Below are 286861 nucleotides of genomic sequence, written 5' to 3'. Positions count from 1 at the left end.
CCTGCAAGGGCTGCGGAGGGCTGATGGAGGCAGGAAAGAAAAGCATAGGAAAAGGTGGGTTCTCCCAAGCTGGTGAGCGAATATTACCTCAGAAGTTGATTGCAGCTGAAGAAATGCATACACACGGCTGCTGCATGCGTTAACCCATGAAGCACTCAAAGTCCTTTTGCAAAATTTTTGCTGCTTTGTTCAGAGGAGTTGGTTCTGAGTTACTTTAATCAGCTGCTGTCTCAGGTTTATTGGAGTAAACTCAATACAAGTACTAAATTCAGTTGTTTTAACTATAAAGTCAGAGGAGAACGATGCTAAAGCTCTTGGCTTCAGCCTACAAACAATAAAACTACATAGTTCATCCACAGAGGGAGGAGACAAAACCCAATTCAGTTACCGTGATGTGTTTTTTAAACTGTTTTAAGATTCAGAGATAGAAATGCCTAACTTGATCCTCATTGGATCAAGTGAAAAAATCCACAACCGGTTGCCTGAATTCCCTACAGAAAGCAAGAAAGCAAGGTTCCCTAAGGAACCCTCAGGGCAGACTGGGAGCAAACATGGCAGCAGGCAGAAAGCTAACCCCTGTGGGCAGAGGAGCTCAGGGCCACACTATTTTTTTTAGTAACTACTTCACACCCTGGGTCTGAGCGCAAGACCTCAGTGTGACAATTCAACTGTTAGCACAGTCCCTGGCACCCTCCTGGCATGGGACAACCTGCCTTCTCCTAAACCATCCTACTCATTGCCCAGGAGGCAGCACAAGCCAGCAGCCATTTCCAGTGGGCATTCTGGATGCAGCAAACCTAATCTGGAGGACAGGAGAACGTAACAGTATAGACATGGCCAGACACTGCCCAGTCAGCCTCAGCCAACGTGCCCTGGCATGGCTGAGCTGACTAGTGTTGATGCTGCTCAGGATTCCTGCTTCACACATCTCTCTCCACTCCATGCAAATCTTCTCTCAAACCACCGGCAAAGTACACCTTTTTTCCATTGCAAAATTTTCAGCAGTATCATCAAGAATACCCTAGCTGCGGACAAATAGCTCCTCCATCTTGTGGCTGTCTTCCATGCCTTTCCCTTCAGAGGATTAGCCTCTTTCAGATTCTTGGTTCTTTCATTCCTGAAGGCATTCCACTTGGAGAAACCCCTGCAATTGTGACTAGCCACACAGTAATATTCTGTAATTTACCAGGAAAATCCTTTAAAATACATCAGTGTTAAAAGATATTGCACCTTTAAAAACCCAGGTGTATTGTAAAAGCACCATTAGGTGCTACATATCTGATTTCCCACTTAGAAAGGAATCAAAACATTTTAACAAAGGGATATTCTAATGATGGTGGCTTACTAGAAAAAAATAAAAAGAAAAAAAGACATGCTGACTTTAAAAAAAATGGTTTGGTTACGAGAGCCTTGTGACTTACAAGTCGCTGTACACTTACTCTGCCCAAGAAAAATGAAATAGAGCTAAAAATGTGCCACTGCTATAAGTGAGTACACTCTATTCATTCCCTGCTGCACAGCTGATGTCAAAGGACCACCTCACTCAGTATTAGGAGTGCTTGTTCTTACAGGACCTTTATATTCTGTCCAAAGCTGAAAAGATTTCTGCAAATGTCCACAAAAACTTGCACAGTAACTGGTGACAATACAGTGGAATAACAATACTCTAAACCATCAAGAAAAGAGTAGGAGAAGAGGAGAAAGTACACTCCTCAAAAATGTATTTCAAATGAATTTCAACACTGCACCCCACAAATGTAACCCATTTTTGAGCACGTTTTATTCTAGGAAGAACCAGGCCTGGCAGAAAAAGAAAAAAAAAAAAAAAGGAGGGGGGATGTTAAAAGCTGAAAACTTCATCAGAAACATGTATTATGTTTTTTGAAATGTTCCTGATCTGGACAAGAAAAAAAACACAGTTTTTCTATTGTTAAGAATCCCTGACATGGCCCAAGATCACCCTGCTAACACAGAAAGGAAGCTTTTGGGCATGAGAATCATGTAGTGAAGAAACACAAAGTTTGGAGACCATCATGTATACTCACTAAAGCTGAGGAGCAAACTGCCAAGTGAGTCGCCCACCAGACATGAAAGAGCAACTCAGACACAGCTTTGAACGCAAGGGAGAGAATCAGCCCAGCTGGGATGTCTCCTCCAGGCAGAAGGAACCAGACCATTATGAGCTTCCACCTGGATGATCACCAGCAATACAAAACCAGAAAAAAGACCCTAGTTTAGCATTTTACCCTTAAGGCCAGTACATTTAACTGGATATCTGTTGGTTCAGCAGCACAGCAGCAGTGCTGGGCCAAATCCAAGTGAAAGCCTCCTGGCCCAGGAGGAAAAGTTGTTACCAAATGAAGCGTGCTGACAACATATGGAGGCCTGTGCTACTGGAGTAGTTTCATCCTCATCCAGAAAGAAAAAAACCTGTAAGATTATGCCAAACACATGATTCAATTTAGGTCAGAGCTCTGCTGCTCAAAGCACCCCGGCCACCGATACTGCTTGGAATGGACTGGCTTGTTTCAGTGCTGACTTTACAACCTTTCAAAGGTTTTTCACAAGGGAAAGGATCATGGATTTTTCTACTTTTTTTAACCTGAATTTATTATGCATTAGGGAGCAGTTTACTACTAAACATATCCCTCCAGTCTGCATCATTTCCTTTTTTATTCATCCCCATCCCACAGTAACTTGAAGCACATCTGAAGCACTAAAGCTGTGAGGCCTGTGAGCTCCCTCTTTAAAGCATGTAAGCACCCAAGATTTTAATGGGCATAGAAGACACCCTAAAATGGTGACCCAAGAAATGCCCATCCGCTGACAGCTGCCGTTGGTGTCTTACCTAGACATCCACTACTAGATGGCATAAAACTGGGATACGATGCTTCTATCTAATCTGATCTCCATTGATGTGAACTGAAAAGATCTTCCATGGAAGCAGAGTGAGTTACAGGAGAATACAGACAATGTAAAATGATATTCAGGATTGTTTCCACTTTCATGCCTCTGCCTCGACACTGTACATGTGAGATTTGCAAAAATAATAATAAATACATATGGAGATTTTTTTATTGATAGCCAACCACTGGTTTAGGGTTAAAAACATCTGACTTCATAACATGTCATGCTGCAGCTCTGTACCAGTAAAGACCACACTTCTTATATAAATGAAGTTATTCTGATTCAGTAAGAATTCTGTTCTCGAAAGGCATGGAAGCAATAAACTAAACGAGGATTAAATACCAGATCCTGTCATCCTTCAATGCATGAAAAGACCAAAATAATCAAGACTTTCAAATGCTATGTCAAACTGTGCAGAGCAGAAAAGCAAACTTCTTGCTTATTTTGGCACAGCAAGTTCTTTACAGCTTCTACTTGTTGTAACTCGGAAAATACAACATTGCATTTGCTAACCCAATAGATCATTTTCCTATCCAAAAAAGGACAGCTTCTTTTGTAAACTTACCAACTAAGGACCATTTTGTGGGAAGTACTGCTTTATCTAACTTCTCATTGTAAATAGTTATTTAACTTTTTAAAACTCTTCTTCAACAAAAGAATAATTTTGATGCTTAGTAATGAAGCACATGCTTTGTCAAAAGAATAATATTTAAAGTTTTATGGTGGTATGTAAAGGATTAAATACTTTGAGTAAAAAGGATGCTATCTGGACATCAACAATTACATATCATTGTAAGGGCAGGATTTGGACCAAAGTCTAAATGGTGCTTCCAGTATTAATCATTGTAGTTGACGCTAAGTTGGGTCAACTAAGTGTGGGAGACTACAGCGTAGAGCCTGGAGTGAATGATCCCCTTGGAAGTGATTCAAGGTGATTGGGAAACATCAAGAGAGGGCTCTGGCTTGTTACTATCAGTTACTGCCTATTGCTATGAAGCAGCATTTTGAAAGCACTGTCTGGGTCCAAGACAAAGAACATTCAGTAGTGGCTGGCGACTGTGGGTGGCTGGAACAATTCAGTTGAATCAGTCAGTGCTTACTGAAGATCAAGAACAGCTAAGCCTTTTCTACTTGGGCATCTAAAGCCTGAGACACCCTAAAAAAAGTAGTCACTACTCATGATCCCAGCTACTGAGAAACTAAATTTGCTTTCAGGCTTCAGTAGTTAGAAATGTTTTTGGGAATTAGGGAGAAATTCCATCTTGAAGTGAAGAAAATAACTGTCTGAAAATTATTGGACAGGTAAGCAAACCCAGATACTAACATCAGCAAGCTTTGATTCAATTATTGCTTCTCAAGCTGTTACTGCTTATGCCTTAGTGGCATTTAGCATGTGACACCTTCAGATAAGGGAAGAAGGAAAGAAAAGTCTATGCGTGAACAGCATGACTGAAACGTTGGATCTTTTGGTCTTTACACTGCTACAACTTTACCTCCTTGTAGACACAAGTGAGCTCAAAAGCAGTTCCAGACCCTGTAAACACCAGTGTACTCCAGAACGACACATCCAATGGACCCTGGTGGCTTTACATTTTGTGGTGGGACCCTGCAGTGTCCACTGAAGTGCCTACTGTAGCTAAGACTGTTATGAAGGCATTCACAATGTCCCTCTGTCACTTGGATTTCCTGAGGAACGCACTAAAGAGGCACGACAAAGTCTCCTCCTTCTACTGAGACACCTCCTTCGTGAACTGCAGAGACCTCCTCCTCTGCGAAATTCAGTTGAAAGTGGTCAATGTTATAAAATGATGGGATGAGGGGACAGTGACATAGAACAGCCATATTTATTTGGAAAACTAGGCTAAAAACTACGTAACAAAGGCACTACCAGCATACCTGATTATACCAAGAGGATCTAAATCTTCTTCCTCTTCTTCCTCTTCTTTTTTCTCCCCTTTTTTGGCATTTTCCACTGATGAAAGATGTGGGATTAAGTCAGGTGTCGTCTCTTCTTTGAAAAAATCCAATGCCTCATTTTCTTCATCTTCCTTCTCCTTGTCATCAGGAATGTTTTTACCCTTGAAGTCAATGGCACTAGTAGATTTTGTTCCTGCAAAATACAATAATGGATGCAAAACTGAATACACAGGATAACAACTATGTTTTATTTAATACCTTGCACCTGTTCCTGATGGTTTTGTTTGGGGAATGAAGGACACAATCAGCTTTTGTGAAACTCTTTCAACATTCCTGGCTGTCCCTTCTATCCACTGGTGTGTCATTATGTGTATGATCTGTTTACTGATTTAAAGTAGTTAAGTAGAGAAAGACAGAGGAAGTGAACTTTATCAGAGATGTAGCAGAGCATGTCTAATTTGCTTATTTATGTTCCTTCTTTAGTCAATAGAAACAATAGAATTTCCACGTGATGATTCATCCCATCCAAATAAAGTTGCCTGAGCAGGAGTTTCCCTCTGAAGTGCCTGTTACTCTCCACTGGCTACAGAGAGGCCGTAAATACTCTGCTTAGATGTAGGTAGCCAACTTTCACATAGCTAGTTGAGATTAAGTCAACTTTTTGTTACTAATTTAATTAATTTGGGCAAAAATTAGAGCACTGGATAGCATGAAAAAGTTTCCACAGCAGCTCTTCAATTTACACTCAAAAATTCTAACCAGAATTTTTAGCCAGAAGTTCTAACTCTCTTCAGTATGCAAAATCCATCCAACTGAGCAAATTCACCAAACGGAAACATGTGCTTTGACCGAGCCTTCTCACTATACCTGTTATATGCAAAGCCCAGGAGAATGAAGAGAGAACTATTCCGTACTGTGGAGCCTCTGGATGTTCAGGAAAGCGATTTAAAATAATGAGACTAGCTAAAATAGGCTAGTGAAAACCATAATGGATAGAATTCACGGTTTCATCCTTTTGTCTGTTAAAGTAACATGGCATGGGAGACTCATCTCACCCAGCTGTTCACACTCTCATCTGCTAAGTAGATGAGCCAGGGTAGACTTAATTGACTAAATGTGGGTGTCTACACTGAGCAAGTGGTCTTATGCTCCCCTTATAGGCAAGAAAGTGCTGGTCAGGATAGGCAGTGAATGTTAGGATGCTGCTTATCTTATCCCCACAGTAATCTGTGTTTTACCATGTTGATTCTCCCTAAACACCCCTGAGTATATCGACTATGTCTCCACAATCTGTAAGGAAAGTGTACACAACTAGCTTGAGGTTCTGCAGTTCATGTACTGAATTTTATATGGTTTGGTAGGGTGAGACATATCATTCTAAGGCAGATTTCAATCACAGAATCACAGAATCACAGAATCATTAGGTTGGAAAGGACCTTCAAGATCATCAAGTCCAACCATTAATCCAGCGTCACCATGTCCCCTAAACCATGTCCTGAAGCGCCACATCCATACGTTTTTTGAACACTTCCAGAGATGGCGACTCCATCACCTCCCTGGGCAGCCTGTTCCAATGCCTGACCACTCTCTCAGTGAAGAAATTTTTCCTAATATCCAGTCCAAACCTCCCCTGGCGCAACTTGAGGCCATTTCCTCTTGTCCTATCACTAGTTACTTGGGAGAAGAGACCAACACCCTCATCGCCACAACCCCCTTTCAGGTAGTTGTAGAGAGCGACAAGGTCTCCCCTCAGCCTCCTCTTCTCCAGACTAAACAACCCCGGTTCCCTCAGCCGCTCCCCATAAGACTTGTGCTCCAGACCCCTCACCAGCTTTGTTGCCCTTCTTTGGACAGGTCACATTATTTGCACCCAATCTGTCCATAGTATAAAGACAGTCCAGACTAATTCAGCTGTAGACACATGCACCATGGTTAGGTTAATCTGCACACAAAGGTTAATCAATGTGAATTCTGAATTCTCTGTGCAAGGGGTCTACTTTAAAGAGGACAATGCCAGGGAAAAAAAGAAAAAAACCCACAAACACTTCAAAACCTTATTAGGAAAATGATTTTGCCAAATATTATGCAATTTCCCCCCCTCTTGACTTTAGGAAGCTCCCAGTCTCACAGAACTTCTAATCTGGCCACACTTGACACTTTTGCAAAATCAGCTGTTCACACATGGTGACCTGCTAGCACCTTGCAACTTCACTTCCTTAAAACTAACGCTATACCAAGAATCCTGCACAGCACCAGGCTGGAGTATTCCCTGCTCAGTAGCTCTCAGCTGAATTAAGAGCAGAGAGCCCATCTGTTCCATTCATTCAGTGACTCCCTGCTATGCCCAAGGAGCATAAGAAAGGAACTGCATGAATCTCTGGAACAGGCAGCAAGGGCTGGACATGAGGTTAAGGAAAATTAAAAAATAAAAAAAAAAAAAAAAAGGAGGTTTAACTAATAAATAATCTGTGTTTTATTCAAATCTTTCTCAGAGTCAATAATTTGTTTTAGGACCCTCTTCAGTAAGGCCTAACTATTTTATTAGGAATGAAAACCACACAAAACATGGAAGAGCTGATCACTAAAGGAGACCCTGCACTGTCCCTTTAGGGTTCATCTCTCCATTGACAATATATGATCATTTAGCCTTCTGAACTTACATGTTCTGAATCACAGCTTAGGAATATGTCTAAGGGAGATCAGAAACAGTGGGATAGAAATCTTCAAAGCAAGCACTGTGTTATCATCACTTCATTGTGAATGAGGCATGTGTCCACTGAGAGGAGGGGAAAACACTAGCAAACATGACTATGCAGCACTGTAAATGCACAAGAGGATATTTTCAGTGACAGCCTTTATTCTGGCATTCTCTAATTTTTGACTACCTGAGTCAAGAGCTTAATAACGCTTTTATCAAGCACATTCATGGGAGAGGGGACACTCACATCTTCTAGTTACCTAAAAATTCCAGTAACTCAGGACTCGTTGCTAGATCTTCATCTTTTGAGATGAATTTCATGATATCATTGAACACAGCTCTTCGTTCACAGATGTCAGATTCCCCCACGAAGAGAACTTTTCTAGGCAAGAGCGGAAGAGAAGCCTTTGGATATCGTGCCACCAGTCTCTGGTAGAGCTCCTCTATCTCACTGTACTTCTTGGAAACCTGCAACGAAACAGGCTGCCTGGGTAAGTGTCTTTACATGAGCAGCAAAGCAGCAGTTTAAGCACTATGAAACATTAACCCTCAAAACTGAAGTGGAAAAACATGTATTACCAAGGAGCTTTACCTACAGCCTAGTAAAAGCCTGTTGTCTACAGACTGAATCCGCAAGCATTGTTGCTTGTCTTCTAATTCTGTTATTAAAGTCTGCTCCCTCATGGAATTGAAGTTCATTGCCAGATACCCAGTGTCCATTTGTCTGACTCGTCAACTAATGAAATCCTGGGAAGGTCACTGCTCCAGATACTTTTCTCTGACAGCAAAAATCCTTGTCCACTAAAAACGAGCTATACGGTGCCCAGCCCTGAGAGGTGGAAGGGAAAAGAAGTGCAGACAGGTAAGTATCTGATGGAGAAAGCAGCCTGAATCTTTTCACCATGGAGCCAGAAGACCCATTGCTCAGCCCTGGTGGGCTTCAGCACCCTTCTGAATGTTAAGGCCTAAAAAACTGGCACATTTGCTGCCCTGCAAAGCACTTAATACAGAAACTGAAGGGCAAAGACCTCACCTGACCCCTGACTGTTCAGTTTATCCATGAGAAAATAAAAAACAACAACTTAGCCACGGCCAAGTTCTCCATCTTAGGGAGAAGATGCCAACAGCGGAGTCATTCCTTCTGCAGACAAAGACAGGAAGCCTGAGGAGAAATAAGGCCCACGATATTATAAGGAAAGCCATAAACATAGGAATGCTGGCTAGAAACGGTGTGGCTTCTATGCCACATTAAACTTTGAATTCAGAACCTTAAAAAATCAACACACAAAACCCACACAAACAAAAGACTATCTCTAAGTGACATTACAGGCACAATGGAGAGTGACTGTCATGCTCTGCGACTGTGGTATTATACAGACAATATATTCATCATGACCCTCCATAGCTCCATAATCTATGAATATGTTTCAATGAATACAGTTAAATATTAAAAAAAAGTCCAAAAAAATAGTGCTAGTGGAGTGTGTATGGCACAGATCCTCTACTACAGCTCCTGTAACACATGTTGGTGAAGTGGGTCCTAATTAATACTGCAACATAAAAGATGAAGAGACTGAAGCAGCACATCTTGAGATGGAAGAAGGCAAAGTTCTTCCACCAACACAGTGATAAAAGGAAGTCAACCCAACAAAAAGCACAGAAGGGAAACGAGTTATAGATTAACCCAGAATCCATAAACTGCATCTATACTAGCAAAATAAACAGTATCAGGCATATTCCCAGGCACTGGAACCTGAGACTGTCTATTAGGAACCTTACAGTGTCTACTGGAACCTGACAATGTCTGGCACAGTTTTGACTCTGGGCAGCTAGCACTCCCGCAGCTAATTTTTCAGCCCAAGATTTAGCCTGGTGCAGAGACCACACAGTAACCAGTTTGGGTACCAATGCCCATTGCAGATGGTAAGAAAGTTCCATACTACAGAGGCAGCCAGACTGTGCCAGCTGCCCTCCAGGCCAGAGAACAGGTCCTGGCATTAATAGACACACCTTTACTAGTTTAGTAAATTAGACAGAGGCATAAAGAATAACAACCACCTTAGCTTTCATACCTCCCTGCCTTTTGCAGTAATTATCAACCAAGCTAGCTGTTTTGAAAAATATTTGCATTTCAGCTGTACAATCCTCACTACAGGTTCAGTGTCCAGTCACAAAAGGCAAGCAGCTCTCTAAGAAAGATATGAAGTACAAATCAAAACCTGTGTCAACAGGGGAATGATAAACAAGAATTTTAGACTTGGCTACTGTAAGCAATACAGGTAAGCGTGTACAGGATCTGACATGCAATTCAGTAGCCAAGCACTAAAGTGGTGGCAATAAAGAGATGTTCCCTTTGAAAGACACCCCAAAAAGAGAGAGGAAAGCAATTCTGGAATTTCTGAATAGCTGTACATTTCTAGTTTGCTAGGTCCCAGTAGTACTCTGAACAGGGTATGCTACCAGAGCCCCTCCCAAAATTACTGTGTAAGCACAAATGTAAGGGCAGTGAGGAGTTCATTGGTACTTTTTCAAAAGAATAAACAATATTATCCTCCACCCAGGAAAAAAAAAATCAAGTCTGATTTGTGAAAAATGTTTAACATCTAATTAATTTCAATAATAAATAACAAATTAATGTGTGAAAGCATTACAAGACAGCAGCCAATCAACAAGGCTATGCCAAAACAGCTTTAAAATACTCAAAAAGTATTTCTTTCCCCACTTAATTTTCATTCCTCCTTTATCAAACTCTGTAAATTATTCATAAATCTCAATTTATGTCTATTTACACAAGTGAACCTAAAGTAAATGCACACCCTCGCATTCTATCGCTAATTAAGCCTTTGTGAATCTGCGTGGGCTTTGAACACCGCCACCAACCATAACACATGACACAGCATACAAAGTGTGATAACACTATATCCAAAGCATACTAATACGCTACCCAAAAGCCTGCAGCACACCGTGCGAGCTGATTTCCAGCAGTGTGGGGATGCCCTCTGCTGGGATAACCTACCACACAGGCAAGATGTTAAACCTCCAGCCTAAACCATTCCCCAATTACCTAAGCCCAGTGCTGGCCCCTGCAAGCCCTTACCAGTTGAGGTTCTTCACCTGCTGTCCCTCTGCCTCAAACCCCGGCTGCTGCTGGGTCTTCTACCTCTTCGCTCAACACTACTGACATCTTTACTTTCATTTTGGTGCTGGAAATGCATCAGTAAGACTGGCTGAATCCAGAGTGAATCCACAACCTCAGACTGATGCATTGAGAATCAGAGAACCACAGAGTGGTTTGGGTCAGAAGTGACCTTTAAAGATCCAACCCCCTGCCATGGGCAGGGACATCTTCAACTAGATCAGGTTGCTCAAAGCTCCATCCAGACGGACCTTGAATACTTCCAGGGATGGGGCATCCACAGCTTCCCTGGGCAACCTGCGGCAGTGTCTCACCACCCTCATAGCAAAAAATTTCTTCCTTATGTCTAATCTAAATTTACCTTCTTTCAGTTTAAAACCATCGCCCCTTGTCCCATCACCAGGACCTGCTAAAAAGTCTCTCTCCATGTTCCTTAGAAGCCCCCTTTTAAGTACTGGAAGGCTGCAATAAGGTCTCCCCAGAGCCTTCTCTTTTCCAGGCTGAACTACCCCAACTCTCTCAGCCTGTCCTCAGAGGAGAGCTGTTCCATCCCTCAGGTCATCATTGTGGTCTCCTCTAGACCCGTTCCAACAGGTCCATGTCTTTCTTTTACTGGAGACCCCAGAGCTGGATGCAGCAGCACAGAGGCAACGCAGGGGCCTTACACAGCACCGGCCAGATCTCGCACAACGTATTTTCTCAGGTTGAATCCCACGCATCACACAGAGCATTCTCACACCTTTCCAGTCAGGAAGCATTACTTTGCCGTGACTATTTTGGACCTTTTCAATTTGACATCCTCTGACAATTTTCCAGGAGGAAGGTGTATCAGCATGTAAAAAAATTAAATCTTGCCTGGCTACCACTCAGAACCTTTTGAAAAGAGCTGATGGATCCTATGGCCCAAAATGTCAGGATAAAAAATAAATGCTGCTCCAAAAACCATTTTATCAAACCTATTAAGCAAAGAAAGTGGCATTTGATTAATATTCAAATGTTATTCTTCTGCTACCTGTAATTCCTCCACGTCTTGATCCTGCAATTACCCTCTCCACCTCCATGCCTCTAACTAAACTCTGTGAATACTGTTGAGCTAAACCCCCACCACCTGTAAGTCAGCCTGGGTACATGCACTTCAAGGAGTTCTGTCAAGTCACAATATCAAAGGCTCAATCTACTTCACTTCAAAAGAGTTAATCATGCAAATACAGCAAAGCATGTGCGTATTTGCCAGGTCAAGACCCTATCTGCCTGTAACAATTAACATCCAAAATAGAACTGAAAGAGAGACAGGGATGGGTTAAGTATTTTTTGCACCAGGAACGAATAAGTCGAATATGATCAAATATAGCTAGAAGCTTAAGAAGCCACTGGGAAGATCGAAGTGAAAGCCTGAAGTTTGCTGCTAATCCCTCAAATCTCGTGCATGTGCCTTGCCCCCTTCTTCAGGAGAACCTCATGCATGAAAGTACACACACCAGAATGCCTGTAGGATACGAGCCTGGGACTCTCAGATGTGTGTAGGAGAATTTGATTTTACTCAGTATTAATGGGATTTCATGCCTCCTTTCCCTAGGCTTCTTTTAATGCCCCATTTCTGACCTCACGCTTATCTTCATATGCTTTATATTGACTGCAAGGATTTCAACAAAACTGACAGCTCAGGGCTAACTCAAGCCCTTTGGTCAGTCAATGCACACTAGTGAAAAGCACTCTTGATTTTATAGTATTTCATTAAATACTTAAGGCCACTGTGCCTTTCTTTTTACAAAGCCCACTTCTTAACACTGTCACAAAATGGAGGTACAGCAGCATTGTCCTCTATACAACCACCAGCTTTGGATTCATAAATCAAAAGTGTCCCTTCTCATAGACAGCACAAGTGAGGCTTTCACTTGTAGACTCCCAATTCAGGCCATACCAGATTAATGTTGCTTGGTGACCTCACGGGTATGAATTATGGTAGTGTTTAATTACATGACTGCATGCTGTTCTCCCCACCTGTTTTGCCCAGCAGAAGAGCAAGCACTCCAGTATTTCTTTTTAATCAACATGAATTCTTAACGGCTCCTGAACCTATTGCTACACTTAGCAGGGTTTTTTTTTCCCCCTCTCACACCACAGAGGTTATACTGTGAAGGAATTTATCTTCACAACACACCCGTATGGTCAGGAAATAGCAACTCCAGTGCACAGATTTTGAGGCCCACAGAAAGAAGGACAACATATGCAAACAGGCAATGATGAAAACATAGATGAATACACGCCCACATACTTACACTCCCTCATTTTATGAGATGAAGACAGTTCTATAGTAAATTCCTCCCCAGAATGTGGTATGCCTGTCAACCACCAGTAGTTATTTGTTCAGCTTTGAAAAAGAAAGAACTTAACAAATGTAACTTGTAAAAAAGAAGCAATTAAACTGGGCACAGGCAGAAGAGAAGGCACTATAGACCGGTGGATTTTGAATACGGCTAGGAAGAGAGAAGTTAATTGCTAAAAAGGTAAGGTGTGGCTTTTAAGATAAATAAAGTCTTTTCTTCTCACAGAAAATGGCAGGTCTACAGGCAATAATTGTATCTTCCCTTTGCAGCAATACCTCTGGTGCAGTACCAAAGATAAAACCAATTTCAGTGTTTCAAAAGGGCATAAGGATTCTGACCTTTCAAAGAAATGCAGTTGAGTTTTCCTTCAATTATCAAATGTAACCTCAAGGTTAAGCAGTTCTACAACCCATTTGCCCTATTTTACAAATGGCATTTTTAAATTAAAAAATCCTTCCAGTTTTTAAGAATTTAGTTCTGAAAGTCATCACAGAACTGAATTTCTTCTTCTGTTAATGCTTCAGAAACATTTCAATTAGAAACGCTATGATACTGATTTTGCATAGTCCCATTACGGCTGGGGAACTGGATTGCTCAGACCCACAGTAAAGGCTAGTAACTCCCCAGGTTAGATCTGAAATCTCTTTTTGATGTTCATCTGGTTTTGGTCATAGGCCCTTAACATATCTCGATCCAGTGTGGTCTAAATCACAGCCCAGAGGTCACAGCTAGCTTAGAGGATGCTTCTGTCCTGCTCACCATCTTTTTCCAGGGGATATAGAGAAGCTATTTGAGTAATAAATGCTGCTCAATCACATCGCTGCCTGCAGCTGCTCATGCCTAACGCACAGAAAGCCAGTTTCGCTGCTGCCATGTAGGGTGTGAGAGTGTGGAGGGCAGTCACTTCAGCTGGAAAAAGGTGAAAGAACAGCTGGACAAGGAAAATCAATTTAGCTAATATTTCAGGGAGAAAAAGAGTAGAAGGAGGATGAAGAAAAAATAAAGACAACGGGTCTCAAAACACAGACCTGGCTCCTGAGGCAGCCAAAATTGGAATAACATATCCAAAGCCAATGAAAATTCTACTACATCTACCCATCTCCTCTAACCCACCTGTCATCTCAGCACTGTGGCACTGGGTCCTTCCCCCAGCCTCTCAAATCTGATAATTTCAACAACAGCAAAAATAAGTTTCCTCTCTCATCCTGCTCGCATACTTGGGAAGGCAGAACAGGCACACGGTTGTTTCTTTCTCCTCCTTCAGACGTCTCCCCTCACTCCCCCCATTACAAATCCCATGTGTTGGACAGAATTCACAGAAACATTAAGGTTGGAAAAGACCTTTAAGATCATCAAGTCCAACCATAAACCCAACACCACCGTGCACACTAAACCATGTCCTGAAGTGCCACGTCTAAATGTTTTTTGAACACTTCCAGCGATGGTGACTCCACCACCTCCCTGGGCAGCCTGTTCCAATGCCTGACCACTCTCTCGGTGAAGAAATTTCTCCTAATATCTAGTCTAAACCTTCCCTGGCGCAACTTGAGGCCATTTTCTCTCGTCCTGTCGCTAGTTACTTGGGAGAAGAGACCAACACCCACCTCACCATAACCCCCTTTCAGGTAGTTGTAGAGAGCGATGAGGTCTCCCCTCAGCCTTCTCTTCTCCAGACTGAACAACCCCAGCTCCCTCGGCCAATCCTCATAAGACTTGTGCTCCAGATCCCTCACCAGCTTCATTGCCCTTCTTTGGACACACTCAAGCACCTCAATGTCCTTCTTGTAGTGAGGGGCCCAAAACTGAACACAGGATTCGAGGTGTAGCCTCACCAGTGCCAAGTCCAGGGGCACGATCACTTCCCTACTCCTGCTGGCCACACTATTGCTGATACAGGCCAGGATGTTGTTGGCCTTCTTGGCCACCTGGGCACACTGGTGGCTCTTGTTCACCTGGCTGTCAGCCAACACCCCCAGGTCCTTTTGCACCGGGCAACCTTCCAGCTACTCTTCCTCAAGCCTGTAGCGTTGCATGGGTTTATTGTGACCAAGTGCAGGACCCGGCACTTGGCCTTTTTAAACCTCATACAGTTGACCTCAGCCGATCGATCCAGCCTGTCCAGATCCCTCTGCAGAGCCTTCCTGCCCTTGAGCAGACCAACACTCCTGCCCAACTTCGTGTCATCTGCAAACTTACTGAGGGAGCACTCGATCTCCTCATCCAGATCATCGATAAAGACATTAAACAAGACCGGCCCCAAAACTGAGCCCTGGGGAACACCGCTTGTGACCTGCTACCAACTGGATTTAACTCTGTTCGTCACAACTCTCTGAGCTCGGCCATCCGGCCAGTTCTTTACCCAGCGAAGAGTAAACCTGTCTAAGCCATGAGCTGCCAGTTTCTCCAGGAGAATGCTGTGGGAGACGCTGTCAAAGGCTTTACTGAAGTCCAGGTAGACAATATCCACAGCCTTTCCCTCATCCACGAGGTGGGTCACCTGATCATAGAAGGAGATCAGGTTGGTCAAGCAGGACCTGCCTTTCATGAATCCAATGCTGCCCAATGACCTGCTTTCATTACCTGCTGCCCAATGAAACCTCATCCTTCTCTACTATTCCCCAGGCGCCTGGTTCTCTTACATGTCACCTGCAAACTCTCCAGGGAAGGGTCGCAGTTCTTGTTTGTGCTGGTACAACATCCAGCAGAACATGGCACTATGCAAGACACTACGGGTGCAACTCACCTCACCTGGCAGCCATGGGGTTGGGATTTGCCTCCAGGTTAAGACAACTGCCTATATGCAGGAAGCGTCTCAGTTGTCATGACAGTCACTACGTTTTGGCAAGATGCAGCTGAACTCACCTGAACACAGGCAGCTAGTGGTACCTCGAATCGTTTATAGAATCTCACCTCGCTCTGTTCCAGGATGGTGCCAATGCCTTTATGTCCTGTGTCACATCTGCCAGCCCTGTGCAGACATCTAGGATAACTTAGGGTTTCACAAATGGTACCAGCCATGTACATTAAGCAAAGTGGATTCCCCCACACCGAACACACTCAACTGCATTCTTCTGAACAGCATTGCACTGACTGGGATAGGGAGCTTAGAAATCCGCTGCAAATGTAGACATCTAATCATAGAGAGCAGATTGTTCTGTGTAAAGACAGGCATCTCATGCCATCTGAGATGCTCTGGGGTATCCAAAGGGCTTGTGTGGGGCAGGCAAATATCACATAGGACCTATGGGAGACCCACAATCTTCTGAAGGCTAGGTGGAAAATCCCAGAGCACTGCCGGTGTATAGACAGTGAGTTGTGTGCAACTCAACTAAGCCTTAAGCATTTTAGCCTAGAGTTGAAGCCCCCGATCCCAGCTGTCTGTAGAATGCTTTCCCTTTATGGTCAAAGAAGAGCAGCATTTCCAGAGGATGAGTCACCTCATCCCCCTTCTCCCCATTGACCATAAAAGCTAGGACAGACCCAGATTAAAATATCCAATTTACGGAGAGATAAGTTAGGACAGGTGAATCCCTCTGTTCCTTCCAGTAATACATACAGAAAAGACCCATCGGAATGAATTGATGCAAGGCATTTATCCTTCAACCTCCCAGCTCAGGGTTTTAAATTACTCTCATACACCAAACTACATAATATATCAGACTTAGTCAGCTGAAAAAAAAAATGTATTTCATGAGACAAATGTTATTCCCGTCAGACTACACCAGTTTTCTCCTTCATGAAGAATGAAATGTCACGAGGTCTGACCAGAGAAGAAATCAGGAAGGTTCATTTCACTTGAGAAGAGAAACTAAGTGCTGAAAATCCTCCTAGAGAGAGTGGGCATGGGAACAGACAATCTCAGCAAGCAGGGTGGCCACAGCAGGAAGTCTGTTTCTCCTCTTTACCGACAAGTTGATTTTATCTACTTTTTCTTAAGGGAAGCAAAATCTTAGATGACAATAGCCCAGTTTAACACCTCAGGTTTAGTCAGGTTCTTTCTTGCACAGAGCTGCATGGAAATGTTATGTAATAAAGCAGGCACTGCTGCAGAAAAAAAGCAATTGAACATCCCTTCTCTTACCTGCCCATGTCTGGCCCTTCCCCTGTCCTAAAACAAACTTTAATGGGGCTGTGCAACTTTGCAGGCTCAAGAAACAGGTGTAAATTAGTACTAAATAACAAACTCCCAAATACCCATGTTTAGCCAGGACCGCTTCCTTAGCTGACATTACAGAATAGCCACAATGGCACACAGAAGGAAGCACTGCAAGAGCAAGAACAAGGAGGGAGAACAGAACAGACTCGTATGCCAGCGTTGCTGCTTTTACCATGGAGTTATATATAGCATAAGGAGTGCAATAAATGTATGAGATCTCCTCACCAAGCACCTCTTCACAACATTGACAGATGTGGTTTTATCTGCAAATTAGATTGTGTAAATATGCATTTAACAGCTATATTCTACGGAACATGAATTACACTAGGGCTAATGGTCTACCAGGTAACCACACACTCACATCACTCTGACATTACAGTTATCCCCAAAACATCTGAAGAGCAAATGTTCACAGCATGCCACAGAGTGCACCCTCTCAGAGTCCCTATATAGTCAATGGACAGAGAAATGCGCTTCTTAGGAGCGGTTCAGCAGACAGCTAAAGTAGAGCAAATGAAATGTACCCTAAATGTACCTTTTTCCATCGACTCAACATACAGTCCCAGGTGAGACAGCTCAAGTGGACATGCACATGCTATAGATGACTTAAAACAGGTGAAATGAATCTCATGTGCTGTGTTTTCAGACCTCTACTCTGCAGGTATCATGAAAAAGACAATCCAAGTCAATAACGTTTTATATGGACACTTCCTTGTCATACTCTCTTACTAAGGATTTTAAAAACCATGTCAAGGCTAACAGGTGAAGACTAACCTACTGCAAGGTTAATTCCTCTTATTGCCCCACACAATTCTCTCTCCATTCAAGTAAACTATTATATATTTATTTCATGTTTATGTACCAAGTCCCAGTGCTGATATGTACATTAGCGAAAATAATTTTGTAGCAGGACTTATAAAAAGCTTAACTGGTTTCTATTTGTTGGCCCATAATGCAAAATGCCTTAAAGGCAACCCAGTCATAGTTGCTTTGAGCTCTTGGAATAAAAAGTTCAGTTAATATATATATAATACTCCTATTACAGGAATGGTACAGACTCCTGTCATACTACGGACCTTGACCCTTGGCTGTGATGACAAAGTATCTGCCACATAAGGACCAAAAAAATCAAAGCTGATTAAGAAAGTGATCACTAACACAGCACTGATTAAACATTTACCATAAATTGAACTACATCTTCAGGCTTGTGCTTTGCTGATTTGAAGGCAGGCAGTCGGGTAACAACGACAATGTGATACTCTACATGGCCAGACATCATCTTCCCACGGATTTCCTGGTATTCCGGCACCGACAAATCCAGCCCCGTGTGCGTATTCTGAATTTGCCTAGGGAAGAAAACACAGGCAGAGTTCAGGCATTGGCACAGAGACTTTTAATTGACCCTCTCCGAGGGTCTAGTTCAAAGCTCAAGAAAGTCAGCGCAAAGACTCCCATTTCAGCATGTCGTGGTTTGGCCCCAGCCAGCGGCTAACCAACAGGCAGCCACTCGCTCGCCTCTCCCTGCCCAGATGAGATGGAGGACAGAATTGGAAAAAAACCTCATAGGTTGAGATAAAAACAGTTTAATAGGACAGCAAAGGAAGAGGAAATTATAACAATAATATGATGGATAAAGGAATACACAAAACCAAGTGACGCACAATGCAACAACTCCTTACCACCCGGTGACTGATAGCCCATCCCCGAGCAGCAATTCCCACCCCTCGGCCAACTCCAGTTCACACACTGGGCATGATGTTATCTGGAAGGGAATGTATCTGGAAGGGCTGGCTCAGCTGTTCTGGCCGTGCCCCCTCCCAGCTTCTTGTGCCCCTCCCCGCTGGCGGAGCGTGGGGAGCTGAACAGTCCTTGGCTGAGTGTAAGCACTACGACTGCTTAGCAGCAACTAAAAACACCAGCGTGTTACCAACGTTACCCTCATACCAACTCCAAAGCACAGCACTGTTCCAGCTATTAGGAAGAAAACTAACTCTCCCCCAGACAAAAGGACACAGCAGGACACCAGGCAAACCCTACCCCCACACTGCTCCTACTCTGCAACAACACAAATTTGGACACGGCCTGATTCCTATACTCTATCCCAAAGCACCTGCCACTTGCCACTGCAGACAAAGTGCCAGAAACACAGCATTTCTGGGAACAGAAGATGAGGATTCATTCAGAACAGGACTTGAAGGTGCTGCCCTACCTTCAATGAGATGAGAAGATCCCATGATCTCTCATCACAGCTTGTTTTGAAGCAAAGGTGTGTTCGCTACAATTCTCACTAAGCCCTATCCACCTCTCCTTTGATTTAAGACATCCCCAGGAATGGCAGAGACAATAGCTGAAAGAGACCACAAAAGACAGAAGGAGCTTGCTTGAGTGCAAGGACAACATGAGGTTCATAAGCGCCAACTAGGGAAGTAGATTAAAGCCTGAAATACAAAGAGAAGTTGCTCCACACAGTTTCCGCCTGAGGAGGTCCTTGAGCAAAATTAGACAAACATCTGTCAATCAGGATGGAGCAAGTTAAAGGAGTACATGATCTCTTTGCGCTGCCTTCTGGTCTTCACTGTCTGACTAACAGTCTTGTTGCCAAGTAGCAGAAAGGGCTAGTATTAGCTACTGGCTATAGCATCCCAGCTTTCCCACAGAAAATCCCACTGGAAACAAAACCACCTGTCCTTTCATAACCAGTTAAAGTAGAAAAAGAATCACAGCATTAACCTCTGAGAGCTGCCAACAGACAGAACCACCCACGGCTCCTCTTAGAGGAACATGCAACAAGGGTGCTGCTGCTGCAGTTTACTCAACACGTTTTCTTCTGAGAGCTTCAGATCCACTGAACCATGGCGTCACCTTCCTGTTGGATTCCCAGCCAAGGAATTATTTATGACATTTTTGCAAGAGGAATGCCAGGATCTTATAGTGTCCCAAGACCAAGCAGCTTGGGGTCTCTTGGGCACAAGACAACAGAACATTTAACAAGATGCACAGTCTGTTTCAATAGGCTGGAAACCAAAACTGACCAGAGATCCTTTCCCCAAAGTTCCCTCCCTGCCAAACCACAGCACACTCAATACTACTGCTGCTGGAACCAAATACTCTGCCAGAATCAGAAAGAAGTTTATCATCCAGAGCATTTGTGGATGGATGCCAGGTGCCCACCAGAGCCGCTCTGTCACCGCCCTCCCCAGCTGGGCAGGGGAGGGAAAAGGTAACGAAAGGCTCATGGGTCGAGATAAGGGCAGGGAGAGATCAGTCAGCAACTGCCATCATGGGCAAAACAGACTCGACTTGGGGAAATTAATTTAATTTATTGTCAATCAAATCAGACTAGGGTTATGAGAAACCAATAATAAAACCAAATCTTAAAACACCTTCTCCCAGCCCCTCCCTTCTTCCTGGGCTCAACTTCACTCCCCATTTCTCTCCCTCCTCCCCACAAGCGGCGCAGAGGGACGGGGAATGGGGGTTGCGGTCAGTTCATCACACCTGGTCTCTGCCGCTCCTTCCTCCTCAGGGGGAGGACTCCTCACCCTCTGCCCTGCTCCAGCTTGGGGTCCCTCCCACAGGAGACAGTCCTCCATGGACTTCTCCAACGTGAGTCCTTCCCACAGGCTGCAGTTCTGCATGAACTGCTCCAGCCCGGGTCCCCCCACGGGTGCCGTCCTTCAGGAACAGGCTGCTCCAGCCTGGGCCCCGCGGGGTCACAAGTGCTGCCAGCAAACCTACTCCAGCCCGGGTCCCCCCACGGGTGCCGTCCTTCAGGAACAGGCTGCTCCAGCCTGGGCCCCGTGGGGTCCCAGGTCCTGCCAGCAACCCTGCTCCAGCCGGGGCTCCTCTCTCTCCCCACGGGGCCACAGGCCCTGCCAGGAGCCGGCCCCAGCACGGGCTGCCCACGGGGTCACGGCCTCCTTCGGGCATCCCCCTGCTCCGGCATGGGGCCCTCCCCGGTGCGGGTGCAGATCTGCTCCCCCGTGGAGCTCCATGGCCGCAGGGGCACATCCGCCTCCCCGGGGGCTTCCCCAGGGGCTGCCGGGGACCCTCTGCTCTGGCGCCCGGAGCCCTCCTGCCCCTCCTGCTCTGGGCTGGGGCTGCAGGGCTGTTCTCCCCCATGTTCTCACTCCTCTCTCCGGCTGCAGTTGCTGTTGCGCAGGTTTTTCCCCTTCTCAGCTCTGCTCTCCCAGCGGCGCTGCCACCGTCGCCGACGGGCTCGGCCTTGGCCAGCGGCGGGTCCCTCTTGGAGCCGCTGGCACTGGCTCTGTGGGACACGGGGGAAGCTTCTGGCAGCTGCTCACAGAAGCCACCCCTGCAGCCCCCGCTACCAAAACCTGGTCACGCAGACCCGATACAGCATTGAATACTCTCTGAACACATTTCTGAATGTGTCATTCCTATGTGTGAATGTTTCTTAATGAAATCAGAGGGGACTGTTTAAAAAAAAGAATTTTCTTTGCATTAAATATTTTTTCCTGCCTTTTTTTTCTTCTGTTAAGTCCCATCTTCCCTGGACTTCCTGTGGATTGCAGAGGTGTCATGTGGAATTCTTGCCTCTTTTTTTTAGGAAGTTTAGATTCATTAACACAGGAGCCCTTCACGTAAAGATACATGAGGCGTACAAACTTTAAATAAACTTTAAAGAGGTTTAAACAATGTAGTTTGAAACAAGGATTCAAAAGACTCCTCTCATCATGTCAAAACTTGATCAGTTCTTTTGAAACTTGAGTTTTCCCAAGAACGCAACCTCTCAATCTCCAATGCAAAACAATAAAAAGCTTTTTAAAGAGAGTATCTATCTCAAGAGTTGTCTATAAATCAGACAACAAACAAGGGCACAGGCCCACTTTTGTACCCAGTCCTCTCTGACAGCCATGTTTAAAACATGAGGGCTTTAACAACAGCTCTACCATCGCCAGGATTTTATACCAGGTACCTAAACGCCATTCTGTTTGCTCCAATTCTGTTCTCATTTTCTGCCAGTCAAAATACACTATCAGACAACATCTTGTTCGCAGTTACACGTTGTTGGGCTCTAAACACAGAATGAATAGTGCTGATGTATAAATACATAGGTGCCTGGTTTTCACACATCAGCCTGTCAAAGCAGTAAGTAACAGTCATTATCTGGAGTGTCGTCTCCTTCAGTGGCAACCAAAATGCTGGCTCAAAGGACACCTGCCAGTAAAATCAGCTGGATGTGGGTTTTTTAGAATATACCTGTAGCAGAGGAAATGCTCTCCAGATGTGTAGTCACTCAAAAGTTGTGACTGCAGCTATGACAGCAAAAAGGTCTGTCAAAAGGGTGGTACTCAGGAGTGACTGACTTCTGTTAACACAGCCACAGAATATAAATGATAAATTAACCTGCTTTTCACCTCTGATGTAAATAAAAGGAAAACCCACCAGTAAACCATCCTTCCGGAATGGCTTTATTTAGCTTGAAACACCAACCACGTACAGATATCCTGAGATGACACAAGAACTTCACCGTAAAAGCTGCCACATCAAAGTGTTCTAAAAAGGTCATGAAGTTAGTTAAGTACCATATCTACACCTTTTAAATTCATTAAAAGTCTGAGATAAAATGACTGTAATGCCAAGCAATTAGAGGCAGGGGGAATAGCTACATTTTTGTTTGCTTGCTTTAGGCCTTGTGATCGCTTTCATTATCGTCTCTTACAGGAAACCTACCGCTAGCTATTATCTCTTCCACCGCAACAGGACTGTGTGTTTTTCTTAATATAAAAAGGATTCTAAACAAACAGAAGTCAGCAGGGAGGCTAAGACAGATAGAGAGTAATATCCAAAGTGCACACTAGTTCTTGTAATGCCCTAGTTTCAAAATAAGCAGCCCCGGTGTTTTAATTCAGTACTCTTATTGTTGTTACTCAAATGGAAGCAGCACCTACAAATCCCAAGGTGGAATATAGCTTCATTGCATTTTTCACATGAAACACAATTATTTTTACACTAGTAGCTTCAAAAAAGAAGCAAAAGGAGAAAGCTGGTTGTTTAAATTGAACACAGAGGTTTATTGCTTCTACTCCTTATTTAAATCTAGCTTGTGTATCCCTAAGTTACGCTTTTGTCTACAATACCGATGGCTCGGGCAGACGTGGGCACATGGTTAACTTTCCTAACAGGAATCACTTCACCTGAATACAAGGAAACCATTCATACCAGTAACACTGTGCTTGCACGATCGGATCATGCAGGATCAGCATGGGACAGACTACATAAAGGTCAGATGAATAGAGCAGTGTCCACAGTTCACAGAAGAGCCACAGTTTTTCACTCCTGTCTTTTGATTTGCTGTAATGTAGAGGCTTTGTACTTTAATTAGTCTGCTTTCTGTGCTGAAAGGTGAAGATGAGAGAAGGGGGAAAGCAGCCATTGCAAGCAAGAAAGCAAAGCAAGGGATGTAAGTGCTGTGACCAGAGAAACTTTATTCCAGTGTCTGTGTGGTCAGGAGAGTGGACTCTGCACTTTCTGCCTCAATAAAGTCAGCCCCATCAGCAGCACCCAGCTCCAAAAATCTCTGCCCAAAGGGGACCAAACAGTGACAACTCAGGTCACAGCAAAAGGAGAAAAAACTTGTACAACCAGTTTATTCATTAACTGAAGGCAAAATATCAGGCACAAATTATCCAGTAAAGGGTTTTATTTCTCTGCATAGTCTAACCACAATATATATATATATAATCTGTATACAGATTATTATTTATATTACAATAGCAACTAGGAATCCTATTCCCAAAACCAGTATGTACAAAGAGTGAAAAAGTCACAATTATACCTCACAATCTTACCTCACAAGCTAGAAAATATATTCGCTTTCTAAAGCCTTAATCCCACATGTACATATATATCCAATTTTATCACTGAAAGTATTCCAATATCAGTGGGGAAATTTACAAGTGGTAAAGTCTACTGACTGTAAAATAAACCCAGGTGTTCAGATTTCCATTTCCAAAGCTAAACCTAACATAAAGTCAGTCCTTCAAAACATGTGAGTTGTCAGATACGTTTGAAGGTTCAAGGCCAGTGCTCTGAAGGAAGTCAGGTCCTGATAAAGCCAAATATTTAAGGACTAAAATAATGGCTTTGAAGTTAATGTGATTGAAATAGTTGCTACTTATGTATGTCCTAGGAGGTAGGTGCAAGAGTCAGGACCTTGCTGAATCAACACTTCTGTTTCTCATGTTACATCCGACATGTGGTCTCAAATACCCCATGGGGGTTAAAAAAAAAAGAGAGATCTCTCGTTTCTCTGTAAAGATTGCCACAAACATTTTCTTCTTGAGGCATTTCTCTTGAGGGTTCATTCGCCACATCTAGGAAAATACAGGTTTTAAAAATCTAATGCAACTGAAAACAGCGCCTCTGCGCCCACCCACAGCGCGGTTTCAAGAAGGTGGGCAAACGGAATAAACTTATTTTGCCCTTCGCTGGCCTAACTTCAAGCCAGGCGGGGTCCCTGTGGCCTGGTGGACATGAGGATCGGGGCGCAGGGCACGGTGGCGGGGAATGGGGGTCAGCCAAAAGCGCTGATGACACACCACCTCAAAGATTCTGGTGTAGGCATCAGGACTAACTTGAATTCCTTCTGACCCGCCTCGATGTGCTGACAAGGAAAAGACGTTTCCTGGAGGGTGGGAGCACACGTTGTGTCCCCAGCAGTGTCAACGAGGCCAGGAAAGGACCCCAAGTCAACGACAGGAGGCCAGAACGAAACGGCCGGTGCTACAGAGGACGGGCCAGATGGCCACAGGGGCCTCTGCCGGCTCTGAAATGCCGAAAAACTCGAGGAACCGCACGTATCCGGAGCGTCCCGGGGACAAACCCAGGCACGAGCCACCCGCTGCCCACCTCGGCCTCGTCCCAGCTGCTCCGCCGGTGCCCTCGGCCTCTGCTCAGCGCCGGCCGCCCCTCGGCCTCCCCTCGGCGCCCGCCCCGGGGTCCCCGTGAGGTGCCGGCCTCCGCGCTCCTTCCCTTCCCCGGGCGGCGCCGCCACCAGCGCGGCGGCGGCGCGGGCCCTGCCCCGCTAAGGGGAGGCCGCGGCCGGCGGCCCCGCGGCGGCAGCGCCCGGCGCAGCGCAGGCAGGCTACTCTCTGCGCTCCCCGGTACCTGGTGGTGACCAGCACGGCGGGCGCCTGGCCGTGCTGCATGGCGCAGGGAAGCGGCGTCGCTCCGGATCAGCGCCGGCCCGGACGGAGAGGCCACGTCCGGCTGTCACTGGGTCCCGCCCGCCTCCCTCGGGCCGGCAGCGGCCGCTCTGCCGGATGTTTGCCGGCGGGCGGCTGTGGAGCAAAACGATCGCTGGGAAGGGCGGGGGCAGGGAAACATCCGGGCCGGGGAAGAAAAGAGTGAGTGACCTGGCTCGTAGTCGGCAGGATTCGAACCTGCGCGGGGAGACCCCAATGGATTTCTAGTCCATCGCCTTAACCACTCGGCCACGACTACACCGACAAGCAGCACCTCTGGCGCGCGAGCTCTACCAGTTCTTCGCCACTCGCTCTTCTTGCTCGGGACCAAGGCGCTTCCCCGGGCCCCGGTGCCGTCCGCGCGCCGCCGAGACCCCTTGCACGCATCCACCTGCCTTGGACCCGCCGGCCCGGTGCCTGTGTGCCCCCTCCGCTGCGGCCCCGGCCCAGCGGGGTGGGTGCCCAGCGGTGCTCTTTGCCCCAACCTTTGTTTTGGACAGAAAGCAGCAGGCAGCTGCTGCCCCTCACCGGCACCCGCAGCTGGCCTGGGGACCCCCGCTCCGTTTTCACGCTTCTGGGTGCACCTTGGGTGCTTTTTGCTTCCTCGGTGCTTCCCTGCAGGGGTGTGCAGGGCTTCTGCAGGGAAGCGGCGAGGATAAAAACCCTTCACGCCGGGCACAGCTTTCTGCCCACACCCCGATACCACAGCAGAAGCCTGAGGAGATGTTCGGGGCATACTAGAACTGCAGTAGAAACCGGACACGCCGCTGCATCAGTGCAGCTGCCCCGCGAACAGGCTCTGCACCCCGAGTGGGAATGCAGCGGGGCCCAGGGGTGCCCCCAGGGAGGAGCAGCCCCTAAAAGAGGACCTGGTGCGTGGATTAGGGCTTTTCATCGTGGAAAGAAACAGCTGGAGGAGTTGGGGATATGATGGAAGTCTGTAGAAATCCAGAGATGGCAGATACAGAGCAGTATTTTGCTGGTGAAACGAGAATCCTGGAGCATGAAACTGAGGAGTCAAAATAAACCAAAAAGGAGACTTCATAAGTGGAGTTCCTTCCTAAATCCTGGTGTTTTTTTCTTGCTAGCTATTGCCACTGGAAACCTTTTAAGCAGAGTGTAAATACCACCACATGGGTTCAGCCTTCCTGGCACAGGAGTCACGGTTGCCAGAAGTGCTGCAAGCTACAGGAAAATGCTTTTGAAGCAAATCATTCTCATGTGGCCTCTGAGGGACTCATAGAATCATTGAATCACAGAATCATTTAGGTTGGAAAAGACCCTTAAGATCATTGAGTCCAACTGTCAACCTAACACTGCCGAGTCCACCACTAAACCATATCACTAAGTGCCACCTCTACGTGCCTTTTGAATTTCTTGGACTTTGTCCAGTCTAATTTTAAAATCATGGTCCATGTGCTTCTAATGCTTGCCTGCAAACAAAGTTACGCCACCGTTTTCACCTTCTTCAGTTAAAAAGGAATTCTCTGTGAGTGTATAAGTGTGTAGTGTATAAAACCCCAACACTTTTTACAGTATCTGTCATTCTCCAAGTAGTATCCAGGGCAAGACACAGTCAGATGTGTCTTAAAAAGCTCTGGGCTGGAGTTCCTGAAAGCATAGGTATATCCCAAATTGTTGCATGTCTAAATGAATTAGGTATTTAATGGCATTTTTATCCCTGGTTGGCTTCCTGGATAATCCAATTTATTCACAGAATCACAGAATCACTAAGGTTGGAAAGGACCTTCAAGATCATCAAGTCCAACCATTAATCCAGTGCCACCATGTCCCCTAAACCATGTCCTGAAGCGCCACATCCACACGTATAGTAACAAGGAGTCAGCAGCTGGCAGTTTGCCGCCTGAGAGCAAAACCAGAGCAGGACCTGAGCTGTGAGTGCCCACTGAGGCAGTGCTTGTCACACTGGCTGAGCAGTGTCCATCCAAACATCTCCAAGTACCTGTGAAGATGCTTCAAAAAATGGGGCTTTTCTCCCCAGGCAGAAGTGTCTGCTCGGCCCCAGGATGCTTCTGGGCTCTGTCTTTGACCTGGAGAGGTTGTGGGCACTGTGTTGGTATGCTCATGAAGAAGTCCAAGCGCTGCCTATTTATCTGATTTCTTAACAAGTTACATCACATGTTGCATTTTTATAACTCCACAGCCCATATAATCAAAATCATCATATTGTTGGAAAATAAAACAAATGCCTCAGCATTGCTTACATCTGAAGTTGTGGAAAGAATCAGCTGACTTACCCATGAGGGTAGGATCTTTGATCAGGTGGTGACTGTGAAGAGTGAAACTCAGCATAAAAGGTGCACAAAAATCAAACCTGATAGAAGAAAGCTGTTATATGCTGACAGAGCTGTCTGCTGGAGCTGAGCAACAATCTTTGCTTTTTCAGATGCAACCTCCCAGAATATTTAGAGTTTGATCCCCATATTGCTTTGGATGCTACATATACAATTTCTTCCATTGGACCCTTTTTTTTTTTTCTTTTTTTCTGGCAGAAAAGAGCACATTGATGAGTGTTGGCCAGGCCCTGCAGCCAGGCCATCAGGCACAGTGGCACTGGGACTCGTTAGTGTAGCTGATGGTCAACTGGAAACCTGCCAGGAAAGGCCTATGGGAGAACGTGCAGTGAACCTGAGAACCAATACCAGTCATAATAAAGTTATGATTTCCTGCCAATATTTGAGTTACCCTCAGCTGCTCCTCTCACCTTCATGGGTCTCCCTTGCCTCAGTTCAGTTGTGTATGAGCAAAGCAAAGAGGAAGAAATGCTCTGAAGTTTCATGTCTCTTTTCTTTAGGACTGCTGCCTTTTCTTCCTGCCTTTTAACTCTCCAGTGCTGACTGGTTCGATAGGTTGCTGATTTATTTTTAACCATTTCTTTTTTTTCCCCTTCCTTTCTGGACTCGCATCAAACTGAATCAATATATTCATGCAGTCAGTATTCAGTAGCCTAGATTATGCATAGCTGCAGCATCTCTGTAACAAAACTATTAAAGAGTTTGCATAGAATAACTACACATAAACAATCCCCTATTTTTTACTGCAGGTATGTGTGGTACTGTGTTAGAGCCTCAGTGGTTTCTGACTACATGAGGCAAGGTCAAAGATGACTGCTCCAAGTGGAAGAAGATGCTCAAAGAAAAGGAGACCAGTCTGATTTCAGTCAAAGGCCTCTATAAAGTGAAGGAAAAGAGTGAATGCGAGACAAGTAATTAAGCTCAGTAGGAGGTTGAAGGAGCTTCATTTGTGTTGAGGATGTCTGAGCATTGGGAAGTGTCCATATAAGAGGTGCTCTTGCTGACAGACAGTATCATGATGAAAACCTAAAATAGTAGCCAAGTTTTAAACAAAGAATTTAAGGAGAGATGCATATAACCTCTATAGCTGATGTAGCTGTTTCATGCATCAAGTGGGTGTTTCATTTTCTACCATCACCATCATAAAAAATCTTCTAGCTGTCATTTCAAAGAAATAAAAGGAAAATGTGATGAGTTATTCTCAGAACTCAAAACTCAGATACCTTATGTAGGTAAATCCCAATTGCAATATAGTGTCCTTATAAATCTCATTATTTTGGGACACCATTTGAATGTTTGGGTTTCATAATATGGTTCTGCTGATCTGGGAGCACCCACTGCATAAACACTTTATGGCCTGCATCCTGAGCTGACTTCCATAAAAACCTTCTTGTCACACTGAAGTAGTCTAAGTTTCTCCTGTATCTGGTGGATTATCACTTTGTGCTATGAAACAAGAACTATCATCCCTCAGAGCAACTATGTCCAGCACTGGCAGGGCTCTCGGAGCAGAGGGCTCCCAGAGGCTCAGCAGTGGCTGGTAAATGAGTTGATATTATAATTTTTCCCCACCTCTTCATGAAATCCCTTTCATGACCAAAAAATGTTTCTACTCTCCTCCCACAGTAGCTGTCTGCTCTTCTACCTGCTGACTGCACGCACCAGAGCAGGTCCTGCAGGTGTTTCCTTCAACACAAGGAGAAGCACTGAAAGGCCATGTAATGGCGAAGGGGTTGGGATGTTACCTTGTTCTCCATGTATGAGCTCTTAGCTGATGAGGCGTGCATGCCCCGCAACCCTGCACCGCTCCCGCATCAAACCTCTGCCCTGCAGGGTCACACATCAAGAAGACCCTGCTTTGAACCACCCTCCAAAACGCTGCTCCAGGACACTCAGCACAGGCCCATGGTGTGTAGATATTGCAGACCCAATGCCTGAGACACCCAGGTGAGGGTGACTCCAGCTCAGGGAGAGTGAGCATCAGCTGTGTTTGCCTCTGGACTCATTTTTTTGTCCACTAGAGAGCACTCACATACAACCTATAGACCAGGAACTGGTTGCTGGTGCTGACTGCGATGCCCAGCAGTGTCTCACCCTTTGGGAGTCAACTGCCCAGCTCCTGCCTGACACCCTTTACTTGCACAAGCAATCCCACTGACTCTGGTCTAACCCTCAGCTCATGCTCAAAACCTGACTCTGGGACCAGTTACACTGGGATTTTCTACAGAGCTGAAGCCAGTCGGTGATATGACTGCATTTGCAGTTAGGACTGATTTTACACTCAGTAGCTAAACTAAAAGCCTTGTACTGACAGATAGCCCAGAGGAATTTTCTCAGCCACCTGCCTCAGCATGAAGGGGGTTGTAGGGGACCGAGCGTGAGTGGGATGAAAAAGAGGGAGAAGAAAGAAATGCTAAAGGTTAGAAATCATCAGTGTACAGCTCCTGTTCTCCATGACCTCTCCCTGCTTTAGCAGAGGGCTCTTCTGCCAGAGAATAGATCATTCTCCATCCACCAGCCTGGGGCAGGATGGCAAGGAAATACAGGGAGAAATGATGGAGATGCAGCAACCACCCCCTCCCCGGTGCTTGGAAAGGGGCACAAACACATTTTCTCTCCATTGCCAGAAGCTCTGCCCCTGGACCTCCCTGTGGTAACCTAAAAACTGCGTGAAAGAAGTTTGCAAGGGCTTGGGCAAGCTCAGATGTCTTGGGAACTAGCAGGTGGCTGCAGAGCTTATGATCTGACACCTGTGAGATAGCCAGATCCTCTGCAGAGCTTATGGTCCAATGCCTCTGAGACAACTGACAGCCAGGTCCTGGCTTCCTTGGGAAATGGCTTGGTGCCAAACTGGGGACCTGTTTGGTGAGCAGACAATGGGAAACACCGGCGGTGAGGAGTGCGTTGGAGAGCAGCTGTAGCAGAGACCCCAGACCAGAGAGGTGAAGGGAAGGGTCCTCCATGTCCCTTCAGCCCTGTCTGGGACATGGAAAAAAGCAGGTTTGCACCAGGTGTCCTTTCACCACATGTGCTGGAGGACTGCCCACTGGCTGTCTTCTGCAGGCCTTGAGTTCCCGCAAAGGGTTAAAGCGAGGCAGAAACCCCCCCAAAGCCTGTTAAAATATTGGGTGATTTGTGGCTGGGATCTGTTCATTCAGTTCGATGCGAACGGACTGCAGCCCTACAGCTTAATCCCTCTCTGTTCCCCATGAGGGCATGAGGGGATGGGGGGTCTCCATCAGGGCCAGGGTGTGACCCCATGAACTCGTCCCAGGGTCACGTCTGTCTCCTGGCTGCCAAGCAGGGACCAGCGCTCGCACCGCTACATCCCTGCCTGGGTGTGATCCTTGGCAGCTCGTGGATTTGCTTTTCATCTCCCCAAAGACATCAGGTGAACAACAGTGAGATTATAAGCCCAGGGGGAGTTGTCCACTGGTTTTTGAATCCCCGGCAGAGGACTCTGCCTTTAATCACGGCAGGATGAGGAGAAATCAGAACCCTGCTTAGGGTATAGTAAATAAAATGGGGGGGAAAAAGCAAGGGCAGAGGAACACATTTAAAAACAAAATGAATTGGCTATGAAAACACAGTTTAAAAGATGAACATGAAACCTTTTTTCAGCCTTGATTCATATTGGAAGAAATACAATATTATTTAGTTACTGAAAAAGGCTGCACTAGAGTAATAGGATTCCAGTGAGATGACCAATCATTTATCACTCCTACCACTATTTGTTTTCAGATGGCAATTACAAAACCCAGATGTGAACCACTAGGAGATTTTATATTAGGACTGGGCTTCTCTGTGAATTTCGAAGGTAGCCAAAATGGTAGATTTAAGGTTTGCTCTTGTTATATGATGTGTTAAGGTTGTCGATAGCCTGTCAAGGCAGTCTTTTAATTTACACACCTCCTAAACTCTGGATAGACTTATTCTGGGAAGAAGGGAGGAGACTTATAAAGCTGTTCTTCATTATGCCTCATGCTTTTCCCCCACCCCCTTTAAACAGTTAACCTGTAATATGATGAGCCACATGTCAGCAATAATCTAGTAGAAACCACAGGTAATCCCTGCTGAAAGATAAACCTGGCTCTTGACCTGCTTCAGCCTTGGAATTAAAATTCCACCTCTCTTAGGTTTGGGGGTCCTAAGTAAATCATGGTTAAATTTTATGATAGCCACTGAGGAAGACAACATGAGATTTCCTAGTTTGCCCCAGTTTAATAAAACCAAACCTTAAAATACAGAAAATTGTCTATATTATTCAAAAATCACATCTACAGTAGATAGATGCAGTAGACTTGCCCCCCCATCCCCCAAAGAAAGAACAGGTTTTGGGCAGTTGACTCTTTACATAAGTGCAATGAAAAGAGTGTTTCGCAGATCGAGGAAAAGGTGAAGGAACAGTCAGTAATTGCACAAGTTTCCAGGTAGACTCCCAAATACGTTGCTAAATGTTTCAAGTAGATCTTCACCGCACACCTGACCTAAGCTGTTGCCCAAGGACTTTACCTTGGTTTCCCTCACTCCCACCAAATAAGCTTCGGAGGTGTTTATATACATGCTGATTTATTTGGCTGGAGATAATCAAGAGACCAAGGTCTGCTTGGCTTTAGTGCTGACTCCTGGTTGATCATTACCTGTGTGAAGTGTGGAGATGACTCCTATTTTTTTAGGAGTAAGAAAAGGTTAAGGTTCATGGAGACCCGGAGTCCTCTGCTGAACTACCCATCACAGCATAGTTCGAGCCAGCCGGGTTAGAGCTGGCCAGATTTTGTTCCTGGATTTCTTTTTAAAATTAGGAGACTTTTCAGGGATATTGTTGGAACATTCCTTCATTTTATGAGTGATTCTGGACCTGACTGAAATTCTCCCAAATGGAAAAATTTCAACTTTCTGAATTAGCAAGAAAAAGAGAAGAGGTTGGGGAGGTGAGAGGGTGTCAATATGTTATTCTTTGGCATCTCTTCCTAAAAAAAGAAAGTGTATGCAATTGCTCCATCTGTTTGTCACTCCATGTCTCTGTCAGTCTAACTGTCTGCCCCCCACCTAATAACATAGTAATAAGCCAATGGCCAATTTTAACCAATTGCAACAGAAGAGGAGATGGCTGGACAACTTTCAGCTCCTCCAACTATTGTAAAAACCTGGCAGCTCAACAGATGAGAGGCCAGCATCTGCGTCTCTCTAAGGGAAAGACTGAAGCATAAACTCAGCAGATACGTGTTTGATTTGGCTTGCCAGTAGGCCAGTCGCTTCTTGTGTACCTCCAATGTGGGATGGAAGTATCGGGGAGGAACAATACAGATTTTTTTGTAAACTGAGTTGCGTTAGTTCTACTGCTCTGTTTTCAGTTCAAGATAACTAATTTGGCAGATGCTATGAGAGAGAGATTACAATGACCCAACCGTTTCTTGGTGACAGCAAGCTAGGATAGAGTTACCCAGCTGTCCAAGGAGATCTCTAAGTATGCTTCTGTCTCACAGCGCGAGCAATACAACCCGTCTCGTCAACGAGTTGTTCATACACAGCCGTAGTAGGAAGGTGAATACCTTTCCAGGTCAATGCTATTTAATCCAGGAGCTGTTTTGCTCACAGGTGTTTTACAACAACCATTTTAAGTCAGATGCTCCTACTCTTACGCAGAAAGTGGCTGGCAGTCAGACTCTGGGTTTCACCACATCATGGATGTGGGCTTCTGAAATCTGTAGTTTTTAATGAAGATATTAGTGGTTGCAATCGTAAAGGTGTTACAAAGCAGTAACAGTTTGCCTATCCCTTTACACACGGTGAGACTGTTCTTGCTTAAAATTGGATTTTGACCTGCTCAGCATCTTCCTCTGTGCTGATCTGGTAAACTGGCTGTGTAGTCAATGGAGAAAAGGGTGTTTCTGGACACATTTCTGGGAATACTCGGATCCGTTTCAGGTGCTCACTTCAAGGTATGATGACATTGTGCCTAAAAGTGCTTACTTTTCTCCAGTGGCTATAGAGGAAATGGTAGCAACCAGCTTAGGTGTTCAGGTCTCAATTCAGCCGTTCAGCTATAGTTTAGTGCCATTGAAGAGACCTTGGTATATCCCACATGGCCTCTGGCTGCTGCCCTAGAGGGCTGCAGGTCTCATGTTGGTCTTGTGCTAATGTTTGCATCTCCAGGCAGATGTCTTGGATCTCTAGTACATTTCTGTTTACGGTGTCTATGTGTAGGCAATGGAATGAGGCCTTAGTAGTTGAACTTCATGACCTTAGAAGTAGGTGTCACCATGTTGGTGCCCTGATGCATTAAATATCTATTTACTTAGTACAGTAGTTGAAAATCAAGTCAGTTCGGTCTCTGAGCTAAAAGAGTGGTACAGCTGATGTGTGTCTAGCAAATCTCACATTTACATGGTAGATCAAGTTAAATGAATCCACCCTAAATGCTTCCTTATCACACACCTCCAAAACAGTAACTACTAAAATGATACTATATGGGTCTCGGAGATTTTCTAGAAATGGATGATTGTCCTTCAGAAAGACAGGGGAAAATACAGCTCCAGAGCTAGATGTAGCCATTTATGGTACAATGGCATAGTACACACTTTGCATGTTTTTCTCATGGGTCAAGTTTTCAGCTTTCCGTAATGCAAGAAGAAGCAACCACTGCCTGGTGAGAGAAACAATCAGGCTGAGGAGAATGGAAACGAAGTCTCCTTGAGACACCACATTGTTCTAGCTGGTCCTACAATCAGCTGCATCCGTTCCCTCTTCATATGACTGGAGCCTCTGCTGAAATCAGTCACTCAGATGTTCAAAGCTACAAATACAGAATCAGAATAATAAATGCTACCCAAGCATTACACAGTCGTGTGAATTGGTCTGGGCTGCGCTGAGCTGGGAGGTAGAAAGGGAAACCCAGGAATCTTGGAAAAACTGGTTGCATGGAAGGTGCTCTTCCTCCCCAAGACTCCATCAGGAACGTCCATACCAACCCTGTGCAAGGTTGGAAATACACCTACAGTATTTCCTTAATCCTTTGCGCAAGCTGCCTGCAAGAGCAGACAGCGACCCATTACTAGACAAAGGGAAAAACTATGATGTCAGGGAGTGTGGTTGTCCCAAGGTCCTGGCCAGTGCTGGCTTAGGTGTTACTTCAGAATTGCGCTCTTCATTGCTCTTGCTGACAACGTCTCAGCTCCCCAGGAAACACCAAAGATCTGGACCTTTCTTTCTTCAAAAGAATAAAGTTTGTTGGATAGCTAAGGTTCACCCCAACCTTGCTGGAATAAGCTTTTGAAGGAATGAAGGCAAGACTAGACAATGACCTAGGTTTCCAATACACAAGCCCATCAGCTACCCTGCTCTGGCCTCCAGGGTCTCCAGCGCTCCATTCATGCCAGTAAATTAAGTAACACCAGGGAGCAACGTCAGCACTGTCACATCGTTAAAAGGATCCGTGGCATGTTTTCAGCCTAGGGCTCTACTGAATGGTTTCTGGGGGCAGTTCAGTTGTTAACACAGGCCAGGGACAAACAGCTTGTACATGGCGATCTGCCTTGGAGGCTAAAGGAGTTTAGCCATGTTGATGTGGGCTGATCCACAGCACTTGATCTTGGTGCCAAAGAGTGGTCCTACAAAAATTTGATTTACATGCATAGATGTAGTCTAAGTGGCTATCTCTCCTTGCACAATTATGTCCACCTGGAGAGCTCATGGGATGAGTCTTTACATTCACAACTTGTCTTCTAAATACTGGATCCACAAGCCGTCATTGTACAGAGGAAAAAAACCACTGAGAAGATTCAGAGCTGGGTTCACTTGCAGTTTCCACATCACTAGATCATCAAGGCCCAGGAAGACTTTTAACTGTCCTTGGGCCTTTGGCTCTTACTAAAACTGTCAGCCCAGACTTAATCTGCCCTGCAAGGTGAGGCCCTGCAGAAAGGATAGAGACAGAATTTAACACCTCCTTGTTCCAAGTGCAAAGTGCTTGTTAGCAAACTGGCAACTGCCTGCCAATCATTTTATTTCATACAGGAGTCAGTCATATCAAATCATTTCCAGCTGCACTTTTCTTCTGAACACAAAGAGAGGAGCCCAAAGTGGCATACTTTGCCTTACTAACCTGGTGGGATCAATGTGTGAACCACAGAAACAGGCAGAGCTCCCCGTACACTGCTGAAGTGACCCACACACAGTGGTGTGCTCTTCAAGGATTTCTTTGATATCAGAAAGTCCCACCTTATATATTTTTTCCTGCTAAATTCTGATGATCTCATGAGGGAGTGTGCTTTGCTCAGGTGCTAGAACAGGCACCTGGGGTCTCTCTGCAGGCTGCAGGGCAGCCAGGACACCCGCATGGTGCTGGTAGATGAAGCAGAAGACGTAGGACAGACCCACACTTTTCTGAGGCAGCAACGGGAGGTCTGGATGTCTCAGGAGGCACCAGTTGCTCACATTTAAGCATCTGAGATCGCGTCCGGTGCCCGAACTTGCACATGAGTGTTTGGGTGGGTAGGAACAGGCTGGCAAGCAAGGCAAAGTGAGCATGTTGCCTGCATCAAACAGTGAAGGCAGAAACATAGGTTACTTAAGTACTAACGTCAGCACAGCCCACACCAACTTGCAGTCTCTGTGAAGAGCTGTAAGACAGGCAGTTGTGAACACGGTCCACTGGAACGTGTTAGGAAAGCAAGGTTGTTGCTAACAGGGCATTTGACATCCCACCCAGTAACCTGTATCTGTGGCTTTGTCCACGCAGCTATCACTGCCCAGAGGCCTGCCTTTAACTTTGGAGGGAGCACTAAATAAATGTGCAGAGACTGCAGGATTTAATACATTGCATATATCTCCTTTTAATGATCAATCTAGGCAAACATATGTGGGCAAAAAGCTTGTTTTGATATATATAGTAAAACTATGCAAAAGACCCTTCAGCAAGATGCGATTTGCTCATTTTATTAACTTGAGGGCTCTTTCAGACAGAGTTGGAGCAATGCAAAGTCAGGTGCAGCTTCACCTGATACACCTATAGTACAAGCTCTGTAACAGCTGATCCTGCAGCTCTTACACACTCAGCAGTCCCTCTGACAGCATGGCACAACAAAAAAGGGATGTTCCCACATAATGTATTCCCGTCCGCAGCCAATTTTCCATCTCCCTCTCTTATATACGGTACATACTTGCACTGGGCTGCTTTGCATACGTTCCACAGCCTAAGGGGAGAGAAAGCAGAGTGAGTGTCTTCCAGACCTAGTGCTCTCCACATTTCATCTGTGCGTGGGGTAACACCTTGCACGGAGACTTGCTGCTATAAATCCCTGCACCGGGAGATGGTGCTCCTGCCCTGGGAGTGATCCCTCCCTGCAAGCCCGGGCGCTCCCCGGTACTCCGCTTTCTGCGGATGCTCAGTTCCACTGCTGCCATCCAGACCCTCTGCTGAGGTGGGTCTGGACGACCCTGTGAGACCTGAGGTTTCTTATCCTCTGAGCTTCTCATGCTACTCAACAGCTGAAGCAGAAAGAGGCCCAGGGCATGAAATGTCTACAAAAATAGTTGGAAAAGGCAAGATGGGAAAAGGAAAGCAGGAATTGTGGGGTTAAAATGCAGAACTGGACAGGAGGCCAAAAGGTATGGTGGTGGTAAAAAGTAGTTTATGAGCTGCTCAGTTTGTCCCTTGGTCTATGCTGGGGTCTGTGGGGCTTTTTAGATGAGATGCATCTCTCCTAAGTGCCGGGTGCCCAGCCCGTATCACCCACCTCCCCTCCATTGTAGAAGGACATGCTGCCCTGGCAAGAAGGTCAGACAGACATAGTCTTTGAGAGAAGTGATCCAGGCTATGCAAAGTTGCAATCAAACAGGACTTTGGACCACATCCTTTTCCTTACCCAGACACCCACCTTCCTCCACACCTCCTCCTCCTCGAATCCCAGTCTAGCAGCAGGCACAGAGGAGTGAAGGGAGGAGGATGGGGCTGAAGCAGAGAAGGTGGCAGGTCTGCTCTGGCCCTCTGCATGCCTCAGCTGACCCCTACGGCGTGTTGGTGTCCCCAGAATAACTGTCAAGGAAACCAAAGTTGATACCTCCAACTAGGTACCTCGCATTGTTAGCTGCACTGAGGTAGGATGGATCCACCTGTTGATTTCTGTTCAAGGTCATGTTCCCAAAAGGGAGGGAAATCAGTTCTCGAGGACAGGACTTTCTTTGCCAGACCCCTGTCACTGTGGAGAACTATTGGGATGATGTTAAGAATTTCAGAGTTTATCTCCATTCAGCTGGTCTACAGCAGAAAATAAAAGCATGGGGTTAAGAACATTGAAGTGAATGAGAGCAAAAGTAGCTGTCTGACAAGGAATGGATAATACCAAAGGATGGGAAGATAACCTAAAGGAGGTTCTTCCCATGTTCACAGCAGTGAACACCTGCATCTAGAAAGTTAGGAGTGAGCCAGAACTGAGGTTATTGGTTGGACTTTACATTGGGATAGAGAGCAGAAGAGGGAAGAATCAGAAGAGGGAAGAATCAGAAGAGAGAAGAGACTTGGTTTTGGTAGAGAAATTCTCTGTCTCAAGTGGCAGAGAAGTGAGAATGACACAACAGCCATGAGCAGCATTGGCTGGGGAGTGCAGAGAAGGGGTCTCCTGGGAATAGTTAGGAACCTGAAATGTTGGGGTGAAGCACTGTGTGCAATGTTCCCTTTCTTATGCTCCCTTGGGTACCTGCTGGCAGACACTCTCCCAGCCAGGTCTCCCCTTCAGGACTGGCTGATACCCCCAGGTGTCACGAGCCTTCACAAAGGCGCTGGGAGCTGGAGGACAAGAAGTTGGGGAGAAATATATCTGTTTTCTGAGGTATATCTATATCTATATCTATATCTATGTATCTATATATCTATATCTATACCTATATCTGTATCTATGTATCTATATATCTATATCTACATCTACATCTACATCTATATCTCTATCTCAGAGCAATAATCTGAGAGACAGATGAGAGAAAAAGGGATCGAGTGGAGGTCAAAGGGTGAAATGTGTAAAACTAAGGAAGCACGGAGCAGAGCCTGACGGGAGTTGTAGGAGAGCACTTCCCCTGGTGGCATCTCACATGGACAGCCAGGGGTGGGAAGGCAGCTGAGTTTTTTCTGCACAGACAGACCAAAACCTCTGCAACAGCTGTCTCAGCTGAGCTCTTTGGTTAACGCTGTAGAAATCACTTTCTGGAGGTATGGCTCTCCCTCCAGTAACTATTAATGGGAGGAAGGTGATTAGTTAGACTGAGAAAGAAGCCAGAATGAAGCAAGGTGAGTTCCACCCCTTCCAACCAGATGCTAGCCTAGACTACCACCATAAGGACACTCAGGGTGAGTCATCGCCCCAATTCAGCATCTGTGGCTTGGTGCATTGACAAATTACCTGCTGACTCTGCACTTTTCAAAAAGCAAGTGGGCTTTTTTTTTTTTAATTGACTGAATTGTGTTTTGACTTGCTATCTTCAGGTGGCTTATGCCACACCCTGTCAACCAGATGCTGAATAGGACAGTTATTCCCAAGGGGAATGGAAAGTCTATTCCAAGAAGCTTTTATGTTTCCAGAAGGATTGAACTCTCAGCAAAGCATTTCCATAAGTCTCCTATCCCGTAGCTAGAGTACAGTGTTCAAATAGAAAGTGATGTGAGACAAGCATAGGTTTAGACATCCAGATTGCAGTGATGCAAAGTCTGTGGGTCTGAAGTAAAGCAGCCCTACAGGGTCTTTGAACCCATCTGATGTTTCATGCATGGACTTTGTACCTTGATTTGTCTTATCTTCCCTGGCTATCCCTGTGCAGATACTCAGGAAGAATTCAGCTTGGCTTCAGTTTAAGTAAGTTTTGGAAGGAGTTGCTGGAAGATTTGGAAAGAAAATGATGCTGTTGCTTGGTTACTTGCTGAGCTGGCCTTGCCGTCATTTGTAGCCATCTCGCTAGAAGACATTCATTAAGTGAAGCCACAAGAGGCTTCTTGTGTGGTCACTACATTAAAACATATTCTTCCCGACAACCACTAGCATCAATATTCTAACCACTCCGAACTTGCTCAAGACTTGCAAATTTGGTTGAGCCCCACTGGCTTAGCTAAGGGAAACAGCCACAAATACCCCCAGTTTTGAAGCACAGAGGGGGTTTGTCACTGCAGTTTATTTTTGTTCATCAAAAAGTGCTGATGACAGGAAAGGTGAAGATCTGTGGAGGTACAGGGCTGTGGGAACGTGGCTATGGCACCGGGTACATGGTTATTGCTTGAGGATTTCCCTTCCACCTCAGTTTTCTCCTTTGAGAAGTAGCCTTCCACAGCCAGTGGGGTTCTGGTTAAATGAAATACCTCCTTCTTTCCTTTGCTGAAGAGCATCTGTAGGGCAGCCCCTCTCTGGCAGGCAAGAGTCCCAGGCTGGGACCTTGCCCAGAGTTGCAAAAAAGAGGATGCAGCCTTGGCAGGAGAGTCCATCCTGCCCAGGACTCAACCCCATGCATGGAAATGAATTAGTGTTCCACATGCAGAGGTCCCCAACCACCATGGACAACGCAGGAGGGCAAGCAGGGCAGTGCTGGGCACCAAGAGAGGGAGCGGAGGGAGGGAGACTGCAACAGAGGGGACAAGCCCGAGTGTCAGCCAGGCAGGAACGATTCCTTCCCAATCCTGAAGGAATCAGTATCCCAAAAATGCTCCCAGTAAAAAAGCAAGGCTTAGTGAGCTGACTGCCCCCTTCATTCCAAAAACTTGCCCAGAAGGGCCTGTTGGTTAAGGAAGGGAGAGATCGTGCTGGGATATGGTGTGAGTTGTTAAGGTAAGAGAGTCAGGATCCCTCCTGGGCATACAGCCATGGGCTTCTTGTTACTCGGGATGGCCCTTCATCTTCATCTTATGTTCTGGCAGACTTCTGGTTCATTTAATACTTAGTGAACAGGGTGTCGGGACAGTCTCAGAACTGTGTTTTTCAGTCCGTGCTGGAGGTACTCAGAGGATTTGTAAGTGTACGAGCAAAGAGAGATGGAGCAAGTGACCAGGACTGGAGCCAGTGTCACCATGTTGGTTGAGGCCACGACGGGCAGGAGCATGTCACTGTACCCACAGCAATGGAGAGTGCCCTCAAAGAGGAACAAACCTATTTGCTGGTGAAGCTGAAGGGACATAAAATCTCCCTTGGTCATATGGGTGTTTTTTCTATATAAACTTGCTAATTGAGTTGTAAAATAAAACTGCAGCCTTCCCTCTCCAATTTCTGCTGCTGCAGCAGTGTGCTAATTTGGTTTTGGAAGGGGGCTGGTAGAAGGTGGCTCTTTGCCAGCGTGAAATTATGTGCAAAAGGTTTGCACCGGGAGAGAAGGGAGCCCATCCTAGGAGCGGGGGCCGGAGCGGCCGCGCCGCTGCGCAGGGCTGGGGCAGCTTGGGAAGGTCCTGCAGCTGGGCTGGGCCAATGGACATTCAAGAAAGCCCAAAAGAGTTTAGACGAAGCTGCAATGGAGAACAGATGGGGAACTCTGGGCTTGTGCACCTCGATAGGTGCTGTGCGGTTGAGAGGATGGGCTGAGGGATTTCACAGCTCCCTTTTGCTTCTTGGGTCTGCGCACCCGCGCATGTATGTGCCAGCTGGTGTGGAGCGTGAGTGCAAACTTGCGTGTACGTGTCGCTCGGGGTTGTGTGGGTATGCGCATTGCCTGAGTTTGGGTCTCCACGCAGACGGTGAGGACAGGGATCTGCTCCCAGTGCCCGGCAGCACGCGGCTCCGCCATGGTGGTGGCTGTGCACGGGGACGAGGATGATGTGGTGCGCACCGCCGCAGAGGAACCTAGCACTCAGCTGTGCCAGCTTGGACCCAGCGGGGATTTGGCCCTTCTGCCCGCACTGGGGGCTGAGGGCAGGTCCAGGGGTGAAAAAATTGGGGGGAAAGAAAAAACAAGGGGTACAGCCTGGCTGTCTGTCGCAGCAATGCATTTTTAATTTTTAAAAGATATATGGAAAAAATGCAGTGACAGTTCCAGTTCCCAGGAATTTGAAGAATTCCTGGGGTTCCTCAACGCATGGCAAGTACACACACCCCAACACGCTGGACGATGTACAGACACAGGCAGCCTGGGGCTGCCATCCATTTTGGCCAGCAAAAATGGTGGCCACTCACCATTTTTGTACCTTTCACTGTTTCCTATGAAAGTGGCTGTGCGAGAGTAATCCAGGCAGGAGGCTCCAGAAACGGTTGCAAGAAGCCCAGAGGTTTATGGATGGACTTGTCTGCCTGTTTTCTAAAACTTGGCAGCCCTTTCCATCTCATCATCCTTCCGTCTTTCCACTGACTGTTTTGCTCCCTTCCCCCAGCAGCACTGGGAAGGCAGCGCTGCTGTACTCCACGGCAGGGGCACGGGTCCCGAGGTGGGATTGGGAGGTTGTCCTGGTTTCGGCTGGGATGGAGTTGTTTTTTCCTCCCGATAGCTGGTACAGTGTTGTGCTTTGGAGTTGGTATGAGGGTAACGTTGATAACACGCTGGTGTTTTTAGTTGCTGCTAAGCAGTCGTAGTGCTTACGCTCAGCCAAGGACTGTTCAGGTCCCCACGCTCCGCCAGCGGGGAGGGGCACAAGAAGCTGGGAGGGGGCACGGCCAGGACAGCTGAGCCAGCCTGGCTAAAGGGACATTCCCTTCCAGATAACGTCATGCCCGGTGTGTGAGCTGGAGTGAGTGAGAGAGAGAATTGCTGGCTGGGGCTAAACCACGACAGAGGTGCAGGACAGGGTTTTTCAGCCTCCCCAACCTTGGCAAGGGCCAGCCCAAGCGCTTAGCCCTGCTGCTGCCTGCCCCGCTGCTGTGAGGGCACCCAGACGCGGTCCCAGCACCCTGCCCCTGCGGGGAGCGGGGCACCGAGGGGTGGAAGGTCTCGTCGGACCTTGACCCTTAGCGTCTGAACAGCATCAGGACGGTTTTAGTGAGGCGCTGGCAGAAGGAAAACAGGTGGTGAAGCCTTCCTCTGCCGGCCCTTCCTCTGCCTCCTGCCGCGGGCGGGTGAGGGCTCCCGGTGGCCACTAACCGCTGGGCGAGTGGTGCCAGCGGCACCGCGCAGAGGCTGTGCAAACGCCGCGCAAATGCTGTGCAAACGCCGCGCAGAGGCTGTGCAAACGCCGCGCAAAGGCTGTGCAACCGCCGCGCGAACCCCGCGCAAGGGGCTGCGCGGGGCGTGCAAATGGTTTCGGGCCGGGCCGGGCCATCCGGCACCGCCTGGGACGGGGATTTCTCGGGACGCTGTCGCGGGACCTACCGCCGTTGCTTCGCGCAGCGTGTGCGTACCGAGCGAGGCCGGCTGTCGGCATGGGAAAGCCGCGTCGCGACGCTGCGACAAAGCACCTGTAGCGTTGCGGCGGAGAGAGAGGCGCGAGGCTGCAGGGCCAAGCGCTGGGAGAAGCGATTGTTTGGGGGGGGGAAGGAAAAAAGCAAAAAAAAACCCCGTGTTTGTTTTGGCGAAACGCCTGCATTCCTCCAAACAAATCCCCGCAGCGCTTGTTTTTGTATTTGGGGAGAAATCGCAACAGACACGACCAGGGACTTAAAGAGACTTGCAGTAACCCGCCGCTGAGCACCCCACCTTGTTGTTTTAGTCGAGACCCACGGAAACATCCCAATTTCACCACGGAAACCCTCCCAAACGCCGGCCGGCCGCCGGCCGCGGCTCTGCTGTGCCCCGGCAGCCGGTCTCCCCGGGCGGCTGCCGGGGCACAGCGGCCTCCCCCGGCACCGGGCCGGGGTCCCCGTCCAAAACGTGGGGTGGCGGCTCCTCCCTCCGCAACGGAGCCGGGGGACAGCACGAGGACAGTACGGGACCGGCGTCCCCCGTCAAAATACGGTGTGGCTGGTGACGCCCCACCCCATCCCCAGTACCGGGGCGTCCCCTCAACGCACCCTGTTCCCCCTCCAAATGGGGTGTGAGGGTCCCCTCTCCGAGATACGGGCCCCTGCGCACCGAGGTGGCGGTGCCCCCGCTCCAGGCCGGCACCGAGGGCCGCCCGCCTCCCAGATGAGGCCCGGGTGGCCCCCCACGGGGCGAGGGGCCGAGGGGGGCGCGGGTGCCCTCTGCGCGGCGGGGCCGGGGGTCCCACCTGCCGGCGGCGGCGGGGCGGGGCCGGGGCGCGGGCGGTGCTTCGGCGGGGGGAGCGGGCGGCCGGCAGGGGGCGCCGCGGCGGCGGCGGGCGGCGGCGGCGGCGGCGGCGGCGGCGGCGGGCGAAGACGATGTTCAAAAGCGGGCGGGGAGCGGCGGCGGCAGCAGCACAGCGCCGAGCACCGGGCCGCCGCCATGCGCCTCCGCGCCGCCGCCGCCGCCCTCTGCCTCTGCCTGCTGGGCGCCTGCCGCCCCCGCCGCGGGCTGGAGGCCGCCGCCGTGCGCGGCCCGTCGGCGGCCGCTCCCCAGCGACCCTCGGCAGCCGCGCCTTCCTCCTCCTCCGCCTCCTCCTCCTCCTCCGCCTCCCCCTTCTCCTCCCCGCCGCGGAGGGACGGGGCTCTCCGCAACGGCACCGTGGTGCCGCACCACTACATGGTGGCCCTCTACCAGCGCCTGGCCGCCCGCCGCGCCCCCGCCCGCCGCGCCGACACGGTGACGGGCTTCGCGGATCGGGCGCGCAGCGGTGAGTGCGGGACGCGCGTCCCTCCGCGCAGCGCAGAGCAGCGCCGCGCAACGGGGCAGGGGAGCTGGGACGGGAGGGAGGGATGGGGGTGGGTTTTGCGCCTGGGGACGGGGCTTGGGGACGGAGATGGGGTCGTGCATTGCTCTGCGGACGTGGGGACGTGGTCGTACTCGGGGACGGAGCTTGCCCCTGGCGTGGGCTGTGGTTGTGCGTGGTTGTTGCGTGGGGCTGGGGCTTGCGCGTTGGTTGGGGAATGGGGTTGTGGATTGGTTTTTGAGCACGGGGTGGTTGCGTGGGATTGGGGGTGCAGGTGGAGCCTGTGCAGGAGTTGAAGGGGTTGTGCGTGGGTTGATAGTGGGGCTGTGCGCGGGGATGGAGCTGTGCGTGAGTTTGAACATGGGACCGGGGATGAAGGCAGCGGTCGAAGATGGGGCTGTGCCGTGCCACGAGGTTGAGGCAGCAATGGGAGTAACAACGGGGCTGTGCCTGGAGCTGGGGAAAAGGGTTGCCGCTGGAGATCCACACGGCGCTGTGCGTGAGCGTGGGGTCGGGGGTGGCGATGGGGATGGAGTTTCACACGCAGTCGGGGTCGAGGATGACTCTGGAGGCCGGGAATGCTGTTGGGGACGGGCTGCGAAGTGCCAGGGGTACGGGGCAGCTTTCGGCCACTCCCCAGCCACCTGATGCGCTGCCCGACAGCGGGGACCGGGACGTGCGGCGCAGTTTGGGCAGCAGCTTCTCCCTTGCAGGGGAGGGGATGGGAGGGGAAGCCCCCCGAAAAATTCCCTGGGGCACGACGGCGGGCCGGGACGGGGAGGGAGCGCAGTCGCGGTGCCCCGTGGGGGACGGCTCCGGCTGAGCTCGCCACCGCGGTTCCTCTTTCTCCCTCTTCCCCCTCTCTTACCCCCTTCATACCCGCGGATCTAATGATAATTATCTAATAAACACATCTACGCACTTAACGATATTTTTATATATATATATGTGTATATATGTACACATATATGTATACATTGCGCCCTGCCGGCCAAGTTCGCTCGTCTGGGGGAAAAAAATCCCACCAAAAAAAAAATCGCGATCGAATAAAATGAAAAGACAAACTGAAAAGCAGCCCCAGGCTCCCCCCGTGCCTGTCGCCGACAGCCCCGGTGCGGAGCCCCCCGCAGCCCCCCAAACCCCATCCCCAGACTCCACACCCAGACCCCAAACCCAGACCGCAACCCAGCAGGGGCCGTATCCTGCCGGCAGCCTTTGTAGGGAGATTTTTGCTGAAAGCTGGAGGAGGAACGGCGGGGGAGCGAGGCGGGACGCGGGGAGGATGCTCCCACGGGGGGTGGGCAGTGCCCGGCTTGGGAGAGACGGGGGGAAGCTGCGCGCAGGTCCTGGGAGGGTTCGGCGCAAAACGAAACCAGATGAACTCTTCCAAGGGGTCTCCTTGTCTGCTCCTTGCCGGAATTTTAGCTCTGCTTTTAAAATAATAGTGGTAGTAATAATGGCAAGCATAATAACGATGGTGATAATAATAACAACAACAATAATAATAACAACAACAACAATGGCAATAGGAAATGACAGGGAGAAAAATATTTCCCACCTGGAGGGCAGTGCAGGCTACAGCCCGGCAGTGATGCCCGCGGGAGGCGGCTGCGTTTTTGGGGTGTCAGACAGGGATCTGTCGGCAGCAGGTCGGGGTGCTCGGTCAACAGCAGCAATGTTTTGCAGCCTGCCCAAGTCAGGTTTCTTGCTAGAGAGCGGAAAATAAAAAACAACTCTTCCAGAACTCATTCATCTCTTCTCCCCAACTCCACCTCCTTTGGTTTTGGTTTGTTTTTTTTTTAATCACATCGAGTATATTTAATCAGTGCCAGAAACTGTGCAAGTCTCTGTTTGGGCTTTGGATCCACCAAAAATAGTGACAAATTCAAGCTGGGCTTGGTTTCAGCTTCTGGGAGTGCCTCTGTCAGACACCCTGAGGCAGGGCATATGCATCCCCGACTTGTGTGCCTGTGCCTGCCTGCGAGAGAAAATGAGATTTTTCGTAGCATTTTACTTGGCGTGTCTGGGGCTGGGGGGGGGATGACACTTAGGGCAGAAGAAATCGGTGACAACCCAGTTGATTGGGGATGGGACTGTACCGCGCAGGTTCAGATGAGGCTTCTGTCCAAAACAGGACAGTGATCACAGAACCACAGAATCACAGAATATTGATGATGTGATGCAGCTGGGGGCACTGAAGCACCTGGGAGGAGGCAGAGAAGCCACCTTGGGATGCGGTGAAGGGTGACGATGAGAAGCCACTTTTTTGAATTGATTCCTCCCTCTTTCTCTGCCTTCTCCTCTCCATTTTTTTCGGTGCCTCCAGCCGGGATGAGGCTCCCGGACGCAGGGCACACTGGCTGTGTCCCCACTGGGCTGCTTAGCAAGCCCTGCTGCAAGGTGATGATCTCCCCCGTTAGCTCTGTGTCCCTTGTACCTCTGTAACGAGAGCTTGGCTTCAGCTTCCTGCGTTTTTATTTTTTTCTTTTTTTTTTTTTTTTATTTTTTGTTTTATCTCTTCCAGATGCCTCCCCGTCCACCTCCGAGCAGCGATACCTCTTCGACATCTCCAGCCTGCCCGAGACGGAGGAGGTGACAGGCGCGGAGCTGCGGATCCTGCGTGCCCTCCCTGAAAACCGGAGCTTGGCCCTGTCTCCCGAAGGCACCTTCCATCACCTCCTCCTCTCCACCTGCCCAGGCCGGGATGGCGAGGAGCCCCAGCTGCTGGACTCCAGGGCTGCAGACATTTTGGACGTGGGCTTCTCAAGATGGGAGGTGTTTGATGTCTGGGAAGTCCTGCGGGATCGGAGGCAGAGATCTCCCTCCGGCAAGCTGCTGTGCTTCCTGCTGAGGATCGTCTCGGATCAGTCAGGGCGGCTCCTGCCGCCCCGGCAGCTGGGCTTCAGCAAGCCCCGGCCGCAGCCCCACGAGCGTGCCCTTCTCGTGGCCTTCTCCCACACCCAGAGGAAGGAGAACCTCTTCAAGGAGATCCGGGATAAGATCAAGGCCCTGGGCAGCCCCCCCTTCCTGGAGCCCCCGGATCCTGGCCAGGAGGCGTACCCCAAGCGCAGGAAGAGACGGACCACCATCGCCGCCCGGTCTGGGGGCAGAGGCCACGGGAAGAAGGCGAAGACCCGCTGCAGCAGGAAGCCCCTGCATGTGAACTTCAAGGAGCTGGGCTGGGACGACTGGATAATCGCCCCCCTGGATTACGAGGCGTATCACTGCGAGGGGGTCTGCGACTTCCCCCTGCGCTCCCACCTGGAGCCCACCAACCACGCCATCATCCAGACCCTGATGAACTCCATGGACCCAGAGTCCACCCCCCCCAGCTGCTGCGTGCCCTCCAAGCTCAGCCCCATCAGCATCCTCTACATAGACTCCGGGAACAATGTGGTTTACAAACAGTACGAGGACATGGTCGTGGAGACGTGTGGCTGCAGGTAGCAATTTCTGCAGCTCTTCCCCTCCCCAGCCCTCCCTGCCCTGCCCAGAAGCCCTGCCCCATTTTATATATATAAATATATATATAAAAATATATATATACATACACATTTTGGTGTGTGCCTTTCCAAAAGCCAAGCTCAGAGCAGGTGTCCCCTGCGTTCCTGGGGCCACCCTGGCCATGAGCCCGGGAGGGATGGGGGATACCCCCCCACAAGACAACGTGGTTTGCCCAAGCTGAGCTGACACCTTCTTTCCCAAAGGTTTTGGAAATTGTCTGACCAAGATTGTCTCGGGGGGGAGGGGGGTGACCTGGGCGGGGGATGGAGCGGTAGCTGCAGTTCGGAGGCGTCGCATCAGCATCACCCTCCGGCTGCGGCGGTGGGGTGGGAACGCTCTTTTCTCTGAGTTAGAGGAGTTTTTCTGGCTGCCTTCAAATTGCTGCCCTGGGTTCGCTGGCACAGGGGGAAAGAGGGATCCCCGGGGGAAGGTGGGGGGGTGGAGAACCTGTAGCCATGGGAGGTTGAAATCATTTGGTCCAGACCTGTTTGCAGTGGGGAGAGATTTGTGAGTTTGCTGTTAGGGACAGCAAAGATGGTCCCATAACTGGAGGCTAAAGTGAGAGTCAGGCCTGAAGCAGAGCTTGTGCTCTCAGCAGTGGGGGCAACGGCCCTGGGAGGTGTTAGCTGGGGATGCGCTGGGGATACCCCGGCTCTGCGTGGTCCGAGGCACTGGCACGGGCGCTGCCACCCGTTGCCGATGCACTGCAGGCGGTACCGGCTGGCGGGTGCCCCCCTTTCCCACACAAAATCCCATTTCCAAGGAACACCGGGCACCCGGCATCGGGCCCGCGAGTCACACAGCTGCGGAACACAGCGTGTCCGGAGAGAAGCAAAGGTCCCGTGTTCCCTAGGGAAGAGCCGTTTTGCTCAGGTTCTTCTTTTTCCAATCAATCTCTATAAAAAGCGCTTGGCTCCACCCTACCTTCCTTTGGCACCGAAGTCCCGGCGAGCTCCGTCCCTCCGTCCCTCCATCCCTCCGTCCTGCCTGCTCCATTAAGGGAGCCCGGATCTGCCGGGAACGGGCATTCCCCATGCAAACAGCTGGACACCACCCTCAGAGACTGCTACCTAAAGCGGGGTGCTTTGGCCCATGCTGAAAGGGCTACAGGATTTTAGTAGCTCAGGAGCTGAGTATAAATTATGCCTTTAAATCAGAGAAGCCTTGCATCCACGCCAAGGCGCGTTCTGGACGCTGGGAAGTGTCTCTGCTGCACCTTGGGGGCATTCGGTACCGAAATTTGGCTTTGTGGCTGGGTTGGCTTAGACCAGAGATGTATTTGCACAGATTTTGCTTTTGATGGTTTGTTTTTTACGGTGGTCAAGGCGTTGGCGTGTAAACATCAGTGCTCATTAGTGATGGTAGTTTACTTTTGGGGGAGATAAATCCCTGCTGGAAAACACGTTTTTTTTCTATATGAAGCAGTCGTCCTGCGTTGCAGGAGTGTTTTCATAGGGGTCCCTGAGCTGAGCCAGGGCAGAGAGGGGGTCACCTCAAAGAGCCCTATTGAGTTCCAAATGATTTCAAAGGTTGGGAAAGCCTTGGTGAGGGTCCAACAACCATCTTCCCCCAAGAAAGTAGTACGTCAGCGGGGATTAAACCGTGCATATCGATAACGATGATGTATCTACGGGGTGACCTCCCCCCAGCCTCCCTCCATCCTCACCCCGCTGAGATCTGCTCTGCATCCTCAGGCTGCGGCCGGCAGCAGCTCGGGGGGATGAACATGGTACCCATAAGCCTTGTGTAACCCCCTTGACACCCATGGAGCAACTCTGGCTTTACATCTGCATATCCAAAAGGAAAATCCAGCTCCCTACCTCAGTGTGAATGTAAATACGTATTAAGTGCGATGTACCCTTAGCCGGGGGGTTCTGAGGTGGAGGTTAGCAGGGGAGAGGAAGGAGCAGGTCCAGGCCGGTTGGTTTTCTCACTGTTGGCATTGGGGGGGTTGAGGTGCCAGTAGCGGGTGAAGGGGGGTCAGCAGGAGGGCTCATGGCTTTCCTCTCAGCTTTGGCTTTAGTGCAGATGAACGTGGGAGCAGGCGGCCGAGGGAAAGAGGTTGGCACGAGCAGCGCTGGAGCAACTTGCTCGGGAAACACCGCATCATTTATAAAGTTACCAAGCTTTTGAAGTACCTAATTTTTCAATCACCTTTGGTTGCTTGATAGTTTTTCTCACTGCTGAGACAAGTTTTTTAATGTTTTCGTTTCTTCTGCACCCTCTCCTTCCTCCAAATATTTGCGGTGGAAGTTCGTGGGTGGTTCAAATCCAGGCAAGATATATATAGAGAGAGAGCTCCTGGCAGCCCCTGCTGACTGGTGGCTCTCGTGAGCCTCGTCTGAGCGGGTGGCCTGAGACCTGCTCTCGCAGGACTGTGTCCGAGGGGGTGCCGACACCACTGACCCCCAGTTCTTGTGGCTCTTGTTCAGCTACAGCCACAGGGAACGGACAGACAGACAGACGTCACCCACCTCAGCTCTGGAGGTGGATGATGGAGAGCAGAGTGACGGGTTGGGTCTCGCCATGCTTTACCCCGACGCCGCTGCTGGGGTGCTGTGCGCTGCTGGGGCTCTGTCCTGAACCCCACGATGGCTTCGCTGGCCCAGGGGAGAAAAGCTGTGTCTCAGTCACTGTGGTTTTGTAGCCTCAATCGCTACAGTAAATGAGGACAGGGTGGATTCGGGGAGAGCACAGCGGCTGCTGCTGGCAGCAATGCCGTCCATGGTTTTGCCCATATGGGAACCAGTCCTGGCTCTCCCGGCTGCAGGTACCTCTCCCTAAGCTGGCGTGTGTGGTGGGAGAGCAAACTTCAGCCCGCCGGGGTGGGCCCAGCAGCGGTGTGGCCCTTTGCGTTCTCTTTTAAGAGAGCATCCGTTCCCTTTCTGGGCAAACAACCTCCGGAGGACAACAGGAGGGCATCAGACCCCCTTCCCCCTTGCCTAAGGGGACAGGGGAGGGCAGCTCCCTGCCTGCGCTGCCCCGGGGGGGATGCGTATGGGCAGGGCAAGGTTGGAGGGGAGCGGGGCTGGGGCTCTCGGTGGGCAAGTGTGCCACTGCCACCCTGGGCAAGTGCGTCGGCCGCAGCACGCGGTGGTCGCATTGCTGCGGGAGGAGCAGTTCCCAAGCAAAAGCCGGCAGTCCACCCTTACGAGGATGGTCTTGCATCCCCACCTGCAGGCAGCAAGGGCTGCCTGTCTGTCCCCATGCAGATTCAGAGACTGCACCCAAAGAGTGAGGTTCGGCTCAGGATACAGGCGTCAGAGCCGTCGCAAAAGAGGTGCTGAGCCCCCAGAGGGATGCGAAAGCCTGTCCTGGGCAGGGAGGTTCCCACGACCGAGATGCTGCAGCCCTGCCCTGTTGGGGAGCAACGTGGGGATGTGGCTGTGAAGGGCATGGAAGAGTAAATCCTCCCTTCGGAGGCAGGTTTGGCTGCAGGACAGTGGTAGCCCAGCCCAGCGCCCCAGCCTCAGAGCTGGTCCCCCACAGAGCATCACCTTCTGATGCCACAGAAACAGTCAGGAAAAATGAAATCCTGATCAGTTGCCTCTCGCCTGAGGTGATTTTTGCGCACATATAAGCATTATAAATAGGAGACTAGAGGTCAAACATGGACAAATGTGAATTCAGTAGGCTCAGAGTGATTTTAATGGATAATTATAGGTTCTCAATCTGCAGTATTTATACAACCTTTCCAGTCAAAAAAACGCACAATTTCCATGCAGAGTATATTCTCCTGGAGGATTTGTTTGACTTTCAGCACCTTTTTTATCTGCAGGATATAATTACGGTGACGCTAGAAATATTAAGCATCTGAAAAGGACTATGTATCTACACTTACCTGGCTCCCTCCCCTCTTACGTGGGAACACAATTGCGCAGGAGCGGGGAAACTCACAGAGCGATCCCATTTGACTTGAAAGCGCTGGGGCTGTGATTTGGGGAAGCACACACGATCGGGACAGGACCGGTGCATGTGCCATGCCTTGGGCTCCTTGTGTTCTATAAAACTAAAGCCAGTGCTTCAGCCACTGCCAGCGCTGTGTCCTGAGCCCCCCTGGCCGGTGGAGTCCCATAGCAAGGACAGTCAGGAGCAAAATGGCTTTATGCCCAGTTTAACGGCCTGATGACCAGGCGTGCTTCTGGACATTTTTTCTTCTGGCCAATAATTCCCAGGAAACAGAGATTTTATCCTTTTTCTTTCTCCTTTTTTTTTTTTTAAGGAATAATTGTTCTTTAATTACCTTAAAATAAGAGGATTGTCTAACATCCCCCCCTTTTCTTTTTTACATCATACTTCAAATCCAATGGTAGAAGGGAAATGAGTGTCCTCTGGCAGAGAGAAGGATGTTCACATGGAAGAGGGATTGCAGCTTCACCTGGGCATAGCTGCGTTGATCCCAGCGGCCTTCCTTCTGGTCAGCGCTGGCAGCCGGAGCTCTGTCCTCACTGGCCGTTGGCCAACGCTTGGCATAGCATAGCGCAGGGAGAGGAACCACTGCTGATTAAAAGCAAATCCCAAGCCTTGAGCCTTCTGATCAAACCTGCGTGCCAGTGACTTCTGCTGTCTGTTTGCACCGAATGGATTTTAAGTCATGTCTTGATTACCCAGCTCTCGCTACTGGAGAAAATTGGGTAGGTCTGCAGTGATTTATCGGTCACGATCACCTTGCAGAACAAGCAGCTCCTTTTACTGTGGCAGTTTTAAGCTCTGATCCCACTAACCCGAAAGTGTGCGTTTAGGGAGAATCACCTGTGCTGGGTCCCGTGCGACAGCAGACCCGTGCACCGCTGTTTGCAGCACTGCCTCTTGCAGCGAAGAGATGAGAGAGGCTGGGGCATCACTTGGGATGTCCTGGGGATGCGGGTCCCTCAGGGCTACAGCTGGGCAAACGGAGCAGAGCACCTTGGGGTGCTGATGGGGCCTTTGGCTTTGCCTCCAGAATTAACAGGAGGTTTGCCGTGAGCTGTGGCTTGACGTGCTTGTCTGCGATAGCAGCATCTACAGTTATTCACGTCAAAATACGTATGACATATGTTGATGTGACAGATATGTCATAAATACCAGTCCAATGTCATACTCACATTGGAGTGAACCTGGTGAGAAACGCCATGGTTTCGTGCCGCACGTGTGGCAAGTCCTGGAATACTTCTCCTTTGTTTGCATTGGGGCAGCACGGCCGTGTGCCAGGGAGAAAAAACCTGACGGGGACGGCACTGAGGGTCTGAGTGCTGCACGGGGGTTGGTACCCGGAATGGGGGTGTGCCACTGGGTTTGAAAGACAGTCAGACCAAAGGGCTATCGCATGGACCTTGGTTGGGCAGTTCCACCAAATCACTTGCTGTGTCCCCTGTCCCGGGTGAAACCAGAGTTGTGGTGTGAATTTTCCACTCTTCATGTCACCCTCTGGGGAGGTGAGTGGGCAGGAAAACCCCTGTGGGCAAAACTGAGCTCTGCTCTTTGAGAGCAGCGTGGTTCTTTTAATCGCCATGACCAGCAGATGGAGAGACCACACACATCCCACTGGCATCTTCCCCGGCATCAGGGATCCCTTTCCAGCTGCGTAGGGTCTGGATGGGAATGATGGGTGATGGGAGCAGAGTGCGGTGGTGTGCTCCCCACCGGGAGCGTGTCCTCTGCGGAAACACGTCAGGGAGAGGATTTGGGGAGTAACTGTCCCATGGATGGGCTGCTGCTGGTGGTCAGGAACCTGTGTCCTTATGTGGTGGTGCGAAAGTTTTTCTGTCCTTTTTGTGTTTGAATTAATGGCTGGTAAAAGAGCGAGATGTTCCACCAGGCTGGTGTACGTGACATGTTCAATGTTGTCATAAGATGCTTTATGTCTTCCATGGTAAACCCAGCTGCATTCAGTCTTTTAAGGCTCTTTATTCCTAGTACAGCATGTTGTAAGGTACATATAGAGATGCAAAGATATCTCTGAAAATCTGAGCATTCTGGACCTTTGAAAAATGACTAAAATTTGGAACTCCTGCTGGTGTGACCAACTCCACTCTACATCTCAAAGGATGTTTTGCAGCCTTGCACCTCAAGACATGTGTAGCCCATGTGGCTGCTTTTTCCTTTTACTGGCACCAGTATCCGAGCAGTCCCCGGAGTTTACCATGTCGGAGAGGAACCTGATTTACGTGGTGGTGGGAAGGGGTGCACTGGCAGCTGGCTGATGCACCATGTTTAACTTTTGGCTGAGCGGACTAGGGTAGGAAGCGTTGGGCAGCAGAGCATTTTCATGGAGATGATTGGTATTAAAAAATCTTAAACTGAAGCTTGATCCATTCCCAGAAATGGTTGAAAACGAAACCCAGCCATTTTCCAGTGTTTTTTTTCAGGACGTTTTGCTCTTCATTTTTCTGTCATCACCACTTACTAGTTCATTCGTACATCTTGTGAGCTCATTTTTCTGCTTTGATACTCATGCTCATACTTTGGATTTCCAGGATGGGGAGTGTGGAGACTTGCTGTGGTGTCTGGTGGGCAGAGGAAGAGCAAGGAAGGACAGGCAGCCTCAGCAGCAGGAGGCTGGGGCGCAATCTGTGCCCTCAAGCAGGGGGTGGTGAGGGGATGGGTCTGGCAGGGTTGAAGTCGGTGGGAGGAGAGGACCTGCTCGTGACGGGTCACACGCTCAAGTGCTTTTCTGGTGGAACGTGGGACTGTTCGGGTCTCGCTTCCCCTCCACTTTGCCATGGCGTCAACCTATGCTGGTGCCACCCAGGTCTCTACCATCAGAGGGTCTCATCCCTGGGTCAAGCCTGGCCTCCCTGGGACCCGCGGTGTTGGCTTTGGTCCCAGGTTTTGGGGACATGGTAGCGTTCCCCATGGTGTTTCATTCATTTCCACCATCCTGCCTTGGTGAAGAGAGAGGAGGGGAGCAAGAGGGAAAAACCCAAGAGTTAAAGTTTAGGGCTCCCTTGCTCCCAAGCTGGTTGTCCCAGGGATCTGTGTGCCAGGAACTGCCGAGCACCAAGGGGCTTGCAGGGGCTCATCCGCCAGCAGCAGAGCGTGAAGTAAAATCCACAGGCCAGGAAGAGGGATAGTCGTGCACGGAAGGGTCGGGCTTTAGTCCTCAAAGAGGTGCCAAAGTGAAGTGGTCATGTTGGTGGTGATCAGCTGGGGATGGGGCATTTTATAGGGGCAGGTCATCCCCTCTTTGGCCAGGGAAGGGGGTGATCGCTCTGGTTACATTCATCTCACGTGGTGTGAGTAATTAACCTTTTAAATGGCACTGAAAAAGAAGGGTCTGAGGTGCTGAACATCCAGTGCACCCACGCGCTTCAGTCGAAGCACATTTGTGCAGTGCCTTTGCAAATTAAGGTCTTACAACCTGGGGAGTAGTTAGGGGCTTTGCCCACCTGGAGTCACCAGCTCCATCTTGCGCTGTGGCTCTTTTGCTGGGAAAGCTGGTGGAGATGCTGCTCACAAGAACTGAACGCTTGTCTGTGCAGGAAAGACCTGCTCTGCTCTTCGTGCTCCCTGTTTTGGATGCAGGCAGGAGCAACGTCAGCCCTGCTTGTTGGTCCAGTTTGCTAAGTCACTACGTATCCCGTCACCGCGTGCTCTTTTTCTGAAATCAAGTCAACAGTATCTGGAGCTCCTTTGACAAAATGAGCCTCTCTGCTGGTCAGTCATGGTTTTATTTATATGTTCTTTTCTTTGATTAGAAAGGAAAATATAAAAAAATGAAAAAGGACTCGTGTTTCCAATAGCCGTATCTCTAGTAGTTATAATTTTTGAAGCAATACTTGTATCCCTGTGTGTGCCTCTAAACTATCCATGTATTTGTTCAGCTTTTTCAGGTCTGAGTGTGTGAAATATCTCTAAAGAAGATAGCTCTGTAAGTGATGGTGTAAATGCATTGTTTGTATGTATTCTAAAGTTTAAATAGATTGTACATATGGGATTGTAAATGAACTGTAAACAGCAATCTATATTTTCTTGAATATATTATATAGCAGTATATATTTGTTAAATAAGTATTCTTGTATACTCTCCAATAACCTTTTTAATATTTTGTACAGATAAGTTTATTAAATATTTTATTGATAAATAGATCTCTGCAAGATTTTTAAGACTTGTGCCTGTGTCCCCAAGCCAGGTGGCTCATTTCAGCCAGCCTTCATAAGTCACCTTTACTTCCTGGGCTACCTCGGATGTTAAAACCAAAAATGAAAAAGCCGTTCGTTTTAGACTGCCTTCCATGGCAATCTCACGTAGTTTTCAAGAAAAAAGTTGCACAACAGTGAGTGTTTGCAATGGATCTATCATCAAAATGCACATCCCTTTTCTCCCCTGTGTTTCTGAAGACAGTCCACCTGCCTTGACTAGTAGCTACCCAGCTCCAGCCAGCCCAACAGGGCTCTCTCCATTGGCTTGAACAGAAAGCTTTAGAGGCTCAGAAGCATTGAATTGAGGGAGTAAATATGAGAGCTGGAAGAATATCCCCTGCTCACATCTTGCTTGTGATCATACAAAGCTGGCCTGATGGGTTTGACTTGAGCGCAGGACTCTGCTCCTGCGGGAGCCCGGCTCCCTGCCGTCCCTGCAGAGGCAACCGTCTTCTGGAGGGGTGAGGGAGGAACCCTATTTAGTTAGGTCTGGTGAAAGCGTCCCCTTGGGAACTGAGGAAGAAAATAGGAATTTCAAAATTTGGGAAATGAAAAAATACCTGGAAAAATGTAGTGGAGAGTTCCTTTTCCCCAAATCAGGCCTGGTAGTTTCATACCCGTTTAGGTATCACTGGTACACATGCTACATCACCTAGTACTTGAGAGATTAGGCTGCTTATTACCACTGCAGCAAATGTTTTGTTAAAGATTGCTTTTAATTGAATATTGGTTTGTATTATTCTGTTCTTCCCTCTTTCAAAGTATTTTTTTTTTTTTTTTTTTGAATAGCTTAATAAAGCACCCTGGGACACGAAATCCTTTTGCGTTTCTAGTGGGTGAACTTTAAAAGTTATGGGACATCCAGAAAGCAGGGAAATCTGTAAGAATAGCTTAATCCATCACATTAGGTTAATGTCACGCACATTCAGGAATGGGCTGTCAAATAGCTATACGACCTTTTTCTCTTCTGCTTTCACTGGGAGATTATAGCAGCAAATCCAGAAGTTTGAGGGAGAGTGAGTTGCTTTAACATGTGCTCCTGCACTGGACATCACCAAAGTGCCTTGGAGACAGCAAGTGAAGGTGACTGACAGGGTTACAACCGCCTCTGCTACATCCCTACTGCATACAACACTGTGAACATGCAGGTGTGGAGTAAGGCACATTTGGAAGCATGGAAGAAGTCTTCAAGGCATCAGGTATGTGTTTCAGTCATAGCAGAGCAACTTCAGTTTTCAAGACCCAGGAGAAACACGTGGAGAATTGACAAGAGACGTTTGCCTGAAGGACTTAAAAATTAATTCTTACAAGACTGGTATTTTCTAGGCTGTCTCTTCATCTTAAACACACCCACAAACACATGGCTCAGCTGGAGTGAGGCACGGTGGTTTCTATTCCCAGTGGCACATGGGGTGGCAGCCCAAGCACGAGCCACCTTTTGGGCAGTATCCTGCATCCTCGCGAGCTCATTTACAGTCACGTTGGCTGAGGGGGTCTTTTGGCACAGGTTCCCCGGTTAGGCACGCGGAGGGAGGCAGGATGGCATCTTCCCCCATGCCCCGCTGCCCACTCTATGTGCAGTTTTACAGGAAAGTATTACCTTAACAAGTTATTATCAACAAAACATTGAAGGGTGAGAGCAAGTGGTTATTCACAGGAATCCCATCATGTCTTCTCTGAAATCAGTGGGAGTGCTACGTTTGCATTCAGTGGAGGCAGGTTTTTAGTCCGTAGTACTAACATAGCGCTTCCAACTACTCATGTGAGTTACAACATACACTTGTTAATCCTCATATATATTCTGAAAGCCAAGCATTGTCATGGTCAGTTTATATCTGAGAGAAGTCAGAGGCACAGCAAAGACAGGTGAGTTGCCCAAGGTCACACACTGATAAAATGGAAGAAAATGCAGAGCATTGCTAAAAGAGGACACAGTCCGACTTGGACACCTAGTGACTTAGCCCTAAAGCAAAGGCCTAAGTCCCTTATGTAGTAAAAAATTAGCTGGTGCCTGCCAGGACCTCCAGAGGGAGATCTGGTACCCCTACAGTTAGATATCTAAGACCAGACAGGGAACTTAAGACATCTATTTTGGGAGCACTGCTTTATGAATTGGGGGCAAGTTCGACTTTGCTTGGAGCGCTGGTTTTCCTCGTAGCACCTAATGCAAAGTCCAGTGAAGTTGGTTTTAATATCTATATTAACTTCAGTAGGTTTTGGACCAGGCTCTAACATCTGCTTGAGACTTACCTGAAGCCTCTCATGTACCACCCCACATGTTCTCCGTAATGCAGACCAGTTCAGAAGGTGCCTGGAGAAGTCACTGGGACATGTGTTTGCTGTGAGGCTCAGCTGCAGTCCCAAAGTGTTCTAGTGTGAGAATTTAATCTTATTTTCAATAACTGGTATTAGGCAGGCATGTTTTCATTACTATGAAAACTTCAATCCTCAGTATCACAAAGTGCTATTTCCATAGGAATCCAGCTGCGTTGGACTGTCTTATTTTGGTGCAAACTAGTAGGGACATGAAGATAAAAGGAAACTCCTCTCTTGCATGTAATATTTTTGTAATGAAAATTTTTGTTCATGTCATGTCACCTCTGTTTCCCCGAGTCTCAGTCAATCAATCACTTGGGTCTACCTAAGCCTGTGTGCAATCCTATTGACAATACTATTGAGGCTGTACTTGAGCTGTAATTTGAGTTAGACACTCCATTCTGGGTGCTTAAAATCCCACTGTTTTTCTTGTTGTTGTTGTTGTGGGTGAAAATACAGGTTCCTTCCCAATAAACACTGATGAGTTGCAGTACCCCCTGCACGACGAGAGCAGAAGATGTTAACACTTCAAAACATTTATATTCTGTAAATGGTATTCCTATTTCTAACAAGTTAGATTGCAACAGTTGGATCCTTATCAAATGCTAAAGGTTCCTGTTAGGAAAAAGGAGTAGCTGAGTCCTGACACTGGGAAAGCCTGTTTTTCCCAATTCCAAGGCATCTCATCTTCATACACAAGGATTTCTCTTAATATATGAAGCACAGTGTATTTCAGAGCTTTGGGGCTTTAAGGTGAGTTTGTTGAAGATGTTAATGAACTTGGAGAGTGGGGGGCACCTCCTGCTGCCTCCTTCATTGTGAATTGCTTCAAAATAGGATGGCAAAACAATCTCCGTCGAGTGCAGTCAGGTATTTTAAACAACATTCTGCATTTTATTAGCTGCTGCAAATTACTTTCCACAACACAACTAGTTTCCTGCAAGCACATTCCTGCAATAGGTGCAATGGAAAAACCTAGTCTGTTTACTATCAGCTTAAGCACTTGAAAAGAGTCTTTAATTAAATCTCTCCCTGCCTGTCCCATCTAGGCATGCGTGTTAGCCTGTTTTATAACTTCTGCATGATGCTACTGAGAGCAACGATCGCTGCAGGCAGTTGGCTTGTACTGTTACTGCTGTATCTGCTGCTTGTACTCAGAGCCCATCAGCTGCTCCAGAAACGTATGGCTGCTTTCGTAGTTCCTGGTCACTCACAAACGCGCTCTGGATTCTTATGTCGTAAATGTGCCAGGAAAGACGATGTTTACCTGCAAGTGAAGAGCCTCAGAAACTTATTGTCGTTGGGAGTCCGAGTGTGACCGGTGACAAAGAGTCTCTTGGGTCTAGTAAGTTTATCCAAACCCAGTAATAGTTTGAGCAATTTTATTAACGATAACATTGAACATCTTGCTTAAAGTGCTTGCTGGCAATTAGCTAGGCTAAAGAAAGGGACAGGGAATGGATGCACATATACGCCCGTTTTCTGTAAAATAAATATGTAAATGACCTCAACCGCAGAGAAGAGATTATCTGTTGTGGCTCACGTATGCAATCTGCCTCCTGTGAGTCAAGAAACTGGTGTTTAGCCTGGAGTCCAACTCCAAATTCTTCACTGTAAACACTGGGCAAGCACTCATCAAGCTTCCTGAAGGGACTCAGGAACCTCACTAATCCACACACTCTATAGCTCATTCAAAGCAGTAAACACGGAGCTGGATGGAGCAAGGGGAAACACTGATTGATTATTTTGGATAAAAATGCTTAAGTGAGTCAGGTGCCCACCACCCACCGATGTTCACTGCACTTAGCAGATGTCTGCATCGCATGTGAAATTTGGGGTTTGGAAAGGATTTTTGTAAATTTTGTATGCATGAAGTAATGAAGGAGGTGAACTAAGACTAAAAAAGTTATCAAAATAAAGAACCAAGTTAGATTTTACCATAAATATCTTTATTTTTTTTAATTGGAGTTGTGTACTTTCTCATAAAAGGTATTGATCTAGCAAAACACTTGAACATGAGTCAAAGTCAATGAAGCTAGCAGGATTACTCACCTGGTGAATTAAGCACAACTGTGAATGACAAAGATTAGGTGCTACTGCATACAGTCAATTCATTTGCAATAGGTTTCCCAGGAATTCTAAAACAGTCTAAAATAGATGAGACCGTACTGTGTTTTCATTGTAAATTGGCACATTTGGACCATAAGCACTTTTGACACTCTTTGCCTGGGGTCATGGTGAACACCATGGGCTTCAGAGGAGCTGGATACTCATTGAGTGAGATCTGCTCCTCTTAGGAAATACAGCTGTGAAAACTAGACCCGTGCTTTTTTGCAATGAGTAGAGTAGCAAATTTTCAGATCTTAGCCTTACAGTGACAGCTTCTACAAGGAAGGTAGCTATTGAATCAATATGGTTTTGATAATCTTAGAGAAACTTCATTTAAGAAAATCATAAGGCATTATCCTGCAGTAGATCTGGTCATCACTGACCAGGTCTATTCTCAGTTTAGGTCTTAATGCAGTCAGTAGGATTTGTGATAATGGATTAACATTTGTATAAAAGGCATACACAAGTCAAGTACAAGTATTGCTAAATTAATTCCTCATACAAAGTATACGAATAATGCACTGTAAACAACTGCTTCTCATAGGTGCTTCAGTTTCCACGCTTTAAGAGTTGCTTGTCATCTTTGGTTAATGCAAGATTTTTTCTGTCCTCAGGAGATCCACTACAACAGCTGAACTTCTGCAAACTCAATCCTTGCTTGACTACCCAATTCCATATACTTTGAAGAACAAATCAACCACATCAGTGTGTAAACCAAAACAACCAAGTGAGATGTATTTTTTATGTTGCTAACATACAAACATGTGCATATGTGTGTGTATATATACCCGTGTACATATATATATATCTTTCTCTATCTCCATGTATGTGAACACACTCCCCCTCACTCTGCCCCAGGGAGCACCTAGGCCAACAGATGCATTTAGCCTCTGCCATAAGGCCATCCAACATGAATGCGTGCCAGCATCGGGGGGCTGTTTAAACACAGAGAAATACAACTATGGATTTCTAAAGTGATCATAAGAGTTATTTTGATCATGACTGAATATGGCCCTGTAGAAAGAAGGAAAGTCCCATGACACTCCCAATGAACAGAAACAGTTGCACGGGCACAGTCCCTTTGTTTTGAACGTATCTGGTTCCTCCCCATGCTGCTGCAATTGTGGTCTCAACGTTTCTGCCTCAATCATCAGTATCCGTTTCATTACGCGGCAGTGTCATCTGAAAATCCACTGGCTAGTCTCAAAAACTAAACCAGTTTCTGATGCAAAGGTCACTTAAATCCGCTGTCTGTTTCCAGGTTTGAAAACTAGTCCAAAATATCCAGAAACTGAATTCTATCACAAATTGCTTTAAGTATTAGTGAAAGATTCAAAGGGGATTTAGAGAGAAGTGGAAGGTGTGTTTATAATCGTGTAAGAAAAGTAAGGAATTGGTCTTTCTGCATCACAGAGAATGTTTTCCAGTACGATTCTCACTGGTACCACATAAAAACTGTTAGCAAATCATCTAAGTTAGATACCCAAACACATCCTCTAAATGCATCTGTTTGCAAGGGCAGGACTTCCCCTGACTGTATTCTGTAGGGTTTTGTTTATTTATAAATGTCTATGATGTCCACAGGGGGACTGTTTCACAGGTTCACGGCTAGAAAGCTTTTCCTGATTACACTTGGCTCTGTTCCCCTTACTTACTTATTTTCACTTCTAGCTATCGCCTGTAACTTCTGTTATCGTAACTGCTAGGATGTTTTTTTCTAGTTTTTTGCTATCTGCAAAGGAAAGGGATGAACAAATGTCAGGAAGAGTGTACTTGTCCGCAATGTGCTACAGCAAGGATCTGGTTCTCAATAGTGACATTTCATGCCATTTCATGGGTGCAACCATGGCAGACTAACAGCCATTTCCTTACGGCGGACTTGACTTATCTAATTTGTGGCTTGGCAGAAAAATTCATTCTTCAGTCCTTAGAGCTGAGAACTGAAAGGTAGGCTTGCATCAAAACTGGTTTAATTCTTTAAAGTTGCTGAGCAAGCACTGTTCTCATGGACTTCATTAGGAGTGCTAGGCCACCTATAAGTAGTAATACATGGATTCTGCAACCCATTTTAACCTTTCAATACTGGCATTTTTGACCAGTGTCCTGTACCTTCTCTACAGTCAATCGAAAAATGAAACACTGGGCCATGTTCCAGACAGAAGCTCCATATGTATCCCTCGCGGCGCGGCCACAGTTACCTTATGGTATTTTTAATACCCTGTGGAGTCCTGGCAGCACCCTAAACCCCTTCTGATGCTTGGGAGAAACTGCACACCTCATCTACACGTCTCCCTTGTACTCATCCTGAACTCAGCCTCGACCTCTGACTGACCACCAACCCCACCAGACCTGGAGGAGACAACGTTAGGGTTGTCCTGGGGCCTCGGGCTGTTCTGGCTGTCATGCACCAGGGTTACACAGAGGGGTGAGACACATGGCGGGGATCAGGTCTTTCACAGCGTATCAGGATCCATTGCCAGGATCCATCCACAGGGAGATTTTTACCCATACAGAGTAGCCTGGTACTTTCTAAAGCAGGCCAGCTGGGCTGTCCCAAATGCATCCCTGACAGATCTCCAGCAGGTGAGTGAGGTGGTAGTAACTCAGGTACACTTGTAGCCAGTGAATCTAGTATCAGTGTTGTCTAGAGGATAGATAGCAAGCAGACAATAAATATTACCCATCGCCAAGTCCTGCAGAGTCCTGAAGACACAGGATGAAGGTACATCACCACTGAATCAATAAAACTATACTTTGGACCAGCCAGTCTCTCTTTAACTTTCTCTAAAACATCTCAGTAGAAAACAAACCATAATCTATAATAAACAGAAAAAAATAGGACAGACTCTCTCACAAAAATTACATGTTCACAAAATAATTACATCGTTTTCCTGTTAATCACTGAATCTGTGTTTATAACTTGGTCAGATCATCCTGTAACCAGTCTGTAATCATGGCAGCCATCTCCTTGCTGGCATCTAGCACAAAGGCGTGGCGGAGCCCTTTCTCACAAAGTCGAATGTCTCCGTCTGGAAAATCCATTTTGATCTCATCATAGTAGTGTTGTGGACACCAGCTGTCTCCAGTTCCATAGTAAAAAATCAACTAGAAATAAAAGCATATAAAATCATTAATTTGAAAAGTTACTGGTGAAACAACCAATATCCAAACAAAGAGCACTGAATAATTTGGAAATAAGTGATGCTTCATGACCCAAGATAAACTGTGAGGAATAGCAAATTGGTAGTTCTTGGTTGTTTCCAAGTCTGCAATTATGATGAAGCCAATTAAATCCTCTGTGACTCAGTTTCCTCGTCTGTAAAACTGTGGAATACAATACAGGCTAAAGTCTGAAAACAGAGAACTGCTAATGAAAGTCTGGCTGTCTTAAGAAAACTGTTATTATGGATCAGACAACCTAATTGTCCATGGAGTCCAACCCTAACCAGGCAAGCTGCTGTGTTTTCCCTAGCTATTAGCTGTTTTCTGTGTAAGCTTTCTAGCTATTTAATCAAATAGCAAAATTACGAGTAAGCTTGATGCCACGTCCCAGCTGAAGGGGCTAACTATTATGGCTTTCTTCTGGATATAGACTAAGAGAAAGTAGGAAGTTAGTCCACATTTGTGAGTAGCTCAGTCTTACTGGCATCTCAAACCACACCTTGGTTTGGGCCTTAGGTGGAGGAACACCTATTTTTCTTAAAACACTTTTTCTCAGTGTTAGATGTAAACTACAGGTGATTCTCTCAGCCATGATGGAATAACAGCAATTATGGTCATTCTCAGAAGCAAAACTTTTATTGCTTGGAGAATTTTATAATCATAGAATCTTAGAATCACAGAATCTTTGGGTTGGAAAGGACCTTTAACATCTAGTCCAACCCCCCTGCAATGAGCAGGGACATCTTCAATTAGATGATGTTGCTCAGAGCCCCGTCCAACCTGACCTGGAATGTTTGCAGGAATGGGGCATCGACCACCTCTCTGGGCAACCTGGGCCAGTGTTACACCACCCTCATTGTGAAAAATTTCTTCCTTCTATCTAACTTAAAATCTACCCTCTTTTAGTTTAAAACTGCTCCCCCTTGTCCTATCGTAACAGGCTCTGCTCAGAAGTCTGTCCCCATCTTTCTTACAAGCCCCCTTGAAGTACTGGCAGGCTGCAATAAGGTCTCCCCAGAGCCTTCTCTTCTGCAGGCTGAACAACCCCATCTCTCTCTCGTATCTTTGTGAAGTGCTGTCCGTGTAGAGCATAGTCACCTCCTGGAGATCAATGAGCAACTTCCTCTTGGATTGTAATGTGGAACTAAAATTCTACCAAAGTCTATTTTGTTTTGATCTTGCCCCAATATACTTGTGCAATAACATACATGAATCAGGTGCTACAGGGCCCACCTAAACACAAAAGTGAGAAATTCCAGGCAAATATCACATCCAACGAAGTGTTTTTTGTCTCTGTTAGAAACATTGAATATCACTCTTTCCCAAGTCATCATTTCCCCCCATTTTCATCTCAACTTTGCATGTATAGCTATGCTTTTAAATTTCTATAAAGTATTTGAAGGGAGAGTAGTTCTCTGGGAGAGAGTATGGATAAAAAAAATCCATAAACCTATGGATTTAAAACTATACAGGACAAGATTAATGATGAGGACTCTTTATACTAAAATGTTTGAATGCAGGTACCAGAAGGATTTTGATCGCTCAACATATCACACATAGAGCTTGGCCCAATTCCAGTGCTCTCATTTGTTTCATATTTCATTTCTGTACTTCAGTGAATAATTGAGCAATGCTAACATAAATTAGGGGACAAGAAGTTTTCCTTTCATCACAAAAACCTTCAATTCCATCTTTTTTTGTAGCTGTGTGGAATATAAATAAATGCACCCACTGGGGCAGAGGTGGGCTAAGAGCCCAGACTGCATTTCACAAAATGTTACAACTTATTGTCTAATCCACTTGTCTCTTGTTGAAGCGTATCCAAATCTTGGACATTACTGACTATTGGCTGTATCCAAAATATAATATCTCAGTTGCATGGACACCAACCCAAGTTATACTTCTCTGCATATGTAAAACATAGAACATAAACTATCCCATGTCAAAAAACATTATTGGTTTCCTTTGTCACCCACTAATTGCAGGAAACGAGGTATGCTGTTTGCTTTAGCAGAATATTTCTTTTGATCTTGCCTTCGATTCATAAATCACAGGATGTCACACTAGCAAAAATTCTTCAAAAAAGCCAATGTAAAATGGCCAGCTGCACTCAGGCCTTTTGAAAGCCAAACATCTGACCGAATTATGTTTAACCCCGGAGTCCACTACCAACAGATACTAAACTAAAGATTATGAAACTGAGAAAAAAAGAAATGGAGTTTATTTGGAGTAGTCCTTGAAATTATTAGATATTTTGATAGGCTAGTTGTAAAGTCTCATCACATGACCATTCAGAAAAAGATGAAAAGTCATTTACACTTACAAAAGTGGATAAAATACTTGGCTTAGTCTGCATGAACTGCAAAATGGGCTGTTCTCCAGGTATGGTTGTAAACTTGAGAACTCACAGATTTGGGAATGCCTAAACAAAAGATTTATGTGCGTTCTTAACTTGCCTCTGGTATATTTGCATTACATTTTAGACTTCCATTGCATGATCCAAAGAATCCTCGACTCATTCAATCCACCGACAGGATGACATTCAGCTGATGAGCTGCTATTTGATAGTTTTTTTCTACTTAAATTCTGTGTGTGGTCTGAGGACTTATTTACTACGTATTTCATGGTTTACAGACAGAATTTATTTTCTTATGTGCGCTCCTCTGGTACACACCACTACAGCATTTGCATGCTCACATTTATTAATTTAGTTTTGCAACACCTTAGTGGCTATTTTATCGTCATTTTGCAGATGGGGAGCACAGAAATTAATGTCAAACTACATACATTAATCTGAAAGTATGTGGTGTAGTATGAAACACCTAGAGCTGGTTTTCCAGTGTGCACGGCATTACAGTATTGACTATGCTCAAAGGATAGCACTCCTGGACTTCATTTGTGCGTGCTTTGAAACACTGTCTGTCTGTAAGACAGATTTCAAGGTCTTAAATGAGATACTCAGAAAAAGAGGACAAACTGTGACCATCTATGAAGAATATTAATGACTTCACAGCCCGTTCTTGGATGTGAAGTTTAGGTGCCTTTACCACGAAGCTATCCATTTTTACTTCATGTAGTTCCCTGTTTCTTTCAGGGATTTTCTTCAGGGATTTCAGGCATTTTCTCCACATCTGCCACAAAGGAAGTAGGAGTTCTGCATCCTGCCGTCTCCTTCATTACACAGCTCTTTTGGTTAATGAAAGAGGAAAAAGGAAAAGTGATGCTTGAATGAAAGACCACCTCTTAATGAATACATAAAAGGCATCTGAACTAAGACTGGTGCTCCCTAACTTTGAGACGCTTGGCAATGCAGTATCAACTGTATTTAGCAGAGCTTGTAATACAGTCTGCTAGATTTCAAGGAGGTAAACAAAACCCCAGGTATTTTACATGTGGCACCTACACGTACTGGCAACAGTGTTAGCACCTCTAGATCTGCTGCTTTAGGCTGCTGTCCCTTAGGGCAATGGTGTACCTGAAAGAAGTAGCACTGTCAGCTTCTGGCCAGAAGAACATGGGACACCTTCCTGCTGGGTGTCACACCGGGGGCGTCCAGCACAGAAATTAGGGGTTTATTTTGGATCTATTGTGTGTTTTTGAAGCAAATGCCATATTTGTCCAGATTTACTATGCTTTGGTTCACATCGTGGAGTAGTCTCGGAGTGTACAGACTCCTTTCAACTTTGAAACTAAGGCAAAGATGCTCTTCAGGATCACAGTTAGTGAGCTCCAGTCACTAATGGATATTCAGTCCATGGGACTAGACAACTGTTGGCTAAAGTAATAACCCTCTCAGATGCCTACACTGAGAACATTAGGTCCTCACCACTTACTAATTATCCCTACAAATTCTCTTTGATTGTGCTGCTCCTGTTTTTAAGGCAAACATACCCCAAGGCACCTGCTGAGAACAGGAATGATAAGATTCTGGAAATTTAGATTCCATTCCAAGCAGAAATGGGCAGAATATTTACCAACTACTGGCCTTGCTGTCCAGTTGTTTGTCCAGTCTTTCCAAGTATGACTTCTTCTGTCTTGTACCTTTCTGGTCTCAGGACTGCTCTACCTGCCTTTGGCTCATTGTTTCAGCTCTATTCTCCTTACCTAGTCATTTCAAATTTCCACTACTTCACTTTCTTATTCTAGTCCCATATTCTTGCCCTGACAAGTCCAAATTTTAGGGTTTCTCCATCCCGTTCTGAGTCTCAATTCCAGTCCTAGTTGCTTTCCACCCCAGTAATTCTCCACCTTTTTATCAGTCTAGAACCTCTATTCCCAGCCCTACTCCTCAAATATCTCTCAAACTATCCGTTGTTCCTAGTGTCAGGGTTGGGTTCAATTCAGCATAAAAACATCTAAATACAGGTAGCTGTATTGTGGTGTTTACTTGTGTATCAGGCATCCAAATTCCCACCACACAGTCAGGAATGATATACTCAATAAAGCTGTCGGTGCTTAGAAAGCTATTCAGCTGAAACAGCAGGTGTCTATGGTAAGGTGGGTGAAGCTGCATTTCAGGCTCCACTAAGATGTCAGTTCCCTAAGTGTAGGTACCTACTGCCATTTGAGATGCTCTAGATATCTGAGGCATCTGAATGAGACTGGCAGGTATGACAGATTTTATAGGAGACCCACAACTTTCTGGCAAAACAGCTGGAGGCCAGATGGGGATATTCCACAGCATCCAAAATTAAACCAGATGTCCATGTTTAAGGGCCAAATTCCACATTGACTTCTTCAATAGATTTCTATTGACTCTAATGGGGTCATCTGCACCTCTAATGCCTACTGCACCTGTAGAGTCCTACAAGTGAGCTCATAAAGCACGGTTCAGGTGCCCATACATATATATCTGTTAGTGTTAGGTTAATGGTTTGACTCGATCTTAAGGGTCTTCTCCAACCTAAATGATTCTGTGATCTCATGCAACTTAAGACTGACGATATGCTCGCATATCCTGTTTGGTCTCTGCTGCTACAGGCAGCTCCTGTCTCATAGGCCAGTCTTGTCTGGGTAGCTCAAATCCACCACCTCATATAGCACCAGAAGCCTACCTTTGGCCAAACAAATGGAGCCTTTGGTTCTTCCTGCTTCTCTGTTTACCCCTCACTCACTAGTTCCCTCTATACTAGCTCAGCACGTATCTCCTCTGCATTGGAACGAATAGCTTCTTTCTCCAAGCCAAGGATTTTTTACCATGAGAAAGTAATGCATGTTCCCCTGAGCGTTGTTTGTAGACATTGTAGAACCCTTTTGACTGAAATACAAAAGTCAGTCAAGGTAGGATAGACACTTGTGCCATACATGCAATTAAAGTTTGGGGTACGTTATAACCAACTAAGAACAGTTTTATAACAGGAAGACTTGGGGAACTGCATTTGTCTGCTCATGTGCAGATGTTGCTGTGTGCACTCTGTGTCTATGTGCGTACGCCTCCAAGTCTAAAACTTTAACATACCTGTTTCTTAATTAGAAACTGCCAACAGAATTCAGAATTGTTTTCAAAATGCTTCACTATTAGCGGATTATGTAACAAAATCTAAAAGCAGGATTGCAATCAAGGTGTATTTTGTCAGGGGTCGGATGGTGGTACAGGGCCTATTCAACCTGACAGATACTTGACTGTTGTTTGTGGCGTTGAGGGTGTCCCTTTGAATGACAAAATGTCTGTGCTCTTCGCCTATGCCACACACAGCCATAAAATATACGGACGTTAGGATGCTACCTATTTTCCTAATATATTAAGATAGATTCATTTTAGACATATTTAAACAAAAGTTTCCGTAATCAAAATGTTCTCATCTTCATTTTACCATCCAGGAGCTTTGCTATTGCAGCACGCAGGCAGGCATAACTAACGAACCACGTGTAACCAGAGGCACATGGGATCTTCATTAATGGTAGGAAACACCGGCTTGCACTATATGATTTGCATGGATCTGTAAAGCACGTATTTTCCTGTGGGCTGTGCATGGCTGTAAAGACATCCTGAGTCAGCACAACCTCTGTACCAGCAATGGAAAACTGTTGCCAACTTAAGCGTTCAAAAATGGTGAGTCAGGCCCCCAAAATAATGAGACTAGCTTAAAAATAAACAGATTTACAAAACAGTAAGTAGAAAGTTCTCTACATTTTTCTTCTGGGCTTAAACTTTTCAGTATTTGCATTTTTTAACTTTTCTGCCATAAGGGCAAGAGGATGATTTTTTCTTCTTTTGCAATATTGAATGCTGAGACTCCCAGGTATTCCTGACTCAGAAGGGTAATGGCAGCTACCACTGGACATGACAAAGACTTTGTATGATCCCTGATGCAATACCCTGCTTGTTACAAGTGACTAAAACACATCCTCTTTCAGGATCCAATGACGAGGGCAGAGTAAAGGGGATGTGGGTTATCTTTCCTGGACATTTCAATACCGTATTTGAAATAGTTACGCAATTTCTAAGTCTCAAATAGTTTTAAAATAACAGCTATGTTCTTGTAAGCTGCTTTGCTCAGAAGTATTTTAAGCCTTAGCTTCTGTAAAATAAAACACAAGTCAGAATAGGGCTCCGTCAGCCCAGTACCCTGTAATATGGTATGTGTATTCAGACACTGCACAATGATGGCAGCTGCTAAGTAAACATTAGAAGAATCTGAGATTTGTATCAACAGGATGTTTACATTTTAAAGAGTTTCTAAGAAAATAATAAAGATTTCCTGCAGTTGACTGCACTGGCACTTGTTTTAGTATGTATGACAGGTCACAGAAGTATAAATTACAGAGAGATTTCTTTTATGCCTCTTCTGTAGCTGTCATAGGTCAACACTGAAAAACAAATCCAAAAAGTTAAAAAATATTAATTGAGTTTCCTCTATCTCTCTGGAATTTGGTACATGTTATAACAACTTTAGGGTCTTATTACACGGGCAGGCACCACTCCAGCTGACGGCAAAGAGCAAAGGACTGATCTCTGTGGATATGAACTAGCGGCACACGTGCAATGGCAAGCAAGACTGTACCCGTGTCCTTGCTGAAATCCTTGTCTTTGATGCATTAACTTCTTATCAGTATTATTCCCACATGCATTCACTGAGAGAGACAGCAGCTTCTCTCTGGGTGACATCTCTCAACAGGAACCAGCGCATAGTTTCATTTGCTCTTGGATGAAAACTAGTTTAAAAGGCATTAGACCAGAATTAATTTTAGTTTCAATCATGGTTTACAGAAAATGACTTAGCTTCTCTGGAATTATGAAAGCATCTCCACCTTATCCTGCCAAAAGAATAGTACAAACGACATGGGAACACGCTGGTTTGGAGGACACTTTTTTTGGACTTGCTTCAGTTGTACTTTGGCTTTACTAATCAGTTGCTGGGAAGAATTCAAAGAGCTGGCGTTGCCCTAGGAAGCCCTAAATGCTTTGGGATCCCGTTCTCCGGGACACCATCTCTCTCCTCTCGTGATCCTGCCATGGCTGAGATCAGCCAGTTTGATGGCAAGGTCTTTGGGACTTGCTTCTCAGCTTGTTTTACCAGAACTGGTATTTCTCAGCTTTCCAAGGGCAGCATGAAGCCAAACTTTTTCTGCTGAACTGTTTTGAGAAGAGGCAGTTGATAAGCTGGAGTACACAATGCTATTTTTAAATACTAACCTGTAGGCATTGTAGTAAAGGTGTAATGGGTAGTTCAAGTATTTGTGGCGATTTTATTTAACGTAAGGAATGTGCTCAGTTTTGTTAAACCGATGTAAATAATAAACAAAGCCAGCTTCCCCGTCTGGAAAGGGAGTGGAGAAACATTTTACTTTCAGAGAAATTAAGATGCAAACCCCAAGACACAGCCAGACATAGTAGCTACTTTGCACATAATTCAAGATGTGTTACCTCCTTCCCTGGTGTCGGGTACGGCGTTCCTCCAAACGGGCTGGGCGCAGGCTCCCTGCTTTCATGTCTTTGTTGGTACTAACTGGAAATTTGGTAAATTGAGGAAGGGGAAAGGGCTTCTCTCTAACTTTGCTGCAGTTTCTTCGCAACGCTACTGGCTGCTCTGCACGTAGACCCAAGAGATCAAGCGAGGCCACTTCTATTTCTATTTTCTCACAGACAATGAAGGGTCAAGCTCAATGCAAACTAAAAATGTGCTTTTAAGAAGGATGCACAGAATTTATCAACAAACCGGGGTGATTAACTTATTTATACTATCTATGTTACTTTAAAAGACTTAAAAGGGTTTCAAGGGTATATATTTAGATGTGTCAGGAACATGAATATTTCAGAAGTCAAGTCTGTATAAATACCAAAATAAAACCAAACAGACCTGAAACCACTATTAAAGCAACAGTATTACCGGGCCAGATTCTTCCAACCATATTTGCTGCAAACAGTATCTCCCTCAGAATATCAGCCTGACACTGTCTACATTCAGTGGGACTTTATCCAAGGTTCATCAGTCAGATCTCTCTTGCCACACCAGGATCAGCATCTGGCCGTAAAGGACAGTTTTGTTCACGGTCGTGCAATCAGCTCTGTGGCAGAGGGAAGCGATTAAGGGGTAGTGAGGGTTGGATGGTAACTTCTTAAGTATTCTTCAGAAGGCTGGCAAAATATTGCTGTCCTTGCTCCTTCTGTGTAGCACACACCTTATACCCAACCCCCAAATCCTGGAAATTCATGCCATTGCTTCTTTATTAGAATAATACACAGCATGAACGATGGTAACAGGAGCTCAGTTACAGAAAAAGTGAAATGTCACAGGTAAGTATATTGTGGTACATTGGACTTTTTGAATGCTCACTGGGATCCTTTTCCACTGAGGAGAGAAACTGCTGATGCCTGATTAGGCATTCTGGCTGCTTCAAAGAGAAAGTTGTTCTTGTGGTTAAATGACAGGCACCAAAATCCCCAAGCACATGTGCAACTTCCCTAACTTCAACTCTGCACCTCCAGGGAGCGCCGGCCAAAAAGGATGTGAGATCAGCCAAAAAAGAGGTGTCCTTGGCTCGAGACAGCACTTTGCACCTATTCAGAAAGAGTGTTTGGAAGGTTTTTCACAAATGTATGCAAGCAACTCACTCAGGCTGTGGGCAGGCAAAGTATTTGTAGTATCCTTTTAACCACTTATCTCCAGATCATGCTCCTCTCACTGGGAATAATTACTAAACCCCTGTGGATGTCTATAGAGACTTAAAAAAAACCACTGGGCAACATCGAAACAGCTGCTTCAGGGGTCAAAGTAATTCTTGGTTGCTTAGTTTTAAACATTTTCTTTAGCAAAGACAATTTTTCAAAAGAAAAAACTAGCACTTGTCTGTGGAAGGGAAATAATGCATTTTTGTAGTTTTTACTCTAAATCTCTGCATATCACTGTTTAGTTGATACTCTTGGATAACATATTTTCTATGGTATTACTGGTGAAATATAAACTCGTGTTACTTTAAATCCTAAAGACACCATTGAAATAAGCAGGAAGTGGTAAACATATATTTCATGAATTTAATTTTTTTCAAAAGAGAATTTCTTCCCCACCTAACCATCTAACAGCTGTTATAAGCCACGCCTAATGCAGACTTCGTCAATCTGAGTGAAAATAGGTCCCTCGGCCCATAAACTTCCAGTGTATACTTTTCCCCCACCTTGATTAAAAATTATTCTTCTCAGACAACAGATTTTTTTTCATCTTTGTATCTCTACTTCAGATGTTTCCTGTCTGTCTTTTTCCTTACACAATCAATGTATCTGCTACAACAGACCGCTGGCAGAACTACACTGAAGGAGCATATAAACCTCTTTTTGGTTTAACATTCTAACCAAAAGAATCATGATTTTCAGTTGCTGGAGGAGATGATTTACGGCCTTAAGCAATTATGAACCACTACAGAAAGTTCACTGCCGAACTGACTCAAGACTTCATGAAGTCTGTGGGAGCTGCTCTATTGATTTAGATGGGCTTTGGAGCAGATCCTACACTTAAAAATAGGACTACTGTTTATTACACATGGAGTAATGAACAAAATATATCTCAATAAATATAGAGGCGTGATTTTTTTTAAACAAAATTTCCTCTGCAAGCACCCTAGTTTTACCCTTTCATGCAATTATCTTCTTGATTACAACAGGCTTATAGGCTTACTTGACAAAAAAAGAGTCAATATGGCTAAATTTTAAAACAAAGCAATGAATGTGGCATGATGCAGACTTAAAAAGTTAAGTGCTGGAGAGAGCCTCTATATGGAAGTATCTTTGTCCATCACAGGCATGCTAGTGAATGCCCAACATAACCATTTTCCCTTTCCTTTTAAAATTTTTATTCTATTTGTAAAAGCTCCGTGATGCTCAGTGCTGATCCATCTTTTAAGAATACGGAATTACGTCCGCGTCCTTTTGTGCAAGAATTACAATAAACTTTCTCTAGTGCGGTAGCACCTTTGCCTCCAGTTTCTGTCAACAAAGGGAGTTGTGTTAATACAGTGAAAGAACAGAGCTCAGCTGGCTTAGACAGTCAGCTAATGATAATTAACCATCAAAGATATGCAAATCTTATATCAGTATCCCCTACCTTATTTGTTTGGATTTTGTGATTTATCACAACTCCCTGTGTCATTGCATAAGAAGCCTACATTCATGTACCACTTGATCCAGACGAATAGCTTTAGAGCCAATATTTTAAATGCTCTATCATATACTACTTTGTTAGAAGACAGGTCTCCAACCTCATACAGTTCCACTGCTATTTAATGTGCACAACTTCTTTCTTTAAAAGATGAGAAGTTAAATACTTCACTTAATTATCCAAACAATATTCCAGATCCCATTCTTTCAACATAAATTTGAGCAATTAGCATTGTTAGACTAAGAATCTAGGGTCTGGAGATAAAATTTCTCCTGGTCCCTAACTGGTAATAATTATAGTTAAACCTGGGCATGGAAAGATTGGAATAATTTAGTATGTCTTCTTCTTTCTTCTTCAGATCACAGAATGCAAATAAGATCCAGAAATAACTTTTCTATTCCACAGCAGCTGGCAAAGTCAGGTGTTAAGATTGGCTTTTAGCATATGATCACAGTGACTACTAAACAGTATAAATTTTTTGAAGTGACAGCTTGCCAGTTCTATAGCAACTTGGACTATAGTTCCTGTTTTTATAAACTTTCAACCTTTATAAGTTAAGGCCATTTTTATTGTCAATACACTTCAAATTTAACCTATTGCCAAGTCAAAAATTTTTCCTTAATTCTTACATTCCCAGAAATTACTACAAGATGAAAAAAGAGAAGCATTTAGCTTCATTTTTAGACCTGCTTTTTCTTCAGTTTGCCAACTGCTTATAAGCTCGCTTCAGTTTTTTGTTTTCTTGAGTCTGTTTGCCACTTCAGAAGTATGAGGACATAGAAGAATCAATAAAAGAAAGTTAACACAGGTTTAAAAAAGCTCCTGCCTGCCAAGGCCATGCTTAGATTGACAGAGTCAACAAAAACACAGATGAAGCAGACTAGGACACCTGCAAACTCTTACTGTTGGCTATGGGCCTTCATTCAGCACAAGAAATAAGTATTTTGTATCTGAGTAGACCATCTGAAGTCACTGGAGCTGATTGTCACGACTATCGTCCTCATCCAACAAAGCTTTTATGCTTAACTTCAAGCACGTGTGCTTGTGATTAAAATTTCCAAAAGCACCTGAAGTCCTGAACCTTCAAACTCTTCACTTTTGTACCATAATACGATAACCTGTAAAGACTTACCTTCAGTTTTAGGGCACTAACAGGCCTCACCAGCCTTACCTGGGATCCCAACCCACACTCCCTGCCCATGGGTCCAGGGTCTCCATCTCTGTTCTTCGCCTTTAGTCTCTGCCTCTCAAGCTACATTGTAGGAATATCGGTCTCCAGCCCTGTCCCTTGGCCTTGTGTCCTAGCCTGACATCAGACCTACACTGTACCTAGCTTGTTGCCTGGATGGATCCCACCTTGCAGCTTGCTTTCTGTTCTGTCTTTGGCCATGCCTCCTGGATGGACTTTGGACCAATGTTGTAGCCTTGTCTCTAGTCCTGTCTCTGGCCTTGTCTCCTTTTGCTCCTGACTGGATTCTCCCACCCGAAGTCCTGTATCCAGCTCTGGAGTCCTCAGCACAGGAAAGACCTGGACCTGTTGGAGCGGGTCCAGAGGAGGGGCACAACAATGATCAGAGGGATGGAGTGTCCTCCTGTGAGGACAGGCTGAGAGAGTTGGGGTTGTTCAGCCCAGAGAAGGGAAGGCTTCTGGGGAGACCTTATTGCAGCCTGCCAGTACTTCAAGGGGGCTTCTAAGAAAGATGGGGACAAACTTTTTCGCAGAGCCTGTTACGATAGGACAAGGGGGAGCAGTTTTAAACTAAAAGAGGGTAGATTTTAATTTAGATAGAAGGAAGAAATTTTTTACTATGAGGTTGGTGAAACCCTGGCCCAGGTTGCTCAGAGAGGTGGCCGATGCCCCATTCCTGCAAACATTCCAGGTCAGGTTGGACGGGGCTCTGAGCAAGGTCATGTAGTTGAAGATGTCCTTGGTCATTGCAGGCGTGTTGGACTAGATGACCTTTAAAGGTCCCTTCCAACCCAAAGATTCTGTGATTCTATGATTCTATGACCTGGTTCATTGCTTTGCCTTGTCTGGGACAGTCAAGGGTGCTGTGGGGCTGGACTCTGCTTGGTGAGGGAACTGCCTGTGTTTGGGTCACCCTTGGCTCACAGCTCCCTTTCCTTCAGTGAGCAGGCAGACCCTGTGGCTCCCTGACACTCGGAGAGGTGATTCAGTCAGTAAAATCAACATTTTTCTTTGGATTCATTTGGCTTTGGATCAACCCATGGAAAGTTTTGTTTAAGACAATGAGAATATTTGCAGTCTGCAAGATCAGCCCTTCAGCTTCTTCACCGAGATTCCACCTGAAGCGCAGGAGAACTTTGAATGTGCTGCAAAAAACATGTAAAAAACCAGGCATGTCTAGTGTAGTGTAGTGTTCCTTGTTCACATGTGCTATTTCAGCTTTAAAAAAACAAGAACTGAAACATTTGAACATACCTTTCAAAGGGCAGAGAAGGCAAATGGGAGAAGTCAAAAATAAATCCATTTTCAGCCCCCAAAAAGAAAGACTGATTTATGAAGTGAACTTTGTACCATATCTATTTACAAGGCACAAGTAACCTTACAGAGATCTAGGACCTCTGTCCTAGAAAATTCCATTCTCCACGGAAAATCTCTGCCAGTGCAAAGTGCTGGAATCATTCTCCCAGAAAAAACATAGAGATGATGTAGAAAAATGGAGGGAAGGAAGAGAACATGGTAGAATAATATGCTGGTTATCTACTCAGACAGAAGCCACACCAATAGCAGTTTATTAAATATGACAGTTTTCTGGCTCACAAGCCATCTGAAATTGTCTGACCATGGCCACACTACTAAATTCTGTCAGCCTCCAAAAGAGGGTGACCACATCAAAGGTCCAGTTAGGAACAGTTCCTGGCCTGTGCCAACCCCAGAACTATGCCTGGGAATTGACTGGGAGAATGCTATCAGTCCAGACCAAAAGTCTACTAGGATCTCTTCCAACAATAAATCCATACAGACAAGAAAGTTCAGTGTAGGAGAAAGGTCCCAGAACTGCTTCATTTATTGGTACAGCAGCAGCCTCAGTCTCCAAGGAATGCACTGTCTGTATTTTTCTCTTACACTACAGTCAAATGCATCAAACTGTGGAGCCCTAATAATTTTGCTGACTCCTCTCTATTATGTTTTGATGCGATGGAAAAATCGAGCTTGCAGAATACCGTGATATTAACTGACACCACACAACACAGATGGTACATGTTCTGCTAGACCTGTCCAGCAGCAAAGTCAGAGGATTTGGTCAATCAGGCTGCATTCACATCCTGGCTGGCCATCTCCCTGTCTGATCAGAACCCAGGTAACTACTGGCCTCTCTGAGAACCACATCTCAGGCTTAGCTAGAACACAGACTGTTCCTCTTCCACCAAGGAAAACATACCAGATGGGATACTACATCTGATAGTGGTGAATGCTACATCTACAAAGGTGTGGATCAATGACACTTTAATGATCAGTGATCCCTTTAATGGCTTCTCCAAAGTCAATGGAATGACACTAACATAAAAGCAGAATCAAGCGTGCTGGAATTCTGGTTTTGCACAAATATAACTGGATGTAACATTTCCTCATGCATGGAGACTTCCCATGAAAACTCTGAAGATTAATTAGTTACCTTCTTTAAATTTTGCTTTATGGTTGTACTGTCCCTCTCCACAACCTTCATCATTTCTTGGCTTGCCATATACAAGATGTTGGCTGCAGAAAAAGAAACATTCAATAATGTAATTATACAGCAAATCTTTTACAGAAAACAATATAGGACCAACCCTGCAAAAAGGTAAGGCACCTAGAGCAGTCTTCATCTTGACTATCCCACTGAAAAGAATTCTACTGGCATAAATGGTAGAATTCACCTCACCTGACTGAATCATCAAAAAGGCATATACACTAAATTAAGTCACCCACCATTAATTAATTCCATCATTAATGGAAAGGGAAAGACACCTTTGGAACATAACTCTATCCATCTACCTTACAGACTTCTGCATCAGCCCATAGCGATGACTCTCCCTCTACTGACTAGAGAAGGAACTTTGAAAGGTAAAGGTAAGCATGATAAATCACCCACGAGGTGTTTGCAAGAGTGGGCTTTTAAATACAAAACATTCATTAAAAGGCACTGTTAATCAAAAGACTATCAAATTATTGACATTTCAATATGCAAGTCATTCAAGGATTCATCATAACAAAAAATAATGGCAAATACAAGTACTATTGAAAACTGCAGTCCTGTATAATATTGACGGTACTTACCCAGACAGGACTGGACTGGACACCAAATGCTTACCTTTCTGGAGTGGAAAGTATTAAAAATGGCTCAGTGCAATTTATTGTGCACTGGTCTGCAAGATACTGTCTCAGAGACATAAATGATTGAGTCTATTGTTTGTACACCTAATTAAAAGCAGTGTAATTTTATGAGGCGTTGAGTTCCAGCAGATCCCATGTATATTAAACTGCAGTGGGAACTAAGCACTTCTGAAAAGTGGGTCAGTTTGCCTGGATGCCTAAATATTCATACATTTAAACATTTTGACACAGAAGGATCACACTGTGTCCACCTAGCCTGGGTTCTGTTACAACCGAACCTACAGAAGCTTGGCAAGACATTTCAGTGCACAGTCCAAAACCTGGCTTTGAACAAGCACGTACCTGTTAGATTATGAGTTTTGCTGCTAGAATAAATCTCATGTATTCAGCTGAAGAGTCAAGAGTTGCTACATGACCAACCAAGTTCCATTACACCTGCAGATAGTGAGAGGTCCTCCAAAGGGTATTCAGACTTACCCAGTTTTAATAGGCACTACCCATTTCTGACATCAGTACTGTACTAAGGAAATGTGCGATAACACTATCCGAAGAATTAGCACTTCTTTTACCCTCTTCTTTTGCTCAGTCAGCTTACTGTGCTGTCCTCACAATCAGAAGCCTCTATGTCTGTTGGATCACAGAGACATTCATAACCTATATGTGGGAATGAAGGACAATATTCTTCTCCTTTCTCACCTCTTGCTGTGGAAGACCCTAAATGGCTACATTTCCTTAAAGCATTTCAATTTCCAGGTCCTAGAATGACTGAAAGTATTCTAAAATACTAAAACCTCTTTTTTTTTTTTTTAATCTGAGCCAATGAAGTTTTGTGCACAAGTAATTAATGACAGTGTTGGATCTGGTACTTCTCCGAGGCAGGAGTAATATATTCTCACAATGTGTGATTGAGGAGAAAATGGGAATCACATAGGCCTTTGGTGGTGACCAAAACATGGAGTTGGCTGAATTCCAGCAGTGCTCTAAGGAAACAGAACGCCACCAGAGACATGAGTGATGGCTCCAGAGATCAAATGTTAAAAGACAAAGCCAGTGCTCCCAAGCAAAAAAAAAAAACCCCAAAAAACCTAGTAGTATCTACTACTGAGCCAGCCAAAGAAGATGCAATTCCGTTATATGTCTGCAGCACACTCTCTTTTTCGACTAAATGTTGAATGCAGCTAGTGCAAGTTCTTCCTTTCCTAGACAAGATGAAAGGGTTGCAGATGTGACATCATATACACAGTCCAGCAAACTTGCTGGTCCCGTCCTATTCTACTCGGCAAAGGAGCCTCTGTGCAGTTTGGTGTCTAGCAACCTGGTCATCTAATCCTGTGTGCGGCTGGCAAGTTTGTCCCTCTACAGTATTGTTAAGTTCATGCCCTGACATTGGTTTTCTTTTTCTCAATTCAGCTCCAATAATTGATGCATTGTACAATTTTGTTTTTAGAAGAACACACAGAATACACCTTCAAAATCAGCTACGAAAACCTTAAATAGGAGGTATGAAAGACAAGAAAGAATTCCCTAGGTATTTAAAAAATTTCAGATTGATTCCTGTTTCTAATGTGACAAATATGACTTTAATGCCCAAAACTCCTACCTATCAATGAAGCTACCTGTCTGTCAAAAGCATTGCTCTGTGTCAGAAGGAAAGGCAGAACATGGAGAGCAGCCCTCGCTACCCTAGGTACTGGTCCTTCAGGTGATGGATATATCTTACTACAGATTGACAAGATTTCACAAAACACTAACTGCAAGAGTCTGGATTTGTCAGGGTATCTGTGGCAATAGCACTTGTACCCAAACCATTATATAAGGATTTTAGCAGGTCGATCCAGGTTCTTGTTAGTTAGGACATGGTGGATAGATAGCCTACCTACAGTCAGAACTTTTGCCATCACCTTGCAGCATCAGCAGTGGATGGTAGGCAGGGATGAAAATACTGCTGGCCATCAGTGCAGAACCTGACACATACCGGTTCATTCAACGTTACTGGGGTTCTGCAGGTAGCTCTCCACCTTCATACAGCAAAAGTGGGAACAGTAAGTACTCCTCCCTTCTTACTGGTTTCTCTGTCCTACCTCTTGTTCTTGGTGGGTTCTGCTCATATTTCTGAGTTGCTCATGCATTGTGTGCAGTAAAAAATAAGAAATTAAGTGGAATTCACATACTTAGTAAACTTAGATTAGTCATAAAGATCCTAAAAGTAAAAGTGTAAGCCAGCAAAGGCAATAACGACAGCACTTTAAAAGGAGCTGTCTCTGAAGTCTTGTGTACTGTGCAAGAAAGGGAACCAGGAAGGCAGAATTAAGCTAAACCGGATGAATGGCAAGGTTCAAGAGTCTATTTCAACCAAACAGAAATCCTTCAAACTTTGGAAACATGATCCTAGGGAAGCCAATAAACAGGAACTTAAACTTCAGCAGGCGTTAAGTAAGAGGAAATTGCAAAGAGCAGAAGTAGGTTTCCAAGAACAAACACAAAAAGTTTTAAAAATAAACAATAAAATATTCCTTAGGTATATCAGAAACAAGAGGCCTACAGCAGAATTTGTACAGGTTAAGGGAGTCCTTAATGAAGATAATTACACTGTTTGGAAGCTAACTGATTGTCCTTTTTTCACATGCATCTTTGTTGTTCAAAACATTCAGGAGGTTTCTGCTCTCTATAATTTTTTTCTGGCAATAACAATGATTTCTCTTTGGGTAGTGAGGTATCAAGAAGTAGCAACAGTGGAGAATACAGAATATATCAGGGCTAGAAGGTATATTTAAGAGTTCTGAAGAACCTTAAATACAGAATTGCTGAGCTGATAACAATCCTGCTACGTAAAAATCACCCTCTCCAGTGGTTTGGGGAGTAAAATATGTCTAATCACTACTGGTTTTACAAAGGAAAATCGCATTTTACTGATGTATAATTTCTTGAATATTTCAATAAACACAGCCAGATGACAAAAATTATTGGTCTTCTAAAAGCTCTCGGTTACATTTCACATAATAAATTTTGGTTGAAACTAAACAACTGTAAAATGAAAGGTTGTAATGTGTTAAAAATGTATCTGGAAGCAACGAAAAAATATTAGGATTAGATTAGATTAGATGGTTTTCATCACAGCAAGAAATAAGGTCTAGATTCATCACAAATACATTTGTGTATTTGTGTAAGCAGTGATTATTACTAAAATCTGTAAATCATCACTGAACACACCTGGTGATTTGACCATTTCTGGGGTGGGTTAAATCACCTCTCAAGACGACTCTCTTTTCAGTGATAAGGCCTTTAGACCTTTATCAGCCCAACTTGAATTAAGTGCCCCAATTGAAATGGGATGAATCCTGGCCTAAGATTATAATCCAGCTTCATATTCAAGTCATGGGTAACTTATTTCTTAATGATCTGGTCAATGGACATGTAGTTTATTGATAGCATTTGCACCGGACACAACGCTAGTCAGTTTGTGAGGACCAGGCAGTGAGAAATGTGAGAGAGACCTAAAGTGGAGAGAGAAAAAATCAACACACTAGCAAATGAAATTCAAATTGAAGAACTGGTAAGCAACATACATGAGTAAAAAAAAAAAAAAAAATAGTCTTTTCCGTTATAACCTTCTAAATTAATGCAAAGAATGGAGTCAGAAACCAGAGACCCCCAAGAGGACTGTTGTTGACTGTGCACATTTACTCAAAATTCCAATCAAATCATATGTTGTGTTTCATAAATAGTAGGAGGATGATTATACTTAAGTCTGCAATGCCAATAACATAACAATATCAATATAACAATCACATAACATGACCACACCTGAAGAACTTTGTATACTGACAGTCACAAGTTCTGCGGGACACAGCAAAGCTGAGAATGGTGGTGCAAACAGTCAAAGTACACTTACAGGTGTGTTGTTGCCATCATGTTCATGATACTTCATGAACACTGTTTTTCCCTCTCTCACAGCATAATACATAAAATGCAAAACAATAAAAGGAAGTAGTTTTTTAATGTCATATGCGATTAACTGTGAACCTTACTGCCACAGGAAACTGATAAGCATACGTATTTGCCACATTCACATCTAAGCATGTTGTCTTGAGCTCCTCTAATTGTAGACACAGTTAATGCAATTAATCTTAGGGAAAATACCTACAAAGGTACTGTTCTCCAGGTCTGCTATCATTCTTCCTTGATTTCCTCTGGATAGGTCCAGTGGCTCATCTTTCTCTTTAATTTTACTGACACAGTATTTCAGCTCATGCTAGAGAGTGTCTCTTTCTTCAACAGTAGAACTGTAGCTCTTTCAGCCCATGTACGTCTTGCTATGTACGAAAATGATGTCTCACTTTACAACATGACATGTTAACCCACATCAGCTTGTGACCCACAATATTCCCAGGATTTCTTTCCTGCGGAACTATTGCTTAAACAGTGATTTAGCATCCTTGTACTTAATTTACGTGCAGAACAACTTGGCTCTTTAAGGAACGACAGCATTCTCCCCCCCTGAACCCCAAAGGCTTCTCTTAGCTTGTGAAGGTCATTTTGATCCTGTCCCTCTCCAGTGCATCTGCAGCATATTCTAGCATGGTACTATCTGTAAACTCAGTAAAGACACACTGTAGTCCATCAGTCCCATCCCCAACACATCTACTGAATAGTAAAGGAATGAAGATAAGACTGTTACAAAACCCTGCTAGTTACATCTTTCCAGTTTCAAAAATCCTCCTGAATCCCATTTTCCAAACAGTCATACGTCTGTCTGGTAGTTGTTTCAGGTATGTTATATTTCCCAAACTTTGATATAAGAACGTTAACGGGAGACACTGTAAAAATCTTTATTAAGGTCAAAATAGCCTGAATCTACTGCTTCCCTCTAATCCACATTACACTGTAAGGTGTTTAATGGCTATAGAAAGCTATATTGAAAGAGATACCATTATAGAGCAGGAATAGTAATCTCTCTTGCTGTGCAATGTCAATCTGGGCTTCTTCAGAAAAGCTATTTTTCTCAAAAGATAAGTCACAAGTTCAGGGAGAAATCTCTCTGCTATTTCCTAATGCTATCCTCTGCTAACCTTGGCATTTTTTGAATATTTAGTTCTTTCCTTTTGCAAAAAAAAGTTGTTCTGTTTCCTTATTTCATGAATATTGAGCTGCTTTTTCAAAGGCAAGAACTCAGAAGAATTCACTTGCTTTTTGTGTGTAATTAGAAAGCCATCTCAAAAGGCTCCCAAGGACTGTTACTATGAGCATTTCAGCAGCTCTGAAAATCAGGCTGTGAACTGGGCACAACCAGAAGCTGAGACATGCAAAACGAATGGCCTCTGAAATCTTTCTTTACGCTATGCAGGGGAAGGTCATCTTGTGAGATCACCTTGTCAGTTCTTGCTACCTGGCGTTACCGTCCCTGGAAAGACTTCCAACAAGTGCTGATCCTTGCTTCAGCTGAAAGTCTCTAAAGATTCCCAGAATCACTACCAAGAGTCCTGGATAAATGTTTATTGGTTTTGGCTGTCATGACTTCAAGTACAATACGAAATGCAACCTAGAGCCCAGTTGCTGAACTTCCTGAGTGATGAAGCTGCCTCACCAAAATCACCTCACCACGAGTCGCTGCACAAAATAAAGCACCTCCAAGAGTCTGCAAGGACCCTGGCTCAAAATGCAAACATGGGGAATTCCCGTAATGGGCTGTGTGGAAGTTGTATTGGAGTTGTGACCTTGGTGGCCATGTTGAAGTTAGGGTGAACATGTAGCTTCAATCTGTTTGGCATTCACCATGCTATCTCACCGCTCGCTGGAGAAAGAGATATCTGGAGTTTAGTAAAGACAAAGTAAGATTGAAATTAGCATTCCGAAAAATCATTACATGTGAAAGATAAGACTGAATGTGGGATGAAAGGTCAGGAGGCCTGGAATTTTTCTGAACTATCACTGAAGTCCTCCGAGACCCTGTGCAAATTACAAAATCTGTATGTCTCAGTTTCCTCATTTTAAAAACATGCTTCAGGCTGCTATGACAGTGAAGTGGATTTTGTAGACTGTCTTAAAAATACTTGAAGTGAAAAGCATTGTGTAAACATAATGACTATTAGCTAGTTCTTGAAAAATATATTTCTTTAACAATAATGAAATTTACAGAGCCAAACTGATAATGTCCCTTTAGAACCGCCCACTACTACCTTGAACGTTGCATTTTACAGTGAGAAAGTAACAAAAATCTTCAAAGCTATCTAATGAAGAATACATAAAAAACAGAGCTAAGGGCGAGACTGTAAGTACTCAAAGTCAAGATGCGTCTCTGTGAGAAAATTGTACTTGTTGAACTTCAAATCTATCTCTAAACTGGCTTAGTGAAGCCAACACCAAAGGATTGGAGGACAAAATACTGCACACACATACACTGCTGTGTAGAATCTGCTGCCTCTTTGCTTTTAACAGGAATGCTTAAGTGATAATGTTAAATATTTGAAGGATCAGAACAATCCTGTAGTTTGAACTAGGCAAATCTTCCATCAAACCCTAACTGATACTTGGTTCAACTGAAATAAGCTGATCTTGTCATGAAATGAAGGTACATGTAGTGTCTGCATGAGCTTCATGAAAAGCTGTGCAGTTGATACAGTTTTCTGTTGAAAGCAAGACAGTTCTACCTGCTTGCTGAAGGAGGAACTTAATCAGTGATAGGTCATGAAAACATTCAGCATCTGAAGAAGCCCACCACAGCACAGCTATGATGAGATGTGTAAACACCAAATACATTGGTTCCTTTGGTAACCTAGATATTCAGACCCTGAAATGAGAATGGACTTCTTATGGAAATGCATGTGAGCGTTTCAGAACTCTGCTCAGAGACCCACACAATGACCTGAGAGCGCTTTACTCAGCATGGATGGTTTGCAATATCAAGGCCGGGGTTGAATCCTAAATTCTGGCTCGCAGAGATTTGACTCAAGAAGCCATCTCCATCCACTGAGGATACATAAATTGTAGTCCTCTCCTGAAGGGACTTTGGAAGAAAAGAACAAAGTTCACCCTTTTCTCATCCTTTGCCTGCATGGAACACCCCTGTTTTCCTGTTTCCCCTCTAGGAAACAGGCTCCTAAAGATATGGTCTTGAATTAGCCTAGGATTTCTAGGGGAGGAAGGTATGGAAGCTCTTCAGCTTTTCCTGCCAAAGTATTTTTACTTAGTCAATTTGTTTATCTGGTTTAACGGTCTGAAGCCAATTTCAGCAAGTTTTTTCTTGAATTTTCTTGGTCTAATCTCATTCCTCCAAATCCGTATTTATGCACATGCTAGACTGATAAATTATGAGTCGGCCTGGGTCAGTGGGATAATCCAAAGTACAGAAAGTGAAGCATATAACATGAATCTTTGTGAGATCATGGCCTCTGTAAATATTCCTTCATGTGAGTTTTTCACACAGCAACTAAAAGAGGAAAAGCACTTCTCAAAAAAAAAAAAAGAAAATGTGGCTGCAAATCTACAGAAACTGGCCAATGAACCTGGAGAGGGATGTAGAATCCCAAAAGCATTTTTTAAACATTCTACTCCACCTCAAGTTGCTGATACCCCTTGTAATTCACAACCAGGTCACCGGAGTTTAGTAATGAAAAAATCTATTTTTAATTATATAATTATCATAAGCAATAAATTTAGCCTTAAAGCTTAGAAGAGAAATCAGAGTTTTAACAGCCAAATACTGTGTTCATTGTGCTTTTAACACATAAATACCTTCTTAAAATATCCTAACTTTTTATATGCAGATCTCTTATATACACAGATTACCTTGAAAATGGAAGCCCTTCATTTATTCCCAGATCAGGCTTATGAAATTAACTGTCAGCTTAGTTTCTCCCCATGATCCTGCCAATGACCTTTCTCCTGCCCTGGTAGGATCGTTCCCTCCCATGGATTAAAGGTGATTAAGGATCAGTGTCAGTTTAGTCTCATACATTAGCTAAGTACAGACGACAAACTGTGCCAAAACGTGTTTGATTTATTTGTGGTGGTTTTGTGATAGAGGAACCCTGATTGGGCTCAAACCAAGGATCCAGAAAAGAAAAGAGTGCTTTATATCATTGGTAGCTCTTTAACCCAAAGTGTCACAGCAAGGACTTAATATCCTGCAGCTAAATTATTAGTTTTCACAAACAATAATGACTGAAATCAATCAAGCTTTTCAGTGCTTAGGGTTATTTAAGCACCAATTCAACTAGTGAGTTGTTAGATGAATACCTGTATCTATTGAGTTGGACTTGAAACACATTGATGTATCCACAATGGTCAAGCAAATAACACATTACATAAAAGATTTCCCTATTTTGAAGAAACACATGTCTAACAGCATTATTATTACTTTCTAATAATTTTAGAACTAAATCCTGAACCGATATGTTGTCAGCTGACTCTCTGGATATCAACAGATCTATGCTGGAACTTGGAAAGCTCTGCGAATTTCAGGGAAGAAACATGATTCTAACTCAGGACAGAGAAACTTTTTCTTTACATTTGATTCTTGAAGCAATACAGAGATTTCCTGTACTTGGACTGAAATACATGCTTTTCCTCAAGTCTTTACACTTGCTTGATAATTGAATATCCAAAGATTATTTGCTTGCTTATTTGCAAGAAAAAGATTAGATTAGGGCTAGATTAATCGTTAACTCATACTGGAAACTGAGGGGTCACATGTTGTCTGTGGAAATGCAAGATGAGTTGTAACTATGTCTGTGTGGAAAGAAATCTTAAAAAAATTTACTTCGACACAGCGCACATATCCGTAAAATATAAAAGAGGGTCAAGTATTGCCAACCTAACCCTGATAAACTTTGAGAGACATACATGCCCCTGATTAATTTAAAAATCAACTCTGTGTTGTGGTACCATGACCAGATCTCATTCTACGTGGTTTTGCTCTGTAGTCGGTATCTTAATTACGTAAAAACAATATTGTATCTTTGCTGGCCTAAGGAGATGAATTTATTGTGACAGTAAAAATAGACAGAAAGAGATGCCATACTAATGAAACAACAGAGACAATAACAAAGAAAAAAAAACATTTTCAACTTCATTGGCTAATGAATTTCAGGAAATAATCAAAATAGTTCCTTTTCCAACAAAAATGAGTGGTTGTGAAGATAGCCCCAATCTGGACACTTTAATGGATGCACACACACATTCTTTAATAGCTTGTTCATCAGACTAAAATAAACAAAAGACTACAAAGGGTTACCCCAGCTCACTTCATTTCCCTACTTCTGTTGGCTTCAGATTATGTTGACTCTATCAACAAGATTGTGGCTGTAGGTGTAAATTTATTAAGTCCCACACATCAAAATATTGCTCTATTTTGTAAGTTAGTAGGAGCTATGCTCTGGAATGAGTACAGGGAGAAACATGAAGCCAAATTTTTACTTCAAGGTCCAGACAGCACAATTTCAACAGCATTAACCTTGGAAGAACTTATTATATGATTTTCCACAGTGGACAAATTCAAAGGAAAAGGAGACCACAGCCCTACCTTCATCATTTGGGAACAGACTTTTAGCAGGGCCTGCTGCAACAGGACAAGGGATAATGGTTTTAAACTAAAAGAGGGTAGCTTTTAGGTTAGATAGAAGTAAGACATTTTTCACAATGAGGGTAGTGAAACCCTGGCACATGTTGCCCAGAGAGGTGGCAGATGCCCCATCCCTGCAAACATTCCAGGTCAGGTTGGACAGGGCTCTGAGCAATGTCATCTATTTGAAGATGTCCTGGCTCATTGCAGGGGGGTTGGACTAGATGGACTTTAAAGGTCCCTTCCAACTCAAACTATTCTATGATTCCATGATGCTATCATGCTTCCCAAATGACTGATGACACTATTCTTACTATATTTAGACCAACCAACCCCCTAAGCAGATGAATAGAGACAGTGGAGAAAGACTTCTTATGCTGTCTTACTAAGGCTACCATAAACTAATTTATTGACTTTTTTTTGCCAAGAAATCAATAAATTTTCTTCAGCTAGAACTGTGGGAGAAGGATGTTGTGGTGCTCGAGTGTGTCCAGAGAGGGGCAACGAAGCTGGTGAGGGGTCTGGAGCACAAGTCTTATGAGGAGAGGCTGAGGGGACTGGGGTTGTTCAGTCTGGAGAAGAGGAGGCTGAGGGGAGACCTTATCGCTCTCTACAACTATCTGAAAGGGGGTTGTGGTGAGGTGGGTGTTGGTCTCTTCTCCCAAGTAACTAGCAATAGGACAAGAGGAAGTGGCCTCAAGTTGTGACAGGGGAGGTTTAGACTAAATATCAGGAAACATTTCTTCACCAAGAGAGTGGTCAAGCATTGGAACAGGCTGCCCAGGGAGGTGGTGGAGTCACCATCACTGGAAGTGTTCAAAACACGTGTGGTCGTGGCACTTTGGGACATGGTTTAGTGGGCATGGTGGTGTTGGGTTAATGGTTGGACTTGATGATCTTGAAGGTCCCTTCCAACCTTAAAGATTCTGTGATTCTGTGATTCTAAGAGAGCAGTGACTCTCTCATGGCTGTTGTGCAGGCTGTGGGTATTCTCTATACTTCTACAGGGTATTCTGACACCCTGCAGCACTGCGAGCTTTTATCACCCTTGCTGGTCTCCCTCACCCATCCGCTGCTTCTGGTTCCCTTGATTATGTTCCCCACCTATGGAGAACCTATACTTTAGATACTTTTTTCTCCTTCGTATGTATTCTATTAGCTTCATTTTTTCCAGGTTGAATGTCATTTAGTTAATTCATGTATTTTTCAGTCAAATAACACTTTCCAGCTGGTCTCTGTCCTCCTTTGTGTTTGAGGCATTTAATAAAAGACAGCTCATTATGATTAAAAAACACAAATCTAAAGCGCAACCAGGCCCAGAAGAGATCCCTTCAGTTACTCAAAAATCTTCTGCAACTCATTTGTAGTACAAAGGAATATTAAGAGGTAGAAATATCAGAACCTGTAAAAGGAAATCCATTCTACAGCACATATGATGCAGCACGTAGGATACAGCCTGTGGGCCAAGAAATTAGCAAGTGAGAACAAAGACACTGGAAGTCAACAAATATTTAGAACTCTCTTAACGAACTACAATCAAAATTTAGAGCTACATACTACTACAAAAGCTTCAGGTCTTTAAGCCTCTACCTCTAAGAATGATGTCTTTACTATGTTTTATAGACTCTTCTATTGCAGCATTTTGCCCCTTTTTCTTGGAAGCATTTTGTTCTGACTGTTGTTGGAAATGACAGACTGGACAGGATGGGCTTTGGATCTCACTTCCAGATATTATCTCCTATGTAACTCAACAGTATATTTCAGTTAGCATAATAATGCTTACATTCACTCAATTTTGAACTAATTTTTGAGCAATATTTGTCACGACCTCTAAGATAACATCTTGCTAGGTTAGTAACGTACTATCAAGGTCACAAGTACTGAAGATCAATTCTACTAGATTCAAGTAAAAAATTGAAGAGTGGCCTCAACTTGCTTACTTAGTCCATATTACTTACATAAAGGCCTGAGCAAAGCTCTTTATTAGTTTGACTACTCTGATGACAGAGATTTACAGGTTTACTCTTAAACTGAGGGCATAGTATAGTTCTTCCGGACATGGCTTGATGGTTTGGAAAATGATGATTTACTGTTTGCTTTTAATTATATCACTACCAAGTACTCATTTGTTATAGCACAATCTGCTCTGTTGTTCCATAAACAGTAGTCTATAAAGAACGTATTTCCACGCTGGCTTGCTTTTGATAGCCTTTCCTCTTTTCACTGATCGATAACTTTGTAAAACGGCTTTCCTAGTCTATCTTACCCCATTCCAGACATTAAATACACCATCTCTTGCTTTGACTTATGAATTTCTCAGCGTCTGCTTTGACAGTTGTGAAGTCAAATTTCCACACTCTGTTTTCTCTCAACTGCTTTCCAACAACCAAACTGGTGCTGCTTTTGCCGGTATAAATATGGGCGATATCTGCACCATTATGCTAAATGGAGCCAAGGAAGTATTTTGGGGCCCTGAGGCCAAATGGAATAGAATAGCTTTTTTTCACAGAACTGAATTTCTCCTCTACACAAAGTGCTTATTGGGAAGAGTGCACGGCAGTGCTAACTGCTGAACTGTGCCTGAATACTAGGAGAATGCTAGCTGGAAGAGGCTAAAACCATACCAGAAAATTCATGAATAATTAAACAGTATGGATATCATACTCCAGTGCTATAACAAGTCTTGCACTCATTTAGCCTCTTGCTAGAGGCAACATACCCACATTTGGCAGGTCCTACTATAACGTTTCTGTATCCTGCATTCAACCTGCAGAATGCAGATTCATTCAGACATTCAATCAGACGTTTTCTGAACTTTCGGATCTGCTTTTAACTAATGCCTGACATTATTTGCCTATATTTTGGTTTCCTCAAACATTCAGTGTTGCATCTGTTCATCTATTTTGCTTGGTTCTTACTATGGTAAATTGTCCCTCATTAGAATTCTGAAATTCTGGATGCTACTCTTGCATCTTTAATTAGTATGTGTGAAACTGTAGGGCTGGAAGGGATCTCCATTGGTCTTTTTGTCTTAAGGAGACTCAATAATATCGTGTCATTTTCAGCAGATACTTATCTGTCCTGCCCTTAGGAAGCAGAGATGATGAAAGTTTCATTATCTTCCTAGGAAATCCAGTCTAGAATTCCATTCTTATCATTAACTAAATCTAATCTGAATAATCTTTGTTGCAATCTACTCCATTACACATTACCTCATCTATCACGGACACGTGGATTAAATTATTCTCCTTTACTTGAAAACACTTACCATGTCCTTCAGTTGCCCCTTGTTTAGTCTAAATAACTCTTATTTATTTATTTTTTTCCTTGAAGGTCAAAATTTCTTGATATCTGTCATAAGATCCACCTGATTAAATGTGGATATCTAAAGCTTAATTTTTCTCCCTTCACAGACAGTGGAAAGAACAAAATTCATCTCACCCTAAAATTTATCTCACCTAGATAGACTAGACGAGTGTTACCTGTATCTCTCCACTGACCATGACAGGATTTTAAGGGGATTAGTGGATGAACAGAGCTCTATGTTCTAGACATGTTAAGTATTTCTGTCCTACCACAAATGTTTCCTTTTTTGTGAATATATTAAGCCAGTCTACTTTTCACCTTCAAATTCCCTGTATCAAACTGCCATATATTCTCTGCCAATTGCTTTCTTTGCTTTATATATATTTTATATTTATATATACATATGTAAAAGGCAATGCATTATGAGAACTAGCTGAGCAGCCTATATGTAGCCAGATTCCTTCCTCTGCAGACAACAAGCACACCACATACTGCACTTTGAATGGCTCGGAATTTTTCTCAGAAGTCTCACGCATCCATCTGTCAGGGTTTGGTTGATGTAATATTCAACAGGTCTCCCTGTCTTTAGTATCTGGATGTAAAGCCAAGTCCATCCATCTTCTTCCTTTCTCCCTGCCCTTCTTTTCCGAGCAAGTTATGTCCCTTCATATTGATTCATAGTGATATTCTAATTCTGTCAGTTATCTCACCTATGTCTGTTAAGCCAATTAACTAATAGTTTTGATGATTTTTAAAGGCTTGCAACACTACTTTATTTCCCATGCTTTTGGAATTTATATTATCTGCATGTCACCTAGCTCATCTGCCATCTTCCTGCCAGTATTCCTTCAATCTCTTATGAATTTGTCTACCATAATTTTAGATCCTTCATGAGCACACTTTTGCTCATAATGATATAGATTCGTTTACCTTTCCCCTTAAACTCATCCTCAAGCCTTCTTTACCAAATGTTTCAACATTAATTACCTTTTCATGGTTAAGGAAACCAAAGCTCCCATGACATTGGTCTGACCGAAAAGTGCTGCAACCTCTGTACACCCATGCATAATTGCAAATACTCTTTTGAGGAAGTACAGTGGTTTTAATAACCATATCTTATACCCTGTGAAAAACAAGCAAACTCATTACACTGTCATTAGTCTCTCACTCTCTATAGTTTGTTTCCATACATCTTTCTTTCCCATGTTGACACTGCAGTTTCCCAGGACAGTTCTGATGCTCTGCCTTGCAAAACTATCATTTACTGTCAAATTTTTCATAGAACGCATCTGCTATTTCACCATTTGCCATTTAATTGCTATTATTGCTATTACTTCAGACTTGTTTGCATTGGCTAAGGACCACAGTAAAGACCAGGGACACATTTTGTCAGGTACTGGCAGTACTGCACACAGAAAAGCCTGAAGCGATGCTTTCTTCTATCACACGACGGACTTTCACAGAACCTCCACAAATTCTTAGTCTCCTTCTCCCAGAAGACTTCACTGATGCCTCTCTTAGTAAATCTGCCTGGCAGCAGGATAATTTCACAATAATCTGGTATTACGAAATGCTTGAGAAATATTTTGAAATATGCAAAACATTGGCAAGCTTTGATTCCCATTCCTGACCTCTGTAAAGGTAAACTGGACAACACAAAAGTAAATTGATAATTTGATGGCAATTTTAGCAAAAGGGAAGATCCCTAACTGACTGCCTCATTGGATCTTTTTTGTAACTAAGAATTAGTTATACTGTGTGAGAGCACTAAAGTTTGTCCCAGTCAGGGCTTGGCTTCAGTGTGTCAGAGGCTATTCAAAATATCAGGAAAAACATCATTTCTGCACCACAGATTTTACAGTCTATTTCTAAATCCATGACTTTTCAACACTGAGTTGCAGATATGCCTGCAGAGTTCTGCTTGTCCTTCTGAGGAACTACAAGCAGAGAGTACAAGAAGAAAGTGATTTGCCTTCAATGGGGCAATTGCTGCCAAAGACTACTATTTTCATGCGCAACAGAGCTCATCTGTACTTTGACGTGCTGTAATTTGACTCTCAAAAGTCCACTAAACTCTAAAGCAAAATTGCTTAAACTGCAAAGTGATGAATCAGTTCTAGGTTGGATTCCCATGCTAAATCAAAATGACCTGCAAAAAGCGTATTGAACTTCTGAAAATAAGTTTTCCTCAGGGAATGTACTACCATCTGGTCACATTTTTTTCCTGGTAAGTCGTCCAACTTATCGTAAGGTTCTTCAGAGGAGTGTAACACTAGTTTCTTTTCCAGTTTATCCTTTGCTCTTGAGGAAGCAATCTCTGTCATTCCTCAGAAGGAGTCAGAAAACAGTGGTAAGAACTAATAATACCAAACAGCAGTGTAATTTCCTATGGGGAAAACATATTTTCTACCGGTAATTATTGCCAACAGCAATCTTGGAAATATTGTATAACTTATTGTTTAAAACATCAAACAGAAGGAACTGTTTAGTATCAAGGATGACTAACACAGGAACATGTGCCTCCACACTTGCACACACATATTAGATAAAATGTTGATGTTTAGAGGTTTACAAGATGTAAACATTGTCTTTGGGTTCTCCTAAGGTTTACACTTGAATTTAGAACGAAAACATAACAGTTAATATATAAGCATGATTGACACAAATAGGCAGAAATAGCTGCAACTGTTATGACAGACTTTTCCAATCTGATTGGCATTATAGCAGCAGGAAGATCAGAACTAGACAAGAAAATCAGTCAGCTGAGCTTGAGAAAGCATAGTAGAGGCTGAAGGCAAAAGTAAGAAGTTATTCAACAATTATACTCAGGAATTATTATATTCCTTAGCTGGAGAAATTGATCTCCAGTTTAAGCTCTCACATACTCTGGCAGATGGCTGTGATGATGGGATTTCTGCTAGGGTCCAGATTTTTGGTTGTGGAAAGGATCTGCTCTCTTACCCTGCAGGAGGGGCATAGAAGGGCCTGGTGTAGGTGGTGCTCAGTCCCACACGAGTGGGCAGGATGGACACTGTCCACAGTAATTTAGCACCTCCACACTCTGGTTCCTGCCTGAGCTCTACCAGGAGTTAATACGCTCCTTTAGACTAGGGCTTATGCATGTGAGTAGCTCTGTGGTGGTCAGTTTAAGTGCTTTTCTGGATTAGGACTTGACGCTGACTCTTTCTTGAGGACCCTGATGGAATTCAGCAACTGGACCTTTGAATGGGGTGAACTTCCTCTCAGGTGGAGTGGCTTTGACTGGTACACCACCCTTCATGAAACATAAACTCAGCTCATTTTTAACACACCTGACCATTGCATTATCCAGTACACAATCTCCTGCACCCCTCAAGATGAGCCACCGTTTCCTCCACAGATCCATGAAGACTCTGTAGGAGTTTTCTCCTTGGTAATATTGTCACGTTAAAGATTTAAGCAAGGGAGATGCTGAGCACTGCTGGATATTTTCATGACAAGTAGTAGCAGCAAAGCAGACCGCAATATTTTTTTAGCTGACTGTAGGAATTACATCCAGCCCAGTGTTCCCTTTAGTCTCACGGAATGACAGGTATTGCATTAGTTAGCAGCTTTGTGAATGTCAATCTAAAAAAAATAAAATTATTCCCACACACAAATGTTTAGTTTTCAATGTTTAAATTTTAAATGCTAGTTTACCTATGGGTATGGATTTAAAATGTGTTTAAGTGCTTTGCTGGAACTGCATGGAACAACTGCTAGCTTGGTGAAGAGGTTCAATGAATCAAGCTAAATTCCCAACCAGTAACACAAATTATGAGTGAGCCACAAGCTCTACTTTAGGATGTTCCTTGTGGGAGTTTAGACAGACATCTCTAAGACAAAAGGCATAAGCCTACTGCAGAAGGGAATCCTTCCCCTGAATTCAGGGGGCTTTGTATTGGGCACAGGGAAAATAAAGTGCCAATTTGCAGATGACTGCCTGGCACTGGCTAACACAAAGCAACTGTAGCTGCTAGCCCTTAACTGGCATATACTTATTTTCAACAACCCTTCTGCTTTGTTGATGTTACCCCCTTCCTTTTTCATGTCATTTGCAACACACTATGAGACTTGCTGCAGATTTGTGGAAGTAAATTGTATCCCTGGGGATGAAACCCCACCAGAGGTAAATAAACAATTTCCCCTTCCCCAGACAAATCCCAACTCTGCCTCACATTTCATGGAAATGATCAGCAGTTCCACTATCAAAACAATCATGCCTTATGAGTAATATTTATGATGGGAGTTTTTCACATTGGGTTTTTCCCCCAAGAAGAAAAAGAGGAATAATTAACAGCAATAAACCCAGTGAGAAATTTCCACATTATTACTATTTTCACAAGGTTTTCACAGGAAAGTAAAGGCTTTTGCAAGTAATAAAAGTCCTTGTTAAACATCTTTCTTTCTTTCTTTTGGAAATGGGGTAAATTATGAAGCAGATTGACTTTAAAAAATAAATAGGACTATAAATACATAAAAGTCATTGCCTTCCTCCAGTAATTTAATACGAGCATCCTACTCTGAAATAAGGAAAAGTTTAGTTCACTCACAGAAAGAATAAAGCAGATGTGAGGTTTTTCCGTCAGCTTAAGTGTTGCCTTGGTAAGGTGAGTTGTCCGACTACATTAAACAAACATTTTAGTCAGGCATTACACAGGAAAATAAACAGTAGCAGAGGAAACATGAAAATATTAAAGACTGTTATTCTTTGGCCCCTTTTCCTGCGAAGCAGGTGATAAAATATTACTGTGTTTCCACAGGTAAGGAAACACGCTCTTAAACACTTTGCAGAAATACATATTACGATCATCACTTAAAATGTCAGAAGCGGCTAGGACTCAACTGCGACGGCACACAGCAGCCTGCCCAGAAACCCTGCAGAAGCAGATTTCAGGCGCCGGGTCAGACTGCCGGGCTACCTAAAGCAGCCTTCTGACCCTTGGCAGTATCTGGCAGTAGTGAATTCAGATACAGGCAAAAAACCTCTTGCAAGAGACAGCTGTAGAGTTACCTGATTTCAGGAAAGACAACTTCTCTTGAATCCTAATTAGTTAGATGCTGGTGAGAGGGAGGGGGATTATCTGCTGTATCATTTTGACCTCTTTCTGCCCCACTGAGTATCAAAGAATGCCCACAGGAAGAAGAGAGGAGCCCTGCTGAGCTTCATCCTTTTTGCCCACCTGTGATATACTACACTACATTGTCCAGATTTAGCATTATTTATTTTACGTAGATATAATTTACTTACCGGTCAGTAACTTCTGTTCTCCATGAAATTTTGTCTAGCTATACATCATGACTGAAGTTCTATAGATATCTAATTATAAAAGCAGAAAAATATCCTTGAAATAATTTCTGCGTTATAGCCAGAAGTTATCTAAAACTTACATTCATCAGAAGAAACAAAGCAATCACTTCTTACTACCAGGGCTTTGGTTTCAGTCAGCCTGGAAAATCAAATTGAAAATTTATGGGTCTAGGTTCGAAGATCTGCATAGCCGTCCAGTGGCAGGGGGGAGGGAAAGCTTTTATTCTCATGCCCGTTACGAAAAACGTAGCTGAGAGATTGGAAGGTGCTACCTGAAATCCTTTGTGGTATCAGTTTCTCTCTCTATTCAAAAATACACTGCATTTTTAAACAGACTGTCAGCCTGTCCAGCCAATCTGGTTTGTAGAAGCCATTCAGGACTAACATGTGTGTGTGTGTGTGTATATATATATATATGCAAAAAAGGTTAAACTAACGGTTAAGCAGGTTCAGTGATAAGCTGTTGCCCTGGGATGTGGGTCTATGTACAGTTCTGCTGCTGATCAGCTATGTGATGATGGGCAATAGCTCATTGCTTGTCTTGAATGTCAGGTCCTTTCCAAAACGTGCTAGTACAGTGTTTGAAATAACAAAACCTAGATGAGAATATAATGCCCAACTCCCCCTTGGCCTTGCATGTCTCAATGGAGAGTTTTAGTTCCATACAACAAAATCAAAAGAGCTCTACCTTCTGTGCTGAATTGAGAGGCGCTCATCATACCTTCTGTTACTTTTAGGAGTTAAATTTTTATTTCAGTGCAAGAAAAGAACACCATTTTAATTTAAAACAAAGAAAGAAAAGTAAACTAAATTTTACCTATGTGGTTATATAGCTTTTAAAGATACTCTTTAGCGGGGCAAAGCTCTCTTATTTCACCATTTCAGGTGAATTTGTTTATCAAGTGCTTACCTAATACTTTAAACACTGTTTTTTAACTCTGAAAAATAGGAGCATTACAGATGGAGGAGCTATCCATTGCCATGCTCTGTCCTTACCCAAGTATTCCAGTTAGATAGGTATTTCTACAGCATTTTAGTCCCAAAAAAAGAACTCAAAAAACTTCCCATCCTACTTGTCAGGAAATGGAGGTGGAGATTTAAAATGAATTTTCAAAGAAGGTAGGAAACAAACAACAGGATTCTTACTAGAAACCAGCAGCTGTAAGAATTCTAAGGCAGCGAAAGCATGGGATAGCTGACTGTCCTGGCAGCAAGGGTAAAGGCTGCATGGACAATTCAGATCACATTGTTTTCTGAGGTCTGCAGCAAAAGGAACAGCCAGTAGACACAGAGCGGGATTCATCTCCTCTAACTTTAGGTGTCTAGTAGAGAGAGGGTCCCTTTGAGGTCAGTAAAGAGAAACAGTCATCTGTAGGGTGTGATTCACCTGATCAGCTTTAGTTGCCAACTATTTGGACAGCATGATGTCCACATTGGTCAGATGAAGAGCATCTGTAATGTCATATTTAAAATCTCCCTGATTAAGATGAGAGAATTGGAATAGAAAGAGATCTCAAGACGTGACAATTCCCAAGGCTGGGATAATTCAAACCCAGAAAGAAATTTTCCAGTTGGCTAACTGTAGATAAAATTTTAAAATAATGTAGTCAACGTAAAAGCTTATGGTCCATTTTCATATCAGCAGGAAGCCTACGTTTCACAAATTTATTTCCCAGATGTTATTTGACAGTTCTGCAAATTTTATCCTATGAGAAAGCTTTTTACTCTATGGCACTTCAGGGATGTAATTTTGCCACCCTGTACAGCCAACAGAGAGGAGTAGCTACTGCTGGGAGACAAACCTCAGTACCTCAGTCAGGACTCTTGCTTCTGATGCAGTCCTGTGGGCGTAAGAGTGGAGTGCCTGAAACTGCCTTAGCCCTTTTTTCTCTGTAAAATGAAGGAAATGTATACACTCCCCATGAAATATGAATGTCTCCACACTTGGAACATGATAAAATTTGAATCCAAACTCTGCATTTTAATCTTAGTTCCTTGTCTTCTTACAACACATCTTGGATGCTTAAAATAAACCAGAAATCTACTGCCTCCAGCCTGCATTCGTGTGACAGCCTAAACCCACCTGAAACCCTCCTTCCAGGTTTCTGAGTGCCCTCCTTCCCGAGCTGCCCGAATTGCACAAAGCAGACCTCCCCCCGCCCCAGATCGCCGTGCTCCCCGGCTCCCTGAACAGGTTAAACAAACGGGGAGATTCCTCCGGGGAAGTCACAGGTTCAAGATCACAAAGGACGCGCCACATTCGGGCCAGTTGGAGGTTTTTCTTGCTATTGTTCTTATCTCTATCTTCACTGTCATCCAGACGTTAACCTCTGACCTGCGAGCCCGCCTCTCGAAAAAGCCTTGCGGTGTTTACCCATTATGTAATGTCTGTGCTTTTGTGGAAATTTTACAGAAACAAATGGAGGAAGTTTGCCAGTCAAACGGCTGGACAATAAATCCTGTCCCATGTAGATAGAACGGTTTACTGTCACTGTAAGTCTGCTACTGGCATCTGTCACCGAAGAAATGTTTACAAATTTCAATGCACTGGAGTGCCAAAGTATTCCAGCATTGCGGGACTGTACACGATTAGTGGAACAACCACCACTGTGCGAGATAGGGGTAGCCTTGTTTTGCTAGCCTGAATAAACAGAGTGACGATGTTTCAGATAACTCAAGGTCACTAATGTCCAATTTTTCTGTCTATTAATCTCCTAGGTTCATGAATACAAGTACCCAAATGCTAGTTTGTTCATTGTAATGCTTTTTCTGCCCTAAGGTATCTTCTCTAGAAGTTTAATCCGGGTAGGAAAACTGCATTCAGACCCCTTTGCTTATTTCCTTTATTATTTATACATATATATATTTATGTCCTTTATTATTTATACACTATGTCTTCCCATCCTTCCTTACAATCCATTTTCTTGACAGTCCCTGCTGTCTCTCCTCTTTCTGTACTATCGTCACTTTGGGACAAGACATTGTATTACGTTACCTTTCTGCACAGTGTCATCGCGATGCCTTCTGCTGTGCGACTGGGGCTGCTATGTATCATCAACTATAAAGTTAGGACAACAGCAAGATGAGTTTGGGTAAGAAGCAGTAACAAACATAATTGAAACAGTGGGACAGATAGGTAACATTATTCTTCCTTCACTGACTTTCAACCAAGGGCCTGATTCTGCTGCCACTGAATGGAACTTTTCACTCTCAATGTCAACAGGAGCGGCACTCGGTCTTAGAGTTCCACTATAATTACGTTTTCAAATCCCATTTCCTTTCAGAGGAGAGAAAACATTGTTGTGACTAAGCTTTGGATGTGGTAACAAATCCCTGGCAGGTTGGTTTGTTTTAACGGACGTATTAGTTTTAAGGAAACTTTTACCATCTTTTCTGCCCTTAATCACAGCTTTTATTACAATTACAGTAATGCAACAGATGTACATGCCAAAGGCAATATGTGTATTTTTAATGAGTTGACATGCAACCTTCCCAGAGAGGAGAAACAACTTCATTTGCTGAACATTTTTGAACCGTATCTAGCAGTTTATTAGGGGACAAGGAATCAGAAAAACATCTACCACAAATTCGGAGGCTTCAGTAACTCACAGACGAGCAGACCAATAAGACAGACTCAGTTGTTGTGCTACGTTTAGCAAATTTTTGCTGAATGGTAACATTTTCTATTGTCCGCAAACAATACAAGAGAAGGTTAACAGGCAATATCCGGAAAGCCCTAGGATTATTAATTCACACATGTGGTCCTGAGTCACTGGGCTGTAAAACATCATCAGTTTCCAAAGACGAAACCAAAGGGGAATTCTGCTTGAGAGAGATGATATCACAAGCCCAAAGGAACTAGTTGCATCAATAAGGCCTATTTATGCAAGTTTTACAAGACATTGGCTCACGAGGGTTTTCATCCTGGTATAATGAATTCAGTCAATAAACTGAACATAGGCAGAGATCACATCCTGTGAGTCCAGAGCCTTCAGCCTGGTTCCTTGCCCCAATTTACCTTACAGCTTGGACACAGATCAGACACTGGTGCGCACAGAAAACGACAGCAGACTGACACGCACGCATCAAGCGGGCTCATTCGCCTGGGGGCTAAAGAGCTCGGAGAGTCAGGCTCCAAAATCCGTTCTGTTAAATTATCCCTGCCACTGCTGTGGTCTGGGCCAAACAGCACTCATAAACAATGGCTGGCCGCACTGTTTTGGAGGTTAACGCAGGCCAAGGACCATTTCCAGTACAACTCTGCATGTGGATAACCTGTTTTGAGAGGTAAAAGTTTATCTGTGAGGACCAGAGAAGGATTCCTGGCTTGTGGAGATGTGACCCCACAGACCTTCACATACCTTTCTCTGAGACCAAACTATCAAAGGAAGAAGCCTGAAAGCCTAGTGTACGTATGACTGCATACTTGCTTTCTCCTCGGTCATCATAAAACTGCCAGAAATTAATAGGAACTCAAGCAAGAAACCATAGGACTCCTACCAGAAATTTACATTATCAGCTGGGAGCCTGATTTTGTCAGGCACAGGGTACTGCAACGGAGCGACTGTCACGCCAGGTTTGTACAACATAATGGGGGCTGTCTCGGTTTGGCACTGCCCATCCCGCCTTCAGTCTCTGACCAGTCCCACAGCGAGCCTCCAGTACAGACCAACTCATCCAGAAATACCACGGAAGGTACAGGACCTCCCTGCAGCCAGAGGTACTCTGGCACATCTGTTTAGATGATTAGTAGGTAAAATTTAACTGATAGAAGACAGAGCACAACTGGAAATCTAGGAATGTGTTTTTACTACTATTAATGCAATCAAAACTTCCGTCTTGCTATTATTACTGTGTTAGCACATCAATTCTATTCCAAATTGTTTTCAACTGCTAACTTACTAAAATACCTGGAGTATAGCGCAATCCACGTTCTGGCTTTCATTCTAAACTTAACATAATTTAGCTGAAATTATTCCCTTTCTTATAGTTGTTTCTCCTGCTAGAATGTGCAAAATATGCATGCAATATGCACTGGAGGAATGTTAATCTTCTGTCTTTCTTTGCATGCCCCAAAAAGCGTTGGAATTCTTCTGTGCATAAAGTAACTTTTATGCACCTTTGTAGGGTGAAGGCCCTTTTCTGAATTTACCAATATTCCAGTTCAGATGACAAAATCTATAGAGCTGGTTAAATTATAGTTTTAAAAACCACATGCAAAGAACCCTTTGTGAAAATGATTACTATCGATGTGCACTATCGAATATGAATGAAATGCAAAAAGTAAGAAGACATAAGGAACATAAACTAGACTGTAAAACAGTGTTCCAATTACATGAGATAGTGTTAGTAGTGCAGGTCAAAGTTTTCTTAAGAAGTATATATTTTGGGGGGAAATATTTTATTTGTTATTTTTCCCTTAAGACTTTTTTTTTTTTTTAAATTGACTCATTTGGGATTCTCCTGTACCCACGGTCTTAATTTGAGAAGATTAGACCCGTCCTTCTTCAAAACTTATTCATGCTTTACTATTAAGCTTTTGCCCACAAAACCACTAAATGAGAGCAATACAGAAGCTGGTATAACGAAACTAAAAACAAAAAGGTGCTCACCAATGCAGTCCACGCTGAAGAGATTTACGGAGGTTGTTACGGAAGATTCATCACACGTCTTCATTCCGCGCAGAGCAAAGCGCACCAGGGAGGCTTTGACTCCCTCTGGCAGGAAGGACAGCAGGTAGACGGGCATGTACAGAACGTAACGAAGTTTGCACAGCAAAGGGGTCATGAGCTTTCCTTGCGGGGACTGAGCCATTCGCTCTATCGTCGGGAAGAGCAGCACAGAGCGAAGAACCTGTCGGGCCATGAGAAAAGGGCTGTCAGCAGCGTCCTGCAGCACTGCACCCCCGCCGAGGAGACAGGATTCTGAAATGAGTCTCCGCTCGAAGCGAAGCTGGGTTTCCAGGCGCGTTGCCCCTCAGACACGCAGGCCGGCTGTGTGGGGTGCCCAGGTTACGTTTTTTAAAAGACGACGCAAAGAAGAGCGCGGTTATGGAGCGCTCCGCTCTCTCGGTTTTGAAGCGAGGGCCCAGGCGCGCCAGCACGGCCACTCGCTCCAGGACGCGACCCCCCGGAGGGCAGCGGGCAGGAGCCGTCGCTTCAGCCCGGGCGGGTTTTTTACATCAGCAAGAGTACCCTGCCCTTTGTTTCACCCGGTAGACTATTTGTTCTAAGGAAACCAACCAACCAAATTAAAAAATGTCAGCCGCTGTGACGGTATCTTTACAGTTTGACAACACACGGGGTTTTCCATCTGCAGCTCCGTACAGGTAAGCTTGGTCAGAACACGGGCCTAAGCACAGAGCCGCTCCGCGAAGATGGGTACAGGGATGCATGATGCTGCTGCGTACACGTATAGACATATTCTAAAGCTGGTAATTATGTTACGATAACAGAATACACCGTAGCTTTAACATAGAATGAAATTAGTTAAAAACCCACCCACACTAACCGAAAGTGAATTAATATACCTACTCTCAACTACATTTCAATGGTAAAATCAAACAAATGTTCTAAAAGGATACCTGCCACTTTTTCCTGGAAGTAAAAACACATTACAAGAATTCACGTATGGAAAAACCCTCAAAGACACACAACTACAGTACCTAACAGAAGTATCAAGAAGGCAAAATAAGACAGATTCTGCATACTACGTTTTTAGATAATTAAGTATAAATTGCTGTACTTTTCTTGGCGACTCAATGTAAATAAACCAGATGTAGTTATACATATAGATCCGCTTACCGCACATATCATTCTACGTATTGCACCAATTAGGTTTATATTTTTGTAAAAAATACTTAATAGTAATTGCCTCCAGTGTCCAACGAGACTCAGCTAACGTATGCCACCGCATCTGCGTGCAGTGCCGCTGGTCTCGGCAGCTGTCCGTGGGAAGGCAGGGCGTGCCACCAAGAGATGCCTACAGGATCTGGGCATTGTAATATAGCAAACAGGAAATTCAGGAAATATCAGTAATTTGCCATACTGTACTATCTACACCATTTTAAAAGCAGACTTTGAAAGTGCTATTTATATTGGATACAGAACTATTTTAGGAAACCCTTCTACTTTCTAGCTGATACTACTTTGGTTTTAGATAAAGAAAAATACATTCCCAGGGAAATCAATCCTGGGCCTCTTTTTATTAAAGGCAACCAGCAGCCGAAGTATAGGAATGCAAGACTTGTACTAAATTATATGGTAGTTTTGTGATATTTCAGCTAGGAGGTGAACTCAAACTGTTGTGATCTAAAGCAGATTTGACCTGCGTTCCCAGGCACACATTAATCCTTTGACATTACAGTTTATAGATACAGGATTAGTTGCTTGGAGTGCTGTACTAACCGCTGGGGGAGGTTGCTAAACCTTGGAGGAAAAAGGACAAACCAAGAGAGCTGTTACAATGGCTCGTGCATTCCTGCATTTTTTTAATGGCACGCAAATTTAAAAGATGGTGGTAAGATGGAGGATAATTTAATGAATTTCTTTTGCTAATCTTTTGCAGATAATAATAGAGAAATGTAAAATTTGTATTTTTCAAACACTTATCAACTATTTCTTAGTTTACTGCTAGCCTCCTGAGCCAGGATTTTGAAATATGCATTTGACTGCAGAATTCCTTAAAGATGTAGTTCAACTTCTTTGCAAAACAACTGCAGATACAACAGATTTAACATATTTTATTATAATTTATAATTTATACTTTATTATAATTTAAATAAATATAATTTCTCATAACATTTTATAATTATAACTTATTAATTGTAATTAATACTTAGAACAAGAGGAAACGGCCTCAAGTTGCACCAGGGGAGGTTTAGACTAGATACTAGGAAATATTCTTTATTTAAATATTAGGAAATATTCTTTATTTATTATTTAAAATTTCTTTACTGAAAGACTGGTCAAACATTGGAACAGGCTGCTCAGGGAGGTGGTGGAGTCACCATCACTGGACGTGTTCAAAAAATGTGTAGATGTGGCACTTCGGGACATGGCTTAGTGGGCATGGTGGTGTTGGGTTGATTGTTGGACTTGATGATCTTAAAGGTCTTTTCCAACCTTAATGATTCTGTGATTCTATGATAATGACACACATTTTCATTAAAAAGTATGTCATATTTGGATCTTGAAATAAGTGAAGTAGAAATATACAGGTAAAATGAAGGAAATTAATGAGATTCAAATGCTAAACATCAGTTAATAATTTTTTTACTTTTCAAATGCCAGGATCTCATCTATATGCAATTTACACTAGCTGAAATTAAGTAGATGGCAGAGAATTATATTTAAGTTACAACTTTCAGAATTGTTATAAGACCACTCATTCTGAAAATGGAGGATGTTGCCTGTCACAAGCATCAGGTATTCTCACACATATGAACACCACAGTATATAACATTAAGTAATGTGTAAAGGTTAATGACCCCTTTATTTATGGAAACCCTTCTCCTACTTAACAATAGAAGTTTCTTGTAATAACAATCAGTCAAAATACAAAAAATATTACACATAATTAGAGAGCGAAATCCAGATTCACCTGGTTTAAGTTACCCCCAATTCAAAGTCCAGTTATTTTTACTGGCTAAGGACATGGCAAGGCAGAGAGCTGGGCAACTAGGGATGCTAGTCACAGAGACTTGAGCGGCTCTGGGGATTTCTGAAAGTTGGCCAGTTAAGCTACTGAAGTCAAACACGCCCTGAGCGCTGTGGGTCACATCACCTACCCTTGCTGTGCTTTGGTCAACCCAATAAAAATAGTACATGCATTTTTACATTATACTGGAATTGTCACTGTTGACTGTTGTGACAATAAAAAACATTTGTAATACTGTCATTCAGCTTATTTAACAGTTATTTATTTAGCATGCTATTAAATTGCAAGATTTCAACACCGAGGATGACGCACACAATAAAGTTCAATGTGTAAGGCATAGTTGCTCTTTGGGTTAGTCACCAGGCAGCTGCTTCTATTATTTTCATCATTCATTTTTAACTCTTTAAACTACATCGGGCTCAAGACCTGAACGGTTCAAGGGACTATAATACGATGCAGTGTCTCAGAAGTTTTAGATCTTGTTAACAACAGAAAGCCAATATTATCTGCAAGCTCCTTAGATAATTCCACATGGGTGCCAAGGCAGATCCTAGTCCCTAGTCAAGTGGTATATGTATCACTGAAAAAAATTAACAGGGCACGGCCTGAGCATGTGTCCAGAGAACAAAGCAGCCTAACCCCCCAATATGTTCTTGCCCTTTATTCCTGCAACACACACCATAGTAGGAAGGCATGGGGACTTCTGGAGTTTCACTTTTGTCACTGTTTATATACTTTGGTGTATAGAGCTATCAGTCCATCAGCTTCAGGTATGTATAACCTGCACAGTAAATTTTACAAGACGGAAGAGAAACTACTTATTTCATAGGAAAAGTGAGCCTGCAAGGCAAAGATTATTAAATGCCCATTTCCCAAAAGCAGAGCATTGACCAGGGAGTTGTGTTTAGGCAGGATCCTTAAACGAGTATGATTCACTTCATGTGCTCATTGCTCCACACAAATGTTAAAGAATACAACAAAGGCTTCCTCCAATCTACCTACATAAAGAACATACACGTTCCTGTACATCTGGGCTTCCTGTCCAGCTTTTAATCTATCTACAACAAGATGACAAGGTGACAGCTGAGTACCTTCAAGTCTTCACTGGATGATGGTTATGTGAACATGTTTTTGGATTTGCAGAAATAGTTGCGAGTTTTTTTGATTCAAATGAGAACAGAGTACAAAAAGACAAACAGTTGAATTTACAACAAACTTTATCACCGCACAATCTAATAGGGTTAACCACACCAGCAAAGGATTTTTGTAAAATGTTTAAATGGTTTCTTAATAAAAACACTGAAAGTATGCAAATCAGATCAAGCCAAAAAAACCCCACAGTAATATTTTTCACTAATGCCTTCTACTGAAAGAGCTGAAATATATTTGCCAGCTGCAATTTGAGGTCTGAGCAGGTAATACTATTTGTTACAGGGACTGGGAAAGGACAGTACTGAGGATGTAACACCACGCTTAAACACTGGGCGCCACTGAGAACCGGTACTCAGGAGAGTGACATGATTTTCAAAGCTGTTAACTCCTGTGATGCCAACAAGAGGAGCTCTATACTTTTGAACTCGGGCAGTTTTGATATGCACAAAAAATGCCCGTTACAAATCCAGGCACCTCGGGTGCACCTTCCTGCGACCACACAGGCTTCGGCGGGAGGCCCGGAGGGAGCTGCGACACCGCGCCGCTCCGCGTGGATACAGGGTGATGTTCTGCTAAGAGACGTGAAACGGGAGAGAAGAGCAGGCAGGACGTCGACAGGCAGACACGGACTGACAGAACGGAGCAGGGGCTATTTTAAAGGTTTGTTTCAGAAGAGACCCTGAGTAGGGGAATTCATTAATTACAGCCAGGCTTTCTCAGTCCTGTACCACGGCTCTCAACGGACAGACCATCCCTGCCCATGACACCTCGCAGGCATGTTCAGATCTCTCTACCAAAGTCATAAAACAACAAGACTCTGACCCACTGAAGAAAACGTCAGAAAGTGGAACTTGCTCAGCAATAACCCACTGGTTCCCTCTGCTTTAGTGGCAAAAAGCAGCAGCCCCTGGAGCCTCGCAGCGACTTTTGAGCGGGGAAGGTTTTGGAAAGTGTTTGCTCCTCGTTGCATAATCTTTTCTTAATTGCCGGGGCTGCAGAAATAGTTAATATAATAACCACCAGCAAAAAAACCATAAGGCTCAGGTCCCATGCTGGTTATGCAACTCAAAGCCCACGAGGAACTCCAGGGATCAAATCAGTGGGCAGACGCAAGGAAGCAATCTATCGTGTTTTATAACCGACCCATCACACCACCACTGCTCAGCGCAGAACCATCCCCGTGCAGCCCTGCAGCCGCACACCCCGGCTCCGCACCGCTGCGTGCGCGACTTCAAATCACGGGGCTGGAAACGGAACAAGTGAGGAAGTTTTATTTAAAATTCCTTCAAAACCCTATGAAAAGCAAAAGCTGTTTCTCTGTCAAAAGTAACACTTCTTTTGATAGATTTTAGTTCATCCCATATATTAGTTTATTCTTCCTCTGTTGTGTTGGCAGAGGAAAAGCTATTATCTGTCAGGTGAAACCTAGTAAATTCTTCAAAGGTAACATAATGATGCACTTAATGTTAATCTACAGTCTGCCCCTGACACGGAGTGCCACATTAATCACAATTTCTTTTACTCAGTATGCAGAAACCTGCAAGCAAAACAACGAGGGTCAGGGAAGTATTCCCTGCTTTATTACCACAGCTGTGCTGAGCAGATTTCCAAGAAAATGCACAGGACAAACCAGACAGCGTTGGCTTGGGCTTTCTTCTCACCACAGTGGGACATTCTGGACTCGTCTCTTCACTTTGCTCAGTCATTAATTATATATAATATAGTATAGTGTAGCATAGTGTAGCATAGTCTAGCATAATATAATATAATGCAATATAATATAATATAACATAGAGTTATATTTTAAAACCTTATGAATAATTTCTTCTTCAGCTGTTCAAGATGCCATTTGGTTTGTTGTATCAGCAAGCTGTCTGTCACATCTCAGTGTCAACAAACCCACATGATTTCACGACAGCAAAATAACTAAAGAATGAACACAAGTGACAAAAAATTATTTCAATCCTGGTGTGCAGTAAGAACATACTGTGTGCACTTTATTCTATTTTTTCTTATGGATGTCTTGTAATCCTAAACAAATGTTTGGGCATATTAAATAGGCAATAGAACAATTATCTCAAACACAGTTAATAGAGAATCTTACAACAGAAAATTTCAAAGTGCTTTATAAGAATGAAGTCCCACAGAGAAGTCTTAGCATGGTTTTTATGGACAAATAACTTGAAAATCAGGAAGTCGGATGACTCCACATGAGCATATACATTGTAAAAGTAGGAAGATTTAAAACAACTGTAAGGTAATCTGCAGTCCTCTGCTCCAACCAAAGCTTACTTTTCTGGGTAACCAAAGTGTTTCCTCGTTCCAAAAAAAAAAAAAAAAAGTGGTAAAAAAAAAGTACATAATGAACATTTTGTAGAAAAGTTTGTATTTTTTTTACCCTGAATGTCATGGTGGCTCAGTTCATTAGTGGCTGCTTAGTTCAAGAGAGTCTTCTGCTACCATCTTGTATAGCCCCCTTCCAACACACTGCTGTGAGGCAGGGGCACGTGTGCTTGATTTCACACTTTCAATTTAAATTTTCTACATTTCCTATTTATTAGTGCCCAAATTTTCAGTTTAGCATCAGATGCATTTAATTTTTTCCAGTCCTTTCATTCCAGACTTCTCACTGTGTTACGTATAATCTGTGAGATTGACAGAAAGATTTTTTTAAATTTTCTAAGCAAATCCTTTGTATATGAGGAGCATAATTTGCTCCCTGCAGAGCTTAATTTGTTTTCCAGACAAAAGCACGTTAGTGTATGCAACTCTCTGAACATGCTGTTAAAGCTCAATAATACACTTAAATTTTCTCTGATGGGCTGAAGGAATTCTTGCTCCCGAGGAAAAGCAAACTTTTTGAGTGCCGCTAACGGCATTATAGCAATGTCTGCCAGCTCGACTTTACTAATGGGTGTTTGAGTTTTGTTTGAGAACAGACTGGATCAAGACTCTTGATCACACCACCTTCTGGTAGAGCTTTCATAGGCATACGGAGGATTCAGCTAGGGATCAAGTTCTTCAAGCGAACCAACACGTGCAGGGCTGTGAAGGCACGTGGAGGATGCGCAGACGTTCACAGGCAGAATTCCTCTCACAGTATCTGAAGAAATTATGGTTCAGTTGACCGGAACTATTTAATGCCATCTTTAAGCGTACAATGACCCAGCCAGCTTTTTTATGTAGGTGAGAGCACAGTAGCATAAATGAAACAGGGTAACAGCATAGAGCAATGTGTTTAAAGATTAATATTATTTTAAAAGTCAGGTTTTTTTTTTCTTTTATACAGACATATATGAATACAAACGCTAGTGCCAAAGATATAAAACTTTAGTATGTAAACTTCAAATGTACTTTTAAGGACTAAGCATAAAAGCATGCAAGCAGTCCATAAGATCCATTTACCAAATAAACTTTGGATTGAATTTTGCTTGACAACTTCTGTGTGCTTACCTCTAAGGCATTAGGTCTAGGAATTGCCTTGGGCACATGCCAAGTCCAACACATGCGCATGCATGCACACATGGACACATACTGCCCAGGTACACACTTCTAATTCTTTGTCGAATAAATATAGCAAAAACTAGAGATTCCCATCCACTACACTGGTAACATGAATATTAACGATGACTTGCACTTTCCCCTTGTATGCCTTCTGTAAACAGAAAGGGGTGAAATTAGTAGAAAATTTTTTATCACTTATGCTTGTGGCTTCCAATTTGCATCATAGCCTCAATACCGGTAAACTGGGCTAGGACCTAGACTCCAGGATCAAAACTTTTTAGTAGGTCCTCTGGCATGATTTTAGCCAAAACCAGCCAGCACGTTCCCAGACGATGTCTGGGCACAGGTTAGAAAATAGCGCAGGCCGGGAACTGTTCCTAATAGAAAGATGTGTGTGAAGCAATCATGCTTGGGGGTAGAGGGAAAGGAGAAAGCTTCACTATTTGAATATAAGCTATATTTTCCAACTTGCTGTCAAGCTCCACAAGATGGGCCTTGAAAAAAAAATTAAATACTAGTTTTAGTATATTTACCTCACTCAATCAGAAATACCTTGAACTGTTCAGAGGGATTTAATAATTGATTTTGTCTAAGTTAGTGAGGTTCTAAACACACTGTATGTCATCTCTGGCAATTATATACACATACCCCCTTCTGTTACCAGGAGATCATTCATCAGACACTCAGCAAGGAAAGACCAACCAGTAATAACCCCATAAGTCTTTACATACATACATGCTAATGACATCTGCTGAAATCGCAGTATGAAATGGTGGGAAAACAAATGAGAATAAATCTTTGTCCTTTTCAGAGTTCATTTTGGCTCGGTTTCATCCAAGTTCACTACTGGCCCTTAACTGAGGTGCCTAAGTTAGGAGTTAATCACCCAAGACTCACAACTGAAGTCAGTCATGGACAGATACTCAGGAGATGTCAAATGAACTAAAAACACTTTCTGGTAGAGTCTTCTGCTTCCCACTAATGATACAGAGGACCTAAGACTTCTAGTTAGGAGCTTCATCATATAGAATGAAATAAGACCCTTCCAGGGAAGAAGCAGCAGAGGATAATTCTCAGTAAGTACTTTTTGGGGGAGCAAATGCTGCTATAAAGCAGTATTTGAGTAAGTGTTCTCTAAAAAGCCCTGTTCACAGCAGTGTATTTTTTCCAGCACTGAAAACACTGTGTAAATATATGGCTGCTACTTAACATGCCAATGTATAAAGACTGGGATTTATTATTATTTACTTCTGTAAAAGCCGCAGATATGCAGTAATTTCCAGGTTCTGGTCTTGAATGATTTGGAATTACTAAACATCACTTCGTATTACATGCATATAGTGTCTATAAAGTGCATGCCAAGAAAAAAAATGCAAGTCAATGCTATTAACAACGGTGCACGGTATCTGCAATTGTATTGTGTTCCATTCTCATTTCTGTGCAGTCTCTCAATTCTAGGCTTCCTCTGCCATTGAAGCAGATTAGCTATACCATAACTTTCACTGATACACAGAAAAAGTTGCATACTGCTTTTCTATTACTTTTTAGATAAGCAAAGTCTGCATCTGCACTAAAGGACCTTGACATTGGTCTACCTAGAAATCAGAAACATATTATGCATTTGGTCTATGTTTGCAGATGTGATCTTCAAACCACAGACAGGCAGTAGAAGAAGAGAAGCTAGAGGTATTTCATAATGACTGTCACTACCTCTCTTTTGTAGCTAGACTGCAGTTTTCCATGAATGTAGTGCTTCAGTACATGCCAAACCAGCTTTCCGAGATCCAACCTCGGTATATCTGCTTCAAGATGCTTAAGACAACTTTTCCAAGCAAAAGTACAGGGGAAAAAAAAAAACCACAACCAAAAAAACCAACCCCAAAATGGAAAGAAGGCATATAATAATGAGATTCTGTTTAGTTAAATTTGGTATTTTAATTACTCAGCTCACAGAACCAACTCAGAAGCTATTACTATCTTTAAATATGCCCAGGAAAAATAATGTGAAGTTGGAAAAATCTTGGCAAGTCATACAGCTGAAAGGACACATGGGAAATGGTGAACAGCAAATGATATGCAAGTTTGCAATATTATATAGTGCAGAAAGCAAGCGAGAGAGAAGCTCTGCAAGTTAATGTTACATATAGTGAGGAAACACATCACAAATGTCAGAGGGAGCTCTGTCTCCCTGGGAGACAGTACAGCAATCTGTGCTGTACGTCTTGAATAGAAAGATTACAACCAAAAGCCAGCCACAAATACAGCATAAAATTAATGAAGGGCTTGGATGAGAAAATTTCTGAAGAAAGTTATATAGAGAGCAGAATATGAATGAGCAAAAAGGCAACGCAGCGGAGAACCGTAACTCCACAAACTTTTAAGGGCTATAAATGCAAAGGATGTGAAATAACTTTTTGGGTGGGATAAGTGACATAAGTAGATATGATGGAAAGAAATGAAAAAATTCAAATGTTAAAGCAGGTATCAGAAGTCTGTCTTGACATGAACTTTAACGCCGCATCAAGTTGTTAGGTCCCAACTGTAGAAACGTTACCAATAGAAACGGTGCAAGAAAGGGAAATGCCACCTTACATGGATGTGATAGATGCTCTTGATTTCCAAAACCAGAACATTGTATTGGGAAGCTGTAAAAAAGTCAACATACAGCCTGATAATGTTATTTAACATTAAATTCTCTCATGCAACTACATTGTCCTGGGACTACAGTGTATTACATACACTCACTAAACTAATAATCCAGCGACACTGAAAAGTAAATGTGTTGACTTAAAATGTGAGGGTTTTTTTCTTTCTATCCCTCTTTCTATCCCTTCTTTCTATCACATTAAAAAAAAAAGAAAATTAAAGCATGCTTCAGCTATACAGCAAGCTGGCAGAAGCTGTGCAGAGTGGTTATGCCCAGGAAAGAAACATACCCTTTCAGGAGGAGAAAAACAACCAAACATTATTTGCAAAGTTTTTACCCCTCCTCCAAAAAAATCAGAATGAAACATGAAGTTGAAAGCACTACAGAAAAAAAATTTCTAATTCAAAGAATTCTGTTAATAAAGTGAACTTTTTAACACTCCAGCACAAGACTGATCATTAAACTCAGTCCGCAACCATTCTGCATTTCCTTACCAACAAGCCGTAAGAAATCCTCCAACACCCAATGATATATTTTATGATGCTTTGGAAAAAGATCCCAATCCCCCAAGCGATGATCCAGCACAGGACGAGAAGATGGCAGACTCACAGCACTACCACTGGCATGGCCCCCCTTTTCTGATATGGAACTCATTAAATTAAAATATTGAAAAATCCCAGAAAAGGATTTTTTTTCCAGCCAACAGAAAATGCTACCAAAACAAAACAGAGAGATCAGTGCTGGTGGAGAACTCCTTTGTGGTTTCAAATCTTTGATGAATTTTATTGTGAGCATGTAAACAAGACACATCAGTTGCCATCTACAAGGTTATCAGTACCATGGGGAACACTGTATATACCGTCTACCTGTGGTCAATCTGTACTGCTTCCAAGGAAGGCAGTCGAGGCCACAGAAGCTATACCTCAAGTCAGGGCAAAAAATATTCCTTGGACAACTATGGGAAAATCCACAAACAGGAGTTTAGGTACTTAAATATAAGACATACTTTATACTAATAATTGAATTTCATACACATATATATGAATGACATTTACAATATATAATTTAAATATATAAACTTAAATAATTATATATGGTGCAAAAACTACAGCAACCATAACAAACGTACTCTCTTACCTTTTTTACAGTCCTTTCCATTAGCTACTCACATTCACTAAAAACAATATAGTTTTCTTGCTCTTACTTGTTTGGATGATCATTTCAGATTTAATATTTCCATGTCCAGAAACCAGTTTCTGATTTCTGAATTTATTTATATCCATCTGATCCTATAAAAGTATTGCATTCTAATATAACATAACAGATAACTGCATAACATTTCTATATTTTTTCTGTATTTACCCCTTTTAATGTTTATAGAAGGCACTCATATACACATTCTCTGTTTAATGAGGTTAAACAAGCCAAGATATACTGAGCTCCTCCCATAACTTAGGTTCCTTATTATCTTCCTAGGCTTTCCCCATACTTACTTCAGTCTGAGTTCCTGTTTCTTGAACACAGCTGGCTAGGAATTACCTTCTACAATAGAACTTACGCTTTTCTGTCCTATAAACCGTATTACACTGAACTAAAATGCATGTGAGTCCTCTCCATGGTGACATATGTCATTCATCTTCACAAAAGCGCTGATGGAGACCCTTAGTCTTTTACTGCATACTTTGTTACTCCACATATGCAGTGAGAAAAGCAGGTTTTTCTTAAACCTTACCTGTGCAAATAAGACTCAAGAGATGTTTAAGGAAGGGTAGGTATAAAGAATATGAAGATAACATTTTTAAGTCCCTCTCCAGCACACCCAGACTTTTAATTCTTACAATATGTGTACAACAGACAAGGCTGCCTCTTTAAAGTGCTCTGCTGACAGAGTTGTCTTCTCAACCTTCTCACTCTTGTTCCTTGGCCAGATTGTCACTCAAAGGTCAAACTAGAGCACAGTCAGCAAGAGCTGAGGCAGGGGAGAAGTGGTAGCCAAGCTCCAATCAATGTCTCCTCTAGAGATCTGCAAAGCAAAGGAACTAGAAATTCATAACATACTTTTAACAAAACAATATTGCCTGAATATTGTGTTGCATCACATCCTAAGCTCAGATTGGCTGTGTGACAAGGGCTGTTTCCTGTTCAAATGCTGTTTTCCGTTTATCTTTGTCTGATGTCAGGGATGTCTTGGCCTCTTGGCATCTGATGTATTCTCGTTTGTTCATAGTTAACTTCACGTTTTTATAGTTAAAATTACTTATAGCATAGTCTAATAGATTGGGAAATTCAATTCCACCCCATCCCATCCCTATTCTGCATCTGAACAAAATGGGCAAAATGAGAATTATCAAAGTCTGTGAGAGAGAGACCCACTCTCATTTCTCTGTGACCACAGGTACAACCCACGCAGATTCCTTCTCACCTCTGCAACACTTCACGGCTACTACTGACCTTAAGGGAACTGGTCAACTTAGATATATCTCCATTGCATTGAATTAAAAAAGAGAGAACTTTGGAGACTGGATTCAGGCTAACACAAATTCAAACAACCATATATCCAATGTTTTTAGCTATTTCTATTTGGACATACACATAAATTATCAGCTATATTGGTTCTTCAGGAAACAGTATACATATGTATATACTTCCTTATACATTCCACAGGAGGTTTCTCTAAGAAACAACATACATATGAATCTCCCTGAAAACCTCAGAAATGCGTTGTTTCCAAACATTTCAACATCATTAACTTCCTTCAAGACACAGGGTAATGAAAGATAAAGGACACACCAATATTCATCTTGTGACATTCTGCATAATCTTCATAACTTCACAGTATTCTACTGTGGCATTAACTGTTGCAAAATATAAGGTCATATTATTTTTTCTTAAAGGGAAGATTAAACAGTTCTATGGACAATGCTGTCCTCAGTGATATTAGACAAAGTCACTATTTGTAAATGGCATATAAATATATGTGAGCCAAGCAAGAGTTAATGAAATTTAAGGGGAAACTTCCTTTTTGTGTATGCTGGTTCATAATTTCCCAACCATCAGTTTTCTTGTACCTTCCTTTTGAAGTAGTCAAATGTTATACACTGGATCACAACAAACTGAATTTTTATCTTTCCCCATGCTACAGGCTCATTCAAGATTCCAAATCTTGCCTTAGTTTTCCTGACTTAATCAGAGAAATACTATTAAAAAAACCTTAAGGACCATGTCCTGCTTTCATGCTCTGCCCCTGGTATATTCTTTGCCTGAGGTATGTCACCGTTTCTGGGACAAGTTAGTCAAAGGCATTCTTTTAGCTGTAGGACATACACTAGTTACAAATAGCCATACTATTTCTTACTAATGAAACGCAGAAGCAAAAATAATATACGGAAGCACCTCGTAGGCAGCTAACCTGTGCTGTACTTTTACAGACTATCCTGGAAAAAGACGACAGGAATAGTTTAAGATATAACTAGATGATAACTTTTAGCTGTTGCTATTCAATGACAGGAAAACAGAAAAACACAACTTCCCAGCTGATAGAAAACGTCAGGACTCCCTTGTGTAAACCAACAGAACTATGACCAATTTTTGTCAGCAGCAAAGACTCTCCTTAACTCAGACGTGTATCTAGCTCAGCTTTGCTTCTACTCTATGTCGTAAAAAGGAGAGAAGAATTTAGCAGAAAAAGCAATTAGTAGGATGCCTTAAAAATAAAAGTTAATGCACCTGTTCCACATCATTAAAAAAATTATGCTTTCTCCCAGTCTGTCCATCTATCACTCAAACTAACTTAGAGTTTCTTACATTTAATATATCCAATTTTATCATATAAATTACACCTCCTTCAACATCTGAATTTGACCCATTATGTTCAAACATATATAACACACAAATTTTTCAAATGAATGAAAACTTGGGTTTATTTTTTTACTATTTCCTTTCAGATTCTACTTGATAATATAAATAGCAGGCAATATTCTCATCTGTTTAAAATGCTCTACAGTGATCACAAGGTTTTCCCATGTCCTGGCACCCTCTTTATTTAACATACATTATCCAATTTTATTTGAAGTACATCTTTAACTCCGCAAGCCTCCAGTGCTTCCTGGCTGTTCCACTTGGATGGAAACAAAATTCAAGGACCAGCACTTTTTTTTAATGTATTTGTATTTCAAACAGTAATCTTCAGTATAATGACGAATACAGAGCTGGTTACAATGATTATGTCCTTAGGTATGTAGGCTTGAGTGTCATTTGCACCAAGGTGAGGTGTGACTAAATTTATGTCTACTTTAAGGCCACTTTCCAGTGACTTAGAATAAACTTGATTCTGAGTCTTATATGTTGGAATCCTGCACCCAAACTCATTGGACCAGCCATATGAAGAGTCCTTTTAAAATGTGAATCACAATCAGACTTCTGCAGTGTTAAATTTGCATAATATTATTATGAGTATCCTAAAACTTGTTTGGCAGAGTTTAATTACAGAAGAACTAAAATGGGATGAAAATAACTCAGGATATATCTTTCAGTAGCAAGAAAGTGAGAAACATGGAAAACTTGGTAGTATCTAAGTTCCGCTTCTAAGAGTAAGAAATTACTTTGTCAACAGTGTACCTGGTCACAAGCAGAGTAAACAAAAAGGTAGAGCCCTAATGAGACTGCAGCATGCCTGATATCCTACTGAATGCTTCTGGACCTCTGTGATTCCACCTACTGTATGGCCAGGTATGTGATTTTGCTCCTATTGAAACTAGTGGCAAAATTTCCATCAATGTAATGGGCCTTAATTCTGCCCCATGAATAAATTCTGACTAAACGATTTATTTTTCAGTTATTAAATATTACAGTCTATAGTCAATGTAGATCTCACCAAAGACAGAACATTCCCAGCTATAGAGACCAGATAGACAGACAAATGAAGACCATGTCTGCCGTAAAACACTTGTAGTAATTAGAGAATAACTTCTTGGATTGAGAAATAGAGACCTTTGACAATTCCCTTTGAAATCAGTATGTTTTCAAGCATACCTTTCAAAAGGTTGTCAGTATCTTCCATAATACCTGACTTCCAGTGTTGACACCTGTTTAATGGCAACAGGAGAGGGACCATCTATACCTCACCTGACAAGTGGGTCACGCACACAAAAAAATAATCTGTTGTTTCACAGTAGCTGAAACACTTTCCAGTAAGAAGTATCACAGAATCACAGAATAGTAGGGGTTGGAAGGGACCTCTGAAGATCATCTGGTCAAGGCAGGATCACGTAGGGCAGGTTGCACAGGAAGGCGTCCAGTCGGGTTTTGAAGGTCTCCAGAGAAGGAGACTCCACAACCTCTCTGGGCAGCCTGTTCCAGTGCTCACAGTAAAGAACTTTTTCCTCATGTTGAGGTGGAACTTCCTGTGCTGCAGTTTATGCCCATTGCCCCTTGTCCTGTCACTGGGCGCTACTGAAAAGAGACTGGCTCTATCCTCCTGACCGCCAACCTTCAGGTAGTGATAGACATTGATAAGGTCCCCTCTCAGCCTTCTCTTCTTCAGACTAAACAGCCTCAGATCTCTCAGCCTTTCCTCAGACGAGAGATGTTCCAGTCTCTTAATCATCCTCGTAGTCCTCCTAGAATTTTGCCGTTTGAAGCCTAGAATTCTGCTAAACATACAGAAGACTAGAACTCAGAAGTGTTCTCTACAGACACTGCAAACTACTTCCCAACAGGTCAGCTCTACATACTGAACTATTTGCAAATTATTAAAAATATTAAAAATATCAAACACATAGACTGTTTATTACATTTACAAGTCTCACAGGGCTGAAATGCAAATTACTCTGTACTACAAATATTTGGGTAACTGAAGACCTGCCCAAAATGTCTGAAAAGAAAAAAAAGAAAAAGCCTTTTTATGGGTTAAGGTAATAATGAGAAAACTGTTCTCCCAAAAATCTGTATCTTATTGTTGGACTGAAAATAGTGTAATAGAGAAAATATTCATTGACAGAGCAGTATTTTACATAGAGAATTAAGCCCCATCAAAGCAGGCACAAGGGAAGTGCCAGAGGAGAAGGCCAAAATTTGCAACGGTGTGATAATACCGGCAGGGATGGATTTGTTGCTATTATGATTAAAGCATATAAACAGAGGAAGATTAGGAGGGGTGAGAGTGAAAAGAGAGGAAGAATAGTTTATTGGTTGGAAGAAGGGCAGGGAGAAGCTTATGTTGGAATGCAGTGTCACAGTTACACACCATAAAGCTTTCAGTTGCTCCCATTACATGAATGTCAGAACACAGCTGCCACTTTCCAAGGAGAAATTCTTTCCGTTTTCATTTTGGAAGTACAGGGTGGGATTTTTTTTTTCAGTGTAGCACTCCCATGAGATCACTGCATTGCATCTGCAGGTACCCTTACAGTACACAGATTGGTAAATGTGATCCTTGCAGACATGATCTGGGACACTTACCACTTATGATGAACCATTAATATGCCCTTAAAGTGGAGGGACAGCTCAACAAAAAGAAAGTATCAAGAATGAGATTTTCGGTTGTCTTGAACCAACTGCTTTCACAGTCATCAATGTACAGTCATACCTACCAATAAATCTCAATGACAATGCATTCAGCTTAAGGAAAAGTGGTGGAACAAGGTGAATGAGAAACCAGCCGTGAAACTATAATCTCATTTTGCTGATGAAAAGGGAATGCCAGGATTTTCCATCAGTGCCTCAAGATCCTTTGACTTATATTTTTAAGTGCTCCACTTAAGTAATTTCAAAGGGGTATATTTCACCACTCACTGAAGTCAGCCCTCAAAAAGGCATCCAGACAACCCAAGCCCATAGCCCTGCTTGGCTAGAAGGGTTAGTAGACAGATAAGAAAAGATGAGCTGACATTTGATGTCAGAAGGGGTTCAGTCCATTACCATTTTGACCATTTTAAGTGGCTTATCTAATAACATACTCTGGAGGAAAAAGAGCAAAGTCCTGACTTGTGATATCAGTGAAGAACAGAAGGGTGAGTGAGCCAGGAACTATACACTGAGAAGAACTAGAACACACAGACAAACTTTGTATTTTTGTGAAAGGAAGAAAAGAAACAAGGATTATTTGAGGTTCAAGATAGAACTTACGCCCCAAAATCTTGTCAGGATATCAGAAGAAGAGAGCGAGAGGAGGGAGTAAGGAATTCTCTCAGTCAGCTCATTCTTCCATCCTTGCATTGACTTTTCCAGAACTATAAGCGTTTTAAATAATAAGGGAAAAATTAAAAATTCCTTCCTTCACAATAGTACAGACTGCTCCTGTCTTAATCATTACGACAAATGGAAAATAGGTAGGAGTCTGCTAAAAGAGCAAAATTTTATCTGATTTATCACACAAATAAAACTGATCATTGGGTAGAAAGGGTTTTAGTCCATCTGAGAACAAGAATATGGAGAATACTTTTCAATTGCTAATGCCAGATAAGAAGTCTAAACTCTGCCAGCTGCCATTAAAGGTCACAATTCAAATCATATTTATTGAGATCTGGGTGTTGTACCTTTTATTTCAGTAAAGTACACTTACAGCAGTCATACTGCCGTTTTAAAATAGAGGACCAGAAATTTAATGTTTTCAAGAACCATTAGGACTCAGCAAATTCTACTCCTTATGCAGAATTATGCTTCATTTTAGAATTTAAGTGGAGTGGAATGTTCTTTCAATTTTCCAGTGACTAGAAATATTGTAAAAAAGTTATTAGAAGCCTATTTTCATTAAATTAATTGAACTTTCTTACAGAACTCCAAAGGTAACAAGTTCATTAAACATATTTGTGGTTCCTGGACTTCCACTTAAATGTATACTTAACATCGAATTCCACATGAAAGGGCAAACTCCAATGATTTTTTTTCCAAAACGTCATAGTTAAGTAGACTTGTATCCAAACAATAGAAATCAAGCATTTCAAATATTTATACATTGAACTAAATGGAAAAGGAAGTGGATTTCTATTACATTTAATTTTGTAGATAACCTCAGTCATAGAGCACAAAGGGGGCTTGATTTAGTTCTCTTAACATAGGTGTACTTGCTGAACACATCCTCAGGTATCTGAAAAATGGCATTGCCAAAAATTCCCCTAAAATAATCAGTAATCAAAGAAATACTAAAAAGACAGGGAAAAAAAAGTTCTCCACTCTTTATCTGAACTTAATTCAATAGCGTATTAGAAATGCCCTAAATGCAGCGAACATGCAATCCAAGCTCAGAGATCTTACAACTGTTTTGTATAAAGTTTGTGGGTTTTTTCCAATTCTTTTCACTCCTGCAGTGAACTCTTCAAACAGGACACACCATTAGCTTCTCAGTGTAGAAGCTAAGGTAGAGGAATACATTTTTCCACTCTAGCCTCTAAAGTAAGCATCCCTAGACTTCACTGTAAACCATGGGGAGTGAACAAATTAACAATATGGCAGAGCAGGAAATATTTTTAATACAATACTATCCATTCTAAGCAATCGCTTCTAACTAGAAGATCCAAGCCAAGTCCTTCCTCACTGCTTGAGTAACTATCCCATACAATGAGAGGCAAGAGCTGATGAAGCAGTTCAACTTCTTTGTTGAGGGCTCAGCATTGCCAGCAAAATTACATTTTAGTATAGAGCTTCTAAGAACAGATATTGATTATTAAAGTTATGGCCGTGCTCAAAGGTTTAACTACATGTTTGCAAAGTCTTTGTTCAAAAACTCCACAGTGTCCCTTCACATGCCCCCTTCATGAACAATTCTTTAATGCTCTAGTTGACTGCTTTCCCCTTTTCTCTACTCAATTTTAAATTAGCATGAAAATTGCTGATTTCTGCCTCTATTGCCTTCTGTAAAAGCATATTAATTGCAGCAGAAAAACAAAACAAATTCAAGCTATGTGCGACGTATCTTGATACTGAATTTTGATTGTTTGGTCCAATTCTCCAATGAGATGAGTGTCTGATTTTCAAGTGCTATGCTACACATCTGCAGACAGCAGTTCAAAAGATATCACCACCCAGCATAAAAAGTTCTTTGGGAAACCTTGCTTTCAAAAGGGTGTTGAGCTCTTTTGAAAACATATGCTATAAATCCTAATTGTTTTTGGAATTCACTTCTTGTTACATGTTTATGATGCCCTCATTTTTATAGAATCATTTCACTTAGTTATTACAATATGAATCCAAATTTTTTGAGATTCAAAATAACAAGATTTTATGAACAAATCTGTAAAAATCCACAGTACTTAAAAAATTGTGTTATTCTGCCATTTACCATTCTAGCCATCTTTTTATTTTTAGTCCTTCATTTCCTCTTCATTCTCATGTTTTACTTTGGATTCTTGATGAATGATCACAGATTCCGCTTTTCAGTTTATTTTTCTTCCTTTTCTGTTTGTACATTTGGCTACCTTAATGTCTTCTAACTTCCTAGAAAAAATAATTTTTATAGGTTTATTTGAATTCTGACTACATACCTCTGAAAAGAAATCAGATGTTTCATCAGCAGCGAAATAAACATGTTATTTAAAAAATATAAGTCTCTTGAAATCAAAATTATTGTTCTTATGTTCTTCTACTTTGAATCGTCACAGATCAAAATATTGATTTTCATATTGTTTCTATATTGAACCGAGCAGTAAACCAAATACATTAAGCAACGTGACAGAAGTTGAAGCTTCAGTGAACATTATGAAAAAAATATGATTTTCCTCAGAAAGTCATGTGAATTAAGTTTTTCCTCAGGCCTTCTTATCACAGGCTTATGATCTAAAGAAGCCAGTCTTAAGACAATGTTATTATTGACTCTGAATCCTGACTCAAAAATGCAATCAATGTTTAAAACAAAAAATTGTATTCATATGCTTGGTAATTACGTTCTGACGGACATACTGCTGCTGATTTTGTCAAGCCTGTCTTTTAATTGCACCAGACATCCATTTTAATTGAATTCGCACTTGTGCTTTTAATTATCATTCTACTATTTACCAGTCTCATCTGATCTTCAACATTTCTAGACTGTAAGCTTTCCTGACTCAGAAGAGTACTGACCTACATGTAATCTAGTATTCCCCATAAAGTTCTAGGGTTGAGCAGGGGATATCTACCTACCTCACCCACTTCAAAAACCACACAAGGTATGCCATGTATACACATGGCAGCACTGCTCAGAAATGCATTATTTGTTTTCAAAATACATATAAGGCAGTATTAAGAATGAATTATTTATACATTTTTCAAAAGTCTTTTCTAGAAGGCAAGACAGAGCTTTAATACTTATTGTACTTTATCTTTCTGGTATCTCTATTTCTGTTTTTAGGAGAGACATTTAGGAATCAAACGATAAGACAAACTGACAGTATGTAGCCTTTGGTTTGTATTTGGTAGATACAAAAAGAGTGGATTTAAAAATGAGTTTTGTTTGATGTAATGTATATCCCTTTTTTTCTATCCTTAAGACTGTCATATTGCAATCTTTAAGCTTTTTGTTTTCTAAACTGAGTTTCTATATTGACACTTTTTTTGTCAGATACTGAATTCAGCCAGGCAAATCCACAACTCCACTATCCCCTTTCAGGTGTTGACAATATGATGAACTACAGCTTCCATGTGGCTAACATGAGCTCAGCCATGGTGTACTAACGCAGTATAACAGAAACATGGCATAAATACTAGTAAGCAGAATAAAACAAAGCAATTCCAGTCAAGGTTAATTTCAAAAAGCTTTCTTTGGACCAGATAATCAGGCATAAGCTTTGGCCAAGTAGGCTGACAAGCACCATAAGCCTCATTCAAACCTTCCATTCATGCTTCCTTGGTAAAACTCTGCATTTTGTGTTAGAAGTTTAAGATCTCACAGCGATGACACAGAAGATCTTGAAGAGGGCATAGTTCAACAGATAATCCTTCCCAACATGAAACTTTGAAAATTTTACATGTTCCTAATCCTAAAGTTTTGTGTTGCCAAAACAATCCAGAATTTTATCATCTTATACTGGTAACTTGAGTCTCACCTTTCATAGTTTCTTGCTTGCTACTTCTACAGTTACAAGTAAGAATAAGTCTGGATTGCAGACAGGACAGATATATAAAGCAGAGCCCTCTGGAAATCTCTTTTACTTTTTTATCTCTCTTGCTCTCCCTTTTTTCAGGAGGAACAACTTTAAAGCATAAATCCTGTTATTTCATTGTAGAAGAAACTGGATTGTTAACTAGCAGGCAGTTGTACACTGTTGACCACAAACACGTTTCGTCAACATAAAAGTCAGAAGATGGCACCATGTGTAACAGACTACACAATGTATGATTAAAAGCTAATTTCTCTGCCCAAGGCAAGAAAGCAGAAAACCAGGCAGACACAAAGCAATAAAGGTCAGGTATCTTCACAGCATAACTGAAGACCATTCTAATGTTGTTGATCACATTTCAGTTCCTGATAGGTTTAGTTATTTGCCAATAATTGGTAGTTCATGCCACTTTGGCTTGAAGACAATTTTCCATGACAAAAATTATATTCTTAATGTGGAGAAAGATACATGCCTCTCCCTGGTGAAAGCAAAAGACAAAAATTTTGACAACTCATTTAGTTTGCCGTTAGGCATTTTACATCTTTACATTTACATGCATCACCTTCAACAGTTTCTTTCTCATTCCATTTTAAGTTTCCCAAATTTTTTTTTTTTTTTGGTATCCTTGAGGTATTTCACATTCTTTTGTCCTCTATATTACAAGGTGGGTTGTTTGTGAAGGTAAAAGTAATTCCAGGCAGACCCATGCAGCACATGGCAATCTAGACTGTGCCTGTTCCTATTTACAAAGGCAGTGTCCAGTGAGGGTTATATAAAAATCCCATCTGCCTGTTGATTGCTGCATTTTCTTACAGTTTACATTTTTTAAAGCTTTTTTCTGGCAGGGACAAGTAGAAAAGAATATGACTGGGACCATTACGGTTAGAGTCTGTCACCAAGCCAGTTAAAACAATGGTTGCTAGTGGTCTCTTGGGTGAGCTGACACTCTCAACCCCATTTCACAGTTATCAGCCTTTCATCGATCGTGTTCTGAAGTTTTGTTGAGCTTTTAAATTTAGGCTGGTGGCCTTTTATGAGTGTCTCAGTCAAAAGTCAGTATCTCTCTAACAAATCTTTGTTTGCCGTGAACTCACCCACTCTTGCTCTTTGCTTTGCAGTCTCCCACCCCAAAGAGAGAAGGTTTTATGTTTGTCTTAGGTTTTCATATGAAGATTGTTTTCATTTTTTCCTTTTAAAAAAAAAAATCTCTCAACAAATCTTTGTAGAAACTTCCTTGATGCTTCAAAGATACAGTATCTTATTTATTTTATTTTGTCAGGTTTAATAAATCATCTGCATTACTTCTCACTTTTTCCAAATAAGAGAGATGCATAATGTTTGCATATGCATCAACTTCGAATCGCTTGCTTTACTGGCTATTCCACTAGATTCACTGATACTGCCTGAGGCGTCACTGAGAGAACATATTCGTCAGAACTTTGACATCAGTTGCAAGGTGGATTATGCAGACTCTGCAATGTGTATACGGTTAAGTAAAGCAAATTTTACTCTAATTGCTGGCTCAGGTCACCTGTGCTTTCTTGTATATGCTCCAAAGACTTGCTATGTCTCAAGAACTGATTGAGAAAAGTGCCAAAAAAAAAATATATTATAGAAATAGTCCAAGTCAGTGACCAATTTAAAACATCCATAAAGTCAAATTAACACATACATCTCAATGAAGGTAGCTGAATTTAGAGTCATGATAAAATCTGCACAAAACTGCATTAGAGTCTTTCTTTTTTTGCTCCCTCAACACCTAAAGGGGGATGAAGGTGGGTGCATATCAGCCCAAGGTTTTTTCCTTGCTTTTTTGATATGTAGCTCATTTATCCAGATTGGTGGACTGGAGGAGAAGAAAAATACATCAGACTCAGATTAGTTTTATATCATGTCCTAGAAATTCACAGCTTTCTTCACAAGGTACACATTTATTTGAAATGTGTACCGATTCCCTTGTGAGGCCTGCTAAGCCATCTTTTTTTTTTTTCCCTACATAATAATTTTGCAAATGTTGTAATTGGGTTTGGGTTACTGTAAGTCTTTTACTCCTTTTAATTTTTATGGGGTTTTTTTTTGCACTTTATCATTTAAGCCTGCAAGTAACATGAAATTCATATATAGTGTTTCTCCATTTTGTTTGTCCAGACCATGATCCCTACCGCTAGACATAACTCCATATCTATATTCCACCCATCACTGCAACCCATTAAGGAACCAAGAGCAAACAGTTCTCAGCAAGGACAAATTAAAACAAATCAAAACAAGGCTGCAGAAACCAAGGACATCGGTTCATGCTTCTACCATGCTGCTGGTTACGCCGCGCCCTGGCACACGGGTCCACAAAGCAGAGTCCTCTACATGAGAGAAGACGTTCTCTCTCTCTAGAAATCTTCTCATGATTTTTCTATTTTATGCAGGCTCACTGTGCTCTTCAAAAGATCTGAGATAAGCTTACTTTTGTAAGACAGCATACAACGTGGTAAAAAATATATTTGTTCACTAAGCATACCTTAAACTTTAGGATCGCCAGTGAGATCATCGGAAGCGAATTTACCCAGACAACAGCTATGTAACCTGACTTTGTTTAAAGTACTGTGACATCTAATTTAGGTAATCAACATTTGAATTAGATGCTACTATGTTAAATAAATTTTCAAAAATTGAATAAAAATATATATTCCTGTTTAGCTCAGGTGTGTTTATATTTTCATTTTCTTTCTACTTCCAAAATGCACTAAAACTTCAAAGGACATGAGAACCTGCTAAATTAGTGTCCTTTCAGATGATGTTTTCTGTAATGCTGACACCACCAGTCTTGGATTACATATACAGGTTCTAATCTCAGCAAAATAGAAATAGAGCAAATGTCACTGCCTTCATCCAGTCCTTCCTTCATCCGTTCATGCTGCTGAAAAGCTCCCAAAGGTCAGACATGCTTAGCAGTTCCTGTACTGTAAAAAACATCTCCCTCTTTTAATCTCATAGTCTCATTGTCCCTGTAGATTTCCAGTAATTCTATACCAAAGAATTTTGTTTTCTTGTAGAAAAATCGGTATTTGAAAATATGGTGACTTTTCTCTTTCGTAACATGAAAGCGCTTCCCAAATTCACAATCAAGCTTTCAACAGAACTGAAACTAAATTATTAATGTAAAGCGTCCCTGCATTGAATTCTGTACCACAATAAATCACTTAGCAGAGGAATTCTGACATGTTTCTCCCTCTTATGGCCTAATCCTACTTTCACTAAATTAGGGGCTGTATCGGGTCTGCGCGGCCAGGTTCTGGTAGCGATGGGGGCTGCAGGGGCGGCTTCTGTGAGCAGCTGCAAGAAGCTTCCCCCGTGTCCCACAGAGCCAGTGCCAGCGGCTCCAAGAGGGACCCGCCACTGGCCAAGGCCGAGCCCATCGGCGACGGTGGCAGCGCCGCTGGGAGAGCAGAGCTGAGAAGGGGAAAAACCTGCGCAACAGCAACTGCAGCCGGAGAGAGGAGTGAGAACATGGGGGAGAACAGCCCTGCAGCCCCCGGCCCAGAGCAGGAGGGGCAGGAGGGGCTCCAGGCGCCGGAGCAGAGGTTCCCTGGCAGCCCCTGGGGAAGCCCCCGGGGAGGCGGCTGTGCCCCTGCGGCCATGGAGCTCCACGGGGGAGCAGATCTGCACCCGCACCCGGGGAGGGCCCCACGCCGGAGCAGGGGGATGCCCGAAGGAGGCCGTGACCCCGTGGGCAGCCCGTGCTGGGGCCGGCTCCTGGCAGGGCCTGTGGCCCCGTGGGGAGAGAGAGGAGCCCCGGCTGGAGCAGGTTTGCTGGCAGGACCTGGGACCCCGCGGGGGCCAGGCTGGAGCAGCCTGTTCCTGAAGGACGGCACCCGTGGGGGGACCCGGGCTGGAGCAGCTCATGCAGAAGTGTATGGGAAGGACTCACACTGGAGAAGTCCATGGAGGACTGTCTGCCGTGGGAGGGACCCCAGGCTGGAGCAGGGCAGAGTGTGAGGAGTCCTCCCCATGAGGAGGAAGGAGCGGCAGAGACCAGGTGTGATGAACTGACCACAACCCCCATTCCCCGTCCCCCTGCGCCGCTTGTGGGGAGGAGGGAGAGAAATGGGGAGGGAAGTTGAGCCCGGGAGGAACGGAGGGGTGGGGGGAAGGTGTTTTAAGATTTGGTTTTAGTTCTCATTACCTTAGTCTGATTTGACAATAAATAAAATTAATTTCCCCAAGTCGAGTCTGTTTTGCCCATGACAGCAATTGCTGACTGATCTCTCCCTGCCCTTATCTCGACCCACGAGCCTTTTGTTACCTTTTCTCTCCCCTGTGCAGCTGGGGAGGGCAGTGACAGAGCGGCTCTGGTGGGCACCTGGGGTCCAGCCAGGATCAACCCACCGCAGGGGCAGATTTTCAAGTACTTCAACAGAAAGGAACTAACCATTAACCAGACATGAGAACCAACTTTATTCAAGGCAGAAAGGCAGCTGTGAGAGACTTTAATATCTGTTCATGTGAGATTTTAAACCATTACACAACAGTTTACATATCCCTTCTTGCCTCCCCGTAAGTAACTATTCTCAGCACACAAAAAGATGTGAAAAACAATTCATTTGCTATGGCAGCCAATTATGCATTTGCCAACACTTCCTAAATAAACTTCTATGTAACAAAAAACAAACAACCAACCAAGCCCAACTACATACTTGAAGTTTCTGTCTTTGGGAAACCGTATTTCAAAAAGAAGATTATGTCTGCCAGTAATTTTTGGAAAAGCTTTGATAACTTACAGAAATTATGCTGACCAAGAGATTTGTTAAGTTAAAGCCTGAGTAAAGAATATCTAAACATGGGAATATTCCTGAATAACTTCATGTGTGAACAGTCTCTAGATTCCCAAATTAATCTAGAATATATTCAAAACCATTATCTTAATGTATTTTGAAAATAGATTAAGCTGTATCAGAAAAATACATTTGGTTTAGAATCTGAATGTTTTTATATGACTTATTTGGGAATAGCTAATTTGCTTTAAACTTCATATTCTGTTTTACAGAGAGAGGGAGGCCACATGAGGATCCTTTTTTTAAGTAGTCTATGTATTTTCTTTCCTTTCTTCTGTATATGAATAATTATTTATTGCATTTTATGTAGCATACAGACATTGCAATGCAAACTACGTTCTTTTACTGCCATTTTTCACTGTTTTAGCTTCTTTTAAAATGAACTGTTTCTAGATATATACAGGTAATTCCTTACACACACCGAAAAAAAGAAAATCCCTGGCCACGAGGTGGCAAAGAGAAGAGCGTTTCTGAAATTTCATATCCCAGTCAACGTCTTTCTCAGAAGGGCCATGTGCAGAAATGTCTTCTCCCACTAAGATGTGTTGGAAAGGGCTGCAAGAAGCAGGAAAAAGCAGATTTCTAGACAAAAGGAAAAAAGCTAGCAGAGTCGTGACATCCCTCATTCCGTTGTGTACCTGTGGGACATCAATGTTTCTAAGCTCTTCCCAACAGATGGAACATGGCCTTTTGGTTCAGGCATGAAACCCCAAAATGAGGACTACATATGTCACACTAAAGGTGTGATTTAGGGGAGCACCAAGGGTAATAAAAGACCCCATTACTACCAATGCAACAACAGAAATGTTGCAATGACAGAACAGAAGACTAATCTGTTATCAGCAAAATTTAAAAAAGAACGATAAAATATATTTCGAGCTTTTTATAATGTTAGAAGTAACAACAATAATGTTTTGTAGATGAAAACTCCTTCACTCTTTTAACTAAGTATTTTGAAAAATTTGAAAAACTTAAACGAGAAGAAAGTAATAAAGCTACCATGCACATGAAGGAGTTTCATCTAAAATACCTATATCCAAAAAGCTCCAATAAAATGCTTCCCACTGAGGTCATTCAATCCTTGTGACCACTAATAATACTAACAATGGGTGAGAGAAACATTTTTATATGGATTAGAAACTTGCTAAACAGACAGAAAACCAACAGCAGGGATACATAGCCAATTTGGTAGTTCGAAAGGTTAAGAAAAAATGCCCAGTACCTCCTGTTAGGCATGTTTAATTTATTTATAACAGGCAATGAATAGCAACAGTATTTTATACATCATAAATAATTTAGAATAGTCAGCAATGAAGAAATGTTTGCTTAACTCAAGAAATCTTGGTTAGCTGACAGCCTCCTTATCGGTAAAAGTCAGTACTGATTTATGAAGAATAAGACACATTGCAGAAACCTTCTAAGCTACATATATTACCAGATCCTGAACAAGTTGTAGCTCCTCAAGTGAAAGACCTGAATGCAATCCGTATACAGACAAAAGAAAAAACATGAACATATGGTTATGCTACTGTATAAATTTGTAGAATTGTTAAATGCAAACTATGTTATTTTGTAATACTCATCAGATTTCTCAAAAGACAGTAGAGAGTGACAGATTTCTGTTTGGAAGAGAACACGTTGAAGGAAAGATACGGCAGATGCACATGAACGTGTGCACAGAAAAGATGTAACAGGGTTTCCAAGGTATGAACTTGTTTTATACACAACTAGTCCAACTTAAGTTTTGTTAGCTATTACTTATAAAATAAACCAGGTTCTAGCAATATATTGGGATATTCTTTGGCATGACTGAGATAGTAGCAAGGCATAGTTTTGAATTAAATATTACAGCAATTTCATTTGCTTAAAATGATACATACTCAGGGGTTTTAAACTTCTCAACTACAGGAAGAGCAATGCTTACATTCTATGATGGCTTCACTCGTTAATAAGTGTTAATTTCTTATCACAAAGGTGCTGGCATTTCAAAAGCATCGTTGCAAATGAAAAACTAATGCTGTAACAGATTGAATTTCATTAGCAAGGAAATGTGTCAATCTTTTTATTAAATTAATGATCAAACTGAGTGTTTTAGGAAAGACTCAATAGTGTCACCAGCAAAGCACAAATCCTCCAAGTAAGGACTTGTATTTTAGAAAAGAATGCCTGGAGGATGTAGCATATTTATGAGTTAGGCTCAAGCTCCAACAACTGAGAAAATCATTTTGTCACTCAGCTTCATTTTTCAGTTCTGCTGGCTGAATGAAGAGCGAAGATTATGATATTAAGACCACATATCAAGTAAGTGGTACATTATTGCCTTTTTCCACCTCCACAGAGTAAGGATAATTAACATTTTTCCCTCTCAGTGTCAAAGTTTTAGAGCAGTCTGGCAAACTCTGTATGCTCCACTTCCCACAAAGACGTGAATCTTGCTAAGATTTGATGCCCACCGTGACAACTGAGAAATGGCCACAGTTACATGTGTGCCCGCAAGCAGAAAGGCCAGAAACTATTCCCTGGTCCTGCCATGGAACAGGATGGCATCGGATAGTCTGTATCCACATGGCTGAACTTCCCCCTGCCTGAAACCAGGATGACTGCATCCAAACTAACTATGGGAAATGGTCCTGGGCCTCTGCCAAGCCGAGAACCATGCCAGGGTGTTGCCTGGCAGTTGCTGACGGCTTTGGGCCAAAAAGTTTCTCAAGGGACTAGACCAAAAGCATCGCTGCACAGCTGGCCCAATACTCAAATTCATGCAGTAGCCCCACTTAGTTACAAGTATGGATGTAACCTGTGTGGCCCTTCCCTACTAAAATACTGTTAACAGAAGCCTCCCTGAGATTCAATAGGAAAATAGGGATGGGGTCCAAAACTCAATTTATCCTGGGGTAAACTGACAATTCCTGTTTCATTTTCTTTTAATGAAATAAGAAAGAATTATTTCACAGAAGTTTAAGAAAAAATTCACAGTACCCCATTAACCTACAGAGCTGAAGAAATTAGCAGCAATCAGAACCAACAGCTGAAGAGCAACCAAGAAGGAGAGAGAAGAAGATGGCACTCTCTCCTTTTCATGCATGCTAGCTTCAGTTCATCAGGTTCACCTCGTCATTGTACAAGAGAGGGACAATTGAGTCTGTATTTGTAATGATTAGATTATGAAAAGTCTTTAAATTGGGTAACAAAAATAAAATCTGCTAAACATACACTCCAAATATAAACGTTTACTGAATTATTTGAACAATAAATACAACACATTAACCTCTAGCTCAGAATAATAAACTGTAAGCAATCAAAGGCTCTCAAAGCAGAGAATTTAAGACCAAAACCAAAACTCATGTAATAAAAGAATATCACATAAGAACTACACAAAAATAAAATCAAATTATCTAGCTACTAAAATACACATATGCGCTCAAAATCTTGTGGGAATCAAATATTCCAGTAAAAATAAAGGGAGAGATGGAAACACAAGTTTCTTATTATCACACTTCATATGTTATAAAAGCTAACAGTTAACTTATTTTTGGCAAAGGGACAAAGGTTGCACAACACTCTGGCTTACACAAATATTTTCTATTGTTAAATGCATCTTGAATGTAGCTCGTCATACATCAACTTCATGCACACAGTGCACCGTGCAGCCTAAGAGTGTCCCATAGATACATTCGTTTCAAAACATTGATGAATAGCATGCTGCCAGCACCCAGTGAGCCAGGTGTAAAGGAATTACTCAACAATTCATAGTTTAATTGAAACCAGATAAAATAATTTGTGTAATAAACACTGTACAGATGTTGACCAAAGAAAAGTTGATATTTTTGGACAAATTACTGCATATGATATTTTCTAGAACACTCCCGTTTGAAACGATAAAATAGTAATAAAAGTTCTCTCAAAAAATGCCCCTGTTTATAATCACAAAGTGAAATATGCCTGTGGAAATATATCAGGTTAACCTCGTGTTTCACGTTTTTAGTTGCTGTTTCCTTTAAAGGAAAAAAGACATGCAGTGGAAATGGTTATGAAGAAGTGGAAGAACCTACTCATGCATATATTAAACACAGACTTTACACTAACGTTGCAATTCCTTCTACTGAAGATTTAATAATATAAAGGAAGAGGCAATGATTTAGCAAGAGTGAATGTTTAAAAACAAAAATTCAGTATTCTTCATTCGTCACCTGCTAGTAGACTGCGTTGTTACTAAGCACTAACAGTTTGCCATTTTGAGAGTTGCAAGGACACAGTCCTGCCTCAGCCTTCTTGTTGCCTCACAGTGACAAAGAAAAATGTTCATGTGCACAAGAACATGCAGTAACACCTCGCATTCTCACCCAGTTACACAAACCAAGGCTGAGTTGCAGATGAAATGATATATGCATATGTATTAGATTTTAAAAACAACGTCCTTCATAGTAGTACTCACCACAATTTACATTACTATTCTTTTCCACACATTTCCCCATGTATAGGCAGCAATCTGCTTGCCTTGAGTTAAGAAACTGATATTAAAATCATAACCAGTCTTAATTTTTGGGTACTAACATAATAGCCAAATATCTAGTGATCCGCTTATAAATTATTTGAAGATGAGAACACAACAAGAAACTCCTAAATATATATATCACCATTATTAATCATTTATATTACAAGGTCATTTAAAGGTCCAAATTCAGAGTAAGAACTTCATTTCACATCAAACAACTTCATTATATGTTATTAGGATTAGTCATGAATGTTTTTACTGCATTTTAATGAGAACTAGGATTGAAAGTTTGTGTATAGCAAAATATAGTTTCCACAGGAAAGACGTGACATTACCCATAGGCTAAGCATGTGCTTTGCTAATAATGTAACTCCCATTCTATTAGGTTAATGTACCTGAAGTTCTGATGCTCGCTTCATCATCTCCAGTGTGATGTAGCAACCAATAGAATGAGCAATCAGTACCAGCTTTATATCTTTTGATACATTCTTTTTGAGGAAGTTCAGCTTATGCTCTACTTGTCCGTTAAGTCCAAAAACATCCTCTAGCTCCTTAATATCCGTGTCTGAAACATAGAAGAAAAAACAAGTTTTAATCATAGAAATCCTTTGTTTTAATCATAGAAATTTCAAGTATTGCTTTTTTTTTTGCTTCTTTGGAAAACTCTGAAATAAACAAACATATTAATTTAAAAAACCTCAAACAACCAAACTTAAAAATTTAATTTTATGTTACCACCACTGATAAATAGAGACTGATAAATCCCACGTACAGTTTTTGAAGCCTTATATGTAGCTGGGGAACCAGGAAAGGATATGGAAACACATGGAGCTTCACAGCATATCGTTTAGCATTTTGTTCCCCTTCATTCAGAACAAGACCAAAGTCAAGGCATTGGATCAGTTTAAATCAATCTAACTTTACATTGAGAGATCAGGACCTACAACAGCAGTACTGACCAGGAACAAGAGTCCCTTCAATCAATACAGACTATCATATATGTTATCATGCATTGAGAACCTTCAGATATCCCAAATCTCCTGTCGTAAAACAAAGATGCATAAAGAAGTCCCATGGAATAAGGAAAAATATTAAATGCATATGTGTCAACATGGAGCACTTAGCACTTCCATAAACTACCCCTATTTAGGCAGGTTCTTATCATTGTCAATCCAGCTACGAAGAGGAAGATGAAGTTAGAGCTTCATGGTTCTAGGTTACTGTGCAATTGCATTCCTGTTTTGCCAGGGACCTCTTAGAGGAGCTTGGACAATCACTTCGTTACTCGCTCCCAAGTTGCCCTATCTAAGGGGTTCCACAGCTCTTTCATCGGCTAGAAAAGTGCTCTGCCCACTAAACTAAAATCCGTATTAAGGATACACCACTCCCATTTCAGCTGGACTACTTGATGGAAAAGACTGTAAGAAGAAACACTGAAAAAAAGAATGAAAGGGGCAGAAAGCATGAAGGAACGCATGCCTATAGCTTATCTGAAAGAGATGTACTGGTACTAATATCACTGATCTCTTAAATCCATGCTATTATCTCAGGGCTTAATTTCATACTCCAGTTTAAACCTCTGATCTTTTACACTCCTTACATGTTGATTTGCCATGCAGCTTTACCCTGGAATAAGCCAAACTTCCTTGCAGCAAGGTTCAGACACATGATGGGGACTGATTCATTAGTGAGCCATGGCAGACAGTATATAGGTTCCTGGCACAAGCCACCCACCTCTAAAAATACAGGAGCAGCTAACACAGGTAGCACACACACAGCCCTAACCAGCCCACCAAGTATTAGGTGTTTAACTTCCCATGTGGTTTTTTTTGATGTCTTCTGCATCAGTTCCCTATGTGAAAAACAGATGTGGAAGAAAGTACCCATCAGGCAGAGATACTGTAAAGATACATACATTAAAGAGACTGAAAGGCACTGAAAAACTACTGTAAGAGAAGGTTAGCTAGCAGCATAGATCCATTTCAGATGTAGTTCGTTTTGTTCCTGCTTGGAGAAAGTGGTAACAGAAGCCTTTCTGCCTCTGTCTGTGAACATAGTTCATCAAATTATAAAGGCTAACTGTTTTTTTAATAGGCATGTGGTAAATTTGATGGGAATTGGTCAGTAACCTCAAATGCTAAAAATTACTAATGCTGCTGTAGTGAAGCTATCGGGGGTTTGACAGTGCTAGTATTAACTAGGAGGCTAAGTGAGCTGGCACTATATAGCCTTTTTGATCATCTGCATGAAACATAACCTTCTGAAGAAAAACAATTGCTAAAGCATGTGTTCGGATGCCTTTTTTCTGAGCTTAAACCATTACCACAGAGGTCACAAAAAAGAAGTTCTTCAGTTAAACTAATATTTCGAGTAAAACTATGAATGATCATATCCCAGCATAATTTATAGTAGTTTACTCTAAATGAAAAGGGGTTTACTAAAACACATTCAAGGAATGCAAAATTAGATGAGAAGTGATATTTTGCCTATTAGGCTTTCTACAAGTAATGGAAAACAAAGAACTTGTTCTGTTTTCCAAAACCCTAAATAAAAGCCTAAGAAATTAAGTTTGAAAACAATGTTTTGGCCTATTTTTAGCAAAAACTGTCTTTCATACTTTTTATTTATTTACACAGCAGCTTAACCTCATGCAGAAGTAGGCTGTCTATATCACAAGTCTAATTAAAGGTATATATAACACACATAAAACACAGAATACTAGAAATATGATGGTCCACTGGATACAGCAGCAAGTGCAAGAGTATGTTATGTTGAATATATGTATATTACCATATGTTGGGTTGAGCTGGTCAATTCTCCCTTGTTTGCTATCATTTCCATACTGTTTTTCTCAGGCACTGCTATCACCAGTGATTTATCAGCACGTCTTTAAATGTTTGACGTTCAATTCATAGCTTTAATTCTTGAAAATAAGTGACTTCACATGAATTTCAATTTACTTTCGGGTTAGAGCAATAAAAAAAGTGTATGAATCTTCTGTATGAACCTCTCATGGTTCACAAGACCTCAGAAACAAAGCTGGAAACAAAATATAAAATTTTATTTGTATTGTCCATACAGTCTCATGATTTTGAAGCCAATCTTATGATTCCATTATCCATCTAGATGACAGAAAATCAGGCTTGCCCAGGTTAATGGCTGCTTTGCACTACATGAATTCAGTATCTGATACAAGTGATGCTGAATATTGCTGCAATGCAATTATTACACAGTAGAGCAAATACAGCCTAGCCCAGTCTAAACATTTTCCAAGTTAAGGTAAGGTAGATAACAGTGTTAGACAAATACAGTTAATTAGTTATTTCAGTTATTTAAGACATTAGATATCTAATTTAATAATTAGTTACCTAATAAATAGTACCGTAGAGATTCAGGGCAGCATTTATAGCCATTACTGATTTCAGCAGAGATGTGCCTATTCAGAACCAGTTTTGTTGCCAAAGCAAGAACCCTGAGGAAGGATATGTATGGTACAGGTGGGTGTAAAGAGTAGAGTGAAAATCAGGGCTTTTTCCCTCTCGCATTCGCCCAGACTTGAGATAAGGACTTGAGCATACTGAACTCAAGCCTGTGGACTACTGTTTCCTGAAGGGAGCAGAAATAATTTTTAATCAAATGGGTTAGTTGCGATTGATGATGATCACAGAGACCTGTTCCACTGCACTGGGCCAAAGCATCCTCTGCGCAGCCCTGCTCAGCACCACTCGCAGCAAGGATACTCGGATTCCCACACCTACACTGTTACATACACATACCATCTCTCTCAGACTGAAAGTGAGTCCTGACAGCCAATGCTGACCCCAGAGACTTGTTTCATCTGTTTAATAAAACCTTTATTTTTCTTCCGAATACTGGTTTGTTGCCAAACCAAACCAAATTTGCACTACTCCAACAGAAGTCACACTGGAGGATGAACATGCAACATGGTGTCTGGCGATCCACACGCAAAACTCTCCACATCACAGACTGACCCTGCACTCGTCAGGTGAAACTCCAACGTCACGTAACCCTATACTGAAATATGCATTCTGTTTTACTTCTGGGCAAATATAAAATTGTCCATGGCTCGTGTCAGTTCATGTTTCCCCAACACAAATGCTATACTTCTAATAGTCCAAAATATGTGAGAGCTGGGCTGCGTCACAGCTTTGGAAGATTTATTTATTTATTTTGTAGAATAAAATCACCCAGGGATTATCCAAAATCAACATGAATTTCTTGGGTGGAGAAGCTGAAATGAGTTCTTTATATAAGCAAACAGACTTGCACAAACACACTGGCAGTCAGCTCACCGATGGCTCTACATCAGAGAAAGGACCAGAGTTACTTCACCTCAGGTGTGGAATAAATAGCATGGCTGAAGTAGAGCTCATTTAAGCAGTTTTCAGATAGTAGAAATTATATGATTTGTAGCCTATGCTGCAAACACCCCATCTGGGCATGTGATTTTAAGACTTTATTTAGCTGAAGTATATTAAAAGAAATACTGTATTTCTTTATTTACTTTGGCAAAGAATTAATCTTCTGACGTGCTTTCAGAAAAACAAATGCGCAATCACTTTAATGAATCTCTTTTTCTGACCTCTGCTAAACCCACAGTCAGAAAACAATGATAGATTAAAATAAAGTGTTTGCTCTAAGATTAGTCGACAAGTTAATCTTGCTAGGAAAGAGGACTTTGGTTTTCAGGGAAATAACAGGGAATTGTGTTTGTTTGTTTTTCTGCTGTGTATGCAAGGGAAATTCTTAGGCAGAAAAAAACCCCATATCAGTTATATGAGCAGACTTTAGACTGGAGGTTCATAAAATTCAGCCAGTCATTAAGAAGTCTCCAAAAATCACAGACTCCTTTTTACTCGATGATTCGAAAAGATACTGAAGGCCAGATTTTCCAACATCCTCAAATTTATGCATATAACTTCCACAAGCCTTTGTATTTCCCTAATTTGACAAGGCAACGCTTGTGCACCCAAACTCCCAGCTACCCTGGTGACAACAGGTGACAACATTTGAACTCAGTACATACAGACACTCACTCCCTTGTCACAAAGTGACTTTAAAGTCTGTCCCAGGATCTGCTCATATGCAAGACCTCCAATTACTCGTGAACAATTAAGGGAGTGTGTAAAACGGTGACTTGTAATTATATGCCATGAAGGAAAGGGAGGTAAAAACCACCGCCCTATCTGCACTGTATCTTCTTCTTCCCTGGGTCATTTACTCTAGGAGGTCATACCAGTGTATCTAAGGACAAACTCCAATGAACCTAGCATGTGAACTCTCATGGTCAAGAATTTTTAGAACCAGGCCTTTTACAGGATAAGGACAAGTAAGCATCTGGAGACTGTAGAACCAGTGGACTGGAAGAAGATTCACCTTTTCCTCTGAGGATGCTGTTCATTTTAGCTGTGTGACACATCATCATACTGCTTAATGTTCTTATGTTAACAGTGAGGAGAAAAAACAAGTTTAAACACATGAAAATGCAGTAACATCCCAAGAAAGTATCACAACGAAGAAAAGCAAACAGGGAGAAGATACTGAAAGGATAGTGATGAAAAGCTGGACATGAGCTGGCAATGTGCACTTGTAGCCCAGAAGGCCAACCACATCCTGGGCTGCATCCAAAGCAGCGTGGCCAGCAGGTCAGGGGAGGGGATTCTGCCCCTCTACTCCACTCTGGTGAGACCCCACCTGGAGTCCTGCATCCAGCTCTGGAGCCCTCAGCACAGGAAAGACATGGACCTGTTGGAGCAGGTCCAGAGGAGGCCACAACAATGATCCAAGGGATGGAACAGCTCTGCTGTGAGGACAGGCTGAGAGAGTTGGGGTTGTTCAGCCTGGGGAAGAGAAGGCTCCAGGGACAGCTTACTGCAGCCTTCCAGTACCTGAAGGGGGCTTAGAAGAAAGATGGGGACAGACTTGTGAGCAGGGACTGTAGCGACAGGAAAAGGAGATTCTGTTCTAAACTAAAAGAGAGTAGATTTAGACTAGATATAAGGAAGAAATTTTTCACAATGAGGGTGGTGAAACACTGGCCCAGAGAGGTGGTAGGTGCCCTATCCCTGGAAACATTCCAGGTCAGGTTGGATGGGGTTCTGAGCAACCTGGTCTACTTTAAGATGTCCCTGCTCACTGCAGGGGGGTTGGACTAGATGACCGTATAAGGTCCCTTTCAACCCAACATATTCTATGATTCTGTATCAAAGAGCATGAAAAGGGAAGGCAAAAAGCATGAAGTACAGCCAACCAAATAGTTCAGGTGAGCTAGCTCAGGGTCACGTTAAGTCCACTGCATCTCCATCAAATACTGTAAGTGCAACCAACATATAGGGCCAAGTGGTTTAGAGTTTTGCCCCACCTCCTTATTCCACTACAAATACATACAAACACTGGTGGGAGGAGCAGCAGTTGTGACTGAGTAACTACCGTTTAGATGGAGCAACCAACCCATGCAAAGTTTCATCTTTGCCTCCATGCAGTGACAGGCAGAAAGCAACCCCACAACTAAATTACTTAAAGGGATTACCTGTTAAACTGGCGTTCATAGTCAGAAGTCTAATTCTGGAAATTAAAAAAATCATTTGATTGTTTTTGCTCATATAGCAAAACACAGTAATTCTTTCCAATTGAATGATGCCATTTGAAAATGTTTAAATAGAACTGTAAGCTTAAAAACTGAGCTTTCAGTTTTGTGGGTCTAGTATGGGCAAATGTGTTAGAAAATACATCCCTTCAAGATATACTGCTTTAAAGCCGAAATGCTTCACTCAATCTTTCATTTGATTATTGAACCCTGGATAATTTGTATCAGCAAGCAATAAAATGCCAGTGAAATGGGATGGAAACCGTGAAAGAATGTTCAATAAATACTGAAGAACTCCTCCTGACACAGGAACCAGGTCTTAAAGCATTGTGTTTTAGATTAACCCTTAGACCTTAACCTGGCCTCAGTACCCTCAGGAACTGTTCATGCAACTTTTAAGATAAACACACCACTCATTAGTGTTTATTGGAGTAATTACTTTTTGTAAAGGTATCCTCCACAAATAAATTATCATTTACTCACGATACTGAAGTAGTCACATGTATTATTTTCTTTATGAAAAAAATAATGAGACCTTAATTTACAAATTGAACTACTGATTTCCTTTGCCATTTACATACCTATTGCTGGGACACTTTTTTAACACCTAATCTGTTTTTCAAAGGAAGCTGTATTATAATTAAATTAGTACAAGTATAGTCTGACAGAATGAACTAATAAACATGACAAATACTAAAACCCAAATTTTTATTAAAAGCATACAGTAGCACACTGAACTTAGTAAATTAAGGTATCTGTGAGAGACTTGTTTTTCTTTTGTATTCCCTGTCTTGCTTCCCTCTGATTAGGGTAAGTATTACCAAGGTATGATGAGATAACATTACAAACTTTGAAGCAGAATTCTGTTTGTCATCTCCAATTTTGGCAGGGCAAACACTATTAAGCAGTGTTTTATCATGCAGTTGTACACCAATCTATTCCTCCAGAATCACTTTAGCATGCATAAAGCAAATCTAATATGGGTGTTTTACCTATCATAGATGGAAATTTTTCTGTATTTGAATGACTGCATTTTACAGTCAGTAAACTGCATAACTACAAAAAGTGTAATTTATAAGAATTTTCAATATAATATTATATTAAAAAAAAGTAAAACAAAATAAAACAAAACAACTTGGCACGGTAGAGGTTAGAGAATCATTGCTGTATAGGAGCAGATCTATGTTTCCACTGTAAAGTGACCTCAAGGAGCAAAAGCAAAGATGTCTGAGCCTATGGGAAGCCAGCTGTTCACGTTACATTACTTGTTTTCTGGACATGCTGAAGCCCAGCGAAAAGCTCTGTGAATTCCCTTCTTCACTTGCCCACACAAACAAAACTGGAAGGGACTTCCTTGCTGAGGCTGACTACTATGTAAGATGTATCTTGATATAGGAGTAAGTATAAAATTCATTGTGACTTTTTTGGTCTCATACTTTTTCACTTCTAGGCTGCACCTTTGATGGCAGCCACTATTTGGACTATTAAGGACTGCTTTTCAGCAGACCTAATTATTTTGAAGAGAGAGACCTGTAACACCATGCCCATGTAGCTGAGTTGGTTGTAAAACTTGAGTAAGGTCATTCCAACACACTAGGTATCCCACTAAGCACATCATTTTACTTTGCAGAATACCCTCTATGAGGCAAGTAACTACCAAGCACAAGAAAACAATGGCATGCTCTTACTTTACCAGAAGGTAGGCTTTTATGTAGTCTTCATCCATTTTTTTCCCCAGTTTCAAAGTCATGTAATGTCTAGGTATGCACGTCTAGAGTTGCAAAATAACAAATAATTTCAGTACTGGCAGCCCTTCAAAATCTTCCAGCAATTCTCCCCTCTTGCAGTAATCCCCAAATGAATCAGCTCTACCACAGTTTATTAAGGAATAATCACTGAACATAGCCTAAAATGGTTAGGATTACATACAAGCAAACAGGTCCCAAACAAAACCAGTAATACCAGTGTCGTGGAAAGCCCTGAACACGTTACTCTTCCCAGGGTGCTGAGGTCTCTGGGCATTTCAGAGTAACTCCACAGCAAAGACAAGCCACCACAGCAGTTGTCAACACAACCGGGCTCAGCCTTCTTATACCAGGTGAAGCACATCTCTCTGGCATTGCAGGAAAAAATAAGATAAAAAGAGGGATTAGGAAGAAAGCAATGAAGTCGCCTTACGTTGGCAGAGACTTCATAAACAATGAGAGGAAGCAGAGCTCATGTACTCTACAAATACCTGAAAGGAGGTTGTAGCGAGGTGGGTATCGATCTTTTTTCCCAAGTAGCAAGTGACAGGATGAAAGGAAATGGTCTCAAGTTGTGCCAGGGGAGGTTTAGATTGGATACGAGATAAAAATTCTTTACCAAAAGGGCTATCAAAGCACTGGAACAGGCTGCCCATGGTTAAGCCACCATCCCTGGACGTAGTTAAAAGACATGCAGACATGGCACTTAGGGACATGGTTTAATGGTGGACTTGGTATTATTAGGTTAACAGTTGGACTTGATGATCGTAAGGGTCTTTTCCAACCTAAATGATTCTGTTATTCTACTTGAAGATCTGTTGGTTGAACAAATGAAGTCAATAACAAGACCTTCAGGAAAAAGTGTGCACCAAGGTGTGCACTTCTAGCTGAAAGGGCTCCACATTCAGTCTGAGCCTCCAGATGGGATGATTGTACCAATAACGTCTGTCCAAGCAACACAGAGAAAATCTTGCAATTTCCATTACCTTGCGGATTTGCTCAGCTTACGCCTCAAAAAAAGGCTAGGTTGCAAAAATCAGTTTATGACCCCTCCAAATGCACTTTCACTCTCCAAAAAGTGTGTTTTTCCTTGCTTTGCCTGACTAGCAAGTGGTAGTTCTGCAAATGCCTACCTTGTGTGTTTCCCTTTCACATGATCTGCAGTAGTATCACTCTGTTTTGCTAAGGCAAATGTGCTTCACTGGTATTTGAATTATCTTGCACCACCAGCTTGAGGCATGTGACGTACGAGTTTCTCCAGGAATAATGCGCAGAGAGTACATTGTTCCCTAAGGTAATTCTTTACTGAAAAGCGCATTAGTATCAAGATCATTTTATGTTTGGCCAGATCTAACATCTTCCAATTTAACATGCGGAAAATTCAGTCTTGAAACTGAGGCATAGAACTTTCCTATTGAATGAAGCGACTAAAAGCAACTTCAGTAAATAGCATACTTTAACAACAACTTGCGTTTGTACAGTTTAACAATGGAAGAAAAACAAAATAATGATGTTCTGCACATCACCATGACTGGGTAGATGTAGTATAGGATATAAAGAAAGGATGGTGGCAATCATGTAAGTGTTGAAGGGAACAAAAATGGATGAATATCCCTTTCACAGGAATTGATTCAGTTGGTGTATGATAAATGAGGTGCTATGCTGCAGTAGGCAAGTCTAACAGTCACACCTATTGAAAACAGCACTTCAAAACTTTGGGAAGTTTAAACAGATACAAACAGAAAAAGGGGCTGAGAGCAAACAAGGGAGAGCCGAAGTTTGGAGCAAAGTATGACAGCTGGCCAAGGAAGACAACCCATGTTATTCCACAGACAGGGAATAAAAAGAATTATTTTAAAAGTAAGTGAACATGAAAAGGAGCACACAACAGTGCTAAGAGGGGGAAAGGAGAAAAAGCAAGCAGCTGACAGTATACCTCGAGGGGCAGATATACAATAGCACAAATAACAATACAGAATTTGTACTTCACAGAGACCAGACAGATCAACGGGTGACATTTTCTGAAGCGCTCAATGGTTCTACTGAATCCAAGCTAAAACTTCTAATTTGTTAGGGCAGTTCTGATTTCTCTTGAAAATCCATCCCAAAATTTTATTTAGAACTGTGATATAGACCAAGGCTGAAATGTTCAAATACTTATGACTCTTCAAAATAATACTAAAATAACACTATTCTTAAAGTAACACTAAAATCATACTACTGCATTTCCTACTTCACTAGTTACAATAATGGCATTAGGATGGCATTGAGTATAACTTAGTCCTTTTTCTCTAGTCCTGTGTATATCCATCTTGGATGATAGTATTTTAATAGAAGTGTAAAGGAAAGTGTAGGTTTTCTATCTTAATTTGTCCATGGAAATGTTAAATTTAGTATCTAGAATAACCACCTGCCATAAACTGTTCCAAATTATTTAACAATACTGTCTAGCATCCTTTTTATTTTAAGGAGTGAATGACCCACTTAGGCAAACACAACATTTTTCCATCTTTCATCTGTATCCTTCAAAATTGATGGATTATAACAAGTTTTCAAAATTATTATGTTAAATGCCCTGATGCTGTACGCTGGTGCCACACTGCTGACTGCGAAGGGCTATGTCAGTTTATTCCAGCTGAGAATGTGACCCCGTGCTACCAGCGCTGTGGGCTGTAGCACAAACCATAGGCAAAATATTTTGCAATGCAGTGCTACCTCCCAGCACTCAATCAATGCTTCTACTCTCTACCTGTCTTGAAAAGCCTCGTAAGTCCCTGTTTGGGCTCCTCTTAGCACAAGGAGAGCTGACAGCAAAGGGAACCAGCTGTAGCTCAGTGACCCCCGGCATTGACTCCCACTGGACACCAGAGCAACAGGGGGTCTGCTGCTGGCTGACACGACGGGAAGTAAATTCAGCAGTCAGGAGAATCTAGTTCTCCGGTCTGACACTCTCCGCTGAGTTACGCTTTCTGCCATCGTTGGAGAAGGACACGATTTTGATCGAGGAGCACTCCAGACCCCGTCTTTCATTACTTTGCACAGCATAAGGCAAAAGAGAATTGGACAGAACAGCGTATGTAAAAGCCTGAATTTATCAAAAACAATGGCAAAACTGAGGAGAGGAAATCGAATTTCACCCTGTACTTTCTTTAAATATAGTAGGTTTCTTTATCAGTTCCTGATGCTTTAAATAACCATCTGCATGTGCTGTATAGTGCATATAGTAGATCTTTGGGGAAGAACCATATTTTTGTCAAATTGACCACATTAAATTATGACTTATATCTTCTCTTCTCCAGTGTTCTGTTACACTATTTAAAAATTAATTGCCAGATTTATTCCCTATTACCAAGATAGCAGTTTCCTTTTTAACCTTCCTGAAGAAAACTCTGAAAGTTTCATTCCTAGTCACCCAGCTGAACTGCCTAGCACAGCAAGTATGGCAACATGTCAGAGACACTGCGATGGCTTTATTTTTCTTGCAGTTTTGTGTTACAGCTGAAATAGAGACTAAAATGCCACTGCTACAAAGCTGATCTGTCACTACAGATGCATAAGGGATTTTTTTTTTTCTTCTTCATTTTTACACAGGTGAGATGCACTACACAGAAAGCAAACCAATCCAGCTGTGACCCACAAGCAGTACCAGGGTCACAGTCGGGCAAAGGCTGATTTTCCCATTCATTTACATTAGCAGACGTCAAAGCCACAGCTCATTACAAAGTCTTTGAAACTGCCTGCGGCTTTACAGTATAATATACATAAAAAGACAGCAACTGAATTTGACCTGCGCTCTAGACACAGACAGATCCAAATATGATCATGTAGAGTTCAATACATACTAAACTGCATTCAGAAATACTGAAATGGGTCTCTTGATGATTAATTGCAAGACAAAATGTCTTCCTCCAAATCATGTAAATACTAGTACAGAAGTCAGTGGAGTCTCTGACAGCAAAGACTCGGTGGTAATAGATTGGAAACCACAGCTTTGTTCTGAAAAAAATGACACTGCAATGGCAATCCCAGAGAATTTTAGCAGTCTACTATAACATCTAACCTAATGGGGATTAATTTGGCAACGTAGTCACCTGACCACACCAGTAATATGATAGCTGTAGTAAATTAGATTGTTTTGATAAATGTATTAATGCACAAAATGTAAAATTCAACCTTTAGAAAGATAAGAATACGTCTAGCTTAAAGAAAAAGAATAGGCCCATGCAGTATCAAATGGAGGAAAAAAGAAAAACTCCTTCATCCAGCAAGCAGCGATGAGACCCCCTCATTCAGCCTGAGTCCACAGTACTGTATCATTTTGTCCTTTGCCATTTCTGGAAGCACACAGCCCTTACTCAGATCTTGCTGAGAGATTTCAGTAGGTGCACGAAAGGTAAGAATAATTCATTAGTGAAGCTGATGATCTAAGAATGAGACCATCTGCAGTTACTTCTTCCTGCATAGTCTGCCTTACAGTTTCCTGCTCTTTCCTGAAATGCCAACATTGGTCCTTAAAGAAAGAGAAACGCCTAAAACCAAAACAAACAGAAAGACTCCATGTTCCAACCCTGATTACTTTCAGAATCTGGAATTCTGTTGTGCACTGCTGATGGTTCCTCAGTCTTTACAACTATAGATTACTGCGATTTAAAAATAAAACCACTGCTAAACACTGGATTGATCCCATCAAGATCTGCATCATTTGTTGCAACCTTTGTGGGCATCAGAATTAAAGCTAAGGCTTAAATCATAAAGTACAATTTATTAGTAATAAATAAAAGTATTGGTCAGTTTTCTTCCTACAGGTAAACTTTTTGATCCAACTGTCAAAACAAACCCAGACCCATTACACCTTCGGACAGAAGGGATTATTCTCTGCTGTGGGGATAGTCCATTCCCGTTCTGTTAGCAGATGTAAATGTACCTTTCAAACTGACTTTGATTAGAAGATTCCTAAGCATTTTCCCTGGGGGAAAAAAAAAATCTGAATCATCTCACTATTTTGTTTATTAAATCATTTTACTTTTTACTTTCCCTACGATAGTATGGTAAACATTTAAATGAGTTACTCTGAAACATCACAGTACTGCTCATCTCGGTGAACTGCGACATGCCTTCTAAAGTCAAGACACCAAAAGATATAAATGTTACCTTTTCATAGGGTTCACATTCTTGAACACTGTTTTTCCCCCCACTAACAGCCATCTGCATCTAATTAGAAGTGATGGTATCAGCTGGAGAACATACCTATGTCATGGGGTGAAAGGCGGAAAATGATCCATAAACAGTCTCAAAACCTACATCCAAAGTTTCCTGGAATGCAGTAAAGACATTATACTCTCCAATGGATGAATGTCAATTTTTTTTAAAAAGTCTTGTTTTCTGGATAAGGATCCAGAAGACTGTATCAGGTTTCAAAAGTTGTTACTTTAAAACACATCTTTAAAAACAGAATTACATTAACCTGATTTGAAGATATGGATGAAAAATTCAGGTTCTTTTAACAAGGGAATTAGCTGAATAAGCTACTAGAGTGGATTAGAAAGCTATTCATGGATATTTTTTTAATAATAAGCCTACAGGTATTATGTTGATAGACTCAGTGGAAAGCCTTGAAAGAAATAGAGAAAACAGAGAACCTATTTTTCATATAGCTATAATGAAGTAAAGACAAAGTCCTCATCTTAGTAACACTAGCAGTAATTGGTCGCTACTCCATCAAAGTCAATGGAATATAGAGCTATGGATTAAGTGGTACCAGAATCAGCTAACAGTGTTTAAGTGATCATTACAAATAAATACATGGCTGTTAAGGTATGAGGCTATGAACTGTTACAATTGTTATCGTTTTGGTTGGCCAGAAAAGAAAACAACAGAGTAACTTAGAAATACTTCACATATGGCAAAATTTTGTTTTCTTAGTTTTGATTTTGAATGGAACAAGGTTTTTAAACACATGCTTAAAATTAAGCAGAACAGATAAAGTCAATGCCAAATGCCAAGATTTCACTCAAAGGATCTATTTGCATAATTATGGGCATGATTATGGGACCTCTATGAATAATTAACTGAATGTGGCTCAAAGGGAAGAAGTGTTACAGTAAACGGAGTACTGCAGCATCCCTAGGGCTGCTTACCTTTCACGCATTTAGATTTAAAACATTCCAGTTGGTTCATAGCATGAAATGATCATTTGTTTCCTTAAAATAGACACCTAGCACTAAAACCATACAGTAAAATCCAGATCTTACCAGGCAGAGACAAAAACCTCAGCATTTAAATGCCTCATAATAACTTTTACATATGTACACACACTTCCTCCCTTAAGCTGCCTTTTCCAAAGGCGAGGCAGGAATAAGGTTTCTGGGCAGCAGCAATTCCTCTGTCAGGAGGGGCAGCAGGACTGCACTGCACTGAGCTGATGGTTCCTGTCCCATCCTGGGGAAAGAACCAGTTCCTCTGTGCACACCCCGATGCCGGATCCCTCGCTGTTGACGAATACCATATGAAGAGCTCAACATGATTAATCAGTGCCAAGGCCAGCTTCATAAACAGGAAGCTTCTCCTCTCTATACATTAAAAAAAAATTGACCCTTTTATATGAAACTAGCTTAATTCTACCTGGATGGTATGCTTACAACTTAGTTCTTTTTCATGTATCTACAGTGTGATACCACTAGACTGGGAGACACCTTGCCATATAATTCTGCATTAAAATTAAGCAGTGTTATGTGTTCAGGGACACAAACATGACTACAGAGTTCTCTGGGTCTAAGATTTAAACAGAACTGACTAATCCTGTAAAGAAGTTATGTTAAAGATAATCCATCTTTAAATGACTCTCAGGTATTTTAATTTATATGCCTAGGACATAGAAAATATTGTCGAGATACAAATTAATGTGAATTAAATGTGTGTAATGTGAATTAAATGTACACATAGGCTTGAAGCATGCGAGATGCCAGCTCAGCTGCCTTTCTTCTGCTTTTCTCTCCCTACTTATGTAATACAAGATGCAAATGCCTTTTAAAGACGGCTATCCTGTGTACCTGAATGTGGCTGGATACTTACCATTACTACTGCTGTTTGATATCAAACTGAACGGTGCTGAAGCCCAGATAAGGATTTGCTGGTCAAAAACCCTCTAAGCACTTCAGTCAGGAACTCTGAGGTGGTTTTGTACAGACCGAACGGAATGTCAGTAGCTCTGCTTCACCTGATTCAGCAGCGTAGGTATTCTCCAACATCAGCAATCATTAAAAACATCCATACTACTTAAAATAAATGAGAGTCACAAGCCAGCTAAAATTAGCAAATGCATACTGACTCCCTGTGCCTTTGTGTAACTTCTCTCCTTTGGGGTTATACACAACAAGAAGGACAAAGACTGTTAGCTAAGGATGAGTCCGTATTTTTAGGAGCCCAGTTTTTGGAACACCTAACTTTCATGATCTCCTCCTCTCCTGTTTGCAGCAGTGCAGACCACAATCCCACTCCTCGCCACGACCACACATTCATGGTGGCACAACATCTCTAAAGGCACTGCAGCAAATGCTTACACAAAAAAAGTGTTATTGGAAAAGTATTCTTAGCTACAATTAATTCTGCTTAGCAAGTGGAAACCAGTGAGAGAGCTAAGTCCATCTGATCAGCCAGCTCTTCCTGGACCACAAGCAAGTGTCCTGGGAACCACTAGTGGCCCACAGACCACAGTTTGAGAATCACTATCCTGAATAACTCACAACCCTCTTATTATAGCACACCATGCTCCTTGTCTTGCCCAGGCTACTATTTTAGGTTTACACCAAATGATTTCAGTAATTTTTTTTGTAGATTTATAGCACTTTAGCTAGAGGCAGAATCTCACTCATAGTCAATTCTGCAGTTTCATCAGAAGGCTGGAAAAGCGAACTCTATTCAGATGAATTGTAACAACAGCTAAGAAGCAATATATCAAATAAATTCAAGTGGCACATGGCTTCCAAATTTTCCTGTAACACAATATTTTTTTTAAACCAAACTACATTTAGCTTCAAAACTTTCACTGATGGTATATTAGCAATTTGTGATCACAATCAATGTCTTCATAGATAATTCATTATCCCTCTACCATTTCTGGGTTTTTTGCATACTGCTTTTTACGGATGTAATACAGTTTCAAAATGGTCTGAAGACCTTATTCTCACTGCATAAAGAAAAAGCAATGGAAACACTCTTTTGATGGACTATAAATCAATCATTACCTACCTCTTTTTATTGAGGAAAAGGAACGCAGGATAGTATCAGATTGTAAGGACACACTATTATCTTCTACAGTCCATGGGACATAAACGATCAAACGTTTTACATAGCATTCTATCTTGTAACTTGGCTACTACAGATGTCATGAAAACTTCCCTTTCATTCAAAGGCTACCTAATACTGATTCAGAAAAAAACCAACAGAAAATTCAGTAGACAATCTGTTCCAAAGGATAAACAATTAGAAGTATTTGTATTATGATTGTGTATAGCTCAATACTCATCTCTACAGTTTAGAAAGTTCTAGAGATAGATCTTTAATATAATTTATCATGTGACTAAATATTGTATCATTAAGACATGACTGATGACTAGCCATTTATTAGGTATATGATATGTCAGTGCATCAACTGTGTCTCTTTAATCAATTAAGATATGAATCATACTAATTCATATTTCTATCGCATCTGGCATACATAGAATATTACCAAAAATCAATAAATCATTTAATTCTGATTTAATTTCTCTTTACTTCTCAATCTTCCTTCATTACAAAGAAAAGTATCCTGCCAGTCCCGAGGAGAAACAAAACCAAACCTGTGTTCTTCTATTCCTTTTTCTGTCTGAGATGTTGTATTTCTTATCAAACCACAGCAGATGTCCACAGAATTAGACCATTTTAAGACATGGCTATCTATGTCACCTGCTGTCTATACAGCTTTTAATGGCAAAAGCCAACCAGGGTGCTAAAAAACGGGGGTGAGGGATGTGTTAGAGGCACTGAGTGTCAAGGGTTTCCTATCTAATCTCCCATTTGCCACACTTTTAAAGAAATTTTGGGCGAGCTTGAGTCTTTTAGTCCTTATTTTAAAGTGGTATATTCACAATACAGCACTCGAATTAGCAATGCATATAAAATTAGCAATTAATAATTTCAGGATTTGTTCATTGATATGTATTAGTTTTAACTAGCAGTTTGTTTCCTAGCAAAAGAAGTTGAAAGGCTGTTGAAAAGCTTCCAACTGGCTACTGGTCATTGCCACATGAGGAGTTACTCCTAAACACGGGTCTTTAGTCCTTCTGCAGTACTCAAGCATTTCTACTCAACTGGATTTTGTCATATAAAGTATAGACCTTCAGACTCCACAATTCATAAGGTATTATAATGCCCACCCACACAAGCTGAATAGCTATACTGACTTTTTTGACATAATAATTAGAGAATAAATACGGAATATTTTAAATCTTATTTTCCAGTTTTACCCTTTTTTTTAAATCAAGACGTTTACAACGTATTTAAGAGTAACATTAAGAGTAACACAACACAATTTATTATCTTCTTATTTCACTACCTGTAAAACGAAACATTCAATGATGACCATATGCCATGAAAACATGACCTGCCTTTAGTTTTGCAACTAAGTCAAAACACCACCCATCTGATCCCTAGGAAAGTATTACCTTACAGATACTAGCCTTCAGGCAGTTGCCTCTGTTTTGGCAGCAAGTGCAATGAGCTATAGTGACTTCTAACACATTCATATGGGAAACAATAACTTGCACTTTAAATAAACCCTCATGACATCTAATAAGTTACTTGGTTAGACGTAGGAGAATATTTTATGAGGTCAGAAATCTCAAAAGAAGTGTAATGCAAATTTTTCAATGGAGTGACACAGTAAAAGAAGCTCCAGAACTTAAAAAGGTAAATCAATTGTGGGTATACCTGCCTAATATTTTTACTTTTAAGGAAAATTTTGCCATACCTTAATCATGATCTATTTGTATATATTTTTCCTTTCTTATAAACATGTCTTTATAAAGCAGAAATTAACCAAATGATGTGCAAATACCTGCACCTTAAAAAGACTTACAGTCATCACATACTCGGCATGGTAAACAGTCCGTAAGTAGGCAGGGGTTTCGGTATTATAAAAGAACCTGTTCCTAGCTAGCATCTGTTCAAGAGCCATGAACATTTTAATCATTAGGAAAACTACAAGTCAAAGTCTCAATATCAGGCACTGAAAAAGAAAAAAGCAACACTTTTAAAATTATATGAACATTATAAAGCCTATACAGATTATGCCAGTTTTAAACAAAATGACTAAGAACAAGAAAGCTGCTCTCTTTTTTGCAATTTTGCCTATACCTGAGGATTGATGTTGGCCCATTTTACAGTCACCGCAGTGTTGAAAACAACCGCCTTTTGGAAAGCTGAGGAGGACTATAAGGAAGATGAAATGGAGACATAGCTTTTTTAATTGCATTCACTGAGTAAAAATAACTTTCAAATCTTTTTGCACACTGGATTGATTGGTAGGAGCAGAATTACAGCAGTGAACTGTTCAATTAATGCTGTGTATCTCTCTGGAGCACAGCTTGCAGGAGCTCTGTGAATAGAAGGATATCAGACAGAAATAAAAGTGAAGGGCATAGCTTTGCTTGGTTTTCAAATAATTATGTGACATGCTTCAAAAAAATTAGGAAGTAGTCTGTGATTGATTGCTGCTGTTGGAAAACTTGCTTTAGTCTTTCTGATACTTTCAAAATCTACTTGATCTAAATATAACAAGGCATATTTTTCCAACAGAGTTTGTTTCATTTTAAACCCTTTATTACTTTACAGGCAGCATCACTTATATGTTAAGTGTACTATTTAAATGTTAGAACACTCTAAATCAGTGGTTTCCAATGTGGGGTGCAGGAAGAAAATAATACAAAAGCAGTAGTACATGTATATAACATTTTAAAATATTAAAAAATATATAGGGGGTATGTGCTCATATAATTTTTTTTTTGATGGAAATTTTTTACTGATAGGAGTGTATGATCCAAAAGGTTTGTAGACCACTGTTCTAAATGCATCAGCATGAATTCTTCTTTCCTAGTAGCTTCTACCACCCCCATTTATTTTTCATTTTTTATTTGCTAGATTCCAATCTGAAAAACTTCAAGAATCAATGGTGTCAGAGATTCAAATGTTGTCTTTGTCAATTTATGCCCTCATCCTTCTTACAAAGAAATACTGAACTTCCTCAGAGGATTTGCATGAGGCTATTTCAAATGAAGCATTATGAAATGCCTATCAGAAGCATGAAGGAATACATGGAATTTTTACAGTAACAGTTTCATGCCCAGTTCTTTGCCAAAATATCCCCTTTTTTTCTGGTTTTGTACAGCATATTAATAATTGACATGGTTTTCTCAATCCTACATAGTGGTCCTTGATACAGGAACTTTGACTGAGAAATCCAGAACCTAGAAGGCAACAAACTGCTGCAGAGAACAGATTTGTCTGTTCCTACACTTGTGCTTCTGTTGGTCCTTTGGGTTGTGGGGTTTTTGCTTTAGTGACACAAAATGTCACTTAAGAACTCCTGTGAAATGCAAGAGCAGGAGCACAAAATGAGCAATGAGTCCATGACTCCATTCAGTCTTTCACCTGGGAAATCACAAAGATGCTCAATTTTTGGTCTAGTGGTTTTGATCACACCTTTACAGTCAATTCCTAACAATTATATTTTTTACAATAAATAAATAAATAAATAAATAAAAGCAAATCAGCTTCTAATATCTAAAAGGAGGACAGGGAGGTGATTTGGGAGAGCCAGCATGGCTTCACCAAAGGCAAGTCCTGCCTGACCAACCTAGTGGCCTTCTATGATGGAGTGACCACATCAGTGGACAAGGGAAGAGTTACTGATGTCAGGTATCTGGACTTCTGTAAGGTGTTTGAAATGGTCCCCCACAACATCCTTCCCTATAAATTGGAGAGAGATGGATTTGATGGGTGGACTGTTGGGTAGATGAGGAACTGGTTGGATGGTCAGAGGGTAGTAGTCAACTGCTCAATGTCCAGATGGAGATCAGGGACGAGTGGTTGTCCCTCCGGGACCAGTACTCTTTAACACCTTCATCAGTGACAGAGACAGTTGGGATCGAGTGCACCATCGGCAAGTTTGCAGATGACACCAAGCTGAGTGGTGCAGTTGACATGCCTGAGGAACAGGATGCCATCCAGAGGGACCTGGACAAGGTCAAGGAATGGGTCCATGTGAACCTCATTAGGTTCAATAAGGCCAAGTGCAGGGTCCTACACTTGGGTCCGGGCAAGCCCTGTTATCAGTACAGGCTGGGGGATGGAGGGATAGAGAGCAGCCCTGCTGAAAAGGACTTGTGGGTGTTGGTGGATGAAAAGCTGGACGTGAGCTGGCAATGTGCACTTGTAGCCCAGAAGGCCAACTGTATCCTGGGCTGCATCCAAAGCAGCGTGGCCAGCAGGTCGAGGGAGGTGATCCTGCCCCTCTACTCCACTCTGGTGAGACCCCACCTGCAGTAACTGCGTCCAGCTCTGGAGTCCTCAGCACAGGAAAGATGTGGACCTGTTGGAGCAGGTCCAGATGAGGCCACAACAATGATCAGAGTGATGGAACAGCTCTGCTGTGAGGACAGGCTGAGAAAGGGGTTGTTCAGCTTGGAGAAGAGAAGGCTCCAGGGAGACCTTATTGCAGCCTTTCAGCACTTGAAGGGGGCTTAGAAGAAAGATGGGGACAGACTTGTGAGCAGGGCCTGTTGCAACAGGACAAGGGGTCTTAAACTAAAAGAGGCCAGATTAGACTAGATAGAAGGAAGAAATTGTTCATAATGAGGGTGGTAGAACACTGGCCCAGGGTGCCCAGAGAGGTGGTAGATGCCCCATCCCTGGAAACATTCCAGGTCAGGTTGGATGGGGTTCTGAGCAACCTGGTCTACTTTAAGATGTCCCTGCTCACTGCAGGGGGGTTGGACTAGATGACCTTATAAGGTCCCTTTCAACCCAAAGATTCTACAACTCTATGAATTATCCCAAATCTCTTCTCCCACTGCAGGCACACTACATTGTCATAAAATGGCAAAATATAAGGCCTTCTAGCCACTCTGTGCCTTCCCTTGAATTTGTATCAAATGAACCATATTTTTTTCATTATATTCAAAGCTATTGCAAAGCGCAGCATATTACACATGGCAACTGTAGTAACATCATTATTTCACTAAATATTGTCACTAAACTTTTCAGGGTTCCCTTAGAAGACTAGTTTGAAAAAGTCTCCCTATGGAATATTCTAGAATACAGTCAAAATGTATACTAATGACAGGACGTGAGCTTCCTCCTCCTATGCTCCTAATAAAATAGCTAAAAAAAAAAATCTCATAAATGTCTTTTCATTATTTTTTGAACTATCTATCAGTGGCTTTCTATGTTTTTTTTTAGTTCCATGGTGCTACAGTAAGCGCACTAGTAAGTACAGATCCTGGCACATGATACTGAGAACACACAAAACACCTTCTTGGGTCAGGTAAGTGAATCCCACAAGCTCAGCAGTGGCAAGAATAGATGGTATTTAGTGAGAGAAACCAAGCCTGGCCACGTTCTGCATCCCTTCCCCTTGTGGTGAATCTCTCAGGCTCACAACCCTGACACAAGATAGCACTGGGACCAGGAGCAGCACAGGAGTCTGGAGAAGGTCAGTGTCCAAAGCAAGGACCTCAGTCTCCAACGCAAGGACCGCAGCATATCTGCACAACAAAGAACCTGTCTTTTTCAGCAGCTGCTTATGGACCAGTTGTCCATTAGGTTAATTTATCACTCTAAGTCTGCTAATATAATTTGCCCACAGTATAGTTCTTGGGCTGCTAGTTCCCTAAATTTTTTACCTGTCACATAAATAAATACTTGCTTTTGTCTGTGTTAAACCAGCTAGTACTACTAAGTGACCATTAGTTCCATTACTGAATCTGGTATATTTTATTCTTCATTTACCTTATTTACTGTCATGATTTTGAAAACACTAGTCATGTTCCTGAGAAGCATTCTGCTCCCTAAAACAAAGAGCCATTTAATTTCTCTTAACAAGGAAGCTGCTTCCTCCCAGTTGTTTTAGTTGCCTTTCTCCATACACTCACCAACTTCACTCTTGAAATGTTGTCCTTGTGATGCCCATCAGAACTGCGCTCTAATATTCAAGATGCAGGTCCAGTATAGTTACATACAGTAAAAAACCAATGCCTCCTGCCTTCACTGTAACTGGTTATGTCCAATGTTTATTTGACTTAAATTTTGTCTGCTGCTGTGCAATGAGAGATGATATTAGAGAACTCTACGTGACGATGCCAGTATCCTTCCTGAGTTTTACAAATGAATTCCAAGTTCAGGATCGTCCAGGCACAGTTAAAGGAGATTTTTTTTTTTTTGTCAGATGCTTTAACTCATATTTATCTATCCTGGCACTCATCTACCATCTTTTTGCCCACTAGTTACATTTTGTAAGATAGTTCTGTAGTTCCCTGACATCTAATAGCTTCCCAGTAATTAAAAGCTATAAAGTACCATCCAGAAACTGAGAAATTTCACTGTTTACTCATATTCACCCACGACCTGCAGAATGAATTGAATAAAACTTGACACAGCACCAATCCTTTTGGTACTTCACTTCTGACCTGTCCATGCTAACAAGCTACCACATCCTTGAAAATCCCCTCTCTCACGGGATCATTTTCAGTGCAAAAGGGACACGGTGAAGTCAGCTGGAGATTTTGTTTCATCTTAGATATCAGCTCCCTCTTTCCTACTGGATGCTCTCCTTCCCCCAGATTTACATTCTCCTTAGCAGCACAGGGGCTGTCACAGTGGAAGTAGGACAGTTGTACAACATCCCTGTTGGGTCCATCTAAAAAGCTCTCCATTTCAAGTAGCTCAGCCATCTCAAGCCACCAAACACATCTCACCATCAAAGGCTCTTTTCACTAAATGCATATTTACAGATGTGATCCCAGGGCAGGTTATCAGACCTACAAATGTTCTCTGCAATCAGCTCAGCTCCATTCAGTTGCCAGACTTGTACCTCTATTCCATGGCTAACACTGTACCAGAAATTATAAGTCTAGGGATTTCTCACCTATTGGGAAAAAGCATAGCATTTGGTAGCTTGACACTTGAACACAATGACTGGCAGGAATTTTACCAAAGAAATACAGGTTTCATATTTCAGTTTCAAACCTGAGATTACATAAACCAATAAAAAGCTCAGGTGCAAAACTTAGTGAGGGAAAGTTATGCTAAACAGCTAAACCAGTTTCTTCCTCAAAATTTTCAGGTTGTTTCACGTCGCTGGACGTTTTAGTCCTAAGGAATCATACTGATTTACTGCTACATCACTGCAGCTTGACCAAGTCCAGAGGTCTTCTGGCACTAGGCAGCTTTCAGGACAGGATTCGCTATTGGCTCTCCCCATCTTACAGCGCTGTACATCAACAATATCCACTTAGAGTTGGCTACCATGCCTTGCTGGCGATTTGTACCTCAAAAGACTTTTAACAAACAAGCAACCTCTACCCTGCAAATGCCCCGTACCTCCCATTTACTTGCTTCCTGGAAAGTCATTAATTTAGTACAACTGTTTTTAAATTCAGAAATAACTAAGGCTCTCCTCAAGCACTCAATCTCTGAATTGGACATTTCATTAGCAAATGTACTTTTCTAATCTACTCTTCTCAACAGAAACACATTCTAGACCTTCTTCTCTATAACTTGTCTCTAAAGACTGCAATCAGCAAACTCTCTTATTCTCTTAATAGCACTTATTTGACTGGCAAATCTAATTTACCTAAAAAAACTCTTTTTGTCGGTAACTTCGCTTCTCATACAACTGTTCTGTAGAAATATAATGGAGACGTTTAAAAACCGTGTCATGCTGTTTTTAATAGGCACAAGTTCTGCTAGTAAAATTGGAGGGTATACAAATATTCATATGTACAAGTTACAGTACTGTACCTTCTATCATTTCCATACCACTGGGAGGTTTACAATGTCCAGCGTGGCTCACAACCCACACGGGATACTGCTGATTTAGTCCACAATATAAGGCCTGTATAAAGGTCCTGTAATAACCTGCCAGTCCAGGGTTACCTGCCAAAAACCAAAACAATACAAGCACAGTCACTATTAACCTTTCAACAGCAAGCAATCCACTTCAAAGCAAACTAAACAGCATTATACAGAAATGTATTAGTTTATTTTCTCTAGTACATTTCCAATTTTTATTTTCCCAGTTTCAGTTGTGATGGTATTGAGATGGTTTAATTCCACTCATTAAGAGCACCCGTGAGATGCATTTTACAGAATTACTTTGAATTTGCAGAAGCTGAAATTGAAGACCAACACAAGAGAAAAATCTCCTTTTCCATTAAAGGTCAACCAGCTTCCCAATCTATACCATGAAGTTACAAACACATGAAAATTGAGTAAATAAAAAGACACTCCAGTTCTTATTAAAAAAAAAAAAAAAAAAATCACAAAGACCACAGAGTGTATCACTTGATCCATATGTCTGCCCTCCAGAGTATCTCAGTGTTACCACTTCAAAATAGTTACGTGGTATCCTGACAATACGAAGGTCTTTACTGATCCAGAGAGGATGATTTTATTTTAAACTTATTGGACTAAATTAATTTTTTATGCTTGCAACTTCATATTCTCTCTGTCCTCTTCCACACCTCTTGAGAGGACAGAGAAGTCAGAGCTGTAATCAAATCAGTACTTGTAGAAACGGTGTGTGGAGGTAAAAAAGTAGGTATATTCCAACTCTGCCTTTTCTATAGAGACAGCATTTTCATTTTGTTTTCTTTTACTTCAACCCTTTTGCTCTTCACAGAATCACAGAATCATTAAGGTTGGAAAAGACCTTCAAGATCATCAAGTCCAACTGTTAACCCAACACCACCATGCCCCCTAAACCATGTCCCAGAGCACCATGTCCACACGTTTTTTGAATACTTCCAGTGATGGCGACTCCACCACCTCCCTGGACAGCCTGTTCCAATGCCTGACCACTCTCTCCGGAAAGAAATTTTTCCTAATATCCAATCTAAACTTCCCCTGGCACAACTTGAGGCCATTTCCTCTCGTGCTATCACTAGTTAGTTGGGAGAAGAGACCAACACCCACCTCACCACAACCCCCTTTCAGGCAGTTGTAGAGAGCAATAAGGTCTCCCCTCAGCCTCCTCTTCTCCAGAATGAACAACCCCAGTTCCCTCAGCCGCTCCTCATAAGACTTGTGCTCCAGACCCCTCACCAGCTCCGCTGCCCTTCTCTGGACACGCTCCAGCACCTCAACATCCTTCTTGTAGTGAGGGGCCCAAAACCGAACACAGTATTCAAGGTGCGGCCTCACCAGTGCTGAGTACAGGGGCACGATCACTTCCCTGCTCCTGCTGGCCACACTATTCCTGATACAGGCCAGGATGCTGTTGGCCTTCTTGGCCACCTGGGCACACTGCTGGCTCATGTTCAGCCGGCTGTCAACCAGCACCCCCAGGTCCTTTTCCACCGGGCAGCTCTCCAGCCACTCCTCCCCAAGCCTGTAGCATTGCATGGGGTTGTTGTGATCGAAGTGCAGGAGCTGGCACTTGGCCTTACTAAACCTCACACAGTTAACAGGTAGCAGTAACAGCAGTTCAGGTAACACACAGCAAGTTCATTGCTCTCCCAAGAGGCATTCCCTCTGTCCAGCCCTTCCAAAGCACCCAAAGCCACCTCCAGCACAGACACAGGTGTAGGAGCTGATGCCACTGCTCACACCAGTGACGATACATGGGCAGAATACAGCAGCCTTCCACTCTAGGTAACGTTGCACATGCTTCATTCCTCACTTGTATGTAAAAGGTGTATCTGATGGTTTTCAGACTGTAATAAAATTCCTGATCTTAAAACAATGTTATTTCTACTGAAGTACATGGATTTGGAAAAGAATAATTAAAAAAGAGAACAGTATCAGTTATTCATGTTTCTAAGCATCTCTTTGTAAGGAGAATGAAGGAAAAAAAAAAGCTGTTGTATATACAAACTCAAAAATGCATGATCACATTCTTGCAAACTGATTTCCAGAAAAACAATTTAAAATTCGCAGGAGTCCCACATCCATACAACTGTACATGGCTGTATGTTTCAAACTCTCCCACACCCCAAACCCATTTTCATTTTTTTTTTTTCATTTTCATACATCAAAAATATATCATATACAGGGCCCCAGAGACAATAAAATCAAGTCTAGATATCATCTGTCAAGCTCCTTGGATTGATGGAAAGGAAAAGGAAATCTGTCTTTCAGCAAGGTTGAAGATGAAAGTAGCAGCAATCCAAAATAAAGTGTATCATTTGGAGTACAAATGGTCATTCTGAGATTAAGGAATCACACAGTTAACCTCAAATCCAGCCTTTTTTCTTTACAGTTTTCAAAATACCAGTTTCAATTAATACTCTTCTCTAACAAGGCCAAACAAGGAAAGGGGAAGAATGGCAACAGCTGTCTTCCACATTTTGGTGCTCTTTCCCATCATCAGCCAGGTGAACCAGGATTCAGTCATCAGCTGAAGAGCAGTGAAGTAAGAACTGCTTGCAGTGAGGCTTTGTATCAAATATTATACAAAGCTGAAGGCACTCTAATACTTTTTTGAGGGAAAAGGGATTTTTATCATCTGGTAAATGGGGTCTGTATTTTCGGCAGGTAGAAGAGAAGATCCATAAATGAAAAGGAAATTCCCTTTCCCCACTCTTCGTAAGCCTCTGCTCATGGTAAAAGACATTCTGAGGGGTCAACTGTTAGAACTGCTACTGCTACTTTAAAATGCCTTGAAAGGGTATGAATGAGAACCCTTGGCACAAATGGAAAGGAAAAGCAACAAAGATTTTAACAGCAAAGATTTCTATAGAGAAATTACCACATATAAAGCAGCTATAAATGTATTCTTTATTAAACTTTCAACTTCAGTGGAGTTATTCCACATTTGCACTGACTTAAGTAAATGCAGATTAATAGTCCCTGCTCTTGAAAGCTCACATCTCCTAAGTGGAGAGCGTTTATCTCCCAATATTGCTCAAAATCACATCTCTGCAAATTCAGTCATTTTGTATGTTTTTACTTTAGCTGCTATCTGTCAAAATACTTTAAGGGGAGCAAACAAAAAACCTGAACGGATAAAGATTTTTTTTCATACAACAGTTACTGTAACAGTTAATGAAAATAACTGGGGCTTGACATGCACAGCATTCTGTGATCAACAGTATTTTGGGATCATCTCCTGTGGTTGAAATATTGTTCAATTAAACTATTATATTTCATAGAAAAAGAACTACCAGGTTCATCACAAAGGCACCCAGTGCCCATTTGTGCATTTCAAGGATTTCCCAGTACACCAAACCAAAACTGCCTATGTTCTTTCAGTCAGCAACTAAGTGTCAAAAAATGGAAACCATAAGTAAATGCAATGTTAACCTCCATGATTTGAAGGTTACTCTAGTTATTTCAATACTACATCAATCCTCAGACACCTCAGGGCACCTGAATCATTCATGCATGCCAGCAAATCTCAAGTTGCAGTCATCTGAACCAAGCAGCACATCTTAAGCAGTTAGTCTCAACTGTGCTTAATTTTCAACAGTGTTTAGGCTGTTTCAGAAGTCTTTTAAACAATAGCTGTAAATGGTGACCGTAACAGAAAAAGACACAAAACTACAATACACTGCATATTAGCTTAATTTGCAAAAGATTTCCAAGCATTTCATGGGAAGATTATGTCAAACGGACAATTTGCACAGTGAATTAGAACATAGTGAGGCCCCTTTATCTGGTGTACTCATACATTTCAACAACCAAAGGACTCCTGCCACCTTCTCTGTTCTCCGTAATACACGGCATTTCATCCAGCTACTCTACACTAAGCCTAAAGTCTTTCAATTTTTAGTTTGGAGATGGGAATCCACTTCTTCCTTTTCCGACCTGCTCTACACACAGCTAAAGCAAACCAGTACAGAACGACTGAATGTGCAGAGGTGTAACTTTGAGCTATATTCGGAGGTATCCTCCACTTATATATACACTACAGAACTAGAACCATTCTTTAATCACCCACATAATTAAAATCATGAAAATTACTTATAAACATGCATTTGCCAGCCTTTCACTTTCAAACACTTTCTTGCTGATGCTTTTTCCATCAAAGAAAGATTTTAAATACCAACCACTTCCTTCTTTTGAAGATACCTAGCAGTGGAGAGAGAACAATTTGTACAAACAAAATGTCTGCCCCAGGATGCCACAGATAAAGAATAACCTTTCACATGATTTCCTATACAGTGTGTCATAAAGTCAAACTTGGCCTGTCTTAAAATGAAATATATACTAATATTTGAGACGGTGCACTTCAAAAAGGAAGTTATTCAGACTTGGGAAGATTAAACTTATATACAGTATGCCACCAGTGCAACTCAATCAGCTTAATTCTGAATGCAAAACAACAAACATATAATGCTCATTTTAAAAGTTACAGACCGTAGCTACTCCCCACAAGCAATGACAGCTTTTGCGGCTCACAAATCGTCATGCATTTTGAATTCTTCTGCAACAGAAAATACTAATGTGAAATGTAAACTCTAATTAAGTGAGCACTAGCATTAGATAACCCTGTGCAAAAATAATTTCCAGACTTACTGAGGAATATACAACGTAAACCACAACAGCAACATGTTTCAGGTTCGAAACAAAGATATACACCAAAACATATAGGAAATGCATTCTGTCCAGAAGGGGATGGGTCAAAAATACATACAGCTTACTCAAATGAAATTGAAACTAAAACACAAAATGAAAACAATTCTTAGTAGCTCTGGAATGGATATCTAAATTGAAAAGGATTTATTTAAGCAGTCTATAGTAAACGCCAAGAGTGGTGGGGAGCGAAGAAGAAATTTATGTGTAGCTAAATCATCCCAAACAGGGACAAGGTTTCTGCACCTTGTTCTGAAAGAAGCTTTTGGGTCCTGTGTGCTGTCCCGTGAGCCGTTCCTCAGGGTTTTCAGTCGTGTCTCCAGAAGCCTGGCCACCTGTGGGAGCAGTAGCTGGCATTCAGCTGTGGTGCTTCGTTCACTTCTCTAGCAGTTACTTTCTGTCTGCTCTGGGACCTCAGCAGAACCATAAAGAATAAAGGCAGCTACATGAATAGAAGAAAGGAAATACACAGCCAACAGTGGGTTTACAGAGAACTTTGAGGAACTGGAAAATATGCCAGCAATTACCATGAGTTTAATTTTAGAAATAATCCAGTTTTAGAATTAAGTATGTATGCTGTAGTATTTACATGATAATCTCTTGCAACAAAACCAAATGCAGATTTTTTTTTTTTCTTTTTTTCTTTCCCTTTTTTTTAAAATGAGCAGCCATAAATCAAATTTGAAATCCAGGGGCGCACAGCAGGACCACACAAAAATCATTTCTGTGGCAATGATTCTCACTGCCTCTTCGCAGAGCTGCCAAAGCTCCCAGCTCCAGCTCGAAGAGCCTAAATGACAAGTTCCTCGGCTCAAGGAAATTTAATCTGTCTTTGGCGTCTGACCAGCCACCATGGAAGAAGATGCAGCTCCCCTATGTTAATGAATAGAAAGCAGCCCACGCAGATGTCAGAAGGATTTAAATGGAGCATGTAAAAAACACAATGATGTTCTCACACTTGGGAGAAAACTGCAGAAACCAACACCGCGGCTGCCGATCGGGCCTTAAAAGGAAACGCACAGGTTTCTCCGACATGCAGGGTCAAGGGATTTCAAATAAAACACGTCAAATAACATCTGAATGTTCATCATAAACGCACGTCAATTCAGCTTTCACCTGTTTGCACATCTCGGGGACTCCGTGCTGTATTCCGTTTATAGCCTGTGAACTAGGGGAGCAGCATCAGCCACAGAGCAAACAATTGCAAGGACTTTTTGCAGAAACACACGTGAAAACTCCGTTTGATCCTCTCTAACTCTGGAATCATGAACTTGGCTGGAAAGCACCTTAATATATTCGCCTGCGTTGTGAAAATCGGGAATCTCAGAAGGTTTCAGCCAGGTGCCCGTAACACAGCTTATTAGAGAGGTTTTTCAAGAACATTTCATATTCTTTTCCTATATACATAAACAAATACACAAAGTTTTTAGCTTGATACAGCTATAAAACTTACATATAGGATTTTATAATACACATTCTTTATATGCATTCTGCAGAGCAAATAAGCTTCCCTGCTGTTCTCTAAGACTTTTCCACCTTTAGAACAAATGTGGGTTCATTTACCTCTAAAGAAATACCATGGAGAGCCTGATAAACCTGAATTAACCTAACACAGCATGTTTTGTCCAAGTGACAATTGGGCCTGAAGCCTGTGAATAAAAATTCCCAGCTAGAAATTGTGAGAGGACAGCACATGCCTCTCTTCTCACGGGAATGATTAACAGCATCTACCCAGGCAGGTAAGACACAAAGTCTGAAATCATGATTTTGCCCACTGCAAACCTGCTGGACTTTGTCTGTGATCAAGTGATACTGCAAAGGTTATGAAGTCCACAGATGTATTTCAATAGTTACCTTTAATATCTCAACCAGGTTAAGACAGGTACATAATTACGAAAAAGCCTTGATTTTATTATTTATTTTTTTAACATGCCTGTAAACTAATGGTTCTTGGAAAGGAGTTAAGATTGAGATGTAAAACTGAAAAAATAAAGTTCATAATGGAATAGTGAATTTTCCACTACATTTTTTTAAGGGTAGAAACCAGGATTTTCTAGCGCTTACAATTAATTTTCGTTCCATTTTCTTTACAGCAAATGAAAAATTTTGTCTCCTGGTACACCCCTATACATGCAGATTCTCTTAAGCATCTGCTTAGGCAGATGAAAACAGATTTAACTACTTTCAACACCTCGGATGGGGTTGGTCTGATCCAATCCGTACTACAACTGATGCTGGCAAAGAGGCTGCAGCGACCCCTGTGCTGGGTCTAGAATTCCCAGCTGGAATTTTTCAGTCAGCTTCAGGGTCTGAAGCAGAATTGGACCAGCAGAACACAAACCTCCTGAAAGAAAGGGGGAGAACAAAGGAAGCGTGCAGAGGAGGAACATGTGACTTGGTGTCAACTGGGTTCACAAGAAAGCCTATGAAATATCTGAACAACCACCACCCTGATGAGACAACATCAGCAGGAAAAAGACAAAGACAAGAAAAATAAACAATTCAAACCCAAGATAACCACAAATTATTTGTTTTGTACAGATAAACAGCTCTACAGATTTGATCACTTCCAAGTAATATATGAGGAAGCAAACAATACATGCAAAAGGCACCAGCAAGTACATGTTCAAATCTGTATCGGAGATTCCTCTATGCTGTACCATTGGCCGGAGTTACAAAAAAGAAAAACATAGGTTTGGGGGCTTTTGAGGTAAGTTTTTAGAATAAAATGTTTTACAGAAAGGAAACAAATAGCAATGGAGAAGATGAAGACAGCTAATGTAAAAAAAAGACTGAAAACATGTTTCTACAATTTCTATTCATCAAGACTGTGAAGGGAAAGTGGTATCTGAAATGAACAGTCTCAGGTTCTTCTGCAAATGAATTTTGCATTTGTTATCAGTTTTCAGAAATGCAAGATAAAAGAACAAACTGCTCTGCATATGATAAACCAAGATTTACCAATCCACAACCTTAGGAAAAATAATCTTTGCATTGACACCACTGTATCTCTGACTGAGGAAAAAGAACTTGTAGTAGGAATATTAGTGCTGGTCCTGAGTAGCTGCCCCATGAAAACTTCTTCAACCCAAACAGTTCATTCAGGTGAACATTTTCCTCATTCATAAACAAAAGTCACTTCACAAGTACAACTGTTTAGCCGTTTAAGACCTGCTGTGAAGAGCTTCTTCCTCTTAAGAGAAGGCTGCGGCAACAGATACAAAAGCTTTAAAACTTAAAGGTGGAAAGGAGTATGTAAGTATGTATTACTACATACTTATTTATTCTTATGGGAGTTTTTTAAATCCATCAAAAACAACCAAGGACTGTTTTCAAAAATGGAAATTAGAACAATGATCAAAATCTTCCATCATGCCTGTAACCGGAAAACGAGAGCAAGAATTATGGCTTACTGAACTCTTGGCTCTACTGTTTTCCATAATCTAGATATTGAACATAATGGGTCAAATTTATTTCTAATATGGCTTCAATGATCCATAGGAGTTACTATCAGGACAGAAATGAGGCCATGTGTTAACAAGAATCCGAAATTTTTTTTTATATTATTTTCAGAGATAACTAGATAAAAATATTTAATATCAAGACAAATCTGTATCAGCTCAGGTACTTCTGGCAGCAGCTACCAGAAAGGAGGAAGTACATTATACACTGCTGCTGCAGCTTTAAACATTTTATTTGCGTTATTTGTACACGACACACACGGAAAGACTGGATTACCTTCATAGGTAGGTCCTCCAGTAGGTAATGTCTTCTTCCCTTCCACCATTAAGCTCAGGAAGCATGGGTTGGATGAGTGGACTGTGAGATGGATCGAGAACTGGCTAAGCAACAGAGCTCAAGGGGTTGTGGTTAGTGGTGCAGAGTCCATTTGGAGGCCTGTAGCTAGTGGTGTTCCCCAGGAATAAGTACTGGATCCAATTTTGTTCAACGTCTTCATCAACGACCTAGATGAAGGGTTGGAATGTACCCTCAGCAAGTTTGCTGATGATACAAAACTGGGAGGAGTGGCTGATACACCAGGAGGCTGTGCTGCCATCCAACGGGACGTGGACAGACTGCAGCAGAGGGAAACCTCATGAAATGTAACACAGACAAGTGTAGAGTTCTGCACCTGGGGAGGAACAACCCCATGCACCAGTACAGGTTGGGGGTTGACCTGCTGGAAAGCAGCTCCACAGAGAAGAACCTTGGAGTCCTGGTAAACAATAAGTTCTCCATGGGACAGCAATGTGCCCTCGTGGCCAAAAGGGCCAATGGTATCCTGGAGTGTATTAAGAAGAGTGTGGCCAGCAGGTCGAGAGAGGTTATCCTCCCCCTCTACTCTGCGCTGGTGAGGCCTCATCTGGAGTATTGCGTCCAGTTCTGGGCTCCCCAGTTCAAGAGAGACAGGGGACTTTTGGAGCGAGTCCAACAGAGGGCTACGAGGATGATTAAGGGACTGGAACATCTCTCCTATGAGGAAAGGCTGAGAGACCTGGGGCTGTTTAGTCTGGAGAAGAGAAGGCCGAGAGGGGACCTTATCAATGTCTATCAATATCTGAAGGAGGACAGTGCCAGTCTCTTTTCAGTAGTGCCCAGTGATAGGACAAGGGGCAATGGGCATAAACTGCAGCACAGGAAGTTCCATCTCAACATAAGGAGAAGCTTCTTTACTGTGAGGGTGACGGAGCACTGGAACAGGCTGCCCAGAGAGGTTGTGGAGTCTCCTTCTCTGAAGACCTTCAAAACCCAACTGGATGTGTTCCTGTGCAACCTGCCCTAGGTGACCCTGCCTTGGCAGGGGGCTTAAACCAGATGATCTTCAGAGGTTCCTTCCAACCCCTACCATTCTGTGATATGAAGAGAAACAACCTTTTTTAAATGGCCAAATCAAGCAGAATACCCTAGACTACAACTTTTCCATAACTCTAGCCAACTCAGCCTCTGCGTGCTGCAGGAGAGGGATCATTTCCTCTCTGGATTATGCTGCACGCAGTCAGGCAGGAAGGATCCATGCTGCAAATGACATCTCATTAGCAGGGAGAGGATACAGAGAGAAGACTGCAGATTGAGAAATTTCAGTAAGTCACATCTGCCACCCAGATTTAGTGGAGGGAAAATACTGTCAAGCACAGTTGGATGTTCAACCATCCTGTCATTACTCTGCCTCCTCAAACTTAACAAGCTCAAATGTGCCAAGCCCCCATCAGAGGTACTTCTAGAGCACTGGGAAATTCAACAAAAGCGGCATATTTCAAGCCTAGATCTGACATACAGGCTCCTCTTTGCATGAGGAAGCTTTTATTTTTAATGAAAAAAAATTTTTCTTCTTTTCTAAAGACAATGGAAGCTGGTGGGTTGACCCAGTAAACAAAGCACAACAACTGTCAGCATATTTAAAAATATTAGTCACAAACAAGTAGTCCATAAGCAGCAAAAATAATGGAGTGCAGTGTCCTAAGAACTGAGTTTTCTAATACCTAATATGGGATAGAACACACTTACACTTTTTGTTCAAGGGATATTCTACTAGCATGCATATCTTCCATCCAAATTTTTTGTTTTTTTAAATGTTTTGAGTCCCCTATCTATCTCTCAGAAAGATATGGGCAAAATTGACTGATGTATTAAAAGTTTTATTGGGTTTAAAAGTAGAAATCAAATAGGTACATACAAACAGTATTATCCCCCAAGAATAATTTTCTCGTATCGTCAAACTATTTAGCTCAGTGAAATAAAGGTGAGAGTCCTCAAAGAACCTTGGTCTGAGTCCAGACAGCATGTCCCATTGACAAGTCCTCAAGTACTTGATTCAGATTTCTTTATTCCCATTGTATAATAATAAACAGACCAAATAATCTATGCATGTATATTAAAGCATTACTAACCACTAAGAATTTCACCAATTAACAGTACCTTATATACACTGCCATCTGAGAAAGTCTTATTTTCAACTGACCATGTACTATCTCATAATTAAGCCATGAATATTCATGCTCTTGATAAAGAAGTGTCTAGAAAAGTTGGAAGAATTGGCTTTGGAAGTATCAGGAAGATACTTTGTTCCTGTTCAACTACAAATTTACAAAACATGGCATATAATACAAATGCCACACAAGCATGTTAATCAAAAGTGTTCTGTGTTTATGCCCCACTGAAATAGAAAGTTGTGCTCTTACTGCCTTATCTGCTGATAAGAAGACCCATAGTCACAGGGAAAAGGGAAAAAAAAATTTATCTAGCTCTATATAGACCCTTTTACTTGGATTGCTACACTACACAAACTTTGAACTCTACAGTGTAGTCTGTTCTCATTGATTACTTTTACATCACATATACCAGTTACTAGGAAGTAAGAAAGCACCTTTCCCACTGCCAATTTTTTATTCAGGAAACAAAAAAAAAAAAATTCAAAGCAATGTAAAATACAAATTCTCCACATAAAAATCTGACAACTCAGGGTCAAATGCAAAGAGTTGGCAGCTTCATCTGGAAGCTGCAGTGTAAACAAAAGCAGAAGCCTCAAGGGAGAGGCATTCTCAGCGAATCACTACCACCTGGTGTGACTGGTGGGGTACCACCTCCTTCCAGAGAAGTCTCAAGACTGAGCGTGCAACCCACATATATGTACTCCCTGTTGTGGACTGACACCATAATTTAACAACAGAAAGTTCTGCAGCAAGTCCAGCTGAAAGAACTCCCACCTTCTCCCTTCAGTGTCATTCCCACCCCCCTACCGTGGCCCACCAGCCCCTGAATTACACTCGCACAACTCTGTGGGGCCACGCTGTGAACCCAAACAGGGAACTGTTCCAGCTTTAAAAAGACCACCGAAATAAATGTATGTATGTATTTAATTCACAGCATGATCTCTCAAACTATTGTTCTGGCATAACCGAGGGGTGGAGTGGCATAGTGTGGTGGGAACAGGAATACCTTATGCCAGTATTGTTGACAAATTCTGGATTGTGAAATAATGGCCTTAGGAAGTTTTCTGAAGTGCTCCAAGCACTAAGCTCTTAGATTTCCAGTGCCCGGTGGGTCTTAATATACTCTGAACAAACAGTTTCTAACTTCCATAATACTTTAGACTCGGCAACATCTGCTGTTAAACTTTACTTGATGGTTCTAAACCTGAGGGCAAGAGCTCTATGAATAGCCCAGTCCTGCCAGCCAGACTCTTTACAGGCTGCCTCTTGGGATCACCCTGCACAGCTCATTCTCCTTAAGGTCGAGCTGTGCAGGATGATCCCAACATCTGCCCAAATCCAAAAAGAGGTTCGATTACTTAAGTCTCAGCTGCTAAAAAAGTATGGAATGGTTGAGAGTTTCCAGGCAGATTTCGATTACGTGGTGTTGATCACATAAGGTCATAACACAGACAGGTAGGATACAGGGAAAGACACTCTTGAAATTTTTAGGAACACCAGCTAGCTTTCCCAGCGCCAGAAGGCAAATAATACATTCAAAGCATCAAGTGGTTGCTTCAAGTCCTATGCTTTAGTTGTGCAGGAGAGGCCATGATAAAAGAGCAAAGTGCTTCTCTTCCTCTCTCCATGAAAGGGCTGCAGATTCACTGCCGTTCTCTCCTGGCTAACCCACAGTTAGGCATGATGTTCTACAGTGAATAGTCTGCTCAACTATAACAAACTTCAGGACTAAGTTTAACTTCAAGCACTGCAAATACCAGAGAAGAGATGACTGCTGCTGCTAAACTAATATGTAAAAGAGGAGCCTTTCTTAAGTAAATAGAGTATCTGTGTACACAGAGAGAGGAGATCTTGCTCAGCTGTTTGATATAAACATCTACCTCAGGACAGAATTTTAGATGCAAAGTTGAGAATTTTTTTGGTTCCTGCTGATTAGCTGCATGTGACTCAAGTGCACCAGCTGGATTAATACCATTCTGAGCTGCATAATCCTCCACATGCCTTGTCAACAGAGCCAAGACTCCAACCAAACAAGATTCTTAAATTGATTCCCCGGACCAGGTGTGTTATTTAACATCATTATCATTTTTTAGCACCTAAATTTCCCTTCTTTACTCCATTGCTTCAGTTGAGAATGGACAAGAGCAGCACTGCTCTGCTTGGGGAGGTATGGTCAAAATAAGCAAAGGTAGTAAAACCCATGTAAATTCTTGTATTTTACACTTAGTAGAGGTAAGTGAAGATAAATACACAAGGCACAGTCTTAATATGATGGAAAACATACAACCATACACGAAACAGCTTCTCAGCCTCAATTTTAGGTCATCAAAACTATGTGATACAGGATTAAGCAAAATACAGTGCAAGTTCGTGTTCAAACAGGAGTCCTGTGTAGCTTATTTCAACATTAGCAGCAGTGCAGTTACACACTTAGGACTTTCATCTAAAAATTCTCATTGCATCTAAAAGCATTGCTTAATTCAAACCACCAAAATCCAAAGATACATGAATGATTCCTTTAATAAAGGCTTAATGTCCTTTGTGTATTTACTGTTGTACAATCAGATGATGATACATGTCCTAGCACAAGAATTTCACGCTATCAGTAAGAGCAGAGCTGCCCATGGAGTTGGTCAATGATTTAAACATTCCAGGAGGGGAAGTATCTGTTGTCTCACTCTATGCAGCTGTGCTTTTATTGTTAATTTATTTACTTAGTGTTAGCTGATTGTAACAGAATGCTAGCTTAAAGAATTGGGTGACAGATTACATAAATTTTGCAAATGTGAACGCAGTGCATCCGTTTGCTGGTATGGTACACTATTTGTGAAGACGACTGGGCATCTGTGGAAAAGCAACCCAGTGCAAAGGCTGGGAACAGAAGCCCCAGAACTCCAATCCTTATATTCTCTGCTCTAACTAAACTTCCTTTATTTCACTACTGCTTAACACAAGTAAAAGGCATTTTTATGATCCTCAGCAACCAACATAACTGATTAATCATAGAATCATATATAATCATAGAATAGTTTGGATTGAAAGGGCCCTTTAAAGTTCAGCTAGTCCAACCCCCTGCAACGAGCAGGGACACCTTCAACTACATCAGGTTGCTCAGAGCCCCATCCAACCTGACCTGGAATGTTTCCAGGGATGTGGCATCTACCACCTCTCTGGGCAACCTGGGCCAGGGTTTCACCACCCTCATTGTGAAAAAAGTCTTCCTTCTAACCTAAATGCTGCCCTCTTTTAGTTTAAAACCATTACCCCTTGTCCTATTGCAACAGGTCCTGCTCAGAAGTCTGTCCCCATCTTTCTTCTAAGCCCCCTTTAAGCACTGGAAGGCTGCACTAAGCTCTCCCTGGAGCCTTCTCTTCTCCAGGCTGAACAACCACAACTCTCTCAGCCTGTCCTCACAGCAAAGCTGTTCCATCCCTTACATCATTTTTGTGGCCTCCTCTGGACCTGCTTCAACAGGTCCATGTCTTTCCTGTACTCAGGGCTCCAAGTAGGGTCTTACTGTCACATGAATGGTCTTATTAAACTACAAATATTTTTGTGATATGCATACAGTAGAGAAACAGTCAGTGCTTACCTGTGCATCCAGATGATAACCTGAAGCCTGTCAGTACATAGTATAGCTGGCTATTACAGTAATAACCTTTCCAAAAAGCACTATATTTTCTCCTAATCTTTAAAACGGCTCCCTCTTCTGGCATACTCTTTCCATACTATGTTTAAGTACAATACTTCACTCCTTACCAATTTTTAGTTCTATTTGGTTCCTAACACTCAAAAAACCAAATTTCAGTGTTATGGCATTTACTATGCAGCATAGGTGTGAGGCAAGGAGACGGTACCTTAAATTACAGCTCTTCAAAGAGTGGCTAATTCTAATCAAGTATTTATCTAATGTTAACCACATACTTATCTTTAATACCTTTTGATGGTACCCCAAAAATCAATTCAGATCAGAATCCACACCTGTACAAGAACCCTGGATGGCCCATCCCTGGGTCACATTTGCAGGATCATTGAAGTTGGAAGGGATCACCTGAGATCTCCTAGCCCACGCCCTGCTCACTGAGGGTCGGATAGAGCAGGTTGCCCAGGTCTGCACCCAGTCAAGTTTTGATTATCTCTTCACAACATCTGAGGGCAAACTAACCTCTTAGCAGGCAGAAATGCTCATGGCACTGCCCATCCCTAGCTGCTGATTACACAAAGTACCTAAGAATTTACGCTCCTTACTTCAGCATCTTAATTAGGCTGGATGAAATTGGGCCTCAGAGGCTCTTTCTGAACTAGGTGACATGGACCTAGTCTGACCCCCCCCCAAAAAAAAAAAAAGGCAAAACGGACAAAAACAACCCAAAACCCCACAGGAGAGCTCTCATAACCAGGCTGATAGTGACAGAACTGCAGCAGTAAAAGATGAGGTGATGCTGGACAGACCTTTTTTCCTACTGTTGATGCTCTGGCAATATTCAGACAAAAAAAACCCCACCAAACCACAAAACCAGAAAGGGGAAGAAAACAGCTTTTACTGCCTTCAGATAGGACAGTTCTCAACTTTGTTCACAGAATTGTTGCTGGAGCTTGTTCAGTGACTGTGAGCACAACACATAAGGAGCAGAACAGGACCCAGAACCCAGAAATCCCCTCACCCAGGATGTAAAGAGTCATCCTTCCTCTTATCCTGGCTCTTCTTCACCAGCAGCATTCCCCTTTCCTCCAGCTGTATTTCAAAGGTAAGTGGTGAACATGCTCTGCCGTGGGGGAGGAGACACTGGCTGTTGACTTTAAAAAGTAGTGTCCAAGAAGATGGAAGTACTTTCCTTGAGTAACTTAGCGGTCTCTACTCCAAAATCAGGTTTTGATTCACATAAACAGTTCTGATACATCTTTTTTTTATTGGTTTAATCACACATCAAGTACCAAGATTCACATACAGGATTCTGGCTTACATTCTGGCCAAGGCTGCCAGAAGCAACATACTGCAATCTAATCTGCCGATACTATGAGTTCTTACTAGATCCAATCCAATTCCTGCAGATGAATAGTTATAACATACAGATTACATACCAACAAGCACATTTAATCACATACATTTTGTATAAATTAAAGGACATTCTAAAACCAAAATGAAGAGGATTGGAGTAAACGTGCTTTACACAGTTTGTAGAATAAGGAAATAGATTAATTTATTATTAAGCAAACCCTTTGGTGTCAGTGGTGACAGACGACCTCTGAAGAACGAATCATTCCAGCAATTGCTGAGCAGAGGGAATGACTAACAACTTTAAAAAGCTGTTTTAGCGGGAGCCAAAAAGACAAAATACAAAGGAACTAAGCTTCAGGGCTATACAATTAGTTTTAGTGCAAAGTACTATTATGTAGTGATTCTTAATGTAACTTTTCTTACGCAAATATTGAGGGCAATGAATGTTAAATATAAAAAGAGCAGGTGAAGACAAAGCCAGATAATGAGTTGAAAGCTTTTCAGAGTCCTTACATTACAGTCAAAAAAAGAACTTCAAAGACTTGAAAAGTAACAGGAAGTCTCACTTCATGGGAGAACACCTGAAAGACTTGTCATAATTCAGGCACATAGTTTGCACTATTTTCGCTACTGAAAAATAGTTAAATGGTCTTCAAGTGACAACAGTCTTGTTGAAGTAAGTACTAAACTACACGTAGGAAGCGATCACACGCAAAGCTCCTTCTCTTTCTGTTGTGCAGAAAACCACAAGGAACTCTTGACTGAGAGGATTAGCTCACAAAATTAGATCTTTATACTTTAAAAAAAGTGTCTGTTTAAGCTCTCATAGGCCTTAAACATCACCAAGTCACTGCACGTGTTGGTAAAACAATAAGATGACCCAATAACCCAGCAGCAATCCAACTGCAAGCAGGCAGATCAAGACATTTGGCAAGCATAGGGAGTACTTGCCAAAGAACCAAATTCTGAAATTATTTATGTATAAATGAAAGAAACTTGTGTAGCATGCTTTACCACAAAAAAATGTTATTTACATTATACATTATCAACCATGAACTAAGCTTCCTGAGAACAACATTACAAAAAACAAAACTGCATAGTTTACAGCATCGGTAACAAAAATTACAATGCCCGGAATGAAGGTATTGCAAATGCATTCCCGCAATGAAACACAAGAAAAACTTGATGAACAGGAAAACTTCATGAGCTAAACAGCATGGTGGTTTCCAAGTTTGTACTGTATTTATTTGCAAAGTTAACTGTTTCATAAATACACAGACACAAATAGACAGATACTCTTAAAACGGTAAAAAAAAAATATTCCATTACACTTTGTGGATCCTGGGTTCCAATGAACCCAAGCTATGTTAAATATTGCTGTAGTAGATTTTATACTTCACTGCTAATTTTACTGTAAACAAAAACTGCAAAAGGGAAAATAGACCTTTATGACAAGACGAAAAAAAGGAATTCCTGTCCGTTCCATAACACCTATATTTCCAGAAAACCACGGACCTGATCCTTCAACAGTACATATTTAATTTTACTCTCACGAGTAAAAATACTCTCATTGATTTTAATAGAAAAGAATTACTATTAAGACAGGCAAACAAGTATACATATATTCTGGACACAGTAATTACTTCAGTAAATACATTATTACTCCTATATAGAGGTTCTACTTACACAAGGAAAAAACCGTTGCAGGACAAAAAAAAAGCACATCAAAGATTTCAACTAATATAGTAAAACTTTATTCAAATGGTAAGTTTACACAGATTGCCACTAATAAAAACATTAGCTTGTTGTAGTTAAATGAGACTGAACTCTGCTGCACATTGTTTTGCAACTGCTTCAAGCACAGTGAGCTACCAGTCCTCAGGAGGTAGAACCCTGCCTTATTTAAAGTCAATGGGAATTTTGTCATTGGTTTCAGAGTAGAAGGATGTTTTAGAATCAACTTCCTCTCCCTTGCCCTTTTTTTAAAAAAAGTCAGACCAGAGAGAAATTTGCCCCGTTATGAAGAATTTTGACTAAAAAAACAAACAAAAAAAAGTATACAGAATGTACTCTCATATCTCTTACAACAGTTAGATTCCAGCAGAAGCTGAGAATTTTTTCATCTTTTTCTTTTATATGCAGCCCCCAATCCCATTTTGTTTGATTACTTGTAAATACAATCATATGCATGAATTTCATTAAGACTGGAAAAGTAAATACCAAAGCAGTTTAATACGCAGAACGATGCATCACGTGCAGTAGGACTAAACTGTGCTTGGTTCAGATCACCGAACCCCTGGCTGGGCATACTCTCCTGTTTGAGTGAGAGTTGCCCTTGCCTGGGTATTGCTTTCCTTGACCTGTACCAAGCTATCCTTTTGCCTCCCTATTTCACTCCATAAGGAATCTCAAGTAGGGATACATGCCTTTCAAGTGTGAAAATTGCTGGACTCCAGAAGGCTCCGCATTTCATACTCAGGAAGTTACAAAGCATGAGGGGAATGCTATCTAATCCTAACTGTTTAGGTAAATGAATGTGTTGCCAGATGACCCAAATGTCCAGATCCCTCCTAAGGCTGTATTTTTGTGTTGGCAGATAGAATTTCCCTTGAAGGCTAAAAATGAGGCATATACCAGTAGAAAAAAAAACCCCACTTGATTTATGAGAAGCAAAAATGCATTATGTTTTGCCAGGTCCTAGTCAGCTCCCTTCCAGCCACAGCAAGGAGCTTGGGTAACTTGATTCACTACCGATTTGGATATCTAAAATGGAGATAGCATTATTGTTGGTCCTGTGTTTTTTAATTGTTTTCTCAGTGAAAGAGCTTCCAGTTTGTTACCAACATAATTCTGAAATAAGAGCAAAAACCATAAATCAGCTGCTTCAAAAGCTTACAGACGCACTCAGTATTTCACTGATGTCTATTTCTGGATACCTATCTAGTTGGTGTAAGATGTTATTAAGGAGTCTCCACAGAACAGTTCTGCAGGAAATAAGCTCCCCTGTAGCTCTGCCACTACATTTTCTTGCATTAAAAGTTTCCTGTGATGAATATAGAGCCCATAAGTCTGTGTGACTTGATATGTTTTGAGCAGAATAACTGAAATGCCTTGCAGAGATACCTTGCTTTGGATGCTAATGTTTGACTTTTGTGCTCTACCCCTACAAATCTTTCTACTGATATAAATCAGCTTTACAGATTTACCCTACTTACAGACTCTACCACCAACTCAAACACAAGGGTATCACAATCTAAAGGCAGATGAAAGCTCCAGGACTTGGCGGGGGGGGGGGGCGAGACGACGGACAGACTTCAGGAGGCAAGGGCATAAAATCATTGTGCCCAAACAAGCTAACATAAAATATTCCATATGGCTTCTAAAACCTTGCAAAAAATCTGAAAAATGGAACCTGTGTTCTCTTTCACCACTAAGTAAGGACTAACGCACACACTGGCTCATAAACAACAACAGAGTATATACTTTGACAGAAACAGTAAGCCAAAAATATGAATAATCAAGAGAGTCATTATTCACATTACTCATTTAGGCAAAGTAACAATAGTATCCAAAACATTGAAATAAACTATAGGAAGCATTACAAATCTGCAAACTCTAAGGCAGTAGAAAGAGTCACGGTATCTGTGCTTGAGCGGGCTCAAGCTCTACTTTTGCTAATGGCAGAACTCCTACAGTTCCTTGGCAGACTTCAATGAATTTAAGACTTCTCCATTAATTTTAGCATATGCTAAATGAAAGTTTAGTGCTTTCATTTTAAGATGACCAGATTGAAATAGAACTATATGATGCTCACTGAGCTCAAGAGGCTTATCATAAAAATTCATGTGCAGAAATCCAAGTTAAAAACCATGTACTATAAAAAACCCAACTTTAAAAAAAAATACTGCATCCAGAATCTTCCCTCAAATATTGTAACTGTTATCTTCAGTTGGCACACTGCTGACATTGCAGTACCACTTCAATGTGCAAGAAATAAATGGAGAGCAACCTGCAATGCTGTCAGCAAACCACCACCGCCGAGTAAATGAATGAGACATCCTAATTCCTCAGTTTTACCTTACAGAAACCTTACGAATACAGACGACAGCAGTAATTATATATAACAAAGAAATTCCACCATTGCAATACTATTGATTTTTTTGTTGTATGCACCAGCCAAATTCTACCACTTATCTAGTGACATATTTTTGAAATTGAACATACATTTTCCAATCGTCACATTTCTAGACTTAAACAAAAAAAAGACCCTTACCAGGAATAATCATGAATAAGAGCCTGGGTAGATTTTTACTTTCATCTTTTGAGAGGTCTTTCCAGGGCCCACACTTTAAGACATGGGTAGCAGCTCCACAACAGTAGATAAATTCTTCATGTAATGGGACTGGCTCTTCTGACACCGACCTCATGTTTGCTGTTAGACAGAACAAGATACTGTTATAACAGATCAGCAAATATTTACATAGCTGGCTCTTTGCTACCTTCCCATAGAATAATTGCAAAAAAGCCAAAACTACCATCCCAAACAGCTGTCATCTCCAGTAAACAGAGGCTCAGTTCAGTATTCATATTTTAATAGGTAGCAAAAGATGATACATGTTACTACTATATGAGGGAAACTATCTTTCGGTTTTTGTCAGAGATACGTGGTGATGAATTGGACAATAAGATCTACTCTACCTTAAAGGCAAATAATTTAAAATTTCTTATTCTCACTGTCCACTGAAAAGACTCATTTGACACCTATTTGAAGGCAAACAAAAGAAAAAATACCAAACAAAAAAAACCTACTGCATCAACATCTTCACAAGTTCTGCATACCTCAACTACAGGAACGCAGCATCTCTTAAGAACAACCACCAAGAAAAAAAACAACCCAACAAAAAACAACCAGAGTAAAACCCAAAAGAAAGTATCAGAGGCCAAAAGAAAAGCGCTAACTACTACAATGCCTCCCAGCACTAGGTGGGGTCCTCATTTTATGTGCAGCATAACTTACTTCTCTGTAAATTTTCAACAGATTAAAGGAGGAATCTTTGTCAGTTAACACTAATAAAGATTCAATCAATTCAAGCAAATACTTATGCTCATCTTTATAACTTTTCTTAAATTGTTTGGTTACCTGAATACAGTAATGGGAAATAAAACAGTATGCTGCCAAATAAACAAAGCACATACATCAGTTCATGTATTTATCACATATGAAATCACTATTAGGCTATCACTTTGCAACTGGCTGATTGACCAAACTCCTGTATTTTTCCTTCAGTAAAAAAAGCCACTTGATGAAGTGACTACTTATGAATTAAAATGTCATCAAGATGAACTATGACATACACAGCACCTGCCAAAGTAAGCATTTGCCATTTGCAACTACAGGTGCAGTTACCCAATGCAGAGTCAGAAGCCTGCCCTTGTTTGAGTATGACAACACGTGTGCGTCACTTGGAAGAGACCAGGGCTTGGTTAAGTCCACAAAGCTGTTTATATCAGCTTCAAGGGCTATTTAAGCTCTACAAAATATTTCCAGTCTTCTAAGAACCACATTTCAGGCTTCCGAAGCAGCAGATCTGGCTTAAACAGAGTTGAAAAACTTTGTTATGCTATTACAGGAATGACTATGCATTCTTTATTCAATACATGACCATCTATAATGGAAAAGGCTGACCAACTTAACTGTTTCCAATTTAATTAAATTGTAATTCAAGTTACACACAAGGGGAAAAACGAGATTAAGTCCAGTGACTAATCTAAAAGTCTAGTCTTTAGTGTCTCTACCTAGTACAACCTGGAAATCGACTGCAATATGTTATGAAAAGAAAAAAGTGTAATGAGACTGTAAGCAAAAAAACTCCAAGATTATATACCAGCAATTCTCAAAAGGAACTCCCAAAGACTTCACATGCAGCCATGGCAGGACAACTTTTCAGTAAGCCTTATCTTGAAATTAACAGACAAAAGTGCAACTACCTTTAACCTTCTTGTTATTTAAGAAGATGATCTTTCCTGAGTTCAAAGGCCACTATTTCGTGTATAACTTCCATCAGCACATGGAATCAGGATAAATAATTCAAACAAAATGGGAATACTATCAAATAAGATGCAAAAAAACTCCAAAACAAACCATCACAATAAAACTTGATACTGTTGCATACCTCCATGATCTTTAAAACATCAAAAGCATCTAGTTCAGGGTAACACTAAGCCTTTCAAATGTTTTTGCTTAGTGGAAAAGGGTCATTCATTTTTGAGTACAAGGATCCAAATTCTATTTCCTAGTCAGTTTGTGAAGTTTTAGGTAAGTAAACCGAACCTTAAGATCTACGAAGTTTGCAGGACCATCAAGTGGGGGGTACTACCTCCACATGTAGTCACTAGAAAATTCTCAGTGCTACACAACTTGAAAGGAACAGATCTGAATGAAACTGTAAGTCATGACACTTGACTATGTTAAAAAAGTGCACTTGTAGAAACAACATTTCCTTACCTCCCCCAGTTTTAGTCTGAAGTTTTGAAAGGTTTAAGTTAAACAACAGGCAATGCAGAAGAGATAGATAATGCTTTATTTTGAATTAATAAGTAATTGAAGCAAATGTTGTCTAACTATAAGAAGGTCTATTTTGCAAATTCCTGCTTTTATTTCTTGATTATTCAAAGCTGAAAGAAGTCAAGAGTGGCTCTGACAGAGAAATCCAGTTACATCAACAACAACGAAGTAAACATTAAGCTTGTCATCCCTTTTCTGAGGTGTTTACAATACAAGAAGGAAAAGCAACAAGTTCTTACCCAAAAAAGTAGGTTTTATACAAAGTCTCTGATCACGAACCAATACAATCAGTTGCAACATTCATTTTGAATTTATTTCACTGAACAACTCCAAACTGAAATCCCACTGACAATACTTCATTCACAAGTAGCATCTGCAACATAAGGTCGTAAATTAAACACTAAAAAAAAAGAAGCTCAGCAACACATTTTGGACTGGAGTGGTAGATTTTTCAGGTTCACACAGATCCTGTAGTAGCTTTGGTCCAGTTTTGAGCTTATCTTAACTTCTAATTTCCAATATGCACAATGTTGCAGTACCTGAAGGCACGATTGCACTCTACAGAAGAAAAAGTTTTCTGAAAAACTGCCTGAGGCAATCCCAAAAGGTTTCCTACTACTACCTCTACATAGTATCTGAAGGATTTTTATGTATTTATTGTTGGGTTTTTAATTTGTAACTTTATGGACTTTAGTAACAGAAATGGACTGAAGAGAAAAGACCGTGCATACTAAGATACTACTCAGACCTGTTTTAAGATTAAATCAATAAAACCCAAAAATACCTCTGGATTTCCTTCCCTCTTCAGAAATGAACCTTTGAAGAACAGTATTTTGAAGAACAGAGGCTTGCCAATGTGATGCCCATCTACAAGAAAGGCCAGAAGGAGGATCCTGGGAACTACAGGCCTGTCAGCCTGACCTCTGTACCGGGGAAGATCATGGAGCGGTTGGTCTTGAGAGTGCTCACAGGGCACCTGCAGGACAATCAAGGGATCAGGCCCAGCCAGCATGGGTTCATGAAAGGCAGGTCCTGCTTGACCAACCTGATCTCCTTCTATGACCAGGTGACCTGCCTAGTGGATGAGGGAAAGGCTGTGGACGTTGTCTACCTGGACTTTAGTAAAGCCTTTGACAGCGTCTCCCACAGCATTCTCCTGGAGAAAATGGCGGCTCGTGGCTTAGACAGGTTTACTCTTCGCTGGGTGAGGAACTGGCTGGATGGCCGAGCCCAGAGAGTTGTGGTGAACGGCGTTAAATCCGGCTGGCGGCCGGTCACAAGTGGTGTTCCCCAGGGCTTGGTTCTGGGGCCGGTCTTGTTCAATATCTTTATTGATGATCTGGATGAGGGAATCGAGTGCTCCCTCAGTAAGTTTGCAGATGACACCAAGCTCGGTGGGAGTGTTGATCTGCTGGAGCGTAGGAGGGCTCTGCAGAGGGATCTGGACAGGCTGGATCGATGGGCAGAGGCCAGCTGTATGAGGTTTAATAAGGCCAAGTGCAGGGTCCTGCACTTTGGCCACAACAACCCCATGCAATGCTACAGGCTTGGGGAGGAGTGGCTGGAGAGCAGCCCGGCAGAAAGGGACCTGGGGGTGCTGGTTGACAGCCAGCTGAACATGAGCCGGCAGTGTGCCCAGGTGGCCAAGAAGGCCAACAACATCCTGTCCTGTATCAGCTATAGTGTGGCCAGCAGGAGTAGGGAAGTGATTGTGCCCCTGTACTCGGCACTGGTGAGGCCGCACCTTGAATACTGTGTTCAGTTTTGGGCCCCTCACTACAAGAAGGATGTTGAGGTGCTGGAGCGTGTCCAGAGAAGGGCAATGAAGCTGGTGAGGGGTCTGGAGCACAAGTCTTATGAGGAGCGGCTGAGGGAACCGGGGTTGTTTAGTCTGAAGAAGAGGAGGCTGAGAGGAGACCTTATTGCTCTCTACAACTACCTGAAAGGGGGTTGTGGCAACGAGGGTGTCAGTCTCTTCTCCCAAGTAACTAGTGATAGGACAAGAGGAAATGGCCTCAAGTTGCGCCAGGGGAGGTTTAGATTGGATATTAGGAAAAATTTCTTCACTGAGAGAGTGGTCAGGCATTGGAACAGGCTGCCCAGGGAGGTGGTGGAGTCGCCATCTCTGGAAGTGTTCAAAAAACGTGTGGATGTGGCGCTTCAGGACATGGTTTAGGGGACATGGTGGCGCTGGATTAATGGTTGGACTTGATGATCTTGAAGGTCCTTTCCAACCTAGTGATTCTGTGATTCTGTATTTCCATTATAGGCATCTACCTCGGGCATGATTTGCCTGCGCTTCCCCTTGAAATATCTTAAGATGGCCTACCAATTTCCAAACGCATTTAATGGGCAGAGATCTCAAGACATGAGACTCCTGCCAGCTCAGTCAGCTGCTGGAGTGGGCACAGTTCGCACCACAGTTCTAAGAAAGCTAAGGAGAAGACAGAACCACAAACTTGACCGGTGGGAATTTCATATGTCATCACAGAGTAAAGTACTAGAGCGAGAGAAAGAGATGCAACTCTGTAGGAAATCAGGCCTTATTACATCCCATACAACATTGTCTTCTTTCTCTCCAACGCCTGCCCATAAACTCTCTAAACGTATGTGGAAAAATATGACAAGAAAGGAAGCTTCTGTCAACACTACTTTATCTAGTAACAAAAATTCTGCTAGAATACATAAAAAATGGGCTTTAACTTACAGGGTAGGGCTTCAGCACTAGATTAACACACCCTTAATGTAGGTGTCTATCTGAAAGCAAACTTCTATTACAGGATACAAAGATCTAGGCGACAGCTCATGGACCAATTAGTGAATAACCGTGGGACCAGCCATTAGGTTTCTATCTCAGGATGAGACAAATCATTCCCTAGTTAGCAAAGCCTTTAGTGAGAACTTAGACACACACTTGCACTTACAAACCAACACACATACTTAAGTGTCTTACTACTCATCTGAACTCCACCTACTGTCACTGTTTCAGATAGGAATACTTGGAAATAGAGTTATCCACAAGGAACAGATTACTTCTGCCGTATCACTAAGTCTCTTCACATTCATCTTCGGTTCAAGTGACTCCGAAGTAAAATGCTGATAGTAAAACTAAGTTTATTTTGCACACATTGTGCTTAATTATTTAGGCAACTGTCCTGATAGCATATTAACTGCTCCATCCTACACTATTACTTGGACTTGACATTTAAGTTGAAAGATAACTTGAGAATAACAAAATTTGTGATCTGCATCCAAAATAGTGTTTAATGAAAGAATTATCACAAACTCAGTGTAGCACCCTGTGGTGCACCACAAGACAAGACAAACAGGTTGGTGCACCTGATCTGAAGACTGATGCTGAAACAAGAGGTGCAATGGTAATCACAAGGGCAAAGATAAATTGCGTAAAAAATGGTGGAACCAAAGTAAAGGAGGAAAGACCACTGAAGCACATTTGACACATGAGATTCCACAAAGCCTTAAGAAACACATCTCAGGGCACCCATGGCCAGGGTTACTGTGAGGCCACTCTCTATCCTTTTTGATATGTCACGATGACTGGGGGAAGTGCCTGAAAACTGCAAAAAAAACCCAACCATCATGCACATGTTCAAGATGGAGTGTGCAGGGAGCTATAGGCCAGTCAGCCTCATCTCAGTTCTCAGAAAGCTATCACAGAAAATCCCCCCCAAAGTTGTACCCAAGAAGCACACGAAAGCAACTGGGAACACACCCTGCATGAGTTTGGTGAGGGCACATGGTGCTCAAATAATCTCATTGCCTTCTATGAGATCAATGGCTCAGTGGATGAGGGGGGAACACTAGATGCTGTTTAGCTTCACTTGAGCAAGGCTTTCTACACTGTCTCCCACAGTATTCTTATAGCTACACTGGTAAAATATGGATTAAGTGCACTATAAGCTGCTCCTAGGGGAAAAATGGAGAAAAGAAAAAGAAAAAAACCCACACAAACAAAAAACCCCAAACCATAACACACAAAAAAACATTAACTTGCTAGCAATGTCCTTCAGGAATCAGTATTGGGCCAATACTTTTCAATGTCTTAAGTACCTGGACAATGGGACAGTATGCACTCTCAGCAGGTTTGTGCATAATACCAGAGAGGAGGAGGAAGACACACCAGCTGAAACACTGGAGGGCAGAGCTGCTATCCAAATGGACTTTGACAGGCTGGAAAAACAGGAACCACATGAAATCCAAGTGCAAATGGAAAGTCCTGCACCTAGAGTTCAGTAACCCAATGCAGCAACACAGCCTGGGAGCTGAAATGCTAGGAACTGCCTCTGCAAAAAAGACACTAATGGATGACAAGTTGAAAATGAGTCAGTAGTGTGCCCTTGCAACCATGAAGGCCAAGTATATACAAGGCTGTATTAGCAGGAGCAGCCAGCAAGTTGAGAGATGTGATTATCTTCCTCTGCTTGCCATTGCAGAGGCTGCATCTGCAGTACTGTGTCCAGTTTTGGACTCATCAGTACAAGCAAGACATCAACATATTGGAGAAAGTCAATTAGATCATATGGATGCTGAAGCATGTGATATATGTCCAAAGGACAAGGACCAACAGTCAAAAGTTGCAATGAAGGAAATTCCAATGACAAAGATGTTTCCCCACACATAGAATGAGGATTATTAAATAATGGAAGAAGTTGCTCAGAGAGGCTGTGGAATCTCCAACCTCAGAGATATTCAATGCTCGTCTGGGCAATGCTTTCAGCAACTTGTCCTACTATGCCCTCTTTGACAATGGGGCTAGACTACAGCTTATGGATGACGTAGAGAAGTTGGATGTATGTAAATTCATGAGACTGGACTAGATACACCTGAAAGTTCCAAAAGAATTGGTTAAAGCGATTACAAGGCTGCTGCTTATCAAAGAATCACAGTAAATCAGGGGAGCTCTTGATGGTTAGAGGAGGAAAAAAAAGCCAGGGAAAAAAAATAATCTAAACTCATAGCCATTTTCAATCAAGAAAGGTAAGGAGGAACACCCAAGGCACTAAAGGTTGATCTGGCTCAGCTAAGTCCTCAGAAAAATCCAACCCAAACTATTCTATGATATTTGTCACGATGGATGCCAAACTAAAGGACAACAATGCACTCTCAACACAGTAAGGCAAATTACATATCAGACTGAAATTAGAGAAGCATGGCCAGCAGTTTGAGGGAAGTTACTCTTCCCTTCTATTCAACAGTAGTGAGGACATACTTGCAATACTGAGCCCGGTTTTATTCACCCCACCAGGTCAAGAAGGACATAGGAAAACTTGGGAAGGTCAAGTAGATGACTACCCAGAGAGCGAGCAGCCTAGAACACATGACCTCTAAGGAAAAGCTTTAGGAACTGTGCATTTTTAGTCTGCCAAGAAGATGATAAGCTGTAGTCAAATGGCAACCTAGAGCTATTTGTAAGACACCTGCAAAGACAGCATAGGCAAACTTTTCTTTGTAATGACAGATGGTAAAACAAGAGGCAACAGCCACAAGTTATGTTTTGACAGTTCAAGACATTACAAAAAAATTCTTTGCTAGGAAGGCAGGGGAACCTCTTTTGTTGGAAGTTTTTAAGACTCAGGTGGACAAAACAATAATTTTGGTCTGAACAAAAGAATGAAATAAATTTTCTCCAGAGTTTTCTATAAATCAACAGTTTACAATTCTTATCGTCCTAAAACACCAGAAATAGATAAAGGGTGAGGTACAACAAGGGTCTCAGCTAATTTTTCTAGTACCTTAGCAAATGCAGAGGGCTTCATGCATTCAGTAGATGACAATAAGTATATAGGTCAGAGAAAAGGTATCTAAACTACATCAGCCCCCCTCCCAAAAAACATAGTAAACTGAAGTAGATGTATTCCATGGATTAGCTGTACCAGCTCAAAAAAAGAAACAGTGCCCTAACTGGTGAGCTCATGTGACTGAATTTAGTATCACAATGCAAAAGAATAACTGGAAAAACAGAAAGCGATATTTCTTCAGCTGCCTGCTATGCTAAATGCTCTAACAGTTTCTGCAACATTATCCCCAGAAGAGAGTCATCCACCCCTGACATAAACTCCTTGATTTGCAGACTGGAACTAACATGCTCATACCTAAGAACTAGAAGCAGAAGGCATCGGCTGACCAACCTTGTAGAAAACCTGCAAAGATCAACAAGGGGAGACAGGGGGGAACACAGGATGCCTAGATCTCATCAAGGATTTATTTGGACAAACTACAAACAGTGGATGCCAGATTTTCTATAGAAAAACAGCAAACGTAGGCTAAAGACTTTGCAAGCTGCTGTGAATTCAGTCACAAATCTTGATCAATTCTGTATAAGAAAAGAAGCAGCAGCACATAAAACTGAAACATTTCTTCATTGTACTTTACAGTACAGTTCTCTGTCAAAGTCATATGATGGCAAGGACCTGCTAGTACCTTTCCACGTTAGTTCTGGATTAGTAAATAAAAACTGTTAGGTGTTATTTGTAAAAATGAGCAAAACTAAAAGGTTAACACTATGGACACATCAAATGAAGCAATGTAGTTACTGAAATAACCCAATAAAACCCAAACATCCATACCTACGGCAGTTCAGAGCAGCAGGCTGTTTTTGTCGAAAACCAGGATCACTCAGTGACCTAGCCATCTCATGCTTTCAATTTGTTTTGTTCCTGTGTCATTCCCCCCCATGCCCCTCCCTCAAGCAGTAAAACAGCAAGAAGAATTTCACTGATGACTGTGCAAAAATGCCTGTGAAAGGCATGGAAATGGGGATTAATTTACTCATGCTTAGAGCTCTAACAATAAAAAGCTAAAGTGCAGAACGAAAACTGGAATCAGCTTTCATTTCTGAACCTTGTACAGAGACAAAATACAGGGAACTGTATACAGACCTAAGTAGGAAAAAACCTAGTTTTAAGCATTGGACCTACGGTATCATCACAAAATTGGGATTTCATTACCGCTAATAAACCTGTAGCAATCACCAAGAAAGTGGGTGCTGTCCTGGTGGAAGGGAAGCAGGAAAAGTAACTTCTGGGTATCAATTTTGTACTGGACAAGTGCTCCCTTGTCAGTGCCAAACATTACAAAAGCAGTTACTGAGACAGCTTTTCAGTAAAGCAGTGTAGGACTCACAAATCAAAAAAGTGTTAGCTTGGAGTGGACTGGAATCAGGAATAAATGGATCCCCCACCAGCCTTGTTCCAATAAGGTGCTTGGCTCTGGTATGAACAATTTCAAAGGGTTTCAGAGGTAAGCAATCAAGAAATCAGAAAACATTTTCAGATCCTATAATGATACATGTCTACATTGGTCTGATACAAAATTTTCAACAGAGAGGGTACTCAAAACCCTGCGGAAAGGGATTAGGAAGGCCTGCCATAACTTTTAACCACTCCTTACATCTCAGAGTTTTGGCTTTTAAAATGTTCAGCATGTACTAAATGACTACCAAAAAAAAAAATTATTTATTATTAATTATTGTAATAGAACCATTAGAGCACTCTTGGTCCTGATTTCCACACTACTCTCAAGAGGGTGAAACAGCAAATGAAAGACTTCCAAGGGAATCAGGCACAATGGCAACATTTATGAAAGCAGTCACAACATAGAAAGCATCAGCTGTCAGTCTACAGCACTTAACATAGTCAGCAAGGGTATATGACATTTCATTGCATGAAATGATATGACAGTTCTGGCAACAAGACGCTAAGTTTTATGTCTGGTCTCTCTCTCTCTTTTTTTGTGGCAATCACAGACCTCAGTTTTTGTTTGTGCTGATGCTCCTTTCACAAAGGTCTCAAAAACACAGTTATGCTTGCCCAGTGCGCAAACAGCAGAGTCCAAGTCCCTTGTTACTAGGTAGATCAAAAGGTCCTCCATTTGCCTTCACAACTGTAACACTCAGTTCGAAACACATAGCACTGGAGTCATACCAAGCATAAGCAAATCCTGGGAAGTTAACCCTGGCGTGGCTGAGGGTCCCCTGAGGCTTCATACAATACCAGCAACTCTAAACGCACCCAGAAGAAAAAAAAAGACATTACATTCTAAAAGTAGATGTTTTACTGAACACATTTCACTACATATCATGTCCTGTAAATCTACTCATACCAAGATGGTAACTTTCACTTTTTCAAGAGAGTTAAAACATCACAAACTAACTGTGAACTGTTCAGAGCTACCAACATGAAAATGATCCCAAGAGTGTGACTTTGATTTGGTTTTTCTTAGAGTAACTTCATAAGCATAATTAAGGTGAGGAACCTGACAGATTAGAAGAAAGTGGTAGCTATACTCCTAGGAACTCCCCATTTCCCAGTTAATATGCAAGCCTGACGATAAAACTAATAATGTTGATGACCTAAAAAGAAATGAGCAAGAAATTCATTATTCAAAGAAACAAGCATACTCAAGGAAGCAATGATGCTTTAATTTGCATGTAAACAAATAGGATGGTTTGATTTGGTGTAATATGGGGTATTTTCCAGAACAGAAAATTGGATTTTGGGAAACTTTTTGGTCCCAAGGGAAGAAAAATTTGTTCATTTGCACAGTGTTGAGGTCTACTGGACAAATGAAGTAACCTTCAAAGACAGCTTTCTCTCCAAATACTGCATTTAAGTATTGGACCCAGAGGAAAATCTTGGGGAGTTTAAAACCGAAATCTCACCGAGGAATAAACACAAGGTGGTGGGCATGAATAACAGGTGGGTAAATATACTTTAAATATATGTCCTGATATTAGACTCCAATGTTAGCTAAATCTCAGTCAAGCAAAGATAGGATTTCTATGTGACAGAATATAAAAAGCTGCTGCAAAATGTCTGTACAGTGTCTTCACGGTAAAGAAGCTTTCCGGGGAAAAAACTATGCCAGGTCTCTTCTGACCAGCAAATTTCACAGAAACAGCAGCTCATGTCAAGAGAATTTTGTAAATTAACCTTCCCAGCTGCCTGCAGAAAAACCAAGCAAAAAGTAAAACTTCTACATCAGAAAATCACAGGGAAATAAGACACAGTTTGGAATAGATCGCAGGAGAAAATTGTCACAAATAGAGCAAAGTCTGCAGAGTATGCAATTTGTTTAATTATTTATTTCACTGGGGATTATGTTGAACACCAGTATTTTGGAAGCCACTGGGCAAAACTGAAGTGTAACACCATGATTACAGACTGGATTAAAATCTTGCTGAAGTTAGAAGTGGTAATGTTATACTTCATGATCAAGAACCCATCCCGCTTATGTTTGAATACAGAGAAAAGAAACATCAGTGGCCTTCAAACTTCAGCACATATCACCACCCAAACAGAGCACAATCAAAACTTAATGGGAATTATGTGGGAGAAGAGTTGACAGAGCTTTTCACAGGCTATTGCTTCAATAGGAGAGAGAGAAATAGCAGAATATAATGCAAAAAAAGTAAAACAGATAATCAGACACATGCACAAGAAGAAATTGAAAATGGTATTGAGAGAGAGAGAGAGAGAGAGAGAGAGAGAACATGCACATGCAAATAGGTTTGCTTGTGGTTTACAGGTTTGGAAAAAATGCTTGCTAAACAAAGATGACCATTTGATTCCTACTATCTCTAGAGAAAATGAGAACTTTGCACTTTTTCAGAAGAAAAAAAGTCAAATTTGGCTCTGCAATCCCATGTGTCCTATACTCTTATTTTTTACTCCTACATCAAAAAAAACTACAAGCCCCACATTTCTGCTGGACAGCCATTTAAGTCATACAGGTAATGCGGACAACATTCAAGAAAACACAAAAATGCAACAATTTAAAGTAACAGTAACCTGTATGTGCATTTAAACCACAGCACCCAGAAGTTAAGCATTTGAAGAAACTTCCATCTTTCAGCAGCAGTAATGACAGGCAAAAGCAGTAAAGAGCAATTGCTCTCTCATCTAATGTCAAATAACTCCTTTTCCACCACCTATCAGAATAAGATTCACTACTCAGTGGAGAGCACTATTCTTTCTTTGTTCTTGTTAAGTAAGGCAAAGCTCAAAGAGCATAATGAATACTAGCAAGAAGCAGATATCAAAGCAAAAAAAACCATACACCAATCAAATTAGCATCACGCTGTCCTTGATGTGGTTTCCCCCATCCTTCACTGTGCTGTTCAGTATTAATCTCTCCGTGGAACTATCCCTTATTCCTATGTTTCTTCCATATTTCCACATCAGTTGTTCTCCCTTAGCCTAACATAGGCTCAGAATTCAAAACACTTTTTTCCTTTCTTCCCATTTTATTACTTCAACTTCCATGTGTTCTTGCATCCACTGTTTATCTCACCTTCAACTTAGCTCTCTAACTATTGACAGTTTTCTTGCTTTCTAACAATGACATAAAAGAATTAGTCAAAATACTGTCTACTTACAGTAGACCAACTTGTTAGTCACAACAGCATTCTCCAGTAATCTCTTAACCTGCGTTTGCTCCTTACCACCTCCTCCTTCTGTTTACTGCAGCAGCTGTACATTCTGATATTCATTTACTAACCTGAACAGGCTAGGGAGGCACTGCGAGCAGAGACATCAGAACAAATAGACTGCATGCAGCTCTGTGCAAAGGACAAGGGAAATCAAACAGGAGAATCACTGAACAGGAGTCATAAACAAGAGATCACAAAGAATAATACCAGAGAGCACTACATCCCTTTTGAGTCACTACAGTAATATAACTGTCTATACTGTTAATATGAGGCCTTGAGTCCAAGTCCTTCCCAGTAAGAAGCAAGGGTGATGTTCATCATTCTGGTGACCAGGTGGATGGGACAGGGAGTTGAACAGGCTGGAGAAAATGGTACAGTAGCCAAAAAGTTTCTCCCAGAACCAATGCTGCAGGAAGGCTTGCACACGCTGGTGCTCTGATACACAGACCTACAGTTCTAGTAACAAGAGGATCCAAGTCAATTCACCATGCTGGAAACACCGCTAGCTTGTTCCTCAAAACAAGAGCAACCCTTGAAATAGCACCACTTTGCAGAGGGACCCAGCTCCTCCCATCAAAATAATGCTGCCAAACCCTGGCAAGGCATGACTATGTACAAACACATAAACAAAGCCTGTCTTATCACAGGTGGAAGTAATAATCCAGTTATGATGTGAAACTCATTTTATTTCCAATTAGTGCTACAATTTCTTTGGAGAGGTAAAATTTGGCAGTTTGGATTTCCACAAAAAGTTTGTATCAGTAAACTTTTTTTTTTTAAATAAGAAATTTGAGTAAAGAACCTGTCTAAACAAAGGACAACAGGAATGGGTTCTAAACAGAAGGAGGACAAGAGACAGAAAAAGGAAAGAAGCAAAAGAACAGCATGGTTCCTGGCAGCAGCAGCAGGAGGAAGCGAGGACACTGACGAAAGAAACCCCGTCATACCTGGAGTTGCAGCATCTCTGTTTAGACATTGCTCTGGCACATCAAGATTACCTAATGTATGATAACAAGGCACTCACCACACATTGCACAGCTGCATTAGGTGGTTGTGCAATCCTACCTGGGTAAAGAAACAGTTCTCATTCTTTCTACTACTCAACCAGGCACTCAGGCTGGTATTCCAGTGTGAAAACTTGAATTTGTTTTTCCTATTATGAATATTCTTTTATCAGAATAACTTACTTCCTCCAGTGTAACCTGTTTATAAACCTTACTGGACAACTAAATATTACCATTCAAAGTGTAAGCTGGAATCAAATTTAGTAAAATATTTCACTGAAAATTCACAGTATTACACAGTGGTTTGTCAAGAGCAGAAAAAACATAGTTATACCACATTTAAAAGCACGTCTGATTTAAATAAGCAAAAAATACCTGTCCTTCATATCCTGCATGCACATTGTCTGTACAATGCACACACAACACCACTAAAGCTTAAACCTTGAAATTCTGCTCCTCATACTTGGTAAATATAACCTAGACATTATTGAAAATGGGGATACCCCTTTTTCCAGATAAGGCACCCTCATTATAATAAATCACAAGAATAGAAAAAAAGTAATTTAAAAGAAATCAAAGCTATCAATAAAAAACAAAACAAAACTGGTAAGCACTGCACTACTAGGAAGCTTTCCCAATACTAGGATTCCTAATACCTACTCCTTAGAGTAAATCTTGTCAAATTTACTGCTAAGTTCTTTGGCTTGGCAGTCATATTGGAAATTTTGTTTTATGATGACCCATACACAATTTCTTGTAATTGCCTTTGTGAATAATGTGAAGCAGATAAATAGGTAATAATCCATCAGTGTCTCCTCTAATTTAAAAAGTAAGAAATACCAAATAGAAGCAGAAAAAAGCATGTTCAAAACTCATGCCTCCTGAGTTAGTGGGTATTTGACCCACAGGACTACTTGAGGCTGCATGTTGCAAACACTAGAGTTCCACACATGTTCAAGGCAAGGATGAATTGATGGAGAAGATATCCACTGCAGAATGCTAAGCCTTCAGTACACCTGTTCCAGAATGTTCCTGGGCTACTCTTTGTGGCAGACTGAGTGGATACTTACAGCGTGGGACTAGGTAAAGAGGAATCATATATGCTTGCCTCTTTCACAAGTATCCACTTAGGGTACTGTCAAAAATTCTTGAAATATCACTGATTTAAATTGCTTTTACACAACTCTTGTAGCAATTGCACAATAGAAAATATTAAATATTAGTGCTGTCGCTTACTGAGTTCTGTAAACGTGTGACCACTTCCCTCACTGACATCATAAGCAAGCGCCACAAGAAGATAGGGAACTGCAATAACCCTAATTAATAACTGAAGGCTTCTAGTCTCTGAGGCACACAAAAGACAAATTCATATCCAGATTTTGCAACAGGTCCATGCAGATGGGCTTTCAGCCCTTAAATAGATATCAAACTCCCAGAGGGACAGGAGTATACCGCACCTCAAAAAAAATAAGGGTCTGCATCATTCAAGCCGTTCAAGTCTTATGATGACAAGGCTGTAATAGTATGCTTTGTTCTCAGCTGCAAGAAAAGAAGCTGTTTCATCATTTTTGCAAATACAACAAAAAAGTTACCAGTAAGCAAGCCCTCGACAACTATCATACCTCAACGGTGCTTCATCATTACCTTAATTTCTTTACCCATACGTTTCCATACCACCATTCACACTGCGTCCTGAACCTGCCGCTCACCTCCTGCCCGGCACAGGCATTTCTTCTCTTTTGTAGCAGCTACCTTCAAGCCTGCGTTTACTAACAACGAGGCCGCTCTGGGACCAGTACTAGGAACAAACCTGACAGACAGAGGGTTCCTGAAGGAGGGTGTGTACACCTGCTCGACTCGCTGCTCTTCCGAACCAGATAGTTCCTCTAATAAAAGTCACTTCTTTCCACTTACAAACCTAATCTCACTTTTAACTTCTAAGCATTCATGATTCTTTCTCATTTATGTGTCCTTCTGGCCATGGACTTTTTCTTCCTACCTGTTTATAACTTGTCAGCTGCAAGAGATGTTTCACGGGAACAAGCACTGACATATAGAAAAAACCACTACGAGTAGCATCACTGCAGGTATTTTCTGAAAAAAGAGACACCGCTTAGGTCTCGTCTGTTGAAGTCTCCTCCCAATCCAAGGAAAAGCAAGTCAAGGGAGCACGCACGAAGCGTTGCTTACTGCATGGGATGCGTTACTCCATCCTCAACCATACGCCTAGGAGTCACCAACGCTACTTGGCGGAACACGAGCGCAGAAGCCGGGATTCTGCACGGCCGCTACGTGAGGGCGGGGGGACACCCCAGGGCCCAGCCAGGCAGCGTGTCCGCCCACCGGCGGCAGCGGGTGCCGGGCACCTGGCTCAGCCGGCCCGGGGCGCGCGGCCGCTGGCTTCGCGGCTCTCGGGCCCGACACCGCCCGAGAGCCCGACACACTGCCCCTTCCCCGGGCAGGGGAAGGCAAGAAGGGCAGGGAAGGGAAGAAGGGAAGGGAAGAAGAGAGGGGAGAGCCCGCCCGGCAGCCAGCGAAAGGCCTGGCCGGCCCCGGCCCACCCTCGGCGGGGGCGCAGCCCCCCCCGCGCTGCCCCTGCCCCACACGGCGCCCGAGGCGGCGGGGAGCGGAGAGACCGCCGCGCCGCTGAGACACGTACCTCCCCCTTCGCAGGCTCTCCAACACCCAGCGCAGCGGCGGCGAGGCAGCGACCGGCGCCAGCGACGTCTGCCGAAGCCGGGCGGAAGCAGCCGGCGAGGCCGCGCAGGGCGGCGGCGGGAGGGGGCGGTGGCGGCTGGGCCGCTCCTTCCGCCGGGGCCGCGCGGGTGGGCTGAGGGCAGCCCCGCCCCGCCTCCCGCCTCCCCGCTCCGCCGCCCCGGCCGCGTGAGGCCGGCGGCCCCGCCAGCCCCGCTGAGGGAAGGGGACTGCTCTTTCGCGGCAGCCAGCCCGGGCAGCGCCTCCCCTGCGCGGCGGCTCGGCCCCTGGGGCGACAGGGCGGCCGTTGCCGCCCGAGCGGTGGCCGTAGCTGACGGGGCCGCCCAGGCCCCAGGCGAGGCGCCGAGCGAGGGCCGGTGTCTGTCGCCCGCTGAGGAAAGGCGGGGGCAAGAGCTAAGCTCCCCGGGGGCGCACGTCCTGGGGGTTCCCTTCTCTTTCTGTCCTTCATGCTTACCCAAACCGCAGTTTCCTTGAGAGCTCTGGCAAAATAAAAAAATAAAAAGGTAGCTTTGAAAAAGCAAAATAAGCTGGGGTGCTTAAAAAAAGGCAGAGAAAGGGGCTGCAGAAGCACAGTCTCATCCTTCAAAGCATTTGAAGTTGCATCCAAATGAGAAAACCAGACCTGGGCACCTGGAGTGCCACACCATGGTAAAGCGGGCCCAAAAAAGCCAAAGGTTTTGAGGATCAACTTGCAAAATCTTGCAAGTTCCTGCTGCGGAGTCTGCATGTCTGCTAAATAAGGTGTGAAAGGAGCTCAGGGGTGATAAGGCTGTAATGAAAAACCTAAACCCTATGTTTGTCAAAGGGGACCTCAGGGAGGTTTTCATCCTGAAATGCTGCTTTTTTGAGAAATATGTTGGAGGACCTGTTTCCAGTTGAAGTTGTGGTAGAAGGTTAAAAGAAAATAAATTTCATAATAGGAAATTTGCACGATCAGATGGTGTTTATCCAGGAGTTACAGAGGGATTCAGGTGTGAAACAGCTGGACTGCTGAGCCTGCTGTGTAGCCACATGCTAGAGACAGTGCTGGAGGCCCGAAACCTGAACAGCTCCAAGAGGATCCCCTAAGGTCGATGTGCACGTTGATCAAATCAGTGGGAAGAATAACAAAGACAAGAGCGAGTGGAACGGGAATAAATACAGTCCACTGGAGAAACATCAGTATCTTTTTTTATGGAGGGACGTCGTGCCTCGGAAATCTGTGGGAGTCTTTGGAGAATCCAAGTAACCACACCTGGCCAAGGCAAGCTGGGTCAATGAACTTGGATTTGCAGAAGGCGTTTGGGCAAGAGCTTTCGTCAGAGGTTCTTAGAAGACTCGGTTGTCGTGGGATAAATGTTATGGTCGTCAGATGGATGGAAAAGATAGGAAAGAAAAGGTAGGAATAAATCACCGTCTTTTTCAATGGATTGGCATAACAGGTAGGGTTGTACAGGAATTTGTGTGAAGATCGGTACTGTTCAATGTAGTTGTAAGTAGTCTGAAAAAGGGAGTGGATAATGGAATAGTAAAATTTGTTGTTCATATTGAGTTATTCAGGTTAGTAAAAATAATTGTCAGGTTTCAGGAAGACCTCTGAATTCCTGCTGAGTAAAATTATAGACACAGGTTGACAATTGAGATGAAACTGAGTGTTTAGACAGAATAAAAGGCTTTTAACGAACTATTGCTATTCATGAGCGAGACCTTGGAGTCACAACAGATTCTCTGTGAAATCTCAGTGCTTTGTGCTAGGCAGTGGCCAAAGTCGCGTAAGATTTGGTAACCATTTGGAAATGGACACCATAATTATCTCTGTGTGTGACTGTTGCTGCTTGGATGGGGTCTGCAGCTCTTGGCAGTTCCCAACTCTCAGAAAGCGTATGGTAAAGCTGCAGTAGGTATGGAAAAAGGTCACAAAGTTTTTCACAAGTCTGAAATTCCTCCATTTAGAGAACACTACATAAAATGGAAGTCTGAAGACAAGCTGATGGGAGAAGGAGGTTGGGGAAATAAAAACAAAAGCCTATACAATGGTGTTTGAAACTAAGTTGAATGGACAGTGACTCCTCATCGTCTTTTCTAATGCAAAACCTGTGGAAAGCAAATTAGGCAAATAGACAGCAGTTTCAAACAAAAAGCATTTTAATGTAGTCTTAAACTTCATTGGAAATGTAACAATGTCCCAGGGATTTGCAAAAAGATAAAGGCAGATTTATGGAAGGGAAATCTATCAGTGGCTATTAAACATGAAGATGCTGCTTAAAGGCACGGGAATCCCGAAGAGCCATCAGTCTTCTGGAGGTTGTACCAGGGAAACAGCCCAATGTGCTTGCCCTTTCCCTGGCTGTCAGATGCTATCAGAGTGGACTGTTGGCCTGATCTGATACGATTTTCAGGTTCCTATTTGCAGCTAATGTTGCTTTTTCTGAAATTCATGTCAAGTTCTGCAGGCCATTTCATATTCCAGAGCTCACACTAATGTGCGCTTAAAATACCAAAGGGCCACCTAGCTACTGTTGATCAGAGTACAACATTTTATTAAACTGTTTATAAAACTTGTTTTTCAGCACCAGGTACACTCATGGGTGAATATTAAAATAATGACTGTGTGTATTGTATCTTACATGAACTGGAGTTGCTCAGTTCATGCAGTGAAGTCACAAAAAATTCTTTCACTTTTCTGCAGAAGGGCGAGACCAAGTTTGCCCTGGTGGGTTCTGAACGGACATACAAAGGAATTAGAATTCCTCAGCTCTTTCCTGGGTTTTACACATGAATTTCTGTTCTTGAAGAAATCATTTCAGTGTTTTGACATTCCAGTTCCCCATTAAAAAATATTAATAAAACCAGCCTAAATCGCAAGGGTTAGATGAAAATTCCAAGGTTGCTGGCTTTGCCTCTCCACCAGAGGATCAACATTAGGCTTTTGCTCAGCAATTTGTGATCTGATTGCAAGCTGTGATAGAAAGTGGAAAGAAAGGGTTTGAATTGTCACTGCCAGTATGATCATGCCAATATTCTGTTTGTTGGTGGCTGTGTTGTAAATTGACTGGGCTCATTTTCTTAAATTTATTTTAATAGATGAGAAAATCGGTGATTGTTTTCCTCACAGGAAAAGCATAACCCACAGTTTTGTGTGTGGTTTGGTATATGTTTTTTAGAGGGCAGTTTTCAGTGACTTTTAATTACTTAAGTTAGACCATGAAATTGCTGATTAGCATGAATTTTCATAGTGGTTTCCCTTGGGGAAGGGACTGCATGAACAACTCTTTCACTTGGCATGAATCACAGAGGGGTGGCTTAAAGCACCTCATGCACGTTTTGTTCAAACAGAGTTCTGTGATGCATTTGCATTGCTCAAGACATTGCTTACATGCACCATTATCTTTAGTAGTAATAATAGCAATAATAATAACAACAACAATAATAATTCAGCATAAGATAGCTATTTGTTGATTTGTTTTCTACCTTGATATTTGTAATTTGCTCTTTTGGTAGGTGTTCTTTGTGAATTAATGATTATGAATAATACACTAACTTTATGGATTACAGACCTGTAGTTGATCTGGGTGTAATGAAAATAGAGGTTAGTCAAACCAGCATCTATGCTAAAGAATCAATAATCTCTAGTGGTGGGATGTAAGAAGTAAATAAAGCAGGTAAAGCAGGTGTTTTGAGGGCAGGATATGTTTTGCATCATAGCCCGTCGTCTTAGCTCATCACTTCCCTAGCCACTATGTACTCTCAACTGTGACATTAGGCAGTTATTCCTTTCATCGCCATAACTGATTTTTAGATATGTATTTTTATTGCTTGTATCCTCACATAAGGGAAAAAATCTTGTTACCCTCCTAAAAACCTGAGTTGTCCAATTTATGAGCATAATTCTTAAGCCAAATTTCTATGTATGAAGTAGGAATCAAAGATTTTCAATCTGCAGTGTTCAGGCATTATCATTCAATCTGGAGAACGTATTTGCAGGAGACCACAAATTATTCCCAATTTCTATTTGTATAATTTATAAGTTTAGTAGTGAAGTGAGACAGTATATATGAATGCATACCTACATATCAAAGAGACACATGTAATAATTTATTATTTTCAGTACTTTATCTGTAAATATGAGAAACAGTCATCTTTAATATTCATCAAATCATATAAATGCCTTTACTCTCCAGCTCTTTTTTTTTTCTGTTGCCTGATGCTTTGAATGCAATTGAAAGGTGTTTCTGGTCCGTGTGGCTCCTCTTTGTTGCACTCACAGATACAAATATAATAAATTAAAAGTGATAGAAAGGTGATGCTGTGTAAGAGTAGCCTACAGTCAAGATACAAGAATTCAGTGATTCTGTTACAGTTAAAACATTAGTCTTCATGTTGCTAAAGCACAGTATTTTTTGAGTTTACCAGAGGTAAAGTTACAATAAAGATAAATAGGATCTGTCACAGGACACTGATATGATTCTATTTGAAGAAATCCCTGTGTCTGTGGTGTCACTAATATTTTAAATTACCTATTTAATCAATGTGAGAAAAATAGGGTTTCTCTGCGTCTTTACATCCAGCTTCCATGATATTTTTTATTTATATACAGTCCTGTTTCCTTTTTTTATTATTATTATGTTTCCTATTCTGTGAACATACACCGCACTAGCTAAATGGAGAAATTTGACTGCACAGGGAAGACAAACAATAGATAGCAACTTTTACATCCTGAATATATTTTTCTATTGAACTATTCTCTCCCTCAGAATTAAATATCTCAAACCTCTGTATAACCAAGATCTTAATAAAACTTTAAAAATATATATGGGTCATATGAATACTTAGATTGTTCATGGAAGCAGATTTCACACTGAGCAGTTAAGTTATTGTGCGCACACTCATGTTGTCTATAGACAATTTTTCAGAAGTATGTAAAATAAATTCAAATGACTTTTTTTTTAGTTAGAGAGCAGTTGGAAATGCATGTATTTTAAAATTATTAGTTAGACGTGATGTCCTAGAGACAATGAAATATTTCAAAAAGTAGTTGTATCACCAGTTTCCAAAAAATCTGAAACAGACATTGCAAATGATTAAAGTTCTTCCAAAGATTTAGCTGGTTTTACATACAGTTAATGTAGGAAAGGGAAACATTAAGTAGGAAAAAGTTATTATTCCACATCTTTATGGGAAAAAAATGACTTGACATAGTGTTGATTGGCTCACTGTGTTTATGTGTGGGCACATGTGGATCTGATAGTATGCATCGGAGTATGTTCATGTCATAAATGGCAGTAATATTATTTTAGTATATATTCCTGTATTATAAAGCTAAAAAAGCTAACTGCAAGCATTTGGAAATGGAAGTTAATTGGAGGTTATATATTTTTATATATTGTACATACAGTATTGCTCTCATGTGATTCTTTTTTTAAATACGTAAAGTCAGGCTGCAGCAAACACAAAACGTTGAGCGTGGGAATGGTCTCACATGACGCAATGGTCCCAGAGCTTCTGAGCATGCATAGGCTTTGGTTGTACAAACAGCCCCCTTGAAAACAGTGAGCTTAAAGTGTCTCACGTGCATAAATGTTAGATCAGGGTTGAATAGGGTAAGTAGGGACACTAAGTCAGGGATAGGGAAAAAGAGAATTTATGTCATGAAAACTTGGGGTAGTGCTTTATAAGAGCAGATCTTCCTGAGTGTTTTGCATGACATCCCTGGTTATGTGTTTACTGCTAAATAAAACGGGACCAGCGAGTATCCTTCAGCACTAGACCACTGATTGCCCAGTCTGTTAACTCTTAACCTCTTTGCTGTTATGGTTTGGTCCCGTGAGCACCGTCGTGAACAATCCTGGGCGCAGTTCAGGGTACGGGCTTGAACCAGGAGCCATGCTTAGTAAGCTGGAAAGACAAGGCTGTGCCAGACTTGGCCTTCTGCACCTCACATGGTCTTCCAAAGCTGTCCTAGCAGGCTTTGCACTCTCAGCCATCACATACTCTCATGCAGCATACACCTTTCGTTTTGTGAAACAGAGAAATCACAGTGGAGGGCTGCAATACAGTCTTCATGTTTTTCAGGCACTTATAAATGAAAAAAACCCTACACAATATAATAATTATGCCTGATGGCCACAGTGGTACCACCCGGGTCCAGAAGGAGACTTAGGCCAAGTACTAAGAAGCGTAGATGTGGCCAGACTACAGCTCTTGTCTGGTTAAGGGTCCCAGGTGTGAGTGCATTTAACTGCCGGGGCATGGCCTCTCTGGCAAGGCCCAAGTACGAACGTTTCATGTAGCCAGGTACCAGAAAGGCCTTGAGAAATATTGGTGTTGAAACAAACAAGTCTGGAATATTTTTGCTGGCGACAAACGAGAGGCACAATGGCATTCCAGTGGGCTTGAGAAGTTAGTTGGTAGTACCTCCAAACACCAAATAAATCTGCAGGAGATAGGTTCTTCTGGCCAGGGCCCTGGAGGCCATCTGCTGAGTACTTGTTTAGTAATGTAAATAACATAATAATTGCTATGACCTATATATTGAAGGCTATTTTCATAGTTCAGTTTAAAATACTTAATCCAAAGAAAGCACAATTAATGTCCAATCAAAATATAAAATACCCTTTACATGTCAACAGTTATATGATAGCAAATCCTGTCGAGGAACAGATGGTAGTGTCTGTGTTAATCTTGCCCCACAGATGAGTGGAAATTATTTTTCAAGCAGCAGAGACAGAAAAAAAGAGCATATATGTGGAAAGTAACATACAGAATTAGCTGAACTGCATAAATACATGAAAAAAAGTTGCTGGTAAAACTTCCTGAAGAGACATTTGGTTCTTGAAAGTACCCACTAGTGTAAAATGTATTTGTAGTTAGCTGTTAATGCAGCTGTGTGTACTGGAACAACTCACAGAGCAATTGCCTCATATTTAATAGCTGCAAACTATAATGTGAAATAAAACACTGAATTTCATGAAAGTAAATTCCATTTATAAGTATATTTGAGAACTAGTCAAAAAAATTTTTTTTCCTTTGCCTTCCCCTGTTTCTATCTAAAACTGACCATGGGAGCTGTAAGTTGTAAATCACAGCAGGGTTTGGCCAAGAGTCTTAATCAGAGGTTTTCTGGTGTTTCAGAGGGTGCAGGTTTCAGCTCAGGTGTAGAATTTAGTCTGTTGCAAAAAGTCAGCTCTAGCCCTAACCATTGCCTGAGTCCCATGAATCACTTTTCTGCTTAGTCTTTGCAGAACAGTGAATTTTATTCTGAACTGTTATTTATGATTACCTGTACATCGTCTCCCACCAAACAATCACAGACCCATATACAGAGTTAGAGGGAAACAGTGAAATCTAAACCACTAGAAAATAGTGAACTTTCCAAACACCTTTCTACACTTTTTCATTCTTGTTACTCATGCCACCAACTACTTTTCCCTTGAGGTCAATATGCAGCAAAGACCTGCTGTGGTAATGTTTTGGTTTTAGTCCCCCAGCAGACAGTAAATTAAAATTCTTTCTGCTTCAGCCATTTTAAATAGATGAAATTGTTCTTTTTTACCACAGCTTTTGCACAAGTTTAGCTACATTAAATGCCCTCTAAAAAGCTATGTGTGTCTGTCTTTGATAATATTGCAATATTCTTCATATTCTAAAACTGTATTCTGTTGGTGAAATACAATCATCTAATATTGTGACCACTGCCTTTTAATTCAGTGGTGTCTTATAGTTTTCACTTAATGTACATCAGTGTTACATGAAAGAAAGTTTTAAACTTTTCAAATCCTCTTTCTCCCTTCCCTGCCACTATTATATTGATGCAGTACTTTATAAGGCAGAGTAGGTGACTTCGATTTTCTGTTCTCTTGTGTTATTTTGGAAAGAGATGTAGTTCCAAAACAAACATGAAGTTTAGATGTCAAAAGAAAGAGAGGTCAACCTGTCTGCTCTTGAGTCTTGCACAAATGGTGAATAGAGTACATGGACAAGTGTAGGTACGTAGATAAAATTTTACTCTTAAAGCGTGGGACAGACAAAACAATATTTTTATTTTTCACCTTTGTCATCTGCACTTTTAAACTACACTTACAGATTCACAGACTCACAGAATGGATGATGTTGGAAGGGACCTCTGAAGATCGTATAGACCAACTCAAAGCAGGGTCAGCTGCAGCAGGTTGCTCAGGGCTTTGTGACCAGTTGGGCTTTGAATCTCTCCATGAATGGAGACTCTGCAAGTTTTCTGGGCAACAGTGTTTCACCAGTCTCACAGTAAAAATTTTAGTTTTGGTTCTTTTAATTGAATTTCCTGTATTGCTGTTTGTGCCCATTTCCTCTTGTCATGTCACTGGGCACCACTGGGAAGAATCTGGCTCCATCTTCTTTACTCCCCCACATCAGATAGTTATACCTGTTGATAAAATCCCCGAGATTTCCCTTCTCCAGGCTGAGTCATCCCAGCTCTCTCAGCCTTTCCTTGTAGGTCAGATGCTTCTATCCCTCAGTCATCTTTGTGGCCCTTTGCTGGTCTTGCCCAAGTAAGTCCATGTCTCTCTCACACTGGGGGGCCCATCACTGGACACAGCGTTCCAGATGTGGCCTCACTGCTGCTGAGTAGAAGAGAAGGATCACCACTCTGAACCTGCTGGCTTTTCCTAACACAGCCCCAGGATACTGTTGGCCTTCCTTGCGGGCTTACAGACAATTTTTTGTCCACCAGGACCCCCAAGTCCTTCTTTGCAAAGCTGCTTTCCAGCTAGTTGGTCCCCAGCCTGCACAGGAGTATGGGGTTATTCCTTTTCCTGGTGCAGGACTTCACACTTGCATTTGTCAAACTGCATGAGGTTCCTCTCTGCCCATCTCTGCAACCCATCGAGGTTCCTCTGAATGGAACTTCAGCCTCCAGGCAGCACTTCTACCTCCACTACTCCCAGTTTAGTTGAGGGTGCAGTCTGCCCTTTCATCCAGGTCGTGAATGCAGAGGTTAAACTGTATTGGTCCCAGTATCAACCCCTGGGTGCACTCTTAGTGTCTGGCCTTCAACTGAACTTTGTGCTACTGATCACAGCCCTTTGAACCCAGCAGTTCAGCCAGCTTTCAGTCCACTTCACTGCCTGTTTATCTAGCATGTTCTTCTTCAATTTGTCTGTGAGGATGTTACGGGAGACAGTGTCAAAAGCTGTACAGAGGTCCTCTCAACAAAGGAGCTGTTATGAGGTCTCCTGTGTTGATCTCCCCTCTGATCCCTGTCTGCGCTCTCTCATCTGACTCTATACTTTCTTAAATCTAAGCTCCTTGCATTTGAGCCTCTCTCGCAGAGATCACAAGGTTGCCTTTTTAACACCCCAGCCTGTTCTTCAGAAAGACGCTTGTCCACTGGCTGGTTCTGGCTCTTGGTTGTCGATGTTTTGCCATGGTTTCTGGCAGTTTCCCAATGTGCAGTGCATCAGTTTGCCTTACAGTTTGTGTGAAAGCGCCTGGAGTGACTCATACGTTATTCTCGGTTAAATTCTTCTGCCTTTTCCTTGTACCTACTGTTTCTGACTTCACAGGACATCTTTTTCCCCTGTACAGAAGAGAAGCTTCTTCTGGCTTATTTATATTTTCTGTCACTTAGCAATAGTGGAGGAGCTTTTCCTGTATGCCTCCTTCCAGAATGCTGCCTGGGCACAGACTTTTCAGAGAGTCTCCATCTTTCTGTAGGATTACTCCACTTTTTCCTTGGCAAGCTTCTAAAAGATGGCAGACTTTCCTTCTGGCCTATAGACAGACACATCTCTCCAGTTTCCACTAGCTTTATCATCCGGGTCCAAGGCAGGTGCATTTACTACATCATTTGGGGAAAGGGAAGGGAGGAGGCCAGGGGTTATGGTCTGTCTTTGTTGCTCTGGAATACCTACCTATTTAAGAAGACAAAAATATAACAAATATACAAATGTTAGTTTGTGGATTGCTGGCAACTGGCTGTAAACAAACTCCTGTTAAGTTACAAGGTATATTGAGATAATAAAAACAGGCAATTACATTTCAGCGATACTCTTTAATCTTCTACAGTTATTTTCCACTTTATCTTGGGGATATAATATAGTCTTGGGAACCTGTTTGGTTTTGTGGGTTTTTTTGGGGGGTGTGCATTTCAAATAGTTGCTATTTTCAAGACTGATTTTTTGAATTAGCGCAGAGGTGGGGTTAGGCTGTTACCGCAGCTACTGAGCTCTCGGCCCTTTTGCTGTTGTGGCGGTTGTGCAGTCCATTCCATTCACAAAGTCACTGGAAGTGGGATTCAGCTGCCTACACCCAGGAATCTTGTGCTATTTGAGATGTTCTTGTGCAGCTAAGACATCTGCAGGGGTCTGTCACAGATGAGACAGGACCGCTCAAGCACTTTCTGGTCTGGCAGCTGGTGTCCGAACATCTCGGGACACCAGCGACATACGCTAGGACGTCTCAGCTAGCACTTTCACATATGTTTATGCAACTGAAACCCACTCTGGCAGTCAGCCATCACTGAGTGAATTCCAGTGACCAGCGCCACGTTATCAATTGAATTTAAAAAGCCGCTAGAATTAACAAAATTTCCAAATTGGCCAGTAAGTTCACCAAGTTACTATGGCTGAAAGAGGGCAGATGACACATATATGCATACCTCCTCCTGCCCACTGACACCTGTACATGCAGAATGTGATTGCATATGCATTGGGTTGGGATTTTTGGGAAGACTATAAAGAGGTCTTTAATAAAATGATGTAAGACATGGGACAGAAATAAAAGACTGTGTTTAATTAAGATAACAGTTCCATTTACAAGCTGGGAAGGACACACACTAGATTGTGCTTTACACAAGAGGAAGCATTTTCTAACATTTGATGTATTTTTAGAAGTTGTTAATAGCCTATATTACAAAAGTGACATTCTTGCACTGAGTTGGAAAGTGTTAACTAGCCTCAGCATAAATATACATTAAAGCTGCCTTTGTTAAGGCTAAAGTGAAGCTGGAGGCATTGTACTAGTATAAGTGCTGAACTTTCTCTGCTAATTCCTGAGCAGGAGCCCTGTAGTCCTCGGGGAAGGTGTTTTGACAGTCCGTTTCATTGCTGAAAGCTGTGCTGAAAGGAATTTCCTGCCTTAGATTTCAGAGTTCTGTTGGAATTGCTTGCCTTACTGGGTGGACTGGCTCTTCAGCGGGCAGGAGGGAGGTGGCTATGGTAGGGCAAGACTTGCTCCATGGAACTTGGCCTCGCTGCAGCTTCCAAGAAAAAGAATAGAAATTGGTCACTTCTTTGTTCAGACTCAGAAGTCAGCAGCTTGAGATCCCATAGCCTCGCTCTGCATTTTTCAACATTCTCCCCTTCCCTTGTATTTCTCTTGTGCCGTCTGTATAATTTGAATGGAACAAGTGTGTTCAAGAATTTGCTATCAGCTTTTTCTAGGTCATATTTCTGAAGACCTCACAAGCATCACGCTGCCATTTGCCAAAAAATTAACATAAGATAAAGTGAAATTCCAGTATATGGCTGGAAGAAGTCCAAGTGAGTGCAATGTGTAAATAATCAGACTTTCAGGTGTTTCCTTTGTTACAACCGGTTCTTTATTGTTCTTTATTATTATTTATTATTTGTTATCTGAATATCTCATGCCATTCCTTTGATCACCAAATTCTCTGCTCTCACTAACTTCTTCCTTTCTCAAATAAAATAGAAAAAAAGTATGTTTTGCTAAAACATACTGGGTTTAATATTAGAATTCTTTCATAGGGGTTCATATTAATTAAGCTTGCAGTATCACTTGTTTATTTTAAAGCTTACATTGCTGAAAAACGGCAAAGAAAATGAGAAATGATAAAAATTAACACTTTTTTAGGCTGCTGAAATGCAAATTCAACTAAACATAAACATTTAGGATTTTTTTTTTCTCCTTGAAACTGAGATCATGAACAGACAACCAAATCTTTCATAACTTTAACTGACTAAATCTAGCTGCACATTTATTTTAAACACATAGCCCTACTACTGATAAATCCTTTATATGTTTTTCTTCACAATATCCCTGTGAATGTAGGAATTGCTGTTTTCTCTACTTAGAAAACAAGCACACTGTTTGCATTAGGTATTGAAACAACCATAAAATCTAGCCTGACTAGAGAGCTTAGATTTTTTATATACAGCTAGCTTCCTGCATGACTTTTCAAAGATGTATTTGAATTATTTGTGAAAATCAAAATTCTGTTATATTCTCAGATAGAGAACAAAGTCTCTGAATTCACATTATCATGAGTTAGTTAATTCTTCCATCCAAAGCAGTACAATGCTGTGAAACAATTCTTTTATTCTAGCACTGAAGGGAATTTTTCTGGTTTGGTGGACATATTATTTTGAATCTGAGAAGGAGAGCGTCTCTTCCCAAGCTACCATGTTCTTTGGGTACTCAAGCTGAGTCTTGCTTGGCTACAGCGGATCTCTAATTTCGTTTCCTATCTGTACTTGTCTGGCAGATGATGAGCCCTAGCAAATTAGCCAGCTGCAATCTCTTAGTTGTTCAGTTAACTCCTGTGCTGCCAGGTATCAGCCACAAATGGCTATGATTTATACAGGGTTTTGTTATAGCTTGCAGATATGGAGGATTAGCAAGTTTTGAATCAGCACCACAAGCCTCTGATTGCTTATGCTAAAATCCTCACTTTGGATGTTGAGAACAGAAATTAGCAAAATAAGAGGTTTCAGATGATTTGGGGGAGTCTTCTGTTTCAGAGGTTGCCTTTCCTTTCACTTCCTTTTAGAAAAAATTAATTAAGCTTTAATAGTCTAGATACCTTTTTTAAAGTGTAGTCTATGTTTATATTTTTTGTCTAATACTGTTTGCATGAAGTGGCCACCACCTGCGTTTAATTTATCTTGTAACATGTCTTTCCTGCCTTGATCTAAAATTATTCAGAACACAGAAGAAATTACTGTTTTCTGCTTGGACTTTCCTGGCTAGATCCAGTTTGATTGTTGTGGGCCTCTCAGAGCCTAAACAGATAGCATACACTCAGCACACAGGTTTTTAACTAATTACTAATGTTCCTAGAGCGCTTTGAAGAGAAAAAGCGCAGTACATGTGTTAATTATTATTAAGAACCTAGCTTTGAACATCATGTTCTGATATGAAAAATGGTTAGTGAGTCCTCACCAAATCGTAGCATTATAAATGTATTTCATTAAGAGATCATTAAGACATTAAAAGACATCATTATTAATCTATACATGATCTAAGCTTGGCAAACCTCTGTAATCCAGACTCATTATATTAGCATCAGTGCCTTTCCGGCCAAAAAAATGCTGAGATTTTGCATGGTAGCGTTTTCATTTATCAACGATATTACAGATGAAATAAAAACTCTGATTTTTGGAAAATCTCCCTTTCTAGTCCCATTACTTTTTCCTGGGCTTGATATAGTGCAGTTGTTGTTTCTGGCATTAATGCCTTTTAGGTTCAGCTTTGCACACATTATTTGAATTGAGTAGTCTTATACATGAAGTGCAAAAGATTTTCAGCAGGCTTTATCCAGGGGTTTTTTGGATGTGCATCAGTGGATTTTGTGGGAGAAAAAATCCTTCTGGTAAATAAGAGTTCTACATGTTCTTTGATAATGTGTTCTAGAGAAACTGTTAATTTTTCTAAATTACTAATTGTGATGTGTAGCACAATAAATAGACTGTTGAAAATCATGGTGATTTTGTGTAAAGTATGTATGATGAAAAAAAGACCAAGTGATGAACTTCTAAAATGAAAAATCCTTGAAGAAATCTGCTAAGAAAAATAATAAAAAAAACCCAGTAGGCTGCCTTTTCAGTTTTCCTGATAGCTTTTTTCTGTCATTTATAAGTGTATAGTTGTTTCTTAATTAAAACTTTTCTGCCTTGAAAATTAAAAGTAAGGCCAGCCACTCATGTGAAGAAGAATCCAAATTTTCTTCTTACGGCGATTCATTCCTCTAAAACACAGTAAGTAAAAGAAAATCTTTTCTTAAAATGTGAAAGCAATTTTACAAAATAAATTTAATACTTCCAGATGTGACTGTGCATTTTCAGGGATAATTTGATGTACTATAAGAAAGTGTTAAAAAGATGTTAAATCAGTATAAGACAAAATGTGTCACTTTAATGACAAAGATGCTCAAAACCCCTTTGGCATGTAATTGCACCATATAGTAATGGTACTGTGTAATCTTCATGTCAATATTCTTCCTTATGAATTCTGAAGTATTTCGCCAAAACCATCTACTCTTGCCAATGTATTTACTTTATTGTAAAATTCATTTTATTCAGAAGAATGCAGAAGATTTTTTTGAGTCCTATGCTTTCAGACTCTCATATATTAGGTCATTTGATGCCATTACTTAATATACTGAAGGACCAAAGCACATAGATATGCAGTGCTGGATTTTGCAAAGCTTCTAAGTATCTAATTCTAGGTATATAGTAAAAATCTGGGGATTTTACCACTGACTTCCTTTAAGCTTTTTGTAACAGAGTTCTGGTTAATACGCTGGCTTGGAAAATACTTTATTTCCAGTTGTGGAAATGTATGCCTAATATTGCATGCCAACTCAAAACTCCTGTAGGGATTCAGATTCAGACGCAGGCATCTAAATTGAGATGTGTACAGTATAGGTGTCTATATATGACCTAGGTGAGTAAACAAAATATATGGGCTTGATTCAGTTGTCCACACTGAAGTGTCTGCTGCCGCTTGAGATGCCCTTGGGCATCTGAGGAAGCCCTTGGGCATCTGAGGGAACTGCGTCTAACTGGCAGATGTGTCACGAGATCTGTGGGAGCTCCTTGGCTTTCTGGGGAGGTGGCCGGAGCCAGGGGGAATATCCCGGGCATCGTGAATGGAGCCTGTACGTAAGCAGCTGACCTACGTGTCTACTGTAAGGTGAGACTACTCTAGGCTGCAGTGACTGTCCTGAGTAGATCTCTACTGGCTATAACAGGAGCTTAGACATCTAGCTCACTTGTAGATACTTCATACTGTAGACATCCAAGTTCAGATGTCTGAATCTGAATCCCGTTGCGTGGGCTCCATTCAGTTGCCTACCGACGTACACATAGCTATCCGAGACGCTTTTCAATATCTGAGACGCCTTCATTAGGCTGGCAGGTGAGACATAGAGCATAGGGGGAAAAAGTGCCTTACTTCAGCATCTACAAGCCAGACAGTAAATCCTGCTTCATCTAAAATGACGTGAGCAGCTTATGTGTGCGCAGCTGAAACCAGCTTCTTAATATATATAATAAAGATGTGTATTTTTGTCATCAAAGCACTTCCAGGTTCCACATGGAGGCATAGTCCTCCCTCAAAACCTGAGCATAGTGTGAAAGGTTACTTCTAAGTAAGTGATGAAGCATCTTGCATACAGAGAAAAATATTTGAGTCCTCGGGAGAGCATGTCAAGATGATGCTATTTAGACTGAGGCAGTTATGTTGGAAGCTGTAAAATTTCACTGTTTCTCCAGTAGAATAACAGGTCTATCAACCACAAAATTCAGTCCCTATCTGCACTATAGTTTCGCAAATCCATTAGAGGCTCTAGTGGTACCAGCCAAGTGACTTTGTGTCCTATTTTCAAAGGTGACACTTTGAGGTTAAGGTTTTTGTTGTTGTTACATAGTGCCGTATTAGAGATTCTTGAGTGGTTTCCAACTATGCTGGCAAGCCTGTACAGCACAGCACTTTTGAAAACTGTTATCCTTGGTCTTGTGACTTTAACCAGATATATTTTGACAAATATTCCTGAATAAGGAAAAGTTAGCAACTGAAAAAGAGAAATATTTTCTGTAAAATGTTATGCTACAAGAAGATTAGTGATTCTTACAAAATAGAAATTGGAAAATTGGTTAGTCCTTTTATTTTACTTTCCTGTTTGTAATATTAAATGTACAATGCCAATATGATCAAAATAATAACCTTTTTATTATTAAGAACTATCTTACGATGCAATGTTAAGATTTTCTATCAGAAGCGAGAAACCTTGTACAGAAGAAGACCTGCTCTGTGTAAATAAGTTGAATATGTAAGACTAGTTATAGCTGCACTTTTTGGTTGTCACAAACTGACTGACTGACCCATTTATTCCAATCAGATCAGTCGAGTCGTAGCTCAGTGTTACAGAACACACTCTCAGGTTGAGTATCAGATAACAGACTAATATACTGCAGATTACATTAATCTTACTTGTTATCTTTTCCTCTCTGCCCATTCTTTCCCACTTTTTGTGGTTTTGATTCTATGTTTGTTTTCATTGTTCCATAACAAAGATTATCTTTACAGGACACAAATTATAATTATATATACACATATTTCCTATATCATTTACTTATGACTGGTGCTTGAACTCTTAGTTTCTTTGCTGTATTATATACACTTAGTAAAGAATAATTTAAAACAAAACTAAACTGAAACTGATTTATAAGCTTTTATGCTTATCACTCAGAGCAAAGCTCAAGAGCACTTGGCTATGATATTAAACAACTAGTCATGGTCGAATTAAGACTTCCTTAGTCAACACTCACTTAGATTTAATATCTTAAACCCCTATGCATCAACCAATGGAGCACTGTCTTTTGTATAGAAGTTTCATGGTTTCCCAGTTGAGATGTTCAATAGGACTGAAGGAAAAAAAGTATTGACTGGAAAGTTATCTTGTAGTCGTCTGAAAGAAAAGTATGCTAGACACCAAGCTGTCTGGTGAAGAGAGAAGGAAGAAGTAAGAGGGTTCATACCTTCCCTCTGTTGATGAAGCTAAAACATTATGCACCTGCAAAATGAGGAATTTATGGTGGCTGGAAGGAGAGGAAGCACAAGGAAGCCTGACTTTGCAGTTTACTCAATATTCACAGGAATACAGTAACTGGTTTTATATTATCCAGTGACTGGATATAAACATAAGGATATAAACAATCCTAGGGTCAGCATCTAATATCCCAGCAGAGTGTTTTTTTCTCTTTGCTGGTGGATAACCAAATGTTCCACTGCTGTAGTTTTCAGAAGACAGTTGTCCACATCCTAGCTCGGTGCATCAACTTCAGCAATGAAGAGTCAGTTTTCATGGAGTAACTGACTCACAGTAAGGCTGAGGTTGGCAGACGTCTCTGGAGATTGCTTAGTCCAACCCACCTGCTCAAAGTAGGGTCAATTAGATCCACTTGTACAGGGCTTTGTGTCCAGCTGGGTTTTGAACATCTCCAAGGATGAAGACTCTGCAAGTTTTCTGGGCAACCTGTTTCAGTGTTAGAACACCTTCAGAGTTTAAAAAAAAATGGAATTTCTTGTGTTTCAGTGCTGCTCATTCTGTCACTGGGTAACACTGAGAAGTGTGTGGCTCCATCTTTTTCATTCTCTCCCATATGAACTCTTTGAGCTAGTAAATGTAGTAAGATTTTAGTACTATAAACTGTACAGCACACTTTTAGATATTGAGCTTATTAAAAATTATTGTAGTTCTGCTCAAATACACTGATTTTTCAAAACGGCACAGCCAAAAGCTTGAGAAAAATCTTGAGCGAAGTCTTATGAAAAGCCATACTTTGTCCCAAAAGTGAGAAAAAAAAGATGAAGAATCCTAGAATGGAAAATATCACTGAGGATACTGTACTATTGATAGACTTTAGTGTTTTAATCTACATGCTCTAACGTCAACCCATGCAAGTAAACTGGACTGTTATAATGGTTTATCTATCAGTTTTATAAAGCCATAGTGGTTTACGTACCTAAAAGCCACTAACTGCAGTTCCTTCCGGAGACAAAAATAAATCTGAGGATCCAGGAAAAAAAAAGACGGAATGCATTTCCCCTTGACCTCTCCAAGGCAAAAAATATTCATGTGTACAGAAGAAATACATGGGCATTTCCAAAAAATTCCACTGACACAAAGCTGAAGAATATCCCTAGGACAGGGAGAATCAGAATATCATACAAGGAAGATGGTTGACTTCCTTGAAACACTATGCAGTTTGAGTCATATGTGTTTAAGAAAACTAAGCACAATCTGGAACACAAGCATGATAATAAGATCAGAAGATAATCTATTACAGGAGCATCTAAATAGATTGTTTGGAAAAGGGCATAATTGTTGTCTCTAGCTGTGTCAAGGAAGTGACCTCTAAAGAGGGAAAAGAGCTAATTAAACTAAAGCCTAGCATAAGAACAACTGCATATAAACCAGCCATGACTGACTTAGGTTGTGCATTAAAAAGAGACCCATGGCCTTTGTAAGAGTCAAGAATAGAGAGCAGCCTGCAAGGTTTTAGGTAGTTGGGGCAAATAAGTTTACCCCTTCTGTTGCGGATTTTAAAAAGTTTATGGAAGGAATTTGTGTTATGCAACCTGTGTCAACAAGTGACTGGATGGGGTTACTCAGGGTGAGCTGTGAAGTCTCAAAGGGTGTGAGATGACTTCATGACATAGAACTCGAATGTGAAAGCAGTCTTCTGGTAAGAAACAGCAATTTAATTTCTAGATGAGAAACTATGAAACAACATGAATAATACTGAATTCAGAGAAATAGTCAGAAAGGTCTTGCATAAGGCAGAAAGACCTTACAGGCTTTGATCCAGAGAGAGAATAAGGATGTAGAGGTAACTGTATTTTGTGGCAAGAAATTATAGTCATTTCAAGTTCAGATTAATAGATTTGTGCTAAATGCCGTGTTCAGCTCTTCAAAAATACTCAGTCTGAGATTTTTCAAGTTGAAAGATCATTATGATCCCAAATCTAATATCATCGAATTTAAAAGTAAAAGCAGAAAAATCCCTTTAAAACCTGAAATAAATCTATTGTTATGCAGCAAATACAAAGCCTAACTTTTTTTTACGACATGACATTGTTAATTCTCCTCTCATGGTGTCATCTGAAAGTGTAATAGTCATCTTCTGTCTCCTATTATCTAGGTCATTAATGAAAGTATACAATGTGGTGTGCTACTCATGTGCTTAAAATTAATTGGGCACATAAATGTTTGCAAGACGGATTCTTTTGTGGTGCATCAGTCTCAGAGGTTTTGGCAATTTTATACTTTTTAAAGCAATTGAAGCTTTGGGGTTTCTTTTAATAAAGCCATAAATTGCAAAACAGGCTTTTTAAACATTTCTGATATTCCCTTGTTCTGACCCATTTGAAAGACTATATAAATCTTATCTGCAAAGTTTGGAATTTCCCATTAATAATAATGAAGAAAGAGAAAAGAACAATAAATTGTTCAAGAAGAGCCTGGAATTTTTCACTGCGAGTTATCCAATAGAGTAGAGAACTGAACAAAGATATAAACATCAAACAAATGAAATTTTGATTGTCATTTATGAGGAGAAAACATCTGTAATGGATATAACAAGCAATCTTGCATCTTAATATTCAGACTTTAATGAGTAAACAGATATTTCACCATCTTGTAAAACAATAGTATTATGAGCTCAATCTGGTTAGAACTACTCTGGTGCTTAAAGGCAGGCTTAAGTGTTTTTCTGGATCAGGCCAGAATGGTCAGCACCCTGCCAGATTAATTCTTGGAAGAGTTTACAAAAAACAGTGAGAAAACTTCTTGTGCATAGCAAGAAATCCAAACCAGTGACCAAACTTAATCTGCATTGACAACAGGGTAAGCCAAGTTCTTGAAGAGAATGATCTGAGGTACAGAGCGTCAAAGAAAAGATGATTTTTTTGTCTTTTTTTTTTTTTAATGGCAAAATTTTTGTTGTGTGTGACACTTGAATGGATTCCAGGCTAAAGGAGGGTTCCAAAACTTTTTTTGTGTAAAACGCCAGGCTTGAAAACCCACTTACATTTGCACAACTGGGCAAGTGAGCTCACTTGTGGTTGGGTCTGTGGGAAATGCTAATGTAAAGGAAATCACCACTTTCTCTCATAAAACAGTGCACAAAGCAGGGAGTGTGCCTAGATCTATGGAAACTGCTCACAAGTGGGAGAACTTTGAAATAACTTGACTGACTTGCTGGCTTGATAGTTCCTTTTCGTCAGAAGGAAGAATTTGCACATACTATTCATATTGCAATGTTTTCAAGAAAATGTTTATTAGACTTCTTCTAGTTACCCTTCTTTCATTACAGTCCCCTTCTTTTCTCCCCACAGAATACGTGTAATGCCAGTTCTGTATTACTGCACTTCCATGAACCGCTTTACTTTTTCTTCCCCTCCCTCCTTGTGGCATCATTGAAGCTCTTGCAGCCTGCGGTTTGTTGGACAATGGGATCCCCAATTAAGTCACTGTTTACTGGTAGTTGGTGACTCTTCTAGACCCTTCTTTCTTCCACAATTCAATCAACTACCAGTTATTTACTCTCCAGCCACTCTGACAAATTCTAACTGCTCTTGGGTTTGGCTGCACTGGGTCTGCTTGGGATGGAGTTAATTTTCACCACAACAGCCTGTGTGGTGCTGTGCTTTGGCTTTGTGGCTGAGCGAGTGTTGATAACACACCACTGTTTCGGCTCTTGATGAGCAGCACTCGCACGGCGCCAAGGCCTTCTCCCCCCTTCCCCACGCCCAGCGAGCAGGCTGGGGGAGGGCAAGAGGTTGCGGGGGGACACAGCGGGGGGCAGCTGACCCCCACTGACCAAAGGGATATCCCGTACCATATGACGTTGTGCTCAGCAATAAAAGCTGGGGGAAAGAAGAAGGAAGGGGGGATTGTCTTCCCAAGTAACCGTTGCGTGTGCAGAGGCCCTGCTTCCCAGGCAGAGGATGGACGTCTGCCGGCTAGTGGCTAGTAGTGAATTAATCCCTTCTATTGCTCTGCTTGCGCACGCAGCTTTTGATTTCCCTGTTAAACTGTCATTATCTCAATGCGTGAGTTTTCTCACCTTCTTTCTTACTTTCTCCCCGTCCCACGGGAGAGGGGAGCGAGCGAGCGGGTGGGTGGGTGTTTGGCTGCAGGCCAGGGTCAACTCACTACATGGGCTAATTCAGTACTCAAATTAAGTAGGAAACCTTTCATTGTATAATCTTGGAAATTTGTCAGTTGGATTGATCCTAAAAATATAATTCACCATAAAGAGCATAAAATCTTAAATTTTTTTTGGTTCATTTTATCCTAGCTTTGTTCTATAATGTTTAAATTTCTTTTCTGCTTCCAACTCTGTAGGAGAATGTTATGTTGGCAAAACTGCAGCAATTTTACAGGCTCCAGCCTCAGTCACGTATTTCACTCTGTTTTCAGAGTTCTTTCACAACCTACAGTACATCTGAAGACCCTGTCAGTTTGTATCCAATTTTACACATGTTTTTGCACTCTCTGAGTAGACATTGGCCTATTTTACACAGAGTTAGATAATCTTGCCTTTGAAGTCTGAAAGCACTGCTGCAGAGATTGGCTATTAAAGGAAAGGAGGCACAGCGCCTGCTGTAACAGGGTTTCAGTCCACATTGATCTCTCTGACATTACCAGAAACCAAATAATCCTGATAAAATGACTGATCAGTTCAGGGTAGTCTTTAATGCCAATCCAGACTGACCAAAGCAAAGTGGTAAACTCAGTGGATTACAGGTATCCTGTATTGCCCTGCATTTACCCAGCTTTGAATATTGCAGTGGTTACTTGTGAGGTTAATGAATATCGAGGCATTTAGATAGATAAGCCTCTATCACTTAATCAGTGTACCTGATATGAACTTGAAGTAAATGTCCATTGAGAAGCCAAAAATAATAAAAATATCTTTAACTCCTTGACTTCCTTGAATTCAGTGGTTATGAGAAAAGACAAATATTAGTAATTTGTTGCACAGTATTGTATAAGGCACTGGAATTGTTAACTTGCTTAAATGCAGAAATAACTACCTGTGACGGTTCAGTTGCTGCAGGCAGCCATCAGTAATCAAGCAAACACTGATAATAAACCCTCATGAACAAAGACATAATTCTGACCCCAGCAGAGTCAATGATTTATGAATTAAAATAATTTAATAAATAATTTAATAAATTTAATAATTTAATAAATTTAAATATGGTGAGATTTTAGCTTAGTAGAATAAAACAAGCAAATCTTCCTTTCGGCTACCAGCTCTGGATCAAACACAGCAACTGCTACTACTAATTCTTTGAACTAGCATCGTGTGATGCAACTAAACATAACAGAGTGCCTTGCCGTATTATGATCTGCCAACCTTCTCATCATATTTTGACATATGTATGGAGCTTGTTAGATGAATGGTCTGAAAATTCTCAAAGTTTTATTTTGCTTTTTCTAAACTCTTCTGTTTGCAGTATATCCCGCTGAAACTTCCATGAGAGTTTACTTCCATCATTCTGTAATAAAAGTAATGTACCTTTTAATGACAGTTGACATCTTAGATACCAGAGAGTTAGTGGAGGCTACCAGCTATAAAGGCGTTGCAGACCCTGAAGATCAGTGGCACTTACTTGAAAAATACCTGCACTATTTGACTAAAACTGCAGGCAATAATTTAGGGAACAAATGTAAGAACACAACCTTTGATACAATTTCATCCACTATTTTGACTATTTTAATATATCTCAAACACAGAAGGTGTAAATATTCCTTCCTATTATAGCCTACCTTTTATTCAATTTTGAGATGACTTGCAACTATGCTTGGCTTTTCCCCTTCTGTTTTTTCAGGGAGTGTAAATCTGACAGAGGCCAAGGTACTGAAGGAGTAACAAATATGTTCCAGTCATCCTTTTATTCAGTAAATGTGTCATAACTTCAGTAGGCATCACCTTATTACTGTGCCTCATCTCTGATCTTGAAGGGCCGCTTCCAGCAGTAAGTTGATCATGCTTGTGGTGCAGTTCAATTGCCCCAACATGCTACTTGAGATGCCCACGTGGCCTTGAACTGACACCTCAGAAAGGTGTGGATCTCCTCTTACTCCTAAGCCATATTTGCCAGTTCCATGTGGGTGTTGCAGATACTCCAGGCCATCTCAAGTGTGTAAGCTTAGGCAACAGACTTGAACCTTAAGAGCTTGCAAACTAGTACACAACATAGCAATAGCTGAAGTTCTAGCATTACAAAACAGCATCTTTTTCTGTGTGATGTAAACACTGGGTTATATGGAGGGTAGGATTAATCCTCCATAATTTGGGGGTTGGATTTCAACTTTAAATTTAGAACCATATTTCAAATTCAGAGCCTAAACTTAAATATATGCCAATATTTATGCATCGGCATGTGAGCTGGATATCCAAGATTCCCTGGTACTTGGTGAAGATGTAGGTAATTATTCAGTTGCCTAAGTATAGGTGCCTGATGCCTGTGGCCTATGGTACCTGAGATGTCCTCCTGGAGCAGCATGCAATCTACAATAGACCCATCTGGAGGCCAGACAAAATAAGTCTAGACATAAGACATATGAAATAGCGTGGGACTCCTTTGTATTGGTAACTGCCATCAAACCATAAGGCTAGGTGAGACAAATCACACCTTTAGTTCCTATGGAAAGAGTATTTAGCACAAAAGGAATTGTTATGGCCTGTAGTCCTAAGGAGGTGACTAAGACTACCTTTGCATTTTACACAGGCTATAGAAAAACTGTGAAATGATAATAACCAGCAGCCAAAAATTAAAAATTAATTAGTTTATATTCTCAGATCTCCTCAGCTCTGGTGAAATGATCCTGTTATTTTTGGTTTTTTGTTAAAGAATGCGAGATTTCATTTTATATTGACATTTTGTAACAACTTCTGCCATTACTGTTACGCTCATACTGTTACGTTCTTACAGTCCCTCCAGGATTTGGTTTCTTCAGCAAAAATATATCTTTCTGTTCCAGCAGCAAGTGGGTGTGTTGTCTTAGATTACCTTTTGAATGCTGACCCAATCTATTTGCTGTTACTCATTATGTACTTGATAATTGCCATGACAGACATCAATATAGTAGATCTGTATTCCCGGGAGCTTGCAATATACAAGACTAAGGTTATAGAAACAAGATTATGTGGCTGCTCAGTTTAGTTAGTACAGCTCTAGGTAGCTCATCTACAGAAATTCAACAAGAGGTTACACTGGAACATATGGTATACTGCTTATTATGCCAAGCTTTACTACTTTTTATGGAAAAGAAGAAACAATAATGTGACTTTAAAAATCTCATTGCAAAGTTATAATACAGCTACATTCTCTGACTCCATGGATCTTGATAGTATCTCTTAGCTTCTGCTCATCACATAATCTGGAGGTATCCATAAGCATCTTAAAACCCAAGATCCATTGAAGTATGCTTTTTTTGCAGAGGAACATAATCTTGTTATGCTTAAATCAGTAGTATCCTAAGACTTTTTTTTTTCTCTTCCACAACTATGGGAAGAGATTAGAAAATTGGGTATAGAAACAGAGCAGGTCTCTGCTGTTTCTAGCATCTCCAGAAGCAGCCAAGTGCAGAAACAAAGTTTTCTGAGTAGGAGCAAGTAGCAAGGACTCTGATACAGATTCTGCTTTTTACTTTGTAGATATCTGTAACATACTGCTTCTTACCTGTTAAACTATATTTCACAAAGGATCTGCTCCAAGTCATTGACATTGACTTCTCCTGATATATTTAATATCCTTCTGATATTCTGCAGCTTCTTTGAAGAATGCTTACCTGCTGTAGAAAAAAGGTTATAAAGAATATCCTCATGGCTACTATGGATTTATTAAAATATCTGTGCTTGACATAAATGTTACAGAGTTGTCTGAAATAGCAAAATACAAAAAGTATTTAAAGAAGCCATAGATCCTTCCAACTGAATGCTAGGGCATCCTGACCGCAGATCTGGAATTACAAGAAACAAGTCATAAACCTCTGAACCTTGGAATTAAGAAATCTGGCACAAAAAAGAAAAACCTATCTGTTCATCCATAGTTAACACTTGCGCCTTTTTCACAATTGTATATTCAACATTTTGTTGAATAAACAGTGCTTACCTCAAGCAAAAACAACTGATGCTATTGGAAAAGTGTGAAGGACATTGAGGAATAAAACAATCATCAAGCTGGAGAGAAATGCAGAAAAGAAATGCATGAGAGACAACCAGATCCCCAGTGCTTTAACCAGTAGGCTTCATTTCATTTGTTGCTTTTATTCCACCCTTTCTAATGCTAATGTCTGAGGTACAATGGAGAGTGAGGTACAACAGAGAGCCTCAAAAAAAAAAAAAAAGACAGAAGAGAAACTGGAAAATAAAAAAAACTAGACAAAAATGAACATGAAGGAAAAGAAAATGGAGTAGATAGTGCTAATAAAAAAGGAAGAAAAGTAGGAAACAGGAGAGAGAATAGGGGAATCACATAGAATTGTGCGTAAGGGTAAGGAAGGTGGTGGAAAGTAGAGAGAATCTGCAAAAAGAAAAGAGCAACTAGATAATGAGAATATAGACAGATTTTAGTTTTCTCAGGTGTAAGGGAGAAAAAAACCCAACACCACGTAAAGGAAAAAGTAGGTAAGATACCTTTAAAAAGCAAATGGAATATCAAAACACAGAAGAGTAAAGAGTAATTAAGCAAAAGCACAAGAACTAGAACCTGCTTGAAGACCTGCAAGTAGATGGAAATTGAATAGACAAGTGTATCAAATTGCCAAAATATCTGAAGGGGACCACACTTGACAAGTATTGATCCTTTCTGATGATGCAGTCATCCTTGTTCCTACACAAGAAGTTTAACTTGTGAAATGAAGTTTCAGAGGTAGCACCTTGCAATTCTTCCTCCCTATTACCAGAGGCTTTATCCAAATTATTTGCCTACATATATTGTCAAGCCAGTAAGACAGTCAGGTTTCACTAAGCTTGCCAGGTGGTCTTTCTTGAATTCTCTGTGCCTAATGCAGAGATATGCTGCATCGGAGAAGACTAATAAAAAGGGGAAAAGATATGCCAGTGTTATAGTCACTGCATATACTTCCCACCTCACCGCCTGGGAGGCTGGCTTAGATCTGAAATGTGATGTCAGGGCCTTGTTGGTATTTTATGCCAGGGAAAAAAAGAAAGAAAAAAAAAGCACTAATTAATATCAGGCTGCACTAGGCAAGTGGTAAAACAGATCAGTAGGTAGAAAGAGCAAAAATCAATTCTAGTGTGAAAAGCAATTCCTCTAAACAGGAAATCCTGTGGAGAGCAGTACTATTGTTCATAAATTGTTTCTATTTCTTGGCTAATTAAAAAACATTTTTTGTAGCATGGTTAGGCCTTTAGCTGGCTGGGATACAAAACCCAGTCATGTGAGGCTTGATGAATTAAAGTCACAGTTTTTCATGTCTATTTGGCTTGCAAAATTTTCCCCATGTTTCTCTTTATTTAAAAAAAAAAAAAGCTTACTTTTTGTAATATTTTGTTTTACATTGATAGCAATGAAATGTTTTTGTGAGTCTCTATGCTGTCTTTTATCACTGAGCCCAGCCAATAAACTATGTATGACTTCAACAGATGTTTCTTCTACTGCGGACAGTAAGATGTTTTGAAGTCCTCAGAAGCAAATTAAAGTAAGAAGGAGAACTTTAGAGAGTCGTATGGAAATGAGAGACATTTTTCTGTGCAGATTTTTAAAAAATAACCTTTGATGTCCTATTTGAGCCTAATAATAAAAAGCAGAAAGATATTCAGGTAAAGACATAACCATGCGTAGGAAGGAAACATCTACAACATTCACAATTAGTCATAGTTAATGTTATATCTGCAGTTTAGATACACCATGCCAGATTTTCCTTTGGTGTGACTGTAGCTTCTTTGACTTTGATAAAACTAGACTGACTGTTTTATATCAGGTGAGAATCTGCTGCTCTGAGTCATATTGTGAACAAGGAGAAATGAAGGGACAAAACTTGAAGAAGGATTAAAAGATGTCTGGTTTTTCTCTCATTTACATTCTGGTTGCTTTGTATTTTGCAATGTCTCATGCTGTATGCAGTATTATTAAAAGTACCTGTAATGTAATTGTCCTTTAAGTAGAAATTATTTTGATTCAGTTGTCAGATACATATTCAGATACACAAGAAATGTGTCATAATATTTTCTTCTCTTTTCCTCGCTGGGCTTAGCCCAAAGGTTTGCCATCTTTACCTATTTGTGTAACATTTAAGGCTTGGAACGGTGCTTAATCATCTCATATAAAAATGTTGAAGCCTCAGAAATGTAGGAGAAAAACCCCTGAATCCTGAACTTAGTGTTTATAGGATTTAGAGGTGGAACTACACGAAGTTCATGTATTTCTAGCAGCATTAGTTGTAAGGTCTTGTCCATGAGAACACAATACTGCAAAATACCGTCTAGTGAGACTGATGTTCTGGGAAAGAGCAAAACATGTGACGTGACCAGTCATCCTCCAGAGAGCTGTGGGAAAACATGAATGATCCCAGAGAGAGTATAGAGGAGACCAGGAAGGAGGTGGAATGGATTCACTGGACAATTATGTTAGGTAAATTTTCATACAGCTGAGTTCCTACCAGCAGTCCAAGTGTTTCTACCAGCTAATGGATGTTGGATCAAATCCTGACTAGGGATGGAACAATGGTGTTAAGACTGTATGGGTGAGATTCAAGAGACATCATGTGTAAGATCCCACCTGGCTTTCAGTTGGTGAAAGATGTGGCTTTTCTATACATTCTGTTTAATACCTGTCAGCCCCATGCAGAAATTTCAGATATCTAAAATGGCATCCAAGATACTTCTAATGCCTGGACCCACCATAAGACCTTGATTCAGTTGCATTCTAGCTGCTGCTGCAGAAGGCCTGAAAAAGGCTGTAGAATGTCTGTTACCATGTGGTCATCTCAGACACAACAGGGAATCTAAAATGACATTAGGCACCTATATGTAGGCAAATGGATTGAATCCCAGGAGTCAGCATCTAATTCAGCTTTGTGAAGGTCTTTATTTTCAATGAAGAGGAATGGTTACTTCCTCTGTCCTATTTTACACATCTCTATTAGGATGGGATGAATGGATGTTACTCTCAGAGGACCCTCATGCTTCCAAGTGGCAGCAGATGCCTGTGTTTAAGTAACTGAATCCTACCCTAAGTGTTCTGGCTGAGCTGAATTGCCACTGACTGTACTGTTTAAACTGGAAATTCAGATTATAATGGTAATATAATTGTTTCCTGACTGACTTCGAGCTGCTGTTCTAGAATAGTGTAAATGGCACATCAGATCTGCCAGCTCTGTGGGTGCATTGGGTCCCCTGCCATACCCGAGGTGTTCAGCACCTTCACCTAAGTATACGACACCGAGGTTTAAATGACTGAATCAACTCCCTAATATTCATTAGTATTAGAATTACGTGAGAGGAAACACACCTTAAATACGTGTCTGGACATAATTCTCTAAAAAGGGAAAGGCATTTATATCATAGAAATGTTGGTATTTAGATATGCCCTTCTAGTTCTAACGTACTTCATGAATAATATTTCCATGAGATTATTTATGGTCCTCACTCATTGAAGTCATTACTGTTTCTTGGTTGCCGTGTTAATGACTACTATAAAATAATAACTAAATATAAAACTGGTCACAGTTTATTTATTGATTGCCATATCTAATCACATTGCAGGTATAGGTAGGGGGGTATAGAATAGCTTTTAAATACTTACAAAACAAATAAATCAATGCCTTTATCAGAGACACTTCCACGAGGAAAAGAATTCATGACGTATAGTCAGAATTGCGCTATATTTGTTTGAAATTAAAACACATAAGAATTTTTTTTCATCATATTATTTTAGAATTATTTTGGTTGACACTGGAACAATATTGCTGAATGTTTTTAATAGTAACACTTCCCATAAGATGATATGAAAAACCTGATCTTGCAGTCACCACGTATATGACATAAAAATTACTCATTAAGTAATCACATTGAGTTCAGTAGTCCTGGGATTGAACACAGTGAGACTGGGGCTAGATTATTTTTTTCTGCTTTTTTTCGGGAAAAGCTTTTTCTTTCTACAAATGTAGCATTTAAGTGACCAAAACTTCTTGAAAGTGTGTTTTTAGTGAATTGTAGCAATAACTTTAAAGCCGAAAAAGTTACCACTCTTTTTATCATGTCTTCCAAAGACAGTATTAGTCTAGTAGAGAGTACTAGTACTAGTAATAATACTGTCTTTGGAAGACATGATAAAAACAGTTACTACTATTACTATTGTGATGTATTTATTATTATTATCATCATCATTATTACATTACCTCAGTATTTTTGTGTAGCATTAAAAGCAGCAATCAAAATTGTGAAAGGAAATGTATCCTTCTTTAGGCTGATTGAATAATTTTTCTTCAACCAGAAGGAAATTTCAACTTTTTGAATACAGTGAAATGTTCTGAAGAAATATTTATGGAGTTAAGTTAATCTGAATTTTTTGGTTTATCCATTGAACGAAATTATTCATGTGCCCTTAGAGCACCAGCACAGATCCCTGTTTCTAAATGACACTTTATGAGAAACACTCTGATATTTGTTTTATAAATGTCTTCTTATCTGTTGGTGGATAAATGTATCTGACTTAGTATATAAACGTATAGCTTGTAAGTTTTCAGAATTTTATACAAGTCCAAATCAAACAGAATTAGTTAATTTTCAATTGCAGTAAAATGTTGCTAAACTAATATGCAGGTGTACTGTCTGGAAAGAGGCCAGAAAAAACACTTGAAAAGTTGCACAGTGAAATCATAAGAATTCGCAAATGGTGATGGGTCATGCTTTTAATTATACAAAGAGGTACGCATATAAGCAGGGAACAGGGGTTTTAATCATGGCTGAGTGAGTTTGAGGAAGTGCCATCTTGTTTTAAATGTTTTGTAGGTCACAAATCTTCTTGATCTTTTTGCCTTTTTTTTTTTTTTAATAACTCAGATTATTACTGACATCCTTTTAACAAATAGCAGTTGCTGTCTTTAAGGTAAAGCTTTTCCTGAAGCAGGAAAATACTATCTGAGAACTAAATAGGTATAGGACTCTGAAGAAGTCTGAATGTTTGCTGAAGTTATTTGAATAACTTTGTCCCATAAATTTGGCTCATATAGAAAGACATATGGGTTTAATCCTCCATTTCAGTACAACAGTTTTACACTGGTGTAACTTTGTTAGAGTTGCAATGGTGTACAGTTGGAATAACAAAGTGGCGAATCAGACCCACATGTGTTTCATATCCCCTGGGAGTTGTGTATCACGTGCTTCTCCGATCTGGTGTATATGGAGTGGCATGTAATATCTGTGGGACAGATACTATATCATGTTAGTTCATGTGAGCCAATATATTATCACGTGTATTGTACTGGATAAAATATGTACTCTGTGGGTTCAACCGGTCTGAAAGGGGAGGAAAAGTGCTATAAAGTTATGCAAAGTCTGCAGCTGGGGTAAGCAGTAAGTGCTTACAGCGCTGCATGTCTTAGGTATTTGAGATAAGGAGTCAAGGCACTGGTCCAGTGGTAAGTGATGGTTCACCTCTACAAGCAGAGCAGTGACTGAACCCAGTACTGATTTTCAGTGAGTACAGAGAAGTGGAGAACTTTGCTTATGGAAGGCCATCACCGCATCCAAAGACCATCTGAACGGGTTTTTGAGGTTTTTTGTTTTGTTTTGTTAAAATCCCAACCAAGCTATGACCCAGCCCAAGCCTGTTTATGTTATGAGATCTGATGGGACTGTAGCACAAGGCAACAAGACTTGACTAACAGCTGTAGAAAAACACTGCAGAGTCCTGATCTGTGTACAAGATTCACAGCATATGTTAAATAGTTATTGTGTACAATGGAATGAATTTAATTGTATTTAGCCATGCTGTAATTTGCGAACCAATTGTTAAAACATGCTGCAGGATGTCAAACTCATATTTTTAATAAGCTGGGCAAACGATCAAGTGGTCAATGTTCTTGCGCTTCAGCCTTTTTTGATTAGTTGCCTTGCAGGCGGATTTGGACAGTTATATGGAAACAATACAGGGATGAACAAAGAAGAAACTGGAGTGATAATTTGAGAGAGTAACTGGGAAATTGGTCAAAGGAGAAAAAAGCATGATGTAGATGGTTCACGGCATGTTGCTTTTTATCCTGTTCACTTAAAAACAATGTGCTGTAATTTATGAGTAGACAGACCTAGTTAATCCTTGCTTGGTTTATGTAGATGCTTGGGTGTCCAACAGCCCTAAATCAGTTTTATAGTATGCATTACATGTACTGTTGACTGGCTGACCTGAATAAAAAGAAGTTTACAAACTGGTTTTGATTAACTATGTCTGCATGTAGACATTTAGCCTATTATTAAATTTAGAAGCCATTGGTTTATATTTTGTTTTATTGCTAATCATCTTTTACATTACTGTCAGAGTTTCCATAATGTCCAATTAAAAAACAAACATTGTGCACAGATAAATAAAAGCTCTCCAGGCTTGTGAGAATAGTGTAGACTGTATTTGGAAAGCACCCATTCAACTGTATTGTATTACTATGGAAGAATTACTGCCAGGGACAAAAGACTTCTGAGTTTCTTTCCTCTACAGCGGACTGGATGGATGGTCTGTCAGTTTGACCAATGCAGCTCCACTGGGTTTACTTACAACAGTAAAAGCTACTGGAAGCACAGAGGCCCTGGCCATTCATCCTGATAAACCAGCATCATCCTAGACATTGCTTACGTGTTCATTGCAGTATTTCTGTTTGGAGGCTTAGAGGATAAGGCATCCAAAAGTGGCACTGAAGGTATCCCAGGCTGGGCTCTCGTGAGCTAGATTAATTAGAGCTAGATATGTTGGCTCCATCTCTACTAATAAAATAATCTGTGCTGGCATGGGTCCAGGCATTGCCACGTGGTCATCCATACAGTTCATCAGCACACAGTCTCGGGCATGCTTTTCACTTGTGCCAAGAAGCTGTCTTCCAGGTGATGCTTGAACAGAGACCGAAGGGTGGCATATACCAGGGGTGGCTCCCAGAAAACAGTTCAGATGTACCACCTGGTTTGGGGAGTAAAATGGTTCAGCTGTATGGATGAAAGCTCTACCATGTCAGTTCAGCAGAGAATAAGTCGTGGTTCATTTTCATTACTGCTGTAAATGAGGCCATTAAGATGCTTTCCGCAGAGAGGCACAACTGAAGTTCCTGAGGTATGTACTGTCTCAGAGGAGGCCCTAAACAATCCATTTGCATGTGTGCCTCTCTGAAAGGGAAAACGTACAGTCTGAATAGCTATTGTGCTTCAGGATGCTTACAGGGGGCTTAGCTTCCATCTGAAATCTATTTTTGCCAATTCTTTACTTTGAATATGGCAACTCATTAAGATCTCAAGTATCTTAATGTGTGTTACCAGCAAAATACGAACTGTAGATTAAAATCTGTTTTGCGTTGAACCTGTGGGACTGAAGTATTCCACTCCAACTCCAGCATTAAAGTTACTTTGAGTATGTGAAAGGGCTGGGAGGGATCATCTGCTGACAGACACTCACCTCCCCATATCTCACGTTGATTTCCAGCTTCCATTTCAGGGGAAATATCTGAATATTTTCCCAATAAAAGCAGTCAAAAGAGAAACAAAAGTGATGTGATCCAGCTAGAATTGAGAGGGGAAGGTAATGGCACATCACATACACCTTTCACCCAGCATGAGTTGAGTTGACCAAGTCTTATTGCATGTACCTTCACAGCCACTGGTCTGGCTTGGTTTCAAGTCTGTTATTGTGGAACAGGACATACTTGCATTTGGAGGAAGGTGGTAAAAAATCATTCATTGTCTGTGCCCCGGATCCTCTGCTTATTGAAATTTATCAGACCTTTGTGAGTATTGTTTCCAGTTCCCTTGAGACGCACATAAGAATGCAGCCCTTATTGCCTCCAGCCTTCACTCCTCCTCAGCTCAGATTCAACTTGAGTATCTTAGAGTAAGTCTTTGTTAAGAAACCATTCCCTCCAGCTTCCTGACATCGACAAAATGCATGCTGCATCTCACAAAAGAAACCAAAATTCCTAGGAGGAGCAATTGCAATGAGTCTCCCACCTCACTGCGGCCTGGGATCTGCAAAACTTAAAATGTGATGAGAGTTGGGAACATGCTTCTTCACTAGTAGGTCAGGAGGGGATTGCTGTTTCCATATCACCACACCTGTTGAGTGCAAACAGGACCTATTCGTGCAAACAGGAGAAATATGAATGCTACAAGAAAGTCCTGTTTGCCATCTGACCACCCAGTAAAGTACACCTACCTTTAGTGTCCATCTACATCCTATCCATCAGCCCAATACCTCACTGGAGGCCGTAGGGAAAGCTGAGGTCTCCCACTCCTGCTTCTCTGAGGAACAGTCCAGCAGTTAAGCAATCTGAGCAGAGAAACATGATGGATGGAAAATGAGCAGATAGATAAATCTAATTGGGCAAAAAACAAATATTTTCAATGGCTTTTAGAAATTTTACCAAAAAAAATGAAAGTTTTATTTTTATAGAACAGTCAGAACATGGAACTGATGAATTCTTTTACCATCATAGAAGAAGTTTTCTCCTGAGAATGCTTCATGCACCTCTGCCCAGCTGAAATTTTTTTTTTACCTTAACATCTTGGCAGACCATCATTGAACTGTGTCAAGAAGTTAAACTTTTTTGTGTAGAAATTTTTTTACTCAAAGTTTTGAAGACCGAGATTTATTGGGCTTGCCTTTCTAAAGTATATTTTACTGCATCAGAAGGACATGCGAATTTCAAAATAAATAAATTGTTAGTATCATAGACTGCAATAAGTACACCCTATAAAGTTCATGGAGTTTATGGTAAAATTCAAACAATTACTCCTTGCATGTGATACCTTGTCGTTGGTTAACCTGTAGTTGCAGGAGGAGTCTTGATCTGATGATACTAAGAGGAAAAAAGGTACTATATTGCTGTGTAATTTGTTTCAGTGAATACTTCTGAAAATGAGTACTTTTTCCTACATTAAATTTTCTGCCTTAAGCTTATACTTACATGTAAGTGGGTATGTTGTCAAACAAGAGCTTGCCTATTAAAAGTTTCAAGTGTTCCTTTTCACTTTGGGACTTGGCAACTTTTGAAATATTAAATTTTGAGACATTAATAATGATATCTATACATCAATATATCTATGATATCTATATATATCTATCAATAAAATAAAAATTATAAAACTCCTAAAAACATAGTGTGATCATTTTCATAAGTTCATCTGTAGCTCAGTTATAGAAAATTATTTTCTGCCCAAATTAAAATTGACTTAGTAAATCTCAAATAGAGCAAATCCCTTTTCCATTTATGAGAGTACAGGCAGTAGCGGAAAAAGAGCATCATCTGATGGACTTGGTTATCCTGCAGTAGGCCTGAAAGTCATAACTCTATGTTCCAGAGAGGTGCTGGTGATGGGGTGATGTCAAAACACCTGGGTGAAACTCTGTCAGCTCCTTGTCCTCTGTTTGTGTGATTCCTGTATAGCGTGTCAGTTTTAATAAAAGCAATGAGTGAAGGGAATGAAGCAATTGCAAAGCCATTCAGTTGAAAGCAGGTCCTTCACAAATGATTGGATAATTAAAAATATGAATGTAGCTAATCCATGTTGACATTTTTATAGCCTTTACATGAAACAACCTTTAAGGGTATGGTGGAGTGGAGAGATAAGATTCTACGGGAGGACCACTGGCAGTCGATCACAGAAAAAGAAGGTATCATATGAAGAAAATGCTGGTTTAAACGGAGCATAAGAAAATAAACTGGATGCCTAAAAATAAACATCAATGGGAATCTCCTACATGAAAAATCACTGCTAAAGTGGTTGTATAAATAACGATGAATCCATAGCAACAAACAGTAAGCTATCCTAGGGATGACAAGTGCAGAACTGCACACCCTTAGGTGACATGGAGACTGACAAATAGTGGGCAGAAGTGAGGACAGTATTCTGTCTTTCTATCACTCATGTAACTTCTGCACTTAATATAGCCTCTTCTGGCATGCTCTGTCTATTGCCCATGTCCCTGTTTTGTAAAACTAAAAGATCTGAGAAGAAGCAACAGAATGGTTCATGATTTGGAAAAAAAAGCATAGAGTTCAATGATATGTAAAGCAAATTAACAGATTTATTAAAACACATCTGAGTGTACAGAGAACAAAATATTTAATATTCCAGCATTCTTCAGTGTAACAAAGAAAAGGGACAAAAGAATACAATAACACAGAATTTGAAGACCAGGAGAAAAATTGAAGTACACAGCTTGATTTTCACAGCGATGCAATTCACAGTGAGCATTGTGCAGTGAGGACTGTAATGGGTTTGACATCATGTAAAATAAATAAGTAATGGAAGTCTTTCTAACAGATGAACTCTAGCTGTCAGTTGATAAACTATGGAGTTTGGTAAACAAGCTCTGGTGCTCCATAAAGCTTGGTAAAAGGTATTTGGCCTGTGCTCTTCAACAGATGAAGTTTTAATACCATACTTTGGAAGGTGACGGATTCTTTGTCCTTTGGTATTGTTCATGCTGGCAGGATGTTATGACATTTGAAATCAATCAGACAGAAAGTCCAAAAGTCGGTATTAGGACTGGCACTGTTTAATATCTTTGTTGACAACATGGACAGTGGGATCGAGTGCACCCTCAGCAAGTTCACCAACGACACCAAGGTGAGTGATGTGGCCAACACACTGGAGGGAAGGGTTGCCATCCAGAGGTACCTTGACAGGCTTGAGACGTGGGCCCATGCAAACCTCAAGAAGTTCAACAAGGACAAGTGCAGGGTCCTGTACCTGGGTCAGGGCAATCTCAAGCACAGATACAGGCTGGGCAGAGCATGGATTGAGAGCAGCCCTGCCAAGAAAGACTTGGGGGTACTGGTGGATGAAAAGCTGGACATGAGCTGGCAATGTGCACCTGCAGCCCAGAAGGCCAACCACATCCTGGGCTGCATCCAAAGCAGTGTGGCCAGCAGGCTGAGGGAGGTGATTTTGACCCTCTACTCCGCTCTGGTGAGATCTCATCTGGAGTCCTGCATCCAGCTCTGGAGTCCTCAGGACAGGAAAGACATGGACCTGTTGGAGCGGGTCCAGAGGAGGCCACAAAGATGATCCGAGGGATGGAACAGCTCTCCTGTGAGGACAAGCTGAGAGAGCTGGGGTTGTTCAGCCTGGAGAAGAGAAGGCTCCGGGGAGACCTTATAGCAGCCTTCCAGTACCTGAAGGGGGCCTACAAGAAAGCTGGAGAGGGACTTTTTATAAGGGCATGTAATAGTGATAGGACAAGGGGTAATAGTTTTAAACTGAAAAAGGGTAAATGTAGACTAGATCTAAGGAAGAAATTCTTCACTATGAGGGCGGTGAAACCCTGGCCCAGGTTGCCCAGAGAGGTGGGAGATACCCCAAGCCTGGAAACATTCCAGATCAGGTTGGATGGGGCTCTGAGCAACCTGATCTCGTTGAAGATATCCCTGCTCATTGCAAGGGGGTTGGACTAGATGGCCTTTAAAGGTCCCTTCCAACACTAACCATTCTATGGTATGATTCTATGATGCTGTGTACACACAGGTTGTTTCTAACCAGTGTTATGGCATATGAGCTGGTAATGGTTGTGGACCACTGGGTTAGAACAGCAAAAAATCTTTAGTGGTAACATCAAGATCTCTATGAAACTGTAAGGGACAGGGGAAGAACTCTCAAATTCAGGAGGTTTTTTTTTTCTTTGCTTTAGCCCAACCATATGTTAAGCTAGTCCTTGAGAATAATTTAATAAATCAAGAGATGTCCTTAGCTGCCCATGACCTGCTGTCTTAGTTCATGGTACCCTAAGTGCATTGTGCTGTCCTTACATCCTCTCCCTTTTACCGCTTCCTGCAAATTGGGCCAACCTCTCCTTCCAGTCAGGGAATTTGTTGTCACTACAATTATAAAAGCAAAACAGGCCATAGTCTCTCTGGGTTGAATTGGGTCTGGTAATTCATAACAGTCAGTGAGAATTAGGCATGAGTCACCTACACAGAATCTGAACTGTCACAGGGCACAATAATGAAAAAAAGGGAAAACAGACCAGAAAAATTTATTCTTTGTAAAAGAGATAATGAAATTCTGAAATGTGCTGCACCAGGATGTTGTGGAGGCAGTGTCTGTAGGTTCAAAAATGGATTAGTCAAATTAATGCACACCAGTCCATTAACAGATATTGAAGGACCAGACAGGTATGTATGTATTTTAGGATGAGAGGAAATGGCCTCAAGTTGCACCAGGGGAGGTTTAAAGTGGATATTAGGAAAAATTTTTTCACCGAGAGAGTGGTCAAGCATTGGAACAGGCTGCCCAGGGAGGTGGTGGAGTCACCATCACTGGAAGTGTTCAAAAAACATGTGGATGGGAGCGCTTTGGGACATGGTTTAGTGGGCATGGTGGTGTTGGGTTGATGGTTGGACTTCATGATCTTAAAGGTCTTTTCCAACCTTAATAATTCTGTGATTATGTAATTCTCTGGCATCCCTCGTATGGTGCCTATGGGGTATGGGAGTTTTTGAAGGGAATGTACAATAAAAAGTAGCCAAGATCATGTGCTGTCATGCATGTCTCCTTTTGCCACTGCTGGGGACAGCACGGTTAAATGGTCTGAGGACAAGTTCTTTGCTCCAGGAATGCAAGAAAAAAATAGTGAGGGAATGCTCATATTGAACAAAATTCTGCTTTCAGTATTAACCCAGAGAAAGACTGTGAATTTGAGCGGAGGTGAGCTAATTTTACATTTGCAAATAACTGTGGAATACAAACCTGCACACTGACATTCCAAAGAATATATAAAAAATGTGGCCCAAAATATCTCAAAGTAGAAAAACCTTTGAAGAAACCTTGATTGTATTCCTTTGGAAGGAGTGATTTCTATATGCATAATGTTCTCCTCATTTTTTCATGATAAGAAAAAAAATAATAGGCCATTTCTCATCTGTGTAAAACAGAGGTCACTAGAATTCAGTGTAAATATTCTGCTATGCACAAGCAGAGCAGCTGGCTTAAAATTTGTAAGTCCACAACTCTACATATTACCTCTCAAAGGTATTAATCAACTACTGAGCTAACCGTGAAATCATGGAAACTTTGACAGAGGGTGGATCCCAAGAAATTTAAGTGAATTAGTCTCATTTTGTGTGGAAAATTGGAGAGAAATATGCATACATTAAGGAAATATGCAAGCTAATGTTCTAGATGTTTATTGTTTCCATGTGTTTATTTCTAAACAGAGTAATTTAAGAAACTCACTTTGGGCATATGGAAAAAATATAGAAAAATCTGACTTAAAAATAGGGAAGCAAACCTAAAATGAGAAGATTTTTGCACTTTTTCTTCAGTTCTTTCCATCTACAAGAGTGATTTTTAATAACGAATTCCCGAGGCCGCTGATATCACTGATTGGTGTGCTGATTGATCATCTCTCCCTCTCTCTTCCTCTGATTTCTGCATTTCTCTTGCCTTGCTTTGCCTTGCCTTGCCTTGCCTTCCCTTCCCCTCTTCTCCTTTTCCCCTTCCTCTTCCCCCTCTTCCTTCCCTTGTTCTTCCTCCTAGCTCTCTGGGTAGCACCGCAGAGCCTTCTTCCTTGCCCTCTCCCTGTCTTTGACCCATTTTTTGTTTTTTACACACAGAGCGAAACATTTTATCCTTACAGTAGAATCAACCAAAGCATAACTACTTGCTTTCCTTCCCCCCTGTCAGTACCTGCAATAGCATCTGCTCACTGATGCCTATATTCACACAATGGATGTTATTTTTCTTATTTTTTATTCTCTTCTGATTATTGTCATTACTTTCTCTATTGTGACTTCAAAGCACGCTCCTACCTCTTCATACAATTGCCAAAATATTACATCAGCCCTGCTTTCTTCTCCTTTTCCTTCACAGCAGCCACCCCAAACACATTTTCCAATAATCTTGTTGTCTAATATGTGGGTGGGAGTGGCACAGCTATATTGCACAAATGCTATCTATGCCTTTTGTTCCTCCTCAGGTGTAACCTAGTACTTTTCGAGATTGTCTGTTCCCAGTGGCATTGGCCATTTGATGTCTTGGAAGTGAGACCTTTCCTCTGTAGTAGAAGAGAGGAGTCCCTCATATACCTTCTCTTGTGGCTACTCCATGTGGAAATCTGCTTCTAGTTAGTGGATGATTTCTTGTCAGTCAGGTGGTGTAATCTCACACTTCTGGTACTGAAGAGGATCTTTAGGAATGACTTTGAGTTGATTTATTATGAGTGGATATTCTCGATTAAGTAAATAGAAAAAATAGGTACAGGGGCAGGGGATGCCATAGCCCATGTCGTTCCAGATAATAATGCCCACTGAGCTCAGCTGTGTACAGCTAGCAAAGAACTCTGGAAAAAGCAGGAGAAAACTGTACTGCTGGACTGACCACACAGTCCCTAACCCTAGTAATACAAACTGTGTGAACAGTATTGAAAGAAAGTGGAAAAGATGAACTGTATAGATAATTCTTCTCTTTCCCTGTCTTTACAGATTTGCCACTAAAACACGCTGGACTGAACATCATAGATTTCATTATTGGTTGCAGTGTTACTGAAACATTTGAGATCATTGGGATCCTGTTGTGCTAAGTGCTGTAAAAACAAACAAAAAAAGATACTTGGAGGAATTTACAGTCTGGTTATAAGACAAGAGTCAACAGATAGCTATAGGGGAATGGGAAGCACAGGGAAACTGTAAAATAATTTTGGTCATCATGACAAAACAGTGATCTCAGCACTCGAGTATTCTCACTAGTGTTAAATGTTTTGTAGAGATCATGGAAAATATTGGGTGGAAGCAAAACTCCTGTTTGTTATTATAAACAGAGTATTCAGAAATCTTTTTGTGGTCTGTTACAATTGTAGAGAAATCCATTTTAAATTGACTGATACCAAGTTTCCTCACTGTGTAGCAACAGGGCAAGTAACTTAATACAGATAAGTAGAGCACTGGGGTTGTGAGCTTTGTCTTGCAAACAAAATTCCAAGTGAGATACACCAGAATTAGGCTTACTGAGCAAAACGTAGCTTTGCTGATACATAAGCCTTGGGCCAGGACAAGGACTGCAGTTATCATAGTAGTACATGTCATAGGCATGGTGTTATAAAAAGAAATGCATTTTACAATATGAAATAGTAACTCTAGATAACTTAGAATCATAGAATCTTTGGGTTGGAAGGGACCTTTAAAGGTCATCTAGTCCAACCCCCCTGCGATGAGCCGGGACATCTTCAACTCAGAGCTCAGAGCTCCGTCCAGCCTGACCTGGGATGTTCCCAGGGATGGAGCATCGACCACCTCTCTGGGCAACCTGGGCCAGGGTTTCACCACCCTCATTGGGAAAAATTTCTTCCTTCAATCTAGTCTAAATCTGCCCTCTTTTAGTTTAAAACCATTACCCCTTGTCCTGCTTCACAGAAGCTAAACTGTGTGTTCTTTGAAATACCTGGGACCATGGACTTTGGCTGCAGGCTCCAGGTCCACGCAGAGTTGAGTCAGAAACCTGGAAGAAACCTTGTCTCTTTTGCCACTATCGCAACAGTATTGGAGGGGCCAAGTTGGCAACTTGCCAGATCAACAGACCTGTTAATACCACTTTCTGCTCAGCATACTCTATTCGCCCTGCTAACATGGGTCTTGTGCTTCCCATGAGATGAGTCTTCAAGTGATAAAACTCCATGACTAAGGTCCTAATACAACTGAATGGCAATTTTCTGACAACACACCATTACACCATTAATTTGGAAAGGAAACTCTTTGCGTGCTCTCTGTTTCACTTCTGCATTAAAAAGGCAGCAATTTTAGCATAAAATTGCTTTCTAAGCTACATATAGCACTTGGAAAAATATTCTAGATGATCAAAAGACAAGTGAAATACTTCAGCATACCCAATTTTTCTATCAGTGTTTAAATTCCTGAACAGGAACGCATGCGTCCTAAGTGGCATAGTAATGAAACTTCTGGACTCAGTTCAGACATCTTTCTGCTCAACTCAGTAGAAAACCTAAAGCACCGGGGCACTGCAGGAGTTAACAGCAGGAGCTAAAGTTCTGTTAAGTTGTGGATGTCTAAGATGAGATCCAGAATAACACGAAGTTGCCCGGAACACAACTATGTGAAACATCTAAATCCAAGAATAATAACTGGGATCGTTATAGGGTCCTAAATATTCTGGTAAAAACTTTAAGTGTCTACAGTTCAGCTGCAGTATGTGCTTTAAGGCATGTTTTGAATGTTTTGAAAGCATGTCCTCAGAAGGCCGTATAGCTTTTACAAAGGGAAACAACGCATGGCGCCCGAGCTGCCTGATGCATAGGCAATGTTAAATCCAATATGGAGCATAACAGCCACAGCTACATTTAAAATGCAAAGTCGAGGGAAAAGATGGGGAATTCAGATCAGCGGCTTTTGCTTCTGCTTCCCAGGACTGTGGGTTGCCCAGCAGATTACACAATCGGACTTGGTTAAGTGTCTGTCTGGCCCCATGAGTCTTGAATTCTTGGCTACGGCACAGAAGAGATTTCAACACCTTCCCCCTTTCCTCTCTGTGTGTACATGCTCGCATGCTTGCACAAACAAAGCGTGGTGCATAGCCTGCTGCTCAGAGCACCGGGAATGGGAGCTGAGGATTCAGGCTCTCTGTAGATGAAGGGGGAACTGAACTCCAGGTATGTTCCTCCTCCTCCTGCTCTCTTCTTGCGAAGCTACAGCGTTGTAACAATGAGGTCTTCTCCAAGGTTTCAAAACGAGTGAGGTGGTCACCCTTCTATGCGTGTTATCATCAGGAACAGGCGAATCTGTATGTGAAGGAAAAACTACAGTGACACCGCAGCTGAATTAATAGTTTCAAAATAAATTATCTAGAAAAGGAAGCTGATGTCGACCAGCCTGTGTGTCCTGTGGAGCTTGCCCTGCATATCTGAGTAGTGTAGCGCAACATATGAATACAGTTATCAACTGATAGAGTTCTGATTAGTGCAGTTGACATCAACCTATGGCTGAACTGGTTCTTCAAACATTGTCAAAGTAGCCCTGGTCTAGATTGTCAAGTGCCTCTCCAAGATCCAACAAAAGCAGGAACAAAGCACCAATAATTGTTACCATGTTTATTCGATGTTTCTTAGTTTCGTAAAATAATTACGTTCCGATGAAAAAATACATGCATAAAATATGTGAATTCCGGATTAAAATTCAAGTGTCGTCAGTGCAGCTCTCGCAAGGTAAGACAGATACACAATCCAAATGCAAATCCTAGGCAGATGGCAACTGTTTTTTCTGTTTCATCCCTGTCTATCTTTCAGCCCTCAACTGCCAATCCTCCTCTCTCCTTTCTCATTCCTCTGGTTAGAATCCCAGATCATCTTGGATGTAGTTTTAAAAATGGCTGGAAAGGGGCAAATGCTGGACCAAATGAGATGGCTAACATATTCTAATCAAATTCAAAACACTTAATTAATGCAAAGTTCAGATTACAGAAGTCAGCCAAATCTCTGTTTCTGTTGGAACCTTAGCACATAGATTTCTTTACTGTTTATGATTTTTAACCGTACAAGCCCATCAGAAAAATATTCTTCCTCTCTATTTCTTTTTTTTTTCCCCCAGATAAAAAGATTAGGGCTCTGGGGGCAGGGGAGGGGTTTGGGGCTTGCAAAAATGAGGGGAAAAGTTTAACTAGGGAAGTTCACTACCTTTTTGCTAAGAAGCTAGAAATTAAATAGTCATTGCTGGCTATTAGTGTCTTCACCCATGGGGGAGCCTGTTGTGCCATCCATGTGCCTACACCCAGGAAAACTTCTTACAGTAGACAGAGGCACTGTAAAGTCAAGCTACCTATGTTTACATTTTATTTGCTACTAATAATAGCAACTCACCAATACCTGATACCACCTCTACTGTCTGGTGTTACTTCAGGTTCAGATTCCAGCATTTGTTTGTGTAAAGCTGTTCCTGAAGAAATAGTCTGACGAGCGAGATGCGTTGGAGCAGCGCAGCTTGGCGAGACTGAGCTGCTGAGCAAGGCTCCCCGGGGCGGGCGGTAGGGCATGGCCAGGGACTTCGCGGTGAGAAAAGCCCGTAAGCCTGCTTGAACATGCCCATAGGCATGATCTCGGGCTGTGACTCCATGATTTCCTATCTACCATGGACAAAAAGTGGGTTGTGGTGTTACGTTCCCTCTCATTCTTGCAATGGCACGGGAGAGAAGGAAGGAGAAGGAAGAGAGTGAAGAAGAACATTGCTTGATTCTTCCCTTTTGTCTGTTCTCTGCAGTACAGGGGAGCAGCAGCAGCCCAGAGGAATGGGAATGTGGTTCAGCTATTGCATAGATCTCACTGCAAACTCAGATTCTGTTTCATGTGCATGACTGTGAAAATCACTCAAAAGATGCCAACATAAAATATCCCAGCTTTTAATTGAGTTCTGTCTGTCCAAAGTCCTTAGTCTTTTTGAAAATCACAGCCTTACATTCAGCATAGAGCTCCAAAGTAACACTCAGAGCTGAAGCAAAAGGCTAGCATGGGTGAGCCTGATTTACTTACTTAAAGGAACAATAACCTACTTTATTTAAAAAAAACCCAAGAGCAATAACAGAGCATCTCCCTGCTCTACCGCTGCAGACTCCTCCTCTGACTGATCCCTCCTTTGAGAAACTCTTGCGGGCTGTTCTTGTCCACAACTCTTGGCTACCTGCTGGAGCTGACTCCCTCCAGATGGTTTCCGAGGAGGAATTAGCCTTCGTCTCTTGAACTAATATCAACACAACCCACCTGGATCTTTTTCAGAGACCTGCATGCTGCTGGGGCAGCAGAGGACTGCGCTGGCAAATGCCCACGAGAGTTTCTCAAAGGAGAGATCCATCAGAGAAGGAGAAAGAAAGAAAAGGCAAAGTGATCCTTTGCATTCTCATGGGGTACATTTGCTTGCCCTTTCATGCCATGTATAATATTTCACTAACAGAAGGCTGCACTGGAGAGGTCAGCAGGGTAGACTCCTGCCTGAGAACAATGAAATATAACAAGAAGTACAAATTGTTATTTTTTTTTCTCATAATAAAAAAGAGAGTAACTCATGTGATGCATGAATAATCAAGTTCTTTTCTTTCATGTAGCACATGAAATATTTAAAATCCTAAATCAGGTTTGATACACTACTGAGAAAACAGCAGTGAGCTCAAAGGTTTGCAGAAGACTGAAGTGATTTAGTTAGGTAGCACCAGTTTTACTTAAGGCTTTTTCAGAAGCCCAGAACACAAAAGAATGTCTGGGAGAGGCTTAATAAGCAGAGGAACAGAACTGTATTCTGTGATAAATCGTGTACATAATGAGTAATGACAGCGCTTTTTGCTTTTTCTTTTCATTTTGGGTCACAAATAAGCAAAATAATTAAACAAGTCCTCTCAAAAGGGAATTTTTTTTTTCTCAGTGAGCATCAGTGAGGACTGTATTTTTTCAGCTGCGCTGATTCGGAGTATTTTGTATCACCTTTTACAAAGCCAAACAAAGCTTAATGGTATTTCCATTAAATTTCATTTGAAATACTTCCAAAACAGTTCTTCCATAAAGATAGGCTATTTGTCCTGATACAGCTCTCTGATAAGACCTTATCTGGAATAGCGTGTACTGTTCTGGTAAGCATTTTCAAGAAAGCAGAAAATTCCAGCACCAAAAGGGGAATTAAGTTCTTATCAGATGAGATGGAAGTACCAGGCTTGTTCATTGCAGGAAATGGAGGCAAGGGCTACACACTTGCTGTCAAGTAGCGTATCAGAACGGGACGAATACACACAAGGAATGAGAGTTGGACAGTGCTGGCCCAGGAACAAATTGAGATGAAACGGAAGTCTGACACAGAGAATTGAGAGGTTTTAAGTATCATGTTCTTGGATGACATTCCAATGGATGTAAAGGGCTTCATTTAGTATTAGGGCAGAATTTGCCCCCTTCGCAAAAGAAATTGCATAATATAATTCCCTCTGATGAAAATGGATGTTCCTTTCGGTCACATGTCCTCAGTGGTAGCAAGTCCTAATGAATGTGCTTTTTACCATCTCCAATCTTTTTAAACCAGAAAGAAGGATTTTTAAAGTGAAGCCAGCCAAACTGCACAGGGCAAATATTGACTCTCTCTGAAGAGAACACATTATTAAAAACACAAGCAAATCTGTCTCTCTCACCATGCAACCATGGTAAACCAAAAAGCATCAGGTTGCATCAAGGAAAAAAGAGGAAACTCTGGTTTAATGGCTCTGTTTCTCTTCCCATTGGTGTTAATAAGTAATGACTGTGAAATAAATAGAATTATATCAATGAGACGAGAATAAAATCCAGCCTTTGTATGAGAACAAAATAGGGGAAAAAAATCTCTTTTATGTGTGATACATTTAACCAACCAGTTACTGAAACTGGTGAAATACTTTTGTCAACTGGGTGTAAAATTATAGCAGAAAATGTTGTGTACACTATAAAATATTGAAAAAACTTGCAGTTAGATTTTCTGGTGTGACATAAAAGGTTACGAAGTCTGGTCATGTCTTGCTAAAAGTTTGTCTTTCCAAGATAGGCATTTTGATGAGAAAAATTCCATTAATTTTCAGCTAATGCAACTAACATGCAAGACTTCAAAGTTACATACATGTTGCTGGAACAATTTTATAAAAACATGGAAAAATGTCAGTTCTCGCAGGTGGATGTACATACATAAGTTTATGGGACCTGATGAGATGCATCCCAGAGTCCTGAGGGAATTGGCTGATGCAGTGGCCAAGCCACTCTCCAGGATATTTGAAAAGTCCTGGCAGTCAGGTGAAGTCCCTGCAGACTGGAAAACGGGAAACATTGCACCCATCTTTAGAAAGGGTAGCAAGGAGGACCCTGGGAACTACCGACCTGTCAGCTTCACCTCTATGCCTGGAAAGATCATGGAACAGATCCTCCTAGAAGCTATGCTAAGGCACATGGAAGACAGTGAAGTGATTTGAGACAGCCAGCATAGCTTCACCAAGGACAAGTCCTGCCTGACCAACCTTGTGGCCTTCTAGTATGGAGTGACTATGTCACTGGACAAAGGAAGAGTTACCGATGCCAGCTATCTGGACTTCTGTAAGGCCTTTAGACAATGAACAACAACATTCTTCTCTCTAAAGTGGACAGAGAGTGATTTGATGGGAGGACTATTGGGTAGATGAGGAATTGGTTGGATGGCCACATCCAGAGTGGTCAACAGCTCGATGTCCAGATGGAGATTGGTGATGAGGGGTGTCCCTCAGCGGTCCGTCTTGGGACTAGTACTCTTTAATATCTCCATCAATGACATAGTGTGATTATGTGCACCCTCAGCAAGTTTGCAGATGACACCAAGCTGAGTGGTGCAGTTGACACGCCTGAGGGATGGAATGTCATCGAGAGGGACTTAGACAAGGTCGAGAAATGGACCCATGTGAACCTCATGAGGTTCAACAAGGCCAAGTGCAGAGTCCTGCACCTGGGTCAGGGCAACCCCCGGTATCAGTACAGGCTGGGGGATGAAGGGATTGAGAGCAGCCCTGCTGAGAAGGTCTTGGGGGTTCTGGTGGATGAAAAGCTGGACATGAGCTGGCAATGTGCGCTCACAGCCCGGAAAGCCAACTGTATCCTGGGCTGCATCCAAAGCAGCGTGGCCAGCAGGTCGAGGGAGTGATTCTGACCCTCTACTCGGCTCTGGTGAGACCCCACCTGGAGTCCTGCATCCAGCTCTGGAGCCCTCAGCACAGGAAAGACATGGACCTGTTGGAGCGGGGCCAGAGGAGGCCACAAAGATGATCCGAGGGATGGAACAGCTCTCCTGTGAGGACAGGCTGAGAGAGCTGGGGTTGTTCAGCCTGGAGAAGAGAAGGCTCCGGGGAGATCTTATAGCAGCCTTCCAGTACCTGAATCATAGACAGACTTTGCCATATACTAGCAGCAGCTTTAAAAAAACAATTAACTTTCCTTAACTCCATTTTGGAAACCAATGGTCCCCATAGGTACTTTCCAGAGATTTTGCTGTTTCACACAGACTTTATTCTAATGTATTACATAGCAAAATACTGTTTTCTACCTTAAATGATAAGTGAGATAATTCCTCAGATATTGTTACTGTTAGTATAAGAACTGGAGTAGGTTCCTTATATGGGAAAGAGAGATTTTAGGGACAATTTGTTATGATGAAAATTGTCATCAAGAGAACAAATTTAGCAGGACAATATTTGCTAATTTAGAAAGCCATACACTGTCAGTCCTCTGGATCAACAGGGTTTTTTATGATGGCTTTGCAGAACTAGTGGCTTTCTTGAGCTATGAACCGGTACTCCCCTCAAAGCTTTTAAATGTAGTATTTGAACAAGAAATAAGAAGTCTGCAGAGTGTATTCAAATAGCATTGTGAGCTAACATACTGCATTAATACCTATAATTGTATAATAGTAATGTATGGTTAATAAAAACCATAAATACCATATCCTTCACCATCCCCTCTGACAACTACCAAAGCAAGTATCCCACCTAATGAAACCACAATTTCCTTTATTGTGGAATAAGTAAATAAGTAAATAAATAATTTCCTTTATATTATCCACAGAATCACAGAATCACAGAATCACTAGGTTGGAAAGGACCTTCAAGATCAGCAAGTCCAACCATTAATCCAGCGCCACCATGTTCCCTAAACCATGTCCTGAAGCGCCACATCCACACGTTTTTTGAACACTTCTAGAGATGGCGACTCCACCACCTCCCTGGGCAACCTGTGCCAATGCTTGACCACCCTCTCGGTGAAGAAATTTTTCCTAATATCCAATCTAAACCTCCCCTGGCGCAACTTGAGGTCGTTTCCTCTTGTCCTATCGCTAGTTACTTGGGAGAAGAGGCCAACACCCTCGTCGCCACAACCCCCTTTCAGGTAGTTGTAGAGAGCGATAATGTCTCCCCTCAGCCTCCTCTTCTCCAGACTGAACAACCCCAGTTCCCTCAGCCGCTCCTCATAAGACTTGTTCTCCAGCCCCCCCACCAGCTTCGTTGCCCTTCTCTGGACACGCTCCAGCACCTCAACGTCCTTCATGTAGTGAGGGGCCCAACACTGAACACAGTATTTGAGGTGCGGCCTCACCAGTGCCGAGTACAGGGGCACAATCACTTCCCTACTCCTGCTGGCCACACTATTCCTGATACAGGCCAGGATGCTGTTGGCCTTCTTGGCCACCTGGGCACACTGCCGGCTCATATTCATTCCTTCAGGTTTCCCTCATATCTTTTTCTTTCTTCTATTTTCTGCCTGTGATGACTCTCCAGCCTGCCCAGGCATGGGGAAGGGTATCACTTTTCACAACAAAACTGAGACGGTTTCATGGTTCCTTAGCCACGGGTCAGAAAAGGGCTGCACAGGTGGATGAGTGAGTGTCTTCCATGTGTAAAACTGTGGATGACTTTATCTGGGATCTCCTGTTGTGTGATCTAGCTGGCCTAAACCCCTTGAGGACTAACCATAGAGACTACCTGGAGCAGATGTCCAAAATCTGCTCTACAAGAAACAACCAAAGAGCGTTGTACAAGACAGTGGGATTAGAGTTAATGCAGCACCACTTCCACATGAAGTGACACGGATCTCTAACGGGCTTTCACTTCAGAAAATGTCTCCTTAGCTTCTAAATCATGAAGGTGATTTCGAAATTGTCATCCATTACTTGTAAAGATAATAAATCTTCTAAACCATGCTTTTCCTTTAAATGTTGTACCATGAGAGTGATGGATCTCTACAGCCCTTATAAAAGCAAAACTGAATTTCATTTAAGGAATAAACCTTAGGTCTCCTCATTCCACCCCTGTTCTTTATACATAAGACGACTCTTCTCCCCACCCATGGCAGAGAAATTGAAAGGTCAGTGCAGAGTAAATTTTAGTATCTTCTATAATATTATACATTGACCAAAAGTTTAAATATGGAAAGTATTACAGTACTATGCTATGTTACATGATTAGAAGCACATTTTGCTGGAGATACGATCTGTGTTACCAACAAAATAAGTACGTATAGGATCTGGTTTAACTTAGTTATCCTTTTGTCCTTTTTTTCTGCTTATTGTTATGTAACAGTTGTGATGGTGAAATGCATAATGACTATTCCGGACAGTATGATAGAGCATCATATGGCATTTATATTGGAGGGTAAAGCATATAAACATATGAAAGTCATTTAAAGATACAATTAAACTTCTAAACAAAGAACTTCATAAATATTTCATTTGAAAACTCAGCATCAACCAACTACCTGAGGGCTAAGGGGAGGTTTTTTTAATACAACATAATAAAGATTTAATAAAAATGCTGTTGTTAGAGGTGCAAGTGTGTTAACTCTCTCTGACAGAGGGCTATTAAAATGTATCCTTCAGTCAGTTCCTTCTTGCATTTTAGTTAAACCAGCAAGGTCCTGTGAGTTTACTGCCTAGGATTATGGTAAACAATAGAAGCAATATTTACAAGTTATATTGTATTGTATATATCCGTACAGCCCTTTAATTTAGATAACTCTTTTCATCCTGGGGATTTTCTGCTAGTTGATATGAATTCTGAACTATCCGCATAGCCTGTGATCAGCTTTATTCAAGTCAATCCTTTGCTGCACTCAGTACAACAGAACAGACTTCGTGGGTTTTCTCTCAACGTAAGGCTGGATCGTCTATTTTTCATAACTAAATCCACCGTTCCAAAGACGTAGTACATTTGCCATTACGTGAAGATTTTAAATCCAGAGTGGATATGATTCTGAATCATGTTCTGTAGCAAATAAAAAAGTTATGCGAGTAATGCAGAAATTATTGTGGGAGATTTATAGTACGTTATGCAAGACAGATTAGGCAGTCATAAGACCCTCTTTGTCTTTAAAAAGTAGGAACTATTGAATAAATGTGATTTTTAACTCTCTTAAGCACTCCAAACTGATATTCCTTGAATATCACTACTGCATTTCATTCCAGGACAGTGTTTTGTAAATAAAATTGTTAAAAAGTCATTAAAAGACATTTTAAAGTTTTGAGGTAAGTCCTGGCCCATAAGACTGGAATCCAGGGCAATCAGATGTTCTTCGATATTTTGGATATCGACAGAATGGGAAAAAGAGAGGGAGATATTTGAAAAAAGAGGCTTCACCAGATTGTAATACACAGTGTAAATGAAAATACATTATCTGGAGATTCATTATGCTACATTAAAGCATCCAGAAGAGTGTCAGAGGTTAGGCCCCAGACTAGCCATGCTTTAATACAGGGAAGCAAGGAAGCTCAAGGACTCTAACTTAATATTTACTTTTCTTTTTTTCCTGGTAGATTAAAGTTATGTTTTGTGTTCTTCTGGTTTTGGACTGAGGTGAAGAAAACTCAAGACACTTGCTGTGTTAACAAGCATATGTGTCTCTTTTTCAGTGTCAGGATGTGACATTTCATATTTTGCATGTTTGTTTTTTCTTCTTTTCATTTCACTAGGACAATTTTAATAGGACTTTTCTTGATATTTGTTTGCACACATAATATTTTGTTATGTTTAAAGGTTTTATAGGTGATAGAACTGCTTATTATTGAAATTACCTAATGCTTCCTATTATGAAACCTTGATTTCATCTACTTACAATAGTGCCAAACTGTAACTGTTTTGACTGACGTTTTACATGCCAAGTAGCTGTCCCAAGCTGTACTTTTCTGGAAAGCTCCAGCCAAAATAATTCTGCCATTTCTAGGAATGATGCAAGGAAAAAATATGTATTTTTGCCCATGTCATTGAAGTTCTTGAAATCCGTGCTTTGAAATGAGCCAGTGCTCCTAAACCTAGAGAAAGAAAAATGATAATTTTCAGGGGGTTGGTTTAGCAAGAAAAGGTATGCCTTTGGTGGTTTTTTTGCTGCTTAGTGAAGATGCAGATAAAACCCCTTAAGTTTTAAGGATTAAAAACTCTAAAGCATCCTCAGATGTCTCAATGTCCCTTGATCTTTCTCTACTCAGTAGGCACCATCCCTCACCAAGAAACAGAGCGTGCTCACAGAGATGGAGACAAAGACAGACTTTCTGGCTTATATGGACATAAAAACGAGAGTAGGGAACTAGTCATGCATTATGCTCTATGACAATTACCTGTTTTCAGCTATCACCCTTCTTCTATCATAAAAAGATGAAGAAGGAACTGTGTATTCAGATGCAACAGAAACAAAAGCTGAATTTGAGAAAGAAAAGGGCTGGGCTGAAACAATATATCTAGAGAAACAAGGACTCGGGAATGTAGGGGAGAGCTAAAGGAAAACAAAGAGGAAACTAGAGAGAGGAAATTGTGATTACCTGGGCAAAGAGTCAATAACAGGGAAAACTGAAAGCGGGAAAAAAGTCATTATTAGGACTGAAAATCCAGGGCATCAAACACAATGAAATTATACTTTAAAAGTTTGCCGGCACAACTTTCAGTTAGAAATTTGTATGTTTTTACTTCTAGGATCTCTGTCCCAATAAGAGGATGGAGGTTATATCTCTGGAGTTTGTATCACAGATATGGTTGTCTTCATCACTCATTTGTTGCAGAAATGGGAAGAAATGTAAAGCTGAAGCAAGAAATTTCAGTAAGAGAAAGGGAGAGCCACATAATGAAGATGTGGATGCTAGTCTAGACAATCAAATTGTCTTCCCATCTCAGGTCTAGATATGTGATACTGGGAAAGTAACTTAAACTTTGCATAGATTGCTGCTAACAGAATGTGCTTCATTTTCTTGGTACCCAGCCTCAGATTGTGGAAACAAATTTGAAGAAGTGCTGAAGACTCCCAGCTGCAACATAGGTCAATGGGAGCTGTAAATCAAATGCAAGGTATTTCAAACTGGATACTCAAAATACATGGATATTATTAACTGTAATCTCCCTGCTTCAGTTCCGCATTTGGAGGATGTGCATAAAGCCCATCAGCTCACATGGATATTGTGGATATAATTAATATTTGTTAAACTTTCAAAACTGTGCTGATGAGCATCATAAAAGAAAACTCATGGGGAAGTTAATAAATTTCTTTAGAGAAGGGTCTGAATAGTGTGCGACAAAGATGGCATGAGGCCATCCATTGAACAATGGGACCATGTATTGAACAATGAAGTAAATATTGAACAGCTGTTCATTAAGTAAGCACCATCCAATCTCAGCACTGAAATGGCTGGGGTGCTATGGAAAAAAGTTTGTGATCATGTAGTTAAAACTTGTATCAAAATGCATATGCCCAAGATAAATCAGTTGAGGTTGCATGGGCAAGCTTATTTCTGGCACATTCTCATTTTTGCATATGACTTTAAAAATTTTTTTAATGTTAATTTTTGTACATGCATGTTCAATAAAAATATATGCTCGCCTGTTAATGAATACAATAAGAAATAGAGATAAAAAGACAGGGAAAATAGAAAAAAACCTGAGCTTATGCTGAAAAAGAGTGTCTATGAATGGAGAAGAAGAATGAAGCGGATGCAGAGAAGGGGAGAATATGGAAGGATGTTCTCATCAGTGCCTGGGAGGTCTGTAGGAGAACATGGAAAGACTTTCATTCTCCATCATATAAATGCTTCACAAAACTGCACTTAAAGTAATGTTTTTCAAATCCATTTCTGAAAATGAGACATAGAATTCCCATTGATTTCAACTGTTGAACCTTCTAGCCAATGTTCAAAAAATCCCAGCTGTAGTTTTCCACATCTATTACAGATCAGCACACACTTCATTGACGTCCAGCTGACTTCCTAAACAATATTGCTTTTCCAGGAGCTTTGCAGAAATGTGACGACAAGTTCACAGTTATTCACTTATCCATGTTCTTCCATCTTGTTCGGCATCTTCCATCATGTTTGAATGACACTTTCCTGTTACAAGTATCTCGGATTTTATAGCTTATATTACAAATATTTTTCCCTTGCCTTTTACTGTGAAACAAGTGAAGCTAAAATAATAGCTAAGAAAAAAGTCTGAAAATACTTTGCACAAGAATTGACATTGGAAGGCAGTAAAGTCATGTAGAATATGTTACAGTGAGCTGTCAATGAGTTGTCCTTTGTAGTCACAGAACTGTGTTCATTTGTGTTCTCTTCAAATACACATTTGTATCCCTTTTTATTTTTTTGGTTACACACCATTTTGCAGATCAGTTATGAATGGTCACTGAGCAATTACTGTACATAATCCTCTTGCTGTTATTTTATATTCTCTGCCTTTTGGGCTCATTAACTTACCACCTCCTGTATAAGATGGGTACTCTCATTACAGTACAGTTATAGTGGTTTTTACAAGATTTTATAATATTCCATTTGACAAAGTTGGAACTTCTAGCTGCTCTAGCAACAGTATATAAAAAGGTTAATCCAGAGTGAATTTATCTTAATAATTTTTAGACTAAGACTAAACTAAATATTGCCCCAAATTGTTCTTAAAACTAAAGAACTAGAAGCTCGAGAAAGAGTAAAATAAAGTGAGAAATAGACTGGGTGCAGTTGCTATTCATAAATACTGACATTCTGTACACATATCACCATGATATTGCTATGATTTGATCTTTCAAGAGTGCATTCTAAATAAAAGTTATGCTAAAGATACTAAAATATTTTTCTTGACCTAACCATTTAATTTTAACAGAGGTAGGGTTGATCATAATGATTTTGAGTGTCTCCAGGTCAGAACTAGAGGTTCTTTAATAAAAGTTTTTTACTTCACATATCTTGACCTTTATACTGAGGTTTTATTATTTCTATAACATATCCTTTCCTTATAATTACTTGTGCTTCTATAAAATGCTAGCCTTGACTGTTTGGAAGGATGAATTCTAAGAATGATTTTTTATGGTACTGTTAGAAATATAGGAAGAAAAAGCTTTTTAAAGAGACTATTATTGCACTCTGCAACACAGGGCACTGTATTAAATACATCTAATTTCCCTTAAATACACATGATACAACTTCATCATTAAACTCTGTTTGAAGTTTTCTTTACTTAACTTACATTATCTCAGTGGGCAATCATCCCCTGGAACATTTTGAAACAGATGGTAATTTCAATTCTAACCAGCACACAGTCTTTCAGAAAACACTCTTCGCCAATCATCATGCCACATTCTGGCCTATAATGTTAATAACCTTATCAGGCTAGAGAAGATAAATTGACAAATCTTGGGAATACAGGATATTCTGTTTATGTAAATGGGCACTAGCAATATTATTTTTGTAATATGTAACCCACAAAAAGAGACAAACTGCATAATCAAATAAAAGAAGATTAATGAACACATGTGCAATGAGCAAATATTAGGGCAAGTGCAGTACAAAACACCCATACTGCTTCAGGAATTTTAATTAGGCAATTATCCATAACATGTTTCTTATGAATTAGTTGAATTTTTATTTGCCTTGCCACTTAAAAAATTTGGAACTCTATGAATTCAAAGCAGAGTTTAAAGTTCAATAAAAGCAATATGAACTAAAATAAAGATGATTTTTTTTAAATTTAGATCAGATCTCTTAGTAAATCAAATTACTTAAAACAATATTGCTCAACGGTGTATTTATTCTCATTCTGTAGAATTGTAAAGTAACAATTTTTATATTGAAATGAAACTTGAAATCTGGCCTTTTCCATCCAGATTTTTATACAGTTTGTGAGCAGGGCTTTAATGTGCTTAGAATTTATGGGGCTATCAATGATCCCATAAATAGTTCAATCAAAGGGAAGTCTCATGATGGAATATTAGAAATTTAAACTACTTAAATCAGTTCAAATATACATTCTTATATAGTAAAAATACACAACCATGATTTTTTTCCGAGTAGACACAAAATCCCACAGTTATTCTAAGGTGTAGCTATTGGTGTATACAGCATAGTTATTTGGTATTAAGTATTCTTTTGCAGCTGCTCAGTAAAAATTTAGCTAAAGCCCTCTGTTCAATATGATTCTAGAATAAATAAATCTTTTTAGAAATTACTTAAGAATAAAACCACCATGTTTCCAAAGGCAGCATAAGTAGAACTATTGTTGAGTGGTTATAGTGGACTGTGCCTCAATTTCCCCAGGTAAACAATATTTTGACTTTGTGATTAAAAATTCTTCTCAATTTGGCATTTTAAATTTTGGTTTGCTTTGGTTTAACTCAGCAGTAGGTATAACTGCCAGCAATTTACCCACATCTTAGTTTGGTATACTTCTTCTTTTATTTGACAACTCTTCCTAATTCAAGATTCTTTTTTCTTTGAAAAGCAGTTAGTTTCAGAATACTCTACAAGTGTGTGGAGGGGTTCTACCTTATATTTGTGTGATAGAATTTTTGTCTTGTGTCTTTGAAATGTAAATACAGTTTAGAGTTAAAAAAGCGTTATTTAGAATGTGTAAGACATTTCCTGTACTCATTTTTCTCTGGTTTTTCAGCTTCCTAAATTAACATGTTACCTGTAAGTTAATTATAAATTCATCTCTGCAGTTTCTAAATAGCATCTGTCTTAAAATAAGCATGTTAACCTTTCATAGAACAGGGATACTCAAACTCTACCCATCACTGGAGAGTCTCCTTCATAATGCTGCACTGCTTAGGGAACTTACCTGTTCCTGGAGTTGAAGTCATTTGAAACTGGTTGGCTGTGTGGTTATGAATGCAAATGTCTTGGAAAAGAAAGAAAAAAGGCAAAAGCAACCTTCATCTAGCTATGAGAATACAGTGGAACTGGGAATACAGATGATGTCTGATCTCTGGATGGCTTCCATTTCTTTTATCTAGAGATGGCTTAACGCAATGCTGCTTCTGGGCAATTGGGTCTGGGACCTCATATGTGCCCCTTTCAAGGGCATTGCTGGTCATCCCCTCATCTGCCCTTCTAGTCTTGTGACTTTTGCATTCTTACTTGTACATTGAATCATCTCCAAGGCAGACATGGAAAATTTTGAACAATCTGCTTGTGTAGACTTCTCTTGAAACACAGGGGCATCAAGCCCCCTCAAGTTTAACATGGGGGTAAGTTTTCTATACAGGGGGCAATTCTGTATATGGCAAGCAGGGTGTAGAGCACGGGGGAGAACAATGCAGCTAGTATTGACCAGTTGTGCAAAGAGCGCCTCACTTCTAACATCTTGAGTGGGACCTGAACCAAGTGGAACTTAGGCATTTATGATGGGAAGACTGGATCGCTCTTCCAAGGCCAGGTATCACGATGCAAGAGAGGGTCAACTGCTCCCTAAGAGCTGGTAGCCTTGCCAGCCCTGTCCCACTACCTCCAAGCAAGGGAGCAAGGCAGGCCTAGGGATGAGAGCTGGGATCAGCCAAGAGTCCAGATTATCATGCAAATACTTGGTGACAAGGCAGGCTGAGGTGAAGCCAGGAGTGTGAGTCAGGGTCAGGATCAGGTTTGGTAATGGTAACCAGTCCAGTGATCCCCAGGCTGGTCCAAGATTAAACCAGGAACTGGGTTCACAGGTCTGAGTTTGAATCAACAGGGTCCATGGTCAGATGTGGAGACAGGTACACCTATGACACAGCTCCCTGAAGAACTGAAGGCACCAGCCTGAGCCGGTGCTCCTGGGCCCGTGGGCAGGAGGTAAGGGTGATGGGCCCCAAGTGAGGCCAGTCAGGGTCCTGACACCAGCTGTTTGAAATCAAGTCACATTTGAGCCTTGGATATATGCCCCAACAAAAGTATTTATCAACAATCTTTGCTTCATCCCAAGAAGAGTTTTCAGTATCCTACCACTTGGCCTCATTTCCTGACTTGGTCCAGAATGTTTTCCTGACTTGGTCCAGTGGTCTACTTGTCCCCTTCCTTTACAGATTCTGAAAGGAACTGATAAGAATAAAATGCATGCTTTGCATTGAGTGGCACAAACCAAATGGATCTGTAGGTGTCATAGATGTCAAACCTATCTGTAGGTGTCAAACAAAAAGATTTCCTTTATGTTTTCACAGAAGGAATTCAGGCCATCTAACTATAGGCACCAAGCTTTGTGACATTTTTTGTTACATATGCAGTGTGCAGTGTAGTCGTGTGTCTGGGCAAGTGTAAGTCCCTGGAAGAGAGGAGGAATTAGAAATGCATTCTGAAGCAGTGATTAATCAGTGGATACATTGCACCATGGGCTGTCACGATGGAGCAGGATTCTGGGAGTATCGGTAATATTCATACTCAATGGTAGGAAAGAGCAGCTGGTGACCAGGCAGAAATGAAGACCTGGGAAAGGCAGTCAACAAGACATAGTGCAGGAATTTGTACCATTCCACTTCAAGTCTAATGAGTATTTGCAGTTGAAAGCATTCAGCAAGATGTTTAGGACACTATATGAAGACACATGGGTGCTTCCTCTCCTAGTTGTAGGAGAGATACATAAGACTAGGCATTGCAAATCCATGCTCCTGCAAGTCCGTCTCTAGACTCCACTGAAGAATTCAAGGCAGAAATCTCACTTAGATGCTTATAATCATTCTTTGTGGTAGTCTCTCTTTCCTTCTGTTGACGCCATAAGAAATCTGTAAGTTAGGTAAGAGAAATAGGGGTCACTTTGAAACTTTCCATGTCTATAATTGTATGTTTGGGGGAATTGCAGTCTTGTGTACAAAATATTAATGGATTACATTATTGTAATCTAATCTACATCTATTCTATGTGTCCTTTTTTGGATTTTCGTGCTTTGCCATCCCCCTCTGTAAGTGCTTTGTGGCGCTTCCACTAGGTCTTTCTTTTCAGAGTAGTGTAAGTTTCTTAATATCCCCATGGGCATTACGAGGTTAAAAGTTTTTTTGTCAGTAACTTTTATTTCTTCTTTAAAAAATCTTTTTTTTTGAAGCTCTGTGGAATTTAGGGAGAGTCATTCCATGCTCTTTTGGTTGTATTTAATTGTTTTCCTCATAAATCACACACTTTGTTTTGATGCAAAACACAGCGACAGAAGAGAATCTGACATTTTATGTAACTGGCATGTCATTTATAAGGTCTTCATTAGACAAAACATTTGTTTAGATACTCTGTTATTCATTTATTTTCATGTCAACACCAAAACCGACTGCAGAAATGAACAGAGATGAATAATAAGACAAACTGTTTTAGTATCAATGTACTCTGCCTAAGGCAATATACTGTGCAACTGGTGAAGAATGCTTATTTCCTTCCCAAAACCTCTGCTGAGAACCAGCTCTTATAAACAATTTCTTACTCTTTTGTCTTAAGGGACTATTTTCAACTATCTCCAAGACAAAATTTCAGTTGATATTTCACTTAGATTTTTATGGTAAATTGGTAAATAATATCTATCAATTATGGCTATCTATCTCCTCTATCTTGCATTATCTTTGTTGTGTCTGCTCTTTGACAATTGCTTTTCTCAGTGTAGTAAATAAAAAAGACAGCATACAAGGAATAAACAACAATGGTCTCATTAGCAGAGAGATTTGACATGGTATGGCTTCTGAGAGATATATGTAAAACTGGTAGATATTACAAACAAAAATAAATATTTCAACTGATCTACTGCAGCAATAGCAATGTTCCTTTCATTAGAGCTGGGAGGATAAGGTCTGTCTTGAAGAAAGATGGTGGCTAGGAAGTAGTTGAGGTTGACCTCAAAGCATGTATACACCCAAGTTGTCTTTGGGAAGAAAAAAACCCCAGTAGTAATCTGTCCAACTGTTAATAGTGGAAGTATTCTCAGACATCATCTTTGACAGCCAACTAAGAATTCCCAGAGACTTCTGGGTGGACTTGTGTTGGGTAACGTACATGCAGTAAGTGTGCTGGTTCCAAGACCAGCATGAATCCAGGATTCAGGTATGTGGAAGTAATATATGTGCAGTTCAGATGATTCACAGATGTGCAGTACCTTTGCTGCTTTCTCGGAGCTCTGCACCTATACACATAGAAAAATTGAACATGTGAACCAAGTCTTTTATGGTAAGGCATGTGTCCCCAGATGTTGATGACAGAAGATGTGACACACCCAGCTAGAATGGTTAAACACCAGTGTTCTAGTCTATTTCCTTGCAAAAATTAAAATATTCTCTGAAGAATAACTTTGATTAGGCTGCCCCGTTTAAATATTTGGAGTCCTGAAGGTTCCTTGACTTTCTTTTGTAAACTATTCTGTGGTTAAATAGGTGTCTCAGTTAATTTTGCCTGAATTCTCACTTTCCTGCTGCCATCCTACTCCTCCACTTAAACTACAGATGCCATCCTAAATACTTATGTTACAACTTCAGTGTTTAGGACTTTAAAATATATGTTGTTATTATATTCTGTCCTTGCTTAGCACTTAACCTTCTGATGTTCACACATTAATTTTAAATCAACTGCTATAAAACCTTGGACAATTTACATACTTTCCAGTGAATTCCCTCCAATTTGTCAATAACTTCCAAGGACCAAGGTGGGTCGGACCATGGAAAACTCTGGGAGGTAAAAGGAAAAAGAACATTCCTTTTCCTATATGTCTTGTTCAGAGCTCTATTTGCCTCTGCTACAGCCATAAAACTTTGTAGACTTGCATTGGATTTGCATTTGCCTTTTACACAAAAGTTTTTCCAGCATTACTACTTGCTAGGTATATTCTTCAAGGTGAACTGAGTGTCTCTGCTCTGACTTATTTGTTGTAAGAGTTTTTTCATGTTAAATAATGTTTTTTAATCTGTTATCATGATTTTTATTTTCCACATCCTTGTGTTAATTATGTGCATTCAAAGGGTCTTTAAAAACTTATTATTTAATATAATGATTAGAAAGTTTCAGTAATATATTGCTTGCCAAAGACCTCAGATGGCAGTTGAAAACAGGCACGTGAAGAATGGAAATCTGGTGAAGCATATATTGGGGCACAGGGAATTTAAATTCTCATTGGCAAAGAACTGATTAGGAGCATTAATCTTAAAAGAAGAAAAATAGAAAAAATGCAAAACCCAAATGTAATAGTTTGGTGGTAGACAGGTGATTGAATAGTCTTAGCTTGTGTTTTCTCTCTACTTGAAACTTACATTTACTCCATGACCCCTAGACACCAGAATGAAGAATGTCTCACAAATACTCATTATAGCCTATAATGGGCAAAGGAAAAGGCTCACAAATAGGAAAACACATTTTTGATTCTGAAGACTGTTAGTTGCATTCTTGGGTAGGCATAATATGTCTGAGTGTTTGGGACTAGGAGTTACACCCTGACAGTATTCCTCTGCCTGTAGGTGTTGCAGTTACTACTTCTGTGGAAAACCAATAGACACGCTGCTATTTTCTTCTCTTATTGTCTTAAAAATTAATTAAATTAACAAATTCTTCTCATGAAAAATCTTTTGTGGCCATCTGGTATCCTAATGAGTAAAAGAAAGAAAACTCTTGCTGCCAGTTTTTCATATGAACAGGATAGCTACCTGCACTCAGATGTGTAGCTTTCCTCTTTATGAGTTTCCTTATGACGGCAGAAGGTTGAGCAATCTCTTTAGTAGGGGCAGAGAATTTAACTTCCAGGTTTGGATCAAGTAAGAAATAGTCCAAGAGTAGCTCACTGAATCTTTTACCGGTTTAGCCTGAAATGTTATGTTGGTTTATGCTGGTTGGTTTACAAATCAGGGTGGAGCCCAAGGAGGAGAAATTAGTAAATTCTTCCAACTTTCACAAGTTTATAGAAGAGTGTGAGGTTCCTGCTTTATCATAAATATTCATATATGTTGAAGGCCTGAAAAAGATGATCAAAACTGAAGCTGAACTCTGAGAGACCTGCAATGAAGTACATTCCCCAAAAGAATTCAATTATTTGAGTAACTAACTTAAAGCATCCTTGATATTTTTGGCACAACTTTGTTCAGCATTTAACTAAGTATTTTCTCTGATATGTGCCCAATCTATACTCAGTTTTTGGGTTGCTACTTAATGCAGATTTGTTTTTCTATATGTTTATTGTTGAGGAGTTTATAAGAATCTTGACCATTAAAGCCTTGTTTGTGGCTGATGAGGGTGGATTGATAGGGTTTCCTCCTAAAATCAGCTGCGACCAATGGGATGCAGGAATCATTCCACCAACTCAAGTTGAAGCTTTTCCTTTTGAAGTGTTGATTAGAAATGGTAAAATGAAGAAAAAATGCATGAATAATTTATTTGCATTTAATCATGAATCTGTGTTGATCATCCCAACTAAACAATAAATGTGACATTTCAAATATTTCCAACCTATGGATAGAATGCAATTCAGAAAGGTGCTTTTCAAATACTAAAGTGAAGAAGTACACGACTCTCAGGCAAAATGCCTTCTCTGGTTAAATAAACTGCTCTTTGTAGTTTTTTACACATGTGCATATGGGCATATTTTATTCTGTATGGTACAGAAAAGTCAATAAAAGATGTAGGCTTTGCCAGCTGGAGGGATTTGTCTACTCTTTTTTTTTTTTTTAAGCAAATGTGCAATAGATAGGAACTTGCTAGATTTCCAGATGCTTCTGGTAGATCATGTAGTGGCTATGTTCTTCTGTCAGATGTATTTTTTTTCTTATCTTTGAAGACTGGTACATAAGTGTTCTCAATGGAATTTAGTATTTGGAATACAATTCTACATTAATTTTGCTTAAAAATAAGGTGGAAAATTCTTCAATACTCATAAATAATATTTGTAATAACTCAGATTAGGATGTGATATCTTCTTTGCATCCTTGTAAGTCTTTCAGTCAAGACAATGTCTTTCTAAGGTTGACAAGTTCAAAGCAAACAGTAGTTAAGAACATGATGTACTAGCTATTGGTCAAGCCCTTTGGCCTGTATATTTTGAGAGTTCAGAGCAGTGGCTTTTTTTCACTTTCTAGATCTACACAAACTCTTGGTATAGGACAAAAATGGTGGGTTTTTCAACAAGAAATGACTTAGGATGTTATGTATGATATGGACTAATTAGGGAGTAAAAATCATAAATGCAGTGGCAATAAGGAGTTCTCTTTTAAGAAAATGAGTTTTCTAAACACTGTCTTTAAGTTAGAAGCAGTAAATTTTCCCATTCCTAGTGCCATGTTTGGACATAATCAGCTATGACAGTTACTGCTCTCTTTCACTCACTATAGAACTTCTGTTTACGGGTTTTCCTCTATACCATTTTCCTCTTTCCTCATATCAGCTGTGTTGCACGTACACATGAAAAGGGTCGACATTGCCTCAGCTGTAGTTTTGGCATGGTGGTAACTTACGCTGTGGTTGCACCTGTATGAAGTGATGGCTTTGTTGAAGGGTTTTCCCTCTTTGCCAATAAAATGCCAAATTATTTCCTACTCTCTTGGTTTGTTTTACAAAAAAAATTGATTAATGTGTGGTTACATTTGCTTTCCAGAATGTGACTGCTTTTTTATAGTGTCCTGGCTCTACTGCTGATACGTTCTTTCATGGTTTAAACCTACTCCAATTGAAATCAACGGAGAAGTTCCCACTTCTTTATTGAAAGTAGTATTATAGTCTTGCTTGCTAATATGGTGAGTTTTACCTGTTTATTACAGTCCCAGTGCCAAACCTCTGACTTGGACTTGTAGCTCCACTGAAGTCACCAGAGGCATGTGCATTCAATACCAGCTGAGAAGCCTTGCAGTCATATCTTGCTTTTCTTCACTCCGCTCACCCAAATACTGTTTTCTTTGAGAATATGGTTTCCAGCACTAAGCTCTGTCTTTAACGAGCTATTCACTCTGTACAAATAGAAGGAAGGAATTTTTTTAATGACTGTACTTAGTGTTTGATATGGTGTCAAATTGATAGTGGGAAGAAGTCTACAGTTTAGCTCACCTGCTGTCCCAGCTGGGCTTGCTGTCTATCTGCCAGATATTTTTTTCCTTTTCTTTTTTTAAATAAATGGAGACCACGAAAATGGAAATAAAAATCACAGTTATCAGAACAATAAGAAACAAAAATTCAATGCATGCATATATTAAATCCTGCTGTACCTGAAAGTTAACTTTCCTCAGGCAAAAAAAGCAAAGTGGTAAAAGACTGAACTTGACCCAGCAGATTGTATACACCTTATCTGGCAGTATTAACATGCACTTGAAAGTTATTAGTGCCCCAAAACTTGCAATACCAAAGTGTTCCCTGAATGTTATTTGATACTAGATGTTACATAAATCTGTATTTTCATTACTAAGCAACTTTAGGATATGTAGTGTGTGTTTGAAAAAAGGCATGGTAATAACTCACTAATAATGGGTGCCATGTGGGGGGAAAAAGGCAATATTACCTACCTAAGAAATATAAAACATGGTTTATATTTTCAACAGTTTGAGAATGAAATGAAAACAGAATATTTGGTGCACCTGTAAAAACATATTTGATCATAATGGCAAGTACAGCATTCTTAGTGTGGGATTCATATTTCATAACTCATGTTCAAACAAGAAAAATGATTATAATGTTAAGTATTTCCTGAGTTTATTTTGATGGATGGCAGAATAAGTATCTTTTACTCATTAAAATACAGATTGGTATAATTTAATAAATGAATTTAATACACAGATGTTCAAGACTGTTTGAGCAGAGTGCATATTAATCAACTTCTCTATAACTGATCCTCTTTTATATTTTTTAAAAGAAATTTGCAGGAGCCAAAAGTTTATTAGATTTGTATGATCTCGGTCTGGTATCAGATATCAAGTATGTTGTTTGAATCATGTCAGGTGATCAAAGTGTTTCTTTTTGATTGATGAACCTGTAAACACCGAACTATTTGAGTGGTCATTGCTTTTGCATCTGTTTGAGACACTGACACATCCTTTGAAAAAATGGCCAAGATTTTTAAGAGTGACTTGCAATACTGGGAACTTCACTTTTGGGTGCCCTACAGAAGACTGATCTTTAGACAGTATTAAGTACTCTGGTTTGAAAAGCTGTTTCAAGTTAGATACTTCCAAAATAGGGCCCCAGAATCATTTGTCACATACAAGAATAGTAACCAAGAAATGCAGAGCCTGATTTTTCCTATTGTTTTTGTATGCTTTTGCTTCACTGGTTTCAGTGGAGTTGCACCAGATTTACATGCACATAAATGAGAAAAGAAATAGGACCATCATTTTTTAAAGCATGTATTGTGGAAATATGTGGAGCTGCAAAGTATCCAAGTGAGCCTATAGGAATTATTTGCAGGAAAGTTTGGACCTCGGATAAGCTTTGACCTAAGATCCACAGAAGAACATCACTGTCCTGCTACTTCTAATGCACCTGAAGGAGCCTGGCCTCTTGAAGGGGCTCCATAGCCTTGAGAAGGTGCCCAAGCACCCTGGCAGAGGGATGCTCAGGAGTGAGGATCCCTATATGCAGCACCCTGAGCTGCCTTTGCTTCCCAAATGCTGAGCACCTGCGTGTTTCTGAAATTAGTAACATAAATCCCTTCCTTCAGGATCTTTAGTTTGGTTGACTTTGTTGAAATAGCTCTCTCTCTCTTTTTTGATGATAAGCTAGAAGGGTTTTTTTGCTCTTGGAGCAGGATGTGTGTATGTTGCGCTCCTTCTTGCAGCAGATCAGGACACTGTGGTGTGGGAGATGTACAGGGATTTGAATCCGTTCTCCTCCCCTGAGAAGTGACTTAAAAAAATCAGGTGCTGGGCAATTCTATAACAGGGACAACTGAATTTATGCCACTTTGCATACAGGACCTCACGCTTTCTTGTGCTAAGAGGGACCATGAGTGAGTGTGATTCCCTACAGTGGTGCATGGGTGAGTGAGGATACCTGTCCTCCAAGGATCATTTCTCCTACCCTGATTTAGAGCTTCTACCACTGAGCAACTGAGTAAAACCAAAGGAGTTCCTCCTCTTCGTCTCTTTCAAGAGAGGTTTTGGTCTGCAGCATTTGTTCTGTCTTGTAAGTGAGCGCTGAGCTTACATCTCAGCTTGTAAATGTAACAGTTCAGGGGCTGGCACAGGCTGGCCATGTCCTCCTGTTGAACAGGATGCTTAGATGCAAATGATCTGTTGGGAATGATTCTTGGCTTTTGCTAACTGCCTGACTGTGCCCAGAAATTTAGGAGAGTGCTAGTTGGCCTGGGCTATAGATATGCCAGGGAGTACTCTCATAAATTCACAGAGTAGCTTATTGAATGCCATTATGTATGCTGGTGTGCTGGTGCTGCTTAAGGTACTAGCACAGGCAGCCACATGGTTCCTCCTAGATTAAATACTGCAGGTAAATCTAACTGTGGGGTATCTAGTTTATGAAATCCATCTGAGCAGAGATGTGAGTCAGGTATATGCTTTCCCCTCAGGGCAAGAAGCTGGATGCTTGGCAAACTGGAAAGGAGCACCACTGAGCGTTGCCAGGGCTCAAGAGCAGCTAAGAAGGCTCCGGTGTTCAGAGCAAGTGGTGTAGGTATGTATGTGCATTGGTGACGCTTGATCACAAAGGACAAAATAACCTTTTACTCCAGGCTTTATCTTTAAGGGAGAATACCAGATTAGAGCTGGAATGGACGTGAAAACAAAAAGAGGCATGTAGTTTTCAAATTATTAGAGTTCACTGTTCTGCCTAGTGGCAGCATGCTCCTAGGTGCATTCCCTGTGGTCAAGTAAAACATCAGGGAAGAGGACGCTAAGCAAAAGTTTTGGGTGGTCACACAAGTTTCCTTTCACGTGTGGTTAAGCCTCTTAGTGCTTAAAAGAAGGACTTTCTCACCTTCATAGCAGCAGTTCCAGTCACCCTGACATCAAAATTGGTACCCAGGTGGGCCACTGAGAATTAACTGCCTTCTGTGCTTGTCCCTGACTCTGCTCCTACCCATTCACCAGAACATCTGGAGGGAGATAGGGCTGCAGTCAGTGACTCTGACAGAGTTCATGTGGGGGCTGCCGGTGAGCAGGATGGCTTGACTGATTTGTACACAAATTCCTGAATCTTTCTGAACTGCACGTTCTTGCTCCTTCACTGCCCAACACCTTGCAACCATTTGCACCTGTACAGAGTGAGTGTAAAAAACTGCCAGTCCAGATGGCAACACTTGTCACCTACTTTGCCCAGCTTTTAAAGCCTACACAAGCTGTAGGGCTGCAGGAAATCATGCTGAGGGACTCTTTCCATTTCTGCTGTGACTCATTCCAAACTACATGGTCCCGCTTCCGCAAAAGGCGAGGGAGGCCAGAGGAGTAAGTGGAAGGATTCTTTGCGGCAACCTTTTCATCTCTAACAGTCAACAGGAAAAGTACAGCTTTACTTTGTTTTTCAGATAACTTAGCTATGATATCATAATGATAAGAAGTTTGCCTCAGTGTCCACTTCTGTAATGTATCAGCCAGATAATCAGTTTCTGCTCCAAGAATTTTAACGAGAGGTTTGTGGTCTGCAATCAGAACAGCTTCTTCCAATGTAAAGACTCATGGAATGTCCTCATACCAAAATACAACAGTCAGAGGGTGAGTCTTGTTTCATACGTCTCATGAAAGTGGAAGCATTTAGCCTCTTTGTTCCATTATTATTTTAGGTGAGAAACATCTATACCTGCAGCTGAGGCATTGTCAACTGAGAGGGAAGAAGGGGAAATGTAAGTATTTTTTCATATCTTCTTAAACTCGTGATTTCATTAAATAACTTCTTAAAGTTTTCAGTCCCAAATTGTCCAAGTAACATCTTTGTCACTGGATTTATTAATGTAGATATGTCAGAAAGAAACTTGCTATAATAATTATCTGTATGTAAAGAGGATCTGTAACAATGTATTCTTTGGCACAGTGCTTTTCTTGTCATAAGCTTACTTTCTCTGGAAGTAGTTTAAAGCCTTACACGTCACTTTCATAGAACAGTCAGTTGCTTGTGAATGGAAAAAGCCATACTTGTCCTTTTTCTTACATTTTCCAAATTGCATTAGACATTACAGCACAGATTCCAGGCTTCTCAAGTGTGTTTTCTCACTTGCATTTGAATAAAAATCTCTCTCCACTTCTATCTTGCATACTTGTTCTTTTATAAATTGATGTCTCAGTAGTACACCAGCTATGTGCTGCTATTCCAGAAAAGAGCCTTATTCATGTTAATGATGATGCACATCAAGACCCTGGTTCCAACTCCATCTGCTGGTAAGCCTGAGGCAAACCTACCTTTGTAAAATTCTGTTCCCCATTTAGCAATGAAAACATTCTTTGAAGCCTTTTGCATAGAACCCGGGAATAATAGTTACATATGCATCAAGTAACATCATTCTGAGATCTTGCTTGACTACAGAATGTGACCTTCTGTGCTTCAGAAAGAGACATTATTTGGGATAATCTTAAGATGTCCAACCTCTGGTTTTAAGGACAGGGATTTTTACAACACTGACCTTGTATCCTTTTCTCCAACCTTGACGTTCTAATTCTGTCTATATTAACTGAAAAATATGCGACCATTTATGACACTATAAGTCATATATAAAATAGTTCACTAATGTACATTTATTCAAAAGTGGAGCACCCAGATTCAAAGACAAAGGTTCTTTCTTTACATTTGGATTAATTATTGCCAAGTCTCAGACTGTACGGTTAATGTTTCCATCCTAAAGATAAAACAGCAGCTAACCCGTTGCTGAACATCACGTCGCTTTCCCTTTCCTCTTCTTTTAATGTTAATGTAACGTAGAGAAACTACACACACACTTGACAGAATTGACCTACCTATAATATCTTTACGTAAGTGCATGTCCAGTTCTGATATTCAGAGACACAGGCTTTAATGGAGGTTTTTGAATAAGAACCTTTTCAGAGTCCTTCTGGCATCAGTGAGTTATGAACCAACCCCATGGTGATGTCTTTCTTTGGAGAACAGGTTGTGCTATTGCAAACAGGCTCATATCAAGTTTTGAAGACATTCTGCATTTTTGATTCTTGTAAAATGGGACTCAAAAATCTGGGAACTCTTGGCAACTTGCAAAATCTCAACTAATAAGTAACCCACTGAGAAATCTTTTTGTGTGTACTGTTTTTTTGATGAAGTAACTCAAAGAATTTTTTTCAAGAATAATAAAAACCAAGGTAACTTGAATGGTGAGCCCCAAGGATTAGGTTTTTTTATAACTTCCCCATATTTTGTGCCTTTGGCACTCCATCTCTTGCAACAACAGATATCAGGTACCTCACTTAAGAACTGCTTATTAAAGCAATAATCACTGATCTTCACAGTGGGAACTGCAGTACCGAGCCAAAGTCACAGGTGTCAACTCCACCATATTTGGCAGCAAATCTTTATACATCATCTACTGTCCTGCTGCTTTTTTGGCTGTTGGTCTAGGAATTCCAGGCAATTGGCAGGCTTGTTGGAGAAGCTCAATAGCTCCAGTGAAGCTGCCCTGTGCTCAGATATCCTGAGCAAATGGCCACTGCAGATGTACAAATTGACTTCACATTTGTCTAATGGATTAGACGTGTGAGATCAGTTGCACTGGTGCTGCAAGGCTGCAGCAAGTTGAATTCCATGGCTATGTCCCTGCTAGGAGATCAGTCCTAGTTTCTGAGGGCTAGACCCTGGTTGTGTACCAGCAAAGTGTTCAAAGGCCTCTGCCGTTGTTTTGCCTAAGGCCATCTGGAAGCAGCCTTGTCACAACACTCTGGTACTACAGCTGAGCTCAAGTATGTTGCGGAGAGGGAGACCGTAGTAGCTTGAGCAGGGAGCAGCACTGATATAGCCCAGCTGCTTTTGAGAATGGGCTCATACGTCCGACATGAAGCATTTTGGGTTGCCATTAACTGCTGTGTCTCTGCAATAGACAATACAGAGAAAAAGGGTGCTCTTTTAAGATCGGGAATAAAGCCTAGAGGAAGAGGAAGCTCAGACACAAGAACTGAAGTTGTGTCTTACGCAGGGCAGGTATAAATGCCCAGAGACACCTGAACTAGCACCAACACCATCTGATATATAAGCATTGTGCAACCTAGCCCCATGAGAAGCGGGGTCAGTTGCATTTGAGCTGTGTGTGTGTCTGCCACTGAGAAACAGGGTTTATCTTCTTGTCCATCACCCTGCCCTGACGCTGCGACGCTGATGCTGATTCTGGATCTAACAGAGCCTGGGAGACCTTATCACTCTCTACAACTACCTGAAAGGGGGTTGTGGTGAGGTGGGTGTTGGTCTCTTCTCCCAAGTAACTAGTGATAGGACAAGAGGAAATGGCCTCAAGTTGCGCCAGGGGAGGTTTAGATTGGATATTAGGAAAAACTTCTTCACTGAGAGAGTGGTCAGGCACTGGAACAGGCTGCCCAGGGAGGTGGTGGAGTCGCCATCACTGGAAGTGTTCAAAAAACGTGTGGATGTGGCGCTTCAGGACACGGTTTAGGGGACATGGTGGCGTTGGGTTAATGGTTGGACTTGATGATCTTGAAGGTCCTTTCCAACCTAGTGATTCTGTGATTGTGTGATTCTAGGAGATTTCTGCCTAGCAGTCCGCGGCACAAGGAAGACGAGCTAAGATTAGCAGGAAACCCAAAGTCAATGGTAAGCAGATCCTAAAAACTCAGCTCTTACATGAACTATTTATCATCAAAGTTATTACGGTTAGACTGTACGTGTGCACACCATACATATTCTGCCACGTACATCAGAATGAAAATTGATCAGACACTTTCCAGTCAGAGACTGGAAAGAGGTAGTTCCACTATTAAAAGTTCTTCATAATTTTGCCAAGTTAAAACAAGCCACTTTAGGCAGGAGATATAACCATTGCTAAACTTGTAAATATCTTATATATCCAGTGAAGAAAAAGAAAAGATAATTTATTAATAATTACCTCTTGTTTTTTATCTACCCAGATTATTACAAGCTTTACTGCAGTTATAGCAGTGTTATTGGAGTGATGAGTGAGTAATGACCTCATTACAAGAGAGAGGGAGCAGGTCTAAGCATGGCTCCTCAGGTGTCGGGAAATTTGCCCTTTGCTTGTGCTACAGCAAAATTTTGTAGCAAAAGTTTAATCTAGAGTGTAATTCAAATACACATATGTATATCTGATGCTTTTATCATACTGTGATTTCAGTTAAATTCTGATCAAAACACAGAAAGTTTGTAAGTTCTGTCTTTTTTAGCATTGCTATCAATAATTCTAGCAAGCTTTTGAGAAAAAGCTCTTTTCCAAGTTATGCTTCCTAAAATTAATGTACATTATCTGTAACAGATTATTGGTTAACCGCATTTTTTTCCCTGTACAGACTGAGTTTGAATTTCCACCTGCTTTTCCTGACTGACATCCAACAAAAAGCTAGATAGATTTATGCATATTTTAGTACGTTGCAGTGAAAATAATAAATTTTCTTTTAGCTTGGCAGTTCAGAAAACATGGAAGGGAAATAATTGTCAGTCAAGGCAGTTTAAATTATTTTGCTTTTTATTCAGACAGAAAAAATTGAAAATATTTTGAGTGAAAAAAAATGGTTTGTTTCACTTGAAATGAATTATTTTGATTCCTAAGGAATTCTACTTTTTGACATATGAAAAAATTTGACATTTGAAATACATTTCAAAGTTAAAAGTCACTTCAAATGGGAAACCAGAAATCTTTCAACTTCTATGGTGTTTTCCAGTTCTTTTCTCTTAATGAACAATTTGTTGGAATTGATTAGAAGTCATAAAATGGCCGGTCTCTCTGGACCCACATTTTCCACAAAAAAAAAGAAAATGCCATGAGCTATTAATTTATCTACCCAGAGGAAAAAAAGAAAATAAAGCAAGCCAAAACCCAAAACAAAGTGGAGGCCATGTAAGCAACTCTCATGGACTTTCTTGCCTTTAGTTTCACATTTTTCTTCCCATGCTGACAGACCCCTCTCACCCACTAATTGTTTAGAGAGGGAAGGAAGTGGTATACGTTCCTTTCCAAATTGGCCGTCAACTAGTTGGTCACATATTTGCTACTTGGTTAGATTTTGCAGAGCACTGGTAATATTTTTTTTTTTTTAATGTGTATTTCAGCTCCTGAATTTCTGACATGTCCTGTGCTCTGCCATATTTTGTTACATCTTTTCAGACATGGCAGTATGAAATAACACAGCATGACTGCTGGTAGCCAGTCATAACTTAAAAAGCTGTACAGCTGGGTGGAAGAGACTTCCACATTTCCTTTTGGAGATTGTTTCATAGCAAAAAGTAAAGTTAGCATGACACAAAAATACAAATCCAGTAATTTTATTACACAGTGACTTTGAACAAAGTGATATTGCTGAATTTTTCTCTGAAGACATGTACAATATATACTATATCAAAGCAGAATAAATGAAAGATCTGTTCACCTTTATGTTTAGCTAAGTGACAAATTTGACTGCTTAGCTGATCTCAGCAGAATACAGTCCAAAATCGGTTTTATGTTTAAAGTAGTAAGTTTCAGAATTACACAGATGATCCATCTACTCCGCCCTGGTGAGACCCCACCTGAATCCTGTGTCCAGCTCTGGAGCCCTCAGCACAGGAGAGACATGGACCTGTTGGAGCGAGTCCAGAGGAGACCACAAAAATGTTCAGAGGGATGGAACAGCTCTGCTGTGAGGACAGGCTGAGAAAGTTGGGGTTGTTCAGCCTGGAGAAGAGGCGGCTCTGGGGAGACCTTATCTGCAGCCTGCCAGTACTTCCAGGGAGCTTAGAAGAAAGACGTGGACAGGTTTTTATCAGGGCCTGTTGCGACAGGACAAGGAGGAATGGTTTTAAACGAAAAGAGAGCAGATTTAGACCAGATACAAGGAAGAACTTTTTCACAATGAAGGTGGTGAAACCCTGGCCCAGGTTGCCCAGAGAGGTGGTAGATGACCCATCCCTGGAAACATTCCAGGTCAGGCTGGACGGGGCTCTGAGCAACCTGCTCTAGTTGAAGATGTCCCTGCTCATTGCAGGGGGGTTGGACTAGATGGCCTTTAAAGGTCCCTTCCAACCCAAACTATTCTATGATTCTATGATCCTATGATCCAGTTACCATCATTATCATTGACATATTTAACTAAACATTGACATCCTTCAATACAGAAATATGGCAATCTATTAATTTGTTTCCCAAATTGTACCCTACACCTCATATTTTTCATATTATTAAAAGAGGTTAGATTTATAAGCTCAATAAATAGTTTTTAAGACGTATTTGCTAATGGGTAACAAATCTAGGTGGGTTTTTTCCCCTATAATCTTGAGGAAAATCTGTGTAAAGTAAAAGACTGTGTCATCTGCAACTGGAGCCTCTGAGAATTAGCAATGGGTATGCAATCCACTCATTTAAATCAGTTACAGCCTCTGGCTTTGAGGTCCTGGCAATGTCTTCACTGCAGCTGGAGGTGCAATGCCAGCTCACAGGGACATGCCTGACCTGCCGGAGGGGTGACATTGGGCAACCACAGGGGCTCTGGCTACCGTGGCTTCTTGCACTTCACTGGTGGAACTGCAGCCACATCAGCACAGGGACCTTGCTTAGGCAGGTCTCTGGAGGCCAACCACACCTCCTGACCACCACATCGATGTAACCAGCTTACCTCCTTCCTGGCATAATGATGGAAGGACAACTGAGCCATCCTTGTATCACATCTCGCTGCCTTTGTCTGAGACAGCCACAAGTGGATTCAGCTCAGAGTACCTGCTTCACATTCCTCAAAGCAAGAGTGTTCAGAGTTGAAATCTGACTTCTAGTCAGTAGGCAATTGTTTTTCTCGCATATTGTTTGTGTGAAAGCTGCATCATGTCATGTTTTTTCTATACTACAGCATTGGTATTATGCATGTTTTTAAGACCAAACTCCGAAGTTTCACATTTCAGTATTTACTGGTTAACGACTCAATACCTTCTAGTTAATTAGGCGTTTCATAGTATAATACAATGCAGTTATAGAATGTGTACAATTTCAGCAGAGGACACACACATCTACACGTGAATTATATCTGCACAAGCTCTCTCTTCATGGGTTCGTGAGCAGATAAACACACGCATGATAAATAGATCATTCTGTGCACAAAGACATATGAATTTCTTGAGTCAAGACGATGTTTCTTATGCACCTACGCAGATTTCATAGAGTAAAGCTCTGCTGGAATTTGCCTGAAAATAACAGGGGGCAAATTAAATTTTCAAGTGGAATTCAGAACAATAGTAATATTTCCTGAAAGGCTACTAATTCTAGTGAAGCTATTTCAAAGGCCACATTCTTTGCAGGTCGCTATGGAAGGCTAGCTCATGTTATAAAATGATAACACCCTTCTGTGGTCTCAGCTCTCTGTTACACCTGCTGTGTCTACTTTTTTTCCCCCTCATTTTCAGTTCTGCTTGATCTAGCATGGACTGGTGCTGAATGAATAGAAAGCAGCAATATAAAGGAATCTGCCCCATATCTCAGGAGGTTTTTTTTTCCTTTTTGACTGTGTGTAAGATGCAATTAACTTCTCATAAGACATAAAATAACAACATTCAAAGCCAAAATTACTAGCTGGTATTATTCCATGTGTTAAATTACCAGAACACTGAAGCTAAAGATGGGAAACACCCTATAAAACAACTCAATATGAACAATGCTAGTTTTCTCTTCTTGTTATTTTGGGTTTGCACATCCCTTTGATAAATTTAGTTAACAGGCACAATGCACGCACTCTAGTGCTGAGGGCTACAAGAAAAAAACCTGTTCCAATCATAAAATATTTTCAGATGAACCAGTAGGGAGTAGACTCTAGAGCTATTTTGTGTTTATTTGAGTTTCTCTGAAGATGCCAACACATGTCAATCGCACTTTTAAATAAGCACATTCAGATCCTGAAGAGAGTGTATCCTGTGGCTGTGTGAAGCTCAGCCTGCTTTTGCAAAATTTTTTCATAACCTGTAAATACTCAGAGGGTGAACTGAAGCTAATCTCCCTCTTCTGTGGCTAAACCGGTGTCAGAAGACTTTCAGCTGCAGCAATACACCTGCTCATGCTTAATATCTTTCTCCAGTATTTTTCCACAGAAGCTACCCCCTTCCTGGTAATCAAAAGCTTGTTGTTTTTTGACTCTGGTGAGACCTGCCCGGTCTCTCAGGTCCTACTTCACCTGTCGAAAAGACTGCCATACCCCTGACTGATGTATCTTCATGCCATTGTAATCTGCAGTGAGTGTATTCCTACAGCTACAGAAAGAGGGAGAAGGGAAAGAATTGAGAAGGAACACATTTCAGATGTGAGAGTCTTCTCATGTTAGAAGAAATCAAAGGAACAAGAAAAGCAGAAACCAATGGTTTCAGGGCAACTGAGATAAGTCTTGAATACCAATGATATAAAATCAAGCAAAAAGACATGGGGAAAAATAAAATAGAAAGTGCCTGAGGCAGATAGGGATGCCTGTGAAGAATTAGTGCTGAAAGATACAGAAAATTAGGTTTGGGCTCAAAAAAGAGAAAAGTAGCAGATCTTCTTTGTACAGCTCTGTGCTTTCTCCTCCATGCTGCTCACTTCTGAAAACAGCATCGTCAGGAAACTGCTGACAAACTACAGAAAAATAGTACAAGTGGCTCTGGGAAGAAGTAATAGAGAATTCAAGTTTCCTACAGTTGAGTTGTGTGCCTCTTCTTCTCATCACCCATCCACTGCAATTATCTCAGATTCTTCCATCATTTTGTCTGTGATCGCTTCCCTCCCTCAGTGTATTTGGAGCATCTCCAATTCCCTACCTCACATCTGCCGGACTCTTTCCCAGACTAGCAAGAAAACATCATGTCTGTTCTCATGCTGAAGACTTTCCCACAGCGGGCTGAGTAGCTACATCTCTCTCTTCTACTCAGCCCCTGGTTTCTCCAAAACTCCCAAACAGTGCAGAGTAACCTCTGTAAATACTGAATTTGGCCAATGGGTTCAAAAGTTTTTAAGGGGGGACTGAGAGATAAACAGACAAATCCTGCAATCACGTAACTTTCATTGTGTAGGAAACCAGGCTGAAAAATAGTTATTACCCTCAAAGGACTGATTTATGAGGAAAGATGATCGCTGTGACATTTGTTATTATGAGGTAGATCTTTCTCCCTCTCTCTGTGTGGTTTTGACCAAAAATTGCATTCTGGACCCAAGAAAATTTTCCCAACAGAAGTTTGTTAAAACTTGCATGTTCCCATGAAACATGTACGTTTTGTAGGATTGGCATTTTTCCGACGAAAAAATATTTTGTTTAAACACTTGACCAGCTTTAGTGACTACATGAGCTATAATAATTGGTATTTACTGACTGGGCAGACTGGAAGAGCAGAAAATGTTAAACCAAATAGCATCCACTCAGGCTGGAATAACTAAGAGGAATTCTCCATCCTTATGTCATGGGATAGTGCTTTCTATCAGCTGGAGTAGGAAAGCTTTCATCCACTAACAGAACTTTGTAGTTTCAGGTTCCTATCCGATAAATGAACTTATTTTGCATTACTTTGGGATAGAAAGAACTGAAAAGTCCACATTTACTTTGAGGAAAAGGGATTTTTCCACCACTTTTCTTGGATGAAACTTCTTTAAACCGTGAGATGCCAGTTTTCTTCAGTAGAACCTTGTTGCCCATAAGAACCGTGTTTTTCGAGGTAAGCGATGGCATCAGAATCTGTACCTGAATGGGGAGTTCAGTCACTCTTATCAGTAACTCCACTGCCAGGAGTGTTCACTGAGGAAGTGAGGTCAGCTTTTGCTTGGATGAGGTGATGGGCTATAATTTAACAAAGGAAATCCTTTCCATTTGTGTGCTGTTTGTTTGTTTGTTTGTTCTAGATAAAATTGTTAAGAGTTTAGCTAAAACCCTGTGCTTAGCTTGTCCAGATTGTTTGCTTTACTAAAAAGTTGAAGTTCAACCCCTGCAAAGCAATAATTAGAGAGCTTTGCTTTTTACTGTTGCATTTCGGTGTTCCTGGAGCTGTGGCTGCTCTGCCGGAGGAGAGGGAGCAGATGATATATGTTTTGCTTCTTTTTAATCTGTCTTCCAGTGTCACCACTATTCCAACAGTGGACTTCCTGACTTTGCTAATTGTTTTTAAATTAACTGAAAAAATACTGCTTTTGAAAGGTGAAAGCATCAATTATTACAAGCAGCCTGATCAGCTATGCTACATCCTTTAATGTACTGCTGCTCGCTAGTAGTCCTAAATCATTAGCTGGGAGAGACTAGCCATTTTTGAGTACTTGTGCATTGTGCACTGCCTATACTGAGAGAAACTGGAGGGTTTTCTTTCCTTTGTCTCCTTCCCTTTGGCTCCTTTGCAAGTGGAGCCTCTGCTGACATCCACTGGTAGCCACAGCTGCAGTCCTGCAAACGGCTTGTAACCCACCCCTGCTAATCCTGTCTCCTGTGCCAAGCCATTGATTTAGTACTGTGCTACATGTCAGCTCAAATGTAAGGTCAAAATAATGTAATCCTTCCAGTTTCTCCCTCCTTCCCAGAGGAATGGCCCCCTTCCCCTTCCATGGTGGTAAATAAATTCAATAGATGAAAACCTGCTAGCAATTTCTTTGGCTGCACTCACCAATTAGCAATACAGAAAATCAAACCACAGTTTCCTAGGTGTAGTGGGAATTTATAGAGAACGAGAGCTACCAGGAACATGAGCTTGTATGTTACTCATTATAAATTTTTTTGTTTAAACTGCAATAATTTAAGACTTAATGATTGAGGGTGCAGGAATGAGGATTAGAGACCAGATGGGAAGAGCTGAGGGCTATTTGCTGTACATGCTGTGCCACTGACTCTTTCTAGTCATTAATCCCAGAGCCTGTCCTGGCCATAAGTACTATGAGTACTGCAGTACAAGATGAGTGTGAAGATAATTAAGAATACGCCTATCAGTGTCAGCTTCTTCTGGCTCTGTGTGACCCTCTCCAGATCGTGTGGGCATGTCCGCTATATGATAAAGTTCCTGGAGATGTGGGACTTTGGGTTGGGTCCCTGTGAATTGGCATGGCTTTGCATGAAGAAAATGGAGAAGAAACTGTGTTGTAGATGTTGTGAGACTTAGTGGGCAAATCAGGAGCCAGAACAGGGTGCTCATTAAAGTTTGGCCAAGTACATTATTTTGTATATACTTTCAGACAGTTCTGTGTGCACAGACTTAGTTATCTCTTAGGTAAGTCGTTTGATAGTTATATTCAGTGATGAAATATCAACTTTTACACTTATTTGTAATCTCTGTTCATTTCTTGCATGTATTTTGGGTTTTCTTTTAACCATTTTATGGTCAACTTAGTCACATGCTATTGTTTCTCATTCCTGATTTGATAAATGTAATTATCAAGGAGGGCTGCTGAAGAACCGGAGGCCACAGGTCAAGCTGTTCACTTTTTACTTTTGAAGGAGTAGCAGCAGCCATTTTAAGAATTAGAAAAGTGTGTCAGAAATCAGACTCAGCATGCTTGTCCCTCACACTGCATTCAAATTTCTAGAATGGGATTGACTTAGTATTTTCTGGAGGAAAGCACCAGCTTTCTGGTCACTAGCGGTGTTGCTTCTAAGACACAGTATTTCTGGAACCGCATAAAATTCTCACCGGCGGTAGCTGAGAAAGAGCTGAGTTGCTGAAAGCAGCAGCAGATTTGATGAGCACGTGTAAATCTGAGGTCCTGTGTACCTTCACATAATAACATTGCCGTTGTGGAGTCAGTTTTGATGCATGCTGTGTTTTCTGTCTGCTTTTGCTTATGAGAAGCCTCACAAGCTGCCTGGAGGAGGCAGAGTTGCCGCAGCTGTGGTGACACCCAGCACCTACCTACCTGTGGCCACTGATGGAGAGATGTTCGTGAGAAAGTATTGATTACGAACACCATCCCCAAGCTCCCTGATCTTTGCCCCATAGCCCAGCTGGCTCCCAGGAGGGAGCTTATTGGAGGGTCACCCCAGCCCTTCATCCCCGGCTGCCGGAATGTCAGGATTGTGCCTGTTTTGCTAAGGAGACTCAAATGAGTCCTTCAGCAAATGGACAGTAGTTTTTGTCCACTGAGGTGTGGAAAAGCCTTCTGTTCCTCAATTTCTGTAGATATTTAAGATTTATATATTTTTAAAACCACAAATGATTAATCTGCAAGAAAGTGAAGCTGAACAGATGAGTGGTGAGGTTCCCAGGGATGTGAAAGTTGTCGTCCAAGCAGGCTGTTAGTGGAACCTAACTGTATTTGGCTGGGTCTTTGAGCTCCTCTGTTCCCCCAAGCTATTTGATGCTATTTTCCACTGTGCATATGCATCTGTTCATGTAATTTAGAAATTAATAGTTTAAAAACACTCCAGAAAATTACTTAGTATGTTTCAGCTACTTTTAAAATAAGGCCTATAAATTCTCCATGAATGAAACGTGGGGGGAAAACGGAGCATACCTACTCCATTACCCAGGCTTTGGTGTGCTGACTGGGCCGTGCACATCATCTTTGTGAAGGCATCCACCACCTAACATCATGAGGATAAGTGTTAGCATTTTCTCCTGGACCCAAGCAGTATTTAAATTGGAAGTTGGAATGTCAAAGCTGAGAGATCTGAGTGTGCCTTTTCCTTATGGAAAGTTCAATGCTTGGGAGTTCTTAATCAAGATTGTCAGACGTTTCCTGCTCATTTTCAGCCACCAACGGCAGGCATAGGTGACTCCCTCCTCGCTGTCGAGGGGCGGACAGAGCAGTACTGTGTGATCTGTTGCCCACTGAGCCACCTGCAAGTCGTTTTGCTCCAGCTGTGGTAGACCTCATGCAGAAACACGGCCTCGAAAGAGCTGGCTCCTGGCCCACAACACTGTTAGGGGTTTTTAGCTTAATTCTTTCACTGACCTCCTCCTGAGGAGCATAATTCATTAAGTACGGTATCATAAAGGCCATGGTGATTAGAAACAGAAAACACTGCCACCAGTGTAGCCTGTAAAGGAGGGATCAACAATACAGTGTGTATACATATATATATATAAAAAAGTTCATGTTAGTTTATTCTGGTATTAGGAGCTGAGAAGGAAATGTCTCCAGCTTTGCTTGCTTGGGTTCTCTAGGTATAAGTTTAAATGCATAATATTTAGTCAGTGCTACTGTAAATCCCAGTGTGGGGCACAGCAGGCTGTCCGAAGTGATCATGCTCCTGAGCAAGGATCTGTGGCAAGGATAAGGGTCACAAGTCAGAGCACTCCACGAAGTCCTCTGCTGTGAATGGAAATGCAAGATCTCCCATCATGTCACAGCATCACCACTTAAAGGGGAAAATAAAAGAAGAGAGAGTGGGATACGCAGTGTTCAGCATGCTTAAAATCCCTTTTGTACATCCAAAAAAATGGTTCCAGAAAAATGGATCCAGAAAAAGTGGTTATCTTTAAGCACAAATATCATTTTGTTATCCTGCAGATGACATTTTGGGTAACTCAGCATTATGACTGCCAGGCAAAAGGTCTTGTTGGTGGAGATAGTTTTGAGACATTCTGAAGGTATAAGACAATAGATAACCTTTTCTGATCAACCAATCTTATTGCAAGTAGGACTATCATTAAGCTATCATTAGGCTATACCCATATTTGGTTTTGGATTGCAACCAAAAGGGAAAATTTTGTTCATCTTCAGAGTCTGACAACTTGTGTAATGATTATTAGCAATAGCAGACTTAGAGGGCTTGCCATGCAAAAACTGAAGGAATTTGAAATTTTGGTTATGTACTCATTGCTGCTCTTCCTTGTTTGATGGTTGAAAAGCAAAAAAGGAAGACCAGAACTACTGCTGAGGGTCATACCCATTGTATGACTGTTATATGTTTTATCACAACCATCCTGCTTCCTCTTCTTCAGTCTTTGGTTTTTCTCTTTTTTTTTTTTTCTTTCTCTCGGGGGAATCTATCACTTCTTCTTGGAGCTCCCTGTACTTTGACCTGCCTGTGAATATAATTCAGGTTTCATGTCTGATACAAGGCATAGAGACTTGTAAATACTGATGGTAAAGTACATCTGATTTTAATTATATAAACACTGGATTGCTTTATTTGCACTAAGCTCACACCTTCAAATATAAATAATAGTGGAAATCTGTGAGAAATGGAATTAACTAAAGAGCTATCAGGAAGTCTGCAATAGAGGCTATGATGTGTAATTATTCCAACCTAAGGCATCTTGTTTCAGTTCCTTTGACTATTTTGATGGGTTTTATTCTGAGTGGGGGTTTTAATGCGTCTTTTCAAATTTATGGGAGATATAACTCCTAGGGGAGAGTGAGAACCTTAGGTTTGTTGTAACAAATACTGCAGTAAACACTGCAGCATCAATTTACCTGTCTTCTGTTTCAACACACTGTTATTCTTCATATAAATGATACAGGTTGCCTCCATTTAGAACCTGGTGAGTACTTGAAGATCAGACCATTTTTTATCTCAAATGACAATATTTTTTTTAATGTAGAACATAAAACATTCAAAATTTAATACATATCCAGCATTTCTGGATATGGTTTCCTGAATAAATAGCCATATACACATTCATCTGAAAACTGTTTCAGGCACAGGATGTGCTTGCTTTATTGGCAGCAGTATAAAATTACACAGTTATCAATCACCTATAGGACTTGAAACATGCAATCTCTCCTCATTATTGAAACACGGTACACTAAAGCACATTGAGGGCTAGATCATGCCTTGTACATCGTTAAGAATGAAGTGTTGAGGGATAACACTGTAACCACGGACGCCTAGGGCTTTCTCAGTTAGTGTACCCTGTCTTCAGTGATATGTCATCCTTGAAAAAAAGGCAATGTGCACCTTTTCCTTTCCTGAGTAAGGTTTAAATCCCTTTGGAGGTTTAGATGAGTGTAAGAACATGGACCCACTTTCTATCTGATCAATTCAATTAGCTCCTATTCTAAAGGAAGTTAATGAGAAAGAAGTCAGTCAGTTGTCCCAACTGGGCTTCTGGTCAAGCCATGCCATTTGGTAAGAAATCGTCCTTACTTGATTTCTTGCTGTGGGATACTCAGGACCAGATCCAGAAAAGGAAGGAGTCTTTATAGTGCCCAGTGTTGCCATATTTCAAAGTTATACATCGGAGTGGTACTCAAAATATTGGTCTGTATGCCAAAGTTGCTGAAATATGTGAAGATGAATGGGAGGCAGCTCAGAGTAAGAGTCACAAAGGCATCTCTTTAAGTTAGAAAATAAAAAACACTGAAAAAAGGATCTTCCCTGAGATAGGCAGTTTCAGGACTGCAGTTAGCTGTGTGAACGGCATTCCATGCCTAAAATCCCTCCTGGTTTTCTGTCCCAGTTCTGAAAGATGACAGCTGCTAGATGTATTAGGCCGAATTATATTTTCATTCTTTGGCAGTGGCATTCTTAACGTTACGTATCTAAAGCCCTTAAGGTGGGAGAGTGACCAGTGTAGGCTTCTCTAATGAAGGGTTAGACAATTCCAGGGAACAATTTAGCAAGCATCCCATCTGAACTACCCTCTTAGAGCAATGTATAACAGTAAATTAAATAGTGCCAAGGTTTCCTCTTTGGCCTTTAGGCCAGCTGGTACTCTTTGATAATATCCGTATTATTAAATTCTCCTCTTCTCCAAAACAAGATAGCTATGCTCAAACTGCCCAAAAGGTCCTTGGCCTGTGGTAGTTCTCCAGTTGTCTAGGAGAATAGAAGTTGATCTGAGTTAGCATACTCCATGGACTAGCAACTTAATAATTTGCATGGTCAAGCTGTAGTGCATGTGTTCATGGCCCTGGCTCCATCTATAGATGCAGCCTAGAGGCACTTCTTTCTCTCCACTGATTTTAGAGTGATCCCAGGATGACTGGCATCCCTATTTAGGAGGGTGCACAAAGTCCATGGCATATATATGGGTCCAAGCTGTTTCCAAGAGTATCTATTGGAATGGGTGCTCTACATTATTCAAATGATAATGATCACCACTTTGATCACCATATGAAAGAATTATCATGTCTGCATAGTGATATGACTCCATGTCTGGACCGATTTAAGCTCTTCTATCACCAATTTAAGCACATCTGGAAGTCCTATTAGTGTACAGACCATGTTATTGTGAAAAGAATGATACCGCTTTCATGCAGGAGACACATCTCTGACATCTTTATGCTCTGTTTTATTATCCATTTCACTCTTGTTTTTTGTGATAGATGAAAGTCTGGAAAACAAAGAAAATTGTTTGAAAAATAGTCATCTCTTATTCCTCTCTTTAGGCAATTTCCCCTCTCTTCTCATACTGTATATTTAATTAGTAGCTGTGTTTTGGGGCTTTTGGGGGGCTTTTTGCTGAGTGAAGGTTAATACTGTTTGAACATTGATATAAAAAAGCAGGTGGATAGTGGAAAGTTTTGCAAAGGTTATAATATCTGCTGTGGAAAAGCACCTTAAAGCCAGAGGCAATCTGTTCTGGTTCTAGTGTGTTGTTTATTTGTATTTGTGGTTCTACCATATTCTTCATCAACTATAACATAACATACTTAACTGTTCTGAGTATTGCACTATTTTCTTCCAGAAATACAAAAGCAAATGCAAATACAATATCAGAAACCTGGCTGTGAGTTTATGTGAGAAAGATCTGCAGGAACTCGATTGCAGAGCACCAAAAAAGAAAACATTCCCTCTTTCTTCCACTGTTGTTCTGTTGCCATCTGGACCTGAATATTATAGGCACTGCAACAGGTCTGGGGTCCAAGTAGGATGAAATGTGCATGTGTTGAAATTAACCATGTTTTGCCTTTGTTTTTGCTAGAATTTTCAGTCTTTTATTCAAGGTGTTCCAATCTTAGCTGGGTTGAATCGCTGTTCAGAGATGCCTCTAATTTGCCCTTCACTCTAGAGGGAGCCTAGGGTGGAGGTGGCTCAGTAAAGCACTTAAGTGGCATAATTTAGGCTTATGGGTACAACACCTTCTTGGATCAATCTGATGTTTTGCCCAGCTGCTTGGCTGAACAGTTAAGTGAGCAAGAGCAGCTTGCTTACTTTCTGCTCAGGGAAGAGCAGCCCTTTGGGAAAGGCTGTGAGTTTCATCCCAGGAGAGCAAGGAAGGGTTAACCCTTCAGTGCTCACTAGGACCACTTAAGAAGTCATTTCCTATGGTAACAATGCAAAGCATATGCTGCTTGTTAATACCGGTGGGCAGTGAACTAGCACGGCATTTTTAAAATCTGGTGCAGTGAGAATATGCATCCTTGAGCCAATCTGAAGTATGTTTGTCCACTATTTCATTACTGTATGTGTCTGAGTTAGTGTCTTCATTAAAATGATGAGTTTCTCTAAAAGCTGCAAATGACAAGTGACCTTATAATGTAACATGGTCCCGCTTAGTCTGCAGGAAAGTATTAAATGTCAGGATTTATAATTGTAAGGATTTGATATTTATGAAGGTCAGTTCAAGTGTGAGTAATATAACATAATATTACATTTAAACTAAGGTCTGTGTTCATAGGAACCTTTTAAAAACACACAGCTGCCACTGCTGAAACAGTGCAATGATAGATGATGATTTTTTTAGACTTAACACGTATTGTGAATTTGCAACTCATGTAGGGTTTGTATTAAAAACTGACATGATATTTTAATTTGAACAGAGGTTAGGTTATTAAAGTTGGCGAACAGACAGAACTATATCAATGTTTAAAAATGTCTATTTTCTTGACTTTTGCTCTCTTTTGTTTTTATTGGTAAAATACGTTAAAAAATTCACCTGAACTGTTACTCAGAATTAAAACTTTTCATTCAAAAATTGGCACATTTTGCCTTTATTTGAGGTTGGATATTGCAAACCAAAGTATAATAAAACTTTTTCAATGATAAAGGAAAAAGAAACCTCATTCCACAGACTGTATCTCTCATTAATATAAAATGGATTCAGGTCAATTCAGTATTCAAAACGATGGAAATTAAAGACTTGAAGTAGCATTTCTATTGTGTGTTTCTTGGAAAGAGGATTTCTTGGGGAGATTCTGTTCCCTTGGAACCTGATGGCCATGTGCTCACAAGCTATACAGATACAGATCAAGCACATTTCATAAGAAGTTAGTCTTGATGGATGCAGAATGTCCATAATATCATTAGCTATAAAACCTCACTGGATGCCCAACACCTTTCAGCACCTGGCAGGGTTATGCTTTGCATTTGTGTCTTTCCTCTTTCCATCATATGGGCATCTCATATCTAATGAATAAAGTATGGAAAGTGCCCATGGAAGACATAATGGACCAGAACATAATTTGATACTTTTTCTGTTTTTCACAGTGTATTTGAGCTTTGTGGTGTGTTATTGTAGAAGAAACAGGCCTAATCATTAATTGTTTGGTCTAATCGTTTAGGTGACCACTGCATCCATTTGGACCACTGAGCAGTATGGGGGGCTGTACTGTCAAGGAGCCTACCTCATAGCAAATGCCATAAAAGAAACAAGAAAGGTAGGATCTCTGGTGACTCATGACACAAGTATATTACAAGGATAGAGAAGTTTTTTAGTTATGAAGAAGTTATAAGAATGAGGAAAAGATTGTCACTGGGCCCTTTATGGCTGTACATTTATTGGTAGAGCTGCAGTATGTTATCTGACGAGGATCAAGTGATGTGATTCTGGCTTTTTAAATTCCACAAGCCTCTTGTCAAAGGATGTAGATACCTCAGACAGCATTCATACAGTGAAATGTAGGTAGCTGTAATGCAGACAAGTCTGAGCAAAACATCAAAATTCCTCATATAGTCAGTGGAAAGGAACAGAGACTTTTAGGATGCAATTGCCAAAACAGACCTCTAAGTGACTCATTCTCTGAAAGACCTTGTTTCTTTTGTCAACAGAACAATTTAAGATGAATATTTCAAATTTAAATATAATAATCTATACTCTCTGTCTATACAAGACAGTGAAACAGGCAGGTTCAGAGGTAATGTGGGTATGTTATGTAAGTGTGATTAATGGTTCTTCATGGATGACTCTTATGCTGGAGTCCAGCTTTATCTCGTCAAATTATAGGCATGTTACTGATATGCTTAATTTAGAAATCCAGTTGCTAAAAGTTGCCTTACACTTTTCAGTTGTCTTACAGTTTCTTTTGAATGCAATAGAAACAGACAGGCATATTCAAAGGAGGACTTGGGGCTTAGGTGGATGGAATAGCACTCTGTAAATGCTGATTTCCAGAGTGTCTGCTGCTACCTGTAAAGTGTCATGTGCTACATGTGTTACAGAATGCTTATGACACCTTCAAATCTACCTATCTCATACAAAGAGGTACCTGGGTCCAGAGGTTTGTAAATCCTGAGTCAGAACCACAAAAATATTCAGTCAGGATTAGAAATTTTGATATCAGAGTTGTCTAAAGACAACGCTAAAGACATGAAGGGTATATGCTTCAGTCCCCAGTGAATCCAAATCTTCATGTGAAACAGTTTTGATCATATAGTCTCCTAATTTACATGTCTCTAAGCAATCCCAAGTATATTCAGCCTACTCCTTCCACCCATCCTTCCTTCAGATTTACCTCTGCTTCAGCTGTAGCATCTGCTTCTCCCACACCTTTAGGTGGATCAAGTTACCATTCCTTTCTCTAGGGATTGATGCCATAGCAAAAAGACAGTGGGATGAAGAACGAAGTATAGTTTTCCCATGCATCAGAACAGAGACAGGAAGAAAGGTGGCTGTATTTGGCTTCTGGAGACTTTCCTTCCTCTTTTCTCTCTACCCTGTTTAAAGAAGATGTTTAAACAGCATCACCTTCCCAGGAGATAGAAGCCTGCAGTACCCCTAAGTAATTCTTGTTGGGAGAGGTCAACAAGTGGATAGAGCAGCCCATCAGCAAAGATTTCCCTTCCTCCTTCTTTACCAGGATTAACATGTGAGAGCTGGCTGGTAGTTTGGAATTAGTATTTCCCAGGCTGGTAGCCCACTGCAGCCTACTTAACTGTTTGTATACACTGAAAAGGAAACAACTCATAGGAGGTCAAAGATAAGGTGGAAAATAGACCCCATGCAGGAAAGTTATCAATGCACATGTCCTATCTGAGAACAACACTGAAAGGAAAGGGAAAGTATCTGATTTGACAAAGAAATCTATCTAGCACACATGGGCTCAGTTTGCAGCAGGACCTGAGGTGTCTTCACACTTTCTACTAATTGGATCATTAAAAAGATAATTATAACAGGTCTATAGAGCAGGATGTAAGAAGAAAAGAGGAATCTGAACAACACTGTGGCAGGTGGCTAATGAAAAATTATTGACTAAGCAGTAAGAGTTAGGAAGAAGAAATGAGGTAAGACCTTGCATATGGAAAGGGAAAATTTTCAAGTGATATAGTGCAGAAGGTAAATAGGACAATACATGTGGCAGAAAAAAGAGTTCCTTGGTGCTTCTGGGCAATGTAAAGAGGAATGATTCAAAAGGAAGCAGAAATTTCCTCTTTAAAAACAAACAACTTACAATAAAGAGTGATCAAATGCACATGTCAGGCGATTACTAGCATAATTGCACACAAAAAGAAGAGTAGATAGAGAGGGTGATTACAAGGATGACAATTAAAAGCGTGTCCTTTCTTTATAGGAGGGACATAGCTTAAACTAACTTTCAGAGTACAAACTGCAAAAAAATTAGCATTGCTTGTAAAAAATGATGGACCTGCATGTATTTTGGAGATGTGGACACCTCAGCACATCTTTAGTATTGGAAGTGTATTTTGTCAGTTGTAAACCTACGGATGAAGTAAAGTTTGTGCATATACTGGGTATGTTGGAGGTTGTGTTGGAATGGATAAAGTGTGGTAGCATGGTGTATCACAAAGTGCATCCGTGCTGTCATGTGTGGTTCTGCATAGGTGGGGAGGGGAGTGTTTTGAACGCTGTTATCTCCTTGAAAATTACTTGAAAAGTAATTTCACTGAATTTCAGTGATTAGGGTGATAGCAATTTTAAGTGTAGTCTGAATTAGGCTGCGTATATGAGTGTCTGCGTAATGGCAGTTTAGATTGAATCGACTATTTTATTCTAACAGACGGGGCTTGTGAGCGCAGTTGCTTTTTAGATGTTTGCTTTTGGTGTTCTATAGGATTAAAATGGGTTATGAAAACATTGGTCAGCCCAGGCCTCCACCTCCAGCACCATTCGCTTTGACTGCAGATGAACATCATGATGTTAGATGAAGGACTAGCTCTGATGTATGGGAAAGAAATGAAGCATTTCCTTCTGCAAGGCCCATGTGTTGTCTTTCACAGGAAAGTGTACATGCTTTTTTTCCTTTTGATCTTTATACAGTATTTTCTCTGTAATGTTGAACTGCACCAAATGTCTCTTTGAGAATTAGGCAAACAAATGTCAACCTTTTGCCAACTGGTGTGAAATTAAAAAAAAGGATTTTTAAAAAATCTGTTTCAACTGCTTTTCTGTCAGACAATGATTGTATAATTGAAAGACATCCAGTTGATAAAAAAGAACGTATTTTTTATTGGCAGCACAGTAACATGAGTTCAAAGACTGTATTTGCCAAGAGTGCATAACTCTGTAATGGCCGGCATACTTTTACAAGTGTTCAGTGGTATTACTGACAGAAAGATCGCTTTGGTCCAAGACAGATGTAAAATACTTCATTTAACAAATATTTACTCCACAATTATCTGAAAATGTAGAAAGTACAACCTGACATGTTTGAATATCTAAAGAACCTGTTTATGGGGTATTCTATTATTGTTCCTACATAATAATCCAAAAAATATAGTTGCAGGGAAGGCTGGATGATTTAGGATGTTGGTAATAGGATACAAAGCCTTTCACTTCTTGGTCAGCAGTTCAAATCTGGCTTAGGTTGGTAGTAACTCAAAATGATTGCTGCAGTATGTGACTAGGGTTAATCATGGGTTGGGGCCTTCTAGCTTTCAGAGTCCACCACCATAATGACTAAATTGACATGATGACCATAGGCTATTGTCACTTTTGCAGGAATTAGTGTCACCAATGAGAAGACCATGAAGGTGCCTGCAAAGGTGTAGGACCCCAGCATCTCTTGCATGGAACTGTACAATTGCCTGCCTGTTGCAGTCTCCAGGAACCTGTCAGGAGTCTTCTCCTAACTCAGCAGTGGTGGAGACAGGAAAAACTGCAGCTTGAACATCACTTACATCAGCATGAAAGCGTTAGGAAGTATGCATGTCATTATGAACTGTCACAGCAATGGCCATGGTGATGGGGAACTGGCATAATTATTAACAGGTAATCAGAAGACTAGCCGAAGGTGAGAGTTTATCTCAGTTTTTATTTGGTGTTTTCAGTTTGGGAAGCAACAGAACACTGAATTTTTGGTCAGAGGTGGAGATTTTAGACTTGAAAGTGAACTTAGTTGCATATTTCAGATGTATAGAGGGTTGCATCTGTTCAAGTCCTATGCCTGTCACTGGTCGTTTGTGGCTGTCTCTAACTGGGAAACCAAATGCAGCTGGCACCCATTTCATATCACCAAGACCAGCTGGCATGGCCTAGCTCACATCCACACTCTTCATCTCTCTCGCAGTCCAGAGTAGGACATCATAGTAAAACTACTTACAGGTCCCTGACCCATGCTACTGCCCAAAGTGTGCTTGGCGACAGTTTTGGAGGAGTATTAGCTGGCCCAGACCAGACCTAGACCAGGGACCATCACCAGGGTGATGGTGCAAACAATCACGTTCTGGCCTAGGCTCGCGCCCAGGCGCCCTTTCGTTCGGTAGCGTAAGGGAAAGCTGTGTGACCTTAGCTAAGAGGTTTCGTCTTCCTTCTTTCAGTTAAATATCTCTGAGGTGTAAATAGTGGCATTTTTGTTTCTCGTGCATTTAGAGCTTTCAGGATAAGATTGTCAGTTGTTTGAGCCATGATTCATTAAAGGCAACAAATTTGATCTGTATCTCTAGGTCTGGCATGCAAATAATTGTGTGTGAATTGAGGTTTAACATTCATAATGTGTTGCTCCTCTAGCTGATGTCATTTTTCTACTCTCATATGCTGATCTGTAAATGCTGTACCTAATGAATTCCGAAATTTCAAGGAATTTGCTTGGTGTGAATAGACTGTTACTGATTTCACAGAAAAAACAGGCAGGTACTGGGCATTTTAAAAGTTGTTCCTTGCTGTCTTTGCTGCGAAGTACCTGACAGTTATGGAACAGAAGGAAGAGACTGAAGAACCAGTTGTGAAATTTTTTATTTCTGGCTTCCGCTGTGTTCGCCACAGGCCAGAGAAGGGGCATGCAGGCTCCTGGGCCAGATGGAGCTGAGCATCACGGAATGTTTGGTTTGGAGGGGAGGAGGAACAAGGGAGCACACACACGAGTGGCATGGCTTGGGGAAGAGAGAGGAAATCCATGTACGCGGGGAGGAAGAAAGGCAACGTGGGTAGGGAAAGGTAAAGGATAAAAAGCACACAGAGCTCCTCACACTGGGGGAGAGAGGTCTTTGAGTAAGGGCAGATGTAACAGTGCGGGGTATGTTCAGGAATTTTAATCTACTAGAAAAGGTTTTTGTTAATTATTAAGCTAACGAAAGTTTTGCATCCTCTAAAACAACACAGGTTTTACATAACCACAGTTTACATCTGCAGTTTTCCTCTTTCAAATATATTTAACAACTTTCCTCACCTTGATTTTGGCAAGCTGGGAAAGGCTGTTTGCAGGGGCATCTTGATGATTACAGAGTTTTCTCAGACAGGGAACAGATTCCAGCACTTCTGTTTTCAGCTTTTTTGTGTGTGTGGGAAAAGGCTTTAGGTTGTTTGTAGTTCTTCCCTGAATTCAAGTTCAGATACTTAGCAACAGAAGGTGGTATCGTGACAGCACTGCGTATAGGAATTGTCCAAAATGATTCAGCACGCTTCCACCATTTCAGTCCTCATTTTCCTCCAGGTAAAACTGATAGATGTCTTTATTTTAAATTATATTCTTTCTTTCTGTCAAATGTTGTGCTCTCTAGCAATGCCTGATGACTTTGTGCTTTAAGAAGTTGTTTAAAAATATGGATATCATTACAGGTGGTTACTTAAGTTACATAAGTTAGTTTAAAGAAAGATGTTTAAACACAGAGGCCTGGATTCAGATAACCAAATTAAGGTGCCTGAGTTAGTATCAAAGCCACAGTTCATTCTTTTTGTAATTATTGGAGAAACAGGCACCACCAGGAGTAATCCAGTCTCCTTCAGCATCTGAATTGCTCTGTAAGACCTGAACGGCTTTCTGCAGATACCTGTCTGTACTGACTGATGGGTGAAGGCAAAACCAATCCCGTTCGTGATGGTGCTGCCCCAGTATGGCATGAACCCAGGTCACTGTGACCAAGGCTTCTAGATAGCTAGTTACATTTTAAGTGCCCATTTTTGATGTCTTAGAGGAGCTGACTTTCTTGGCTTTCAGCTGCTTTTAGAGTATCTCAAATTGAGGACGGTAGAAAACTTGGCTTACGCTGTTACCTAAAACACTTTGATTCCCGAGTCCTTTTAAACAGGCGGAGTCAGCCGTTGCAGACAGCTGCCCGGCAAAAGGCAGAGTAATCCTCTGCTCCATCATGCAGGCAGGGAACAAGGAGAAGTCAGGTCCCTAACCAAACTCCCATCCCGGGCATTTCTATTCCTTTGTTTTGTTGCTTGGCTCTGCCACGTGACAGTAGTCGATACTACTTCTTACGCTGCAGGAAAAGAAAGCAAAGCACAGGCGCAGAAAGCGCTGCACCCTGACGGTCTGTCAAGGGGCAGGCAGGACTGTTCGTTCCCTGGTTCACATTGGTTGCTTCCTGTGGCATTCTTTACTACCGGTAGTAGCCCCAAAGGGTTTCTTGTTTGTTTTATGAAAGTTTTCCATCCTGAAACACAAATCCACTCTGGCAGCCATGTGGGACTCTGCACCCTTTATCCTGCATTGGGTCACACCGATACAGGGCAGCAGCCCATCGCTGTGCCATGAAATGGCCCCTCACTACAAGAAGGACATTGAGGTGCTTGAGTGTGTCCGGAGAAGGGCAACGAAGCTGGTGAGGGGTGTGGAGCACAAATCTTATGAGGAGCGGCTGAGGGAACTGGGGATGTTCAGTGTGGAGAAGAGGAGGCTGAGGGGAGACCTTATGGCTCTTTACAACTACCTGAAAGGGGGTTGTGGCGACGAGGGTGTTGGTCTCTTCTCCCAACTAACTAGCGATAGGATGAGAGGACATGGCCTCAGGTTGTGCCAGGGGAGGTTTAGGCTGGATATTAAGAAAAATCTCTTTACAGAGAGAGTGGTCAAGCATTGGAACAGGCTGCCCAGGGAGGTGGTGGAGTCACCATCACTGGAAGTGTTCAAAAAACATGTGGATGGGGCACTTCAGGACATGGTTTAGTGGGCATGATGGTGTTGGGTTGATGGTTGGACTTGATGATCTTAAAGATCTTTTCCAACCTTAATGATTCTGTGTGTGAAATGGAGGATCAGGGTCTGTTTTCCCTCCATACATGCTCTATCTTCAATTGCAATGTGCAGACCTGTGCTATCTGCAGGCAAAATCCTCTCTGTCTTATACCTGCATAGCCATGTCAATTTGACGATGGTTACAAATGATAATGAAATTAGATCCAATGATACTGCGTGGATGGAACTGAGAATGTTATTTTGTTATCGTGCACGTACTTGTAAACGAAAGAGAAAAAATAGATTACATCCGTTAAAAATGAAAAACAGACTTGAAAAAGTTGGTCTATAGATTTTTTTTTTAAAGTGTAGTTCTACTGACAAAGCTTATAAAAACATTCCAAAGTAATGTAGTGTGATGACCCTTGCTCATAATCACAGAAAACCTTTCCAAGTTTTTGATTTTTAATAAGCCTATCATTAATCTTCAATGAAAATAATATAGATTTTATGAAGAAAGCTCACCAAAGCTCTTGGAAAACTTACAAGACATTTAACAGCTGAACAGTGTATCTCACAAATGGACTTTAAAGGTGCTCTTTCAAACTGAAGCCTTTTTTTGATCTGGTTTTATAGTTAGCAATTGCTTTGGTCTGAAACCTCACCCATCCCTTCCAACTCATAACCAAAAGAATCCTGAAATATAGCTCTTGTTGGAGGTACAGCATGTCATCCCCTGAACCAATTAGTATTACCCTTAGACTCTTGAGACATCCTACTTTACCAGAACTGTATATGTATTCTGAACAAAATAAACTACAGGATTAACAGTATTTATGTATATATAATAAACATATAGCTGAAGTTATGGATTTAAAAAAAAATTTCTTCTGTGATTTTTTTTTTTGTGGGTTTGTGGTTTTTGGTTTTGGTTTGTTTTTATTTTTTTTTGTAACATTGAGCATTACTTAAATGTTTTCTCCAATAACTTTAATCTGGATTTCCTTTCTGATAAAACTCTGGTTGTTTGCAGATCCACCCGTCAGTTTTATGAGGATATCTTTGAGACATCACAATTATAAAACAAACTGGAAGGAAGAGCAGCTGTACTTACAAACAAACATCACAGGCACAATTAATCTGCTTAAAGGGTTTATGAGGGGTAGCATAAAATATCAAATAAAGGGTAATGGGAAATATTTAAAAAATGCTGAAGCTGGTAACAATCCACAGAGCAGAGCAACCAGTGCTCGTTCAGGAAACGGAATGTAGCTAGTAACTCATTTGGTTGGAAGCCACCAGCTCTCTACCTCCCAAACTGAACTGTAGGACTGTTTCATGTTTCTAAAACAGATACAGTTCTAGATATATATACTCCATTTACTTTGTAGATTACAATTGGATATTCTTTTTTTAAAAGTGAAGATGGTAATAAAATCTTAAGAGGCCAGTTTTGTTTTCCGTTGTTCAACTTAAACCTAGTATGATCCCATTCTTGTGATTGAATTTTATGTCCCTGCTGAGATAAGAGAAAAGCATATACATACACATGCTCTTTCACACTCTGTCTTGCTTTCGCTCATGCACATACACACACCCCCATGCCAACAAGCATACTGGAAACGGGCATTGAATCAAGCAGGTGTATGACTATTTTGGATACTTTTAAAAAAATCTCACAATATACTTTAAATTTCTTCTATACCTAAGCAAACATTATCTTTAATAATCTTTGAAAATCCGATTTTAGAATCTGAATTAGTTGGATAATGCATTTGTGATTTTCTTATATTAACCTTAACGTAATGTTTCAGCATGTATCAAACTTAAATAGTTTGGTATATAAAATATCCTGAGGTTTAATATATGAGACTGCATCTCCT

General features: G+C 41.4%; 3 protein-coding genes across 3 annotated transcripts in view; 1 reads left to right on the top strand and 2 right to left on the bottom strand.

The window, feature by feature from the left end:
- Positions 1-25315, bottom strand: part of HS1BP3 (HCLS1 binding protein 3) — a gene marked incomplete at both ends in the record, with an annotated part of 50357 nt that extends 25042 nt beyond the window's left edge. The window contains 4 exons of the mRNA XM_081997089.1: positions 4804-5017; positions 7783-7990; positions 18322-18487; positions 25275-25315. Coding sequence (XP_081853215.1) covers positions 4804-5017; positions 7783-7990; positions 18322-18487; positions 25275-25315 — 629 coding nt within the window. The remainder of the gene's footprint in view (positions 1-4803; positions 5018-7782; positions 7991-18321; positions 18488-25274) is intronic.
- Positions 25316-43956: 18641 nt separating this feature from the next.
- Positions 43957-47767, top strand: GDF7 (growth differentiation factor 7; the record flags this gene model as incomplete). The annotated part of the gene is made up of 2 exons (XM_081997541.1): positions 43957-44284; positions 46845-47767. The coding sequence occupies 2 exons, from the start codon at positions 43957-43959 to the stop codon at positions 47765-47767; spliced, it is 1251 nt and encodes a 416-aa protein (XP_081853667.1).
- Positions 47768-63282: 15515 nt separating this feature from the next.
- On the bottom strand, positions 63283-178231 carry LDAH (lipid droplet associated hydrolase; the record flags this gene model as incomplete). The annotated part of the gene is made up of 6 exons (XM_081997077.1): positions 177388-178231; positions 157413-157547; positions 133403-133572; positions 102269-102509; positions 77765-77847; positions 63283-63474 (listed from the first exon to the last, which is right to left on the bottom strand). The coding sequence occupies exons 1-6, from the start codon at positions 177650-177652 to the stop codon at positions 63283-63285; spliced, it is 1086 nt and encodes a 361-aa protein (XP_081853203.1). The 5' UTR covers positions 177653-178231.
- Positions 178232-286861: the final 108630 nt, after the last annotated feature.

Source organism: Phaethon aethereus, assembly GCF_964289735.1.
Source record: "Phaethon aethereus genome assembly, chromosome: 3".
NCBI lineage: Eukaryota > Metazoa > Chordata > Aves > Phaethontiformes > Phaethontidae > Phaethon > Phaethon aethereus.
The sequence above is the reverse complement of the archived record's forward strand: the minus strand, read 5'-3'. Positions and strand labels throughout refer to the sequence as shown.